The sequence below is a fragment of the Ceratotherium simum genome, chromosome 19, assembly GCF_057802395.1.
Source record: "Ceratotherium simum simum isolate JZ-2026a chromosome 19, ASM5780239v1, whole genome shotgun sequence".
NCBI classification, from domain to species: Eukaryota; Metazoa; Chordata; class Mammalia; order Perissodactyla; family Rhinocerotidae; genus Ceratotherium; species Ceratotherium simum.
Genome location: NC_141918.1, coordinates 494,486 through 782,843, shown reverse-complemented (window position 1 = coordinate 782,843; position 288,358 = coordinate 494,486). Strand labels below are relative to the sequence as shown.

The 288,358-nt window shown below is 39.8% G+C and overlaps 1 protein-coding gene across 1 annotated transcript; it reads right to left on the bottom strand.

Annotated features, from left to right (window-relative positions):
* Positions 1-107,244: 107,244 nt before the first annotated feature.
* On the bottom strand, positions 107,245-245,111 carry CD109 (CD109 molecule). Its single transcript, XM_014781068.2, has 33 exons — positions 244,928-245,111; positions 243,834-244,006; positions 219,359-219,387; positions 213,226-213,456; positions 207,472-207,597; positions 182,530-182,569; positions 179,916-180,000; positions 173,165-173,261; positions 172,761-172,902; positions 171,942-172,051; positions 170,305-170,529; positions 169,360-169,461; positions 169,211-169,273; positions 168,418-168,594; positions 161,474-161,626; positions 154,581-154,655; positions 153,985-154,045; positions 150,026-150,167; positions 149,001-149,118; positions 147,084-147,197; positions 145,429-145,647; positions 144,524-144,668; positions 141,846-142,022; positions 132,343-132,424; positions 129,596-129,824; positions 128,404-128,569; positions 126,647-126,837; positions 126,039-126,194; positions 124,921-124,986; positions 115,245-115,387; positions 111,883-112,030; positions 109,907-110,009; positions 107,245-107,715 (listed from the first exon to the last, which is right to left on the bottom strand). Exons 1-33 carry the CDS (start codon positions 244,999-245,001, stop codon positions 107,540-107,542), a joined length of 4,338 nt encoding a protein of 1,445 aa, XP_014636554.1. The 5' UTR covers positions 245,002-245,111; the 3' UTR covers positions 107,245-107,539.
* Positions 245,112-288,358: the final 43,247 nt, after the last annotated feature.

Here is a 288,358-nt window from a genome sequence, read left to right as displayed (position 1 = left end):
CTTCCAAAACTGAATCAAGAAGAAATAGAGAATTTGAATACGTGAATCACTGGTAAGGAGATTGAAACCATAAGCAAAAACCATACCACCCCCAAAAAAAAGTCCAAGACCAGATGACTTCCCTGGTGAATTCTATCAAACATTTAAAGAAGACTTAATACCTATCCTTCTCAAACTCTTCCAAAAAATTGAAGAGGACGGGAAACTTCTTAACTCATTCTACAAGGCCAACATCACCCTGATGCCAAAACCAGGCAAGGACAACACAAAAAAAGAAAATTACAGACCAATATCACTGATGAACATCAATGCCAAAATCCTCAACAAAATACTACCAAATAGAATACAAAAATACATTAAAAGGATCAGACCCCATGATCAATGGGATTTATTCCAGAGATGCATAGATGGTTCAACATCTGCAAATCAATCAACGTGATGCACGACATTAACAAAATGAAGAATAAAAGCCACATGATCTTCTCAATAGATACAGAGAAAGCATTTAACAAGATACAGTATCCTTTTATGATAAAAACCCTGAATAAAATGGGTATAGAAGGAAAATACCTCAACATAGTAAAGGCCATATGTGACAAACCTACAGCTAATATCATACTCAATGGAGAAAAACTGAAAGCTGTCCCTTTAAGACGAGGAACCAGACAAGGATGCCCACTTTTGCCACTCTTATTTAACGTAGTATTGGAAGTCCTAGCCAGAGTAATCAGGCAAGAAAGAGAAATAAAAGGGATCCAAATTGGAAAGGAAGAAGTGAAACTCTCACTATTTGCAGACGACATGATTTTATATTTAGAAAACCCTAACAAATCCACCAAAAAACTTTTAGAAATAATGAATACAGTAAAGTTACAGGATACAAAATCAACACACAAAAATCACTTGTGTTTCTATACACTAACGATGAAGTAGCAGAAAGAGAAATTAAGGACACAATCCCATTTACAATTGCAACAAAAACAATAAAATACCTAGGAATAAACTTAACAAAAGAGGTGAAAGACCTATACACTGAAAACTATAAAACATTGTTGAAAGAAATCAAAGAAGTCGCAAAGAAATGGAAAGATATTCTGTGCTCTTGGATTGGAAGATTAACATAGTTAAGATGTCCATACTTCCTAAAGCAATCTATAGAGTCAATGCAATCCCTATCAAAGTTCTAACAATATTTTTCACAGAAATAGAACAAAGAATCTTAAAATTTATATGGAACAACAAAAGACCCCAAATAGCCAAAGCAATCCTGAGAAAAAAGAACAAAGTTGAAGGCATCACACTCCCTGATTTCAAAATATACTACAAAGCTATAGTAATCAAAACAGCATGGTACTGGCACAAAAACAGACACACAAATAAATGGAACAGAATCAAGAGCCCAGAAATAAGCCCAAACATCTATGGTCAGCTAGTTTTCGACAAGGGAGCCAAGAATGTACAATAGAGAAAGGAAAGTCTCTTCAACAAATAGTCTTGGGAAAACTGAACAGCCACATGAAAAAGAATGAAAGTAGACCATTACCTTACACCACACACAAAAATTAACTCAAAATGGATTAATGACTTGAATGTAAGACCTGAAACCATAAAACTTCTAGAAGAAAACATAGGCAGTATGTTCTTCAACATTGGTCTTAGCAACATATTTTCAAATACCATGTCTGAGCAGGCAAGGGAAACCAGCAAAAAAATAAACAAATGGGACTACTTCAAACTAAAAACTTTCTGCACAGCAAAGGAAACTATCAACAAAACAAAAAGACAACCTAACAATTGGGAGAAGATATTTGCAAACCACATATTTGGTAAGGGGTTAATATCCAAGTGTATAAAGAACACACACATCTCAACAACAGAAAAACAAACAACCCAATTACAAATTGGGCAAAAGATCTGAACAGATATTTTTCCAAAGAAGATATACAGATGGCCAACAGGCACATGAAAAGATATTCAACATCACTAATTGTTAGGGAAATGCAAATTGAAACTACAATGAGATATCACCTTAAACCCGTCAGAATGGCTATAATTAACAAGACAAGAAATAACAAATGTTGGCGAGGATGTGGAGAAAAGGAAACCCTCATACACTGCTGATGGGAGTGCAAACTGGTGCAGCCACTATGGAAAATAGTATGGAGATTCCTTAAGAAATTAAGAACAGAACTACCATATGGTCTAGCTATTCCACTGCTGGATATTTATTCAAAGAACATGAAAACACGAGTATATGCACCCCTATCTTCGTTGCAGCATCATTCATAATTGCCAAGACTTGAAAACAACCTAGATGCCCATCAAGGGACAAATGGATAAAGATGTCATATATATACATAATGGAATACTACCCAACTATAAAAAACAAAGAAGTGTTGCCATTTATGACAACATGGATGGACCTTGAGGGTATTATGCTAAGTGAAATGTCAGAGGGAGAAAGTCAAATACCATATAATCTGACTCATAAATAGAAGGTAAAAACAACAACAACAACAACAAACAAACACATAGATACAGAGATTAGATTGGAGGTTACCAGAGGAGAAGTGGGGAGGGAGGAGGATGAAAGGGGTGACTAGGCACATGTGTAAGGTGATGGATGGTAATTAGTCTTTGGGTGGTGAACGTGATGTAATCTATGCAGAAATCTAAATATAATGATGTACACCTGAAATTTATATAATGTTACAGACCAACATTACTTCAATAAATAAATAAAAATAAAAAATTTTAAAAAAGCTTTCAAAGTGGGTCCTATTGTAATAAAGCTTCAGAACCATTGCTCTAGGTAGAGGAAAAGGAACAGACTTTAAAATGCTAGCTGACCAACTGAATGGCAGACCAGAGGTCCAACCAGGAGAGGTGGGAGATGCAGTGGGGGATGAAATGGGTATATCAGACTGGTAACCAAGAGCTAAGTAAACAATTACCTAGAAAAAGAAATTATGTGAGAGTTCAGAGAAAAGACACTCATCATTTAAACCTTGGTCTGAGAAGACAAAACTGAAGATGAAAGTTAAAGAAATTCTAGTCATAAAGTTATGGGACTAGAGCAACAGGTTCAGGTTTGGGTGACTTTAAGGGACCAGTTTCATCTAAGACTATGTTGACAGACACACCTCATCTGTTTTCACAAGGACTAGGCCTAAGAAGTAGCCAGCCTCAAGAACATGCAGGAGATACCCTGAAAACTAAACTAAAGTGAGTTAAGTCAAAATCAATGAATAAACTGCGTATCTGTAAATTTATCAAAGTGCAGGTACTTAGCCCTCTGTATTTTCTCACAGTGTCGGAAGATGATTTGGTTGCAACCAAAACATTACCAAGTTGACTTCAGTAAAAAGGAATTTATTAAAAGGAATGAGCAGGTTTAAAAAAAAAAAAAAAGGAATCAGCAGGAAGTAGAAAGAGCTTGGAACACAAGACTGTCCTGAATTAGTAACTTGAGGCCATTAATAGTCAACCAGCAACTCCTCATTTCTCGCCTCTGCATCCCTCTTCTCATGAGCTTCCGGATCCTTCCCTGCGCGCTGCTGGCCTCCCCTCTGCTCTGCTCTGCCCCAAGCCCCCATGCCTGGGGCAACCTCACAGTAACTGGCTGGGTTTCTCCACATCCCGATTCCAAATCTCTAGAAGAGAGATTCTGACCCGGCCAGGATTCCAGAGGGACTCCTTTTGTGCGTTGAGCCGGCTCTTGTCAGCAGACCTGCGTCAGAGCAGCACAGGACTTACAGACATGGCTCAGAGGGCCATCTCCATGGTGAGCAGTTCCAGATGGGCTGGGCTGTCTGATAGGATGTATTTGTACTAAATGACTAGGGGGCACAGATGAGGGGAGACCCAGAGAGAGGTAAAAAGGGGAAGAGACTGTGAGCTCAGATTCTAGAAAAATACCCTTCTCCGAGCCCTGCCTGTCTATGACTGATGGAAGTGGAACATCGTTCCAGGAAAAGAGAAAAAAAAACTTTACTCTGAAAGTATCCTAGTCTGACGCAAATGACTATATTATCCCCGTATGGGCGTCAATGGTATACATGCTATATTAATATAAACTTTTATCACTTTTAATTCTAAAGTTTTTGCTAATAGCATGTAGCTTATTCTCAGTACTCTGGCTTACAGTTTAGAAAAATCAATTCTTCACACATTATTTACATACATGATACTTCATATTTATATTTTCCCACTTACACTATTTGGGGTAATTTTAGATTTCTGAAAATATATTTGCGACATCAAAATATTCTATTTTCAGTGATTGAGTTCAATTTACGTATATTCTCTGTCTGCTATTTCTGTGCATCAGCTCATAGCAATCCAGCCTATGAGACAGTGACCATGGAGACAATGGCCCTCCACATCAGGCCATTTAGAATGGAGTGAGCAGCAGTCCAGTACAGGGCTCAATAGCTCCACCTCCGGAGCCAGACCATCCTTGGTGTGAATCTCAGCCCTGCCATGCACCAGCTGTGTGACCTTGGGCAAATTCTCTTCCTAAGCCCCAGTTTCCTCATCTGTCAAGTGAGGATGATGATAACATCTACCTCAAGGAGTTGTTGAGCAGGGCGTTAAATGAGATTATGTGGTAAAATGCTTAATAGAATATGATCACTTAATACTAGGCATACTGTTATGATACATTAGATACATATACTGACATGATGAAGAGGAGGAGGAGGACGACAACCAGACCTCAGCTAGAACTTTCACTAAAGGCGAAGCTGCAAGGCCTGACACTGCTTGCTGACCCTGGGCCAGAATGCGTCTCAGAAGTGGGGTGTGTGTCACCCTCGAGATGGCAAACTAAGAGCCGTGAGAGGGAGGGAAGACTGCAGTGGAGAGGAGTGTGGTTTTCTGTCATTTCCCACTGGCTGTAACAATCATTTAATCCCTTGGTTCTCTCAAAATATAAACAAGTCAACGCCAAAAAGAAATGAACTACCAGGCCATAAAAAGACTTGGAAAAACCTTAAATGCATGTTAGTAAGTAAAAGAAGCCAATCTGAAAAGGCTATGTACTGTATGATTCCAACTATATAACATTCTGGAAAAGGCAGAACTACAGAGACAGTAGATAGAGCAGTGGATGCAGGGCCGGGGGTGGGGGTGGGTGAGGGAAGAGATGAAAAGGCAGAGCACAGGACTTTTAGGACGATGAAAATATGCTGATGATGTTAAAATGATGAATATAAGTCATTTGGCCAAATCCATAGAATGTACAACACCAAGAGTAAACCCTAAATAAACTATGAACTTTGGGTGATAAAAATAAATAAAAAAATAATTTTTCAAATGTACACAAGTATTCAAATGTCAAAAACTACTTTCTTAGTTTTTATTTTTCTTTCATGTGTTCAGAAAAGGTAGTATGTATTATTTTCTCTTTATGGAAATCACAGATTTCTGTGTGACTGACACATGGTCATATCTATTCTCTGATGAAGTTACATTCTGCTTGTTCTGAGGCCAAGATTTTTAAAAATACTTTTAAATTTGTATTAAAAGATTTATAAAGGATCACACATATTCTCCCTATGTTCTCATTTTGATAATTAATGGCTGAAAGTCACATCAGTCATTTTCTTATAAGAAATCAGGTGAATCTAACAAAAATATTTTATCAAACACTTTTAATCAAATCATTTCTATTATCAAATTTTATCAAATCATTTATAACCCTCTTTGCCTATGCCCCAGAAAGAGGTCTCATGAAACCACGTGCTCTCACGGCACAAGGTCAGTGAAAGCAGAAGAACAAGTGTAAGCCTGGTTTGCCACAAATATTTGCATGGTCCTTGGCAAATCATTCAATCCATTTGAGCCTTGGTTTTCTCACCTGGAAATGGGGAAATACCCACCTAGAATGCCTGTGGTGATGATCAATGAGAAATTATATTATTGTATTATTTAATGTACACCAAGTAAAATAACCATCTGTGACTGATTAATACTAACTGGTTAATAATGAAGACCACCCACTAGACCAGTAATCAAGATTCTTATTTTTAATAAGTCAACCCAGAGAAGACTCCTGGCTGATTCCTCCTGACTTTGTCAAAGTAACATTCTGTCACTCCCTTAATACATTATTTTACCAAGTGATGACCAAGACAGGTGAGGAATAAATCACGAGTGGCATATTATATGACTTTTTTAGAATAATTTTTGTGTGAGCAAGAAGTCATCAAAATTATCAATCTTTACATGAATCTTGCTTTATATATGGTATTTAATTCCTTGATGTGTCATTAGGTCTGTGTTTTGAGGGATCAACACACTTCAAATTATGAATTTCTTACAATATTTCCACCAAAAAATACCACACAAAATAAACTAGCTTCTTGCACAGTCTTCTCTTCTTGAATGTTTTTCTGTATTCTGCATAAACTGCACTGATTCCAAACAAGCCCACTAAATTCAGGAACCATGTCTCATTCATTTTTTATTTCTATCCCTAAGCAGAATGCTTAGTACACAGTAGAGTTCAAAGGAATTGGTCAGCATTATAGCAGCATTTAACTTACACAATTTTCAAGCAAATGGTCTCCGGAAAAAGAAAAAGGAAAAGGAAAAGGACGGGAGAGAATTAGCAACTAGTGTAGGTAATTCTTCCACTCATTCTGCTACGTGTCTCTCTCTCTATCTCTCTATCATCTATCTATCTCTCTATCTCTCTATCTATCATCTCTCTCTCTCTCTCTATCTTTCTATCAAGAGAAAGAGAGACATAGATAGAAACAGAGAGAGATTGAGATTTCTGAGTGAACGTGAAATGGAAGGTGTGAATCTGCTTTTACCCCAGTTTGTCTCAGTTTCCGGCAACTTCTCAAGTTATGAGCATGTCACTGAGCTGAGTGATTTTAGCATTGAAATATTCATATTATTCATACGAGACGACCCCAGAGAAAAGCCAAATATGTCACCTATTGCCCAATCAAAAAAAAGAATTTTCCGTTCCAACACCAGAGACAAAACTGGCTGTGCTAAATTTTATAAGAGATGTGAGCTCATCTCCAAAGTGGCATTTTCCTAAGGGCTTTTGACTTTTCACAGCCTAGCTTCTCCTGTTAGTTTTAGAATCTATGGCAGATGACTGCTTTTTTGCTCCCCTCTTGTATCCATTCTACCCCCACCTCCCACTGTGCTCTGTATTTTGGGGAACACCAGTTCCCAGAGTCTCTTGCCCTCTGCCTTCCAGGTAGGTCTGGCCAATGGGAGGCACTGGCAGAAGATTGGAGTGCTGGAGCAAAACCAGAGTATTTCTCTCTCTCTCTCTCTCTCTGTCTCTGTTTTTGGTGGTGCCACTGGCAATGGCTGTGTCCCCTGTGTGGTTCCAGCTCCCACTAGGCAATCCTCACCATAGTTCTGGATCCTTAAAGAGAGCCCCAAATTTTAGGACCGCTTCTCCCACTGCCCCTCTGGCATGATGGAGGGAGTAGTGTGCTGCTGTTGCTATTCTCTGGGTCACCTCCCCATTCCCTATTTGGCTGCTGAGCTCTTTCATCACCTATGTGACCAATTCCCTTTATTAGATTCCCTCTACTGAAAAGCCTAGAGTGATTACATTGGTTCCTAAATGGATTCTAATACAGAACCTAAGCCACACACAAAATGAGACTACCCTGCAACTTTTGTTCCTCATTATGATTATTTTTAAGTAACTAGGAAAGAATGGATGCTGAGTAAAGAAGTGAAGGGAAAAAATATGAACAATAACATAGCAGAGGGAGTAACTCTATCTTTTCACTTCTGAACATCTTACAAACAATTATTAAGAATCTCATCTGGGGATAAATAACCCATATGGAACCCAGATTTTCCAAAATTTGAATGCCCAAATATGGATAAATGCTATTTTTTTAAAGTCACTCATTTAGCGTTAGATGATTAATTTAAATTGGTTTGAAAGAGCACTACAGGCCTAACCTCCACTAAAAATTGTATGATTTTATTATTAAGCTGAATATTATTGTTCAGCTTCTCAGAGACTCAGTTTCCTCAACTCTGTAAGCTAGAAAAGTTAGACTAGGTCAGTGGTTCTTAAACTTCTGGAGGATATCAACTCATTTGAGAATCTGATGAAAGTTATGGACTCTTTCCCCAGAAAAATGAACTCACAAAATTCTGCATACCACTTCAGGCATTCCCAGACTTGTTGAAGCTCATCCATGGTCCTTCATGTGGCCCATGGACTGATGTTTTGAGCCTGTGGACTAGATCCTAGACATCTCCAAAGGTCTATTTAATCTTTAAGTTTTGTGATTTTTCCTATATCAGGTCAGGAAGATAAGACAGACGCGAAATGATTTGAGAAGTCTGCTATGGTTATCTTCGATGTTTCCTAACAGACTGAGCTGACAAAGATTTTCCCAGTCCTAGGATACACACTCTTTCCCAAGTGCCTGAGATGAGATCACCTTCTTGGAGTTATCAGCTTGCTGGCAGGCACAGGAAGCGTGAGTGCCGGAGAGGCAGGCTCACTGGGAGTGACAACGGAGCAAGGCTGCCTGCCAGGCCTCCTCAGTCTGTGAAAAGGCAAGGATAAACCCCTGGGGAAATGCAGAATGCTAATATTTCCAAATTTCAGGACGGAAACGGGAAACTTGAATGAAGCTCAGGTTTGACTCAGCTGTTCCTACATCACTCATTTGGAAGGCTCTTTCTCGGTCTCCCGCTCCGCCATTCTCCTCACTCCCATCCTTAGACCTCCTGGTCCCCATCTGTTTCCGAATTGCTTTCCGCGTGGAGAAATGATGCCAAAATCTATTGGCAACACTTGCTCTCATGAAAAGCAGGCATAGTTCTGATCAAAAAGAAAATGCTAATGATTCAAAGAGTGTTATTCAGATAACACAAAGAAAGTTAGAGTATCAGTTTTATATTTAATTTAAACTTGAAAAATACAGGCTTAATTTCTTTGTTTTAACACAATAAAAGTATGTTATTTTGAAAGGTATATTTTTAACTGTAAGTTGTACAAAATGATTGACAGTAACTTCAGAAGACCTAAGCTGTAAGTTTCAGGTCTGCCATTAATTATTTGTGTGACTTTAGATAACTTAAAATCTCAAGATAGAGATAAATCATCTCTGTATTATATTCCAGCTCTAAAAATCCTTGATTCAGCCAGCATTTCTCAAAGTATGTTTTGGAGAACATTGGCTCTCAGGATGTTCCTTCACAGTAAAAAGTGTAAGTGTGTAAATAACTTTGAGAGACCCTGTAAATCTCTGCCTATCTCCATCCTATCCCTTAGAGATTCCCTATACATGTGAACATATTAAAGGATATGAGAAATCCTATAAGGAAGGAAGAAAGGAAGAAACATGCTTAGCTTTGTTTAATTCACCACTTCCTAAATGCATTTGGCCTCAGAAATCTTTCATTAAATTGTACCTTTTGACAGTCCATGAAACAGATGTTGAGAAATATTGTTCAGTGTATTAGCAAAAATGCTGGTGGTAGAAAATTATTCTCAAGAAAGTGGAGTTATTAAAAATCAGAAGGAGGTAGATGTTTCTAGATACTGTGTAAATAAATGGGAAAAGATCTAGCATTTTGTGACCCAAAATCAATGCTAAACAAGTTAAATGGACCCCTTGATGAAGTATTAAACTATTAAGTGGCGTCATACTCCCTTAAAATGAAGGACTGGATGGGAGGGGAAGCATTTCTAAGAGAAAACCCTGACACCTTCCACTTTGCAGATAGCAGCTAGCTAAGCTCTGTAGTATGATTGACCCCCTGCACTTAATGCATCCAGACCACGTAGAGCCAGATGCAAGTGGATCAGACTTTTTTAACTCAGTAAAGGCCTTAGCAGGTGTGTTAGTTTCCTAGATCTACTGTAACAAAATACCACAAACTGGATGAATTAAAACAACAGAAATGTATTGTCACACAATTCTGGATGCTAGAAACCTAAAATCTATGTGTCGGCAGGGCCATGATCCCTCTGACACCTATATGGGAACCTTTCATGCCACTCCATAGCTTCTGGAGGTTTGACACCAATCTTGGAGGTTTCTTAGCTTGTAGCCTCATTACTCCAATCCTCCATCTTCACATGGCTGTCTTCTTATAAGGACATCGGTCATATTGGATAAGGGACTCATCCTACTCTAGTATGGCCTCATCTTAACTAATTAGATTTGTAACAACTTTTTTTCTAATGAGTTCACATTTTGACATACTAGAGGTTCGACTTCAATATATCTTTCTTTGTGTGTGTGAGGAAGATCAGCCCTGAGGTAACATCCAATGCCAATCCTCCTCTTTTTGCTGAGGAAGACTGGCCCTGGGCTAACATTCATGCCGGTCTTCCTCCACTTTATATGGGACGCCGCCACAGCATGACCTGACAAGCAGTGCATCAGTGCACACCGGGGATCCGAACCTGGGCCGCCAGCAATGGAGCACATGCACTTAACCACTATGCCACAGGGCCGGCCCCTCAATATATCTTTTGAGGGGGTAACACAATTCAATCTGTAACATCAGAACTCTAGGACTTCCTCTTAAATGTTTTAGATCTTCTTGTGGAAGGGTCTCCCAAGACCTCTACTCTTTTGCTGGGGAATTTGTTGTCTTCTCAACAACCAAAGTTGTTGACTTTGGACTCTCATCTAGAATATTATACACCTTAAATTCTACTGATTGTGAGAGCAACTAAGTTTATCAACTTTTTGTTCACTTTGCAATAAAGCACCTTAGATTTTCCATATTGACTTTCTCCATCTAGGAATTTTGAAGAGACATAAAGGGGATGTCAAGAAAAGGCATAGAATAGACTTTGCTTTTCCTATGCATCTATATAACCATCTTCTTAATTATATTCAATTGGGAATGTTTGGGTGAGAGATGAGGTTTGTGCTGCCAGGACTCAATAAGGATACAAACAGAACAGAAAACTCCAAACAGTTTTATGAACCTGTGATTTTATGCTTAGTCACAGGATGTAGACATCTAGTCTACAATGGCCAACTTGACTGAAATGAGCCATGTGAGCATAGAGCATCTGGACAGGTATCAGTGCCACAGGCCAAATGCAGAAGTGGCGTTGCCCTTTTGCTCCAAATGCCCTTTTCCCATTTGTATTAGTTTTCTATTGCTGCATAACAAATTACCACAAACTTAGTGGCTTAAAACAACAAAAATTTATTATCTCACAGTTTCTCTAGGTCAGGAATTCAGATATAACATAGCTATATTCTTTGCCCAGGGTCTCAATAGGTTGAAATCAAGTGTTGATTTGCCAGGGCTACGGTTCTCACCTGGAGCACAGGATCCTCTTCTAAGCTCACTAGTTATTAGGAGAATTCATTTTCTTGTAGTTGTAGGATGGGGGGCCCCAATATCCTGATAGCTGTCAGTCAGGGACCATCCCCAGCTCCTAGTTTCTCACCATGTGGTCACCACAGGCAGTTCACAACATAGACGTTTACTTTCTTCCCAGCCATCCAAAGCACATCTCTCTGACTTCCTATTCTTTAGCCAGTCAAAGAAAAGCCTCTGCTTTTAAAGGACTCACATGATTATGTCACTTCCATTCAGGATAATCTTCCTTTTGCCGTATAACATAACATAATCATGTGAGTGATATCTCATCATGGTCTCATCATTGAGGTTCCCCCACACTCAAAGGGGAGGCGACTATACAAGAGTGAGGGTCATTGAGAGTCTTATTACAATTCTGCCTATCACATCATTCAAAGTGTCTCTTTTGTGTATCCAGGACACTTTTATGGCCTTGATGATACTCTATTTTAGAAGTATGAACAGAGAGTTTTTGGAAGATGGTGGCAGAGGAGGATTCTGAGCTTGCCTCCTCCCATGGACAAAACAAACCTACAACTACCCGTGGAACAACTTGCTCTGAGAGAGATCTGGAAACTGGATGAAAAGAACCTCCACAACAAGGGACAACACAGAGATGAGTGGAAGACACAGAGATATGGTCTTGCTGAGGAAAAAACCACACCCTAACCGTGGCACGTCACAGTCAGGAGCGGTCTCAATGGTATGGAGCTTTTCTTGGAGAAGTGGAGGATTTGAGCTCCACATTAGGTACCCCAGCCCTTAGAGCCAACACAAGAGAGATGAGACCCCAAAACACCTGGCTTTGAAATGGAATGTGCCCAGGAAAACTATAGAACTTCATTGAAAGGAAAAGTTGTTCTTAAAGGGCCCATGCACAGGCTCACTCAACCCAGAAACCAGCACAAAAACACCAGATAGAAAATTGCATAGTCCATTGGTATAAGAGACTCACTTACTAAGCTCGGAGCACATCTCAGAGAGGCAGGACGTGGCTCACCCCACTACCACCACCACCACCAGGGACTGAGACAATGGTGGCAGCCATTTTTGTGACCTAGTTCAGCCTTGCTGACAGACACTGGCAGGCACCATTTGGAACCCTGCCTCTAGCCTGCTAGTGCAGGATACTGCCCCACTCACTAGAGTGACCAAGGCAATCGAGCACAGCCAAGCAGTGCATGCAGCCCACCCCAGGGAACTGTCCCAACCACCAATCCATCTGAAACAGTTGCCTTCTGCCACACTGGAGACCAGTCCCACCCACAAGCACACCTGAGGCAGTTGCACACCCTCAGGCCACACAGCCAGCTTGTGCTGAGGGCCTGCCCCACCCACTAGTGTGTCTGAGGAAATTTGTAATACCTAGCCACATAGCCAGCCCACACCTGAGGCCTGCCCCACCCAGTAGCAAGCTAGCAGCAGCCACATATGTGGACTGCAAACCTAGCCACACTGGGGGCCAGCCCAGCCTACTGCACTCCCATAGCAATCATGGCCCTGCCACAACAGAAGGGCACATGCATCCCACACAAGGGACACTGCTGGAGCATTTGGCACCAGTGATGAGAGGAGAGCATGCCCCATAAGATATCTCCTACATAAGACCACATTTTCAATATTGGGAGACATAGCTGATCTACTTAATACATAGAAATAAGCACAGAGAAGTAGGCAAAATAAGGAGACAAAGGAATGTGTTCCAAATAAAAGAACAGGACAAGTCCTCCAAAAAAAACCAAATGAAACAGAGATAAACAATCTACCTGACAAAGAGTACAAACTAGTGGTCATAAGGATGCTCATGGAACTCAGGAGAAGAATAGATGAACAAAGCAAGAACTCAATAAAGAATTAAAAACTATGAAAAAGAACCAATCAGAACTGAAGAATACAATAATTGAAATGGAAAATTCTGTTGAGGGAATCAACAGAGTAGATGACACAGAAGAACAGATTAATGACCTGGACAACAGAGTAGAGGAAATCACCCAAGCTGAACAGAAAAAAGACTTAAAAATAACAAGGACAGTTTAAGGGATTTCTGGGACAACATCAAGAGTACTAACATTTGCATTATAGGTGTCCAGGAAGAAGAAGAGAGAGACAAAGGGGCAGAGAAATTATTTGAAGAAATAAGAGCTAAAAACTTCTCAAACCTGCGGAAGAAAATAGACATCCAGGTACAGGAAGCATAGACAGTTCTTAAGAAGATGAACCCACAGAGGCCCACACCAAAACACATTATAATTAAAACATCAAGAATTCAAGATAAAAAGAGCATCTTAAAAGCTGCAAGAGAAAAGCAACAAGTTTCTTATGAGGGAAATCCAATAAGGTTATCAGCAGACTTTTCAGCAGAAACTTTAGAAGCTAGAAGGGAGAGAAGTGATGAAAGGAAAAAATCTACAACCAAGAATACTCTACCCAGCAAGGTTATCATTCAGAATGGAAGGAGAGATGAAGAGTTTTCCAGACAAGCAACAACTAAAGGAGTTCATCATCACTAAACCAGTCTTACAAGTAATGTTAAAGGGACTTCTTTAAGGGCAAAAGAAAAGGTCACAAATAGAAATAAGAAAACTATCAAAGAAAAAATATCATTGGTAAAGGCAAATAGATAGTAAAGGTAGCAGATCAACCACCTACGAAGCTAATATGAAGGTCAAAATACAAAAGTACTAAAATAATCTATATTTATAATAAGAGGTTAAGAGATACACAAAATCAAAAGAGGTAAAATATGATATCAAAAATATGTAATGTGGAGGGGGCAGTAAAAGTATTGGGCTTTTAGTATGAGTTTGAATTTAAGAAACTATCAACATAATATAGATTGCTATATACATAGGTTAATACATATAAACCTCATGGTACCCACAAACCAAAAGTCTTCAATAAATATACAAAAAATAAAGAGAAAGGAACCCACACATAAAACTAAAGAAAGTAATCAATTCACAATAGAAAAGAACAAGAGAAGAAAAGACAGAGAACTAAAACACTCTGAAAAAAGTAACAAAATGGCAATAAGTACATACAAATCAATAGCTACTTTAAATGTCAATGGACTAAATGCTCCAATCAAAAGGCATGAGGGGGCCAGCCCGGTGGCACAAGTGGTTAAGTGTACTTGCTCCACTACGGTGGCCCTGGGTTCACCGGTTCAGACACTGGGTGTGCACCCATGCACCACTTCTTAAGCTATGCTATGGCAGCATCCTATATAAAAAGTAGAGGAAGGTGGGCACGGATGTTAGCCGAGGGCCAGTCTTGCTCAGCAAAAGAGAGGAGGATTGGCATTGGATGTTAACTCAGTGCTGGTCATCCTCACAAAAAAAAAAAAAAATTTAAAAAGAGGCATGGGGGGGCTGATTGGAAAAAAAAAACAAGACCCATATATATGCTGCATACAGGAGACACACTTCAGACCTAAAGACACTCACAAACTGAAAGTGAAGCGATGGAAAAAGATACTCCACACAAATGACAGCGAAAAGAAAGCTGGGATAGCAATCCTTATTTCAGACAAAATAGACTTTAAAACAAAAACTGTAACAAGAGACAAAGAAGGGTGCTTTGATAAATAATGATAAAGGGAACAATCCAACAAGAGGATACAAAATTTGTAAATATCTATACAGCCAACATAGGAGCACCTAAATCTATAATAAAACAATTATTAACAGACATAAAAGGAGAAGTAGACAGTAGCAAGATAATAGTAGGGGACTTTAACACTCCACTTACATAAATGGATAGCTTCAAACAGAAGATCAATAAGGAAACATTGGCCTTAAATGATACAATAGACCAGATGGACTTAATAGATTTATACAGAACATTCCATCCAAAAACTGCAGAATACATATTCTTTTTGAATGCACATGGAACATTCTCCAGGATAGATCAGCCACAAAACAAGTCTCAATAAATTTAAGAAGATTGAAATAGTACCAAGCATCTTTGCTGACCACAATGGTATGAAACTAGACAACAACTACAGGAAGAAAACTGAAAAACCCAAAAATATGTGGAGATTAAACAAAATGCTACTGAACAACTATTGGCTCAAAGCAGAAATCAAGGGAGAAACCCAAAAATACCTGGAGACAAACGAAAATGAAAATACAGCATGCCAAAATTTATGAGATACAGCAAAAGCACTTCTAAGAGAGAAGTTTATAGCAATACAGGCCTACCTCAACAAACAAGAAAAATCTCAAATAAACAATCTAACAGTGCACCTAAAGGAACTAGAAAAAGAAGAACAAACAAAGCCCCAAATCACTAGAAAGTAGGACGTAATAAAAATCAGCACAGAAATAAATGAAATAGAGACTAAAAAAATGACAGGAAAAATCAATGAGATGAAGAGCTGGTTCTTTGAAAAGATAAACAAAATTGACAAACCTTTAGCCAGACTCACCAAGAAAAAAAGAGAGAAGGCTTAAATAAATAAAATCAGAAATGAAAGAGGAGAAATTACAATGGATACCACAGAAATACAAAAAGTTAGAAGAGAATACTATGAAAAGCTATACACCAACAAATTAGATAACCTAGAAGAAAAGATAAATTTTTAGAATTATACAACCTTCCAAAATTGACTCAAGAAGAAATAGACAATCTGAATAGACAGATCACTAGCAAGGAGATCAAAACAATAATCAAAAACCTCCCAAAAGACAAAAGTCCAGGACCAGATGGCTCCTCTGATACATTCTAGAAAATATTCAAAGAAGATTTAATACTTATCCTTCTAAAACTTGTACAAAAAATTGAAGAGGAGAGGATGCTTCCTAACTCATTTTATGAGGGCAACATTACCCTAATATCAAAGCCATGCAAGGACAACACATACAAAAAAATTACAGGCTCATATCACTGATGAACATACATGAAAAATCCTTAACAAAATATTAAGAAATTGAATACAACAATATATTAAAAGGATTATACACCACTGTCAAGTGGGATTTATTCCAAGGGTATGAGGATGGTTTACCATCTACAAATCTGTCAGTGTGATACATACATTAACAAAATAAAGAATAAAAATCACATGATCATCTCAATAGAGTTTTATGATGAAAACTCTCAATAAAATGGGTATAGAAGATAAATACCTCAACATAATAAAGGCAATATGTGACTCAATTATGATACTCAATGGTGAAAAACTGAAAGTGATCCCCATAAGAACAGAACAAGACTAGGATGCCCATACTCACCACTCCTATTCAACATAATATTAAAAGTCCTAGCCAGAGGGGCTGGCCCTGTGGCATAGCGGTTAAGTGCTCGCGCTCTGCTTCCATGGCCCGGGATTCACAGGTTCGCATCCCGGGCGTGCACCAATGCACCACTTGTCAAGCCATGCTGTGGTGGTGTCCCATAAAAAGTAGAGGAAGATGGGCATGGATGTTAGCCCAGGGCCAATCTTCCTCAGCAAAAAAAGAGAAGGATTGGCAACAGACGTTAGCTCAGGGCCAATCTTCCCCAGAAAAAAAAAGTCTTAGCCAGAGCAGTTAGGCAAGACAAAGAAATAAAAAAGATCCAGATTGGAAAGAAAGAAGTAAAACTTTCACTATTTCCAGATATCATGATTCTAAATATAGAAAACCCTAAGAAATCAACAAAAAACTATTAGAAATAATAAACAAATACAGTAAAGTTGCAGGTTGCAAAATCAACATACAAAAAATCAATTGCATTTCCATATACTAACAATTAAATAGCAGAAAGAGAAATCAAGAATACAATCCCATTACAATTGCAACAAAAGGAATACAATACCTAGTAATAAATTTAACCAAAGAAGTGAAAGACGTGTATGGTGAAAACTATAAAACATTGTTGAAAGAAATCAAAGACACAAAGAAATGGAAAGATAATCCGTGCTCTTGGATTGGAACAATTAACATTGTTAAAATGTCCATTTTAGATTCCTAAAGCAATCTACAGATTCAATGCAATCCCTATCAAAGTTCCAGGACATTTTTCACAGAAATAGAACAAAGATTCCTAAAATTTACATGGAGCAACAATAGACCTCGAATTCCCAAAGCAATCTGGAGAAAAAGGAACAAAGCTGGAGGTATCACATTCCCTAATTTCAAAATATACTACAAAGCTGTATGTAGAATGAAAGTAGACCGTTATCTTACACCATACACAAATTTTTAAGTCAAAATGGAGTAAAGACTTGAATGTAAAACATAAAACCATAGAACTCTTAGAAGAAAACAGGCAACAGTCTCTTCGACATCAGTCTTAGCAATATATTTTCAAATACCATGTCTCCTCAGGCAAGGGAAACAACAGAAAAAGTAAACAAATGGCACTACATCAGACTAAAAAGCTTCTGCACAGCAAAGGAAACCATCAACAAAATGAAAAGACAACACATCAACTGGGAGAAAATATTTGCAAATCATTTGTCCAATGAGGGGTTAACTTCCAAAATATATGAAGAACTCATACAACTCAACAACAAAAAAACAAAGAACCCAATCAAAAAATGGGCAGAGGATTTGAACAGACATTTTTCCAAAGAAGATACACAGATGGCCAACAGGCACATGAAAAGATGTTCAACATCATTAAATATCAGGGAAATGTAAATCAAAACTACAATGAGATATCACCTCACACCCATCAGAATGGCTATAATTAACAAGACAGAACATAACAAGTGTTGGAGAGGAGATGGAGAGAAGAGAACTCTCATACGCTGCTGGTGGGAGTGGTAACTTGTGCAGGCACTATGGAAAACAGTATGGAGATTTCTCAAAAAATTAAAAATAGAAATACCGTATGATCCAGCTATTCCACATCTGGATATTTATCCAAAGAACATGAAAACACTAATTTGAAAAGATAGATGCATCTCTATGTTCATTGCAGCATTATTTACAATAGCTAATCCTTGGAAATGACCCAAGTGTCCATCAACAGATGAATGGATAAAGAAGACGTGGTATATAAATACAATGAAATACTACTCAGCCATAAAAAAATATGAAATCATGCCATTTGCGACAACATGGATGGACCTTGAGGGTATTATGCTAAGCTAAATAAGTCAGACAGAGAAAGACAAATATCGTATGATTTCACTCATATGTGGAAGATAAAAAACAAACAAACACATAGATATGAAGAAGAGAATGGTGGTTACCAGAGGGGAAAGGGAAGGAGGCAAAAGGGGTAAAGGAGCACATGTGTGTGGTGATGGATGGAAACTAGACTTTTGGTGGTGAACACGATGCTGTCTATACAGAAGTCAAACTAAAATCATGTACACCTGAAATTTATGTAATGTTATAAACCAATGTTACCTCCACTTAAAAAAATAAGTTTTTAAAAAAAGGAAGTATGAACAATGTGAAAATGGTATCAGAAGCCATAAACTCATCAGCAAGGAAGTGTTAAAATATTTCCAAAAACTAACATGTTTTAGTTGTTCAAAGTTATCTGAAAATCTATCATAAGGCTAGTGCTCTCTTTGCTGGTCTTTGTCTAAAGCATAATTTGGGGAGAATATTTTCAGAGAAATAGGTTTTGTCACTGTCAAGTTATATAACCCAGCAAAGCTGGGAAAGAGGAGTAAGGAGAATATTAATGTAAGGCTTTTTAGTTCAAAAAATACTGAGTTGTAGCTTTTGCTTAAACTTAAGTACAGGAGAAAGCAAGTCATCTTGAGACTATGAACATCTGGAGTAATAAAAAAAAGAGTTAAAAACGACAAGAAACAACTTTTTGCATGCACACATCTTCTATAATATATTTGCTTATTCCTAGGATTAAACACTTGTTATGCACAGTGAGCATCTATACTGTCTCTTGTCCCATGAAATCTCACCACCAAAGTCCTCAACGCACCAGACTTCTGATTCATCTTGTCCAAAACTTCATCTTCCAAACTTTAGTCCCCTTCTCCCCACCCAAGGCCCCAACATTCAAAAAGTTTGAAAGTGGAGACTTGTCAATCCTAGGACTCAAAACCAATGAGGGCAAGCCCTGAAATGAGGATTTTGGAAGAAACATTCACATAGATTGAGAAAAAGCATTAGGTGCTGCACACCAGCTGATGAGAATGCATCAGAAGAAAATACAATTCCGCTTATCAAAAAGATAATGGTACAAACCGATATGTTCTACTTTGTGTTTGAACATTATATTTTGTTTATATCAGCAGTTGCTCTATGACAAAAACAAGGTTTTTGAGCACCATTCTGACTTACATCATTCTGAAATAGAGGTTCTAGAATACTGCCCAAAGCACTTCCCTGCAAAATCAGTCCTATCTGTAGCACAATGGGGCATCCAGAGGAGAAGCAAAAGTATAGTGAAAGGTATTAATTCCTACATTTTGGTTTGTGATGACTAGCTGATGCTTTATTTATGATAAAAATTTACTAAGCATATTAAATCAAGATAGGAATTGGAGGAAACATGCTTTAATTTGCTTATTAGATAGACTTTGTTTAATTTGAGATTTATTTGGCTGCAGGTAACAGAATACACAATTAATGGTGGCTTAAACCAGAAAGCTTTTTACTGTTTATGTGATGAGAAGTCCAGAGGCGGGTGGTCTCAAGTCTCAAGGTGGATTTAGCAAGTCAATGACAGTGACTAAGACTCCAGCCCCTCACTCTTCCTGTCTGCCATCCTCAGCACCACAACTGTCTTCACTCAGGACCACAGAGTGGCTGCAGCAGATCTGAGCATCACCTCTTAGCATCCCGAGCAGGATGGAGGAGAGCAGATGGAAAGTGCCTCTCTCCCACACTGCTCTTCTTCTCAGAGAAGATCCTCCCCAGAAACCCTCGGCAGACGTCCTCTACCCCTCACTGGCCAAAAGTGACTCCCACTCCAACCAAGCTGCTTCACTTGCATCCATTTTTAAATGTGTTCCCTAGATATCTTTTGGGAAAATAAAAAAGGCTAGAGAAGGTTTTCTACTAAATGTTACTGCTAAATTGAGGCTTTGTGTCCCTACTAAGAATGAATGGGGGTCCCCTTCTGCCTGAATGATTCACTCTTCACAGAATGAAAACAAACTGTCTCCTTAAATTTGCTCCCAAATATGTGCTTCCTGATCTCTGAACAGCTTTTAATGTAGGCAGGGTGATGGGAGGAGAAATTGCAAGACAACTCTTGTTCCTGCCAAGAGTTAACCTAGGACAAGCTGCTGGCTCCCTCCTTTGAAATCAGATCTAGAAAAACTACAGGTGCTGGAGAGGACACAGATTGTGGCAATTAATAACAAATAAAAAGACAAGAAAGCCCCGAGACAGAAGCCTGCCATAAACTGGTTTGTATGAGTTGAGTGGCTGAAGCCCAGGAGCCAGCAGTGAGAGGATGGACTGGAGGAAAGCCTTTTTAATTCTGCTTTTGCCTCATTCCACTTTGTCTTAAGACACTTGTTTCCTGACTCTGTACTACAGGTATCAGTAGCAATCGCCTAGGCCATTTGTGATCAGGAGAGGAAATATGAGGACAGTGCACAAACCCAGCTGTGGTAAAGAGGTTTGGAAAACAGAGAGTGACTGACCATCCATCCCCAACTCTCTGAACCCCAGGGCTATGGATTATAATCCAGGAGGCTCCCTCCTCCAATGCTGCTTCTGCCCAAGGGCTTCAAGGCAAGTCCCTGATCAGTGGGTGAGAGGAATGGGGCAAACAGGAATTATCAGTGAGGGTTCTGTGGCTCCTGATCTTCTCCCCGCCTCCCTAATTTACTGGTGCTGGCATTGACTGGAGCCTGGTCTTCATCCCCTTCCCAACATCCATGACCACACAGAATAGCAGGTGGCCCCAGAGGAACCAGAACTCACAGGCTCAAATAGCAAACAAGACTTGTGAGGAGTACATCTGTTTTTTTAAAAAAGTGAACAAACTGTAAAACATATGCCATTCAAAGCAGAATTATTAAAACAGACAAATCAAGGAGAGAATAAAACGAAAAAAGGACAGGAAAATTTTTTAAAAAACAGCCCAGTGGACAGAGGAAATGAACAGACACTTCTCCAAAGAAGATATACAGATGGCCAATAGGCACATGAAAAGATGTTCAACATCACTAATCATCAAGGAAATGCAAATCAAAATAACACTAAGATATCACCTCATGCCCGTTAGAATGGCTATAATCACCAAGACTAAAAACAAGTGTTGGAGAGGATGTGGAGAAACAGGAACCCTCATACACAGCTGGTGGGAATGCAAACTGGTGCAGCATCTATGGAAAATGGTATGGAGATTCTTCAAAGAATTAAAAATAGAGATGACCTATGACCCAGCCATCCCACTACTGGGAATCTATCCAACGAACCTGAAATCAACAATCCAAGGAGGCTTATGCACCCCTATGTTCATTGCAGCATTATTCACCACAGCCAAGAAGTGGAAGCAACCTAAGTGTCCCTCGACTGACGATTGGATTAAGAAAATGTGGTATGTATATACAATGGAATACTACTCAGCCATAAAAAAAGACAAAATCGTCCAATTTGCAACAACATGGATGGGCCTGGAGGGTATTATGTTAAGTGAAGTAAGCCAGAAGGAGAAAGACAAACACAGTATGATCTCATTCATATGTGGAATATAAACCAACACATGGGCAAAGAAAACTTTATTGTGGTTACCAGGGGCAATGGGGGTGGGGGGTGGGCACAAGGGGTGAAGGGAGTCATATATATGGTGATGAACAAACAAAAATGTACAACCCAAAATTTCACAATGTTAAAAACTATTAAAACATCAATAAAAAAATAATTGATTATAAAAAAAAACAGTCCAGTGGAAACATTAGATATGAAAAAAAAAATAGTCAAAAGAAAGAACACAGTGGATTGGGGTAACAGGAGGCAGATGTTTTAAGGATGAATTGTGAGAAGACTGGGTTGAGGAGAACCCCAAAAAGGCAGCAAGAAGGAGAAAAGGAGAAAAAGGTAGAGATATGGAGGGCAAAAGTAGAAGTAGCAACATCCATTAATAAGAGTCTTAAAAGGAGACAAAATATGAAAATGAAGACATATTGGAAGAAATAACAGAGATAAACATCTTAGTATTAAAGACAGATGAAACACCTTATATTGAAAGGGCCAATTCTGTGCCAAACAGAAGAAACCAGAAAAGCACACATTCATACATTGAAGTGAAATTAGAATATTGAAAACAGATGAAATTTTTAAAGATTCTAGAAAGGACAGATCACCCACAAAGAAACAAGAATCACATTGACAGCAGACTTCTCAACAGTAGAATTAGATGAAAAAAAAAATAATGAAGTTTTTACTTAAAGTATTGAAGCCATAGATTTGAATCTGGAACTTTATATACAGTCAAAATGTCACTCAAAATATTTTAGTATAGGTGTTCCTTTTTCGACACCAGCATCATGGTGATATAAGATGTCCCTCCTTTCTGTCCCCCTTTTAAAGATTTTTTTTTTTTATTCATGTTTTTCCCCCCAAAGCCCCAGTAGATAGTTGTATGTCGTAGGTTCACATCCTTCTAGTTGCTGTACGTGGGACTCGGCCTCCCGTTGGACGGAGAAGTGGTGCCTTGGGGCGCGCCCGGGATCCGAACCCGGGCCGCCAGCATCAGAGCGCACGCACTTAACCGCTAAGCCACGGAGCCGGCCCTCTGTCCCCCTTTTAAACAACTAATTCTGCATCCATCCATGAACAAAAGTACCTCTGCAGTAGTTGTTGGATCCAGCACCACATGCCAAGGGACCCTCAGAGGAGTCTTGCCCACCTGTGCATTAAGTAATAGGCAAACAGACTCAGTATGGGTTGTGGAACCAGCAGGAGCTTGCTAACTGGCCACAGCCCCTCTCAGCTGGGATCAGGGAAAACCAGGAGGTGGTGATTTGGGTAGACATCCACGAGCAAGAGAGCCTTTGAGAAGTCCAGCCTTCCCAAGAGAGAGAACAGCACTCTGTTGGAGAAAAAAATATGAGTTTGGATGCATTTGAGAGGGAGAAAGGAACTTTACGAAACTGCTCCTCCCCCAAAGCAGCACAGTGCAGGGCTGAACTAGCCAGAGGCACTCTGTCCCATAGGGGAAAGAGAAAGTGGTGGGTGCCTAGCTATCCAGCTGAGTGGAACACTGCTGGAAAAACCCATTTCCCTCTCACAGCATCCAGAACACAGAGGCGGGAGCTCCATGACAAGGTGGGGGAGGAAGGAGATCAGGAAAGAGACAGATAAAAATATCGACAGGTATTAAAGGGACATGATTCCTGTTTTCCATAGTGGCTGCACCAGTTTGCATTCCCACCAGCAGTGTATGAGAGTTCCCATTTCTCCACATCCTCTCCAACACTTGTTATTTCTTACCTTGTTAATTATAGCCATTCTGATGGGTTTAAGGTGACATCTCTTTGTAGTTTTGATTTGCATTTTCCCAATAATTAGTGATATTGAAGATCTTTTCACATGACTGTTTGCCATCTGCATATCTTCTTTGAAAAAATGTCTGTTCAGATCTTTTGCCCATTTTTTAATTGGGTTGTTTGTTTTTTTATTGTTAAGATGTACGCGATCTTTATACATCTTGGTTATTAACTGCTTATCAGGTATAAAGTTTGCAAATGTCTTCTCTCAATTGTTAGGTTGTCTTTTGTTTTGTTGATGGATTCCTTTGCTCTGTAGACACTTTTTAGTTTGATGTAGTCCCATTTGTTTATTATTTCTATTGTTTTTCTTGCCCGGTCAGACATGGTATTTGAAAATATGCTGCTAAGACCGATGTCGAAGAGCGTACTGCCTATGTTTTCTTCTAGAAGTTTTATGGTTTCAGGTCTTATATTCAAGTCTTTAATCCGTTTTGAGTTAATTTTTGTGTATGGTGTAAGATAATGGCCTACTTTCATTCTTTTGCATGTTGCTGCCCAATTTTCCCAACACCATTTATTGAAGAGACTTTCTTTCCTCCATTGTATGATCTTGGCTCTCTTGTTGAAAATTAGCTGACCATAGATGTGTGGGTTTATTTCTGGGCTCTTGATTCTGTTCCATTTATCTATGTGTCTGTTTTTGTGCCAGTACCATGCTGTTTTGATTACTATAGCTTCATAGTATATTTTGAAATCAGGGAGTGTCATGCCTCCAGCTTTGTTCTTTTTTCTCAGGATTGCTTTGGCTATTTGGGGTCTTGTTGTTCCATATAAATTCTAGGATTCTTTGCTCTTTTTCTGTGAAAAACATCCTTGGAATTTTGACAGGGAATGCACTGAATCTGTAGCTTGCTTTAGGAAGCATGGACATTTTAACTGTGTTAATTCTTCCAATCCAAGGGCACAGAACTTCTTTCCATTTCTTTGTGTCTTCTTCAATCTCTTTCAACAATGTTTTATAGTTTTCAGCATATAGGTATTTTACCACTTTGGTTAAATTTATTCCTACCTATTGTATTCTTTTTGTTGCGATTGTAAATGGGATTGTATTCTTAATATCTCCTCTGCTAATTTGTCCTTAATGCATTGAAACGTGACTGATATTTTTATGTTGATTTTGTATCCTACAACTTTGCCATATTCATTTATTATTTCTAAAAGTTTTTGGGTGGATTCTTTAGGGTTTTCTATATATAAAATCATGTCATCTGCAAATAGTGATAGTTTCACTTCTTCCTTTCCAATTTGGATCCCTTGTATTTCTTTTTCTTGCCTGATTGATCTGGCCAGGACTTCCAAAACTATGTTGAATAGAAGTGGGAAAAATAGGCATCCTCATCTGGTTTCTGTTCTCAGAAGGATAGCTTTCAGTTTTTCTCCATTAAGTATGATATTAGCTGTGGCTTTTTCATATGTGATCTTTATTATGTTGAGGTACTTTCCTTTTATACCCATTTTATTCAGAGTTTTTATCATAAATGGATGCTGTGTCTTGTCAAATGCTTTCTCTGTATCTATTGAGATGATCATGTGATTTTTATTCTTTATTTTGTTAATGTATGTATCACACTGACAGATTTGTAGATGGTAAACCATCCTCATACCCTTGGAATAAATCCCACTTGACAGTGGTGTATAATCCTTTTAATATATTGTTGTATTCAATTTCTTAATATTTTGTTAAGGATTTTTCATGTATGTTCATCAGTGATATGAGCCTGTAATTTTTTTGTATGTGTTGTCCTTGCATGGCTTTGATATTAGGGTAATGTTGCCCTCATAAAATGAGTTAGGAAGCATCCTCTCCTCTTCAATTTTTTGTACAAGTTTTAGAAGGATAAGTATTAAATCTTCTTTGAATATTTTCTAGAATGTATCAGAGGAGCCATCTGGTCCTGGACTTTTGTCTTTTGGGAGGTTTTTGATTATTGTTTTGATCTCCTTGCTAGTGATCTGTCTATTCAGATTGTCTATTTCTTCTTGAGTCAATTTTGGAAGGTTGTATAATTCTAAAATTTATCTTTTCTTCTAGGTTATCTAATTTGTTGGTGTATAGCTTTTCATAGTATTCTCTTCTAACTTTTTGTATTTCTGTGGTATCCATTGTAATTTCTCCTCTTTCATTTCTGATTTTATTTATTTAAGCCTTCTCTCTTTTTTTCTTGGTGAGTCTGGCTAAAGGTTTGTCAATTTTGTTTATCTTTTCAAAGAACCAGCTCTTCATCTCATTGATTTTTCCTGTCATTTTTTTAGTCTCTATTTCATTTATTTCTGTGCTGATTTTTATTACGTCCTACTTTCTAGTGATTTGGGGCTTTGTTTGTTCTTCTTTTTCTAGTTCCTTTAGGTGCACTGTTAGATTGTTTATTTGAGATTTTTCTTGTTTGTTGAGGTAGGCCTGTATTGCTATAAACTTCTCTCTTAGAAGTGCTTTTGCTGTATCTCATAAATTTTGGCATGCTGTATTTTCATTTTCGTTTGTCTCCAGGTATTTTTGGGTTTCTCCCTTGATTTCTGCTTTGAGCCAATAGTTGTTCAGTAGCATTTTGTTTAATCTCCACATATTTTTGGGTTTTTCAGTTTTCTTCCTGTAGTTGTTGTCTAGTTTCATACCATTGTGGTCAGCAAAGATGCTTGGTACTATTTCAATCTTCTTAAATTTATTGAGACTTGTTTTGTGGCTGATCTATCCTGGAGAATGTTCCATGTGCATTCAAAAAGAATATGTATTCTGCAGTTTTTGGATGGAATGTTCTGTATAAATCTATTAAGTCCATCTGGTCTATTGTATCATTTAAGGCCAATGTTTCCTGATTGATCTTCTGTTTGAAGCTATCCATTTATGTAAGTGGAGTGTTAAAGTCCCCTACTATTATCTTGCTACTGTCTACTTCTCCTTTTATGTCTGTTAATAATTGTTTTATTATAGATTTAGGTGCTCCTATGTTGGCTGTATAGATATTTACAAATTTTGTATCCTCTTGTTGGATTGTTCCCTTTATCATTATTTATCAAAGCGCCCTTCTTTGTCTCTTGTTACAGTTTTTGTTTTAAAGTCTATTTTGTCTGAAATAAGGATTGCTATCCCAGCTTTCTTTTCGCTGTCATTTGTGTGGAGTATCTTTTTCCATCGCTTCACTTTCAGTTTGTGAGTGTCTTTAGGTCTGAAGTGTGTCTCCTGTATGCAGCATATATATGGGTCTTGTTTTTTTTATCCAATCAGCCCCCCCCGTGCCTTTTGATTGGAGCCTTTAGTCCATTGACATTTAAAGTAGCTATTGATAAGTATATACTTATTGCCACTCTGTTACTTTTTTTCAGGGTGTTTTAGTAGTTCTTCTCTGTTCCTTTCTTCTTCTCTTACTCTCTTCCCTTGTGGTTTGATGGCTTTCTTTAGTTTTATGTTTGGGTTCCTTTCTCTTGATTTTTTGTGTATTTATTATAGGCTTCTAGTTTGTGATTACCATGAGTTTCATATATCATAACCTACATATATAGCAATCTATATTAAGCTGATGGTCTCTTAAGTTTGACCTCTTGCTAGAAGCTCTATTCTTTTACTCCCCTCCTCTCACATTTCATGTTTTTGATATCATATTTAACCTCTTTGTGTGTGTGTGTGTGTGTGTGTGTGTGTGTGTGTGTGTATCTGTTAACCTCTTATCTTGGAAATAGATAATTTTAGCACTTTTGTCTTTTGACCTTCATATTAGCTTCACAGGTGATCAGTCTGCTACATTTACTATATATTTGCCTTTACCAGTGATTTTATTATTATTGTTATTTTTTGGTAATTTTCCTATTCCTTTGTGGTCTTTTACTTTTCACTTAAATAAGTCCCTTTAGCATTTCTTGTAAAGCTGGTTTATTGGTGATAAACTCCTTTAGTTTTTGCTTGCCTGGAAAACTCTTTATCTCTCCTTCCATTCTGAATATTAACCTTGCTAGGTAGAGAATTATCAGCTGTAGGTGTTTTCCTTTCAGCACTTTAAATATATCATGCCACTCCCTTCCAGCCAGCAAGGTTTCTGCTGAGAAGTCAGCTGATAGCCTCATGGGGTTTCCTTTGTATGTAACTTGTTGTCTTTCTCTTGTAGCTATTAGGATTCTCTCTTTGTCTTTAGTTCTTGACATTTTAATTATGATGTGTCTTGGTGTGGGCCTCTTTGGGTTCATCTTGTTTTGTGTTCTCTGGGCTTCCTGTACCTGGATGTCTGTTTCCTTCCTTAGGTTAGGAAAATTTTCAGCTATTCTTTCTTCAAATATATTCTCTGTCCCTTTGTCTCTCTCTTCCCCTTATGGGACACCTATAATACAGATGTTAGTGCACTTGATGTTGTCCCAGAGGTCCCTTAGACTGTTCTCATTATTTTTAATTCTTTTGTCTTTTTTCTGTTCAGCTTGAGTGATTTCCTCTAGCCTTTCATCCAGCTCGCTGATCCTTTCTTCTGTATCATCTACTCTGCAGTTGATTCTCTCTAGTGAATTTTTCATTTCCATTATTGTATTCTTCAGTTCTGATTGGTTCTTTTTTGTATTTTCCAGTTCATTGTTGAAGTTCTCACTGAGTTCAACCATTCTTTTTCCAAGTTCAGTGAGCATCCTTATGACTATTACTTTGTACTCTTCATCAGGTAGATTGTTTATCTCTGTTTCATTTAGTTCTTTTTCTGAGAATTTGTCCTGTTCCCTTATTTGGAACATATTTCTTTTTCTCCTCATTTTGCCTACTTCTCTGTGCTTATACCTACATTATAGGTAGATCAGCTACATCTCCCAATCTTGGAGAAGTGACATTATGTAAGCGATGCCTTATGAGGCCTAGCAGCATGCTTCCCTCTCATCTCCAGGTCCAAATGTTCCAGGAGTGACTCTTGTGTGAGGTACATGTGTCCTTCTGTTGTGGCAGGGTTGCTCTTCATGCAGGTGCATGGGGAGACCAGGCTGTCCCCTCACCAGCTGATTGTAATGCTCAGCTGCATGTGGCTGCCATCATCCCTTCAGTCACTTTTCCCAGTGTGGGGAGCCCCAGCACAGTTGTTTGCAAGGTCTAATAGCACATTCCTGCTGCAGTTTTTCTGTTAATGAATCAGGCCCCCAATGTGGCTGGTTGCTAGGCTCAGGGGCTCATAATTGCTGTAGGCCTCTGGCCTAAAAGGCTGTTGTCAGCTCTCTCAGTAGTGCAACTGAGTAGGGCCAGCCCCAGCTGTGGCAGCACACAATTGTTTCAGGCATTGGAAAGTGGGTCTGATCCCCTATATGGCTGTTTGAGAAGCACAAGTCTGCTGCAGCTGACAAACCCCACCACCCAAGTACCACACTCCCCATCAACACAGTCCTGCCCCATGCACACACCCCAACCCACTAAGGCAGACCCACTCACCCTGCTGCAGAGGCCCCACACACTCCACCAATGCAGGTGTGCCCCTTGTGCATGCCCTGCCCTGCAGAGGAAGACCAACACATCCCACTTCACAGGTCCGACATACCCCACCTATTCAGGACCATGAGTTGTCCAGGACCATCCCTAATGTGGGCTGTCTGCCCTGGCTGACCTGGATTAAATCAGTGCTCTAGTGGGCAGGGCAAACCCCTGTGCTATCAAGCCAGGGGAAGATCTCCAATGGCATCTACCAGTGTCTGTGTCAGCATACCTGTACCAGGTCACAATAATGACCACTGCCAATGTCTCAGTCCCTGGGGAGGTGGTCTCAGCCTGGGGAGGTCTCATCTCTCACCAAGATGCACCCAGAGCCTATCAAGTGTGTCTCTTTTCACCAAAGGACTGTGTGTCTTTCTTTCTGGGGATTTTAGGTTGTTTTCAAAAATTTGAATTTGTGCATGGGCCCTTTAAGAGCAAGTTTTTCTTTCCCTTATGTCTGATAACTTTTCTGGGAGTATTCTCAATTGTTGTTAATAGCCAGCAAAGCCAGATATTATGACACTCATCTCAGTTGTGCTGAGTCAAAAAGCTGCTTATTATGGCAAAGCCCTCCCCCTTAGATCCCCCACTCCTCCAGCGAACGCTTTGCACCTTCAGATTGCTCCCAGCCATGATTGCTCTATGGCTAGAGTGTAGCTTTTTTCTCTCCGGGAAGGAATTTCTGCCTCTTCCACCTCAGCCAGCACTGTCCCCTTTTATCCAGTTTCTGGTTCTCTCTCAGGGGTAATTGTTCCAAGGGTAGTTGTAGATTTGTTGAGTCCATGGGAGGAGGTGAGTTCAGAGTCCACCTATGCCACCATCTTCCCAGCAATCTCCTTCTATTTTTCTTAAGTCTTGCTAGAAGTTGATCTTATTAATCTGTTCAAAGAACCATCTTTTGGTTTTATTATTTTTCTCATTATTTAATATTCGTTCTCTATTTTACTGATTTTTCTCACTGTCTTCATTATTTCTTTCTTTTGCACTCCTTTAAGATTTCTCTATGGTTCTTTCCCGAACATCTTGATTTGAATAGACAACTTATTTTTAACCTTTCTTTTTTCTGGATAAATACATTTCAATTTTCCTCTAAGTACTTCATTAGGTATGTCCCACAAAGTTTGAAAAACAGGGTTTTCATTATCTGTCAGCTCTAAATATTTCTTGATTTCCTCTTTAACACAAAGATAATTTGGTAACATGCATTTCCAAACAGATGAGATTTTTAAAAAGTATCTATTTGTTTTAATCTCTAATTTTATTGTATTATGCTAGAAGATGCAGCATGCAGACTATTGATACTATGGAATGTGTTGAATATTCCCTTATGACCCAATATATGATTTAATATTTTAAATGTTTATAGTATGCTTATAAAGATTGAATATTCTCTGTGAGGTGAAAAGTTCTTTATATACCTAATAGTTGGAGCTTATTATTTATATTGTTTAGGTCATAGATATTACTGCATATTTTTTTCCCTGCTTGATATATTAGCTTCTGAGAAGCTGTGTTAAAGTCTACAGTTAAAATTGTTGATTTATCTATTTATCCTCACAGTACAGTCATTTGTTTATTGATATATTTCTCACTTATTTATGGGGTTTTTTGTAAGTAACATTCTTTTTTGTCCCTTATGATAGTTTTTATCCTACATTTTAATTTTTTAGATGTATGTTTGTCATTCTGTCTTTCTTATAATCTGCATATCTTTCTCATCCTTTTCTGTTCAATTTTTCTGCATCTTATTGTTTTCCATATATTCCTTATAGACAAAAATATAGTATTTAAAAAATTCAACCTAAGAGTCTTGCCTTTTTATTTGGTAAGTTTAATCATTTGAATGTATGGTAATTACTTTATATTAGGGCTTTTTCTGTTATCTGATCTCATATTTTCCATTTACTTTTCTTTCACAGAGTTTTCCCCCTTTTTTTTTCTCTTTTCCTGTTTTCAATCAGATTGTTCAAGTCTTCTTCCTCTAGTTTAAAAATTATATATATTTTTTTTATTCTGGTAGTGACTTTCCTTAACATAAGACTCGTCCTCATGTTTATTAATTTCTATTGGCTTCTTAACCTTACTACTATGCTTATCTTCCCCCATTACTTGTTAAGTACTCATGCACCCAGGTGCATTTGGTTTTTAATCTCTTTTCTTCTCCATCTTTCTCCAAATGTTAATATTTTCTAGAATGTTATTTCCTTGTTTTAATGAATACAGTTTCTCTTTTTCTTTTCTTTGTTTTAGTTTTTTTATTAGATAACTCTTACTTCTTATACTTCTTGTAGCATCTCCCATATTTTTTTCCTCTTTCTTTTGAGAACTTCTAAAAAGGTTTGCAATGGGGATATTTGGGTGTCAAAATTTTTCAGCCCTGTATGACAGAGAATATCTTTAAAATAAAGAAATATTTTTAATTGAGATATAATTCACATGTAACATTGTGTAAGTTAAAAGCATACAATGTGTTGATTTGATACATTTATATATTGCAATATGATTACTGCCATAGCATTAGCTAACACCTCTAACACATCACATAATTATCATTCTTCCTTGTGGTGAGAACAATTAAGACCTAGTGTTTTAGCAACTCTGATGTTTATATTACAGTAATGTTGACTATAATCACTATGCTGTGCATTATATCTCCAGAACTTATTTATTTACTAATTGTAAGTTTGTACTCTTAAACAACATCTCCCCAATTAGCCTGACCCCAGCCCCTGGCAACCACCAATCTACTCTATGTTTCTATGAGTTCAGCTTTTTTCAATCCACATATAGTGGTATCATACAGTTTTGGTCTTTCTCTGTCCAGCTTATTCCACTTAGCATAATACCTTCAAGGTCCATCTACGTTGTCACAAACAGCAAGATTTCCTTCTTCCCCATGGCTGAATAATATTCCATTGTATATATATACCACATCTTCTTTATCCATTCATCTGTTGATGGGCACTTACGTTGATTCCATGTCTTGGCTATTGTGAATGATGCTGCAATGAACTTGAGAGTGCAGATATCTTTTTGAGATTCTGTTTTTATTTCCTTCAGGTATATACCCAGAAGTCGGATTCCTGGATCATATGGTAGTTTATTTTTTATTTTTTAAGGAATCTCCGTAATGTTTTCCATAGTGGCTGAACCAATTTACATTCCCACAAACAGTGCACAAAGGTTCCCTTTTCTCCACATCCTTACCAACACTTGTTGTCTCTTGTCTTTTTGATGATGGCCATTCTAACAGATGTGAGATGATATCTCACTGTGATTTTGACTTGCATTTCCCTGATGATTAGTGGTATTGAGCACCTGTTCGTGTACCTATTGGTCATTCGTATGTCTTCTTTGGAAAAATGTCTATTCAGATTCTCTACTCATTTTTTAATAGGATTTTTTTTCTATTGAGCTATAGTTCTTTATGTATTTTGTAATATTAACCCCTTATCAGATATATGGTTTGCAAATATTTTCTCCCATTCCATAGGTTGCCTTTTTTGTTTTGTTTTGTTTCTTTTGCTATGCCAAAGTGTTTTAGATTGCTGTCGTTCCATTTATTTTTGCTTTTGTTGCTTATGCTTTTGGTATCATATCCAAAAATTCATTGCCAAGACCAAACTTAAGTAGCTTCTTTCCTCTTTTTCTTCCAGGAGTTTTATGACATCAGGTTTTATGTTTAAGTCTTTAATCCATTTCAAGTTAATTTTTGTGAATGGTGTAAGATAGGGGTCCAATTTCATTTTTCTGCATGTGGTTATCCAGTTTTTCCAACATCACTTATTGAAGAGACTATCCTTTCCCCATTGAGTGTTCTTGGCTCCTTTATGCAGGGGTTTATTTCTGGGCTCTCTACTGTATTCCGTTGGTTTGTGTGTCTGTTTTTATGGCAGTACCATATTGTTTTAATCGCTATAGTTTTGTAGTATAGTTTGGAACCATCCACTGGCTGTGCTCCACTTTGAGTGAGGTTGTTGGCCAGGCTTCCTGGTCAGGCAGGCCTCCAGTTATACCCCACAGTTAGATAGGGCTAGCGGCCATGCTCCATGGTTGATTGGGGTCACTGTCCAGGCTACCTGCTGGGGTAGGGCTGCAGGCTATGCTCTGCAATGGGCCGTTGTCACTGGTTGGTCTCTCTCTCTGAGTGAGGCCACAGGCTGTGCTCAGCAATCAGGCAGAACCTAGGCTGGGCTTTGCTGCTAGGCAGGGCTGTAGGCTGGGACCCGAGGCCAGGCAGTACTGTAGGCTTTTTTCCAAGGCTGCCCAAGGTCACTGTTCAATTTTCCTGGTCAGTTGGGCAGAGTTGCTGACTTGGTTTTCTGCCTCAGTGGGGCTGTAGGATGGGCTCCATGGCTGCCCAGACTCTCTGGCCAACCTTCCTGGTCAGGTGGAATTGAAGACTATGCTCAGCAGTTGGGTGGGGCTGCTGACTTGCTTCTCTATCCAGGTGGGGGCATAGAATGGACTCCACAGCCAGTATGGCCCATAGTCTGGGGACCCAAAACAGGCAGAACTGCTGACCAAGTTCCCTGGTCAGACAGGGCCACCAGCTCCACTCTGCAAATGGGCAGAGCCACTGGCTGTGATCTCTGCTCAGGCACTGCTGCCAGCAAGAACATGGTCTGCCAAGATCTGTAGGCAGATTGCTGTGAGCCCCTTCCCATCTCTGTCTGATCCCCAGTGGTCCAGCCCTACAGATTCCCCCAGTGATCCCTGTGAGGCAAAACCCAAGCGGGCTTCCCAGGAAGAGTGCAGGGAAAACTGGATGTCCACCTTGGCCTCTCTTTTACCCTCTAGAGAAACCGCAGGCTCAGGGAGGCCTTCTTGGTGTGGAGCTGTGCTGACCTGGGGAAAGGACAATGGAAGGTGAAAATGCTCCTCTTATCCTTCTAATGCAGTCCTTCTTGGTCTCTGTGGTCCACGGGGTACTTCAGTCTCACCCCTGGTTATAGGATTTTCACAAAGGTGTCTTGCCTATAGACAGTTGCTTGTTGGTCTTTCTGTGAGGGAGATAGAAGCTGGGGACCACCTATTATGCCATCCTGCTGATGTTCTATTTTGTTAATTTAAGTCAGCAAATTAATGAAAATATCAATAGCTATTCATATCTCTAGGCAAATAATACAACTATATTGCTTTGATTTGATGGGCATTGAAATGACCTTATATAAGAAATATCTCCTCACCAACTTTGAAATTGTAGGTAAGTGCAATAACCGACAAGGCACTTTATTACATAGAAGCATAACATACGGCTAATATGAATGAATGAAAAGATTGGTTTACATCACTCATTTCTCTTATCCCAATACCATGCATTTCCCATGGGGTAGGATTCAAGGAAATAAAATATGGAAGGGCAATTGATAGGAGTAATCTTATGCTCCCAACAAGACGGGATGCTGTAGCCAGGTCAGCAGGCCAGCAGGAGGTCCTGAGTGACAACCCTGCTGACCCTGCTATAGACTGACCCTGCTTACATTCCAGAAATGTTAAACCACTAAAAAATGTTCATCATCTTCTACCAAAATGGCTGCTGGGGGTCAGGGAGTGCTTAAATAGCAGGACTGATTTTTTTTTTTTTTCATCTTACTCTGCCTGAGTAATTCTAGTTTTTAAGGAGGAGAGAAAGTAGTTTTCTAAGAAGTCATTCCATAACAAAGAAGCATTGTAAGTCCCTTCCCTGTATCCAGAAAAAAGTGGAGCATGTACTTAGGTTAAATATCAGACCACATCCTGTGTCACGTGGAGTGGTATGGCGTAATAATGCCTGATCACTAGCACCAAATGGTAACTCTTTGGAAATGTCTTATTCATCTGTCCTTTTTCAGGGGTAATTAATTACTTTAAAATTTTAATGAAGCTGATTCTTTAAGAAAGAAAGCCAAAACCAACCTATCCTACCAGGCAGACAAAGGTGAATTCCTCCACCCCCTTCCATCCACCCTCTGCACACGCGCGCGTGCACACACACACACACATACATACATCAGACCAGGGAGGCTGTACCAGAGCATGCTCCTGGCACAACCTTCAAACCACACAGCACAGAGGCCACAAGGCACCAAGGTTTGGGGCTGCCAAACCACATCTCAGGATTTTCTAATTTATTCTCCAGTTTCTTTCTGCATTTCAGGAGGAGGCCGAAAGGAAGAGTGGTTTTTAGTTGAATGATGTTTCTGACCAGGAGCACTGTTTCCAGGACGAATCAACTTTACCTCTCACCTGGGTAGAAAAAAACTGTTTACCCTAAAGTTTATTAGGTAGTTGTGTTCCTCTGCAAAAAGATGAAGCAAGAATTAGGAAATCCTAATACAAAGAATCAATGGCAGTATTAAGACCATTTAATACCAATTTCATTCTCATTTCCTCAGATTTGTTTTCACAAATATCAGTACAATTTTTACACAAATCTTAACATCCATGGGATTGTATGACAGGAAGAAGTCCAAAGCAGGACATTTTATAAATGAGGAAGCTGCAGAAAGACTCGTAAGAAGTTCCCTAGTTTGTAGGGCAGAGGCAGGACTTGAAGCCACATGTTCTGACCACCAATCCTGAATTCTTTCCACTTTACAAGTGCTTTTCTGATAATGATGCATATACACACTTCTGAAGATAAATTTTTAAAAGAAATCTTATTAAAGTCATCTTGTTTTAATTCACAACCTAATAATTTTGCTGAACAATCAGAACACATCTGTGTATCCCTATAAAACCATCAATGGTATTTACAGCTTTACTTAAATAAATAGAGTAGGAATAAATGATAAATAACTAATCAGAATTTCCTGCCTGGGATTTGTACTGTACAAGCCAATTTTTTCATCCGTTTTGAGAAAAATCACCTTAATGCTTATTAACATTTAAAAACACACAAAAGATGAAAATTCATTTTTTTTAAATCATAAATGTAATATGTTACAGAGAAAATACAAAGCATCTAGTATCTAATAAAAGTGAGTCACACCTGCCCGGAGACCGTCTATCTAAGTTAAACATCATATCACATCTTCGTTTGTCATGCTTTGTCACAGTCTACCACAATGCTGCTGTACATGGTTTTTCAACTACTCCATTGATAAAGCAGTACCAGTATTTTGTTTATTCCTTTGTGGTGGATTTAAGAAGGGAAGGAGGGGTCCCAACTGCCTGCATCTGTTGCTGGAGCATTGGCCTTTCCTCTTCCACTTCACATTCCTGTGCTGGCACTTGTACCAAACCCGGCGTCAGCGCCAAGATGAGAAGCAGATAAAACGGAGGGCGACGGCCGCAGCTGCGGAGGAGAGCAGGAGCACCTTCTTCTCTGGCCTAGAGGCATGAGTTCTGATTAAAATAAATGATAGAAAACATCTTCCAGTTTGGCTACAAATTTCCCAGTATTCTTCGACTAGCCAACTTATGTCATCAACTAGGGTCTAAATTAAAGGAAAATTCCTGTACTGACTAGACAGTTGTCTGTTGAATAATGAAAGTTGTTGGAAATGGTTTCCTATCTCATATTCCCTCTAAGGTCTTCCTATAAATGGCTGAGCTATAATCAGTTCATCAACTGACACGCTTCACGGTGGCTTAAAATGATGTCCTATTTTCTTCTAAAGAAATGTTTTAACATGTCTGTTTGTATGCACGTCTTAAAGACACTCTGCTCCTTCTTATCTCCCCTTACAAAGAGCTCAGAATTACAGAAGCCCCTTGAGGCCACCAGGACTCCAACTCTGCCACCTGACAGTTGAGAAAACTGAGATAAAGAGAGCCTTACACTTGGTCTGTTTCTTGTTCCCCAACGTTGTATTACTTTTACTCATTTTCATTACTACATTACCATTACTCATTCTCATTATCCTACAAAAAGTTATACTTACGCAGTTCCAACTCTTATCCAAATGGTCCAATTTTAAAGAAATATTAGATAATAAAATTTCAAGTCAACAAAATATTTGGCTGTCTCCTTATAACTAACTGTGATTGCATGTAATTCATTTGTTTATTTATTCAACTACCAGTTTTTGAGCACTAGGCACTGTTCTAGGAGTTGGCAACCTTACCATGAACAGGAGAGTAAATCACTGACATGCTAGGTAAATTTATAAAGGAATTTGTATCATTTCAACTAATAACAAGAACCACATAGATATACATTAGTAACGCAACAGAAAGCGGTTACTTGAAGAATACGGAGGATGGGATAACCTTAGATTGAGTGGACAGAGAAAGCCTTTCAGAAGAATGACATTTGAGCCCAGATCTTAATGACAAGATGCAGCAGAGCAGGATGTGACCTGTGACATGGCATACTTGTCCTTCTCTCAAAGTAGCTCTTCCTCAATGGCTGAACATGAGGGAAACTCTTTCTACCTCCAGGCCTGCTTCTGGGCAAAATTGGATGTAGGTGAAATTTGTCCTGGGAGTCTGAAATCCTCTACCTATCTTTTTGTTGCCACTTTACTTTTTATTGATGCCTAAGTTTGTATCCCCAAATCACTTATCTTCTTCTTCTTTGTACCACCCAGCTAGCCCTGCATGCAATGTGGCACTATGATGCAGTGGTTTTTAAACTATTCCACCGAAAACACCCCAGCAGATGTACATGGACCCATGCACATACGGCCCTGTACGTGCCTGATCTGTGCTGTGTGTGATAAGGCAGATATGGAAAATATACATTATAGATCAATCTCTCGAGAAATGTATAGTCTGATTAGGAAGAATCAGTGCACAAATAACCATCAGAGAATCCTCAGGAAGATGTGCATTAACCATGTGGAAGAAACCAACCCCATGGTTAAGTCACATTAATAGGAGTTCCTGAAAAGGAAACACCACCATGGGAAGACAATGGCTGTATCAACCTAGATACACTATTTTCACCATGTGTTTTTCAGTTTTGCCTTCCTTCCTCAAAGATGAGAATCACATCTAATATTTCTGAAAACACTAAGCCCCTCTTAGTGTTTTCAACATCCTGGAGGTTCTTATTTCTTATCAACTAAATAATTTTGAGTAAGACTAACTTGCCATTATAACAGGTTATCCAAGAACTTCATCTGTTTTACATAAGAGCCATACTTGATCTTAAATAATGAGAAAGAAGGAACAAGAGCATTGGGCATAATATAGTCACACTACCATTTGTTTAGAAAGTACTCATACATATAGTCTCCTCATTAATCTTACAGAAACTCTTCAGTAGTCATTATTATCCTGTTTTACAGAGAAGGGAACTGAGGCTTAGAGAAATCCTGTGACTGCTCAAAGTAAAGGTGGACTTGAGCCTTCTTGTTCTGAAGTTTGTTTTTTATACCAAATTGAAGTAAGACCTATTGCAAAGTATCTTTCTAGGCATAATATATGCAGCATTGGTGTAACGTCAGAGAACCTAAAAAAGCGGTTGGTAAGGGTGAGTGGGGAAAAATGCATTATGAGATCTAACCATGAAGGATTAGGATGAAACCTCAGAGGCAGAGAGTCAGAGCCACAAAGACTGGCAGACAGCAAAGGACACAGGTCATAACACAGCCTGAAGAGGCAGATTTTATAATTTTCCACTTACTTTAAAGTATCATTGAAATTATCAACTGCGCCAATTTTGAAGGGTTACCAAACACAGCTACTGAAAGTAGTGTGACCCCTAGCAAGACGTTTAACTGCCTCCAAAGAGTTTCATTACAGAATGAGCCAGGTGGACTGACCAACCACTGAATTCAATTTTAGCTCCATAATTGCCAGTCAATCAATTTAGCACAACTGAATGCAAGAATGTTCCCTTTGAAAAGCAAGGTAGAAAATTGGTGGGAACTGTGTTTTTTAAATGCGTTCAATGTACCAGAAGTCAATAAACCAATAGGTGAGCCATAAGTACTTGTAGATGCTAGGATTACACATGATCTACTTGTCCTTCTCTTTCTTCTTATTCTTCCTTTTCATAATTTTTTATAATATGTATTTACTACTTTTATAATATAAACATGTTTTAAAAAATAAAGGCTTAGTTGATGAGTATGTGTGGCAATAATGGTAAGACCCTCTAGATTACCTGTTCTCTAAGCCCCATGAAAGCCCAGAGTCATCAGAGGTGCCCATTTCTACTGGTAGGACTGTTCATCTCAAGTCAAACTTCCACTATGGCATTTAAGACAAGCTCACTACTTGCAGCATTTCAAAGATATCTGAGGTATTTCTGCTAAAATAAATATACTGAAAAATGCAATAAGTAATAAACATGGTGGTAAACTGTTTACACAGAGAGCATTAAGTGGAACTATCAAAAGTGGTTGGTTGGGGAGGGATTAGAGGAAGAGAAGCTGGCTGTGTAGTCTGTTCCCCTGGGAGAAGTCAAGGGCTCTGGATCCTAACAGCCCCCGTGCAAACTGTGCAGTCCAAGCAGAGCATTTCAACTTGTTTAAAAGTGCCTGGTAAGGAACTAAACTTTGAAAGACTTTGATGAAACTTGTCATGGCTTTCTCAGGTCTAAGAGAGTGGTATCTGGGGCTTGTTTACACAGACTAGGATAAGAAGCTACTTACATTTCAAATACGTAGTTGCTTTTGAAAGAATCAACATCAGATGGTTTCAAGGTTTTTTTTGGAGACCCAGCCAAAGGAGCACTACCATCCTCCAGTTTTGATTGTCACAAGGCAGTATTGTTTCCATAGACATGTAGTGTCTGAGGGTCACCCAAGAAGCCAAATAACATGCAAGGGACAGTTGCACACAACCAAGAATTGTCCTGCCCAAATGCTAATGGCCTAAGTAATATAAACCAGTCACCAAAAGACAAATATTTATGATTCCACTTATATGAGGTACTAGAGTAGTTAAATTCATAGAAACAGAAAGCAGAATGGTGGTTGCCAGGGGGTAAGAATAGAGAAGACTAGGGAGTTATTATTTAACTGGCACAGAGTTTTAGTTTTGCAAGATGAAGAGTGCTGGAGACAGACAATGGGATGACGGTTCCACAACAATGGGAATGTATTTAATCACTGAGCTGTACACTTAGAAATGGTTAAGATGGTAAATTTATGTTATATGTATTTTACCACAATGAAAAATAATTTTTAAAAATGTAATGCTGCCTCCAATTGGGATACGTTGAATCCCAGCCCAATCCTGAATCTGCCAAATTGAACATCAGAGCCAAAGAACAGGCTCTATTCTCTTGATCACTTAGCACTAAGCAGGGGTAGAGTTCTAGCAGTTAGCCATCATACAAGGCCCAGAGCCAAAGAGGCTAAAGGCCCACGAAATATAAACAACAGCAAGCTAGTACAGTTCAAATCCTTGTGAGATATATGAAGAGACTTCATTCCGTTCGCTCTAAGCATTCAGAGAACACTACATTTGGTTCCAAATGTGATGTGTGTATAAAAAATCTTTTTAAATTGTAAAAGTATATATAAATAAGGTATTGTACTTCTTATTCAATACAGATCCTCCACCCTGTTCCTTCACATTAAGTCATTCTACTGCAACCAGAACTGGAAGGGCTTTATCTGGCCTACACTTCTCAGAACACAATATTTACTGTACATTAGAGAGGAAAAAACACATTAATTTTGCATGACAGCATGCACTATCAAATTTGGTGTTTAGACTCTTAGAAATCAGTAAGGAAAATATGACATGCCTACAGGAAAATGGGAAGGGACGCAAACAAGCAATTTTCTAAAGATCTACAAATGGGCAGACAAATGTATGGAAAAGTGTTCTATTTCATTAGTAAACAGAAAAGTGCAAATTAATTAAGATGTTTAGGTTTATTGACAAGATTAGCAGTGATGTCTTTGGATCAGTGGCCTTCCTCTTGCCCTCCTCTAGATGAAAACAGAGAATAAACTCCTGATTAAGAAAAATCTTGGCTAGAACTGTCATCTCTCAGATTGCCTTTGTATTTGCAAAGAAAGAGACAGAAAAGAGAAAGTAGATCCTTTCCTATTCCTGCAGTCCCTAAGGTGCATGATCTGGAAATAGGAATAAAAAGAATACTATCTTGCACAGAAAAAGAGAAACAGTTTGCAAATTATAAGACAAGAAAACAATTTTGTCTTCTTTTGGAGTTTAGACTATCCAGTGCTTGAGAATTAAAGCTTGACCTTGGAAGACATGTGAGTATTTGCTGGATTTCACAGGAGTAACGGTAAGAAAATCAGCCTGCAGCTCACCCACCGTCCATCACAAAGGATGCAAGACTAGAGAGCGGCCCCCCACCCACCCTGGGCCCACTGAGAGACTTGTGCTCCAAGCCTTCAGGGGAAGAAGGGCTTTACTTTTTTCTTAACTACTTGCCATTTGAACTTTGGAGAAAGTTTTCCTAAGTACATTATTTTACCTTCCCCTTCCTTTGTTTAAATTCCCTTTTTTTAAATTGCCTGGACCCTTCAATAAGGAAAGTTGCGAACACCTGAACAGCTGGTTTGGTGGGTTTGGGGGAGACTGAGGCACGGGATGTACATGAAGGGTCCCAACTGAAGCCTGTGGGGGGAAGGATGGGGGTCAGTAGCCTGTCAAGGGGATTGTGTCCTAAAGGGCTAGCCAGTGGCCAACAATAGGGAGGCCCCAACTACACTGCAGATTTCCTGTTGGCAGGGACTAGATCTTCCCCGTCCTTGTACCTCATTCAGCATTAGACTCAATGCCTTTTCCACTCGTAATGCTCAGTTCTTCTTCAGCCTACTTGGGCAGTAACTATCAAGTGGTATTTTCCTTTAAATAACAAATACAAAAACCGACTCTTGTTTTCCCCTAGATGTTTCCCTTCTAACTAGGAGTTTAGTAAATCATTTTATTAACTAAAATCCTCAGTGATAGGTTACAAATGGCCCTGGGGACAGAAGTGGGAAAGTCCTCTGAGACAAAAACATCCTACCCCTATTTCTTCTGAGATGAATTGCACAGGGCCCAGTTTCGGCCAGGACTCTCAACCTCGGTTATGGATTGTAAGGCTGTGTTTCATTAGGAGAGGCCTGGGAATTGATGTCAATCTGGATTCCGGTCAGGTTCTAGAAGCCAAGTGCTGATAGTGGGTGAGACATTTTATGCCCAGCTCTCCTGGAATGAAAGAAAACTGCTATGTTTGTAGAAAACAGGTGGACACCATTAACATGATAAGCAAATATTCATTGGATCAAAAGTAACTTCTCTCCCTTTACAGGAAGCAAGGAGATGAATCCATCAGGAAATTCTCTTTAAATTAGGGTCTAGAAATTTGGAGAAATTGCAAAATTTTCTTCACTACTATTATCTCCCTAGAGTCCACAAAACTTTTTAACAGTGACACATCTAGTGGCCTCAGTGTCATTTGTTTTTGAGAAATAGGTGGAATCCCCTAAAGTAATATTTTTCTTTACTTAAAATGTTAGCTATTTGTTGAGAGCACTGTCTCAGCACCAGATGTGTAGAATTACCTTCAGGATGGATCATGTCTCAGGCCAGGAGGGCATCTTTCCACTACCAGAGAGGGAAAAACAGACGTGCATTCCAACGCTGTACATCAGAATTACTCAAGCACGCTGAGAATCTTCCACAACATCTGCTACAACCACTCCACTGCTGCCTAATAAATGTTTCCCCTTTGACCCCCAGGCGATGTGCCCTTCCCCCTCAAGAGCCATAAGGGCAGAGAGAAGGGAATGGGGAGGATTCCTATGTCTACAGTCAGGACTGCTCTGCGGGATTCTGCATCCCACTGACCTTGTCACCTATTCATTCTAATTACTGGAAATGCCTCAAAAGTATGCCCTTTGTCCCTGCCACCTGGATTACTGGAATAGCTTTCAAAAAGCCCCATATTCACTCCAAATCAACCCTCTTATCCACTCCAAAGCAACCCAGATACCGCATTTGCCTTTATTTCAAAAAAAAGCTTACATGGTTCGTTTTGACTCTCCAAATCAATAATAAGTAATTTATTAACTAATTGATTAAATAAATAACAGCAATAAAAACATTGCTTGTAAAGTCCAAGCGCCTCACCACAACATCTAGTGGAGCCCCACCCGATCCTAAACGCCTGCCCACAAGGTGTTAGGATTGGGTCATAGACAGAACTCACCTCAGCCCAGCTAAGTAGACAGTGTGGCCTGGACACCTGAGGTGGGACTGGATCTCATTAGGCACTGGTGGGCTCTCAGGGCCTCAGCAAAGGTGAGGGTCTTCAACAGTCCTGTCTTAAGTAAAAAGGAGGCCAAATAGGGAGCAGCATGAGTAGGGCTGTGAGCAGCCCAGACAAGGACACAGGGCTTCAGACTTGAGCGAAAGGGTAAGTGAGATACAGGGAGGGGTTGAGCCAAAAGACAGGTGAGCCCTTGCAGGCAACCTCTGGACACAGCAGCAGAGCATAACTTTGAACTTGCACATCTGAAGGAACCTGCAGTAGGAAGAGGGGATTGTGCCATCAGTGTCCCAACAGAAGCCACAAAGGCAGGACCGGGTAAGGATTCAGTCACAGGTCAAATAGATTCTTCCCCAGGCCTGTAGCCTGTGGTGTTTCTCAGGCAGGTCTGCAGGGCAGCTGAGTTCTTCCTGTGCTCCTGAGCACTCTCAAAGGTCCAGATTTAATTCTTCTGTGCTGGGGCTGGTTAAGCAGCAGTACGCTGGCTGCACAGAATTTCATTTTCTATTTCCAAGGAGAGAGCTGTAGCCCAACCAACCACACTGTTTGTCAATATGTCTACAGTCACCCACTAGCAAGGGCTAAGTAGGTTCTGAATTTAAGCACACATAAGAAAGAAGCCTTCCCCAGGAGGAGGATTTTACAGGCCTAAGCAATTCCACACAAAGAGGTAGTGGAAACAGCCACTGGGGCACAGGTCAAAAATGACTGCACGCAAGAGAGTGTGCTTGGGCTGCACCACTGCGAACTTCCAGACTTTGCAAGAAGACAGCAACGTCTCCAGTACCACTTTCTAAGAGTGGAAACAAGATGGATTTTTTTCCCCCCGGACAAAACTTGTGAGAAATTTCTCCCAGTTGACTTTAAGTTCATTCATTGTAGTTTCTGGACAACTGGCATTAATTGACATCCTGGAGAAACTGAAACTAAGATTTTATTCCTGTCTTTCGGTTCTTTGGTTGGTTGATACTGTTTTGTTTTGTTTTGTTTTGTCTACACTCCTTGCGTCAGATACTCCTGGGTTTCTCCATGACCTGGGGCAATGCTACATCCTGGGCTCTGGGAATATAATTTTGACTCGGTTATTTGCACAAGTTGTTGGGTGTGGGACCAGCTCTATGAAGCCTTATTGATTAGGACTCATTTTTTAAAAGGAGGTTTGTCAGAGAGTTGGCATCAGAAACTCTGAAGCCCTGAACCAACTGCATTCTTCATGTGAGTGACACCTAAGGTCTACACAGGGGCCAAGAATCTCTAACTGACACTGAGTAGAATGAGAAATGGGAAGGACTGTAATTTCTTTATACTTTTAACTCATAAAGGCAAGAGAATCTGATTTTGGACCTTAATTTCTTTTATCTGGATCTTTAATTTCTGTCAGGGAATTTTAAAAGTACAGGAGTTTAAATTCAGATTTTGGACATCTCTACATTGTTGTGGAAACAACAAAGTTAATATCTGCTTTAGAGGCAAAGGATTTATGCTGGGTTATATTATTGGATTTATTGAATAGTCCCATTTAATCACATTGAAACTCAGATGATGGTGGAGCACCTGCTGGATACAAATTGGAATGGGAATTAGAAGAGGAAATGATTTTCACCCTTGGACAAAAAGTTGTCCTTGTGTTTATTTAGTTAATATATGTTCAACTCACTTCTCTACCTCCTAGGTGGAAATTTATATTGCCCACCAGTGGTCCCAGGATGAGACCTAAAGCAGCAGTGGTTGGAATTGAAAGGTGGCTATGTGAAGATGGGATCGAGACTGCCCTGAAGGATGGCAGATCATCTCACTCAAGAGGGATAATTATGCCCCCAATTGACCTTGAGTTAATGGTTAAGACCAAAGATCAAGAGAATACAAAGCTGAGGAATGTTAGGGGGAACATTTCCTCCACACTCCTGTCGTTTCCTTCCCAGTGGAGGGAGCGCCACCGGAGTGACACTTCTGACCTCTTGCTGCCATTTCCCTCTCTCAAAGCAAGTGAGATGCAGTGACTAACGTGATTAGCAAATTTGGGGAGTATGCCCAGCTCAGTCCTTTCCTCCCCTTAGGAATAAGATGCCTGTGGCCATCATCTATTGTGCTACTCCTCCAGGGATCAGTTAGTGGCCTTTTGACGCTCACACTATGCTAGAATCTCAGATTTAGCCTTTATCAGAACTGGAGATGATATCTTGGTTTCTCATCTGCTACTCCTTTGTTTTATTTCTGTTTGTTCAGCATTGGGGGAGCGAGGAGGCAGCACTATTCGTTGAGACTCCGTCTACTCCTCTAACATTACCTGTCTGCTAAAAAGCCATGCCTATTGGTGATTCTAAGCTTTTATTAAGCCATTCCACCCTCCTCGAAAGTATTTCCCTCTCATTTTCCAGTTCTTCAAGACTCAACAACTCCACAACTCCCTTCCTAACCATCCCTACCTCCAGTATCCCACCTAATTTCCACTCTAGCATTCATACTAATGCAGAGCTATTTTATATGGCCTTATTTTATGTTCCCAGGATGTCCAGTTCCTAAGCAATTTACATTTATTTTGTAATTCCTCCATCTTTGTGGCACCCAACATAATGTATGTATGTTGAAAGTACTTGATAAATTATTTTTTAATAAATGAGTACTTTCTCTGACATCTAAAAAATGCTGAAAGGTTTCCTTTCTATTTTAACAGAATGATAATAATTTCAGAAATATGAATGGACCACAAAAGGCAAAATTTCTTAGCAGTGTATTGCTTTTTGCAATATGTATAAATTATGTGTGGGAAGTCAAAGGAATTCTATATTCCTGCAGACCTGACCTCAGAACATTTTTGGCATTCATTCTGTCTTCATCTACTGAGCACCTACTCTACATCTGGCCCCATTCGAGGGAAAGGGGATGCAAAGAAGATCAGAGCCTGGCTCTCATGAGATCATCCCGGAGATAAATGAGATCTCAAGTGTGACCCAAAGACTGTCTCATCAGAGTCACCAGCTGGTAAATGTTCAGACTCCTGGGTCCCAGGACCCACTGATCAGAATCTCTGGGTGTGGGCCCAGTCGTCTCTTATTAAATGAGTTCCCCAGGATTCTTAGGCACACTGAGAATCACTCTTGAAGAGCAAAATGGAGACACGGAAGTGCTGCGATCAAGTTATGAACCCAATACTGAAGAAGCACAAGGAGGAGCACCTGATGGACTGCTCTTGAAGGGAAGCAGAGAATCTTCTGGATGGAGGGATGTCTGAGCCGAGGTGGTGATGGATAAATAGTTAAGCAAATGACAAAAGGGGGAAGGTAGTCCCAGCAAGCAATGGAGTTTTAATTTTTTTATTTTAATCTGTAATGGTTCTTACTCAAAATAAATTCACCCAACAGGATGTTGTTTTGTGGTTGTTGTTAACACCTGCTATCTGGATAATACACTATTCCACTTAATTCTCACAACAACCCTCCAAGATAAGCAGAGCTAATATTTTTAAACCTATTTTATAGATAAAGAAACTGAAGTGAATAGTTTGTCTAACATCATACACCCAGGAAATGCCAAAGCCAGGACCAGAAGAACTGGTGTTCTGACCCCAATACAGGTGCCTTTTATTTCACCAGGACATGTTCTCACTTAAAGAATTTATACCAACTTTAAAATACATTCTACCATCCAATCTCCTCCTTGCGATTAAGGACTCAACAAGGATTGATGCATGCTAGATTACCTTTGATGTTCAACCAAGCACTAAAATTCCACAGACCTGTGAAAATTTTTAAAACTGTTAAAATAAGAGTTAAGATCTCTACTAATAGATTCATTCATGAGACGTTGCCCTTGGTTTCCAAGCATGTGTTTATTTTCAGGCAAAAGCTGTTGTCAAATTGGGAAACAGCAGCTGGAAAAAAACATCAAAGATGAATGCTATGATTCAAGTAAGAATGCAAAGATAAAAGGAAAAGGCCACCATGACTGGATATTGTGACATGACATGATGTCATATGAATATTATTCAAATACCAGCAAATTTTTAAATGAAAAATGTTTAGCTATTCGTAGAATTAGTTCTGGTTTTGGAATCATTTGTTGGAATTAAGCACAGCCTTTACTATTTTGACCTATTTCAATCTGGCAAATGAATAGTCTAGAAGACATACCTAGGTCTGTCTTTCAAAGAGCACTGGGATTTGCTTCAGGGGTGAATATTTTTAATTTTTAATTTGTGTTAATTTTTAATTTTTAATAATTTAATTTATTTCAATAAAGTGATCTTTAAGATTGGAGGGTGGGAGAAAGCAGGATAAGGCATATGATTTAATATGCTTTTAATGTAAGTAACTGAAAACTTTGGCTCAGTTGATTCAATCAATAAGGAATTTATTATCTCACACAGTAAGAAGTCAAAATAGAAAATAGTCCCAAGACTGATTGATTTAGCAGCTCACTGGCACCATTAAGAATCATATTCTTTCCCCTTTTTTTGCTCAGCTGTCTTCAGCAAATTTACCTCATCCACAAGCAAATGGAAATCAGTTTCCAGACAGCATGTTTTTATTTCAATGGCCAGACACAGACAAGAAACTGTTTCTTCTCATTTTATCAATGGGTTAAAGTTTTCCCAGAAGCACTCCAGCAGACTTTCCCTCTCATCTCATTGGCCAAAATTGTGTCAGATCCCAATGCATACACCAATCACTGGCAAGAGGAAAGGGGCCTCTGTGGTTGCCCTGGACTGATGGTTCTCACATGGGACTACCACCCCCCCCGCCCCCCGCCCAGCATGGCCTCTCAGGCTCCTCCCCCCATCCTCTGCACACATGGGGCATTTAGAAATGTTTGGGAGCATTTTTAATTGTCACAGTGATGGGAGATACTTTGGAATTTAGAAAATGAAGATCAAGGATATTAAATGTCCCGAAATGCATGAAGTAGTCCCACAAAACAAAGAATTAACCTACAAAAAATGCCTAAACTATCCTCCTTCCAACTTTGAAAATCACCAGCATTGGCCCCTGGGGCTGGCTATGGGGCCTGCCTCCCCTGAAGCACATGGTGCTGTGGAGCGGGGGTCCTGGAAGGAGTCAGTGCTCTGCTGGCTGGGTGGCTCCGTCAGTACCGTCTGTGGAGTGCTGGCCAGTGAGACCATTAAGAAAGTGAGAATACTGGAAACCAGTTCAAGATATTCTTTCCTCCTGAACTCTTAGATTCACACATCATGTCTTACACAGTTTTTACATGATTTTATAATGATCAGCCCTTCAAACATGATACATATAGGAAAGTCAATGTTCTAATCAAATGAAAGGATGGACGTAATGACTTTCACACTTGGTTCATACTATTTTGACACAAATGATAATTACCAGTGCTCTGCTTAGTTGTCAACAGCAAGTTATGCTCATCTCTAAATAGCCACAAGAAAAGTATATATTTCGTTCATCTACAAGTGCCAACTTTTTTCCATTAAAAGCAACAAAGGTCTGTGAGGGTTGCTTATGGCATTTGGAGTACACCTGCACTAGGCTGGCTGACAATAGGCGCTGCACTGAGGTGGTGGGGCGGGGAAGCTGCATCTGGCTGATGGAACTAGTAAATCTTGTTCTGGTTCATTTGTGGCGTGTGGAACAGGTCCCAAACCCTGCTAGCTCTCTTTGTTTTCTTTTTCTGCATCTGTTCTGCCTCTTGAATTGACCCCTAGGTTATATTGATGAAAGAGTCCAGTTTATGAAAATAAAATCATATTTGTCTTTAAATATTTGAAGGTGAGTCATGTGGAAGAGAGAAGACATTTCTCTATGGTTACAATGGACCAAGGTGGGTGAGTGAGAGCAATAAGATCATTTTCTAGCAGTTGGAGTTCTTTACAGATGGAATGATAAGGCTTAGGTAAGAATGAGGATGTAGGTTTGGCAATCTCTGTAAGAGAGAGTTAAAGAATTTTGGACCAGCTGATCTTTAAGGTGCCAGGTGCCTTCTAGCCCAGTGATTAAGTGGCCCTAAGAAAAAACTTGCTTTGGGAACCAATTCCCACTCTCCATTTCCTGGTCCCAGTTTCACAGTGAATTTCATCATATCTCTTCAGTCCAAGTCCAAAAGATAGTGCTAATTTATGTCACTTTAAAGAACCAGTACAGGGGAAGGGGGGAGGGAGGAGGGTGAAAGGGATAATTCCGTACATGTGTGTGGTGATGGGTTGTAATTAGTATTTTGGTGGTGAACATGATGTAATCTATGCAGAAATAGAAGTACAATGATGTACACCTGAAACTTTTACAATGTTATAAACCAATGTTACTGCAATAAACAAAAAATTAAAAAAAAAATAAACCCAACTTCATCAACACCCAAAAAAAAAAAAAAAAGAACTAGTACATTGTAGTGTAACTGAAAAGTTTAGCTATGTAAAGAGAGAGTGGTTAGAATGTCTTGCTCATATTTAACTGGTGTTCAAGCAACTTTCACTATTACATGATAAATACATAACTGTATAATATGTTAAGAAATATTTTCACAAATCAAATCCAAGTTTGTTCAAATATTCTGCCTAACGCAGATTTTGGGAATCCATCCAAAAGTCCTCTGAATCATGCAGTTCCAAAGTGTCCACCTTTTACAGGCTTCAGTAATTTTTGGCTTCTCTGGTCTGTTATTAAAAGCACCACCTCGTATATTTGAAACACTCCTTAGAAAGTTAGATATTTCACATTTCAGTATATCTGTCTGTCCTGCACATAGACATGCAGATATATATGATATTTCTTCAAAAGTGATTAGTTGACTTTTCAGTGCTCCAGCTAGAAAAATACAACATAAAATTCATGCTTATCTGGGATAATTTTACTAACTACTTATAAATTCATTTATCCCTTTTCTATTTAAAAGGCATAGATCTTAAATAATATTCTCTTTTCTAAGCAGTCACACAATTCCAGAAGAAAAAAATAATAAGTGTGTTTAGGAAAAATAGATGAGATTCATAAGTTACCAAGGCCAAGCATTTATTACTTAATGGAACCGACAAATATTTAGACACCAAATACTTGATCACCATCCTCAACTATAAAAATATATCTGAAAGTTTCACCTATTTATAAAATGTCATTGGTCAAAAAAATTTCATCAACTTTAATAAAAATCCATTACGAAATGCTTCAAAAATACTCTTACTGAATTCATGATTTAAAAATAAATCTAAAGTGAAATAAGCCAGTCACAAAAAGACAAAAACTATGTGATTCCACTTATATGAGGTACCTAGAGCAGTCATATTCATAGAAACAGAAAGTAGAATGATGGTTGCTGGGGGCTGGGGCAGGGGAATGTGGAGTTGTTTACTGGGTACAGAGTTTTAGTTTTGCAAGATGAAAAGTGTTCTGGAGATTGGTTGCATGACAATGTGAATGTACTTAACACTTCTCAACTGTACACTTAACAATGGTTAAGATGATAAATTTTATGTATATTTTACCACAACCAATAATTTCAAAATTAAAAAAAGAAACAAATCTATTTCTAACTCTGCTGAAAGGGCCTAAAAGCAAAGACACCCCTGTAGTACTGGGTACACCTGATACCCACATCTTGTTTTCTAAATACCATTTTCAACTGAAAGGAGAGAGGCTGATCCCAGGGAAAGCATAAGTTGAATCTGGAATATCTTATTGTGCTGGCAAGCAAAGTAGGGCTCAAAAACTTATGAGAACATATCAAAAGGACACAGGAGCCAGCCTAACAGAGATCCCAGAGCCCAAACTTGCAATAACTTGAGTGTTAAAATGAATCATGAAAGTCATGGGAAAAAAAATAATCCATTGGTTCATACTGGTACCAAAACAAACAACAAAATAATTAAGAGGAAAATGTTTTTTAAAGTAGAAAACCAATTAATAAATGTAGACAAAATAATAGAGCTAGGAAATTACTCTTTTGCAATCATTATACTAATAATTAGTTCAAGCAAGAACCATAACTGGATGTTAAATCATTGGATGCAAGTTCATGTGGAACAGGTTATAGGCACAATCCAAAATCTCTCCCCACAGACAATTTATTAATTACAAAGGGGGCAAATGATACTGTTATAGTGAGGAAATGTGGAAGATACCACCCTAATGTAGTGATCAGGGTTACCATCATTGATGGGACAAACTGACAATGGTACTTCCTGGTGTAATGCAGTGAGGACAGACCACTGCTTATGTAGTGATATCCCTGCCAAAGACACATAACCTAAATAAAAATGCATAAAATCCAGACAAATACAAATCAAGGGATATTCTGCAAAACAACTGACCTGTCCTCTCCCAAAATATCAGTCATAAGAGACAAAAAAAAAAAAAAACTGAGAAAATTTCCAGAATAAAGGAGATGCTACAAATCATAATGTTGGCATAGTTGGCAAATTTTAAATAAGGACTATATTTAGATAATATTGTTTGGATTTTCAATTTCCTTAATTTGATCATTATACTTATTTTTTTATTGATGTCATAATAGTTTATAACATTGTGAAATTTTAATTGTACATTATTGTTTGTCAGTCACCATATAAACACGTCCCTTCACCCCTTGTGCCCAATCCCAACCCTCTTCCCCCTGGTGGCCACCAATCTGTTCTCTCTGTCGTGTATTAGTTTATCTTCCACATATGAGTGAAATCACGTGGTGTTGGTCTTTCTCTGTCTGGCTTATTTCGGTTAACATAATACCCTCCAGATCCATCCATGTCATTTCAAATGGGACGATCTTGTCTTTTTTTATGGCTGGGTAGTATTCCTTTGCACATCTATACACTACATCTTTATCCAATCATCAGTTGAGGGACACTTGGTTGCTTCCACTTCTTGCCTATAGTGATAGTGCTGCAATGAACACAGGGGTGCATAAGCCTCTTTGGATTGTTTATTTCAAGTTCTTTGGATAAATACCCAGAAGTGGGACAGCTGGATCATAAGGTATTTCTATTTTTAATTTTTTGAGGAATCTCCATACTGTTTTCCATAGAGGCTACACCAGTTTGCATTCCCACCAGCAGTGAATTAGGATTCCCGTTTCTCCACAACCTCTCCAACATTTGTTATTTTTTGCCTTGGTGATTATACCCAGTCTCACAGGTGTAAGGTGCTATCTTAGTGTAGTTTTGATTTGCATTTACCTGATGATTAGTGATGTTGAACATTTTTTCACATGCCTATTGGCCATCTGTATATCTTCCTTGGAAAAATGTCTGTTCATATCCTCCACCCATTTTTTGATGGGGTTGTTTGTTTTTTTGTTGTTCAGTTGTGTGCATTCTTTATATATTACGGAGATTAACCCCTTGTCGGATATATGTTTTGCAGATATGTTCTCCCAGCTGGTGGGTTGTCTTTTCATTTTGATCCTGGTTTATTTGCCTCGTAGAAACTCTTTAGTCTGATGAAAGTCCATTTGTTTATTTTTTCTTTTGTTTCCCTTGTCCAACTAGACATGGAATTCGAAAAGATCCCTCTTTTCGAACATACACTCCGATGTCAAAGAGTGTACTGCCTATGTTTTCTTCCAGGTGTTTTATAGTTTCAGGTCTTACCTTAAAGTCTTTGATCCATTTTGAGTTAATTCTTGTAGATGGTGTAAGATAATGGTCCACTTTTATTCTTTTGCACGTGGCTGTCCAGTTTTCCCAGCACCATTTATTGAAGAGATTTTCCTTTCTCTATTGTATGTTCTTAGCTCCTTTGACAAAGATTATCTGCCTGTAGGTGTGTGGTTTTATTTCTGGGCTTTCAATTCTGTTCCATTGATCTGTGTATCTGTTTTTGTACCAGTATCATGCTGTTTTAATTATTATAGCTTTGTAGTATATTTTGAAGTCAGGGATTGTGATGCCTCCAGCTTTGTTCTTTTTTCTCAGGATTGCTTTAGCTATTTGGGGTCTTTTGTTCCCCCATATGAATTTTAGTATTCTTTGCTCTATTTCCATGAAGAATGTCATTGGGATTCTAATTGGGATTGCATTGAACCTGTAGATTTCTTTAGGTAGTATGGACATTTTAACTATGTTTATTCTTCGAATCCAGGCACATGGGATATCTTTCCGTTTCTTTATGTCATCATCGATTTCTTTCAGTAATGTCTTATAGTTTTCATTGTATAGGTCTTTCACATGCTTGGTTAAATTTAGTCCTAAGTATTTTATTCTTTTGTTGCAATTGTAAATGGGATTGTCTTCTTGAGTTCTCTTTACGTTAGTTCATTATTACAGTATAGAAATGCAACTGATTTTTGTAAGTTGATTTTGTATGCTGCAACTTTGCTGTAGTTGTTGATTACTTCTAATAGTTTTCCAATGGATTCTTTAGGTTTTTCTATATATAAAATCATGTTGTCTGCAAACAGCGAGACTTTCACTTCTTTGTTGCCTATTTGGATTCCTTTTATTCCTTTTTCTTGCTAATTGCTCTGGCCAAAACCTCCAGTACTGATATTCGGAAGTCAAGATGGCGGCGTAGACAGACTCTGAATGCACTTCCTACCGCGGACACAGCCAATTTACAAATACTCGTGGAAAAATTACCCCGAGACAGAACTGAAAACTGGATAAGAGGAACATCTGCAACAACGGACAATCCTAACTGAAGTAGAAGAGGCAGAAACTCCCTTCTGGAGAGGAAAAACACCGTCTTCACAAGCCACAGCGCCTCACGGTCACCTGGGAGCTACCCACAGGTACGCAGCATCCCCGGAGGAGCGGGGCCCTGAGCCAGGGAGCGCCCCCGCTGTGGGCATTTTGTGGACCCAGCACAGTCGAGACAAGTGGCATAATATCTGACTTTGCCTGCTACTAAAGCATTGGGGAATACGCCCAGAAAAGCTGGTTCACAAAGACATTAAAACCGGCTCTTAAAGGGCCCACGCTCAAACTCACTCGTTTCAGAAAGCAACCTAAAATCACCAGAAAGATGCACAGTGCTTTGGTGAAAAGAGACTCACCTAATAGGCTCTGTGTGCATCTCGGTGAGAGGTGAGACCTCTCCAGGGACTGGGACATTGGTGGCGGCCATTGTTGTGGCTTGGTGTGGGCGTGCTGACACAGACGCCATTGGAGTTCTCCCTGAGGCCTGCTAGCACAGGGTCTGCCACACCCGCTAGAGCACCGATTTAATCCAGCTCAGCCAGGGCAGGCAGCCCGCCCTAGAGACTGGCCCCACCCAACAACAAGCCCTCAGGCAACTTGTGGGCCTGCATAGATTGGTGACTGGATACTCTGCAGCCCGGCAACTGAGCCCACTCCAGTGGGGCAGGGTGTGCACAAGGAGTGGGTGGAGAGTGTGGGGCGGCAGTGGAGTGTGTGGGGCTCCCAACATGGAGAGACAGGGTCCGCTTCAGGAGTTCAGGGCGCGCACATGGGGCAGGACTGTGTTGACTGTGTGTGTGGACTTGTGGGCGGCAGGGCTTGTCAGCTGCAGAAAACTGTGCTTCTCAAAGACCCACATGGGGGTTTGCCCCACCTTCCAAAGCCTGAAACAACTGGGTGCTCCTGTGCCTGAGGCCAGCCCCACACAGCTGCAATCCTCAGACAACTGAAAAGAGACATAAAGGCTGGAGGCTTATAGCAATTGTAAGGCCCTGAGCCTAAAAAGCTGCCACGCTGGGGGCCTACTTGCTTAAAAGAAATACTGCAACACAAATGTGCTATTAGAACTTGCAGCCAAGGGTGCTGGGGCTCCCCACACCTGATAAAGAGACTGAAGGGCCCACAACAACTACAAGCAGCTGAGCATTACAACAGCTGGCCAGGAGCATAACTGAGCCTCCGTGGGTGCCTACAGGGAGAGCAAAAAGGCCACAACAGAAGGAAACACGTAGCCCACATAGGGGTCACCCCTGGAACATTGAGAACTGAGGGAAGCACACAGCAGGCCTCCTAAGCCATCACCTACATAAGGTCACCTATCCAAGAGCAGGAGACGTAGCTGACCTACCTAATATGTAGTCACAAGAACAGGGAAAGAGGCAAAATGAGGAGGCAAAGGAATACGTTACAAGTAAGGGAACAGAACAAAACCCCAGAAAAGGAACTAAGTGAAACAGAAATGAGCAACCTAACCGACAGAGAGTTCAAACAAAGAGTGTTAAGAATGCTCATTGATCTGGGGAGAAGAATAGATGAACTCAATCAGAATGTCAACAAAGAAATGGAAGATATAAAAAAGAACCAATCAGAAATGAAGAATACAATACTGGAAATGAAAAATTCACTAGAGGGACTCAAAAGCCGAGTAGAGGATGCAGAAGAATGGAGCTGTGAGCTGGACGAAAGACTAGAAGAAATTACCCGAGCTGAACAGGTAAAAGAGAAAAGAATTAAAAAGAGTGAGGACAGTCTAAGGGACCTCTGGGACAACATCAAGTGCACTAACATCCGTGTTATAGGTGTCCCGGAAGGAGAAGAGTGAGACAAAGGGGCAGAGAATCTATTTGAAGAACTAATAGATGAAAACTTCCCTAACCTAAGGAAGGAAACAGACATCCAGGTACAGGAAGCACAGAGAGCCCCAAACAAGATAAACCCAAAGAGGCCCACACCAAGACACATTATAATCAAAATGTCCAGTATTAAAGATAAAGAGAGAATCCTAAAAGCCACAAGAGAAAGTCAAGTTACATACAAAGGAAAACCCATAAGGCTATCAACTGACTTCTCAGCAGAAACCTTACAGGCTAGAAGAGAGTGGCATGATATATTTAAAGCACTAAAAGGAAAAAACTTACAGCCAAGAATACCATACACAGCAAGGTTATCATTCAAAACGGAAGGAGAGATCAAAAATTTCCCAGACAAGCAAAAATTAAAGGAGTTTGTCACCAAGAAACCAGTGCTACAAGAAATGTTAAAGGGACTGATTTAAGGGGAAAAGAGAAGACCACAAATAGGAAAAATTATCTATTTCCATGATAAGAGGGTAATGGATACAAATGCACACAAAAGAGGGTGGATATGATATCAAAAACATAAAAGGAGGGAGGAGGGGAGTGAAAAAGTAGAGCTTTCAGACAGAGGTCAAACTAAAGAGACCATCAGTTCTGTATAGAAGAAGGAAGGAACAGAGAAGGACTACTAAAACACTGAGAAAAAAAAAGTTAAAAAATGGCAGTAAGTACATACTTATCAATAGCTACTTTAAATGTCAATGGACTAAATGCTCCAATTAAAAGGCATAGGGTGGCTGATTGGATAAAAATACAAGACCCATATATATGCTGCATACAAGAGACACACTTCAGACCTAAAGACACTCACAAACTGAAAGTAAAGGGTTGGACAAGATACTCCATGCAAATGGCAATGAAAAGAAAGCTGGGGTAGCAATACTCATATCAGACAAAATAGACTTTAAAACAAAAACTGTAAAAAGAGACAAAGAAGGGCACTACATAATGATCAAGGGAACAATCCAACAAGAGGATATAACACTTGTAAATATCTACCCACCTAATGTATGTGCACCTGACTATATAAAGCAATTATTAACAGACATAAAAACAGAAATAGACAGTAACACAATAATAGTAGGGGACTTTAACACTCCACTTACACCAACGGATAGATCATCAAAACAGAAGATCAATAAGGAAACACTGGCCTTAAATGATACACTAGAACAGATGGACCTAGTAGTTATATACAGAGCATTCCATCCAAAAACCGAAGAATACACGTTCTTTTCAAATGCACGTGGAACATTCTCCAGGATTGATCACATAGTAGGCCACAAAATAAGTCTCCATATATTTAAGATTGAAATAATACCAAGCATCTTTTCTGACCACAACGGTATGAAACTAGAAATCAACTATAGGAAGAAAATCAGAAAAGCCAAAAATACGTGGAGATTAAACAAAATGCTACTGAACAACGACTGGGTCAACAAAGAAATCAAAGACGAAATCAAAAAATACCTGGAGACAAATGAAAATGAAAATAGCACAGGCCAGTATTTATAGGATACAGCAAAAGCAGTTCTAGGAGGGAAGTTTATAGCAATACAGGCCTATCTCAACAAACAAGAAAAATCTCAAATAAACAATCTAACAATGCACCTAAAGGAAATGGAAAAAGAAGAACAAACCAAACCCAAATTCAGTAGAAGAAGGGAAATGATAAATATCAGAGCAGAAATAAATGAAATAGAGACTAAAAAAACAATAGAAAAAATTAAAACCAAGAGATGGTTCTTTGAAAAGATAAACAAAATTGACAAACCTTTAGCTAGACTCACCAAGAAAAAAAGAGAGAAGGCACAAATAAGTAACATCAGAAATGAAAGAGGAGAAATTACAACAGACACCTCAGAAATGCAAAAGATTATAAGAGAATACTATGAAAAGCAATATGCCAACCAATTAGACAATCTGGAAGAAATGGATAAATTCTTAGAATCATACAACCTTTCAAAACTGGATCAAGAAGAAGTAGAGAATTTGAATAGACCGATCACCAGTAAGGAGATTGAAACAGTAATCAAAAACCTCCCCGAAAATAAAAGTCCAGGACCAGACGGCTTCCCTGGTGAATTCTACCAAACATTCAAAGAAGACTTAATACCTATCCTTCTCAAACTCTTCCAAAAAATTGAGGAGGGGGGAAAGCTCCCTAACTCATTCTATGAAGTCGACATTACCCTGATACCAAAACCAGACAAGGACAACACAAAAAAAGAAAATTACAGGCCAATATCACTGATGAACATCGATGCAAAAATCCTCAACAAAATACTAGCAAATTGCATACAACAATACGTTAAAAAGATTATACATCATGATCAAGTGGTATTTACTCCAGGTATGCAGGGATGGTTTAACATTCGCAAATCAATCAACGTGATACACCACATTAATAAAATGAAGAATAAAAATCACATGATCATCTCAATAGATGCAGAGAAAGCATTTGACAAGATACAGCATCCATTTATGATAAAAACTCTGAATAAAATGGGTATAGAAGGAATGTACCTCAACATGGTAAAGACAATATATGAGAAACCCACAGCTAATATCATCCTCAATGGTGAAAGACTGAAAGCTATCCCTCTAAGAACAGGAACCAGACAAGGATGCCCACTGTCACCACTCCTATTTAACATAGGACTGGAAGTCCTAGCCAGAGCAATAGGCAAGAAAAAGAAATAAAAGGGATCCAAATTGGAAAAGAAGAAGTGAAACTGTCACTATTTGCAGATGACATGATTTTATATATAGAAAACCCTAAAGAATCCACCAGAAACCTTTTAGAAGTAATAAACGAATATGGCAAAAATCAACATACAAAAATCAGTTGCATTTCTATACATCAACAACGAAGTAGCAGAAAGAGAAATTAAGAATACCGTCCCATTTACATTTGCAACAAAAAGAATAAAATACCTAGGAATAAACTTAACCAAAGAGGTGAAAGATCTGTACACCGAAAACTATAGCACACTGCCGAAAGATATTGAAGAAGACACAAAGAAATGGAAAGATATTCCATGCTCTTGGATTGGGAGATTTAACATAGTTAAGATGTCCATACTTCCTAAAGCCCTCTATAGATACAATGCAATCCCTATCAAAGTTCCAACAACAGTTTTCACAGAAATAGAACAAAGAATCCTAAAATTTATTTGGAACAACAAAAGACCCAGAATAAGTAAAGGAATCCTGAGAACAAAGAACAAAGCTGGAGGTATCATACTCCCTGATTTCCAAATATACTACAAAGCTATAGTAACCAAAACAGCATGGTACTGGCACAAAAACAGACACACAGATCAATGGAATAGAATCGAAAGCCCAGAAATAAACCCACACAGCTAATCTTTGACAAAGGAGCCAAGAACATACAATGGAGAAAAGAAAGTCTCTTCAACAAATGGTGTTGGGAAAACTGGACAGCCACATGCAAAAAAATGAAAGTAGACCCTTACCTTACAGCATACACAAAAATTAACTCCAAATGGATTAACGACTTGAATGTAAGACCTGAAACTATGAAACTTCTAGAAGAAAACATAGGCAGTATGCTTTTCAACACCAGTCTTAGCAACATATTTTCAAGCACCATGTTTGACTGGGCAAGAGAAACAATAGAAAAAATAAACAAATGGGACTACATCAAACTAAAAATCTTCTGTACAGCAAAGGAAACCATCAACAAAACGAAAAGACAACCTAACAATTGGGAGAAGATATTTGTAAACCATACATCTGATAAGGGGTTAATCTCCAAAATATATAAAGAACTCATGCATCTCAACAACAAAAAAACTAACAACCCAATTAAAAAATGGGCAAAAGACCTGAACAGACATTTCTCCAAAGAAGATTTACAGATGGCCAACAGGCACATGAAAAGATGTTCAAAATCATTAACTATCAGGGAAATGCAAATCAAAACTACAATGAGATATCACCTCACGCCCGTCAGAATGGCTATAATTAACAAGACAGGAAACAACATGTGTTGGAGAGGATGTGGAGAGAAGGGAACTCTCATACACTGCTGGTGGGAGTGCAAACTGGTGCAGCCATTATGGAAAACAGTATGGAGATTGCTCAAAAAATTAAGGATAGAACTACCATATGATCCAGCTATTCCACTGCTGGGTATTAATCCAAAGAACTTGAAAACACCAATGCGTAAAGATACATGCACCCCTGTGTTCATTGCAGCGTCATTCACAATAGCCAAGACTTGGAAGTAATCTAAGTGCCCATCAAGGGACGAATGGATAAAGAAGATGTGGTATATATACACAATGGAATACTACTCAGCCATAAGAAACGATGAAATCCAGCCATTTGTGACAACATGGATGGACATTGAGGGTACTATGCAAAGTGAAATGAGTCAGAGGGAGGAGGTCAAATACCGTATGATTTCCTTCATTAAGTAGTAGATAAAAACAACAATAAACAAACCATAGAGACAGAGATTGGATTGGTGGTTACCCGAGGGGAAGGCGAGAGGGAGGAGGGCGAAAGGGATAATTCGGCACATGTGTGTGGTGATGGGTTGTAATTAGTATTTGGGTGGTGAACATGATGTAATCTGTGCAGAAATAGAAGTATAATGATGGACACCTGAAATTTATACAATGTTATATACCAATGTTACTGCAATAAACAAAAAATTTAAAAAACACCTCCAGTACTATGTTGAATAGGAGTGGTGAGAGTGGGCATGCCTGTCTTGTTTCTGTTCTCAGAGGAATCGCTTTCAATTTTTCCCCATTGAATACAATGTTGACTGTGGGTTGTCATATATGGCCTTTATTAAGTTGAAGTACTTTCCTTCTATACCCATTTTGTTGCGAGTTTTTACCATAAATGGATGTTGGATCTTGTCAAATGCTTTCTCTGCATCTATTGAGATGATCATGTGGTTTTTAATCCTTGTTCTGTTGATGTGGGGTATCACATTGATTGATTTGCAGATTTTGAACAATCCCTGTTTCCCTGGTATAAACCTCACTTGATCATGGTGTATGATCTTTTTAATGTATTGCTGTACTCGATTTGCCAATATTTTGTTGAGGATTTTTGCATCTATATTCATCAGCAATATTGGCCTATAATTTTCCCCCTTTGTATTGTCCTACTGGCTTTGGTATCAGGGTGATGTTCGCCTCATAGTATGTGTTAGGAAGTGTTCCATCTTCCTCTATTGTTTGGAATAGTTTGAGGATAGGTATTAAATCTACTTTGAATATTTGGTAAAATTCTCCAGAGAAGGCTTCTGGTCCTGTACTGTTATTTTGCGGGAGACTTTTGATTACTGTTTCAATCTCTTTACTTGTGGTTTGTCTATTCAGATTCTCTGATTCAGTTTGGGGAGGTTGTATGAGTTAAGAATTTATCCATTTCTTCTAGATTTTCCAATTTGTTGGCATATAGTTTTTTCATAGTATTCTCTTATAATCCTTTGTATTTCTGTGGTATCCATTGTAATTTCTCTTCTTTCATTTCTAATTTTGTTTATTTGAGCCTTCTCTCTTTTTTTCTGTGTGAGTCTGACTAAGGGTTTGTCAGTTTTGTTTATCTTCTCAAAGAACCAGCTCTTTGATCATTGGTCCCTTCTAATTTTTTGGTTTCTATTTCATTTATTTCTGCTCTAATTTTTATTATTTGCTTCCTTCTGCTGACTTGGGGCTTTGTTTGTTCTTTTTCTAGTTCTGTTAGGTGTACTTTAAGGTTGGTTATGGGATTTTTCTTGTTTCCTGAGGTGGGCCTGTATTGTTATGAGTTTCCCTCTCAGGACTGCTTTTGCTGCATCCCAGGTGTGTTGGTATGGTGTATTTTCATTTTTGTTTGTCTCTAGATTTTTTTTTATTTCTCCTTTAATTTCTTCAGTGATCCATCAGTTGTTCAGTAGCATGAAGTGTTTAATCTCCACATCGTCGTCACTTTCCCAGTTTTTTTCTTGTAGTTGATTTCTAGTTTCATAGCATTATGGTCAGAAAAGATGCTTGTTATGATTTCAATCTTTTTAAATTTATAGAGGCTTGCCTTGTTTCCCAACATATGGTCTATCCTTAAGAATGTTCCATGTGCACTTGAGAAGAATGTGTAGTCAGCTGTTTTTGGATGGAGTGCTCTGTATATGTCTACTAGGTCCATCTCATCCAGTTTTTCATTTAATTCCACTATTTCCTTATTGACTTTCTGTCTGGATGATCTATCCATTGATGTAAGTGGGGTGTTAAGATCCCCTACTATTATTGTGTTATTGTTAGTATCTCATTTTAGGTTTGTTAATAGTTGCTTTATGTACTTTGGTGCTCCTGTGTTAGGTGCACTATATTTATAAGTGATATGTCTTCTTGGTGGAGTGTCCCTTTTATCATTATATATTGCCCCTCTTTGTCTCTCATTACCTCTTTTATCTTGAAGTCTACTTTGTCTGATTTAAGTATTGCAACACCTGCTTTCTTTTGTTTGTCATTAGCTTGGAGTATTGTCTCCCATCCTTTCACTCTGAGCCTGTGTTTGTCTTTAGAGCTGTGTTTCCTGGAGGCAGCATACTGTTGAATCTTGTTTTTTAATCCATCATGCCACTCTGTGTCTTTTGATTGGAGAATTCAATCCATTTACATTTAGAATGATTATTGATATATGAGGGCTTAATGTTGCTATTTTATTGTTCATTTTCCAGTTCTTTTGAATTTCATTTGTTTCTCATCCTGTGTGTTTCAGACTACCAGTTCAGTTTGGTAGTTCTGTATGATGACTCTTTTAGTTTTCTCTTTATGTATCATATGTGATTCTGTTCTGATTATTTGTTTAGTGGTTACCATCAGGTTTGTATAAAAAATCTCATAGATGAGATAGGCCATTTTCTGATGGCCTCTTATTTCCTTAGACTAAGTCGATTACATCCCTTTCCTCTTCCCCTTATAAGTTATTATTGTCACAACTTATTCCATCTTGTGTTGTGAGTTTGTGTTTAAAGTGATGAGGTTAAATTTATTTTTGGTGTTTTCCTTCCCTTAATCTGTGATATTATAATTAAGTGTTTGCTAACCTATTCTGATAGAGAGCAGAGAGCTGTAATTTTTCTGATTTTGTCTACCTGTTTTCCTCCTTGCTCAAAGCTTTGTATCCCCTTTCTCTCTCTTTTTTTTTTTTCAGGAACAAGGGCCTTCTTGAGCATTTCTTGTAGTGGTGGTCTTGTGGCAATGAACTCCCTTAGCTTTTGTTTATCTGGGATAGTTATTATTTCTCCATCATATCTGAAGGATATTTTCACTGGATAGAGTATTCTTGGCTGAAAGTTTTTGTCTTTCAGAATTTTAATATATCATTCCACTCTCTCCTAGCCTATAAAGTTTCTGCTGAGAAATCAGCTGAGAGCCTGATAAGAATTCCTTTGTACGTAATTTTTTTTTTTTTGTCTTGCTGCCCTTAATATTTTTTCTTTATCATTGACTTTTGCCAGCTTTACTGCTATATGCCTTGGAGAGGGTCTTTTCATGTTGATATAGTTAGGAGATCTATTGACTTCATTCGCATGTATTTCCAGCTCCTTACCCAGGTTTGGGAAGTTTTCAGCTATTATTTCTTAGAACAAGCTCTCTGCTCCTTTCCCCCTCACTTCTCCCTCTGGAATAACTATAATCCTTATGTTGGATTTCCTAATTGAGTCAGATATTTCTCAGAGAATGTCTTCATTTCTTTTTAGTCTTAGATCTCTCTCCTCCTCCATCTGGAGACTTTCTGCATTCCTATCCTCAATATTGCTAATTCTTTTCTCCATATTGTCAGCTCTGTTCTTTAAATATTCCAGATTTTTCTTTATCTTCTCCATTGTGGTTTTCATCTCTAACATTTCTGATTGGTTTTTCTTTATAGTTTCAATCTCTTTTGTAAAGAAGTTCCTGATTTCATTGAATTGTCTATCTGTATTTTCTTGTAATTTGTTGACATTTTTATGATAGCTATTTTGAATTCTCTATATTTAGGTTACAAATTTCTGTCCTTCAGTATTGATTTCTGGGTGCTTGTCATTTTCCTTCTGGTCTGGATATTTAATATATTTTTGCATAGTGCTTGAGGGCATGGGCTAATTTTTCCACATTCTGAAAATATCCGGTTGCAGCTTCCACCTGCCACCTGCCACTGGATGGGGGTCAAGAGCTGTGTATTCTGAGCCTGCCATGATCCAGAGGTGCTCTGCCCAACTGGTGGTGCTGGTGTTCTGGGCAGGGGGAGGGGCTCTTTCACCTGTCCGATCCTGGGGTCTTCTCATTCTTCCCTCCCTGTCAGCTCTCTTGGGGTGCTAGCTTAATGAAGGCAGCCCTGCAACAGATCAGTCCCCTCCATATCAGAATTTCCCACAAGCTGTGAGAAAACTTAGAAAGAGATGTTTTCCTGTTGAGGGCTGCCCCTCCCCACTCTCTCTCTGAGGGCCGTGTGGTCTCAGAGGGGACAGGCTCTTTCTTTTGATCCCAGGGGCTTTTCATTCTTCACTCAACATCTGCTTTCCTGGGGTGCCAGCTTGATGAAGGCAGCCCCACAACCATTCAGTCCCTTCCATACAGGAATTTCCCACAGGCTGCAAATGAATAGGAATATAACAGTTTTCCCGCAGAGGGCCGCCCCTTCCTCCTGTCTCTGAGGGCCACATGGTCTTGGAGGGGAGGGGCTCTTTCTTTCGACCCCAGGGGCTTCTTGTTCTTCCCTTGCTGTCTGCTCTCTTGGGGTGCTAGCTTGATGAAGACACCCCTGCAACAGTTCAGTCCCCTCTGTGTGGGAATTTCCCACAGGCTGTGAGAGAGCTTGGAGAGCGGTACTTTTCCCACAGAAGGCCACCCCTCCCCCCTCTCTCTTTGAGAGCTGCTCAGTCCTGGTCCCAGGGTCACTGTCATTGGGGAAGGAGAGGAGTTCTCCTTACATCCTTCCACTTGCTCTGGGAGTACCAGCACCTCCACCTTCAGATGTAAGGCTGTGTGGGTCTCTCAGATGTCTTTGTGTTGTGTGAATGTCCTCTGTTGGTATATAAATGTCCTTTTTGTTGTATCATAGAAGGGAGAGTCTAAGGGGGAAAGCTTACTCTGCCATGATGCTGACATCACCTCCTGATCATTATACTTATTTTTGATAGGAACTATAGTTGACTTTTCAGTAGGGGAAGTACAGAATGTGAACTGGGCTTTAGGAAGATTGATAAAGCTTGGAATTGTTTTCATTTATTTCAATGTACAAATTCTACTTTGAATAATTGTAAAGAACTGACTTTTGTTCTGAAATTTTTCTCCCAGCTTTATTGAGGTATGATTGACAAGTAAAAGTTGTACATATATAAGGTGATATTTTGACATATGTATACATTGTGAAATGATTACCACAATCAACATAATTAAAATATCCATCACCTCACATAGTTACCATTTTCTTTGTGATGAGAACCCGTGAGATCCACTGTCTTAGCAAATTTCAAGTAGACAATACATGTTCTAAAATATTTTTTAAAAATCAGGATATTTAACAGGAAAAAAACAAGAAAACACTAGAGAATTAACAAATTCTTGCCTTTCTTTCTTTCTTTTTTTTTGTTGGTCAGTATACACCACTGGTTATTCAATGGTGGTTATGGTTACGTAAGAGAATTCCTTGTTCTTAGGAGGAAAAGAAAATAAGTAAACAGAAAACATGTATACACATACGTATTAAGAGAAGAGAGAAAGTAAATGGAGAAAATGTTAACAATTGGTGAATTTAGTGAAGGGTATGCACAAATTCATTGTTCTATTCTTGCAAGTTTGAAATTTTTTTCAAAATAAAAAGTTTAAAAGTCAAAAAAATGCTAACAAAGTCATATGTCATGATGCAGGACTCTTAAGCTTCTCATTTCTAAAATTTGAATGACTTCAAAATCAAATACATCTTTAGATGGACTTTCTAAGAATATTTTAAAAATATGATTGTCACTTCTTGTTACTTTTTAAATTATCAAAAGTTTACCTTGGAAAAAATAACTATAACATTATTGATTGGAGCAAATAATATGTAATCTCTAGGCAGTCCTTCCACATAAAATTCAACACTTTATAGCTCTAGCTTTGTAGGACCCCAGTAATACCTGTGATGTGACCTAATATTTAATGATTTTTCACTACATTCATGTGTTATATTTCAGGAAATATGACTGAAACAAAAGTATATCTAAACAGCTACTATTAATACCATAGTGTTCTGAAAACTTAATTTCAAAACTTTCTATATAGTAACTATGCCTGATGTTCTAGGTGTCAAAAGAAAATACAATCAGCCAAGTCATTCAAAGAGGACTGAGCACTGGGGAGTCATGATCTTAGTTCAGTTCTCCGCCTAGAATATGCCCTCAATACGTGAACACCAGGGTGTCTCCACCTCAGCACCAGACATTTGGGGCCAGATAATCCTTGTTGTGGATGTCTGTACACTGTAGGACATTTAGCAGCATCCCTGGCCTCTACCCACTAGATGCCAGTAGCACATACCCTCCACCTTTCCCCAGTCATGACAACCAAAAATGTCTCCAGGCATTGCCAAATATCCTCTGTGGAGGAAGGTAAAAAATCACCCTATTTGAGAACCAATGGTATAAAGTGACTGACCAAAAGAAGAGAGAGAGAGAGGGAGAGACAGGTGTTTATTAATTCTCTACTATTTTCTTTATTTTTCCTGTTAAATATCCTGATTTTTTTTTAAATGTCGGAACATGATGCATTGTAGACTCCAAACTGGCCAAGAGAGTAGATCTCAAGTGTTCTTACTACACAAAAAAAGTGTTAACTATGTGAGGTGATGGATATGTTAATTATCTTGGTTGTGGTAATCATTTCACAATGTATACATAGATTAAAACATCACCTTAAATATATACAATTGCACACCTTAGGTAGGTACACTTGTACACCTTAAATTTTTATTTGTCAATTATACCTCAATAAAGCTGGGGGAAATTTTTCAGAACAAAAGTCAGTTCTCTACAGCTATTCAAAGTAGAATTTGTACATTGAAGTATATGAAAACAATTTGAAGCTTTATTAACTTCCTAAAGCCCAGCCCTCATTCAGTACTTCGCCTACTCAAAAGTCAACAATAGTTTCTACCAAAAGTAAGTTCAAATTCCTAGTCTTGCATTTGAGACTCAACACAATTTCATACCAAGCTACCTTTCTAGGCTTATCCTGAGAAATACCTGCTTGGATCAAATCATCCTAGAAGGTACATTTAGGTACCATTTTCCAATCTCAAATCCCCACACCAGTAACTTTGCAGCATGAAATGGTAATTCTTCTCCTCTTGGTTGTGTACATAGCCTTGCAACTCCAGCAAGGGATGAAAATGATTATAGATATTATGAAATTAATCATATAGTGTTAATTTGGGGAAGGGGGTTCGAATTAAGTACTGGTGTTCATAAATTTTGTAATCGTTGCATTACTTTGTGTGTATTTTGTTTTTTAAAGATTTTTTGAAACACTAAACATGATCTGATGTACCAAGTATATGAAGTTTATAAGCTTGATTTATGATATTTATAAGATACTTATAAACCTACCATTAATTTATATTTATAAGATAGATTGTCTTTTTAAATGCATATCTTACACATGGAAATAGTATGTTATGTAAAAGCACATAAGTACTATAATATGCAAATAAAAGGGATTTTTTTTCTATTAGGCACTCAAATTTTTCTAATGATTACATAATACTTAAAAATAAATAGAAATTCATCTTGTTATATTCACTTTCTCCTATATGTCACAACCCAGATTTTCAGTATTAGTAGTTACATTACAAATGCTTAATGAAAATGTCAGCTTTGAACTAAGATGGCATCTAATCAATCTAAGAAGCATTATTTCCTAGAGATGTATAAAACTCACTTTATGTAAGGCAGATGATTTGCATGAAGATGTATGCCAAGTTTAGCACTCAGTCAGAATTCACAGGGTGTTTTGTTTTGTTTTGTTTTGTTTGAAGTAGGCTTAATTTTTTGATGTTATAGTTTGGCAACCCTTGATTAAGTTAGGACTTCCTAACGTCTGAATCAGACTCCAAAATGGCCAAATTTAAACAATCAGGAAGAAGCCCATTATTCTTGGATCAAATAGCTTGGAAAAAAGAAGCTTTCATGATTTTAAGTATAAATTAGACCTGTGCCAACTCTAAGATTCTATGTCATGTGAAGGAAAAATATAGCAATTCTATTTCTCCTTTAGGAGGAAGAGAACTTGGTTGGAACTCTGGATTTTACCTCACCTTGAACATTTGAAAAATTGAGCTAACCTATAGAATCCGGGTTCATCATCACACCATTGTGCATGTGCTATTTAGAAAGGGATGTCTCACTGGGGCAATGGGACTGAAATACTCCTTTTCCTATACAACAGAGATGGAAATATTTGCTCTAAAAGTGGAAGACATTCTTTAATTTTGGCTTATTTTACTCTAGAGTTTCTCATAATTGAAATCTGTGTAGCCATTCTATTCCTTACTTTTTCCACATAAAAAGTAAAGAAATTTTACAAATTAGGTGGGTAATAAAATTAGAATTAATGCACTCCAGGCAAAAATTTTATTTTACTTGTATGGAGCACTACTTTCATTTCCAAACTTCCAATTATTTGGAATAATTCACATTTCCCTCCCTTATATCATTCACAAGCTCTGGGGACTAAAGAAGCCAAATATAAATTTGAGAAAGAATCTTTCCTGGAACTTGAAAAACATATATTCAGTACAACAAAAAGAGACACAGCTGGAGAAGAATGAGATCAATTCAGAAGATACAACATATGAGAGATTTTAGATAACTTTAAAAGAATGTGACAACATATTATTTCATTTAAGAAGCATGTATAGGATTTCTCCTTTAATTATTCTGATATAACTGATTTTCCTCATTTCAAAAGTGCATAATGGTCAGTACTCTGAGCTACATAGAAATTTACATGAATATTATGGAAATTTCTCTTTATAAAAAATTTAAATTATTAAATAGAGAATTTGGAGCCTATGTACTTGATTATATTTGCCTTGATAGCAGCCTCTACACCTTTCTTATCTCCTTAATATATGGGACCAAGGCGCACATTACTTGTCTCCAGAAGCAACATCTAGAAGCAGTATGCTTTAACATAATTACTATGGCCACGTCTAAAGGCAAACTTGAAAAGGGAAGTAGTCTATTTCTAGTATCTCAAAGGCTAGTCTTATGACCTTGGCCGAATAGTTCTTTTATAATCTGTTGTAATATAAAGGAGTCTACATGGCTTAAGATAGGGCCATCTCTATAGGTGTGAGTTCACTAACCTCTTCAATCATCTGCCACATCTCAGGTTTTATGCAAGACAAAATGAACACTTAAGGCAGATTTGAAGGGGAAAAGCAATAAGAAGGAGAAACATAAGAGGACGGCAGAGTTGGAAAAGGAAAGGGGAAAAGTCCCACCCATTTCTTGCAGAATGTTTTATGGATTATCTTATGACAACATCTGGAAGAATGCACTGCATCAGTGAATCTCTGCCCAGCCACTCCCCCTCACACGACTTTGATACTATTCTTTAATGCACTTTATGGAGCACTTTGTCCTAGATAACATTCTTGCAGGTGCCAACTACAAAGGAAAGAAACCCTCGTCTAAGCCTCTTTACCACATCACCTCCCTTAGGATGTCACTCCTTGGCTGGTCAAACACTATGGTTACCTAAACATTTCTGATCTCACATAGAATACATAACCTTCTTTATTCATACCTGATTCCAACTTCTGCTCATATCCTGAATGTAAGGTACATCCACAGTTTTCTTATCTCCTCTTTGTAATTCCAGTTACCACAGCCTAAATGGAAATGAAGACTAACTGTTCCCCTATCACATTCACATTACCTTGAAAATGCAGAAGCCCACCCAGTCTGACAGGCAGATACTTGTTGATTGGTGGTAGGTGGAAGGAAGAAAGGGCAATAGAGTCAATGGGCTAGACAAGTCCAAATAAAAGTCACAAGGAAGAATATGGAAAGTATTTGAGCTAGGAATTTTAGAGATGGGAACACCAAATGACAACACTAGATTCAAAAACAAAATCTGAGAAATACACATGAGCCTAAAGCAGAGATCTCCAGAGTACCCCAGGGCTGCCTGTGAAGGGCAGTGGCAGCTAATCCACATCAGTTCTGCATTCCATGTGCTGTCATTCATGAAGATCAGGCAGGTGTCTTTACTTAGCTAGAACACACCATAAAGAAATTGTTTGGTATTATGATATTATCCATTCACCTCACACTTCTTGCTAATGAAAGTCAACTTTCTGTGATTGTTATTTCAACTAGTTAAAGCTCTTGCTTCCCAAACTCATTGGAAACTATAATGCTAGTCTCTTCTCCTTCAGGAAATCACCCAAAAACAACCAGGAGAATGAGAAACAGAAAGTTAAGCTCCACTTTTAATAAAATTCAGAGGCTTTTATAATTCCAAAACATAATACTTGAGGATGGGTTGCCAAATGCATTGAAGGTCACGCGGAGAGGAAATATTTACTAAAGATCTCAAAAAAAGCTGTCAGAGCACAGGTCTCCAGGGCCAGTAGGACAACCTGAGAGGGTGTGTAGGCTGTATCAAGGAGGAGCAGGGAAGGTAGGGGTAAACCAGGAATCGCTCGTGTGCACCATATTTTTAGGAAGCTTTCAAATAGTAAGGCAGAGTAGAGTACATTATGGACAATGCTATGGCTGCCAATCTCAGGTGGCTGGGAAGAAATAAAAACTAAAATAATTTACCCACACAACCCTGTATCATAAGTAATTTTACTTGTAATGGGAATTTTCTGGAAGCTTAAAAAATTCCCTAACCTCTCTTTCACATATACCTCCTGTAATATATGGTGCAGAATGGACTCTATTCATTTAAGGATGAGCAAAGAAAAAATAAAAAGGAATTATTGGATAAACCTCACCAAAATACCACCAAAAAGTGTGTGTGTTTATGGGGGGGAGGGGTGTGCGTGGGGGGGGAGGGAAACAGGGAAGGAGGGAGAAGACTGGGAAAACAATTGGCAAAGAATACTCACAAGAAAAATATTTTCATGGAGCAGATAAAAGCAGATTTTAAACCTTAATGAACGAATTACTTCTTTAAAACAGGAGCTCACAGCAAAGATGCAAGAGTTCAAGCAAGACAATCCTTATCAAAATCCCAATAACGTTTTTTGCAGAAATAGAAAAATCCATTCCAAAATTCATATGGAATCTCAAGGGACACTGAATAGCCAAAACAATCTTGAAAAAGAAGAACAGAGTTGGACATATCACACTTTCTGATTTCAAAACTTACTACAAAGTTCTGGTACTAGCATAAATACAGACATATAGACCAATGGAACTGAAAAAGAGCCCAGAAATAAACCCTCACATATATGGTCAAATGATTTTCACAATGTGCCAAAACCATTCAATGAGGAAAGGAGTCTTTTCAACAAATGGTGTTGGGAAAACTGGGTATCCACATGTAAAAGAATGAAGTTGGACTCTTGTCTTACACCATACACAAAAATTAACTCAAAATGGATCAAAAATTTGAATGTAAGAGCTAAAACTCTTAGAATAAAATATAGGAAAAGCTTCATGACATTGGATTTGGCAATGCTTTCTTGAACACGACACCAAAAGCACAGGCAACAAACGCAAAAATAGATAAGATGGACACATCAAAATTAAAAACTTCTGTGCATCAAATGACACTATCAGCAGTGTGAAAAGGTAATGCATAGAATAAGAGAAAATATTTGCAAATCATTTATCTGATAAGGGATTGATATCCAGAATATAGGAAGAACTCCTACAACTCAACAACAGAAACAACAACAACCAAAAGAAATTTGAAAAATGGATACTTCAATAGACATTTCTCCAAAGAAGATATTCAAATGGCCAATAAGCACATGAAAAGATGCTCAACATCACTAATCATTAGAGAAATGCAAATCAAAACCACAATGTGATTCCACTTCACATCCATTTGGGTGGCTATTATCAAAATAACAGAAAATAACAAGTGTTGACAACGACATGGAGAAATTGGAACACTTGGGCATTGCTGGTGGGAACGTAAAATGGTGAAGCCACTGTGGAAAATGATATTGCAATTTCTCAGAAAAGTAAACATAGAATTCTCATATGCAACAACTCCACTTCTGGGTATGTACCAAAAGAATTGAAAGTAGGGACTCAAAAAGATATTCGTACACCCATGTTCATAGCAGCATTATTCACAAAAGTCAAAATGTGGAAGCACTTCAAGTGTCCGTCGATGGAAGAATGGGTGAGCCAAATGTGGTACAAGTTTTCAATGAAATATTATTCAGCTTCAATAAAGAAGGAAATTCTGATGCATGCTACAACATAGATGAACATTGAAGACATTATGCTAAGTGAAGATGAACATTGAAGACATTATGCTAAGTGAAATAAGCCAAAAGGACAAATACTGTTGATTCCACTAATATGAGGTACCTAGAGCAGTCAAATTTATAGAAACAGAAAGTAGAATAGTGATTGCCAGGGGCTGAAGGGAGAAGAGAATGGGGAGTTGTTGTTTAATGGGTATGAGTTTCAGTTTAGGAAGATGAAAAAAGTTCTGGAGATGGATGGTGGCAATGGTCACACAACAATGTGAATGTACTTAATGCCACTGAACTGTAACAGTTTTAAAATAGTTAAAATTATAAATTTTATGTTATATATTTACCACAATAAAAAATAACTGGTTATAAAAGATAAGAAGTTCAACAAATTAAGCAAAAAGACGGAGGATGTCAATGCCAAGGACAGAGTTACAAATGGTCCTAGGAAATCGATTAGAAAAATCTGTGACTACAACACTAGGGAGAACCAAGAAATTCTATTTCTCATCTCTGCCACTCTCTAGCATTTGCCTCACTCTTCTCTCTCACTCAAGTCCTGTTTTTTCTCTCCTCTGTTTGGGAGAACAGCCAACTGTCTAGAATCTCTTGGTCTCAGAGATTTGAGAAGGGACATATTGGCTCATATTTGCCCAATAAGCTGTGAAGGCAAAGACGTTGTATGAACTTGGTTTCTCCCACTATAGTCACTTGAAGGGAGGTGGGAGAGCAGGGACAAAGGATGGAAGGTTCCCAAAGAAAGGGAAATATTTTGAGCTGGGCAGGCTACTGCATGGATGTCCACTACAAGTCTACCTACATATTTAGCTTTTCCCACTTTTTCAAATATCTCTTTTTCTCTCCCCACTCCTTGCTCGTACTGCCACCCACTTTCTTCAAGGTTCTCATATCCTTCAAGTGCACTGACCCACTCATACATGCCTAGAGTAAACTGCTTCTCACTGGTGATGAATTTACCTGTCCCAGACCCCTTTCACCAAGGATTCTGCCCCACTCTGCAACTTGAAGCAACTCATTTGGCTAAAACAACACTCTTAAGTTAATACATGATCTTCCTGGGATGACCCTATTTGCATTTTCAGAGACCTTTCTGGATATAATACCTTATTTCTCTATGCCGTTAACAAGTATTTTAATGCAGACACTTTTCTACACCCCTCCAATCATGCCATGTGGAAAAAGTGACATTGGCAAGTGAGTTTGGATTATCCGTGTTTGACAAACAATTCATAAGGATAGTTGTAGGGCCAAAAATTTATACATTTTTATATATATGTATAAACAGTTTTTACTGAAAATATTCATCATAATGCTATATAAATTTCATTATTGTAGTGGAAAAATAAGACTTCAAAGTAGTAAAACATATATTATTAAATTAACTACAAAAAAACGGTTTCCATAGACAAAGAAACCAAAACAGTACAAATCACACAGAGGAAAGAGTTTGAGCAAATCAAAGCCAGATGACGAAAGTTGAACACTAAAGAAAGAAAGAATGGTACACAGATGGTTCAAGAGCAGAACAGAATTAGCAAAACGAAATTCAGGAACACAGAGACCAAATCTATACTGCTCCCAATTTTTCAGGAAAGCTAACTGATTGGAAAGATGTCTGTCCTCAACTGCTAAACAGCCAAGTAGTGTACTAATATAACTCTGTGATTAAGCTTGTGGGCAACGGAGTCATGGTGTTGGGTTCCAATCTCACTTCTGCTTTTAAGAAGCTATATACTATTGAGAAATTACTCAATAACCTTAAGTTCATCTTTAAACTAGGGACAATAATGGTACCTACCCCATTTAGTTGCTGGGCAGATTAAGAGGTAATAAATGTAAAGCACTTGCTTTATGTTTAGTTAAGTACTCGATAATATTTCAATAAATATTAGCTGTATCATGTGAAAATAATATTAATGAATCAAACGTGAGGAACAACATCCCAGGTCATATTATTCTTAAGGTGGTACTAGAGTGATCTTATCAGAAAACTCCAGTTTTTACTATGGATTGCTATCCTCAAACAAGAGTAACATCCATGCATGTGACCACATCAGAACCTAGAGAATGCTGGGTAAAATCTGCAAGATTTAATCTAGGTCCATAGGGTTCCATGGAAGTCAAGTGAATGCTCCCAGGTGGCAGGGTGGTGTGGTGGTTAGGAGCACACACTCCGGAATCAGACTATGAGGATTTGAGTCCAAGGTCTCCACCTACTCTCATGTGATGTATACTTAAACCTCATTTGTCAGTGTCCTCATCTGTAACATTGCACCTATCTTATAAGGAGGCATTTGGAAGGATTATTAGACACAAAACACACAAGAACTTAGAACAGTGCCAGCCACATAGTAGGCAAGCAATCAGTCTACTGCCCCAAGTGACACATGCTGGCCACAGAGAGCTGCCATATTGGAGAAAGGACTGGATGGTTGTTATGGAAGAGCCACCAACAATGCCATACCGATGATTTTCCTTTTTCATGGGAACACAGGGGGTCAGTAATCTGTGATTATTAAGTAATTGACATCAACATCTTGGGGTTCCTTCCCCAGGAGATGCACTGTACTGAGGAGGAGAAAATGGAGCTCCTGGACACTTTGGATCAATGCCCCTTTGTTTGGAATTGAGATGGATTGCTTCTTTCATGTCTAATTAACCATAGAGAGGACTTTGTCCTTCAGGGTAATGATTCGATGTCCCTCAGCCCACCATTTCTTTCCCAAGGAGGCAATAAAACAGAGACACACACACAAACACACACACTCCTCTGAAGCAGTCACCTTGTCACACCTCAGGGCTTGGCTGTGAGGTGCAGGGGAATCTCTCTCTGTCTGCCCCTTCAACCAATGAGCCACACAGCTCAGGGTCCCCAGAGCCCTTGAAAGAATTCCACTCTCAATGCAGGGCTGAAGACCATGCAATTAATATCTAATATTGTTTAGCACTGCCTTGGGTGGAAATGAAGAACTAGTAGAAACCTTTTCTGATTGGTCTCTGCTTCTTGGTATCCTGAAACTTCTATCTCATTGTAGAGCAAGGGCTGGCCAAGAAAGGGAAAATATCCCTATTTGGGGAGCGTCAAAGCAACTTGGACTCAGGAAACCTGAGTTTTAGCCCCTACCCCAACTTTAACCCTGTGACTTTGGAAATGTTACTTAACCTCTCAGAACCAGTTTTTGGTTTTCTAACCTGAAAACAGTTGGGTAAGGAAGTCAATTCTGAGTTGGTAATAAATATAGATAAATCACCTACTTGATCTTCTCATCGTAGGAACTGATGGATTTGAAAGACTTCATCAAGGGAGAAGCTTAGAGGGCAGCTCTCCATAGCATTTTGTGTGGAAGAAATCCTACTGTCCCCTCTCCACATGTCCTATTCTAGGTACCTGAGAGGACCCCACCACTCTTCAAGGTGGCAATGAACAAAGGCTTTTCTGGAGAGGGAGGGCTGGACCTTGTGACCCTGACATTCAAATTCCTGCTTTCAATGACTTGTCTATTATTTTTTTGTGCCTGTGAGGAAGATCAGCCCTGAGCTAACATCCGTGCTAATCCTCCTCTTTTTGCTGAGGAAGACCGGCTCTGAGCTAACATCCATTGCCTAATCCTCCTCCTTTTTTTCCCCCAAAGCCCCCCAGTAGATAGTTGTACGTCATAGTTGCAATGACTCGTCTATTAAAGCTACCACTCCTACACTGGCCTCACAGGGAGGCATGGTTCCCTCTTTACGGTTTAACTCTTCCTTAAATTCCCTTCAGTGCAACTGAAATAAGGCCAAAGTGTTTAGAAATCACTAACATCTAAGAGATAACGGGTGGAGAATAAATGGCCACTAGATAATCTGGTTTACTTGGTATAATTCACTCATCTTCAGCCTCCTGCCTGTCTCTCAGCCTTCCTCTGTGTGGGAGAGGCCGTCTTAAACCCCTCCAATCTGGGAGCATTCTCAAGCATATCTGAATACCTCCCAGCTCAGATCCCAGTTAGCACTACCCAGAGAAAGGCCAGTTCCCTCTCCCACCTCCTGTTTCCATTTTCTTGTCTGAGGACCAACAACTTCCCCCTATTATGGCCCCTGGGAATGCCTGCCCCCTTCAGGGAGATGCAACCGCCATGCTAGGACCCACCTCACCAGGAAAACTGTATCACAAACAAGTGTTCACTTGAGGGAAGGGAAGAAGAGAGCGGGTGGGCCCCTGGAGGGGAAGTCTTTTGTTACAGCATCAAACCCAGTAATGCACTTTCGTATTAGAGAATTTCTAGACAGTACCTCCAAATGAGAGAGGTTTCCCGGATTCTCAAAAACATTCTTCTTCCAATAAACTAGTTCACGATGAAAAAGAGTGCGTGGGAGTCTGGTGCTGTGCAGTGAAAATGGGCTTTGAGAAGCTCGCCAGGCAACCACACCTCCACTAACAAGTCCATTTTGCTATCTTAAGTAATATTTGTTCTCCAGTTGTCATTATAAAAGAAGCAGCATTAGGAGGAAAAACAGTACTTCAACCATAAAGCAAAAGTAGGAGAAAAAAGATACCAATAAATATATGTTAAAGGATTAATGGAGACCCTTTGATTCCATTAGGAGATTAAAATTCCACAAATCCTAGATCCCATTTTACCTGCCATAACTTATGCCCTAACCAAACCAGAAGAATGATCGTAGAATACGGCAGTAGTATGTCTTTCTAAACTGCTCAAAGGCTAATGATCTCTCGGGTTTTGAAAATCAGAATTTAGTTTTATAAAAAGAAAAAACAGCTCCAACTCTGGATATGTTTTTTACTCTAAAAATAAATTATTGGAGGGGCGGCCCATGGCTTAGCAGTTAAGTGTGCAGGCTTGGCTACTGGCGGTCCAGGTTAGGATCCAGGCGCACACAGAGGCACCGCTTCTCCAGCCATGCTGAGGCCACGTCCCACATGCAGCAACTAGAAGAATGTGCAACTATGACATACAACTATCTACTGGGGCTTTGGGGGAAAAAAAAAAAAAGGAGGAGGATTGGCAATAGATGTTAGCTCAGAGCCGGTCTTCCTCAGCAAAAAGAGGAGGATTAGCATAGATGTTAGCTGAGAGCTGATCTTCCTCACAAAAAATAAATAAATAAAAATAAAACTAAAAATAAATAAATAAATTATTATGCATAAATTACATGCCAAAGATCCTAAAAAGTGTATGGTAATAAGAATAAGAAGAATACTTCAATAGCTTTATTATCTGTTTTCATAGAAAGGAGAAAAAGCTCTCAGAACTCATTTCACTTTTAATACACAACAGGAATTTTGAAATTAGGCAACTATTTGGGTGACATTTTCTTTGCTCTAATCCTCTTCTGTCCCCTAGTGGCAGAATATTTTATGTAATTTTTTTCTAGCTTTATGGAAGTATTGAAAAATAAAAATTGCATATATTTAAGGTATACAATGTGATGATTTGATATACATATAAATTGTGAAATAATTAGCATAATCAAGTTAATATATCCATCACCTCATATAGTTACTTTTTTTTGATGTGATGAGAACACTTAAGATCTACTCTCTCAGCAAATTTCAAATATACAATACAGTATTATTAACTATAGGCACGATGCTGTACATTAAGCACTCAGAACTTAATTTATCTCATAACTGAAAGGTTGCACCTTTGACCAACATTGGCCCATTTTCTCCACCCCCAGTGCCTGGTAACCACTGCTCCATGCTCTTGTTCTGTGAGTTTGACTTTTTTTTGCCATTAGGATATTTGGTTGTCATATTTCCACCATTAGAGTAACTCTACTGTATTTTTTGCCTACTACAAACCTTAAAATAACTTAATAAACAAATTTGACTGTGTGATAAAACTTCATGATCATTTTAGAACTTAAATATTGTATTAACTTACAACAGCTTTACCCAAAATATTTTCTCTGAAAAATTTCCAGAGATAAATATTCTTGGAACAGGGCATTAATGTGCTGGTGTAAGGGTTTGAAAAGCACAGAATATCATGTCTGTCTCTTATTGTTAAAAATATACATTACCCTACTAAAGATCAATCTCACAGCAGTGACACTTTTTGCGATTTCCTAAACTTTGCCATTATACAATTTTTCCACATTCTGTTAAGTATGCCTTGGGAAGTGTTGGCATGCAGGCATTGTTCCCAACCCCATTGTTTTCTCCTGAGAATGGCTAAGAATGTCCTTCCTTGTTCTACTTCCTTTGTCACACTTACTATTCCCCATTTTATCGACTTCAGTTATTTCATTTGAATACTATATATCAGGTTGGCAAGGGGATATACACTCCCTACCTAGGACTCCAGCAGGCTTTCAAAATCAAACCCTGAAACCCTACTTAGCAGTGAAAGGGAATGGACACTGATGAGTGCAACAACCTGGATGATCTCAAGTGCATGATGCTGAATGGAAAAAATCTCAGACGGTCACATACTGCATGATTCTATTTGTATAGTATTCTCGAGATGACAACTATCAAGATGGAGAGCAGAAGAGTGGTGGCCAGAGACTAAGGAGAGAGGAGAAGGGTATGACTACAAAGCAGCATGAGGGAGTTCCTTTGTGCTGATGAAATGGATCTGTGTCTTGATTATAACAGTGGTGATGGAATCTATGTGTCTTAGTCCATTCGGGTGGCTCTAACAAAATACCATAGACTGAGTGGCTTATAAACAACAAACATTATTTTTCATAGTTCTGGAGGCTGAGAAGTCCAATCTCAAGGTGCCAGTAGATTTGGTGTCTGGAAAGGGCCTGCTTCCTGGTTCACAGATGGCTGTCTTTTCTCTGTAACCTCTCATGGCAGAGGAGGCTAGGGGAGCTTTCTCAGCCTCTTTCATAAGGGCACTGATCCCATTCATAAGGCCTCTTCCCTCACAACCTAATGACCTCCCAAAGACCCCACCTCCTAATACCATCACCTTGAGGATGAGGTTTCAACATATGGATTTGGGGAGACACATTCAGACCACAGCATTATATACATGATAAAATGTCCTATAATTACCCACAAAGACATATGAGAAAATCAAACATGTAAAACAATAATGAAAATGGAGTAAGGTCTGTAGTCTAGTTAATCGTATTGTGCCTACCAATGTCCTTGCTTCGATAGTGCACTACAGTTATTCAAGATGTTACCAGTGGGGAAGCTGGATGAAGGGCATATAGGACCTCTGTGTACTATTTTACAACTTCCTGTGACTCTAAGTATTTCAAAATAAAAAGTTTTTTTTTTGTTTTTTTTTTTTTAAATAAAAAGTTTTTTAAAATAAAATCCTTTGGTCCACACCAATGAGTTTGCTACATGAATTCCTTTAGGTTTTTCTAAATTTCTCTAGATTAAAAAAGAGAGAGAGAGAAATAGAGCGTTGTATAGGAATAATTAGATAATACATTGTTATTCTTTGCTTTGGCAGTGGTAAAAGATAAACTGAGGTATATTAAAAATTTTAAGAGTTTATTTGAGCAAAAATCAATTCAAATCGAGCAGCATCCAATCTAGCAGATAGAAAGGAGCTCCAAGTAGCTGTACAAAACGAAAAACTTTCGTAGGCAGAAAGGAGCTGGAACAAGAAAATTATACTAGGCAAGAAAATGGTTTGATTATTGCAAGGTCACTTTCCTGTGGGAGACAGCAGGGGTCTATCAGGCCAATCACCTCACTAGTGCTGACGGGGTGGTTCCTGATCGACAGGTTTAAGATTTCATTTCTGGGAGAGCCAAAATTGTAATTAAATTAAGTCTTGGTTTGGTGATGTGGTGCTTAGCATAAGCAACTCCATTTTGAGCCTGTTGTCTTGTTTTCAATAGGAGATTACTGAACAATCATAATAATGTTGAGTAATGTTGTTCCTCTTCCCTGGGAATGGAATGAGATAAAATGACCCGAATGGAATCCTTGATAAACACACACAGACACACACACACTTTCTCTTTCTCCAGGCTGTCTTCTTCATCTCAATAAATGCCTCTCCTCCCATCACCTAGGTGCTAAGGCCAGACTTTTTGACTCCTCTTTTCCTCACTTCCTACATCCAATCTATTCCCAAGTCTTCCTGATAATACCTCCAAAATACCTCAAGTCTACATTTTAAAAATATACAAAGGGAAGTGGGAATTCAAAGGAGACTGAAACAATGCATCTAACAAATGAGAGAAAAATCAGGAGAGTGTGCAGACATAGGCAGTGAAGGAAAAAGAAGATTCCAGAAGGAGAGTGGTCTACATTGTCAAATGCTACTAAGATGTCAGGAAAAGAAGAAGGAAACTGTCCAATAGATGAAGAGAAAAGGAAGAGAGTTGACCACCTCATCCAGAGTAACGTCCACAGAGTAAGTCCAGGTGGCAGTGGTTTGAAGAACGGATAAGAAGAAAGTATAAATAATAAATATAGACAATATTATCAAGGAGTTGGGCTATGAGGGAGAATAGTCATAGCTGACAGGGACACAGAGTTTTTAATATGTGAAACCCTCAAGATTTTAAAAAATTCTCCTAGTAAGGAGTCGTAATCACTATTCTTTCAGGATATAGTTATTTTATAACTAGGATAATTATAAATATTGTCACTGACTAGGTGCCCCAAGGAACTCAAGGGTGGGTTTGGAAACATTTAACTGCTTTTCCAAGTTGTTTTTTCCCTTTTGTTATGTTAAGGAGATGCAACCACCAAGCCTCACCACAGGAGCTCCACCCATGACCTTTGCCTCCTTTATGCCGGGATCTCTCCTGGAGGAGCTCAGGCCTCATCACCATAACCTGCTGTGTATATGGAAGCATGTTCTCCAACTGAGCCTGCGTAAGCACATACCCACCTCCCCCTTCTGAACATTCACTCCCCATCTGAAATAAGAGTTCCTGCTTCCCTTTGTTTGGGGACACCATGACTTTGGAAATGATTCCTCATGGCCTCCTATTTGCTGCAAATACACTTTACTGCGTGAGACAACTTCCACTGGTGTAGTCTTATTTAACTTGCCAGGAGGCAAGCCCACTTGGTTCGGTGACAATATGATATAATTATTTTATAATTACATTAATACTCCAAAAGTATATTAAGTAACTCCTAACTATAATATTTATTACTAAAATTAGTTAAAGCTAAGAATTGAAAACTTTTTACTCCTGCAGACTTGGGCAAGGGCAGCAAGAAATTAGATAATGCAATAACACACAGAGCTGCATTTGCTCGTGACTTTATAAATTAACTTTTTATTTAGTACTTTAAAAGATATTTTATGACTTAAATATCTATAGTGTTTGGAAATCAGCTGAAATTTTCCAAATCCCCATGACTGAATTCAATAAGTCACATAAAGGTTACGGTTAGGACTATTCCATATTTCTCCATCTCCTGTATTTCCTTCTTTCTACGCTTTTCCCCCTTTACTTCCTCTATCTCTATTCCCGTATCTTTTATTTATTCACATGGAGAAGTTCTTATTTGCAGGTACTTCAAATTCTATTATTCAGTTGAAAATTTCTGAATAGCTACAGTGTTAAAGGTAGTGTTATGTGTTGTGAGAGATAAAGCATGAGTGTGATATTATATTGCTCCTTGTAATTAGTATCTGTGATATTGTGATTTATAAGAAAAATATATATTTGGTCATTCAGATGACCAAAATATATGTCTCATGTAATATTTGGTCTTCCTCTTCCCTGGTTCCTTGCTTATAGCTCCCAAAACCCTTGGAATTTCCTAAGTGTTGAGAGTGACAAAAGTGGTCTTTGTTGTATTAATGAGGTGACTTTTGGAAAGCACTTAAGGATGGGGGCTGGTTGCCAGTGGAGCCAACCATGTAAAGAGAGGGCTGGAACTTTCAGGCCCACCCCTCAACCTCCCAGGAGGGGAAAGGGGCTGGAGACTGAGTTCAATCACCAATGGTCAATGATTGAATCAATCATGCCCGTGTAATGAAGCCTCCATAAAAACCCAAAAGGACAGTGTTCAGAGAGCTTCCAGGTTGGTGAACACATGGAGGTGCTGGGAGAATGGTGTGCCCAGAGAGGGCATGGAATCTCCAGGCCCTTTCCCCATACCTTGCCCTATGCATCTCTTCCATATACCTGTTCCTGAGTTATATCCTTTGATAATAAACCAGTAATCTAGTGAGTAAATGGGTTTTCTGAGTTTTGTGAGCCACTCTAGCAAATTAAGCAAACCCAAGGAGGGATCACGGGAACCTCTGACTTATAGCCAGTTGGTCAGCATTACAGGTAACAACCTGGACTTCCTCTGGCATCTGAAGTCCCAGGAGAGGGTCATTGGAACCTCCAATTTGTAACTAGTAGGTCAGAAGCACAAGGAACAGCCTGAACGTTTGACTGGTGTCTGAAGTTCAGTCTCGTAGGACTGAACCCTTAACCTGGGGGATCTGATGCTATCTCTGGGTAGATAGTGTCAGAATTGAGTTGAATTGTAGGACACCCAGCTGGTGCCAGAGAATTGCTTGGTGGTAGGGAAATGCTCCCACACACACATTAGAATTGGTGATCATAGAACAGTTAGTAGCTAACCAAATTAACTGAGGTCCTGGAGGGAATTAGGCAATGGGCCTAAAAGAAAAGTAATATTCTCTTCATTCTAAAAAATATTAATTTTTTGGTATCTACCATATTGAGTATCTACTACATGCCAAACTCTGTATAGATGCTGAAAATTAAAAACTAAGTGAGGCACAGTCCCTGCCCTTCAAGCAACCTGCTTCTCATTGCTTCTGATAGGTGGAGTAGGGACAAGATTAATTAAGATAAAGGGGGCAATATTAGAAGTGAGCATAGACTGTTGGTGACATGTAAATTGGAACAGCCACTATGGAAAACAGTATGTTTGTTATTGTTTTTTTTTTAATTGATGTCTTAATAGTTTATAACATTGTGAAATTTTGGTTGTACATTGTTGTTTGCCAATCACCATATGTCTCCCTTCACCCCTTGGGCCCACTCCCCAACCCCTTTGCCCCTGGTAACCACTATACAGTTTTCTCTGTCTCTGTGTTGGTTTATATTCCACATATGAGTGAGATCATGCGGTGTTTGCCTTTCTATCTCTGGCTTATTTCACTTAACATGATACCCTCCAGGTCCATCCATGTTGTGGCAAATGGGATGATTTTGTCCTTTTTTTATGGCTCAGTAGTATTCCATTGTGTATATATACCACATCTTCTTTATCCAATTATCAGTCGAGGGACATTTGGGTTGCTTCCGCTTCTTGGCTATAGTGAATAATGCTGCAATGAACATAGGGGTGCATAAGCCTCTTTGGATTGTTGATTTCAGGTTCATTGGATAGATTCCTAGTAGTGGGATAGCTGATCATAGGGTATTTCTATTTTTAATTTTTTGAGGAATCTCCATACTGTTTTCCATAGTGGCTGCACCATTTTGCATTCCCACCAGCTGTGTATGAGGGTTCCTGTTTCTCCACATCCTCTCCAACATTTGCTGTTTTTTGTCTTGGTGATTATAGCCATTCTAACGGGGGTGAGGTGATATCTTAGTGTTGTTCTGATTTGCATTTCCCTGATTATTACTGATGTTGAACATCTTTTCATATGCCTATTGGCCATCTGTATATCTTCTTTGGAGAAATGTCTGTTCATTTCCTCTGCCCATTTTTTGATGGGGTTGTTTGTTTTTTTGTTGTTCAGTTGTGTGAGTTCTTTATATACTATGGAGATTAACCCTTTGTTGGATATATGATTTGCAGATATGTTCTCCCAGCTGGTAGGTTGTCTATTCATTTTGATCCTGGTTTCATTTGTCTTGTAGAAGCTTTTTAATCTGGTGAAGTCCCACTTGCTTATTTTTTCTTTAGTTTCCCTTGTCCGAGTAGACATGGCATCTGAAAAGATTCCTTTATGACCAATGTCAAATAGTTTATTGCCTATATTTTCTTCTAGGAGTATTATAGTTTCAGGTCTCACCTTCAGGTCTTTGATCCATTTTGAGTTAATTTTTGTGAATGGCAATAGCAGATGGTCTACTTTCATTCTTTTGCATGTGGCTGTCCAGTTTTCCCAGCACCATTTATTGAAGAGACTTTCCTTTCTCCATTGTATATTCTTAGCTCCTTTGACAAAGATTAGCTGTCCATAGATGTGTGGTTTTATTTCTGGGCTTTCAATTCTGTTCCATTTATCTGTGTGTCTGTTTTTGTACCAGTACCATGCTGTTTTGATTACTGTAGCTTTGTAGTATGTTTTGAAGTCAGAGATTGTGATCCCTCCAGCTTTGTTCTTTTGTCTCAGGATTGCTTCAGCTATTCGGGGTCTTTTGTTGCCCCACATGAATTTTAGCATTCTTTGTTCTATTTCCATGAAGAATATCATTGGGATTCTGATTGGGATTGTGTTGAATCTGTAGATTGCTTTAGGTAATACAGACATTTTAGCTATGTTTATTCTTCTAATCCAAGTGCATGGGATATCTTTCTATTTCTTCATGTCATCATTGATTTCTTTCAATGTCTTATAGTTTTCATTGTATAGGTATTTCACCTCCTTGGTAAGACTTATTCCTAGACATTTTATTCTTTTTGTTGCAATTTTAAATGGTATTACCTTTTTGAGCTCTCTTTCTGTTAGTTCATTATTAGCATACAGAAATGCAACTGATTTTTGTAGGTTGGTTTTGTACCCTGTGACATTGCTGTAGTTGTTGATTATTTCTAATAGTTTTCTAATGGATTCTTTAGGCTTTTCTATATATAAAATCATGTCATCTGCAAATAGTGAGAGTTTCACTTCTTCATTGCCTATTTGGATTCCTTTTATTCCTTTTTCTTGCTAATTGCTCTTGCCAGTACTATGTTGAATAAGAGTGGTGAGAGTGGGCACACTTGTCTTGTTCCTGTTCTCAGAGGAATGGCTTTCAGACTTTCCCCACTGAGTATGATGTTGGCTGTGGGTTTGTCATAAATGGCCTTTATTATGTTGAGGTGCTTTCCTTCTATACCCATTTTGTTGAGAATTTTTATCATAAATGGATGTCGTATCTTGTCAAATGCCTTCTCTGTGTCTATTGAGATGATCATGGGATTTTTATTCCTCATCTTGTTAATGAGGTGTATCACATTGATTGATTTGCAGATGTTGAACCACCCCTGAGTCCCTGGTATAAATCCCACTTGATCATGGGGTATGATCTCTTTAATGTGTTGCTGTATTCGATTTGCCAATATTTTCTTGAAGATATTTGCATCTATGTTCATTAGTGATATTGGCCTGTAATTTTCCTTCTTTGCATTGTCTTTGTCTGGCTTTAGTATCAGGGTGATGTTGGCCTCATAGAATGTGTTAGGCCTCAAGAATGTTCCATCTTCCTCTACTTTTTGGAATAGTTTGAGAAGGATAGGTATTAAATCTTCTGTGAATGTTTGGTAGAATTCTTCAGAGAAGCCATCTGGTCCTGGGCTTTTATTTTGGGGGAGGTTTTTGATTACTATTTCAATCTCTTTACTTGTGATTGGTCTATTCAGATTCTCCATTTCTTCTTGATTCAGTTTTGGGAGGCTGTACAAGTCTAAGAATTTATCCATTTCTTCTAGATTGTCCAATTTGTTGGCATATAGTTTTTCATAGTATTCTCTTATAACCCTTTGTATTTCTGTGATATCCGTTGTAATTTCTCCTTTTTCATTTCTAATTTTATTTATTTGAGCCGTTTCTCTTTTTTTCTTAGTGAGTCTGGCTAAGTGTTTGTCAATTTTGTTTATCTTCACAAAGAACCAACTCTTTGTTTCATTAATCCTTTCTACTGTTTTTTTGGTCTAAATTTCATTTATTTCTGCTCTAATTTTTGTTATTTCTCCTTCTGCTAACCTTGGCCTTTGTTTGTTCTTCTTTTTCTAATTCTGTTACACGTAGTTTAAGGTTACTTATTTGGGATTTTTCTTGTTTGTTAAGGTGGGCCCGTATTGTTATGAGTTTCCCTCTCAGGACTGCTTTTGCTGCATCCCATATGAGTTGGTATGGTGTATTTTCATTTTCATTTTTCTCCAGGTATTTTTTGATTTCTCCTTTAATTTCTTCAGTGATCCATTGGTGGTTCAGTAGCACGATGTGTTCAATCACCACATCGTCATCACTTTCCCAGTTTTTTTCTTGTAGTTGATTTCTAGTTTCATAGCATTATGGTCAGAAAAGATGCTTGTTATGATTTCAATCTTCTTAAATTTATAGAGGCTTGCCTTGTTTCCCAACATATGGTCTATCCTTGAGAATGTTCCATAAGCACTTGAGAAGAATGTGTAGTCAATTGTTTTTGGGTGTAGTGCTCGGTATATGTCTATTAAGTCCATCTCGTCTAGTTTTACATTTAAGTCCATTATTTCTTTATTGACTTTTTGTCTGGATGATCTATCCATTGATGTAAGTGGGGTATTAAGATCCCCTACTATTATTGTGTTGTTGTCAATATCTCCTTTTAGGTTTGTTAATATTTGCTTATGTACTTTGGTGCTCCTATGTTGGGTGGATTATATTTATAATTGATGTGTCTTCTTGGTGGAGTGTCCCTTTTATCATTATATATTTCCCCTCTTTGTCTCTCATTACTTGTTTTATCTTGAAGTCTACTTTGTCTGATATGAGTATGGCAACACCTGATTTCTTTTTTTTGCCATTAGCTTGGAGTATTGTCTTCCATCCTTTCACTCTGAGCCTCTGTTTATCTTTAGAGCTGAGATGTGTTTCCTGGAGGCAGCATACTCTTGGGTCTTGCTTTTTAATCCATCCTGCCACTCTGTGTCTTTTGATTGGGGAGTTCAATCCATTTATACTTAGAGTGATTATTGATATATGAGGGCTTAATATTGCTATTTTATTGCTTATTTTCTGGTTCTTTTGCATTTCCTTTGTTTCTCGTCCCATGTGTTTTGGACTACCAATTCAGTTTGGTAGTTCTGTCTTAAGACTCTTTTAGTTTTCTCTTTATGTATCATATGTGATTCTGTTATGATTATTTGTTTAGTGGTTACCTTGCGGTTTGTATATAAAATCTTGTAGATGAGATAGGCCAGTATCTGATGGCCTCTTATTTCCTTAGATTAAGTCGATTCGATCTCTTTCCTCTTCCCCTTCTAAGTTATTATTGTCACAACTTATTCCATCTTGTGTTGTTTTTGTGTGTTTACAGTGATGAGGTTATATTTATTTTTGGTGTTTTCTTTCCTTTGATCTTTGATTTTGGTATTTAAGTGGTTGCTAACTTATTCTGATAAAGATCTACTGTTTCTGATTTTGTCTACCTATTTTTTTCCTTGTTTCAAGCTTTGTATTCCCTTTCTCTCCTTTTTTCAGGCATGAGAGCCTTTTTGAGCATTTCTTGTAGTTGGGGGTCTCATGGCTATGAACTCCCTTAGCTTTTGTTTGTCTGGGAAAGTTATTATTTCTCCATCATATTTGAAGGATATTGTCACTGGATAGAGTACTGTTGGCTGAAAGTTTTTGACTTTCAGGATTTTGAATGTTATCATTCCAGTCTCTCCTAGCCTGTAAATTTTCTGTTGAGAAATCTGCTAAGAGCCTGATGGGAGTTCCTTTGTACGTTATTTTGTGTTTTTGTCTAGCTGCCCTTAATATTGTTTCTTTGTCATTGACTTTTGCCATGTTTTACGTAATGTTTACATATGTTTTACATTATGTTTTACATAATGTTATAGCTTTACTACTATAGGCCTCAGGGAGGACCCTTGCCTGTTGACATATTTAGGCGACTGATTGGCTTCACTTACTGGTATTTCCTGTTCCTTCCACATATTTGGGAAGTTCTCAGCTATTATTTCCTTGAATAGGCTCTCTGTTCCTCTTTCCCTCTCCTCTCCCTCAGGAATACCTATAATTCTTATGTTAAATTTCCTAATTGAGTTGGATATTTCTTGGAGACTTTCTTCATTTCTTTTTAGTCTTAGTTCTCTCTCCTCCTTCATCTGGAGCATATCTGTAGTCCTATCCTCTATAATGCTAATTCTTTCCTCCATATTGTCAGCTCTGTTCTTTAAAGAGTCCAGATTTTCCTTTATTTTCTCCATTGTGTTCTTCATCTCCAACAGTACTGGTTTTTCTTTATGATTTCAATCTCTTCTGTGAAGAAACTCCTTATCTCGTTGAATTGCTTATCTGTTTTCTTGGAATTCCTTGAGCTTTTTTATGATAGTTATTTTGAATTCTCTGTCATTTAGGTTATGAATTTCTGTGCCTTCAGGGTTGATTTCTGGGTGCTTGTCATTTTCCTTCTGGTCTGGCAATTTAATATACTTTTGCATCATGCTTGCTGTATTCATATTGTTTTTCCTCATCCTGGAAATATTGGGTTGCAGTTTCCACCTGTTGCCACCGAGTGGGGATCAGGGCTGTGTAATCTGAGCTCCCTGCAATCCTGTGGCTGTTCCACAACTGCTCTGGGGTTGCTCCCTGGCTGCTGTCACTGATGGGCTGAGCTGCAGTGCAGGGGGTGTGGGGGGGGAGGGGCTCTCTCTTTTGCCTGCCTGATCCCAGTGGGCTCCCAGGGGGCTTCTAGTTCTTCCCTCGCTCTCTGCTCTCCTGGGATGCTCAGATGTTGATGGCACTCCTGCAACAGTTCCAACATCTCCATGTGTGAGTTTCCTACAGGCTGTGAGAGAACTTGGAGAGCTATGGTTTTCCCGTGGAGGGCCTCCCCTCCCCCTTCTCTGGGAACCGCATGGACCCAGAGTCACTGATCTGATAGGGAGGGGGAGGATTTCTCCTTACCTCTTCCCTCTTCCTCCCGGGGCTCCAGCACGTCCACTCTCAGATGTGTGGCTACGTAGGGTCTCTGATGTCCTTTTGTGCTGTGTGGGTGTCCTTTGTTGGTATGTGAATGTCCTTTTTGTTGTATCTTATCCAGGGAGAGTTTACAGGAAAGCTCACTCCACCATGATGCTGATGTCTGTTATTGTTTTTACATAATATTATAAACCAATGTTACCTCAATAAAAAAATAAATTTAAAATAAATAAATAATTCAAAAAAATTTTTGAAACAAAAAAAATTATAGAGGATCCTCAAAAAATTAAAACTAGAACTACCATACGATCCAGCAATTCCACTTCTGGGAATAGGTCCAAAGGAAATGAAAACACTAACTCAAAAAGACCATGTTCATACCAGCATTATTTACAATAGCCAAGATATGGAAATAACCGAAGTGTCCATTAATAGACAAATGGATAAAGAAGTCATGGTATATACAATGGAATATTATTCAGCCATAAAAAAGGAGGCAATTCTACTATTTGTGACAATGTGGTTGGAACTTGAGGGCATTATGCTAAGTGAAATAAGTCAGACAGAGAAAAACAAATACTGTATAATCTCACTTATATGTGGAATCAAAAATTAAAAAAAATTTTTAAACAAACTCATAGACAAAGAGATCAGATGTGTGGTTACCAGAGGCAGTGGGTGGTGGAGGGGGAATTGGAGGAAAGTGGTCAAAATGTACAAACTTCCAGTTATAAGATAAGTAAATACTGGGGATGTAATGTACAAAATGATGACTATAGTTAACACTGCTGTATGGTGTACATATAAGAAAGTTGTTAAGAGAGTAAATCGTAAGAGCTCTCATCACAAAAAGAAATTTTTTTTCTTTTTCTTATCTTCTTTCTTTTCTTTTTATTGTACCTATATGGGGAGATGGATGCTGGCTGAACCACTGTGGTAATCATTTCACAATATATATAAATCAACCACCATGCTGTACACCTTAAACTTATACAGTGATGTATGTCAATTATTTCTCAATAAATCTGGGGGAAAAATGAGTATAGGACTCTCAGAAGCTACTGAGGAAAGTGATACAAACCTAGTTGGAATTTCTCAAGATCAGAGAAAAAAATCCTTTCCAGTGTGCTTCTTTAAAATGAAAGAGAAAAATAAAAACTGTCAAACCACAAGCTTTTACTTGCCAATTTACCAACTTACCTTATATGCCTAAATAACTTCTGTTCTTTAATATCTGTTAACCAATTCCTAGGAAAACAAAACGTGTGGTAACTTGCAGAGGAAAAGAAAAAAGAAAAAAAAAAACACTAAAACTGGAGAATCAAAGACTTTAAGAAAAAAAAAAAAGAAGGACCGGCCCTGTGGCCGAGTGGTTCAAGTTTACCACGCTCCACTTCAGCAGCCCAGATTCGCGGGTTCTGATCCCAGGTTCAGACTTAGTCCGCTCATCAGCCGTGCTTTGGAGGCATCCCACATACAAAAGAGAGGAAGATTGTCACAGAAGTTAGCTCAGGGACAATCTTCCTCAAGCAAAAAAAGAGGAAGATTGGAAATGGAAGTTAGCTCAAGGCAAATCTTCCTCACCAAAATGAAAAAAAAGAAATTGTCTGTTTTCACTTGTTTGGAATGCCAGGACCTGAAGTGCATAACTTTATTATTATTGTGTTATCATCATGTATAAATCTATAGTTCAGAGCCTACAGAACACACTGGGTCCATCAGTCAGACAGCATTTATCATAAATATGGACATAGAGATAGATAGATAAATGATAGACAGATGATAGATAGATAGAGATAGATAGATAGATAGATAGATAGATAGATAGATAGATAAATAGATAGATAGATAGATAGAGATGATAGACAGAGAGATCATATATACATGGAGAGAGAGTCTATGGTATAGTGTAGAAAATTCTAAAAATGTAAGCTTACAGTGTGGTAAGTGTACCAAGAACAACACCAATAAAAACAATTAGTTCACAGTGCAAGGCAATATAATTAAATGCTAAATTGCGTAATGCAGACCCTAAATCAGGAATGGCAAATTTCCAGTTCAAGTGCTACCTCTGACCCTGCCTTACCCACGCAGACATCCACAGCTGGTTCCAGCTCCTGTTCCTCTTGGGTTCAGAAGTGGCCTCAAGAATCCCTCTAGGCTGTCATTTCCATATGATTTCAGCTAGTGTTGAAAGTGAAATGTATTTGCCATTACTCTACGAGTTTTTTAAAAATTAGCCTAAAATGGATGGCGATTCCAGTTCTCCCACATGTGTGTGGAGGCATGAAGGCAGGACTGCCAAGAGCAGAGGGTCAATGTTAGGGGCTTAGCCATCAGCATGGGGTCTGTAGGACAGGAGGCAGGAGCTGGGAAAGCCATCAACACACTAGCATTCAAATCAGTGTGAAGCAGTGGGTTTATTCAGTCCACAAATATTTATTGAGTGCCTGCCACTTGTCAGACAGAAGTCCCAATTTTGTTGTTAAGAGGTTGTGAAAGGAAGAAAAAGAAGCCACAGATCTTGTGCAAGGCTCTTCACTTCTCTGGGTCTTAGTAAAATTGGGGAGCTGTACTAGTTTCTTCAGGCTACCATAACAAAGTACCACAAACTGGGGGCTTAAAACAACAGAAATTTATTGTCTCACAGTTCTAGAGGCCAGAAGTCTAGAATCAAGGTGTCATCAAGGCCATGCTCACCTCTGAAACCTGTAGAAGTATCCTTTCTTGCCTCTTTCTAGCTTCTAATGGTTTGCTGGTAATCTTTGGTGTTCCTTGGCTTGTAGCTGCATAAATCCAATCTCTGCCTTTGTCGTCACACGGATTCTCCTGGTGTGTCTCTGTCATCACATGGCCATCTTCTTATAATCTTATAAGGACACTAGTCATATTGAATTAGGAGCCCACCCTACTCCAGTATGACCTGATCTTAACTAATTACATCTGCAACAACCCTATTTCCAAATAAGGTCATCATCTTCTGGGGTACTGAGGGTTAGGACTTCAACATATATTTTGGGGGGAACACAATTTGATCTGTAACAGGAGCTAAACCAGAAAACCTCTTAACGCCAACCATTTTTAACACTCAATGCAAAAAAAAAGTAATGGATAAGATACCAATTTAAGAAGTTTCTAAACTAATGATCAACAGTCTCTGCTAAACAACTCTAGGAGCCATGTGGTCACTACTTTCTGAAATAGGGATGTTCTCCTAATATTGTACCAAAATCTATCCAATTGTAATGACTTTGCAACGTGAGCGTGCAGGTGGCAGCCTTTCAGATCTGCAAAGAAAAGTGTTTGGAGTCCATATTGTTTCCTTCACCAGCTAAGCATCCCCACATCCTTTCATCTTTCATCCTAACACGATTATGGCCGCTCTGCTCCATATGAACTCCAGGTGGTCCACTTTCTTACATTGTGACATTAGTAACCAGGCGTAACACCCTGAAACACGCAGGCTATATGCAAACTAATACCTCCTTTGTTGAGAAACCTGAGGGATTTGCCCTCTTGTCTCTGATTCATACTTTTTTTAACCATCAAGTCTCTTTTATGTCTTCTGCCATTTAATGTTTCCCTCATCCAGAACTCATGCAGTTGTCTAATCTTTGAGATAACTGTGATAATATTAGAGAGTAAAAGCCAACTACCAATCAGAGTGGAGAATCACCCAAAGTCCTCTCGTCATGCCTCCACCTTAGGGACGTGCCCTAGCAGCAGAACAAGCACTCCTGCTTGGAGAAAGCTTGGACTTAGCTCACATGAGTTGAAGAGAAAACTGAAGGCAAAAGGGGAGCCAGTACTTGTTGATTTCTAAGAGGAAGTAACTGACAGGAAAAGTGAAGATGGTGGGAACTTCAGAATGAAGAAGAGAGATAAGACCAGGGAAGAAGAGGGAGATGGCCTAAAGAAAGCCTTGAGACTCCAACCACAAGTTACTCTGCTAGCATAGGAAACATCTTTGTGGGGACACTGTAGAAGTCTGGGAGGTGATGCATCATGTTCCTGTACAGCCTGATGGGACAACATACTAGATCAAGGGGCACAATACCCCTATATCTGAATCTCTGTAATCTGGATTTATCACTCCACTGTGAGCATTAAAGACATCAGAACAGGGTACAGGCATCAAAGGGACCCACCTAGAGGCAACGCCTCTGCTGGAGAATGGGAGGGTTCCCTTCCCTCCTTCCCCAAGTTATGCATTTACAGCTAGAGCCTAAACTATATCCACTGACACATGCAGACATACAGTTACAACCATAGTTTATTAAGCACCTCATATGTACCAGATATTGCAAAGCCTGGCCAAGATCACACTCTTGGTAGAGGTCTCCGAGGGAATGCAATAAACAGCATCCTTCATCCCCATCTGGTTTACAAAAGTCAACAGATAAAGGAATCAGAATATTCACTCTATTCCTGATAAAACCTAAGTTGGAAGACACAGCCTGGGTGTGAGAACCCAGTGGACCTGCCCACTGAAGCCCACTTCTGGCCAGACCTCCTCACCCATCCCAGGCAGCAATGGGCCCAGCAAGACCTGGGTCAGCACAAAGGAAGCCAGGTGGATGTCAGTGTGGGACACAAGATGGAGAAGCAGGGAGATGCATCCACTGTTTCCAATTCATTCTTCCAAACTTGACAATTCAGAGAAGCACCCTGTCTCCTTTGAGGTGGAGTGACTTAAGGGAAAGAGAGAATTAGGGAACATTCTATGTCACAAACCCCAGAGGAGAAGAGGCTCTCCCCTCTGACAAGAGGCAGAGCCAAGATTTGAACCCAGGCCTGCCTGGCACCAAAGCCTACACTCTTATCCACCAGGGTATCTATATATGAAGGTGTCTAGTGAACTACTGACAGGGAGGGGTACCAGGAGTGAATTTTGTTTGAGAATTTTGGAGAGATGAGATGAGAGAGAGAGAGAAAGAGAGAGAGAGATCATGATGTCAGAAAGAAGACAACTTGGGAAGACAGTATAGTATCTGTACCCCACAGCATGCAGCCCAACCTTTTGGACTTAGGTCTGAACCACAGACAGAGATAGAAAGAGCGAGAGAGAAAGAGAAAGAGACACACTATAAGCAGAAATTGAAAGAATGGTTTCCACTGAAAACTCCGTGTGCACTGAGGCACAAGCAGCCCCACTCTATCCAAGGGATGAAGATAGCACAGAGTCAGGGGGAGAAGCTTCTCACTTCAGTGTGGCCATCTGTGTCGCTCTGGAGCTGTGAGGACCCCAGAGGACACAGACCCTCTCTGGTGCGGTGACACAGTGGCAGTGGCTGTGGAGGGAGCGCTGGGCACCAGGGATAATGTGGAAGTGTGTACAGGCCCCTTAACTACAGAAAAGATGGCAGGTGTACAGTTAGGAATAAGCTAGTACATACAACAGAACTAATTTTTTGGTAAACTTGTGTATTAGTTACCTGTTGCTGTATAACAAATTACCACAAACTTAAACAACACATTTATTATCTCAGTTTCTGTGGGTCAAGAATCTGGGCACTTAGTGGGGTTCTCTGCTTAGGGTCTCACATGGCCAAAGCCAAGGCATCAGCAGGGGCTGCAGTCTCCACTGAGGCTCGACTGGAGAAGGATCTACTGCTGTGGACAGAACTCAGTTCCCTACAGATATCGGGGCTTCATCTTCTTGCTGGCTGTCAGTTGGAGGCTGCCTTCAGCTCCTAAAAGCTGCTCTCAGTCCATAGGGACCTCTCCACACAGCATCCCACAACAGGACAGTCCACCTCTGCAAAGCCAGAAAAGGCTGGACACACTCCAGCAGGAGGGGCGCCACAATCAGCTACATTCTGCCACCTTGGCCATATTCGACTGGCTGGAAGCAAGTCACGGGTCACACCCACACTTAAGGGAACAGGATCCACAACGACATGAAAACCATTTCGTATTCCAGTGGTTTCCAGACTGAAATGATCATCAGAATCACCGGGAAGCTTAACAATTCAGACTCAGAACCTAATCCTATACTTGCTGAATAAGGATTTCTAGAAGACAGACCAAGGTTCTTTTGTTAAACCAAGTTCTTTAGGGGAGTATATTAATCAACCAAGTTTGGAAACTACCAACATAGACATTTTCAAAAAATAATTACCACATCTTTCCCCAGTCTCCACCCTAAGTTTCCTAGAGCTGAGATATAGACTTATTTGTCAATCTAAATACCTGTCCACTGATTCTAATGACTCTACTGTTGTTTAAAGATGGCATTAAATTAATGAGTTTACTGTTGTGTAAGAATGGCATTAAATTAATCATATTAAATTAATTGACATTACTAGGTGATCTAGAAGTGGCCAGCATCACTTAGCTAGGACGTTTCTCAACCTCAGCACTGTTGATGTTTTGGACCAGATAATTCCTTGTTGTGGACTGTCCTGTGTATTGCAGGATGCTGAGCAGCACCCTCGGCCTCTACCCACTAGATGCCAGTAGCACCACCTTCAGTTGTGACAATGACAACTATCTCCAGACATTGCCAAATGTCACTTGGGGTCAAAATCATCCCCAATTCAGAGCCACTATACTATCTTTAGCATTTTGCAGAAGCCCAGAAAATGCATAGCAGGAAAATTGTTAAAAAAACACTGGGTAGAAATCAAGAAAACGTACCTGAAGTGTTCTGCTATGGATGCAACAATCCATCCCTCCACTTTCCCATGTACACAAACCGTGCCCTCTATATTTCTATATAATTTCCAGATGTTGAGTTAGCGAGTCCTCACCTCACCTTTTTATCTGTATATCACTTACCTCTCCACAGACCCCACTCCAACACCAAAACCAAAAAACGAGGAGAGAGGTGAAGGGGGTTGGGGGTCAAGTTTCTTTCACCTCACTCATGTCAAACTCTTGTATCACAATAATGCCTATTCTAACCTACCCTCAGACACCCCATTTCTCCCAATTAAATAGGTTTAGATAAAGGAGATGTGCTATAGACATGACTTAAGACAAAATAAAAAGAACACTGATAATAAATAGATGAGAATTTTATTTTCTATTGATAAACCATAATTTCCTATTGAATGCATAATAGAGTACAATTAATGATAACATACATTCTAACATTTAAAATTTAAACTTTCAGAATCACCTTGATCAATATATAAAGCTTTAGTTTCTGGGAAAATAACGTTTTGTTTCAACAGTATTTTTCTCATATGCAAAACAACTTCTCAAAATAGGGGATTTACAAATAAAATTTTATAAAGCTTGCTGTGTACAAAAGAAATTGACTCTACCACATCAGCTGCACCTTACTGAAACCCAAAACATAAAGGTGTGGAGGACCAGAATACAGCCACATTCTACTGAAGCTCTCAAAGATAAATCATAAAGACCTACGAATGGAACGTGGAACTACCCTCCACCGCTGGCTCAACACACTGGGCACGAGAGTGGTAAATCGTGGCCTCATGACAACATGAGATACAATTATTCCTAAACACGTAGCAACACAGGTATCAATACCATCCCTGTTACAGAGACACACACATACCAACATACAAGCGTCCTTTGAAGTGAGAAACTCAGAAATCATCTAGGAAATATCTGTTTTCCTGTGTTACAATAATTGAAATGAAAATGACAACATTTTACAGAATGATGCAATGTGGCACTCTTTTGATGAGGTACAGGAAAATGTAAATCATTGGCTAGAATAGTTTTGAAACTAGCCTACACTCACTGACATATGCTTAATTAAAAATTTATATTTACTGCTTAGTTTCCTGAAGAAAGTAGGGTAATGGTCCTCTATTCAAAGTCATGATAGGGCCGGCCCCGTGGCTTAGCGGTTAAGGGCGCGCTCCGCTGCTGGCGGCCTGGGTTTGGATCCCGGGCACGCACCAACGCACCACTTCTCCGGCCATGCTGAGGCCGCATCCCACATACAGCAACTAGAAGGATGTGTGGCTATGACATACAACTATCTACTGGGGCTTTAAGGGGAAAAAAATAAATAACTAAAATCTTTAAAAAAAAAAAAAGAACATAGTCATGATAAAAGTAACTGCACCTCAAATTACTCCCAATGTAACTTAAGATGTTAACATAAATATAATTCAAATAGACATTAGGAAATTTTTAAGTCCTTAAAAGTGCTATGCTTTGCTGGAATTTGAAAACAAGGGAAAACGAAGAATATACTGTTCTGTCCAACAGAAGCCCTTACTGAGAGTGTAGACGGTTCTAAAGTTTATCCAAGAGCGAGTCCACTTACTGTAGGTGTCTCAGATTTACAATATGCAAGAAAATGAGGCACTCAAGAATACATAATGGCACCTGGACCAATGGGAGCCACTTGGCAAACTCAGAATAAGTACTGTCCTTATGTTAAGAAGCCTATCAAGGAGGTATTTACAACATATTTTTATAGAAATCAGTATTAAACTTCAATAAAGCAAATTTGAAAAACTAAGGTGGTTACAAAGAACTCCAGATTATATGCCAGTAGCTTAATCAAATGGCTTCTTTTAAAAATGACAGGGCCGGCTCCGTGGCTTAGCGGTTAAGTGCGCGCGCTCTGATGCTGGCGGCCCGGGTTCGGATCCCAGGAGCGCCCCGAGGCACCACTTCTCCATCCAATGCGAGGCCGAGTCCCACGTACAGCAACTAGAAGGATGTGAACCTATGACATACAACTATCTACTGGGGCTTTGGGGGGAAAAGACTGAATAAATAAAATCTTTAAAAAAAAATAAAATAAAAAAAAAGAAATAAAAATGACAAAGAAAAATCATAGCTCTGATTTTTTTTAAATGTCATAAGATGGGAAGAAATGTTGAATGAAATAATTGAATTATATGAAAATAAAGATAATTGGTATTATATTGCCAGACTATAAACAGAAATTAGGGCTAAATGTGTTTTTTGTTGTTGTTGTTTACTGCAGTAACATTGGTTTACAACATTGTATAAATTTGAGGTGTACATCATAATACTTCTATTTCTGCATAGATTACATCATGTTCACCACCCAAATACTAATTACAACCCCTCACCACACACATGTGCCAAATTATCCCTTTCACCCTCCTCCCTCCCCCCTTCTCCTCTGGTAACCACCAATCCAATCTCTGTCTCTATGTGTTTGTTTGTTGTTGTTATTATCTACTACATAATGAGGGAAAGCATATGGTATTTGACCTTCTCTACTGACTTATTTCACTTTACAAAATACCCTCAATGTCTATCCATGTTGTCACAAATGGCTGGATTTCATCGTTTCTTATGGCTGAGTAGTATTCCATTGTGTATATATACCACATCTTCTTTAGCCATTCGTCCCTTGATAGGCACTTAGGTTGCTTCTAAGTCTTGGCTATTGTGAATAACGCTGCGATGAACACAGGGGTGCATCTATCTTTACGCATTGGTGTTTTCAAGTTCTTTGGATAAATACCCAGCAGTGGAATAGCTGGATCATATGGTAGTTCTATCCTTAATTTTTTGAGCAATCTCCATACTGTTTTCCATAGTGGCTGCACCAGTTTGCACTCCCACCAGCAGTGTATGAGAGTTCTCTTCTCTCCACATCTTCTCCAACACATGATGTTTCCTGTCTTGATAATTATAGCCATTCTGACGGGCATGAGGTGATATCTCATTGTAGTTTTGATTTGCATTTCCCTGATAGTTAATGATTTTGAACATCTTTTCATGTGTCTGTTGGCCATCTGTATATCTTCTTTGGAGAAATATCTGTTCAGGTCTTTTGCTCATTTTTTAATTGGGTTGGTAGTTTTTTTGTTGTTGAGATGCATGAGTTCTTTATATATTTTGGAGATTAACCCCTTATCAGATGTATGGTTTACAAATATCTTCTCCCAATTGTTAGGATGTCTTTTTGTTTTGTTGATGGTTTGCTTTGCTGTACAGAAGCTTTTTAGTTTGAGGTAGTCCCATTTGTTTTTTTCTATTGTTTCTCTTGCCCGGTCAGACATGGTGCTTAAAAATATGTTGCTAAGACCAATGTGGAAGAGCGTACTGCCTATGTTTTCTTTTAGAAGTTTCACAGTTTCAGGTCTTACATTCAAGTCTTTAATCCATTTGGAGTTAATTTTTGTGTATGGTGTACGGTAAGGGTCTACTTCCATTTTTTTGCATGTGGCTGTCCAGTTTTCCCAACACCATTTGTTGAAGAGACTTTCTTTTCTCCATTGTCTGTTCTTGGCTCCTTTGTCAAAGATTAGCTGTCCATAGATGTGTGGGTTTATTTCTGGGCTTTCGATTCTATTCCATTGATCTGTGTGTCTGTTTTTGTGCCAGTACCATGCTGTTTTGGTTACTATAGCTTTGTAGTATATTTTGAATTCAGGGAGTGTGACACCTCCACCTTTGTTCATTTTTCTCAAGATTCCTTTCTCAAGATTCCTATTTGGGGTCTTTTGTTGTTCCATATAAATTTTAGGATTCTTTGTTCTATTTCTGTGAAAAATGTTGTTGGAACTTTGATAGGGATTGCATTGAATCTATAGATGGCTTTAGGAAGTATGGACATCTTAACTATGTTAATTCTTCCAATCCAAGAGCACGGAATATCTTTCCATTTCTTGTGTCTTCTTCCATTTCGTTCAGCAATGTTTTATAGTTTTCTGTGTAGAAATCTTTCATCTCTTTGGTTAAGTTTACTCCTAGGTATTTTATTCTTTTTGCTGCAATTGTAAATGGGATTGTATTCTTAATTTCTCTTTCTGCTACTTCGTTATTAGTGTATAGAAATGCAACTGATTTTTCTATGTTGATTTTGTATCCTGCAACTTTACCGTATTCGTTTATTACTTCTAAAAGTTTTCTGGTGGATTCTGTAGGATTTTCTATGTCTTTAAAATCATGTCATCTGCAAATAGTGACAGTTTCACTTCTTCCTTTCCAATTTGGATCCCTTTTACTTCTTTTCCTTGCCTGATTGCTCTGGCTAGGACTTCCAGTACTATGTTAAATAGGAGTGGTGACAGTGGGCATCCTTGTCTGGTTCCTGTTCTTAGAGGGATAGCATTCAGTCTTTCACCATTGAGGAAGATATTAGCTGTGAGTTTATCATATATGGCCCTTATTATGTTGAGGTATTTTCCTTCTATACCCATTTTATTCAGAGTTTTTATCATAAATGGATGTTGTATCTTGTCAAATGCTTTCTCTGCATCTATTGAGATGATCATGTGATTTTTATTCTTCACTTTATTAATGTGGTGTATTACGTTGATTGATTTGCGAATGTTGAACCATCCCTGCATACCTGGAATAAATCCCACTTGATCATGGTGTATAATCTTTTTAATGTATTGTTGTATGCAATTTACTAGTATTTTGTTGAGGATTTTTGCATTGATGTTCATCAGTGATATTGGCCTGTAATTTTCCTTTTTTGTGTTGTCCTTGTCTGGTTTTGGTATCAGTGTAATGTCGGCTTCGTAGAATGAGTTAGGGAACTTTCCCCCGCCTCAATTTTTTGGAAGAGTTTGAGAAGGATAGCTATTAAATCTGCTTTGAATGTTTGGTAGAATTCACCAGGGAAGCCGTCTGGTCCTGGACTTTTATTTTTGAGGAGGTTTTTGATTACTGTTTCAATCTCCTTACTGGTATTTGATCTATTCAAATTCTCTATTTCTTCTTGATCCAGTTTTGGAAGGTTGTGTGATTCTAAGAATTTATCCATTTCTTCCAGATTATCGAATTGGTTGGCATATAGCTTTTCATAGTATTCTCTTATAATCTTTTGTATTTCTGAAGTGTCTGTTGTAATTTCTCCTCTTTCATTTCTGATTTTACTTATTTGTGCTTTCTCTCTTTTTTTCTTGGTGAGTCTAGCTAAAGGTTTGTCAATTTTGCTTATCTTTTCAAAGAACCACCTCTGGGTTTTATTAATTTTTTCTATTGTTTTTTTAGTCTCTATTTCATTTATTTCTGCTCTGATTTTTATTATTTCCCTTCCTCTACTGATTTTGGACTTTGTTCTTCTTTTTCCATTTCCTTTAGGTGCATTGTTAGATTGTTTATTTGAGATTTTTCTTGTTTGTTGAGATAGGCCTGTATTGCTATAAACTTCCCTCTTAGAACTGCTTTTGCTGTATCCTATAAATACTGGCCTGTGGTATTTTCATTTTCATTTGTCTCCACGTATTTTTTGATTTCTTCTTTGATTTCTTCGTTGACCCAGTCGTTGTTCAGTAGCATTTTGTTTAATCTCCACGTATTTGTGGCTTTTCTGATTTTCTTCCTATAGTTGATTTCTAGTTTCATAACGTTGTGGTCAGAAAAGATGCTTGGTATTATTTCAATATTCTTAAATTTATGGAGACTTGTTTTGTGGCCTAATATGTGATCAATCCTGGAGAATGTTCCACATGCATTGGAAAAGAACGCGTATTCTTCGGTTTTGCGATGGAATGCTCTGTATCTATCTCCTAGGTCCATCTGTTCTAGTGTGTCATTTAAGACCACTGTTTCCTTATTGATCTGTTTGGATGATCTATCCATTGGTGTAAGTGGAGTGTTAGAATCGCCTACTATTATTGTGTTACTATTTCTCTTTTTATGTCTCTTAATAATTACTTTATATATTTAGGTGCTCCTACATTGGAGTGCGTAGATATTTACAAGTGTTATATCCTCTTGTTGAATTGTTCCCTTGATCATCATGTAATGCCCTTGTCTCTTTTTACAGTTTTTGTTTTAAAGTCTATTTTGTCTGATACGAGTATTGCTACCCCAGCTTTCTTTTCATTGCCATTTGCGTGGAGTATCTTTTTCCATCCCTTCACTTTCAGTTTGTGAGTGTCTTTAGGTCTGAAGTGTGTCTCTTGCATGCAGCATATATATGGGTCTTGTTTTTTTATTCAATCAGCCACCCTATTCCTTTTAATAGGAGCATTTAGTCCATTGACGTTTAAAGTAGCTATTGATAAGTATGTACTTACTGCCATTTTTTAACGTATTTTTTTCTCAGTGTTTTAGTAGTCCTTCTCTGTTCCTTTCTCCTTCTATACAGAATTGACGGTCTCTTTAGTTTGACCTGTCTGAAAGCTCTACTCTTTCACTTCCCTCCTCCCTCCTTTTATGCTTTTGATATCATATCTAACCTGTTTTTTGTGCATTTGTATCCATTACTCTCCTATCATGAAAATAGTTAATGTTTCCTATTTGTGGTCTTCTTTTTTCCCCTTAAATCAGTCCCTTTAACATTTCTTGTAGCACTGGTTTCTTGGTTACAAGCTCCTTTAATTTTTGCTTGTCCGGGAAATTTTTGATCTCTCCTTCCATTTTGAATGATAACCTTGCCAGGTAAAGTATTCTTGGCTGTAAGTTTTTTCCTTTTGGCACTTTAAATATACTGTGTCACTCTCTTCTAGCCTGTAAAGTTTCTGCTGAGAAGTCATCTGATAGCCTTATGGGGTTTCTTTTGTATGTAACTTGTCTCTCTCGTGTGGCTTTTAGGATTCTCTCTTTATCTTTAATTCTAGACATTTTGATTATGATGTGTCTTGGTGTGGGCCTCTTTGAGTTTATCTTCTTTGGTGCTCTCTGTGCTTCCTGTACCTGGATGTCTGTTTCCTTCCTTAGGTTAGGGAAGTTTTCATCTATTAGTTCTTCAAATAGATTCTCTGCCCCTTTGTCTCGCTCTTCTCCTTCCGGGACACCTATAACACAGATGTTAGTGCGCTTGATGTTGTCCCAGAGGTCCCTTAGACTGTCCTCACTCTTTTTAATTCTTTTCTCTTTTACCTGTTCACCTTGGGTAATTTCTTCTAGTCTTTCGTCCAGCTCACAGATCTGTTCTTCTGTATCCTTTACTCTGCTTTTGAGTCCTTCTAGTGAATTTTTCATTTCCAGCATTGTATTCTTCATTTTTGATTGGTTCTTTTTTATATCATCCATTTCTTTGTTGACATTCTCACTGAGTTCATCTGTTCTTCTCCCCAGATCCATGGGCATCCTTAACACTCTTTGTTTGAACTCTCTGTCAGGTAGGTTGCTCATTTCTGTTTCACTTAGTTCCTCTTCTGGGGTTTTGTTCTGTTCCCTTACTTGGAATGTATTCTTTTGCCTCCTCATTTTGCCTCTTTCCCTGTGCTTGTGTCTACGTATTAGGTAGGTCAGCTACGTCTCCTGCTCTTGGATAGGTGACCTTATATAAGTTTTGTCTTAGGAGGCTTCCAGTGTGCTTCCCCCAGTTCTCTATGTTCCAGGGGTGACCCCTATCTGGGCTATGTATGTCCTTCAGTTGTGGCCTGTTTGCTCTCCCTGTAGGCACCCAGGGAGGCCCAGTTATGCTCCTGGCCAGCTGTTGTAATGCTCAGTTGCTTGTAGTTGTTGTGGGCCCTTCAGTCTCTTTATCAGGTGTGGGGAGCCCCAGCACAGTTGGCTGCAAGTTCTAATACCACATTTGTGTTGCAGTATTTCTTTTAAGTGAGTAGGCCCCCAGCGTGGAAGGCAGTTAGGCTCCGGGGCTTACAATTGCTATAAGCCTCCAGCCTTTAGGTCTCTTGTCAGCTCTCTGAGAATTGCAGCTGGGTGAGGCTGGCCTCAAGCACGGGAGCACCCAATTGTTTCAGGCTTTGGAAGGTGGGGCAAACCCCCACGTGGGTCTTTGAGAAGCACTAGTCTTCTGCAGCTGACAAGCCCTGCCGCCCACAAGTCCACACACACAGTCAACCCAGTCCTGCCCCGTGTGCATGCCCCAACCTTGGAAGTGGACCCAGTCTCTCCACGGTAGGATCCCCACACACTCCACCACCGCCCCCACACTCGCCACCCGCTCCTTGTGCACGTCCTGCCCCACTGGAGTCGGCTCAGTTGCCAGGCTGCAGAGAATCCAGTCACCAATCTATGCAGGCCCACAAGTTGCCTGAGGGCCTGTTGTTGGGGGGGGGGCGGCCAGTCTCTAGGGTGGGCTGCCTGCCCTGGCTGAGCTGGATTAAATCGGTGCTCTAGTGGGTGGGGCAGACCCTGGGCTAGCAGGCACCAGGGAGAACTCCAATGGCATCTGTGTCAGCAGGCCCACACCAGGCCACAACAATGGCCGCCGCCAATGTCCCAGTCCCTGGAGAGGTCTCACCTCTCACCGAGATGCACTCAGGGCCTATCAGGTGAGTTTCTTTTCACCAAAGCACTGTGCACCTTTCTTTCTGCTGATTTTAGGTTGCTTTCTGAAACGGGTGAGTTTGCGCGTGGGCCCTTTAAGAGCCGGTTTTAATGTCTTTGTGAACCAGCTTTTCTGGGGGTACTCCCCAACGTTTTAGTAGCAGGCAAGGTCAGATATTATGCCACTTGTCTCGATTGTGCTGGGTCCACAAAATGCCCACAGTCGGGGCGCTCCTGGCTCAGGGCCCCACTCCACCAGAGAGGGCTGCGTACTTGTGGTCTGCTCCCTGCAGCCGTGAGGTGCTGCAGCTTGCGAAGGCGGCATTCTTTCTCTCCAGAAGGAGTTTCTGCCTCTTCCACCTGAATTAGGATTGTCCTTTGTTGCAGGAGTTCCTCTTATCCAGTTTTCAGTTCTGTCTCAGGGGTAATTTTTCCACGAGTATTTGTAAATTGGCTGTGTCCACGGGAGGAGGTGAGTTCAGAGGCTGCTCACGCTGCCATCTTGACCTCTCTCCTAAATGTAACTTTTAAAAAAAATAACTATACCCAAGGTCAAAAGAATGGGAGCAGGGAGAATTATGCTATCTACAATTCTGCAAATTTCCAGGTGTATGATATGGTATTGCATATATAAGTGATAAACAGTTAGGTAATAGATGTATATCTGGATTTCATATTAGCACAATGCTCCTCGGATTATAATACAACCAAAATACTAAACCAAAGACACCATTGTTACAATATTTTGAAAAACATGAAGTATAACAGAACAATACAATAAAAGGAAGCATTTCATTGACTGGGCATATTTTAACCGAACTCACAGATACAGAGAACTGACTGGTGGTTACTTTCACATCTTTTTTAGAATTATAACTGAAGGTAGTAAGATCGGGAAAGCAAATGTAAAAGCATTGTTCTTTCCTTGAATTGTCTGGCTACTCATTACTTCCAGCCTCCAGTCTCTGGAAGCAGCCAGCACTGAAGTACAAAGGCTGCTGTCTCGATCAGGTCCCGTCAGTAGGAGAAAGGGGGATTTTAAATTAGTTCATACCAGTCAAGGAAACTGATATCATTCTAAACAGAAGAGTTTCAGCATAAGCAAACAAAGTAAAATGAGTTTTTTAACATTATTATTCACAGCATCTGAAGAAAAGCAAACAGTCTATACTATTAATTACTGCTACTACACGTCCTCCTTTCCTCCCTATGCCTGTGGCTTTTTCACCACTTTTAATTCAAAGTCCCTGGGCAGCAGAGCCAGTTCTCTCAGGAAAGGAAGGAGGAAGGAGGCATCTGCAGCCCATGCACCCGAGGCGGCGCTGACTGACCATTACTTCCTCCTCCTCCTCCTCTCACTTCTCACAAATTTATCAAAGACATGTGTCACGAGATGAGCTACAGGACTTTTTAATCTGAAAATCTGAAGTACTTCACAAAAAAGTATTAGAGTTCTAGTTTTTATATGAAGAAATATGATATAAAAAAGATACAAGCTGTCTTCCAATGGCCTTTCCATTCTAGTGTTTCCTAACACACTACACTAGACGTTCAGTATAAATCATTTCCTGAGAATATAAGGTAGTGATGGTTGGTATACAGTTCCCAGGGCAGGGCAGGGGAGGGGTATCACACCCTCCCCCAGCTTCATTACAGACACTTTCATCTCTAAAGAAGTCCCAGGGCATGAAGCCGAAAACACCACCCAGGCAGCCCCAACATCACAAGGGCCTTTTTTAGAGCAGAGTGTTTCAAAGGTGTAAGAAACCTAAACACTTTTCCTCACTTGAAAGTAAATAAAGTTTATTTATTTGACATTTATTTTCTCTCTCTCCACAGACCACTCTGAGGATATATTTCCTACATATGTCTTGAGTTTTAAACTTAAAGTTTGAACTGAAAGTTGGTAATTCCTACCTTGGTATCCAAAATATCCATAAGCAATACATGAACATCCATTCCACTATAATTTCTTAAAATTCAGCAAAACAAAAAAATTTCTTTAAATTAACTCTAAAAGATATATTTGCAGACTTTATTTTTGATGGATTGCTTTTTGATCAGTTGAAAATAGTGTGACACAGACTCTGTGGGGCCCATGGCAATCATCTTCCCCACATCCACTTGAGAGAAACGCCGTTAAGGAGTAAAATTAAAACACTTCCCAGATTTAGTAAAAGAGCTTTAGTTAATTTTGGATATATCTAAAATATTTCAATATATTTAGAAGGGAAAGAAGAAAGGAAGAAGGGAAGGAGAGCAAGAAGGAAGAGGGAAAGGAGGAAAACGAGGGGGCAGAGGAAAGGAATTTTTTTTTTTAACTTTCACCCAGATAAATGAATCCTGTCCTTCAGAATATAGGGGAACCACTGATCCAGGTGCTTCCAACTCAGAAATCTTCTCACAGGTTCACAGCACGCATTAGATGTCCCCAGACAGCCGAGCCTAGAAGAGCCTCTACAGGACCCCGGCCACCAGCTACGACACTCAGGTCAAGGTCACATCAAGACTCCCTGGTCCCGACAAACCCCAGCCTCCTTCCCAGACCACAGGGAGGTCAGTCTGCCGTGTCTTACACTGGAACTTCTTGTACCCCCGGCTTATCGCCCCCATTACTAACAAAGCCCATGTCTCCTGGTCTAGGCTCTTCTAGTCTAGGCACACAAGGCACGTGTGGCAGCGCTCCCTGACTCAGCCCCGACACGGAGCCACGCGGGCTGAGGACACCAGAGGGAGAGCCGCGCCCCCCCGCCTATGGGCAGGTTTCTGCACCCTCCACCTAAACAGAGTGCAGAGCACGGGAGGCACGGTCCACTCTCCGCCTTCTCTCCAGAAGAGAGGCAGAGGAAGGGCAACGGTTGGGATATGAGACTACATTTGGGGTGGGCAAACACCATTTCCTTAAAAAGGATAACCTCAACACCTCCATTCTAAAAGGAAAGAAGTAAAATCCAATTAAGAAAGATATACTGAGCCCACTGGGGGTGGGGTGGGGTGGGGTGGAGAGCAGGGCAGGGTGGACGTGGGAGGGAGACAGAATAAGCTCCTCCTTCTGGTTGTTTTCTCCCAGTTCCCAGAAATCTGTCTTTACTGCTAAAGCAAGCACTGGTGTATAACAATGCTTAAGAACCTAAGCTCAGTTCTTCTAGAAAATGAACAGAATAACTAATCTAAAATAATGCATTTATTCTGGAGAAAATAACACCTCCAAAAAAGATCCCACAAGATTTTAAGAGGAGGAAATCAGGACATACAACTGCAATAATTCTGGCTTTGGTTCCACACAGCAGTGAGGGGAAGACCCCTGTGCAGCCACACATCTCAGACTGCTGTACAGCATCCCAGCCCAGAAAAAGAAAAACACTGTATTTCACAATAGAGGCAATATTTGATTACGAAACAAGACAATCACATGCAACTTCTGGAAATGTAAGTATTATATGGAGTCCTTGAAAAATAAATCACAGCCAACACTGCAAAGAGAAGAGAAGCGTGCAACAGAAGACGAGAATGACTGACGAGTGAGGAGAGAAGGCTGCAGCCCCCTTCTCACAAGGAGGGCAGCCGGGGCCATCTCCACAGAGGTCACAGGAGGACAGCTTCACTGCAGAGTTGTAGCTTCTCACTGCTTGTCTCCCTGTGCAGAGAGGCAAACATCAGCTTACACAGCTCCCTTGTTTAGAAACACTTACTTTGCCAAAACTTAAGAGCATTTCAATACACTTTTCTCAGTTTTCCACTCTTCACATAATTTTATTTTTCTTTACAAGAAATAACTGAAATGCTCAAGAGGGGCCCAAGCTGCTAACCAAATCCACGAAAGAAACAATGCTTCCAGTTCAGTCTCTCCACCACCAGCAGTCAGCCAGCCTCACGAGGGAAAACAGGCTGCAGCTGCGGCCACCATCGCAGCACAAAAAGACTGGCTGCCAGGAGCAGGAAGGCCTTCCAACGCAGGCCTGCTTCACCTCCCAAGAGAGCTCACTGCAGGGGGACACCTCCTACGCCTTCAAATCAAGTGCTAATCATCAGAACTTCCGAGAAAAATATTACCATGGACTTTATTTAAAAATACGAACATACAAAGAGAACTTGGCCTATGCAATGCCTTGTTTCAATGTTTTAAAATGTTGAGCACACAGTCTCAAAAACTATTTAAGTTGGGTAAATTTCACAGTATAAGCTAACACAGAAAACTATAGAAAGCACCTATAACACTACAGTAAGCTTACTATAAAACATAAATGATTTTAATTTTTAAAAACATTCTATTTTCAAATTTCTTCATGATTTTTCATCAATTTTTTAATATTATAAACATATTTTGTAACCTTAGGATTTTCCAAAATGGGTTGCTAGGTTTTTATTATTCTGATCTTTCCCATGTTTTCATTTTAAAATGTCCTCCTCATAAAGTTGTTTGCCACAAAAAAATTACATAGACAATCTTTTTTGCTTCTTAAATGTATAAAATATTCTCCATACACCTAAGAAATATCACTTTGAGAATTTTTCAACTAGGTTAAATCACAAAGTTGGGTAACTAGGTACTATCATTGAGTCTCCACAGTGTATCCCATCCTTCTACCAGAAAAAAAGTGGTGCATCAGTCTCCAAAATGCCCCACAAGAAGTTGGAGGAACGCTCTCCCTCAACTCCAACAGGAGGCAAAAGAGGAGAGGAACTGGCTTGTGGACTTACAAGGAGAGAGAGAGTAAGTGGCAGCACGCCTCAGTCTTAAATGAATACTCTATCAAACACTACCAACAACGTGAACAAGTTCATTTTATTTTAAAGTGTAATTATCTACAGCTGCCTAACACATAGCAGGGTTCACAATTCTCATGCATTCTGACAATTCTGAGCCACCAGGAGTGCTTATTCAGAATAAGTGGGGTTTTTGTTTGTTTGTTTGCTTCTTTTTTGGTGAGGAAGATTGGCCCTGAGCTAACATCCGTACCAATCTTCCTCTATTTTGTATGTGGGATGCCGCCATAGCATGGCTTGATGAGCGGTGTGTAGGTCCACACTGAGATCTGAGCCTGCAAACCCTAGGCCACCGAAGCAGAGCCTGTGAACATTTCTACTTGTAATAAAACCACTACGCCACCAGGCCACTCCCAGAATAAGTCTTACTACAAGTAGAAGCGTTAGCCTGGAGATTGCACACCCACAAAAAGTCACTCTGTGACTGAATGTCGATTCGTCCTAATTAGCTTAGGCGATCTCCAAACCAGATCTCTACTCCCATATCCTAAATTTCTAACATTTTATAAAGTAAGAGGTTACCAGTAAAATCAAAGAAGCTCAAGTTATTTTCCAAACAGACTATATTTTTTTGATATGCTAAAAAAAGTCTGTTATAATGCATAAATTTTAGCAAAACAATACACTCCCTCAACGAAGAAACAGCTACAGCCAGCTGAGGCTTTTCCACTGCGGACACTGTTCATGTCGTCTCCTGAAGAACTCCCATCTCAAAGAGGAACCAGAAGGAATGGGTACTTCCAACAGAAGCAAAACCTTGAAATTGAACATAACTGGCCTCTCTTTGTAAATTTTTCTTTGCGAATTTTGTAATTGTGACTTAAAAACCAAAAATATTATGAGCAAAAACATTACTTTTTAATAGCATGTGCTAAATGTATCATGTGACCTTTGTAAATTATCAATTGTCTTCATCTAAATGGGAAGCTCATCTGCTCCCCCACTTCCTACACTCCCCCCACAACACCCACCCCCAAGACACCAATCCAATAGCTGGCCACTTTGAATCAGCGAATGAATGCTTAACTCCTAAAGTATCAGGAACTCCAAAACACACTTACTTGGTTCATAGTAATCCACTATGGACACTACAGCATCTTGTGTATTTGAAACTTTGAAGTTTCTCACAGCAGGAATATCAACACAAAACTGGGTTTCATTCACCTGGAAAAATACAAAAGACGTTTAAGGCAGTGGCAGACTATGTGTTCATGATAAAGTAAAAGATATTTCTTTTTCTTATCATTTTAGCAAACAGATATAGAAACTAACATTTAGGAAGTACTTCTATGTGCCTGCTGATGCGGTAGGCCCTTGATATAAATGACATCTTTTAGCTCGTAAAACAATCCTTACAAGATGTGTTGTTCTCACTTCCATTTTACTGAAAGGGAGACTGAGAATTAGAGCCGTCAGGTCAGCAGCAAGCCCAAGGTGCACGCTCTGGGCCCCGGGGCCTCACCTGGGCACTGCGCCCCCAGTGGTTGCTGAGGCTCACAGCAGCCCCTCCTCCAGAGAACTGCCCTCCGCTCAAGGGAGCCACCTCGCCCAGGAAGTGAGGTAACATCGGGGGGTGGGGGGCACCCTATAACCAATAACTGACTGGCACAGGGTACAAAAGGCCAGCCTCCTTGCCTCCAGAGGGGCAGCTTGTGCCAATCTGGCAAACAATACCGGTTAAGGAATCTGAAATTGAAAATGCCTTCAAACATTCCATTACATATCAATTAGCAGTAAATGAAAAGTCAAATTAATCAGTCAAAATAAATGAACACTCAAGATAACCATTAACAGGAATGTCACAGATACAAGACAAACTCCAAAACCAATTACATTATTAAATAAAAACCTTAAATTTGTTTTCAAGCTCCAAATTAGGCCCATGGCTTTCAAGCAGTATTTGATATATGAAAATTCCTGAACAGCAAAAGAATCTAGAGACTCAATTAGTTTTAACAGGTTGTTTTTTTTTTTTTTTTCTTTTTTGCTGAGACAGACTGGCCCTGGGCTAACATCTGTGCCCATCCTCCTCTACGTTAGCTGGGACACCACCACAGCGTAGCTTGATGAGCGGTGCGTATATCCGCACCCGGGATCCAAACCCTCGAACCCCAGTCCGATGAAGTGGAGCCGGCGAACTTGACCACTGCGCCACCAGGCCAGCCCCTTAATAGGTTTTTAACCAGAGTGGCTTTTGAAGTCTTAAAACAATGAGAACATTCAGGAACTAGCTTTTTTAAAGTAGATATATTGCTAAAGCAATATATTTCTGATTCATACTTGCCAAAACTGGAATAAGAAACATACATATTCTCCCCATGTAACATGAAATCCTAAGAACACTTAGAACTCAATTTCAATTCAACTTACAAATTGCACATACATAGATGTTAGAAGAAAAGAATAAACTTACACGCCAGCAGTTTTGAAACATAACAAGTAGAGTCTTGAATTCTTCAATTACCTTTTTCACATATTTTATGCACTGTATTCTTGGGTCAGTAATTTTCACACAGCAGTAGGAAGAGTATATGAAAACTATACAATAATTTTGTGTAAAGACCAGACCTCTGAGAATATTCTTCTGTGATTTAAGCACCTAACTTTTCAATGTACGAATATTAACCCCTTTGGGATTTATAAAAAGCTTCATGAAAGCTTTTTAAAACATGTAATTAAAGCTTTCATCATCAGCATGTAAACATATATGTTTAGCAATTCCCTGAGGCAGAGGGGTTCTCAAATTGAGATCTAGACTGAATTTTTGAAATTATAGCAATTTCTATATATTTTACATCTGGCATGAAATAATGATTTAGTTATCAAGACTTTCATCAGGCTCGTCATTAATAGTAATTCTCTCTAACTGTCTAACGATGTCTTTTTAGTGGGGACAAACATGTTTGCCATGTGCAAGTCATTCACGGACACAAAAAGCTGAACTAATAAAGAAAACGTGTAAAGTACGACTTGTGAACATAATAAATGGTAGCTTTGTCGATGGTTACCTATATGAAACTTATGTTCTGCTACTTACAGAATCTAAATATAGGTGGAGTTTTCCATGACCATGTTCCACTTTCTTCACCATCTCGCTCAGAGGAATTGCGTCTGAAAGCACGGAGAACCCGCTGAGTGGGTTAACCTCCATGAGAGCCATGCCACTTCTGGCGGGGCCCAGAAACCTAAATCAAAGAGGAAAGGATGGAAAAAGTCCTTTAGCAAAAACCTAACGCTGTTGGCAAACTATCTTCACATAAAAATTACAACTGCCAAGTGTTATGCTTTCAACCTATGAGAATTAACGACATAAGCGTGTGTGCATCTGACGGGCAGCGTGAGAGCCTGCAAGGGAACAGGCTGTGCCTGTAGTCGTGACAAGCACAACTAGAGAACTCTGTTCTCTAGTGGGAGCTCCACACTGAAGTGCCGTTTTCCTCTTCTCAAAAGTTCGCAGCACTGAACTTTCCAGCTGAAAGCCAGGACCCCAAGGCATCACTGGATCACTTAGCAGTGGACGCGCAGCCAAGTCATTAGCAAGCTTTCTTGCCTGGTTGTGGAAGACGAGCAACAGGAGGAGTCCTTCCTCTTGTTCTCCACATACTTGGGGCACAATCTGCGCTTCCTTCAGCTGCCCTGAGAGAACCACAACCTGGGAACTCTGGTTACACGGCCTCGCTCTCTCACCCTGCTGCACACAGTGTGAGCATCAAAGGGTCTGGGCACCAACAACACTCTGTCTCCTTTAAAATAAATATTATTCTAAAATCAATAGGCAGCAAGAGCTTTTAGTTTGGAGCAGAGGGAACCCAGCATGGTTATGGAAAAGAGCTTGTCTCCAACACGAAAGGATCACAGCATTGTTAAGTTAGTTCCCGCTGTTCTTTCAGAGGGCAAAAGCAAGAAGGGCTGGTAAAAAATCCTGCTTTTCACAAAACCGATGCCTGCCAAACATGCCTGATTGAAAAAGCCATCCAGTACAACTGCTGACTGCAGCTGGCTGAGCAATCCCAAGCAACTGAAATCATCTGCTGGGTGACGCACTCAGCCAAAAGAGACGCTAATGAAAACTAGTAAGTGCATTGAAACTAGAGGTGTTTGTATCTGAGCAAAAATTACAGCTGAGAAAAACAGGCAGTCTGCTTAAATATGATCACTTTCAGTACATCAGCGAAAGTGCCTTGCTTGACCTGTCTTTCTACCAGCCAGGGGCAGATTTGTTAAATCACCATGCCACAATGAAAACTCTGTCTAAGGTGACTAAGGACTTGGACCCTATTGATGGGAATAAAGTGCCTGAAATAGCAGTTACTCTTTTTATAAAGTGCCACTGAAAAAATTCACTTAAAATGTTATTTGTATTTCATATCAGATTTTTCTCATAAAACTAGTAGCAGCATCTAAATCCTTTCTATAAAACCCTTACCCTCACATGAAAACATTTCCCTTCTCCAGGTCCTCCCAAAGAAGAAAAAAAAGATAGATAGACAGACAGACAGATAGATAGATAGACAGACAGAGAGATCAACGGAAGGATGGAAGGAAGGAAGGAAGGATGGACGGACGGACGGACGGACAGATAGGTAGACACTCTACCTATCAAAGTCTATTGCCCATCTGATTTCTAATGATAGATTAATATCTGGAATCCTGCATCCTTACATGAGCCCCTATAAATAACGGGGCCCCTTCGTAGTCTGAATTCTGGTTTCACCTCATTTTCCTCATCTGTTTCTTCACCTGACCTCATCTGACCTCCCTAAGAGGTAAAATCCCTCTCATAGCTCCATAAGACTCTTCTTCTTTGCCCTTTTAAAAACTAGAATTTTGGACTTGCTTGGGGGATTCATTTTTATTCATTTCTGTCTCCCACTCCAAACAGTAAGTTCCATGAAGACAGGGCCTGTGTCTTTTTTGGCTCACCATTACATTCCAACATATGACACTGTGCCTGGCACATAATAGAGACTTCACCAATATTTACTCAGTGAATGAAAGATTGAAGGAATGAATGAGAAAAGCAGGGATAATAATAGCACCTACTTTACAAAGTTAGCCTAAGAATTAAATGAGATGCATGTAAAAGTGCTTGGTACGATACCTGGCATGTAAGTTTGTGATAAATGTAGGTTGTTATTGTTTACAATAATAATAATGATGATGTTATTCAAGAATAAAGCCGAATTGCAAGTGTAGTAAAGAATAATGGGAGCCATACTCTCAGCTGAAAAGGAAGCCACTGCAAAGATTTTGATATCCCCCTGCTGCTAGTCCAAAATGCCCAATAAGGTGAGGAATGGGGCCAACACATGTGACATTTTACACCAAAATCATGAACAAGAAGGAGACAGCACAGACGGAAGCAGTAATGGAGGAGACTGACTTCAGGGAATGGCTAAGAAGGCTGACTACCTGGAGGGACACCCAGAGATGACCTTGAAGCGCATCTGGCAGCTCAGGAGCACATCAGTGACTTCCTGCCCAACATGCTGTAAGTTCAACCAGAACGCCATGGGATATTTTGAAAAAGCAGACAGCAGCTCCTCATTATCAGTACATCTTTACAGTAACTCCCAGCTTAACACCAAATCATGCAGAGTTAAGAGAACAGACTGACAAGGAAGAAATTGTAAAGTCTCTTGATTCAAGATCTTTCTAAAGGAGTTGCTCTCACACTTGCGTGTGCGTTAGAATGGCCAAGAAAGCTGAAGAAGGTGCATCACAGACTCTGAATCTGTGAGGTCAGTGAGTTTGAGGGGGAACTCCTCCTCCTTATGACTTAACAAGATTCTCAGATGCTTCGGATACAGACCAAACTTAAGACTTGCCTTATTAGGTACTCCCAGAAGCTACAAGTGCCTAATTATCCAAGGTCAGGACCTTCTAACTGGAATATTTTCACAGTGTCTAAAACAACTATTCTTTTCATTGAACTCATATGCTTTTATGAAGTTTTGAATTAAAAGTACAACACTAAAGGATAAATATGAACTTGGAATAATTATTTAACAGAAAAAATGACTAACAAGAAGAAATAACCAAATTTGGAGTATTAAACATGATTGGTTAATTTAAAGTTTTCATAAATTAGTCCTGAGTTTTATTAAATTTTTCTATTTAAACTTGTTATAAATACAAGGAAAACTTGTAAATAATTGGGACATGTTGAGAAATGCTTAAATATTATTAGCAGTATTTCTAGTTCGTAACCTGAAGTGAAATGCATAACTGAAATCTTTGTTAAATGCAACTCCTTATATTGATATAGTTAGATAACTATATAGTTACATATATATTACATACATAGTTATAAATAATATATAGCTATATATATATAACTAAATTTTCAAATCTATGTTTTTTGAAAGAGAAAAGAGGAATAGGGACTTAGATACCAACCTTGTACACACACTCAAATTCAAGTGATTGATATCATCTTTATTATCTTTTACAGCAATATCTAAATCAAAGGCTTCTTGATTTTGGATAGATCTTCGGCTTCTAGAAGACCCTGAATCTTTCACATTATAAATAACATTAAGCTGCAATAAATAAAATATTAGCACAAATAATAAATGAGCAATAAATTATTAGCAATAAATTGTCATCATTATGTATTCTAAATATTAGGTAATGATTCTCTTTGGACTAAATCCAACTAGATTTGTAATCTTCAACCTAGAAAAAAATTAGTTTTATTCACTAACAAAGTATCATTATTAACAAATATTGTTACAAAAGGTTATAAACAATGATTTTAAAAATCGAGAAAATTGTTAGGTAATATTCCAAAACAAGTATCTTAGACCATCGTGGATGACATTCATGGGTATAGTTTTTCTCAAATAATGTAAAACATTCTCTTGAGAGAAATAGTGAAACTATTGCCAACTTTCTTGAAAGCATCCACTAATTTCTAAGCTCTGCTGCCCAACTGGAGTTAGTTTTCACAAACCGGAACCTTCGAAACTCTCAGTAAGATAAACAAAAACTAAAGTCTCAGAGCCTTGGTTGGACAGAAACGTGTTCAATTGCTAAGGATTCTTTTTGATCATACAACGCTTTTCAAAGATGATAAAATAAACGATGGACTTCAAGTCAACTGGGTCTTTTTCAGCATAGACTCTGTTCCCACCACCAATGTGAAAGGTGCCGGGGGACGCTTGGGATGTGAGGACCAGTGTTTTCTCAAAGCCATCCTAAGATCAGAAGCCTGGGGAGGTACTCACAATTTCCCAGGCCTGCCTCATGCAACGCGGAACTGGAACCTGTTTAAATGTTTCACCTCTTCTACTGTTTCTGATACCAAGCCTTACTATCGCCATGCAACGTCGTACTTCCTTTACTCAGATTAAATCACTTGCGCGCGCGCGCGCGCGCACGCGCACACACACACACCCCCTTCAGATCTAAACATCGAGGACCCAGTTTGGATTTACATACTTTTAAACATTCCTCTCTAAGCCTTCATCTTTGACACCTAAGAGCTCCGACTTTTACTCTGCCACACCCAGCTCGTGTAACCCTTCCTCCCCTTCATGCCTGGGCTTATCTCACTCTGGACTCTTCCTTACACTACAGTTAAAATTGCAGAGTATTCCTGGAGCAGCCGAAGAACGGTTCCACAAAACTGGAGAAATGGTCTCTGTCCTTTTCATCATCCCCTTTCTGGTGGCAGAACTTTCCTTAGAGATGTCATCAGGAAACAAACAAGAGGGGAGAAGTCAAGATGGCGGTGTAAGCAGACTCTGAACTCACCTCCACCCGCAGACACAGCCAATTTACAACTACTCGTGGAAAAATTACCCCTGAGACAGAACTGAAAACTGGATAAGAGAAACTCTTGCAACAAAGCGCAATCCTAATTGAGGTGGAAGAGGCAGAAACTCCCTTCTGGAGAGGAAAAACGCCGCCTTCACAAGCCGCCAGCTTCACGGCCTCCTGGGAGCAGCCCACAGGTTTGAAGCCCTCCCTGGAGGAGCAGGACCCTGAGCCGGGGAGCGCCACTGCTGTACACATTTTGTGAGCCCAGCACAATCGAGACGAGTGGCATAATATCTGACATTGCCTGCTACTAAAGCACTGGGGAGTACCCCCAGAAAAGCTGGTTCACAAAGACATTAAAACCGGCTCTTAAAGGGCCCCCGCGCAAACTCACCCGTTTCAGAAAGCAACCTAAAATCACCAGAAAGGTGCACAGTGCTTTGGTGAAAAGAGACTCACCTGATGGGCTCTGAGTGCATTGCAGTGAGAGGTGAGACCTCTCCAGGGACTGGGACATTGGCAGCAGCCATTGGTGTGGCCTGGTGTGGGCATGCTGACACAGATGCCATTGGAGTTCTCCCCGGGGCCTGCTAGCCCAGGGTCTGCCCCACCCACAGGAGCACGGATTTAATACAGCTCAGCCAGGGCAAGCAGCCCAACCTAGGGACTGGCCCCACCCAACAACAAGCCCTCAGGCAACTTGTGGGCCTGCATAGATTGGTGACTGGATTCTCTGCAGCCTGGCAACTGAGCCCACTCCAGTGGGGCAGGGCGTTCACAAGGCGTAGGTGGAGAGTATGGGGCGGTAGTGGAGTGTGTGGGGCTCCCGCTGTGGAGAGAGAGGGTTCACTTCAGGAGTCAGGGCACGCACATGGGGCAGGACTGTGTTGACTGTGTGTGTGGACCTGTGGGTGGCAGGGCTTGTCAGGTACAGAAGACTTGTGCTTCTCAAAGACCCACATAGGAGGTTTGCCCCACCTTCCAAAGCCTGAAACAACTGGGTGTTCCCGTGCCTGAGGCCAGCCCCACCCAGCTGCGATCCTCAGAGAGCTGACAAGAGACCTAAAGGCTGGAGGCTTATACCATTTGTAAGCCCCTGAGCCTAACAACCTGCCACACTGGGGGCCTACTCACTTAAAAGAAATACTGCAACACAAATGTGGTATTAGAACTTGCAGCCAACGGTGCTGGGGCTCCCCACACCTGATAAAGAGACTGAAGGGCCCACAACAACTACAAGCAGCTGAGCATTACAACAACTGGCCAGGAGCACAACTCAGCCTCCCTGCGCATTTACAAGGAGAACGAACAGGCCACAACAGAAGGACACACGTAGCCCACATACGGGTCACTCCTGGGAAATTGAGAACTGAGGGAAGCACACTGCAGGTCTCCTAAGACAAAACTTATATAAGGTCACCTATCCAAGAGAAGGAGACATAGCTGACCTACCTAATACATACAGACAAGCACAGGGCAAAATGAGACACAAAGAGGCAAAACGAGGAGGCAAAGGAATACATTCCAAGTAGGCGAACAGGACAAAACCCCAGAAAAGGAGCTAAGTGAAACAGACACGAGCAACCTACCTGACAGAGAGTTCAAACAAAGAGTATTAAGGATGCTCATTGATCGGGGGAGAAGAATAGATGAACTCAGTGAGAATGTCAACAAAGAAATGGAAGATATAAAAAAGAACCAATCATAAATGAAGAATACAATACAAGAAATGAAAAATTCACTAGAGGGACTCAAAAGCAGAGTAGAGGATACAGAAGAACAGATCTGTGAGCTGGACGAAAGACTAGAAGAAATTACCCAAGCTGAACAGGTAAAAGAGAAAAGAATTAAAAAGAGTGAGGACAGTCTAAGGGACCTCTGGGACAATATCAAGTGCACTAACATCCGAGTTATAGGTGTCCCGGAAGGAGAAGAGTGAGACAAAGGGGCAGAGAATCTATTTGAAGAACTAATAGATGAAAACTTCCCTAACCTAAGGAAGGAAACAGACATCCAGGTACAGGAATCACAGAGAGCCCCAAACAAGATAAACCCAAAGAGGCCCACACCAAGACACATCATAATCAAAATGTCCAGAATTAAAGATAAAGAGAGAATCCTAAAAGCTGCAAGAGGAAGACAAGTTACATACAAAGGAAACCCCATAAGGCTATCAGCCGACTTCTCAGCAGAAACCTTACAGGCTAGAAGAGAGTGGCATGATATATTTAAAGCGCTAAAAGGAAAAAACTTACAGCCAACAATACTCTACCTGGCAAGGTTATCATTCAAAATGGAAGGAGAGATCAAAAATTTCCCAGACAAGCAAAAATTAAAGGAGTTTGTAACCAAGAAACCAGTGCTACAAGAAATGTTAAAGGGACTGATTTAAGGGGAAAAAAGAAGACCACAAATAGGAAACATTAACTATTTTCATGATAGGAGGGTAATGGATACAAATGCACAAAAAACAGGTTAGATATGATATCAAAAACATAAAAGGAGGGAGGAGGGAAGTGAAAGAGTAGAGCTTTCAGACAGAGGTCAAACTAAAGAGACTGTCAATTCTGTATAGAAGGAGAAAGGAACAAAGAAGGACTACTAAAACACTGAGAAAAAAATACGTTAAAAAATGGCAGTAAGTACATACTTATCAATAGCTACTTTAAACGTCAATGGACTAAATGCTCCTATTAAAAGGAATAGGGTGGCTGATTGAATAAAAAAACAAGACCCATATATATGCTGCATGCAAGAGACACACTTCAGACCTAAAGACACTCACAAACTGAAAGTGAAGGGATGGAAAAAGATACTCCACGCAAATGGCAATGAAAAGAAAGCTGGGGTAGCAATACTCGTATCAGACAAAATAGACTTTAAAACAAAAACTGTAAAAAGAGACAAGGGCATTACATGATGATCAAGGGAACAATTCAACAAGAGGATATAACACTTGTAAATATCTACGCACCCAATGTAGGAGCACCTAAATATATAAAGTAATTATTAAGAGACATAAAAAGAGAAATAGTAACACAATAATAGTAGGCGATTCTAACACTCCACTTACACCAATGGATAGATCATCCAAACAGATCAATAAGGAAACAGTGGTCTTAAATGACACACTAGAACAGATGGACCTAGTAGATATATACAGAGCATTCCATCCAAAAACCGAAGAATACGCGTTCTTTTCCAATGCATGTGGAACATTCTCCAGGATTGATCACATATTAGGCCACAAAACAAGTCTCCATAAATTTAAGAATATTGAAATAATACCAAGCATCTTTTCTGACCACAACGTTATGAAACTAGAAATCAACTATAGGAAGAAAATCAGAAAAGCCACAAATACGTGGAGATTAAACAAAATGCTACTGAACAACGACTGGGTCAACAAAGAAATCAAAGAAGAAATCAAAAAATACGTGGAGACAAATGAAAATGAAAATACCACAGGCCAGTATTTATAGGATACAGCAAAAGCAGTTCTAAGAGGGCAAGTTTATAGCAATACAGGCCTATCTCAACAAACAAGAAAAATCTCAAATAAACAATCTAACAATGCACTTAAAGGAAATGGAAAAAGAAGAACAAACAAAGTCCAAAATCAGTAGAGGAAGGGAAATAATAAAAATCAGAGCAGAAATAAATGAAATAGAGACTAAAAAAACAATAGAAAAAATTAATAAAACCCAGAGGTGGTTCTTTGAAAAGATAAGCAAAATTGACAAACCTTTAGCTAGACTCACCAAGAAAAAAAGAGAGAAAGCACAAATAAGTAAAATCAGAAATGAAAGAGGAGAAATTACAACAGACACCTCAGAAATACAAAAGATTATAAGAGAATACTATGAAAAGCTATATGCCAACCAATTCGACAATCTGGAAGAAATGGATAAATTCTTAGAATCATACAACCTTCCAAAACTGGATCAAGAAGAAGTAGAGAATTTGAATAGACCAATCACCAGTGAGGAGATTGAAACAGTAATCACAAACCTCCCCAAAAATAAAAGTCCAGGACCAGACAGTTTCCCTGGTGAATTCTACCAAACATTCAAAGAAGACTTAATACCTATCCTTCTCAAACTCTTCCAAAACATTGAAGAGGGGCGGAAGCTCCCTAATTCATTCTAGGAAGCTGACATTACCCTGATACCAAAATCAGACAACACAAAAAAAGAAAATTACAGGCCAATATCACTGATGAACATCGATGCAAAAATCCTCAACAAAATACTAGCAAATTGCATACAACAATACGTTTAAAAGATTATACACCATGATCAAGTGGGATTTATTCCAGGTATGCAGGGATGGTTCAACATTCACAAATCAATTAACGTAATACACCACGCTAATAAAATGAAGAATAAAAATCACATGATCATCTCAATAGATGCAGAGAAAGCATTCGACAAGATACAGCATCCATTTATGATAAAACTCTGAATAAAATGGGTATAGAAGGAAAGTACCTCAACATAATAAAGGCCATATATGACAAACCCACAGCTAATATCATCCTCAATGGTGAAAAACTGAAAGCTATCCCTCTAAGAACAGGAACCAGACAAGGATGCCCACTGTCACCACTCCTATTTAACATAGTACTGGAAGTCCTAGCCAGAGCAATCAGGCAAGAAAAAGAACTAAAAGGGATCCAAATTGGAAAGGAAGAAGTGAAACCGTCACTATTTGCAGATGACATGATTTTAAAGACATAGAAAACCCTACAGAATCCACCAAAAAACTTTTAGAAGTAATAAATGAATACGGTAAAGTTGCAGTTTACAAAATCAACATACAAAAATCAGTTGCATTTCTATACATCAACAACGAAGTAGCAGAAAGAGAAATTAAGAATACCATCCCATTTACAATTGCAACAAAAAGAATAAAATACCTAGGAATAAACTTAACCAAAGAAGTGAAAGATTTCTACACAGAAAACTATAAAACATTGCTGAAAGAAATTGAAGAAGACACAAAGAAATGGAAAGATGTTCCATGCTCTTGGATTGGAAGAATTAACATAGTTAAGATGTCCATACTTCCTAAAGCCATCTATAGATTCAATGCAATCCCTATCAAAGTTCCAACAACATTTTTCACAGAAATAGAACAAAGAATCCTAAAATTTATCTGGAACAACAAAAGACCCAGAATAGCTAAAGGAATCCTGAGAAAAATGAATAAAGCTGGAGGTATCACACTCCCTGATTTCAAAATATACTACAAAGCTATAGTAAACAAAACAGCATGGTACTGGCACAAAAACAGACATACAGATCAATGGAATAGAATCGAAAGCCCAGAAGTAAACCCACATATCTATGGACAGCTAATCGTCGACAAAGGAGCGAAGAACATACAATGGAGAAAAGAAAGTCTCTTCAACAAATGGTGTTGGGAAAACTGGACAGCCACATGCAAAACAAACGAAAGCAGACCCTTACCTTACACCATACACAAAAATTAGCTCCAAATGGATTAAAGACTTGAATGTAAGACCTGAAACTATGAAACTTCTAGAAGAAAACATAGGCAGTATGCTCTTCGACATTGGTCTTAGCAACATATTTTCAAGCACCATGTCTGACCGGGCAAGAGAAACAATAGAAAAAATAAACAAATGGGACTACATCAAACTAAAAAGCTTCTGCACAGCAAAGGAAACCATCAACAAAACAAAAAGACAACCTAACAATTGGGAGAAGATATTTGCAAACCACACATCTGATAAGGGCTTAACCTCCAAAATATATAAAGAACTCATGCCTCTCAACAACAAAAAAACTAACAACCCAATTAAAAAATGGGCAAAAGACCTGAACAGACATTTCTCCAAAGAAGATATACAGATGGCCAACAGACACATGAAAAGATGTTCAAAATCATTAACTATCAGGGAAATGCCAATCAAAACTACAATGAGATATCACCTCACGCTTGTCAGAATGGCTATAATTAACAAGACAGGAAACAACATGTGTTGGAGAGGATGTGGAGAGAAGGGAACTCTCATACACTGCTGGTGGGAGTGCAAACTGGTGCAGCCACTATGGAAAACAGTATGGAGATTGCTCAAAAAATTAAGGATAGAACTACCATATGATCCAGCTATTCCACTGCTGGGTATTAATCCAAAGAACTTGAAAACACCAATGCGTAAAGATACATGCACCCCTGTGTTCATTGCAGCGTTATGCACAATAGCCAAGACTTGGAAGCAACCTAAGTGCCCATCAAGGGACGAATGGCTAAAGAAGATGTGGTATATATACACAATGGAATACTACTCAGCCATAAGAAACGATGAAATCCAGCCATTTGTGACAACATGGACGGACACGCAGGGTATTATGCAAAGTGAAATAAGTCAGAGGCAGAAGGTCAAATACCATATGATTTCCTTCATTAAGTAGTAGATAATAACAACAATAAACAAACACATAAGAGACAGAGACTGGATTGGTGGTTATCAAAAGGAAAGGGGGGAGGGAGGAGGGCAAAAGGGATAATTTGGCACATGTGTGTGGTGAGGGGTTGTAATTAGCATTTGGGTGGTGAACATGATGTAATCTATGCAGAAATAGAAGTATAATGATGTACACCTGAAATTTATACGATGTTATAAACCAATGTTTCTGCAATAAACAATAAATTTTAAAAAAAAGAAATGAAGGAAACAAACGGACTACTGGATCTGTCTCTGGGTCCTAGTTCACAGCTGTCTATTACAAAGGATTAAGGTTTAGATTGCACCCACTGCAAAGCTCAACTCCTCAGAGAACTCAGGAGAGCTTGCAGTTCATTTCCAATAGCTTCGCTTTTTATTACCTGAAAGAGGTTAACATCTACTGCAAACCTGACAATTTTCTTTGCCTTCCTTTTTCCAGAGCCCTGACAAAAACATCAGCTAAAGGAAATCTCAGTATCTCTTCTTGGGTGACCAACCTTTTTGCAATCCTGCTTCCACCATGAGAAGTGCCTGTTGGCCCCTACCTTCTGTTTTCTGCGTGTTGACACAGACATAGGACTGGTGAAGATTCTGACCAGTCAGTACCACGCTTACTTCTGTGTCCTTCAAACTTCAAATAAAAACCACTGGGCTTCAGCCATTTATCTATATTTGCTTTATCAACAATAAATTCCAACTAATTTGGTGATTTAAGTATATATAATTTTGCAGTCGTATCTAAAATATCCTGTGTATTTACTTTTGGATTTATTGTTTGCATTCCAAGACAGCTTGGGACTGAGAATTTTCACATGGTCTTAGTAAAGACCAATACAAATTATTTACTCTTTTCTGTTTCTGTCCTTTTCATTGAATACCATTCCTTTAACCGCGATCATTTTTCCTTGATTTTTAAAACACATTTACTGTCTTTTGAGTATCACACAAATAATCTTAGAATATTTGGAAGTTTCCAAATTATACCTGACCATCAAGTGTCCCTGTTCTCTCAACTAGACAAGTTGTACTGGTTTTTGAAAAAGGACCTTTTCTCTATAATAGCCATTTTTTTACTTTCTCAGTAAATCTTTCAGGTTTGTTTGATTTTTTATAACCAAGCATATAATCATTTTTGGTCCTATCACATATTATTTTGGGTTTCCAATAAGATAATTTTAAGTCCCTATGATTTTCATGTATTACTTAGTATAATAACTATTCCATTCAGTATTTTACATACTACTTCCATTTTATTCTAGCCCTATGGCACCATAAAGGGTAGATTTCTTTGAATTTTCTTCCTGTACCAGAACACTGAATATATCATGCTCTAATTGTTTTATTTACTATTATATAAGATTTTACGTTAAAGGAACACATTTCCTATCTTCAAGTCAATTACATGTAATATGATATTGACCTTTATATTGTTGGATAAATACTAAGAAGTTGTAAGTAAAATGTGTATTTGTTTATGAAGTCATAGTAGAAACCCCACCAGTATTACAACTCCTGAGCTGTATTTTCACGAAAAAGGTTGGAATTCCCAACAATTCACATGAATCAAGTTGCAAGATTTTAATCCTCATTTCAAAAAGCATACAATACTCAAGAAATATTTTTCCAATAGATTATAAGTCCATATAGTCGCTGTCTACTCACTAGTAACATTGCTGATAGTCTTTATTAAAGGGAGTGATTTATCTTGCCTAAGTCATAGAAATAAATCATTAAAAGTTTTATGTTACCTAAGTTAGAGATTTAGCAGTGCTCCAAACCAAAGAATTGCTATAACAAGCCACATTTAACTAAACAAAAAGAATCATTATTACGTACCTGACAAATAGCAAATCCAACACCATCTGCAGAAATATTAACTGTAGTTGGCTGTACCACAGCAAGCTGAAACAAGTTGGACAAAAAGCAAATAAGGCTAATTTTCCATATCTAGCTCCCTTCAACCGGCACAAGAGATCAGTGTTATCCCTCATCAGGAGCAAGTGATCTGTGGAAAGCTCTAAGAACTTTACACGGCCTCACATGTCAAAAGCTATGGGTCAACCAGGCCAGAGAAGTGGATGTGGAGGAAGTGCACACTCTCCACACACCCTCGCCTCTGCCTGCCTGTGGGTGGGCACACAAGTGCTGCCAACAGGTCTGCCGTTCTGTCGAGGCTGAAGGATGAAAGAAAGAAAGGTCACCTCCCTTCTCCAGCCTCCCTTGGTGGCGCCTAATCTTCCGGCCTTCCTGAGAACACAGTGGCACACCATCACTGACTACGGCTAACACCATGCCTTCTTCTTCCTTTGCCACCAGTCCTCGTCCTCAGTTTCCAGGCTTAAAGCTTTCACTTTCATCCATTACCCTCAACTTCCCACAAGGCTAACCAAGGGAATAAAGTTAGTGTCTAGCGTAGTCCTTTATTCCCTTTTAAAGTAAGAATTCTACTACCAGTTCTATCAATTCTCCTAAGAGGACATGTGGTACAGCTGAAAAGAACATGGTCTTCAAAATCCTGGGTCAAATTTGAGCTCTACTGTTATAGAAACGTGATCTTGAGCAAGTTACTTCATCTCCCTCAGCCTCAGTCTCATCCATGTGTACAACAGGGATAAAAGTACTTCCTTCTCACTGTTGGTTTGAGAAGCAAATACAACAGCACATGTGAAGAAATCTGGCACAGTGCCTGCAAAGAACAGGAACTCAGCCGGTTGGTGTTCATTCCTTTCCCCATATGACAGTGCCCATGTCTTCTCCTTTTCCAAAGTTTCCGTCCCTTCCTCCCTTCCCCAGCTCAACAAATTCAACCAAAGGAGGGCACTCCCTCCTCCCAGTCTCTCCACAGGGCTTCAGGAACAAGTCCTTGTTAAAGTCAATTGAATGGAAATAAAGCAATATTCCAGCACAAGGAATCACCTACACAGAATTTTAAATAACCACCCCCTCGTCCACACCTCTGCCGTCTGGAGGAGAAAGCGGTTCTGTGTGTCAACAAGAAACTTTACAGGACTCGGTGAACCGGGCCCCATCACGGTCACTTGGATATTTGTCCTTTCTGTGTTCATTAGAGCTGAAAATTCAGACAGGGCCTTCAAGGCCACAATGGTGTCCTGTTGAGGAAAGAAAAACATTTGCGCATATAAGTATATATCAAGGTCTCCAAAGAGCACATTTAGTAATGGTTAGGACACTCGCTACCCGCTCATCTGCCTTCCTCGCAAGTGGAGCTCTCCTTTATCTGTCTGTGCATCTCCTTGACCGGGAGTGCAGGAGAGACTCAGAAAACATTTGTTATGGAACTGAGCATCTACTCTATCAGCTACCACTGATGAAAAATTGCTAATATAGACAGGGAACTAATTTATTCCATATAAATATCAGATATGGTGTTTATAATCAATGATGAGAAAAATTAAAATTAGTAACAAATTTTTCACTTATGTTACTAAACTTTTAAACTGCCAAGTAATTTTATGAAGTCATGAAAAAAACAGCCACATACTTTCTAAAATATATATATATATGTATATAGTTAAAAAAATTAAAAACTATCATTGCTCACCTGGGTAGATGCAAAACCACCCAAGCTGTTTCTCTGCCTGCTTAGCCACCTCATCACTGGGACTCCCGCGGAGACCTGACGCTGCCGGAAGTGCGAAAGCAGCACGTAGGCAGCGACTTCCACATCCAGGGAGCGTGGCTGCCAGGACTCAGAGAGCCCGGACACTGAGGACACCCAGAACTGCATGCCTCCTGCAAAAAAAAAAAAAAGTGAGAACACTCTGAGCAATTGCAGAAAAAGCACATTTTATACCAGTAAATAGTCCCACATTGGTCCAAGTTCTACTTGACTAGCATATAAATATATATATTTCTAAATGTGTATATATTTATGCCAGGCAAATATATGCATATTCACACACACACAGACATGTACTTATTTGTCACTTTTGAAACTATTAAAACATCATTTTTCATCCTTTTCCTCTTGCTTATATTTGAAGACTTTTTGATGAAAATATTTTCCCAAGAAAAATTCCATATGTTTGGATCAAGACTAAACAGCTATAAATAAAAGAAAAAAATGTACTATATTCCAGAAGATAATATACTTAACTTTTCTGACCAGACCATCCCAAAAATATTTTAGGACAAGTTGGAAACAACTCTGGTCTGGGAACCTGCCATTAACCAGCCCTAATGTTCTGGGAAACCTGTCCTTTTCTCATTATCTGAAAGTTGGTGTTATAAGTTCAAAATTCAAGTCCCCCAGAAAAAATGAGGGACCCTGGCCAACTTGATAATCTTCCTAGAGATATTCCTGCTGGGGCCCCTCCACCTCTCCCAAATATTACTACTTAGATGATGACTGCACTTGGGTGGAGTGTGAAATAACTACCACTGAGCCAAACAGAGAAGAAGAAACGTCAAGGACTTCGGCCTCTGTGCACTAGTCTTCAGGTCCCCAGCACTGCACAGGTAATCAGGATGCAATCTAAGTTACTGCTACTAAGAATATTTTTACGGTCTCAGAAGTTCCTACACACTTCCTACAGTTATCCCTTCTTGAATTAACAGAGCTCAGAATCATTGGATATTACCTAAAGTTATTTCTGCCCACCCATCCCCATCCCTCTCTCGCTCTCACATACACACACACACACACACACCCACCCCTGGATCCCTGACTGTAGAGGCCATTTGGGAAGTAACAACACCTGTGATTTGGTCCTGCTGTAGCCCGTAAGCAGTCCTCATTCAAAAAAAAAAAAACCAAAATCATACATACAACTCACTAAGAGCATTTTTTGGCATTTGCATTTCTACTAATTAGCATTTCAGTCCACATTTTTGAACACTTGCTATATGGCAGGCACTCCACATTGTCTCATTCTAGCCTCACAACAACACTAAAATAAGTATCATTCCCATTTTACAGGAAGGGAAATGGAGGCTCATAAAGGCAAGTAGCAGAATCAGAATTTAAACCCAAGTCTCTCCACAACCCAACGCCGTAACGACCACTCAAGGCCACCAAACCAGAAACGGTGTCAGAGAACTCAAAGGGCAACTGACAGAGGGCAGAGCACATCTGAAAGGAGACACAAGCCCTGGAGTTCTCTAGAAAACTCTGGGAGAGAGTGGAAGCAGCACAGCCACGGCAGACCCGTCTTGATCTCATCTGCGTTTCATGTTGCATCCCACTCACAAGATGTGAATGCAATCAACTTCATATCTGGCTTACAAAATTTCCTCACATAATTTATATATTTCATAATGCATGACATTAAACAATCCCAAACGGATCCCATGCATCACCTTCTTGTTCTGCTCTCCAGGTCAGCATATCCAAAGCTTCCTTGGCTTTGGGGCTCCCCACGAACGACAGTGCATAAGTAATAAGGGCTAGAGTGTAATTGTCTGAAATTCCTCTGTTGAATTCAGACTCCAGAAAGTTGACAGACTCTTGCACATCAATATTAGGCTTGAAAGAAAAAATATATAGTTTACGATTCAAAACAACCCATTACCACATATTTAAATGAAAAGTATTTTCAAACATTTAATCAAAAAATAATTTCAGTGTCTATTAAGCACCTGACTTTGTCCTAGGCAATGGGAATCAATGATGATCATTCACATTTGAAGATCTGCTGCGCATTTTGAAAATAACATTGCTTTCCAGTTTTTATAAATAAATAGGCACTATTCCTTAGAAGGAATAAGAAAAAAGTAGAACTTCTGCCAGCATTTCTCACACTGAATATCATGAACTCAGATGAGAGCATAAAATACAGCTTGAGAAAGACATTTCTAATATTTGATCTCAGATACTGAAGCTCTAAATTCAAGTGCAAGTTTATCTTCTACATCCCTAGTATTGCGCTAGGAAACGAGTAACAGCTTAACACAGACAACAGCTGTTCTTTTGATCATGTGAAATGCAGTCAGCATTAAGCAGTAAAGGCGTCAATGACTGAGATGGCTGTGGAGCAAAATGAAGCTTATTACCAGAACTTTCCATGCACACTCACTTTCATCCAGACATCCATGCCCATTTAACATGCTTTTTAGAGTGTGGTGTACTCTGCACTAAATAAGCAGACATTGTAATTGGTCCATGATATTTTTGAAATAAAAAAATACTTCACAATCTAAATTTGCTAGAACGCATTCCCAAATTCTGAAGAATTTTCCATCTCCTAAGAAATTAACCTTCCCAAGGATAAAATATATATATTGACTTATCTTACCAATTGCAAGAACAACCACATTTATACTAGAAGGCGTCTTTGGCATTCTCTCAGTTACTCTGAAAGAGTGGGTTAATATTTTCATTCTCAGATTTTGGAATGTGGCCACAAATGCAAAGCAAAAGGGTGCCTGAATTCAGACTCCAAATGGGGACAGAACTGCAAAACCCTTCACGTGTCCAGACACACCCAACCCATCGAGAGCTGCCTTCCTTGCAGTCTCCCGCCCATCATGTATTAAATTAAAGACTGCATACCTGATACTTTTTATATCCCAGGAGAGAGGTCACAACATAAGCTGTAAGTGTCACTGCACTTCTACTGCCGCCTTGAAGCTCTCTATGGATCACTCTTCCTGGCTCCCAAAATTCACCATTGGATTTCTGATGTCCTTTGAGCCAAGTATATGTTCTGTGCAACACATTCTGATCAATATCTATGTAAGGGTCAGCTTCAAGAAAACATCTTAAAACAAAAGCTGACAACCTTGGTGAAAAGGGGAAAAAATTATGTAAAATACACTTTATAAAGTTTTCCAAATAACACTGAGCAAGAAAAATACCAACAATAACACTTTTTTCCCCATCAGAAGATTCTCCAAAGGGAGAATCAGTGAAGAAGGAACAAACAAAGGGACACCGTGAACAACTCTGACCGGCAGGTGGACACAGCTTTCCCTCGACTGTGGCCAAAACCCCAGGTCAATCCACAAAACTGCAGACTTGGAAAGGAACCCAGAAATCATCTAATCCAGCCTCATTGTTTTATAGATCAAGAATTTGACACTCAGTTAAATAAACTGTCCCAGGTTATTCATCTTTGGACTGTTCTGGGGAGGTCTCATCACCCACTTCATTCAGCCCTAAAGCTGCGGATGACATACACGAAGTTCACAATCAAACTGGATACTTTTAAGTAGACGAAATGGGTATGTTCTCTCCTCTAGAACAGGAGTCAGCAAATTACAGCCTGTGGGTCAAATCCAGCCCAGGGTCTGTCTGTCTGTACTTCTCTCCCGGCCCCTACACCTAAGACTGGTTTTTAAAGGGTGAGAAAGAGAAAGCGAAGGGTGAGGGGAGTGGGAAGAACATCAAACAGGGACTCTGCGGCCTGCAATGCCTAACATACATACTGTCTGACCCGCTACAGAAAAAAGTTTGCTGATCCCTGCTACAGAACACTAAATATTGAGGTGAAAAGAACATCAAACAAGAAAACATTAAAACCCTTCTATTTATGGATCTATATCCTGACTTATGCCAAAAGAAAATGTGAAGCAGATCTGTTCTACCCTATAAAAGACTGAGTGTGGTAAACATTACTAATATTCAATAATATCCAGTTCTCTTTTACTTTGAGTATGCAGAGGAATTCACTTCCTTGCCTCCCTGAAGTTAGGCATGGCCACGTGACCAGCTCTGATAATAACAAAGTGAAAAGAAATGTTACACCAAGGCTGACGCATCTAATTGCCAGTGCTGGATCCTCCAGGCTTCTCTTCCCAGGCAGTGGCAAGCCTGGAGCCTCCTGGTGAGACGGTGAGGTGGCAGCTGAAGCAAAGACTGCAGATCCCCCTGCTGACCCACAATGGAAATGCAGCATGAGCAAGAAAGAAACCTTTGTTGTTAATACGCTACAGTCATGCACTGCAGAACAACGTTTCCAGCGACGACAGACCACGTGTATGACTGTGGTCCCGTAAGATTAGTACCACGTAGCCTAGCTGTGTAGTAGGCTACACCATCTAGCTTTGTCTAAGTACTGTAGAGGAGGGAGAAATTTTCCTTCACCCTTCAAGGTTCTTCTGGCTGGTCTAAGAATTAAATTAATATGAGACAGATTAACAGGAGAAAAACAAACAAAAGTTTAACAACACGTACATATGGGAGAAACCCAGGAAAACTGAGTAACTTGCCAGAATGGCTGAAGCCCTCACCTTAAATACCATCCTCGGCTAACTACAAAAGATGTTGGGGGTGGGGAGAGTCAGGGACTTCAAGGGGAAGGAAGACAATTCACAGGTAGATGAAAAGGAGCAAACGTTTGGAAAACAAGTGTTTGGCCACACCAAAACAGAAGAACACAGAGGGGAGCCCAACAAACAGGCTTTTCTAGGTTCCTCCCTGTGTACCACCTAGTTCATGTTAGGCTAAGGTGATAGCTCACTTCCTGAGACTGGTTTTTTAAATCCATATTTTTTTAGGCAGTTAATGAGGAGGTAACAAAAAAACCTTTCTGAGTCTTTTGTTTCTTAAAAATAATCAGCTTAAAATAATCCTCACATTAAAGAGACACATTTTGGGGTAGCAAACTTTGTTCCCCTTCAATACACTCTATGAGGTTCACACAACAGAATCCCCTAATGACGCATTTCTCAGAACGTCTCCCCGCTGTTAAGCAACACCAACACGTCTGTCCTGAGGTTTTTTGTTACCAAGACAGGCACTGTCTAACTTGACTGGTATAGCTCATTAATCTTTTTCTGAGTAAAATATGAAATTGAAGATAGTGCAAGAAAAGAGAGTAATCATCCAAAATCAGCCACAAAGAGATTCCATTCTGGAGGAAACACTGGATATTGATTACTTAATTCCATCACTGTTTTTCACAAAAAATAACATTGAAGAAACTACATTGACTGCATTAACACAAAATTCATGTCGATCATGTTGATCATGTCGGGGTAAAGAAAGAACTATGTCACAATCACCCAGTACTTCTAACTGATTTTTCTTGTCAGCTGCAGCTTCAACTAAAGTATTTTTATTGCTGCTTTTTCCACCAAAAAAAAAAAGGATTTATGATCTATCTTTTCTAGATAAAAACATTTGATTTGTTAGTGTTTTAAAATCATATTTAAAAAGGAGATCTCTTTTAAAGCCAGGCCATGGAAAAAGCAGCCTCTGAGCCTACACACACAGACACATCCCTCAGTTTCACGGCCATCGTGACCCACCGAGAACCCACCCAAGGCACGGATTTGTCCATCACCAAAAACACTCACCAGGTGCTCCCAGAGCAGTCAGCACTCCCAAAAGCGCTGAAGGAGCCATCTTCCCTCTGATAGAAAAGTTCTCTCTGGTAACCTGGAGACAGAAAAACAGACAGACTACGGAATCATCTCGCAGTGAATGGAAGTTTCTAATCATGACTTCACATTGAGGAAACATGGGCAGAGAATGGGAAAGAAGACGACATGAAATCAACAATTAATATTGAATACTTTCTATATTAAGTGCTGTGGGAGATCTAAAATACCAGGAGTTTTCAAGCAGAATGCGTAAAATAAGAACTGTGATATCCCCAAATTATAGCAAATTCAGAAGAATACTATGACATAGACAACAATTCTAGCCATTCAAAAGCAAGCAAATTGAAGGCAGAGTTTTATTTAACTCAGCGGTTTTCACCACAATGGATTCAATGCTTAGTCATCCGAAATTTTTTGCTACCTAAGGACAAAACTATCTAGAGTATCATAAATAAAGTTTAAGGCTAAAACAGAAAGAAAAAAAATACTTTCTATGTTCAGGCCAGAAACAGAGGGGGGAAATTGCTAAATAATCTAAGACAATGGTGGCTCGAAAATGTTTTGGCTATGGCCACCTGAGGTAAACAAAAGACCAACAGTCTGCCCATCACACCAATTCCATATTCTCACTAAAAAAAGAACTTGGTAGTGGTAATGAAGCCTTATCATAGAAGTAAATTGGGGAGGGGGTCAAGGCTCATGTAGTTGCTTTTTTTTTTTTTTTTTTAAATCTGGAAATTTTCCAGATTTTTTTTTTTTATTTTATTTATTTATTTTTCCCCCAAAGCCCCAGTAGATAGTTGTATGTCATAGCTGCACTTCCTTCTAGTTGCTGTATGTGGGACGTGGCCTCAGCATGGCCCGAGAAGCGGTGTGTCGGTGCGCGCCCGGGATCCGAACCCGGGCCGCCAAGCAGCAGAGCGCGGGCACTTAACTGCTAAGCCACGGGGCCGGCCCAACACGTAGTTGCTTTAATAAAAGCAGGTAGATGTTCCATATTTGCAAAACATGGTTGCAAATAAGAGGCAGATGTTTCATATTTGCAAAGCAATGCCTGCAAGTCTCAAAGTCCATTGACTGAGAAATCATAGGCCAAACACTAAAAGATTTACCAAACAACCCACAACAAATTAACTTGCTAAAAATGAAATTAAAATAGCAACAATTTATCATTAAAAATCAAGCATAAGCAACAGCCAAAAACATTTCCAACTCAAGGCATTATCAATGATTCTCTGATAACTAAGAATTTTTCCTGAAAATTACAGAATTCCACACAGGCAGCTGAGGGCACACAGTATGGGCCTTGCAGCATGGGCCACGTAGAGCCTGGTAACCATAATCATTTGTAAATTGTTGACTTCAACCCCTAGGAAACTCTAGTAACCAAAAAAATTTTACTTTATGAATTTTAGAAGCATTTTAGAAGCATCAATAACTCTAAATAATTATTCATATTTGACTAACAAAACAAGAGCATCAATGGTGTACAATCACTGTTAATCTGCTCTTGCCATGTCCCAAACTGTTCTCCTTGATCCTTTCCATAAAAAACCCCAGAGCAGAGTATCTTATTTAAGCTACCGTAAGACAAAGCGTGTAAAAAGCAAGACACTATTTCATGGTGATCTTTAAGACCTCTGGTAAAAGAAATATAAACAACATTTAAGTGATGACAGAATTTTGTTTAACTTGAAGAATGGAGTGTTAGGTTACAATCTTTATTTTTAAAACCAAAATATGGTATGGTAATTAAATAGACAACCTTTATCCAACACTGACTAACTGCCAGGAACTGTTCAAAGCCATTTTCAGGTATTAACCCAGGTAATTCTCACAACAGCCCTATGATGTAGATGCCATTATCTCCGTTTCAAAGACGACGAGACTGGAACTCAGAACACATCAAGCACAAGGTCACAGAGCTGGCAGGTACCAAAGCTAGGCACTAGCCAAGGCCTGTCTCCAAAACTGCTGTTTCCTACTAATTCACAGAAGTCCTTGCATGATTAATACATGATAGTACTTAGCACAGGGCCTTTTCCATGGCAAGCTCTCAATAAATAGGTATCATTCCATAATATGAGCGTAGCAAAAGGCTTTCCAGCCATCCAATTTTGAAGAAAAAATTTGATAAATTTGACTACAAAAAAATTGTTTTAAACTTTTCCATGGCAAAACACACTATTAGCAACGTGAAAAGACAGATGATAAATTAGAAGAAAATATTTGCAACATATAAAACAGATATTAAACAGCTAATATTAAATATGTAAATTTTATGTGTATGTTTATATATTATTACTATATATCTATACATATACACATATAAAGAACTTTTTTAAATTTAGAGAGAAAGATAAAAAATCCTACAGAAAAAAATGTACAAAAGACAAGAACAGACATTTCATAAAAAAACAGACAGACCTTAATATATGAAAAAATGTTCAACTCCATAATAGACAAAATGCAAATTAAAACTGACATACCATTTCTCCACCCAGCACATTAGCAAAGATTCAAAAGCTTGACCATTCATTCTGTTGGGAAGGCTGCAAGGAAACAAGTACCCATCCATTCCTAGAGGGAATTCAGAATGGTACAACTCCTATATAGGAGAATGTCTATAACTTTTGACCCAATAATCCCACTTTTAAGAATCTACCCTGAAGACATACCTCCAACAATACAAAAATATACATGCAGAAGATTATTCATTGTAGCATTATTTGTAATTGAAAAATACTGGAAACTACCTAAATGCCCCCAAATTGGAGATTAGTTGAATCAACTGTGGTACACACACACAATGAGTACTATGCAGCTGTGAAAAAAGAATGAGGACTATCTCTCTGAATTGATGCAGAGTAACTTCATGGATATACTGTTAAGTGGAAAAGGCAAAGTCTAAAATAGCATATAGAGTATACTACCTTTTCTGTAAGAAAAACAGGAAATAAGAAAATATATATATATATGTTAATTTCTGCTGCAAGAGAGAGAAAAATGATAAACTAGAAACTAATGAAGTAAGTTACCTACAAGGGGTACGGAGAAGGGATAAGACAGAGAAAGACACCTCTTTGCATTACCTTTTAGGATCAGTTTGACTTTTGGAAGGATATTAGTGTTCTACATATGCAAAAAATCAAATAAGCAAGTATGAAAAAACTTAAATGACAGGTATTATTAACACTACCATAGTTCACCTTAACATGTTTTAGTTTTCATACAACCTTGAAAGAAATGCAATATATAATCTCTTCCTTTTGCAGAGCCAGTCAAGGATCACAGAGAAGCAGAATAATTTTCTAATATTCACAAAGGAAAGTAGCAAAAGAGTCCAAGACATTCTCCCTCAGTTTCCAGTTCAGGACTAAATCCACCAGACAGCAGAGTTTAACTGTGACCTCAATCTGACAGAGGCGGGGAGGAGAGAGGAAGGGAGGAGACAGAGTAGGGGAGGAGCGGAGAAAGAAGAGGAGAAGAAGAGAAAAGAAAAAAGAAAAGGAAAGAAAAGGTTCAGGGCCCTCCATCACTACAGGAGGTGTTGCTGTGGGAAGAAGGACCAACCTTGAGGAGAGGACCACGTGCCTCCAAGCCCCCAAATCATATCGACACCTGCAGTTCCAAGTATGAGTTCTTGTGAACCAGTCAGAGAGATGAGATCATGAAGAAGAGATCAGTGCTTATGGAAATTACCCTCCATGTGGACTGTGGCTGACCTCCAACAGTCCCCACTAACGTCAACAACTAGCACCACTCCTCCTCAGGGCGGCCAGCCCAGAAGGCGGCAGGACTCACAGACCACCTCCAGTTGTGGAGTGCATTTCCTGAGCTGGTTTAGATAAAACTAAGAATCCAAACCTCCAGCTCTGCTCCTATGGCCAAACAAAGGAGAGAATCAGCACCTAAAGAGAGGAGCTTCTATGGCTGTCCTGGTGGGAGCCTCCTGTGAGCTTCCTTCCTCATCCTAAACTGGCCATGCATTAAGAGAGCCCTCGCTGCTTGTCCTCCAACTCACTGCACCAGCAGAGAGGGACATGGTGGACTCGACTGTAATGTTCATTGTTAGTACAACAACTCAGCGTTCCAGTGCAGTCATCTAAATTGGAGACTTTTCATCATGATAGGTGAGAAAGGCAAAAACATGGCTGTCTCCAAAAGTTTATGAGAAAATAAGAGTTTTGCCCTTAAGTTCATAGTTTTATGAATAGCTCTTGAGTTAGCAAGTATTAGTATAATCAGAATTAAGAGACACTTGTGAAAATTAAAATACAGAACAAGTTTAGAGGCTGTTAGGATAATGAACCACGAAATGTTATTTATAAAGGGTCAGATAAGATACATATCTACTGGGTCATGAATTTCCTTTGGAATAGCCATGAATGTAAAATATTTACAATTTATCACAACAAAGATGAAAGTACTCTTCATAGAAACACATAGAAAAGTAAATTCTAAACATAATTTGACTTGGTTTACCTCAAGTGTCAAAATTGCACATAAACAAAGAAGTAAAATCAGCTCCTTGTGCCCACACCAATCCCTTTCTCTGGTAAAAAGCTGATAAAAATACTCTCTGCATAACAAGACAAGCAATCATCATCAACTTCCTTAATCTCCACAACATGAAAGGGAAAGTGAGGACCTGGCCAGGTTTTTAGCATCTTCACTATTGCCTCTAGCCATTCTCGTGATGACCAAATGCAGCAACAGCATTCTGAAACCTATTTTTTTCCTGTTTTTATTTCAACAGAAAAAAATATAATGTGTTTTCAACTAGGCTTGGTCTGAGTCTTACTTGAAAAATTGAGCCAGAGGCACTGTGATTTAAATATTTGAGGAAAACTAGTGGTTTAAATCTCCAATTAACAGGTTCAGAATTTCCAGTCTTTATGAAAAACAGTTTTCATTTTACGGTTCTATTTTTCTTTTTGACAGCAAAGATACTTCATTCAATGATGTAGCTGCTGCTCTGACCAAAAAACAATGGGTTAGGTTACAGGGCTCCCGGTCCAAGCATGAGTTAAGTAAAACAAAGCACCGTTAATAAATGACATTTAAGTAATATAATCATGACTCATGCCAAAACCACTTTAATTTCTTAAAAAATAAAAACAACTACGATATACTTAAAGGACTTTGGCAAATGTGATGGCAAAAGAAAAACAGAGTCTCTGAAATGAGACACTGATTTCCTAATGAAAATCATCATACCAAGAAGCCTTTGCCCACTACTTTGAAATATAACTTACTTCAGCATGTGAGATGCTGTATTTTGGGGAGCTCCATTCCATCAGCCACTTCACCAGCTCAAAAGGTAACACTGAAACCACTGGTCACATTTCCTAGCTGGTAAGAACATGCCAAGGCCAGGTAGAACCTTGGTGTTGATAAATAATCACTACACTGCGGAAGCACTTGAGAGATGTTCCAGGCCCAATCTCCACATTAGGATGATGAACCTAAGGCCCAAAGAAGCTAGTATGATAACAATGCATTCATCCATTCCGAATTTACTGAGGCGCCTATATAGACAGTGACACAGTGGAGGAAAGATTAAACATGGTCCCCGCTGTCAGGGAGCTTGCCAGCTAGTGCAGGAGACAGTTAGATATTAGGCAAACAAGATAATTTTCAATAATGTTAAGTATGATGAAGAAAATAAAATGGAGCAATATAGACGGGAGTTACTAAATGGTCTGGGAAGGCCACTCTGAGGAAAACACTACCTGAACGACAAGAAGGAGCCAGCCAGGGAAGGATCTGGGGAAGAGCATCCCAGGAGAAGGAAGAGTAAGCGTAAAGGCTTGAAGCACCGTGGAGCTGGGGGTGCTCCCGATGGAGCCGAGGAGGAGCCAAGAGAGGGAGCTCCGGAGAAGGGGAGAGATGAGGCCAGGCCAGTTCCCTCAGGGCCTTGGAGGCCAAGGCCAGGAGCCACTGGAGCATCCTCAACAAGGAAGTGACGGGATTCTGACATTATCAGAAGATCCCTTTTATAACATGTGGAGACAGTACTGCAGGGGCGTGCCCAGAGCAGCACGGAGTCTAGTTAGGAGGCCACTGGAATTGGCCGGGGGCAATGATGCTGTTTGAACGGAACCATGAGCCGTGGACAGAGAGGGTGGAAGAATGTCACGTGTTTTTAGACAAATGTGGAATGGACAAGATTTACTTACTGACCCTAGACCCTAAGTCCCTAGTTAGATGCAACTATCTATACTATAACCGACAGTCATTGGGCATTTCCTACGTGCTAAAATATCTCATTTCATCTTCAAAACAGCCCAGTGCAGCGGGTATTTTCATTATTCCTGTCTTACAAGTGGGGAAAACGAGGCTCGAGACTTAGAGAAACCGGCCCAAAGTAGGAGGCAGGCTTCAGAGCCCAGGTCTGAGGCGCCCAGAGCCACCAGTGCCGGGAGGCTGGGCCCCTTTCTCCAGAGACGGCCTCGCCTACTTGACAGCCACACTCTTCATCCTGACGACCACTGGAAGACAACGCGGCGTTCAGGGAACAACGCTTGTTCTGCCTTCTCACTCTGCCCCTCCTAACAATCAGCAAACGTGAACACTCCCCAGCAGTCAGAGGCGACGGAGCCGCCCCTGGAGGCAGCTTTGAAAAACTGCACTTGGGCACCACCCTGGCCGGGACCAGCACTCCTATTGGAAAAAAACAGGCACTGAGGATTTGGGCTCCTCGTTTTTCAGGACATCTGCTGACCCAGAGCAAAATGTCTAAGACACAAACTCGAAGTCTTTTTAAGGGATGAGCTAATCATTCCTTAAACGGTTCAAATGATAAAATTTATTCTGTGTTTTTAAAGCATCAATATTTGATTAGCCAATATTACAGTTCATAAAGCATATAAAATATGAAATAAATGCCATTTTCCAAAATACATTATTTTATTAAAATATCCCAAAGAATGTATATCAAATTATAAAGTACCAGCTAGCTCCTACATACTTTCTACTGGAATCTAGCCAAACCAAATTTTGAATACAAGTCAGAATCTTGTTCTCAAAAGGTGCAGAGTTAAATTAAGATAATCCCAAATATTGTTTACTCCTCTCTGTAAACGTCACCATGGCAGCAATGTGCACAGGTCTCCTTTGTTTTGAGCGTGGCACACACTATACCACAGACAGCAACTGGTACCACTTCTTAAACTTAATTAGAACTTGAAAAAAGCAGCTTTTGTATTTATATACTTAAAATACGCCTGATTCACAAACACATGTAAAAAGGAGGATAATTTTATTTCTTTCTTTCTTTTTCCCCAAAGCCCCAGTAGACAGTTGTATGTCATAGTTGCACATCCTTCTAGTTGCTGTATGTGGGACGCGGCCTCAGCATGGCCGGAGAAGCCGTGCGTCAGTGCGCACCTGGGATCCGAACCCGGGCCGCCAGCAGCAGAGCACGCGCACTCAAAGGCTAAGCCACGGGGCCGGCCCAGGAAGATAATTTTAAATGGGCAACTCTGTACAGAAAGTACCAATTGCTAGGTTGTTGAAAATTTCCTGGAGGATTTAACCACCTCCCACAGGGCCTGGCTCTAATCCCAGGGAAGATATACCACTATCTCCTTCCCCTCAGCAGAACTCAGGTCACACCCAGCCCCCCTGAGTCCAGCCCCTGGTCTCCGGTAGTTTGTCCTCTCATGCAGCACATGGTTCCTGGCTCACAACTCCCTCCTCCCACTCAGCCTTGGTCTGCACCAGCCTACCCCAGGAGAGTCAGACACAGACTTCAGCTCATCCCCTTGGATCCAACATCTTACAGCTCACTCTGGTCTAACCTGACACTCCAGATTCTAACCTTTGGTGTCCCCTTCCTATAAGACCCACTCCTCTATTACTGTTGTATCAGAACCCTCACGGAGACCTCTTACATGTTGGCCAGACCCAAGAATCTTGGCCCAATTTCTGGTCCTCTTCCAATCCTATCCTATTGCTTCTAACAACCTAAGTATGTTGCAAAGGAGACTTACCCCACCTGGGGAGTAACCATTTAACCTCCCTGTGCCTCACTTTCCTCATCTGTAAAATGGAAATAATAACAGTACACCTACCTCCTAGGGTTTTTGTGAGAATTAAATGAAAACATTTGTAAAGCATTTAAACAGGGTTAGTTATTACTATTATTACACAGAACTTAGTTTAGGACAAACAAGTCTACATAATGAGGGAAGAAAAGCTCACATCAAAATAGTATTTTTACTAAGTCTTCTAATTCTTACCTATGGAAAAGTTAGCAAAACTGATAACAGCTTGCCTCTATTTGCATTTAACCCATTCATTATTAAAAAAACAAAAACAAAAGACTTAGGAGTTAGAAAGTGTTGATTCAATTTTTAGATTACACTGAACAAGCATTTTCCTCTCATTTTGCATGAGTCATTCTAGTTCTCAGGAGTTTTATGGACACGTTTCCCTAATTGTGCAGAGAGAAAGACAAACTCAGCCACAGAGATCTTGCTAGAGGTCCCCTAAAGTGGAAGCACAAAACTGAGACGGTAACTTTGGGTGGTTGGCTCGTGGAATATTTGAGGAAATCAAATTTACATTATTATTATTAAAAATGTCTCAAAACCTTTCCTTTTCTCCTAAGTGTGGACATTCAGAGCATGGATTCTGGGGGCAGTGAGTTCAAATCCCAGCTCTGTACTCACTGGCTGTGTGACCTGGGCCAGTTAGTTAACTTTGCTGCGCCTCAGGTTCCTCATCTGTAAAAGCAGGAGGACAATATTAATACTAACTGTGAGCATAAATATTAGATGCAAAGTACTTAGAACACCGCCTGCCACATGGTCAGCACTCAAGTAACATTAACCGTTATTAGCGAGTTGCAGACACAAAGCATCTGGTGTCTGTGAACAGTATCAGACTCTCTCAAGGAGTAGGCGTGGAATAATCACCGGTGTGCATTTTCTGAGGGGCCAGCAGGGCCTCCTCACAAACATTTCTCTCCTAATCCCCAACTACCTGACATTTTACAGGCGCTGAGAAGCACTGCACATGCGGCCCCAAGTGATTTTCTGTACAGACCGCCTTCTCCCCTGAGCAGGGGCTCCCCAGGAGGAAAGGCCCCACTGCCTCTGTCTCCTCTGCCCCAGAACGGACCCCAGCACTAAAAGGCACTGCATGAGTGTGTAATAAATAAATGAACACTCGTTCCTTTAGATTTTTAAATAGCTTTAAATTTCAGGTCCCTTATTAAAATACAAAGCCCTCCAGAAACTAACTCTTCACAAACACCCTGGCAGCCATCGGTGACCCAGTAGCTGAAGGAAGACAGGACAGCTCCTGCCACTTGCACTTGTACCCATTTCAACAGCATCTAGTCCCCAGGCACAGAGCAAGGGCAAAATAGTCTACTCTGAAATAGGGGCTAGAGTGAACTCTGCCTAAAAAAAAAACGAAAACAAAATGTTTTTTTACAAATAAAGGGATGTTTTTAAAATACTTACCTTGCCTCATAAATGAAAGGGCTTTTTCTTTTAAATTCTCTGTCAGTTGTTTCTTTTTAGTCAGGTAATCCAAAACATAAACGTTTGGAGCAAAATTGATCATGTTCTGTTCACCACAGCCATAAGGCATCCGAATCAATGAGGCTAAGCCATTGATGGAAGAACCAAGAATATCTCCTGAAAGCAACAGACATTCAATACGTTCAGCAAATCCTCAACAACTGTCCCTGCTGGAGGCAGAGAGACCCAGTGAGCAGAGAAGGCATCTGACATCGACATAACACGATGCTCGGAACAGAAGAGAAACTTCACATAAAGCTTCTAGAAAGACTGGTCAAATAAATGATAATACAGTGGCACTAAACTTGTAGATTATGTGACATATTAGGAGACTTTTAGCTCAGTTAAAGATATGACATATGCTAGGCAAAATATGAGTTTAAAAAATAATTCTTGAACAAAATGTCAGGAATTAAGCATTAGGAATCCATCTCTCATATAAGAAAGAAATGTTTTATTGTGAGTATTCGTCACATAAATAGAACTTTATTCTAAGTAGTTACTAATACACTACAAATACCTGAGAAATGATTTTTTTTAAAGGGCAGGGATTGTAGTATTTTTCAATGTTCTCTATTTAGCAACAACAAAGTGGAACGAACAAGTACAAGTATTTCAACGAATCTTAGGATCAAAAAGGATTAGGACTATTCTTCAAAATTAGTAACACAAAATTAAATAAAATACATGCTTAAAAGACTCCTCCACCCACATTCCAACACCATGAGTCAGGAAAAGAAGTAAAAATTCATAAATAGAGAGGTTGAGCTCTAATTCTGACTCCACTATGGTTGAGCTGTATGGAGAAGAATATTCTTCTATATAATTTATTTTAGAAACTTACACCATTCCAAGTAAAAATACCTATGAAAGTTTGATCCTGAGAAATATGAATCCAAAACAGAGAGGAAGACCTCTTTCATATGAGCAGACTGCAGCCCTGCTTAGTCGAAGACTAAGAAGTCTTCAACTGTCCATGTTAACACAGAGTTAACAGTGGTTACAGCATTACCACTGCAGGTTATGTTTTTAATATTCAAAGTGAACATAAACTTAGACTCTCTAAATTCAAAGAAGCAAGCTAATATTCACATTCTGGGCTTCCAAATCGATTTTTTTTAAATAAATAGATTTTTTTAAATAAATAGATTTTTTTAAAAAATAAATTTTAATAAAAATAAAACTTGAAAAATCATTCTTTACATCAAGCCTCAGAGTACTTCAATGACCATAGATAGACTCACTCCAATCTAAGGAGTGGTAGTATACCTTTAAAATCAAGGCTTCTTCCCTGTGTGTGTGTGTGTGTGTGTGTGTGTGCGTGGGCGCACATGTACCGCATCCCCACTATGTGTGCTGCATCTCCCAGCACCCCCACACTGTAGGAGATGCTTAGAATTTATTCCCCTAAAGAGAAAGCTCATTTAATTCTTTTTAAGAATTATATTTAAGATTCCAAAAAAAGTCCTCTATGGAGGAATTGGTTATTTAGGGTTATAATAAAAAGCATTACACCTACAGATAAGATTTAAAAGAACCTCTGAAAAAGTGCCTTAGATCCTGACACTTTGAAGACCTAACAAACTATTCAGATGTCATTAATCTAAACATTTCCTTCAGTTATCTGTAAAGCACAACTATATAAACAAACCATGTGTGTGGAAGCTATGTTCAATAGTTGATTGAAAAGTACTTTCACGGGGACGGCCTGGTGGTGCAGCTGGGTGCGCGCTCCGCTGCAGCGGCCCGGGGTTCGCTGGTTCGGATTACGGGCGCACACGGACACGCTGCTTTTTGAGCCATGCTGTGGCGGCGTCCCACATAAAGTAGAGGAAGATGGGCACGGATGTTAGCCCAGGGCCAGTCTTCCTCAGCAAAAAAAAAAGAGGAGGATTGACATTGGATGTTAGCACAGGGCTGGTCTTCCTCACAAAAAAAAAGTACTTTCAGGTTGCCAGAAGGTGCCTGGGAGAAGGGATTAAAGTCAGTGGGTAGCTTTCTCTGTAACGGTCACCTGTGTTCTGCACAGAGAGCTGTTCTAAGCAGCAATTCTCAACCTGTGGTTATCAGAATCACTTGTGGAACCTTTTCAAAATATACATACCCTAGCCATAGCCCAAGAGACTCTGAAAGAGTACATTGAGGGTAGAGCCCAGAGATTTGTGTTTTCACAAAGCTCCACAGAAGATTCTGATGTTCACCAGTGGTCGAGAGCCACAGAAGCCAGAAGCTCTGCTCTCAAAAATAAGCCCTCCCTCCAGCCACATCACAGCATGGCCTTGCTACTCAAAGAGTGGTCTGCAAACCAGGAGCACCAGCGTCATTTAGGAGCTTGTTAGAAATGTAGAATCTCAGGCCCCACCTCAGAATTAGTAAACCAGAATCTGCCTTTAAACAAAATCCCAGGAGATGCATACGCACATTGAAGTTGAGAAGAACTGGTCTACGACACATCTTGCTAGCCTTTCTACTGTAATCAGCAGATGGTACCAAGTAAAAACCTTCTGCAACCTCTTCTTGTTAGGACTAAATAAGAAAATACACCCATAAACAGATGAAAAACATATATTATCATATACCAGTAAGCCAGCAGTGGCGGTGATACACTCTATTCTTACCAATTGCAGTGACCTGGACTCTTTCACTGCCACTCACTGTATTAGGAGGAAACGAGAAACTCAAAGTTCTCAGAGTAGTTTGTAGCTTGTTGTCAGTCAAGTCTAATAGGATGGATTGTGAATAGGATTTCTCTATTCCTTCAGCCTGTGGAAAAAAGGAACATAGTTAACATGGCCTTGACTCACCTGTTTACAAAGAAGTGTATGCAGATAATAAGACAAACACCTGACCTGTTGTGTCTGCAGTGTGTGTACCGCCAGGTAAGTATCTACTATTGCTTGACTTTTGCTTAAAATCTGTTGAAAATGTTTACTTTCTAGTTTATTAGACAAAACACTTCATGGAATGGCAATGGAAACGACAAAGGAGAAGATAAAAAGGTGATGAGCAAAACACTCGAAGGAGACCCTATTATTATCCAAAGAGAGAGATTAAATATCTTGTCCAAAGTCACACTTGACAGAGCTGGAATTCGAACCCAGAACCCAGCTGTCTCACTCCCAAACACAAGTGCTCATCCACTAGGCATAGCTGTCTTTTTCTGCATAACATCTTCTCTAAAAAAAAAAACTAAAAAATCTCTTCTACCTGTACGGAGGAATTCCAAAATTCAAAATCTACATATCAACTTGGCATGATTTAATAGGATCCCAATGTAACAGTCTGTAAATGTAATTGACTGCAAAAGAGTCATACTACAAATTTAAAGAGAAAATTGGCAATTACTTTCAAAACATATATGTGATATATTTTTACATACAGATGAGAAAACAGGCATTACCAGAAGGGTGTAGGAGATGACCTTCTAGATATTGCCATTAAATTTAGCCAACAGAAAAACCACCTTCTGTTTCCTTTTCACTTACGTATTTCCATTTCGTTTATTAAGACGTCCTGTATTTACCTTTACTAAAATCCTCTGGGTGACGGCATCGGAAGCAGCAGGTGAAGTAGCTGTGACTGTAACAGGAATTTCCCCCAGATGTGTGGGCTTGACTGGGAAAACAACACTTGCCCCATCCTCACTGGGAACCAGAATGGTCTGCTCGTGTCCTGTGGCATTTATTTCATTTGAAGCCATTAGAATATTAAATTTGTCACTTTTTTCAATGATTACCTTAACCTGGGAGAGAAAATTATCAAACGTTTTGTATAATAAATGCCTCTCAGTAAAGTGTTGTTTCTTCACCACTTTAAGTGCTGTTAAATCTGTGAGGCCCAGGACTAGAGATGAGACAGGAAGATCCAGCCAAGGAAAGGAGGAAAGGGTATCAGAAGAAATTTCATTTCTTTCCTATGCTTTCCCTGAACCTCACGATACATATGGAAACGGCATTCTTCAGTTCCATTTCTAGCATTAAACTCCCACTAACATTAAATTCTCTCATTATCCAAAGCCTCTGACTGGTAAGTTGTGCCCAGAAAGGTTATTTCATGTCATGGTATTGCCACCTGCCTGACTGTACTGTGTCATCAGGACACGGGTCCCATTAGAAAAAGCTGAGACAAACAGGGTGCAGTGTTGTTACACTCCTGAGGTCTCTGCTGGGATCACTCCATGGGCAGTGGGACCCGGACACCAGTCCTGAAGCGAGTGTGAGTTGTGACTTTTGTGAAGTGTGTCAAAGTGGCCAGTCTCATTGAGAACAGCACTTCTCTAGGCCTTACATTTTATGAATTGTTTTCCCATTTATTTTCTCACTTGTGTCTCAAAATATTTTCTATAGGAAGAGTATTTATTATTCCCATTTGACAGCTGAGGAAACTACAATTCAGTTATTTGCTGGTAAGTGGTAGAGCTGGACACTGAATGCAGACCTGCCGACTCCAGAGCTTCTGCTGTTTACACTGTACCATGCTGAGTAGATTAAAAAGTAAAATTAAAAAATAAGAAAATTTACTCTATAGGCATAGTGCTTAAAGAGATTATGGCATTGTCATGTAACAATGTGAATTACATATCCCTACTTACTCGGGAGGGGGGATCACTCATTTCATGAACACTACTACGGGCACAACTGTAGACAGTGGGCTAATCCCTGCCTTCCAGAGAATCGACCAGCCAAGGAGACACAAGGCACATGACTCTGAAAACAGAAGACACCGTATAAACCTGAGGACGACGACACGACACAGCAGAAGGGTGCGAGTCCTCAGAAAAGGTATCTGAGTTTCAAGCTGAGTCTTGAAAGGGATCAATTCTTGCTAACTGCAGTGGGCACAGAACAGTGGTGACACCCCCTCCTCGATGTGGGGAAGACCAGGAAAAATGCAGGGAGGCAGGAAAGAGATAGGCATGCCTCAGAGACATAAGGAAGTACGTGGCTGGAGTGAAGAATGTGCTGGAAATCAAGGAGAGGGTGCTTGGACACGCTAATCCTGCCCTCAGACATCAATAAGCAGAAGAAATTGCTGACAAAGTACGTCTGTTTTCAATCTCCCAGAAACGTATAAAATGCTGAGTGCCCAGATGCCCACACACTCCACAAGCCAATCCCTGCATGTTTTCTCCAGTTTTTCCTGAAGTGTAGATGATTAACAAAATCTTTAATATATTACCTCAGTGGCATCTTTCAAATAATTGAATATGGTTACTTCCAAAGCAAATTCTTCACCTCTGATAACAGAGTAGGGAAGATTCAAAAAAATGAAAAATGGTTGGAAGGCTTGTAGCTGGAAAGAACACAAGGAATACATATTTTATTCTAGTCAAAATGTTTCACATATTATGCAATTAAAAACAAATCTCACTAAAAAAAAAAAAAAAGCAAATCTCACAAAACCTGTGAAGCTTGTAACTTCACATAGAAATGGTCACTTGCCTATCAACAGAAAGCAAACAGCAACTTATCCCAAATAAATGATAGTATACTGACTTGATTTATGTTATTTAACATAGTAAACACAACATTTTATTAAGCACCAACTAGGAACCAGTTACTTTACACAAATTATTTCATTTAACCATTACAACCCTATGAGGCAAGTGTTATGCACATATTTCACAGAAAAGAAATCTGAAGGTCAGATATCTCTGTAATTAGTACAAGATCACACTGGGTCCCAGCGTGTCTGACGCCAAAGCCAAGTTCCTCTTCCACTACACTACCTTGACTCCACCAACCTGCTTAAAAGCCACTGGCGAAATCAAACAGCCCCTGTTTTAGACTCATGTGGAAAATCTAAATGCTGTTCTGCTTACTGCCTGCTAACATATACATACACGTGCACTTCCTCGTAGGTGACTCAACTTTGCTATTGTTGGCCAAGTCCTGCAGGGGAGGCTACACCCCTCCCCTGCCTCTGAGGATAAACCCTGAGTAGTTAGGCCAATGGTTGCCACGGAGAGGTTTCTTTGGACATCTGTGGAAATGTCTTAGATTGTCACAAGGATTGAAAGGTGTGATTGGCACTTGGTGAAGGTCTGCAATGCTCAGAGCAGTCCCAGACGATGAAGAACTGTCCCATGTCCCTCATGATTTTTGACTGTCCCTTCAAACATTCATGTAGATGAAGTGCCTGCTTATCATGACCTGGGCTTATGACCTAATTCCAACTCAATATGTAAACTCAAAGCATTTTTCAATGCACACTGAATTTTTCGTGAATACAACTATTCTGTAAATTAAGAGAAAGATTGTAATTTGTTTTGTTTGTAACTTTACCAAAAATTTTTCACAGTTTCAGAAATTTACGTCACCACAGGTAGCACCACTCCAGGTTTCTGAGTTGCTAAAACAATACACGTCTGTCAAACCGCACCTGCACCGTCACACACAGTGTGATCCTATGCACAGCCAAATATTTAAATATGTTCCTATGCCTCCTAGTGCAGCTACGCCTGGTCACCTACATACTGAAATATATACTATTTTATTGTACATTACTTTCCTTTTATTTCTCATTAGTATTTCACTTAGGGCATCATATTGATTTTTTTTAATTGAGTATGTAGGTATATTATATTTTCTATGAATTTCATTTTGGATAATAAAGGAGCAAAACAAACTATCTGTTATAAAGAAAGGGCTTCAGGTACGACAGGTGAGAGCTCCTGGTGCAAGACCAATCCTGGTCACTACACTACCCTTGCCAGTGACTGGTCAGGAAGCGACACACGATGCACCTTGACCAAACAGATGTGAAGGAACGCCTGCCACAGGACAACCTGAGAAGTTCCACTCATTCTTGAAAGACGGACACATGGAAACTCTCTCTTCTGGCCTTTGGAAGAGGTTGGATTCAGTCAATAATAAACTTTCCATCCAAATCTTAATATGGACCTAGCACATTTTGAAGTTTAATACAGCTCATATTCTAAAATATAAAACAGATGAAAAACAAAAAGGAAAAGCCAAGGACTCTCTAAACTGTAACCAACATCATAAGCAATCATTTTTTAAAAATTCATTGAGGAGTTGACACTTCCTCACTGCGTGGCACTGTAACATTATAGGCAGTCCTTGAATACGCTACCTCCACTGGAGCAGCTGTTAGTCCAAGACCCAAGTCCTCAGAGATCACAAAAGCTGTAGCTACCCAAGAAGTGATAGAATCAGGCACAGTAACTTCAAATTCTTGGTAAATCCTGGAACTGAAGTCAAAATAAACATAAAAATCACAAAACCAAGAACTGACACATTTCAAAATAAGTCAACAAAACCTAAACCATTTTTTGAAAGAATTTTAATTTTCCAAATAGTTTTCATATCTAAATTTTTTAAAAGATTTAAGTATAAAACAGTGGATCCCAAGTTCTCAAGGAATAGGTTACAATAAGGTCATAATACTGCATATTGATCCATAGTCCAATAAAAGTTTTCTACAATGTATATATCTTCAGAATGAACATTATTTTCATAAATTTTGTATAGATAATAAATATATATTTTCAAATTTGACTCCAATTTATTTCTCTCAATTTGCATAAAAGTTTCCCTCTGTATCCCAGTCAATACCATTATTTGTTTTTTTGAGGTTTGACTTGTGTCTTATTTCAAGTTTCCATAAATGGCTGACTATAAAATATGTGTAGATTTCATGATGTACCTGCTCAGTCCTCAGGCCAGGCAGCACAGGGTTTGTCAACTAAGATGCATTCCTCCGGCATGCACGCCCCTTCTCCCAGTGCTTGTGGGGATGTTTATGAGGAGCCACAAGGTAGAGGGGGTAATCACGAGTGCTTCCCACCCCAAGGCAACACACGCACTCTCAGCAACTCTTCTCCAACAAGAACCACAAGACTCAAGGAAGTTAAAATCACCCTTCATTCAAAAAAGGCCTCTCTTCTCCTCAATGGTACTCTCACTGCCACAATGGGCATGTGGCTTTATTAAACACTATATCAGATACAATAAGCAACATTCTAAAAGAAAAAATTCTTTGTCTACTTAGTTCTTATCATACCATGCTTGCACTTAAACATTAGGAAGAGGGCAAAATTTGTTTAAAACTGACACTAAACAAAATACATATGGGCAAAGAACTTTATAAATTTTTACCCCATGTTGGTGTCTAGCCAAATCCAAGTCTCTGGAAAATGTCTTCTGACACGTGGACTGCCAACCGAAGAAAACTCATGAAAATCTACCAAGTATGCTTCATTTTCCTCCACAAACCTCTCAGCAACCTCTACATTGTCATCTAAAAATAAACAGTGACAACTGTTAGGGAAAAAGTCACCGTAAAGAATGTTTATAAACTTAGTCCACAGAATCACCTCTCAGCTGAATGGGACTTTAGAGTTCATCTGGTCCAATCCTGTCATTTGACAGATGAGAAACCTGAGACCCAGAGAACTCAGGTGACTAAGCTAAGGCCATGTGGCCAGCTATGGCAGAGCCAGAACAGCAACAACGAAAGTTCCCTGCACCCACGGCCAAGATCTGAAAAACTACTCACAGTTCAGTTACTAAAAATTAAGTAAAAGCATATTTTTAAAGCTACCTACAATTTTGCTATTCTACTCTTTCTAGCTCCCTAGTGTTGATTACCATTGGCTACACCAGCCATAAGATACTACAATCATCTAGTTTACTAGCTGTCCTCTTATTAAAAAAACCCATGTTGCCATACAGGCTCTGGATCGGCTATCTCTACTTTTTTCAAGTTTTCTATAAGTCTAAAATTATTTCAAAATAAAATGTAAAAAAATGTAGTAGGTACCAAGGATACAAAGATGAACACAATGAGCTCCACTCATAGTCTACGGAGGAGACAGACAGATAGAAAACTGTAGTAAACTTAAGAGTAATAATAGGGGCCGGCCCTGTGGTGTAGTGGTTAAGTGTGTGCGCTCTGCTGCTGGCGGCCAGGGTTCGGATCTTGGCGCGCACCGATGCACCACTTGTCAGGCCATGGTGTGGCGGCCTCCCACATAAAATGGAGGAAGATGGGCACAGATGTTAGCCCAGGGCCAGTTTTCCTCAGCAAAAAGAGGAGCATCAGCATGGATGTTAGCTCAGGGCTGATCTTCCTCACAAAAAAAAACAAACAAAAAAAGAGTAATAATAGACATAAGTAAAATGTCTATTACGCAGAGAATGGTTGATTTTACACAGAATCTGAATGATGAAGAGCATGGCTGGGGGGATATCCATTTTGCATTGATTTTTGCATTTCCATTTTCCCTAAAGTCTCCAGATAAAGAGTATCCCACACAGGGAAACAAAAAAGTAGGCTAAGTACAAAGGCATGTCCATAATATAACAATGAGTATCAGGTAAGAGTGGCATAAAATGAGAAGAGAAGGAATGGTTGGGTCCAGATTTTAAAACATCAAATATCCCATGCTGAAGGATTTGGACTTAATCCTTTAAGCAATGATGACCTACTGAGGGTTATAAAATAAATTAGAAACATGATATAACCCATGTTTTATAACAATAACTGTGGCCTCAGTGTGAACAATGGTTTAGAGGTGGAGGAAATAGAGGCAGTCAAACAGTTAGTTAGGAGGCGACTGTGATGGTCAAGGAAACGCTGATAAGGGTCTGACGCCAAGCAGACAAGAAGGACACTCTCAAGACAACTCTGCTCTGCCTCCCAGCTGGAAGACCTCTGTGTGCACCCACAGCACGCCTGTCACAGCCCTTGGCATACTCTTCTAATTGTGAGTTGGTTTGCCCCACTAGACCAAGTTGAAATCTCCACTGCCTCATACACACTAAGCATGCAATTAACATCATCACTATCTACTGAATAATGAATGAACAAAGTGGATCTGAGGGACAGGATAAAAGGTAACTGCAGACTTACAAATGACAAACATGTGCTAAGCATTTTATATACTTTTGGATTTAATCTCATAACAGCTCTGTAATACAAGTAATATTATTAGTCCTATACTTCAGGGGGAAACCCGAGGCTTAGAGAGGTTAACTGACTTTCTCAAGGTCATAAAGCCAGAATTCAAAGCCAGAAGTATTTGACGACAAATTCCTTTCTTAACCCCTATGCTGTTCCACATCTGAGAGAAAGAAAGGAAGGAGCGAAGGACGAGTTCTGAGTTTCTGATCTAGAAAACTGGGTAGATGATGATTTCACTAACAGAGCTATGAAATCATATCAAGTAAAGGAATCATGTATCAATCAAATCATATTGAGAAAGAGTAAGGTTGTGAGGAGAGAGAAGATCGTAAACTTGGTTTGTGACATTGAATTGAAGATATTTGTGGGGCATCAGGGTGCAGAAACAGAGGGGTAATATAAACAGTCAAGATGCTGCAGAGTTGGGTTTAATGGGGACAACGTCATGAAAGGACAAGGGACGAGGGAAGAATTCGACCAAAGTGGTTAACCATGTGGTCCACCCAGGTACTGGAGGGAAATAAAGACAGGCGAAGCCAAAAACTCAGAATAACCAAGAGAAGTCAAAACCAAAGCAGACATCTAACAGATTTAGAGGAGTGAGGGAATATACAAGGTAGAAGGACAGGCAATGGAAACGTCAGTAGACAATGTTCGGGTGACAAGATGACCTTGGGTGACTACTGTTACCACAGTGGTAATCGCAGGATGTGCACATTGGATGGATCAGCCACATGGACACTCAAACCCCCAGGAGGACAACAGGAGGAAGACTTGGAATCTTGTGTGAGAGTCGTCAATGTATAGAGAGGGAAAGGGAAAGTAGGTGACCTGAATGTTGACTGAAGGGGTTATAAGTGAAATTTTTGAGCTTCAAATAATAAGTGGCTCTTAACTGAGAGCTGTTGAACAGTAGTCTTAAAGTAGCCAAGAAAATACTCAATGCTAAGTACCTACTGACCCTGATCTAGAAGAGAGGCAGAGAAATGAATGTCGATCACTTGAGAAGGTTTCTAGGGACACAAGACGCTGGTAGGAATATCAGGTTTCTTCTGGTTACAGTGAAAAGGTGGAAGAAGGTTCTCAGAAAAGGCAAAGGATACAACAAGTATTATTAACAACAGAATGAGCATTACAGTGAGCATCAGGATTTGATAAGTAAAGATGAACAAAGATGGATAAAAGCTGAGATAGACAAAGGAGAACAGAAAAAGATAGACTGCTTTGAAGGTTGTCTAAGATAAATGATTATACGAAAAAAACTAAATGTACCGTGTGTATTTAATACATAAAGGTCATAATGACCTCATAAAATCTTTAAGACTATAAAATTATCTTTTTAGCTTCAGGACAGAGGCTCAGGTGTCCTGTAGAGGCAAGAACCAACCCAAAGCCAGAGAGCCTGGGGCCTGGTGTGGAGTAACTGAGAGCACCCAACAGAAACAGGGAATCCAGGGCTAGAAGCTGACAATTCTGGAGCCTCTCAAGACGGTGTTAACATAACTTTACCTGAAAGGAAAGAGAACAACCTCTAGAGTCAACCATTCTCCTTTACACATTTCTTTCAGCAAAAACATTTTATGACTTCTTCCTAAAAGCACACTTCTTCTTCTTAGGTGAGTGGCCAACTCTATTTAGCAATTCAGGGAGCTAGGGTGTACAGGTGTGAGCCGGCCCAGCAAGAGCTCAGACCGATGAGACATGAGTGTGTGCACGTGGGTGCACCAGTACCCTTTACGGCATCTGTGCTATATTCTAGGTGAACATCAAACGGCTAGAAAACAAAAATGTTTCAAAAATACGTTGCTCCTTTTATCTAATTCAAAAATAATAGCAGAGTTTGCAATACAAATTAAAAGCACAGGATCTTCCAATATGTCCAAAAATATTACCACCTCAAAAAATTACAGAGAGCAAACGGAAACCATTTCTTTTGAAGATCTAGACAGGAGCCCAGACGAACGTTCCATGTCATGGCCTGAATGTACTTCCAAGTACATTAAATTCCAAACATTTTAGAGTAAGAGAACAGAAATTGAAAATCACAATATCCGTGTTCAACCAGAAAGTATTCACACCTATATAAGTCATTTTGAATACCTGAGATGAAAGACTTAAATACTTTAAAAGCACATTCCCAGGTTTTACTTACAAACACCATCAATGTAATCCTTCACAAGGTTTGCATCTGTCAATACCCAGAGGCCACCTTCCTAGGAAGAAAAATTTTAATTTTCTTCTGAAATAAAAGTTTAAATGCTCTCTAAATTGTTACAACAGTATCCCATACTCCTAACTCACTCTTGCTTGTGTGTTTTTATCCAGAATGTGAAAGAACCTCTTTATTTTTTTTCACTCTTGCTCATTTTTGAGAGTTTAGGTACATACCTGAGCATACATTCTCTCTCTCTCTCTCTCATACACAGACACACACACACAGACACACACACACACACTCACGTGCATGAACAGCCATTTCAAAGTCAAGGAAAGGGATAAAACGGAAAGAAATTTTTTTTTTTTTGACAGTGCCATTAATTTCTCTAATGGTGAATTTTCCCATTTGCTTTTAAAACTGGAATGATGATTATCCTTCCATTTCAAATTACACTTATATAACACACTGCACTTCAGCAACACATTTAATAAAAGGTTAACATTTCATAATTCAGATCATTAATTCTGAAAGTGTATGCAATAATAAAAGATATTAATATATTTTCAAATTATATAGCAAACTCAACATACCTGAAAGACTGCAAAAGAATTCATGAACATGCCTAAATAATATCCTGTGTTATAAAGTTCCAACTCATGGACCACCTAAGGAGAAGATAAAATACATGGAATGGATGGATTCATTTCAAACTGCTCTGCCCTCTGCAACATTTCTTATATCTAACTTAGAAAAGACACAGCCCACATGCATATCAAATTTGAGAAGGACACAAATGGAGGAATAATACATATGCGAATACCTTGTTCATGACTCAATCAGCCAAAATTATATTTCTTATTTAAACTTATTTTTACTCTGTTTGGCAATCCAGAGTTCCTAAGAAGTGTGGGCTTTTGAGTTCTGCCCAGGAGGAACTTAAATGTCACTGGTTGACAAGACCAACACATAGTCATCAGTGTTAAAAATGACCCATACTCTTGGAAGAGTGGGTTAATTATATAAATGGGTTATATTGGATGGTTAATAAAGTTGTGCAAAAATGTCAGTTAACGAACTTTTTTTAAATAATACAGAGAGACAATTCACAAAAGAGGAAATGCAAATTATTAATAACCAGAAAAATTCAACATCACTGATAAAGCAATGCAAATTACAACATCAATGAGATGGGTTTTTCAATAATGAGATATTTGCATATATCACATTAACAATGCTATTTTTCAAAGAACAGTACTCATTGCTAGCAAGAGTGAGTAAAATAGGCTAAAAAAGTGAGTAAAATTGGCAGTTCCTAAGAAAGTTAAACACAGAATTAGAATATGACCCAGCAATTCCACTCCTAGGTATATACCCAAAAGAACTGAAAACAGGGACTCAAAGAGATACTTGTATGCCAATGGTTCATTGCAGCATTAGTCACCACAGCCAAAAGGCAGAACCAATCTAAACGTCCAACAACATAAGAACAGATAAACAAAATGTGGTATATATACATAGTGGAATATTATGCAGCAATAAAAAAATAAAGTTCTGACATATGCTACAATATGGATGAACCTTGAAAACATTTACGCTAAGAGAAATAAGGCAGACACAAAAGGACAAATATTATATGATTCCACTTATATGAAATATCTAGAATAGGCAAATTCATCAAGACAGAAGTAGATGAGAGGTTACCAAGGGCTGGGGGAAGGGAGAATGAGGGGTTATGTTAATAGGTACAGAGTCTGTTCGGAGTGATAAAAAGCTTTGGAGACAGATAGTGATGGTGGTTGTACAACATTATGAATGTAATTAATGCCACTGATTGTACTTTTAAAAATGGTGAAATGGCAAATTTTATGTTGCATACATTTCACAATGATTAAAAGGTTAGGACACTATACCCCTTTTGGTAACTATTTTGATACATCTCCCTTATTTATATTAGCATTAACCAGACAAATTAAGACAAAGGCAGAATAAAAATCATGAAAGATTCTAAGTATGAGTTTAAAACACACCAAGTTTAAAATCAAACACCAACAAACACTGCTTCTGCTACACTAACAACAACCACTGCTACCTTCACGGTAAGCACACGGGCTCCCAGAAGAAAACAAAGAACAAGAAATATCTCAACAAGCTGGCAAATACGCTTAGCCCAGCTACAGACAGTAGAGACAGGGCCAGACAAAATGGGGAGAGAGTTTCATTTCATGACGCAAACTCCACCACACAGCAAACAGGCGGACGGCCTCCTGCTGACGCTCAGTCGACGACGATGGAACTATCTAGGAAGAAGCGTCTAGCTCATAGAAAAAATCCTCCTGTTCTACTGCCTCAATAAAAAGGCACCACCAAAGCTGCCGCACAGGCTAGTGAGGGGAAGGCGTGTCTGAAAGTTATTCCTGGAAGATCTAGAACACCTACATTATTCAAGGCATTCAAGAGTCTCTCAGCAGCACACAAAAATTTAACAAGCACAAAAGAAGCCAAAATGGTCTAGTATCACAGGTTTCTGACTCCCTCCTCCAGAGCCAACCGTGGAGAAAAGGGGAAGCCAGCAGGAAACTTGGAGGAGCAGGAGGAAAAACCCCAGGAAGAGCGAAGGGTGTCTTGAATCGGTATGTTGAGAGGATGCAGGAGGCAGCAATCGGATGACAGGTGACAGGCTGGAGGAAAGGTTTTTAAATTCTGCTCTTGCTTCTCTCCAGGGGATAGCCGCAGGACCATCACTCCTTGCCATTTCACCTCCCACACGCAGTGCGAGCAGCCCAGACGGCCTGTGCCTGTGCAGGGATGGCGAGCACGCCACAGGTCAGCAGTCTGCCCTCCGGGGCGAGAAAGCGGAAAGCCCACAGACCAACCCGTGGCCCTCAAGCACTCACTCTTCTCCCCACCTCCTCCAAACCCTCACAGCTGGTGGATCACAACCTCACAACTTCTGCGGGACACTCCTCTCCCTGGGGCTGCTTTTCCCTAAGCTCTTAAACGGGAAACACCGTCTAGAAGCAGGCAGCACCAGGGAAGATGAAGAGTAGTTCTCCAGTCCCTGAAGCTCAACCCTCCCTCTCTTTAAACTCACAAGACTTACATAGATTGCAACAGGGACTTCAGCCTTTCCCAAAAGACGTTATCAAGAGTAGCTGCCAAAACAGCTAGACATCCAAAGAGCAAAACTTCCATAAAAGACATCCACCTAGACAACACATAGCATGTGAAGCAGAATATTGAAAAAGTCAGCTCAAGAATTTAAAATAAACATAGTAAACATACATAAGGAGATATGGGAAAATATTAGCAACGTGAAACAAGAACAGAAGATAAGAACCAAATGAAAATAATAGATATTAAAAACACAATAGCTGACATAAAGAACTCAAAGTAGGGATAAAAGACAGATAGAGCTGACAACCAATCAATGAGCAGAAAGACTCAACTGAGGAACTCCCCCAGAGAAACAGAGAAAAGACAAAGAGATGGAAAACATAAAACAAAAAGCTAAGAGATATGGAGAAGGGAAGTAGAAGTGCCAATCTCTGAATAACAGGAGTCCCAGAAGGAGAGAAAAATTAAAATGGAGAAGACGAAATATATGAAGAAATAATGGATGTAAATTTCCAGAATTGAAAAATGGAGAGCATAGATTAAAAGGGCAATCCATAATGACAAGAACTAAAATTCTGTACAATAGCAACAAGATCTGGCCAGGGTTGGGGAACAAGGTTGGGACGGAGGAGAGACAAAAAGGATATGCAAGAATCTGAGAGCAGACTAAAATGCTTGTCTTGTTTGATGAAGATACAGTATTGATAACTGATAACCTTCAGAAATCAATAAGGGTAAATATATATGAGTATGGTTCATGAGTTTAAAGCCATCTGTCACAGAATGCTGATGTAAAAGAAAGTTTATAACTACTTTCTTAGTTTTACTTAGAAGTCAAAGTCTATAAGGGTTAAAAAAAAAATCTAATTAATATATGTCATTAAAGTTACTAAAAATAAGGAAAACAGCTCTGTATACAAGGAAAGTAAGATGTATATAGTAAAAAGGTATAAAGAAGGGAAATATTTTGTTTGGTTGGTTAAGAAAGATAAATTTGTCACAAAGGCAAGAAAGGAAGGCATGAGACAAATTCTGAATGTAAAAAGAAAGTTATAGAAGGTTTGTGGAAGAGGAATTCTAGAAAAAGAGTTTTATGCATGGTCAAATTGGCTGGGATTAAAGTAAATCCAACTGAGTAAATGAGTTTTAATATCAAAAGTAAGCTGGTACAAAATTAAAATTTAGTCTTCTTTCTCTTAAAAGGATAATTTTCTTGAACTTGATAAAGAGGTTATAAAAGATTTTTAAGCCTACCTAAAAGACAGAAAAAACTGTTAAAATAATTTCCTATGTTCCAAAGACTGAGGTCTCTCTATTAAGGCTTTTTGGACTGTTAACGGTCTGTTTGCTCTTGACTGTTTATATTTTTGACGAGCTCCCCAAAATTCATATCTTAAATAAAGTCTTTTTTTGATTTTTTTTGAGAATTTTCAGAGGGCCCTGGAACTTCTCAAAGAAATTTGCTCTCTTCCTATAAGGAGGAAGATACTAAACTTATTAGGCTTATTTGGTATGTTAAATTTCATGGGAAGCATTGTCAAATAAGTGATAATAAACCTTCTTAGGTGATATTGTGTGGGTGAATGTTATTGATATAGGTGCTTTGAAATTGTACAACACTACTGAAAATCTGATCTGTCCTGGTTATCAGTCTGGTTCTGGTTATTATTTTAAAGTATTGTATGTCACAAAATTAACCAAATTTCTTTGTCAATTGCCATTTTGGGGTCTTGTTGTTTACAGACAGTTATTGTTTATGCTTTTGCAAAATATGTTTCATCTTCAGAGAAATTCATGGAAAGGACTTTGACATTTATTCTAGAGTATAGGTTTCTGATAAACTTTCAGATTATAAAACTAAACTGGGTAAGAAATAACAGAACTCTAACAAAGAAACTGCGGACTTCATGAAACTGCTAACAGAAGATTAAGATCAAGAATCAATTACACTGGACTGAATGAACTGATGGGGATGATTATAATTTTTTATGACTCTTGTTTGAAATATTGCTGATTTTTTTAATGTTTTGGTTTTCCAGGGTTAAGGAAAACTTTTTCTCTTTTCTCCTGAGATAGCTATGACTTATGGCAATTTGGTAAATTATACCTTTGTAAGCAGAATTGAAATATTTATCTTTTTCTCCCTGATTCCTCCAGGATTTGGAAACTCTTAGTAAGTGAGTATTGTTTTCAAGGCAATATAGTTATTTGCGTAAGTTCAATAAGAATCTGTTCTCCTCATAACAGGACACAATTGGAAACACTTGTTATATTAGCAAAGCTTTGATTGGAATGTGACAAGATAGCTTCTGAGAGACAAAGATGGACTTGATGGAATAAAGCCACATGGAAGTGTTGGCCTGGTACCTTATGTTCACTGTTCCAAGCAGCATTTACTGGATAAGTAAGGAATGTCACTTATCTTGGAGGTGTAAGGAATCTCGAAATATTTTGGGGGACCTCGAGAAGAGAGGAATTCACCCAAATCTGTAGGTATTGCAGGCAAAGGTTCATGACAAAGTCTTTGGCTTGGCTTTCCCAGCCTCGAGAGGCCTTTAAAGTTCAATCTGAGATTCCTTATACAGAGTTCCAGCAAAGCAGATTTAAAAGAGCCTATATGAACAATGGCTATCCTTGCTGTACTTATGTAAATAATTGGGCCAAGTTTATTTTATTTTGCAAACCAATTAGTTTTAATTTGGCTATCTTTGTTAAAATGAGGGTGATTTTAGAGAGAAAAAGATATGTTTCGATAGAAACTATAGTACACATTCATGGATATTAGGTTCTAGTTCTGATAATTGTCTGTGAGGTGTCTGTTTTGTATCTGTTAACTGGATTGGATCCTGAATTCTTCTAGTCTCCTGAAATATCTGGCTACAAATCTCCAAACTAATGTTTTGATTTTTTTCCATCATTTTCATTTGGAATCACTGAGAACTGAACCTGCCCTTTTTCCTGAAGCCTTGCAAACTGAAGCTGGTGGACTTGATATAAACTTAAGAGAGATTCACGTCTGCTAATGTAAGCCATTCAGAAAGGTACCTGAATACCCGATGACATCATCAGAGACATTTAAGCTGCAAAAGATGCTTTGGCACTGACATCTAGAAATCTTCTTGACTGGCTGTCCCCTGGACTCAGAAACTGGTTTATAATTTGATCCCACCATTAACTTTGTTTTTCTTTTTGTCTTATTAATTACCTGGTTGCTTGCTTCCACAATTTAAGCCTAAATTTGGGAGCCCACCTGCATCACTCTCTTACTAAAAGATTGGTTCAATAAGATGGGACAACAGGACATCCCTCAACATTGAGGGGTTAAACAGCAAAGGGGGGAAATTGATACCAGCTCAAGACAAGCTTGACCTAAAGGAAGCCATGTTGTAGAAAAGAAACCCTATTGTAACTTTGAATGACCTCTGACAAACTAACCCAGCTGGATATGCACCCTGCAGGAGATCTAACTGCTATGTTGATTTTACAACCCCTGCTTGTGCCTATACCTCCCAGCTGCGATAAGATGATAACTTTGTTCTTTTGAGTTCCTTAGGAATGTGATGACCCCCAACAGAGAATCTATGCTGACAGCCATCATCAATGAAAACCAAAAGATCTGGTGTGGCTGACTCTCAGTCTGTAACACCAGAAGGTCAACATTCCTAACCCCCTCCCCAATAACCCAATGGCCTATATAACTGCTGTAAGATTTCGTGCCCCTTTAAGATGGTTCTTTCAGACATTAGTCAGCCATCTTCCCTCTTGCTAGCAAGCTGTCGTAAGTTCTTTCTCTCCTATCACCTTGCCTCTTGACTATTGGCATGTCTTGCGGCAGGCAGAAGGCCCCACATTGGCCGGTAACAAAACAATGAATGAATAGGGGATTAGTTTATGTAACACCAGATGTTCATATATTTCTTGGTTTGTAATTTTTCTGCAGATTAACACGATTTCACTCCCTCGATATATTCAATGAGGACTGTACTTATTGACAATCATTACATATAACCAAAAGAGAAGGTACTTCATAATAATTTAAAGCTCTCTTCTCCAGTGTCATCCAGAACTGTATGAGTCAATTTCCTAGTACTTTCTCAAGAATCTTAAAATTAAAACATAGTATGAAAATGAGGAAAAACTCTAGGTGGCAGTTCTCACATAACACAGCAAGGACACTTGACCACATAAGCCTCTTTCCAACATAACAACTAGAATATAAATTCTTTTTTATTTGGAAGCTTTACTGATTATTGACTTATATTTGAAGAGGAACTAATAAAATTTCCTTTAGATATTTGAAGTAATGCAATAAAGTTTCTTTTTTCACTTTTCACATGTATTTTTGTAATGAAAAAATAACTAAACTCACATTTTCCATTGTAATATCATTTGAAGCATTCATCAGATTCACACTTTGGTCAACAGCTACAATCCCAACTATCGAGTCTGGCTGTGTCACAGAGACGCTAAGAGAGACTTTCTCAGATGGTTTAGCGTTCGCTTTACTCCAAAATAGATTTATCTAAGAAAGGGAGAAAACAGGATTGATTTATTTCACTTTTCTAAACCATTACTTACATGTCTTACCAACAGCAGATCAATGACTCAAAATCTAGCAAAGATTCTACATTTTTTCTGGCTCGGGGATCATTCTGAAATCATACATAAACCCTCTCCAGGGAAAGGAATTAAAAAAACCTTATTCCCATAGTGTTTGCAAGTCATGGAACTTCCCACAGTGGGGTATATCTGAATTGTCCTTCACTGCTCTACCTTTCCTCTTCTTCTCCAGCTCCCACCCCTGAGCCCCAGCTGCTTCTACGAGGAGACAGCAATGTCTGCACACCTGGGGAAGGCCAGCATCCAGGAGGAGGGACGGGAAAGAGGACAGAAAAGGCAGACGCCTACATGTTGGCGACCAGACTCAGAGTTGAGCACATGTGAGAGCCCACCTGGGGACCCACAGAACCACCTGGGCTGGGGGTCGGGAGTGTCTTTCCAAGGAAAAACAGAGGTGACCAGACCAAACACCAGTCAGGCCCCATGCCCTGTGCCTCCAATGGCTGCCTGAACTTCCTGTCATTACACTCATCAAAGCATGGTCTACTAGTACTTCTTAAAGAGCGTCAGTCATCTCATCATAGCTGAACCAAATGGCTTTGTCCTGAGGCCCCTTCCTCCTAGGAATGTTCATCTTGTCTAGCTGTCTCTCAACATTCCACTGCCCCAGTGACCATACTACCTGACCAAGATGGTCTTAATGTTCGCCTCAGCTTGGCTAAATTTTAGACAGGCTTCTTACTGATTATAAACTCCTCATCTCCCTTTTCTTAGAGCATTTACTTTAGAAATTTGCAATTGTAAATTCTTTTTCTGCCCCTTTGAGATGTAAATCTTCTCCCAGCCTCTTGCCAGTTTTACAACCTAAGAATGTCTTTCTCGAGGACCTGGGAGCCATCCTTTTGAAGTATAATCCTCAAGAAAGATAGAGCCCTGACTGATCTCCCCATGTCTGTGGGAGGGTAGGAGCATCACTTACAAACACCAGTTAGCAAACACAGATGGCCTAATCCCATTGACTGACCTCCCCACTGTGTCCTCTGGTACTTTTCCACCAGCTCACCCCAGTCCTTAAAACCCTCCTGCCTTCTGTTTTAGTGGAGCTGAGTTCAGACTCTCGCCCCTATTGCTACAGTCTTGAATAAAATCTTCCTTGCCTGTTTAACTTGTCCAGTGCAATTTTTCTTTGACGTACCTCTTAAGCCAATGTATCTAGTTTACTTTTCTCCACCTATACCCTAAACAAAGGGAAGGGGAGAGCGGCATGTGTTACCCTGGCCCCATAAGACGTTAACCACAGCCCTGCTCAGAACAAGCATAATATGTTCTCTGTAGCTGACAGGAAACCACAAGAGGAGGAAGGGGGAGATGCTGAGACATACAGCTGAAACCAATTAAAACTGTAGAAGGCAATGTGGCAGTCTGACTTGACCTGACCTAGACCCCGCAGCTCATTATAGGGTCACTGTAATGCATTACCATGCTACACAACACACTCACCAGCTCCATAACAGTTTACAACTGCCACAGCAACAGCAGGATATAACCAAAAAAAGAAAGAAAAGAGCTGGCACCCTTGTTTGCCTGAAAAGCCTGCCCAGTTCCCCTAATACCTATGAATATTCCTCCCCTCATTACCTAGACCCCTTATAATAGCTGCTTAATCACCCCAGGACCTGAGAACTTGATTTGTGAACTTTGTTCCCACTTCTCCATTCTTTGGCCATTGAATAAAGCTTGTAATATTGAACGCTCAGCTTTAGTCTCATTTCAAAGTTGTGACACCCAACAGAGGAAGAACCCCAAGAGGAAGGGCAAGAGACCCTTCCTCAGGTCTCCCCCCAGTGAGGGAGAGAGTTCAACTGGTTCAAACCTTGCACTTCTCACTCTTTACTCTGCACCTCAGAGACCCCATGGCTTCAACCTGCACTTCTGTGTGGATTATTTCTAAACACACATCCCTTATCCCTTCTGCATCTCATTCATTTATTCCACAATCATTATTGAACATCAAAAAGATTCACTAATTTTCTCTTGCGTAAAGATATTCTATTTCCAAATATGTAGTTTCTTTGTGAGTAAATATGATAAACATTATTATATAAAAACTAGAGAAAGATATCTTTCCAAACATAACTGAAACTAATTTGTCTCTCATATATACATTTCCTGGAAGTATGTTATTTATACACTCTGCTTCTTCAGAGCTGATGACCTTCACACTGCAACTTTTTTTAAAACCTGGTCTCACCTTCAGAGATCTGTGCCTCCATATTTAAGCTTGACCCCTACCTTAAAATTCACCTGTGTCAGGGGATTGATGGATTCACTAGAAGTCAAAATTGTGCTCTGAAACTAACAGAATATAGCATTGTCTATTTAAAATTACCTTTCATTAGACGAAAAATAGTTTATATATTTTGACAAAGTTAGACTTAACAGTTCTCAGCAAAAGAAGGCATGCATAACTACTGCAACTTCTCAAAATTTTAACGAATTAAGGGGAAAGAAATGCTATTAAAGGAACTGTACTCTGAAGATCACTACTTTTTTTTTCTTTTTTTTTTTAATTTATTGTTTATTGCAGTAACATTGGTTTATAACATTGTATAAATTTCAGGTGTATGTCATTATACTTCTATTTCTGCATAGATTACATCATGATCACCACCCAAATACTAATTACAACCCCTCACCACACACATGTGCCGAATTATCCCTTTCGCCCTCCTCCCTCCCCACTTCCCCTCTGGTAACCACCAATCCAATCTCTGTCTCTATGTGTTTGTTTATTGTTATTATTATCTACTACTTAATGAAGGAAATCATACAGTATTTGACCTTCTCCCTCTGACTTATTTCACTTTGCATAATACCCTCAATGTCCATCATGTTGTCACAAATGGCTGGATTTCATCGTTTCTTATGGCTGAGTAGTATTCCATTGTGTATATATACCACATCTTCTTTAGCCATTCGTCCCTTGATGGGCACTTAGGTTGCTTCCAAGTCTTGGCTATTGTGAATAATGCTGCAATGAACACAGGGGGTGCATGTATCTTTACCCATTGGTGTTTTCAAGTTCTTTGGATAAATACCCAGCAGTAGAATAGCTGGATCATATGGTAGTTCTATCCTTGATTTTTTGAGGAATCTCCATACTGTTTTCCATAGTGGCTGCACCAGTTTGTACTTCCACCAGCAGTGTATGAGAGTTCCCTTCTCTCCACATCCTCTCCAACACATGTCGTTTCCTGTCTTGTTAATTATAGCCATTCTGACGGGCGTGAGGTGATATCTCATTGTAGTTTTGATTTGCATTTCCCTGATAGTTAATGATTTCGAACATCTTTTCATGTGTCTGTTGGCCATCTGTATATCTTCTTTGGAGAAATGTCTGTTCAGGTCTTTTGCCCATTTTTTAATTGGGTTGTTAGTTTTTTTGTTGTTGAGATGCATAAGTTCTTTATATATTTTGGAGGTTAAGCCCTTATCAGATGTATGGTTTGCAAATATCTTCTCCCAATTGTTAGGTTGTCTTTTCATTTTGTTGATAGTTTCCTTTGCTGTGCAGAAGCTTTTTAGTTTGATGTAGTCTCATTTGTTTATTTTTTCTACTGTTTCTCTTGCCCGGTCAAACATGGTGTTTGAAAATACGTTGCTAAGACTGATGTCGAAGAGCGTACTGCCTATGTTTTCTTCTAGAAGTTTCATAGTTTCAGGTCTTACATTCAAGTCTTTAATCCATTTGGAGTTAATTTTTGTGTATGGTGTAAGGTAAGGGTCTACTTTCATTTTTTTGCATGTGGCTGTCCAGTTTTCCCAACACCATTTGTTGAAGAGACTTTCTTTTCCCCATGTATGTTCCTGGCTCCTTTGTCAAAGATTAGCTCTCCATAGATGTGTGGGTTTATTTCTCGGCTTTCGATCCTATTCCATTGATCTGTGTGTCTGTTTTTGTGCCAGTACCATGCTGTTTTGGTTACTATAGCTTTGTAGTATATTTTGAAATCAGGGAGTGTGATACCTCCAGCTTTGTTCTTTTTTCTCAGGATTCCTTTAACTATTCGGGGTCTTTTGTTATTCCATATAAATTTTAGGATTCTTTGTTCTATTTCTGTGAAAAATGTTGTTGGAACTTTGATAGGGATTGCATTGAATCTATAGATGGCTTTAGGAAGTATGGACATCTTAACTATGTTAATTCTTCCAATCCAAGAGCATGGGATATCTTTCCATTTCTTTGTGTCTTCTTCAATTTCTTTCAGCAATGTTTTATAGTTTTCGGTGTACAGATCTTTCACCTCTTTGGTTAAGTTTATTCCTAGGTATTTCATTCTTTTTGTTGCAATTGTAAATGGGATTGTATTCTTAATTTCTCTTTCTGCTACTTCATTGTTAGTGTACAGAAATGCAACTGATTTTTGTATGTTGATTTTGTATCCTGCAACTTTACCATATTCGTTTATTATTTCTAAAAGTTTTCTGGTGGATTCTTTAGTGTTTTCTATGTATAAAATCATGTCATCTGCAAATAGAGTTTCACTTCTTCCTTTCCAATTTGGATCCCTTTTACTTCTTTTTCTTGCCTGATTGCTCTGGCTAGGACTTCCAGTACTATGTTAAATAGGAGTGGTGACAGTGGGCATCCTTGTCTGGTTCCTGTTCTTAGAGGGATAGCTTTCAGTTTTTCACCATTGAGGATGATATTAGCTGTGGGTTTGTCATATATGGCCTTTATTATGTTGAGGTACTTTCCTTCTATACCCATTTTATTCAGAGTTTTTATCATAAATGGATGCTGTATCTTGTCAAATGCTTTCTCTGCATCTATTGAGATGATCATGTGATTTTTATTCTTCATTTTATTAACGTGGTGTATTACGCTGATTGATTTGCGAATGTTGAACCATCCCTGCATACCTGGAATAAATCCCACTTGATCATGGTGTATAATCTTTTTAACGTATTGTTGTATGCGATTTGCTAGTATTTTGTTGAGGATTTTCGCATCGATGTTCATCAGTGATATTGGCCTCTAATTTTCTTTTTTTGTGTTGTCCTTGTCTGGTTTTGGTATCAGGGTAATGTCAGCTTCGTAGAATGAGTTAGGGAGCTTCCCCCCCTCCTCAATGTTTTGGAAGAGTTTGAGAAGGATAGGTATTAAGTCTTCTTTGAATGTTTGGTAGAATTCACCAGGGAAACTGTCTGGTCCTGGACTTTTATTTTTGGGGAGGTTTTTGATTACTGTTTCGATCTCCTTACTGGTGATTGGTCTATTCAAATTCTCTACTTCTTCTTGATCCAGTTTTGGAAGGTTGTATGATTCTAAGAATTTATCCATTTCTTCCAGATTGTCGAATTGGTTGCCATATAGCTTTTCATAGTATTCTCTTATAATCTTTTGTATTTCTGAGGTGTCTGTTGTAATTTCTCCTCTTTCATTTCTGATTTTACTTATTTGTGCTTTCTCTCTTTTTTTCTTGGTGAGTCTAGCTAAAGGTTTGTCAATTTTCTTTATCTTTTCAAAGAACCATCTCTTGGTTTTATTAATTTTTTCTATTGTTTTTTTAGTCTCTATTTCATTTATTTCTGCTCTGATTTTTATTATTTCCCTTCTTGTACTGATTTTGGGCTTTGTTTATTCTTCTTTTTCCAGTTCCTTTAGGTGCATTGTTAGATTGTTTATTTGAGATTTTTCTTGTTTTTTGAGATAGGCCTGTATTGCTATAAACTTCCCTCTTAGAACCGCTTTTGCTGTATCCCATAAATTCTGGCATGTCGTATTTTCATTTTCATTTGTCTCCAGGTATTTTTTGATTTCTTCTTTAATTTCTTCGATGACCCAGTCGTTGTTCAGTAGCTTTTTGTTTAATCTCCACGTATCTGTGGCTTTTCTGATTTTCTTCCTATAGTTGATTTCTAGTTTCATACCGTTGTGGTCAGAAAAGATGCTTGGTATTATTTCAATCCTCTTAAATTTATGGAGACTTGTTTTGTGGCCTAATATGTTGCAGATCACTACTTTAAAACAATGATTATTTTGCTTAAGAGGACCTGAGAAGGAGAAGCTTTTAGTGAGAACAATGGCTCATTTTAGTATGCATAAGTCATATGCATGGCTCATTTAATATCGATTCCACCTGGCACTCTTGGAATTAGGTTACTTTTCAGAGTTGGGGTCCAAGGCAGTTTCCTACACAAGCTATATACTTTAGGCTATAAAAATCACTGGTTTGTTTGGAGACCAAACTCCACACAGATCTCCACATGCAAGGTAACCAAGCTTATTGTAAATTTGTCCTGAGTTAGCTTCCAGGCTGATCAAAGTGATAAACCAAAGGCTAACTTTGCTTCCACATATCACTGCAAATGGCCTCACTCCGTCCCACAACCTTCATTTCACTCTCACACCATTATCAACACCACACAATTGTATATTGCCACTACAATTCCAGGCCAGAGCCATACTGACTCCACCATTTGGAAATCCTGAAATAGCTTCATGTATTTGAGTTCAAGTCTTAAAGCCAAGAATCTAAAACTTACCAATAAGACCCACAGGGCACAAAAATCCCACATTTGAAAATACATATATAGTAACTAAATATGAAGAGGTTCAATCATAGTATTAGAAAGGAATAGAAATTTCTAACTAATTTGGTTTAATGATACTTTTTTAAAGAAATATTACATTTCTCAGACTTCACTCATATGAAGTTTTCTTTTTAACATCATTACCTTAAATCTTACCTTATTTTCAAAAACAAGCTGAACAGGAATTTTTACAACATCATTTATAATTTCCCCATCATCTTCAATATAATACACAATTATACAGGCTTTTGGAGCCCATGAATTTTCTGGTGTTAAAGAGAAAGCTGTTGAATTTTGCTTGCCTACAGCCACCAACTGTCCCCTGGATACCACCTGAAAAGAGGAGCAGACGAGTTTTATTTTATGCTGAAGCTAGTGAGAATCTCAACAGCAGGAACATGTATCATAATTTGAACCAAAGACACAAATTCTTGACTTAAACCAACTTCAAAGCCTTTTTGAATGCAAGAAAACTTCCCTGACCAACAAAGAGAGTATAAGCTGGGAAACCGAAATGGACAAGATAAAGCCACACCGACTGAGGCACCAGCAGCTGCACAGTCAGGCACACATCCTTGAGGGGAGGAACACAGAGCACCACTGGGAGAGCTGCATGAGCAAAATCACAAGGCTGTGGGTGGCAATTATTTTGTTTTTTTTGGTTTTTCTTATATTTTATAATTTTCTACAATGAACGTGTATGGCTTATCTACTAGAAATTTAAATTTTAAACATAATACAAGATTTAATTATCCATCTTAATTGGAAATGCAAATATAGGTGAAAAAAGAAAAAAAGATATTTTGATTGCAAGAGAAAAAGCACAGGCTGAATATAAAAAGGTGTGAGGCTGAATTTTAAAAATTGTAGGTTTAGTCTAGACATAAGGTAGACACCATTTAAGATGATTCTATAATAGATCATAAATTTAGATTCCATAAGAGATTACCATATAGCTTAACTCCTTCAGCTGCTTGTTGCCACTAACCACCAACTCAAAAGGTGACCCCACCTAGAAAAAAATCTTAATTAATACACACGTATTAACGGCAAAAGAGTACAATTATATTGTAATTACCAAGTGATCCTAAGCATTACCTTTATATTTTCGTCTCTTGTTTTTAGCTGGATATATGTTTTACTAGGAGATTTAAACATACCATGAACTGCCATGGAGCTCACGCTGTTCAGAAAAGAGGCCTAGAACAGAACAGGAGAGAAGGGAGCTATAAACTTTTCATCATCAGTAATACCCTGAGAAAAGATGCTCTCTGCTGAACAACACTGAAAGGCAAATTCACTTCTACTTTTTTTCCATGCAGGAAAAATACACTCCCCAGATATTGGATCTCCATCATTTTATAGCTTCTTCTATAAAGAAAGTGACAGCTTTAAAACACGGAGGAGGGCCTTCATCACTATAATCTAAGAGGAAAAAGTACAGTCCTGACTTAATTCAGATACAAAAGTATATTATCAGGAAATACTGTAAGAAAAGAAAATGAAATGAAACAGGGCTCCTTTCCCTGTCTCCAGAACACAGAGCTCATCTACAAGCAAGACACGGCATCAGCACACTCAATCCACTGACAGTCAGAGTGAACCTCAGAGACTACCCCGTGGCAGAGCTGAGGGACCAAAAGAAAGGGAGCAGGAATGGCTGGGGAGTCTCAGGCAAGCCACCTTGAGCTCAGCAAAGGAAGAGAAGTGTAAAAGAACAGATTCCTCTTTCATTTCAGCTCTTGCCAAAATACAATTTCAAATGACTGAAAATCAACCTAGCCTGGGAGTCTGGGGAGCTTCTCCACCATCCTGCAGATTGCTCTGTTTTACCAGCTCTCCAAAATGAACTCACACAGAAGCATTCAGTCTAACCCTCAGCCACTGTCATTAAATTACTTTTAACACTTTCGTCCTTTTTTAAAAGAGAAACATGTGTCCACTTCCTGTGCACTTTGACCTCCAACAAATTGAGTGCCTACCACAAGATTACAATTTTAATGATGTTGTTGCAGTAATATAATGATGGGAAACAGATGGCACCTTCAATTGTAGCTCGCTGGAATCATCCAGGATTGGGAATTCAATCTTAAAGATTCCATTTTGGGGGACAGTATAATTTAGAATCTGGACAGCTTCTGCTCCCTGATTTCCACTGTCCCACCTGCTCCAGTAATCGGTATCATTTCTCTGTGTCACTGTTATGACCACAGTAGTTCTTCTCTCTTCAGGAGTCAGCTGATTGCCATCGGAACGGGTTACCTTCACCTAAGTAACAGGTAACAAGAAAAGCAAAGGATTTAAGTTCAGTTGAATCCAGTCTCCACCTGTGCTATTCCCATGAAACTGAACTCTTAAAAATTATTGGTAGCACCCTAACTTCCAGACTCAGTGGTGTCTCTTGGAGGCATCTGATGCCACTGACCACTCCTTTCTTGATATCATGGCTTCTCTTGCCTTCCATGGCTCCACAACAACCTTCTTCACTTCAAACCCCTCGTGCTGCATCCCCTTAGTGTCCTTTTTGGTTCCTCTTCCCTCTCCCTAAATGTGGGAATTTGTCAGGGTCAAATCAGCAGCTGTCTGTTCTCTCTTTCTCAAAGGTCCCAGCACTCCTACTGCCATCCTCACCTTGCTCTGGAAACTCGCACTCAACACCTCCCACTCCCTGCAGCAAATGTCTACCTGTACCTCTCTGTCATCTCAAATTCAGTACATCTAACACTGAGCAAGCCTCTCGCCTTTCCTATTTTTGCTAAGGCTACAATTCTGTCAGACTTAACATCTCTGAATTTCCTTGCCCTCTTCCCACCCCCCAAATCCAATATACACCAAGTCTTGTCCTTTTGTCTCTTATCCTGCCTTATTGCTGTGTGTATATCTTGTTGTCACCATCAGGAAAACTGTGAATCCAGGGTGTGCACTGGGGCATCCTCAGCCCTGTGAGCCCCATCCAGCACCATGCCTTGTACATTGTCAAAACTTACCCAACTAATAAGTGTTAACTCAGTACTCCCTCAAAAAAAAATGAGATTTGTTGATAATTTTTTAATGCTACATCTTTGCTAGAACTAAAATTAGTGATTATAAAAATCAAATTAAAATTGAAATTTTTTGACTAGCACCTAATTCCTTCAATTAATTTATAAAAGCTTCAATGTAGCAATCCAAATCTAACTTAAATTGCTCATTAAATAAATTTTGAGGGGCCAGCCCTGTGGCATAGTGGTTAAGTTTGGTGCGTTCTGCTTCAGCAGCCCGGGTTCACAGGTTCAGATCCCGGGTGCAGACCTACACCACTCATCAAGCCATGCTGTGGAGGCGACCCACATACAAAATAGAGGAGGATGGGCACAGATGTTAGCTCAGGGCGAATTTTCCTCAAGCACAAAAGAGGAACATTGGCAGTGGATGTTAGCTCAGGGCAAATTTTCTTTATCAAAAAAATTAATAAATAAATAAATTTTGAGGAAAATAATTTTGTTGGAAACTACTTTTTTATAAAAATTAGACAAAGGTCATTTGGAAACAATTCTATACACCTCATATATCTAAAAGGGAAAAGTAATCTATCTACTTTTGGTTTAAATTTTTTGAAATGCACTGAAAATATTATTTCCCATTGTGTTTCATTAAATTGAACATACTGCTTTAGATCATTAATAAATATGCCAACTTACAGTGGCTGTGAAGTTGAGAGATGGCTTCAAGATAGTAGCATAATCAAAAAATTCAATGATGTGATCATGTTGCTTGAAAAATACATTGGAGCTTGCATTTCCTGAGATACCTGTTTTGGAATTGCACCATTTAGAAAGCAAAAGTTATACTTCACCAACAGCTTCTATCCACCAAATTTCCCCATCTGAGGTACTTCCCTAAAGGGTTAAGATAGCAGGGCACAGAAGGCTCATTCCCATGTTGGCTTGACCACTAGGAGCACCATAAGATTCTATTATGTCCTCTACAGATCCTTTCTTAAGCACCATTCCTGCCATCCCCACCCATGACATGTGCACCAGCAGATTCAGGCCCTGACAGAACAGTCCTTTGTTCTTTCAGGGATTGGTCTAAGCTGTTGAAATAGCAACACAAAGATCCAAATAATTAACCTTCATTTTATTATTAAAAGAGAAAACTATCTAGGAGCAGATGAGATTTCAGAAGATGTTCAGTGATTAAAAAAAAAGAAGATGGTTAGTCAGCTGAAAAGGTAGACCTTCCCATGTCGTCTTCAGGCTGAAAAGAAAGAGTAGAAATGGAAAAAATTACAAATACCTATCACGTGTGGTTAAAGTACAGACTTTCATAGAAAATAAGTTTCCCTTTCATTATGAAAGCATTCTGCAAGCTAGACTAATTAATAGTCATGACAATTTCAGCATTAAATCACGGCTTTAGAAAGGCAAGGATGCTCCCAAGTGAATGTGCCAGTTATAATAAGGAAGACGACAGAGCAGCACCATGTAAGTGTTACCTTCATGTCAAAGTCTACAAACCTGTAAGTGATTCTGTCACTGTGGCTAAAATTTCTACCGGCCCAGGAGAAGACAGATACATGTGTTCAGAAAGCCCATCCGAAAAATCCATTACCTTTTTCATCTCTTCATCATTAAAAGTGAAGTTTGCAGATCCATTTATCTGTTTTGTTAAAAAATTTCAATTTTATTCTTCACTTTAGTAATTCAAAATTGAGGAATAAAACTCAAACTAAGTCACAACAATACAATGGCTCTGGTTCCATTTTAATTACTATAAACGGGTAAATTCTCACTTGTCCAAAGCTAGAAAGCTCTTGATTTCCTTACACCCAATTTTTTGTTAAGTACAAAATCTTATTTCTAGAAAAAGTACACTTACAGTTTTTCCCCATTACAAGTTACAAGATATCTGCAAAAGTTACCTTAAATTTTTTTGTAATATTTTTCTTCATGCCCCAAAAGGATAAAGGTAAAAATGTAAGTGTTACATCTCCTTTCACTGGCTTACCATATGTATACCTGAAAAATAATAAATGGATTTTTTTACATTTTCAATTTGAAATTATCAAAATAACACAACGAAAATATTACTGTCAGTAGCATACACTGGCAATTCAACTTAAAAGAATTATATTAAAAATATACTCTCACTACAAATGTTTAAAACTAGACAAAGGTAGGAATGTCCTTAATAAATGGCGAGCCCTGAAATTAAGGCTCCAAAACGGGAAGATTTTTAACTACAATACCTCAAAACAGTTCATAATACACACTTTACCTAGCCTCTAGCCATCTTAGAGACCTCAGAGAAAATCTGATCATAATTGGAAGCGATAGTTTTCTGTCCAACACTTTTAAAAGATTATGAAGATCTTTTTTTGTGTGTGAGGAAGATTAGCCCTGAGCTAACATCTGTTGCCAATCTTCCTCTTTTTGCTGAGGAAGATTGGCCCTGTGCTAACATCCATTCCCATCTTCCTCTACTTTAAATGGGACACCGCCACAGCATGGCTTGATAAGCGGTGCACAGGTCCGCCCCTGGGATCCGAACCTGCGAACACTGGGCCACCGAAGCAGAGCGTGCGAACTTAACCACTACGCCAGTGGACAGGCCCCCTATGAAAATCTTTTATTCCTAGAAATCTGGACCAGCCCATTAACTGCATGCCCAGGAGACTTCACAGCTTTTGCACATGTTCAGATGTTAGTTGAAATTGCAACCGCCCTGGCCCACTGCTGCGCATTCCAACGTTAACCAGGAGGGTTTATTAGACCAAACATGCTGAGGCACCAAACATGCTCGTGGCTATCAAAAATTGGTTTCTTGAAGGAAAATTTAAATAAGAGTAGTTTTTCTTTATCCATAGTACAAAAATCATCTTCTTGAGTCAAATCTCATCTCTGCTTCTTTGCATTCTATGTACTATTTTTATCCTCTCTCATGATGGGAATGTCTCTTCATGTGAAGGAGAGCCAATCTTTGGTAAACTATTTTACAGCCAGAAAGCCTTTTTTAAAATATGTTTCCTGGGTTCCTTCCATCTCTGTTGTGAAATGCTCAGCCAAACATGGATGTCAGTTTTGCTCTGCACTCTATAAATCCAACAGTAAACTCTTGGTTCCTGAATCCATTAGTTGAACACAGAAACAGCCTCTCGTCTGATTCAACTCAACTCAAAAGCTAATGGCAAAATATAACATATTGCAAATTAAGAAGAATAAAACAAATCCATCTTCAAACGCACCACCCTTCTGAACAAAAATAGCAAAGTTAGTGAAAACCCTGGTTAGCAACTTCAGCATCAAATTTATTCATTCAAAAGAGCGTCTCAATCTGACATTGCTTGTATCTTGTTAAAGATTAAATAAATGCATAACTGGAATACCAGAACATCGTATTTTAAAAGAGTTATATCACATGATAGTACAGAGAGTTTGAAAACCCAGACATAATTTAAAGTATTCTCAGACATAAATATTTTTTATTTTGATTTAAACATGAAGCAGATTTAGCTTTCCAAGCACCAAGCTGATTATAATTAAGTGAAGCAAGGATACTAACAGTTATTGTCCTAAGTAGAACCTGGAAGCATTTGGGATAAACTAAGTAGTCGGAAAATAATAGCTTGACAATATTTAAAAAAGCAAATCAAAGATATTCTGGTATAGGGCCGGCACCGTGGCTTGGTGGTTAAGTGCGCGCACTCTGCTGCTGGCGGCCCGGGATCGGATCCCGGGCGCGCACCGACGTACCGCTGCTCTGGCCATGCTGAGGTCGCGTCCCATGTACAACAACTAGAAGGATGTGCATCTGTGACATACAACTATCTACTGGGGCTTTGGGGGTGGGGGGGGGGAGAAAAAAAAAGATATTCTGGTATAGTATCATTAACAAAACAAGGATTTTTCTTTTTCAGAAAACAGCCATAGCACAAAAGGGTTAAAAAATTATACCTAAAAAATTGAACCTATCAGTGTAATTCATGTTTCTCCCCACGTTTTTTTTTCACGTCATTTCCAGGATACAAATGTCTCAAGTCATCGAATAATGAACACATTTTAATAAACCTTAGATTAAATAATAATTTAAAAATTCTACAGAATTTTTGGAGAAGTTATTTGAAGAAATTCTGCAGAAGTTATGGAAGTAACTAGATGTATGCTATGTTATTTTCTTCATCATCCTCTAGAACCCACTGTGGTTAGTGAGAAAGAGTCTATTTATTTTAATGAAGTGTGAATAGTGAGCAGATGTTCACATCAAAGCTATAAAGAAATTTAGATTTTTATTCATCTCAGTTAAAGATTTCAAAACTAAAAAAAAGACTATTAACCTTCTTTGGGAAATGTCCAGCAATCCTCTGCATATTAACTATGCCTTGACGGGACAGATGGCTACCGGCAAAGGAGTAACCTAAATTGTCTATCATCACTCATAGAGATGACTATAATAGCTAATACAAAACAAATATTTAAAAATCATCTCTATAACTTAAAAACAACCATCCAAGTCGTAAGATGACAGAACTCATCTTTCAAAATACACCCAAGGAACAACTGGATTTCAAGTCCTACTCTCTAATCCCTAATTCGGTGACAAACACCAAACCTGCTGCCCGTACGACTTAATTTGGTTCACTCCAAATAGCAGGCTGTTGATTGGGTATGAAGACCTTTGCCATGCTACATACAGCTCGGAACTGAAATCTTAGGGATCACATTGTTTATCCATTTGTTCTGTCAGTAAGTATTTACCGGATGCCTACTCCATGGCTGGCACTGTACCAGGCACCAAGGTGCATAGCAAACGAGACACAGAACCCCCCTCAAAGAGGTGGACTGGCAAACAGCACCACTGCGTGACTAGTGCTGTGAGAGGTATGAGAGAGGGCTAGGGACAAGCGGCCAAGCCTTGAAATTGCCAGGTGAAGGCCTACTGGTCAGAAAAATCATTTTGCATTCTTGGAAGCACAAGTAAAATTTGGGAGTAGAGTTTGGGAGGGTAGAGAAGGGGCTGGGTGGGATGTTTCAAAAGACATGAAACTAGAAAAGAATTCTGGAAGATATACTAAAGAATTTGAACTTCACCCTCAAGGCAATGGTCTGAAAATTTTCATGCAAAACAGTCATAAAATTAGATTTGCCTTTTAGCAAGAAGAAGAAGAAGGAGGGGAGGAGAAAGAAGGAGGAGGAGGAGACAAAATTCTGGATACAGTATAGAGAAAAGATTGGAAGAGGTAAAACTGGAGTCAGGAAAAATTTTTAAGGAACTATAACAGTAGTTGAGGAGAGAAAGATGATGTTAGCCCGAATCAAGAAAGTAGCAATGGAGATGGACTTGAGAGACACTAAGGAGACAGAACCAAGAGTAGCGGATGTTGGTTGGATATGGGGGCTGAGGGAGTGGGAAGAGTGCAGCTGACCTGGGCAGCTAAACAGATGGTGGTGCAGTCCACCAAGACAGGGAGGCACGGAAGAATCAGGCTTGGGGGAAGACGACAGGTTTAGTTTAAAGTATCTGTAGGATGCCCACTGGGGAATGTCCAGTGGGCAGTGAGCCTGTCAGTCTGATTCTCAAGACAGAAATGTGGGCTGGCGATATGGATTTAGGTGTCATCAAATTATAAATGGTAGCAGAAGCCCTGGCCATAGAGAAGAAAACTCTGAGTAAATGTGTAAAGAAAGAAGAGCAGAGAGCCCAAACGGAGCTCTGATGAACAAAACTTTTAAAAGATGGACAGAAGAGAGCTGCCTACAAAGAGTCTCAAAGGAGTAGCCAAAGGGAAAAGAGAAAAACCAGAAAGGCAATGGAAGAGGACAACAATGTCAAATGCTGCAAAGGGGAAAAAAGTTGTAAAAGCTTAACAAAGTACCCACAAGATTAAGCAAGAAGGAGTCTTTGTGCCCATGGTGAAAGCAGTTTCAACGGCAAGGTGTGGGCGAAAGGCTGAAGAATGGTGTGGAATGTGAAGAAGTTGAAAATGCAACTCTTACTCAGCTGTGAAGAGGTGAGAGATAGGGCAGTGGCTGGAAGGAGGGATGCAGGTCAAGGGAGGGCTTGTTTCTTTTCAGATAGAAATGACAGATGTTTAAACACAGACTGAAGGTGCCACTAATGAACAAAAGGTTAAAGATATCCAATGGAAGAAGTCGAGACACTTTGGGACAGGTGAGAGGGGAATGGCATTAGGATGCTCCTGACAGGAGACAGAATCCAAGGCCCACGTGGGAGGATGGGCCTCCGAAAGGAGGAGAGATGTTGCCTTCATTATGCCAGACACAGGATGATGATGAGCAGCAGTGGCATTTCCATCTTTTCTGGGATGCAGTATTTATAGAATAGGTCCATGCCAATTTTTACAGACTGATAAAAGACCCTGCTGGTCAAAAGATTTCCTTAATCTGTTGCAAAGTTGTATATTATATCCTCAATCTGAATAAAAGCGACCCTCCCAAAACTGTAGTGGTAGGCCCAGGACTCACGAAGCTGGAGTGGAGGACTGATGTTTGTTCACAGCCTCTGGGGAAAAGGGCCTGGGCCACATCAGTGTTGATTCATCCGAATTCCCACAGGTCTGCACTGCCCTGGGACAGAACTACCTTCCTTTGCCATAACCAGACACATCATCCCTAGGCAACTGAAGCCTGAAGGAAGGAGATTTCATAGGAAGGAAGTATTCAGAACGGACTAGCATCAGAACTAGCCAACTCTGAGAACTTTAAATGGCAACAAGGAGGCTGACTACCCACAACAAACCAAACACACTAAGGTGGTCTTTTAGATGTGTCAGTTTCACTAGGCTAAGGTCCCCAGTCACTTATTCAAATGCTAATCCAAGTGTTGAGGTGAAGGTATTTTATAAATGTGATTAAAGTCCATAATCAGTTGACTTTAAGGAGATTATCCTAGAGACTCTGGGTGGGCCTGATTCAATCAGTTGAAAGGCCTAGAAGGAAAGCTGAGACTTCCCTAGAGAGGAAGAAATTCTGCCTGTGGACAGCAACTTCAGCCCATGCCTGAGAGTTCCAGCCCACCCTTCCTGATGGCCTGCCCTATGGACTATGCACTTGCCCAGCTGGCCCCACAATCAAGTAAACCAACTCCCTGCAATAAATCTCTTAGTACATATCTCCTACTGGTTCTGCTTCTCTGGTTGAACGTTGACTGATACACATACTAAGGAAGATGATGAGCGTATAATGTGGTGAGCACTAAAGAAATGCCAGGGGGCCATCTCTTAGCCATGAGTATTTCAATAAGGTCCAACAAATGAGAATCAGGATGAAACGACAGGGGTTCTTACTGGGCTGAGGGGAGGAGGGCGTCAACATCATGGCCTCAGGGGATCCACACCCCCTAAAATTGTATATAAAATTTTCTGGAGAGTTACCAGAGTTTAAGAACCACTGTTTTAACTGATTGTGTTAAATCCCTGGCACATCCTTGAAAACTAAAAACAGAAGCAAAGAAGGTATCCACACAAAACCTGACTGCTGCAAACTTGGCTGTTGGGGTGGATTTGCACTCACTGAGCTCTATAAGCGTTAGTCAAACAACTCAAAATAAAACCCAGATGGAATGCTTAACCTTCAGCTAAAATCGGCAAGATAATAATTATGTAAAATACAGGCATTTATGTGTTTTCTAAACCATAAATTCATCCACAGTACCCAAATCATATTGGAAGCTACCTCTTAGTTGAACACAGGCAGAAAAATGAACTTGGTCCAAAATGGTAGACACGTTTCTGCCTTTGCGTTGCATGGGTTTTGCATGATTTTTTGCAAATAGAATCTGACGCAGGAGTCCTTGGAACAATTTGGTCCACCAGGAGACTCACTGCCCAGGGCTTGCCACTGCCACAAACCCTCCCCAGGAGAGGAATACTGTGATGAGACAGCAGTGAGATGGGGTGCAGTTTTTATCAGCTATTGCAAACGAATTCTGAAACTAATTAAATTTCAGAAACCATTTCAGACACTGACACTTGAAAAATGAAAGCTACAAGAGATCAGACCTGGAATTACTTGAGGGCAACCGCAGCCTATACTTTTGAGAACTGGTCTGGAACTAGCTAGTCTGGAACTCTAAGGATGCTTTCTGCCTCAATAAAACAAAATGCTACGCTGTTCAAGCCAGTGGATCAAAATCATGAGCGCCACCACACATCTGTCACAGAGAGTGGACTGGACATCTCTGTACACATGTGCTGAAATGAACGATGTATGTGGATTGCTTATTTATCTGCTAATTGCAATAAGACAACCAAATCCCTCCCCCAAGATTCAACCTCCATTATTGACAGAGACAAAAATCAAGAGTTAAGAAGAGGTAAGTCACCTCAATCCATGTCAGCTGAATGAGGAATAAATCAAGATACAACTTTTTTTTTTAATCTGGCACAATCTATAAAGTAAATCCCTTGATTAGTCTTAGAAAGACACTAGCCTGCGGGAAATATTTTAGGACTGGACCAGCTTGGAAGCAGAGATGGATGCAAAGAGTTCCATGCTTGATTCTTTATTACAGATACTCATTTCCTGCCCATTGGGTATTTTAATAATCAAAACATGTGCTAATATTCTGGACTAATATTATATTAGTATATAATGAGCTCTTTGTCATATAGTTTTATAACAGTTTATACTCATAAAAAGAAAAATGATACTTACTTTGCTGTGACAGTACCATTCAAACTCTTAGAATTTAAAGAACAATATAATGGTGTCTGCAAAGCAACTTCAAATTTTGGTAATACTGGAAAAGAAAAGCAAGGGTAAATATTTTAAAGAATCTACTATCATTTTCAGCTTAACAAAATAAAGAATAGAATAGTTCTAAAGGACTTAATTGGTACTATTTGAATTTAGATTCATTAGAATCCAAATACACATTAACACATAGACGAAAAGCACTTTGCTTCACCCAAAATTAGACACCCCGACAAGGCTGGTGACTAGACAGCAATAGTGGGGGCCAGGTGCTGTGGACACTCATGTCAGGGGGAGCTTCCCAGTAGTAGAACCCAAACTGTATCCAGAACCCTAGATGCAAAGGCACCTGAGTGCTGGAGGACCAGGCTTTTACTCGGCTGCCACCCGTCAGCGTGGCCTTACCGCTTGTTAAAATACTTCCATACCACTTGTAAATAGCTGGTCCAGAGCAGCCCCTTCCCTGAACCTTTCTTCACTTTGGTTACTAACAGCTCATCTTGGAGCCCAAGACTCTCCTTCTCCTGCATGTGCCTGACATGCAGTCACAATAAATCCTTGTCCTTTGAGACAATCAAAGGCAAACCTGGTGACAGCCTAATGTCATGGACTGCTATGAAGAGAAAGTTGTATCATAGGATTGCTAGAAAATACCTAAGATATGGCTGCAAAGTAATGGTGGTTTTCCTTGTGGGGCAGGTACTGACAGGCAAGTCTAAAAACTCCAATTTTAGTCAGCTTTATATAATTAAGATATGAAATATTTTATAAATATTAATACTATTTGATATAAGGCACTCCAACAGAGTAAAAAATTTTTATTTCCTTCCAGGCTACAGAAATATTTTCTTTCTCTAACTTCACTGACCACAGAAAGAGATCAGTCTCAAAACAAGGCATCTCACCATCCAATTAACACGCGAGAAGTATCAAGAAGGCCAATGGGTCAACAATATAGGGCAGACCTCCAGCTCCAGACGAGGCTAAAGACCCTTGGTATGCCAAGATACTCTGGACTCTAAACCATCTAGGACTGGAGGGCCACAAAGGCCATGTGGGTCAACTCTGACCCTTCGCCAAGGTCCTCTACCAGCACAGAAGTTAGGGGCCACTCAGAGGTAGAATGTCCTCAGAATGAGAAAATTTAAACATCCCTCCTCAAACATCATAGGCGGGCAATCAATTCCCCACCTCCACTATACCACCCAACACCACCTCTGTGTGAAATGAAAACAGCCTATAAAAACCTTGGCCACCTCTGATTTATTCTTCTAGATCAGGGCTGTCCAAAAGAAATAAAATGTGAGCCATGTGGTGTAATTTTAAATTTCTACTAGCCACTTTTAAAAAGTAAAAAGAAGCAGATGAAATTAATTTTTATATTTTCCCTAATCCCATATATACAAAATATTATCCATTCAACATGTAATCAATATAAAAAATTACTATTAATGAGCTATTTTTCTTTTTTTGTGCTAAGTCTTCAAAATCTGGGATTTTACACTTAGAGCACATCTCCATGTGGACTAGCCACACTTCAAGTGTTCAAGAGCCACACATGGTGAGTGACCCAGGAATTAGACAACAAAGTTTAAGATCAGGGGTCAATAAACAATGACCAGCATGAGCTAACAATGGTTTTAGCATTTTAAATTGATTGGAAAAAAATCAAAAGAAGAACATTTCATGACATGTGAAAACTATATGACCTTCACATTTCCGTGTCCATAAATAAAATTTTATTGGATCACAGCCACATTCACTTACATACTGTCTACAGCTGCCTTGTGCTACAACGGCAGCGCCAAGTAGTTACAACAGCGACATACGGCCCACAAAGCCTAACATATTACTATCTGGCCCTTTACAGGAAAAAACTTTGCTGATGCCTGTTCTAGTTGATCATGAGACTTACACATGACAGTGCCGTATAAGATGTGTAGAGCCTGAACCACAGAGGCATAATCAAACTACTTTTCAGAATTTCTATTGCCTGAATGAGACACAATCTCAAAAAAGTGACACAAATCAAATGAAAAAGCTCGTGTATAACTCACAATAGCTATTCAGATTGCGACTAATACGGAGATCCTATGCCTTCACTCTCATCTTTCTTTCCTCTCTATCCACCAACAAAATGATTGGGTCACACTGTCTTTATCTATGTGTTTCTAACTGCAATATTATCAAGGTGGCACCTGCAAAAAGAGGATTGACCCAAGTTAAACAGACTGCCTTAACCAGTGCCACCCAAATGAAAAACATGGGAAATAACTGTTATGTTTAAAAAAAAAAAACCATACAGAATTTTAAATATGTTATGATCACAACAAAGAAGGAGGAAATTCTTCTTTATTCCTTCTTCTAGGAAATTTTTCATTATTCTTTATAGTGACCTTTTAATTATAACTTTCATTTTTACAAAAGAAAAAATGTTTAGACCTATAAGAAACACCAGGATTTTACCTCCATTGGGATTTTTACTCTAAATAACACCTCTCTTGAAAATTTCTCTTATCTCTTACTGTAAAAGGTAATAAATGTTTTTTCTTTCAAAATAATGAAGAACTCTTACCATATTCTGAAACCTGAAATGATTGATAATATGTCTGGTCCTATTGGGAGGAAGAAAGACAAAAAAAATATGTTCTTATTTAATTATTTTGCTCACTTACTTACCTCACAGAAAGATTTACAAAAATTTTGAAATTACATTTACAATGATTTAATAAACAAACGGTTTATTTTAATTCGTAGAAGTTTATTTTTAGTCATTTACAACATGTAACCTGTGAGATTTCATGAGTTTTTCTTGCCAACCCACTAACATACAAGGTTACCTGTCTCAATAATTCACTGCAGGTATTTAAACAAATTGCTTAATCTGACTTCCATCATTTGTGAAATGAGAATTAGATTAAATTAAATAATTTAGGAATTTATAAAACAAGCATAACACATGTCAAACTAACAGGAAATGACTTCAAATTTGTTTTGGATATCACTGTCAAAAAAACAACGGAGAAAATGAAGTTATACATAATTCAAATATTTATAATAATCAAGGATACAAAATCATCATGGACCAACATCCTCTACCTTCCTAATTCCTTGAATGATTTTCTAGTGTAACTCTTAAATCAATACACTGTACCCTATTTTAACAGATACTGTTAATTATTTCCTTTTCCAAGACCAACAAGAAAACATGTGGCCTATTAAATCTTTTTTTTCTAACTCCTCATATTTCTATCTGTCCATTCTAAATCATAGGTAACACACTAAATAGAACCACTTCAAAATAGCTAAGTAATTCCACTAACAAAATTTGTATTCTGATTCCATAAGTTTATCAAAGCAAACACACAGATGCAGCTACAAAACACTAGCGTTTTCAAAGATCACCCTCAGTTAATCTAAAGCAACTGTACACCAATGTTATTTTTTAATCCTAAAAGAAATATATAGTTCATTTCAAAGTATAAAACAAATGTAACTACTTACATGCTAACAAAATAATTGTCTAAAACTTGGCTTCAATGTTGTCATTTAAGGTAGATCCCCAAAAAATTGTGTTGATCAAAATCCTTAAGAATCTCCATATTTGTGACTTCTATCTTAAACTGTTTTCACGACATATATAAGAATGTTATAAATTACATGTATTTGATTCATTTATAAGTTTTAATTCGTCATCTTCAAAAATCAAGAAGGTAATCTACCTGTATTACCTGTTTTACTGATAAATATAAGAACTCTAGTCTTTAAATTAGTTTTTTCTTTACTTACAAGGCCAGCACAGGTGAGGCTGTGGAACAAGTAATCTGACAGGGATGTTAAATTCAAACAGCAAACACTGAGAGAGCACCACCCATAAAGCACTCAGTCCAGAGACGGAGACAGACAGGACCAAGGGCAACAACACAAGACGGCCAGCACCCTGAGGTTCACGATGGCTTCTGCTCATCCTCTCCCCTGTGCCAGACTCACACAGTCTCCCATCTCTACCATCTTCCAAGACTGAGCTCAACTACGACTGCTCACCTGAATCCCCAATGTAAAAGCAGTCTCTCTGCCTCCACCCACTTTAGTCCCTCCTTCTTTGTCTCTCTTTACCCCGAGTCATAAATATTTAGGTATATGGCTTATCTTGCTGCAAGTTCTTTGAAGGCCAGGTCCATGTTGGACCGTTTTTTATCCCTCATAGTTTATCCCTTGAGGTGAGAAAAGAGTGTCTGATACCAAAAAAAGAGCTCAATAAATATGTGTTAGGCTAAATAAAAATTAGTAGCTTTGACAAATGTAGGAAATCAACTAATTTGTGTGGGCCTACTTTAAACAACAGTCTTGAAAACAAGTTTTAGGTAATTATTTGTTTAACACATAAGTGGTTACATTAGATTATATTTTAAATGAATTCTCCCTTCCTGCCTCCTACATTACCAATTGTCCCTGACAATTCCTGGATTTTCTCTCTCTCTGTTCACTGTCTCCTTCCCCTTCATTCAGTCTACAAACATTTTCAAGTCTTCTGTTCTCTTAGTACTCGTAAGTATCTTCTAAGATCTTCGTAAGTATCTGACTCCTTCCTTGTTTCCTTAACAGTCCCCTCTTTCTAATCCTGAAATGCTGGCCCTTCCCATCCTGAGCCCAGTGCTCTTCCCTCCAGAACCTTAAGTGAGCTCATCAACTCCCGCTGTTTTAACTAACCTCTATACTAAAGACTCCTAACTCTTTATCTCCATCCCATATCTCAACCAGGAGATTCAGATTCAAACCACCTTCTGAGAGGAGAGGTGGGCCATCTCTACCTCAGTGTCCCACAAAACATCCTGGACTTCTTGTCTGGATTGAGCCTCCACCAGGGACCTTTTCTTGACTTCCCCATGTTGGGTTAGATGCCCCTTCTCTCCCATAATAACCTGTATATAACTCAATCATTGTACTTAACTATATTATATATATAATAACTATATTATTATAATTATCTGCTTTGTGTCCATCTCCTATAACAGACTATGAAATCACTGGGATCACAGCACCTAATTCAGCATGGCTTCAATGTCTGTCAAGCGAATGCATGTATAAAGGATCAAATGAATTGATTCTTGTCCCCAGGCTGGTTCCTACAGGGCTTATCAGTTTAGCCTCAGTTATACAGTGTCTCCTGCAAGAAACTGAAATAACCTTCTCATGAGCAGAATCATACTACCCTGAAGAGGCACGGCCCCTCTCAAATGACCCATAGAGTAAGCTTGACTCTCTGCTCTGCATTTGGAAGGAATATGAATGTCAAGGAGGGAAAGAAGCCAGCCATCACGGAAAACTGAAGAAAAAGTAGAAAAGTGCTTCTTCTCACGCTCATTGTAAATTGTTCTAACAAATCAAGAAATCATTTTGTAACTGAGTGCTGATAGAGTGCTTCGTACAGACGAGGTTTTCCCAGGGTGTTCATAAGTGGTGAAATTCAAATCAAGAAATAAATTATTTTACTGTCCAAGAGGTTTGAAAAGCAGAAATGACTTCTGTAATTTTCAACAAATTGTCCATTAGGCAATCAGGCCATACCAATTTTCACAATGAATTTAGTTATTTCTAAGGAATCTCCATACTGTTTTCCATAGTGGCTGCACCAGTTTGCACTCCCACCAGCAGTGTATGAGAGTTCCCTTCTCTCCACAACCTCTCCAACACATGTTGTTTCCTGTCTTGTTAATTATAGCCATTCTGACGGGCGTGAGGTGATATCTCATTGTAGTTTTGATTTGCATTTCCCTGATAGTTAGTGATTTTGAACATCTTTTCATGTGTCTGTTGGCCATCTGTATATCTTCTTTGGAGAAATGTCTGTTCAGGTCTTTTGCCCATTTTTTAATTGGGTTGGTAGTTTTTTTGTTGTTGAGATGCATGAGTTCTTTATATATTTTGGAGATTAAGCCCTTATCAGATGTATGGTTTGCAAATATCTTCTCCCAATTGTTAGGTTGTCTTTTCGTTTTGTTGATGGTTTCCTTTGCTGTGCAGAAGCTTTTTAGTTTGATGTAGTCCCATTTGTTTATTTTTTCTATTGTTTCTCTTGCCTGGTCAGATGTGGTGTTTGAAAAGATGTTGCTAAGACTGATGTGGAAGAGCGTACTGCCTATGTTTTCTTCTAGAAGTTTCACAGTTTCAGGTCTTACATTCAAGTCTTTAATCCATTTGGAGTTAATTTTTGTGTATGGTGTAAGGTAAGGGTCTACTTTCATTTTTTTGCATATGGCTATCCAGTTTTCCCAACACCATTTGTTGAAGAGACTTTCTTTTCCCCATTGTATGTTCTTGGCTCCTTTGTCGAAGATTAGCTGTCCATAGATGTGTGGGTTTATTTCTGGGCTTTCGATTCTATTCCATTGATCTGTGTGTCTGTTTTTGTGCCAGTACCATGCTGTTTTGGTTACTATAGCTTTGTAGTATATTTTGAAATCAGGGAGTGTGATACCTCCAGCTTTGTTCTTTTTTCTCAGGATTCCTTGAGCTATTCGGGGTCTTTTGTTGTTCCATATAAATTTTAGGATTCTTTGTTCTATTTCTGTGAAAAATGTTGTTGGAACTTTGATAGGGATTGCATTGAATCTACAGATGGCTTTAGGAAGTATGGACATCTTAACTATGTTAATTCTTCCAATCCAAGAGCATGGAATATCTTTCCATTTCTTTGTGTCCTCTTCAATTTCTTTCAGCAATGTTTTATAGTTTTCGGTGTACAGATCTTTCACCTCTTTGGTTAAGTTTATTCCTAGGTATTTTATTCTTTTTGTTGCAATTGTAAATGGGATGGTATTCTTAATTTCTCTTTCTGCTACTTCGTTGTTAGTGTACAGAAATGCAAATGATTTTTGTATGTTGATTTTGTATCCTGCAACCTTACCATAGTCGTTTATTACTTCTAAAAGTTTTCTGGTGGATTCTTTAGGGTTTTCTATATATAAAATCATGTCATCTGCAAATAGTGACAGTTTCACTTCTTCCTTTCCAATTTGGATCCCTTTTATTTCTTTCTCTTGCCTGATTGCTCTGGCTAGGACTTCCAATACTATGTTAAATAGGAGTGGTGACAGTGGGCATCCTTGTCTGGTTCCTGTTCTTAGAGGGATAGCTTTCAGTTTTTCACCATTGAGGATGACATTAGCTGTGGGTTTGTCATATATGGTCTTTATTATGTTGAGGTACTTTCCTTCTATACCCATTTTATTCAGAGTTTTTATCATAAATGGATGCTGTATCTTGTCAAATGCTTTCTCTGCATCTATTGAGATGATCATGTGATTTTTATTCTTCATTTTATTAATGTGGTGTATTACGTTGATTGATTTGCGAATGTTAAACCATCCCTGCATACCTGGAATAAATCCCACTTGATCATGGTGTATAATCTTTTAACGTATTGTTGTATGCGATTTGCTAGTATTTTGTTGAGGATTTTCGCATCGATGTTCATCAGTGATATTGGCCTGTAATTGTCTGTTTTTGTGTTGTCCTTGTGTGGTTTTGGGATCAGGGTAATGTCAGCTTCGTAGAATGACTTAGCGAGCTCCCCCCCCTCCTCAATTGTTTGGAAGAGTTTGAGAAGGATAGGTATTAAGTCTTCTTTGAATGTTTGGTAGAATTCACCAGGGAAGCCATCTGGTCCTGGACTTTTATTTTTGGGGAGGTTTTTGATTACTGTTTCGATCTCCTTACTGGTGATTGGTCTATTCAAATTCTCTACTTCTTCTTGATCCAGTTTTGGAAGGTTGTATGATTCTAAGAATTTATCCATTTCTTCCAGATTGTCGAATTGGTTGGCATATAGTTTTTCATAGTATTCTCTTATAATCTTTTGTATTTCTGAGGTGTCTGTTGTAACCTCTCCTCTTTCATTTCTGATTTTACTTATTTGTGCCTTCTCTCTTTTTTCTTGGTGAGTCTAGCTAAAGGTTTGTCAATTTTGTTGATCTTTTCAAAGAACCAGCTCTTGGTTTTATTAATTTTTCTATTGTTTTTGGTCTCTATTTCATTTATTTCTGCTCGGATTTTTATTATTTCCCTTCTTCTACTGATTTTGGGCTTTGTTTGTTCTTCTTTTTCCAGTTCCTTTAGGTGCATTGTTAGATTGTTTATTTGAGATTTTTCTTGTTTGTTGAGATAGGCCTGTATTGCTATAAACTTCCCTCTTAGAACCGCTTTTGCCGTATCCCATAAATTCTGGCATGTAGTATTTTCATTTTCATTTGTCTCCAGGTATTTTTTGATTTCTTCTTTGATTTATTCGTTAACCCAATTGTTGTTCAGTAGCATTTTGTTTAATCTCCATGTATTTGTGGCTTTTTGATTTTCTTCCTATAGTTGATTTCTAGTTTCATACCGTTGTGGTCAGAAAAAGATGGTTGTTATTATTTCAATCTTCTTAAATTTATGGAGACTTGTTTTGTGGCCTAATATGTGATCAATCCTGGAGAATGTTCCATGTGCATTTGAAAAGAACGTGTATTCTTCGGTTTTTGGATGGAATGCTCTGTATATATCTACTAGGTCCATCTGTTCTAGTGTGTCGTTTAAGGCCAATGTTTCCTTATTGATCTTCTGTTTGGATGATCTATCCGTTGGTGTAAGTGGAGTGTTAAAGTCCCCTACTATTATTGTGTTACTGTCTATTTCTGTTTTTATGTCTGTTAATAATTGCTTTATATATTTAGGTGCACCTACATTGGGTGCGTAGATATTTACAAGTGTTATATCCTCTTGTTGGATTGTTCCCTTGATCATTATGTAATGCCCTTCTTTGTCTCGTTTTACATATGATCCAGCTATTCCACTGTTGGGTATTTATCCAAAGAACTTGAAAACACCAATTTGCAAAGGTACATGCACCCCTGTGTTCATTGCAGCCTTATTCACGATAGCCAAGACTTGGAAGCAACCTAAGTGCCCATCAAGGGACGAATGGATAAAGAAGCTGTGGTATATATACACAATGGAATACTACTCAGCCATAAGAAACGACGAAATCCAGCCATTTGTGACAACATGGATGGACATTGAGGGTATAATGCAAAGTGAAATAAGTCAGAGGGAGAAGGTCAAATACCGTATGATTTCCTTCATTAAGTAGTAGATAACAACAACAATAAACAAACACATAGGGACAGAGATTAGATTGGTGGTTACCAGAGGGGAAGGGGGGAGGGAGGAGGGTGAAAGGGATAATTCGGTACGTGTGTGGTGATGGGTTGTAATTAGTATTTTGGTGGTGAACATGATGTAGTCCATGCAGAAATAGAAGTACAATGATGTACACCTGAAATTTTTACAATGTTATAAACCAATGTTACTGCAATAAACAAAAAAAAAAAAAAAAAAAAAAAAAAAATTTAGTTATTTCTAAAAAATATTTTCACAAAATAGATAATCAAGAATGGTAGAAGATATTGAAATATTTAAAATTAAGTTTAAATATTTTATATATTTAAATCTTAAAACTTTAAATATTAAAAATTTTAAATATTTAAAATTCAGAGAATTAGTAGCCATTTACGCCATATATAACCACAAAAACACTGATACTGAGTACTTTCGTTAGTCTAGAACAGGGATCCACAAATCTTTTCTATAAAGGGCTGGACAGTAAATATTTTAGGCTTTGCAAGCCAAATGGTCCTTATCACAACCATTCAACTCTGCCACTGCAGTGCAAAAGCAGCCCGAGACAGCTCAGAAACAAATGAGACCGACTGCGCTCCAAAGTTCCAGCTTGTAAACTTCATTTACAAAAACAGGTGTTGGGCTCCATCTGGCCTTTAGGCCAGGGTTTGCTGACCCCTGGTCTAAAAAATAAAATTTATTTCCAAATTGTTCTATGTTAATTTTAGCTAAACTAAATTTGACTAAACTCAACTAAAAACATGGAGCAAAAACAACCCCAGGCCTTTTGTAGGAAATACAAGTTTCATTTATTAAACAAATTTCCTTCAATTTCAAATAAATAATCCGCCTCAAAATAAGTTTTTAAGTTGATTCTAGCTCATCAAGTGCAGCGCATGTTCATTGCTTCCAGCATGGAGAGAGGCTGACATGAAGGCTTCAACACTCGGGCAGCGTGTCTTCTAAGCAAACACCCTTCCCAGCAAGAGAAGACACAACTCCTTAGCATCTTCTGAGCCCTGCTTCCCTTACAGGGTCGCTGTTCCACAGGGAGAGCATGCCTGTAGGAACCGGCCTCCTCAGCACACACATTCACCCTCTATTTGCACTAGATGTAAGCCTGTCTCGATTAGATTTTCTAAGCAACTTCTAAACAGAAATGGAAAAGAAGAACCAGGAGGTATTCTCAGTAATCTCTGTAGTTTCTTTACCCCGTTATCCCTAAGGCAACAGTTCACTGTGACGGTGTATGTTATGGAAATTGATCAAATGAAAGGGGCAAGAGGGAAAACACGCTATTTTCACTACCTTCCCAAGCGCTATGATATGACCAGAGTGCAAACTGGAGACATGTGAATTACTAAAACCATCTATCCCAGTTACGGAATTTCCCTTCTCTAACCATGAAGCCATCCAACTCTTGAGTGGGTTTCTATTTTTAAAAAACTTGAAGGAATGTGGCACATTACATGCCCATTTAAAAATATATATATTTTAAAATGCAGGTCAGCTTCTTTCAACTCTTGCTTGTGGAGCAAGAAGAAAAGCCAGGAACAGAAATGAAGTGCTGGGTGGATCATTTCATTTGCACATTTATGTTCACTACGATCATTTCAATTTCCCAGAAGTCTGCTTTAACACTGATCTCCAGCGTCTGGATTTCATTTTTATTTAAAGATTAAGAAAGGCAGTGAATTTTTTAAATCTACACATAACAGGATGTTTAAATGGAAGTATTTCAGACTCACTTCTGGCTTTGTTCCCTAAGACAATAGATGCCAACAATATCCAAATTCCAAATCCAGGCACAACACTACCAGACAGGACTGGCAAAAGAGGTCTCCAAAAACTGGTTTTGCAACTCTTAACCAAAAGGGTCAAGAAGAAAATAAACTGGAAGGGAGTCTTAGGAGAAAGTGTTGATGTGCTAGGAGTTGCACATACCCCACCCCCAGGGATCAGGTGGGACTTGTTTGCCCATCACTTCAAGCCTAGGAATGGGACTTCAATAGGACAACCCAGAGAGCTGGATATGTGTCCCCAGGAGCATCCTCAAGTTGGCAGTGGGCAGCCACTTGACACGCCCAAACAACCTGAAGAGCAAAATACTGCTACTGACCAGATGCTTGGATGGCTGAGCTAAGAGAATGTGCTGTGTTGGCGGTGGTCTGCGCCTGCTGAGTTTCAAGGAGCAGAGAAAGCATGAGCACTTTCCTTCAACTAAATATGCAAAAAGAGAGAGCCAGCATGAGGCTGTCTTCCATCCTGATCATCCATCCTGATCAAAACCAGCCACTGGAAGGGGAAGGCAACCTCAGGAGATGGAAGCTGGAGGTGTACTGTAGATGCCCAGAAGCTGGAGTTACGAGCTGCTAGTGGGAGCAGAGAGATGCAAAAGCACTCAAGACACTTTGAAGGAGAGACCTCCCAGCCAACAGTAGGGGTGCCCCAAAGAACCCACAAAAGAGTTCGAAGAAGGAAAGGTATTAGTTTTAAATGTCTGCCAAGCCTAGAGAGCTCTGATGGCAGATGACGCCAGTATTCCACTGCGGTTCAATGTAGTACTAAACTGCCATTTTTGTAGGACAAGTTTCTGTAGGACAAATATTGGCAAATTCACATGACTCATCCTTACACATCAAGTAAGAATTTTTTACCCCTCGCCTCTCTTCCCTCCACCCAATTCAATCCTGGAGGAGTCGAACAAGGCTAGTAGGTTGGCAACAGCCAGCCAGACCAAAGAAGACCCAAGCTGAGAGAAGAGGGCACTCAATTTTATTGGACTGGACATATTAGTTACTGAAAGTAGACTGTTTTGTATGTGTGCATGTAACCAAAAATGACAGGATCTTTTATTACCAAGGAATAACCAGAAAAATGGTGGGATTTGCCCTACATTTGATCTAAGGAATAACGAAGAATTGTTGCCAAAGAACAGACTAAATGGCAAAAGAATAATGTTTTTTTACTGCACCTGAAAAGTAACACATGTTCAACCTCACGGTTACACACAAATAACAGCACACCAAACTGGCTAACCGTTCACGTTAAGAAAGGCTAGGGATGCAGAGGGTACCCACATTCCCCACTCATAAGACATTTTCCCACTGAAACAGCTACGGTTCGAGTTCTAGACTGAGCCACAAAAGTTTACTTAATGCATACTATGAATGAAATTATATGGTATTTTTGCCGTTGTCCCCACCAAATCCCGTATTAATTCTCTCCTTCTTAGGAAGTGAAGTTTTAAACAATCTGTCTATACTTCTTACTGCTCCTGTAATCAGGATTCCCCCTCCACCATCTCCCTGGCAGGGCGGGTGCTCCGTGAGTGACGGCCCCTAGCCTGTGCTGGCTGCCCATTGCCTCTTTGGGGGCTTGTTCTCCTGGAGGCCTCCACAGCCCCTGACACTATGGCTGCCCTCGCTCAGTCCTTTCCCCTCTGCTACGTGCCTGCACTTGCTCGGTTCTCTCTTTCCAAGCCTGGCTGTTCTTTCCCTACTGCTTTCGGGGGCTCCTCTTCTTAGCTCCTGAATGTAGTGATTTCTGACAGATAGGTCCAAACACCACCTGCTCGTCTGTTTCCCCTAAACCAGGCTTTCAGCCCTGACTTCCCCAGAGCTTGTAATGGGTGATTCTCCCAAATACCACACTTGAAATCCCAGAGTCACCTTTGTTAAAAGATAAACTGAAGCATATTAAAAATTTTAAGAGTTTATTTGAGCAAAAATCAATTAGAATTGGGCAGCGCCAAACCAGAAGCTAGGTTAGGAGTGCTAACCCAACAGGAGCTCTGGGAGAGATGTTTTATAAAGTAAAGATGGAAGCAAAGTAAGGAAATGATTGATTTGCCGTGGCTTAAAGCCTAGTTCACTATTTGCGATCGCTTGTCCTTGGTGTTTGATTCGTAACCTTGAGGCATTTACAGGCTGAGATTTTGGTTTGCTTACACAGACCGCCAGGGCATTAGAGCCCCCTCAGTCTAACGGCCTCCTCATTTAATTAATTTAACACCTTTCACTCCTCTTTCTCCTTTGGCCCAAACACAGTCCAATCAGTCAGTAAACCTAACCATTCTTCGGTAAAGTGTCTCTTGAATCTCTTCACTCCTCTTCAGTTTCTGCTGCTGCCCTAAAGCAAACCTCTCTCACCTTCAGACTGGACTATTACAACCTAACACCAGGTGGTCGCATATTTCTTAAATAATGATACTAACCCCCTGGAAGTCTCCCCAACTGCACTTCCTCTCCCTCTAATCACCCCACATGCTATGATCTTCCTAAAATACTACTTTAATCATGTCATAGTATTGCCTAAAAACTTTCTACAAAGATCAACAAGACAACAAATACTGAAGATTTTTTTTGTTTGGGGATTTATCATAAACCCGTCATTCTCTATACTGAATAAAGTTTGGGTGTTTTTCCATTGCACATGCATTACTTTTACAATCAAACGAAAATAATAAAAGTATAATTTTTATATATTTTATAATTTGAGAGACTCATTCACATAATTTTTGCTTTCTTTGTCCTCAGAAGTCTCATATGAAATTTATAATATTAATTGACATGGAAACTAAAATAAAAGTTTTTAGAGCTCCCCACTGTCTTACAAAATGAAATTTAAAACTTTAGCCAGATATGCAATACCCTCTACAGCTTGACTCACAAACTCTTCTAATTTCTCTTTGACTCTTAGTCTCCACGAGGCCTCCCTCCAGACAAGTGCCTGCTCCCCACTGCAGCTCTGTCACCAACTCCGAGCCTCACTCCGCCCGCACCCGCACCAGTCTCCACCAAGTCCCACAGTGCCCGCCACCCCCATCTGGTGGAAGCATGGAATTTTAAAGATGTGAAGAGGCTTACAAGTTCTCTGATCCAAGCCCCTTGTTTTTACAGCTGAGGAAATGAAGATTCAGAGCTGAAATGACTGGCCCACAGTCCCTCGACTAAAATACTAGGAACCAGGTCTTGTAACTCCCAATCTAATGCTCTTTGCATTTACTGCCTGAAGCTTTCCCTGACTCTAAGCTCCTTGAAGGTAGGGTCTGTGTCTTACCATCTTTAGATGTTTACTGACTGGTGTTTCTTCCCACCTAACACGCAATGGGAAAGTTTCATATTTTTAGCTTTATTCAGATCCCTTCTGATGTTCCTATGCTTAACTATAATACCTACAGAACAGTAATCACCCTATCAGTATATCCTATCTTTTTCCCTCTTTTATTTTTACCATAAAATTAGCAAAGAACTTAAAATTAATAAGATATCATCATGGAAATATCATCCAGTAGAAGTGTCAGCAGACGTATATGACCTACTTAGAGAAATGACGAACGTGCAGAACGAGTGAGAATGTTTACTGACATTTACACTGTCCTTTCCTTTCCTGTTTAGTCTAAACATCTGTGGCCTGAACTGCAGTTGCAACATATTTCTCTAGAGGTTTTCAACTCAATTTCAACATCAGGATCAACTGTGATAGGTTCAGTAAATAGAGATGCCCAGCTCCCACCTGAAAACTACTGAATCAGAATTTCAAGGCCACAGCCCACACATACCCTATGCATTCATTCATCCATTCCCTCAACAGAGAATCATCGCACCTAAGTGCCAGGCATTGTGCTGGGTGGTGGGGACATACTTTCCCAGCATGGAGCTTTTGATCTAGTGGAAAGAAAAATATTTATCAAATAATCACACACATAAAAGTGACAAATGATGATAAAAGCTGTGAATTATATTTATAGGGAATTATGAAATCTGAAGATAAGTCTGGAAAAGTAGAGTCAGATCGGGAAGGGCCTTGCATAGGCCTTGGTAAAACATCTGAAAGCTTTTGGAGAGTTTTAAGCTAAGGAATAACTTAATCTAATTTAACGTTTAGATTATTTTTTGCTGCTGTGTAGAGAATTGATTGTAAGGGGAAAAGAGTAAATTGAGGGTGATCCATTAAGAGACACTGCAAATATCTGGGGAAAATATGATGGTGGCTTGGACAAAGGTAGAGGTAGAAATAAGAGAAGTAGATGGATTTGAAATATATTTAAGCATAAAATCTATGGGAATCGGTGAAGGTCTGGATATGGGTGGTGAGAGAGCATAAGACGTCAAGGAAAACTCCAAGGTTACCAGCTTGCACAACTGGATGGATGGTGGAGTAATTCAATAAGATAGAAAATGCTGTTGCCTCAATAAAAACAAATAAAATAAATTTTTTTTAAAAAAGAAAATGCTTTAGAAGAGCCAGGTGTGGGAGCCAGCCCCATGGCATAGCGGTTAAGTGAGCGCGCTCCGCTGCTGGCGGCCCAGGTTCGGATCCCAGGCGTGCACCAAGGCACCACTTGTCAGGCCATGCTGTGGCGGCATCCCACATAAAGTGGAGGAAGATGGGCACAGATGTTAGCCCTGGGCCAGTCTTCCTCAGCAAAAAGAGGAGGATTGGCATGGATGTTAGCTCAGGGCTGATCTTCCTCATAAAAAAAAAAAAAAAGAAGAGCCAGGTGTGGTGGGGAAGACCATAAGAAGGATATTGGACAGGAGGAGTTTGGGAGGCCTTCAGAACATCGAAGCAGAGATGCTATGTAGGCATGAAGCCAGGCACCTGCGAATCACTATAAACATTCAATAAGACTACGTTTCAACCTTGTTATGAAGAGAAGTTAATTTTGTCAATTTGCTGTTTTCTTGTTTAACCTGAGGGTGACTCAAGGGTCACAAGGATTTATGAGCTTGTTTTACAGAATAAAAAGAATGCCTTCAAGGACCACCAGATAACCAGGCCCCAGCTGCCACTGATGCCCAGAAGTCAGATTGCCCAAGTGCTTTTTGAGAGTGAGTTAAACAGGGATTACTCCTTTGTTTCTCTGAAACTCCTCCTGCCAAGCCCCTTAGCTCTATAAAACCCCCTGCTTTCTTCTCTTGTTAAGGTGGATTTGAGAGAACCTATGCTTCCACCTTCTTGTCTTGGCCAATTCGAATTGTCTTGGCCAATTTCTCCATCTCCAGGCATCAATGTCTGCGTGTTTGGCTTACTGTACATCAGGCACAAGAACTTGAGATTAAGAGGTTCGGTGTCAGGCAGATGGTTATATAGGTCTGGAACTCAGAGGTCTGGGTTCTCTCAGAGAGGCAAACTGGAGAGTCATTAGTGTATAGATGGAAAATGAAACCATGTCTATGGATGAACTTGCCTAGAGTGAGAAATGAAGGAAACCTGAAACCAAACCTTACAACATGACCATATGTAAGAGAGAATAAATGACAAAAGAGGCCAAGGAGAAGAATCCAGGCATGTAGAAAGAAATCTAGGTGCCAGACTGGACCAAGGTAGGGAAGTGGGAGACAGAGAGATTAGACAACTTTTCTTTTTAGAGGATTGGCTAGAATGGGAAAGACAAAGAAAGTGAAGTCACCGGAGGGGAAAGTAGGATCAAAGTTCGATGTTTCTCTCTTTTTCTTCTTTTTTTTTAATGTGAGAGATTTGAGCATATTAGATTTTGTGGAAAGACCAGGAGAGAAAGAGAGATCTAGGTTGAAGATTCAGGAGAAAGAAGAGATGATCAATACTGTAAGATTTCTGAGAAAGTAGGAGAAGGCAGAAGGCAGTGAAGAGGTAGAGGTTTGGGTCTTAGATATGAGGAACTATGTCTTTTCTGTAAAAGAAGAGGATAAGCATGAGATGGGTGCAGATGCAAGCAGACATGTAAATCTGGCAGAGGAAGTTAAAGAAATTCCTATCTGATAACTTCCATTTCCTTTATGAAGTAGAAAAGGAGATTATGTACTGAGAGTGAGGAGGGAGGGATCTAAATCTCCACATGAGACAGCACTTTCCTGAATCCCTTCTCTCACTAGAAAGAATTACAAACATTCTGGTACTCATCAAGACTGGAACTAAACACCTGAAGCACTGAAGTTGTTCTATACCCAATAGTTACTTATAGTGACAAGACTTGGGAAGAATGGATCTGATCAATAAGCAAGACACAGACCACACCAGGCTCCAGTTAGAACGCCAGGCATACAAGGCCACAAGTACTTTTATACTTCTGAAACGTTTACCACCTGCAGTACAAGTACATTACGCTATAAAAGGGACAAACTGGTTTCCTTAGTAGAAAGTACTAACGAGAAGACATTCTCTTTAAAAACAAACAAAAATCACTCATTTAACCCTCTCTGTTCCTACTGAAAGTGGAAAGAGTTACGGTTTCTAAGGACATGGCACATGACCATCTTTCTTGGGCACCTATCTCAAACACGAGGAAAAAGCAGAGGTGTAGCTACAGCTTTGTATTGAATGGGAAAGTTGCCCTTCAGGCAAAATAATTCCATTTCTTGCTCATTTGTCCTTTTTTCACTCCACCCAGGACTCGGCACTCATTTCAGTGCCCCACCCCGATACCCAGTGCTGCCCCCAGCAGTTGGAGTCCATAAAATGAGTTATAATTTTCCAAAACTCCCTCTATGTCATTGAAAATTAAGTGTCATATAGAACTATACACACACATCACACCAGTGTCAAATTCCTCCTTTTGATAGTGTACTACAATCACACGCTGCACAACAACATTTCAGTCAACAATGGACTGCATACACAACGGTGGTCCCGTAAGATTAGTACCATATAGTCTAGGTATGTAGTAGGCTACACCATTTAGCTTTGTGTAAATACTGTAGGGGAGGAAGAAATTTTCCTCTACTCTTCTGGGTTCTTCTGGCTGGTCTAAGAATTAAATTGACATAAGACAGATTAACAGGAGAAAAACAAACAAAAGTTTAATAATATGTGTACATGGGAGAAACCCAGAAAAAACAAGTAATACACCACAATGGCCGAAGCCCTCACCTTAAATACCATCCTCAGCTAAAGACAAAAGATGTTGGGGGTTGGGAAAGTAAGGGACTTCAAAGGGAAGGAAGGCAATTCACAGGTAGGTGAAAAGGAGAAAACGTTTGGAAAACAACTGTTTGTTTGGCCACACAGAAACAGAAGAACACAGAGGGCAGCCCAACAAACAGGCTTTTCTTGGTTCCTCCTGGTCTACCACCTAGTTCATAGCTCACTTCCCGAGACAGGTTTTTTGGTTTGTTTGTTTGTTTTTGCGGGGGAAGATTCACCCTAAGCTACCATCTGCCAATCTTCCTCCTTTTTTTCTTCCTTTTCCCCCCCAAAACCCAAGTACATAGTTGTGTATAGTTGTAGGTTCTTCTGGTTCTTCTATGTGAGCCGCCACCACAGCATGGCTACTGACAGACAGTTCCATGCCCTGGAACTGAACCCAGGCCACTGAAGCGGAGCACACTGAACTTTAACCACTAGGCCATCAGGGCTGGCTCCTGAGATAGGTTTTTTTATCTGAACTCTTTTAGGCAGTTAAGGGGGAGGTAACAAGAAAAACCTTCTGAGTCTTTTGTTTCTTAAAAATAATCAGCCTGGGGGCTGGCCCCATGGCATAGTGGTTAGGTTCTGTGCACTCGGCTTCAGCGGCCCAGGTTCGTGGGTTCGGATCCCAGGGACCTACACCACTCATCAGCCATGCTGTGGCAGTGACACACATACAAAGTAGAGGAAGATTGGCACAGATTTTAGCTCAGGGCAAACCTACCTCAGCAAAAAAAATAATAATAATCAGCCTAAAATAATCCTCATGTTAAAGAGACACATTTTGGGGTAGCAAATTTTGTTCCCCTCAAGTACACTCTATGATGTTCGCACAACGACGATGTCACCTAATGATGCATTTCTCAGAATGTATCCCCGTTGTTAAGCGACGCATGACTGTATAATAACATAAGATATAACCATCGAGTACACTATGTAAAGAGTACACAGGGGGCCGGCCCCGTGGCTTAGCGGTTAAGTGTGCGCGCTCCGCTACTGGTGGCCCGGGGGTCAGATCCCGGGCATGCACCGACGCACCGCTTCTCCAGCCATCCTGAGGCGGCGTCCCACATACAGCAACTAGAAGGATGTGCAACTATGACATACAACTATCTGCTGGGGCTTTGGGGAAAAAAAGGAGGAGGATTGGCAATGGATGTTAGCTCAGAGTCAGTCTTCCTCAGCAAAAAGAGGAGGATTAGCATGGACGTTAGCTCAGGGCTGATCTTCCTCACAAAAAAAAAAAGTACACAGGACCTCTCTGTCCTATCCTCACAACTTTCTGTGAATCTACTTTCAAAATAAGAAGTTCTTTTAAAAATTAATCTTCTTATAGTTCATATCACAAGATTAAACAGTCTGCTAGGTGACAGCAAGCTAATCCTTAATAAATATTAGTGGATATTAGCATATTTCCCCTACCAGGTAACCTATATGCTGTAACATGTGTCTCCTGGACTCAAATCCTCAACCCAAGCCACCGCTGTTTAGTCAGAATCTGAGACACTTTGAAAATGACCCCATGTGTGAGGGAGTGGTCCACATGGCACCCTCAAATCATGTAATGGAGGTGGGCATCTTCTCCACCAATGAGTACAGCAAGCCCTGCGGACATCTAAATTCAACCACAAAAGTGCCCATGTTGAAACAGCAATTGCTGCACATATTAAATGTCTTAATGTCACAGAGCTGAAAGTATCAGGAAATCTAGCTTCTAGACTGACCCTACCATAAGACTGTGTGAGCCTCACCAGATCATGTCACTTCTCTCAGATTCTTCTTCCATCAAATGAGGAGACAGATCTGGACAACCTGTAAGACCCTCTCCAGCACCAAAACCCTCTAATACGTGCTGACGGTCTCCTCAGACCCTCCACTTCTCTGACCATTAGGACATGCTCAAGTCTGATCCCAAAGTTTTCTGACTGATGCCAAAAAGATGTACCTGAAGAGAGGCGTAGGTAAGAGACACTTGAAAGGAAGGGAACTGCTAGGGTAGCTTCTGGAGGGTAGGAACAAGACAAGGAACTCCTCACAAAAATTAGCTCGGGGTCCAGAAACTAAAATGCACACTTCTGAAGGACTGACAATAGCAGATCAAACGACTCAGTCAAGTCAAAGGAATGATGTGGCACAAAGATTCTGAGTGCACTATGAATTTTAAGAGACTAGGATATTCAGTTCTTAGCTGAAATCTTTTTTACTTTTCAAAATCAAATTTAATTTCAAAAACTCTAGAACATTAATCCAAAAGGCCTGTTTTCCACTGGCTCACAGGTGCAACAAATACAGCAACTATATATATATATTGTCAATGTGAAAATACATGAACATAGTTCTACTAAGTTGCAGTGCCACACAGAAGAGTGGGCCATCACAAAGGATGATAACCAACAGCGAGAGTCTGGAGGAACCATTCCTTCACCCTGCTCATGCCATCTTCCATCCCACTAGCATGAATGATTCCTACAACAGATCAGATACTATATTAGACAGAACAAACATGAAAATCAATAAAAGAGAACTCCTGTCTTTGAGGAACTCACAGTCTAATTAGTAAGGCAGTCATATTTTTAAAAACTACACTGATCACAGTTTGGAAAGATGAAATAAATTCTGGAAATTGATGGTGGTGATGGTTGCACAACATGAATGTACTTGATACCACTGAACTATACACTCAAAAATGGTTAAAATGGTAAATTTTACGTTATGTATATCTTACCACAACAAAAACAAAAGGGAAGCCACCTGACACTGACCAATAAGTGCTGCAGTGCAGGCGTGCATCAGGCCACAGAGGAGCGGAGGGTGGCGGGCCGACCTCTGTCAGCTGGCGGGCTGAAAGATACAATCCTAAAACCAACTCCTCCCTCCCTTGTTCACCGCACATGGGACTAAGAACTTGAGGTCTTTCCCCAAAAAAGCAGTCTTCTTTTAAGCAGAGGCCAGCAAAAGTATTTTGGAAGCCACATTCACATTCCAGAGAGGATGCCACTGTTTTCTGACCTGTCACAGTTACCTCCACACTTTCTGTTAAGCTGTCATCACAAGCCAGGGGGTTACCAGACGCTGCTTGTAGAGTGCTTCAAGGACAGGGACTGTGCACACAAAGGTGTGCTCTTCTGCAAACAACAAACGCTCCAGACAAAGCCTGACAGCAAAGCAAAACAACCCAGGCAACAGCTGGGCAGCAACGCCAGAAAGGTAAGGAGCGTTCTGGAAGGCTATAAAAAGCAGTGAGGCGCTGGCAACCCTTCCCTAACCTTTCCACAACAAGTAACTCAAGAGAAAGTAGATGCAACTGTATGAACAAACGAACAATTCAAAGCAGACTGCTTCTGAATCACAGCGTCAGTGACACCCACAGTATGTTATGTGGGACTCCAAGAGAGACTGCAAGCCTCAGAGCTACTGAGTTCTCTCTTTCTCTTTCTTGTCCCCACCCCAACACTGGCTTCAGGGTGAGACAAGGCTGAGACACTGCAGCCAGCTGCAGCTAGCAGAGACCACAAGATTATTTAGTTTGGTGGTCCCCATGCTGGCTATGCACCTGAATCACCAGAGAAGCTGCTGTAAAAACAGAGACTGTCCCAAAAAATCTGATCTTGTTAAGTCGAGGGTGCCAGGGAGCTCCACGGAGCTGTCACCTGGAGAGGTAAGTAAGCAGCTGAGTCTCCCCACTAGAGAGTTCAAAGAACAAGTCAGGGTCCGCCCCCGGTTCCACACCTTTTCCAGTACCCAGCACAGCCTCTCAGTGGAACAGACAGAAACTAAAGATGCCTGGCTGTGGGCACATAGCAGCACTTCTCAAAATGCGGTCTGGAAAACAAACAGAATTTCCTAGAGTGCCTTTTAAATTGCAAGTTCTTAGATCCCATACCAGCAATAGTGACTTGCAATCTAGGGGTAGGGCCTGGACTGTGCATCTTGAACAAGCTCCCCATCAGTTGATTCTTAGAAACACAGATGTTTGAGAATGACTGGTAGGTTCTAACAACTAGAGCCTCAGGTGGTAAACTCAGTTGCACATGCCACTCTGGAAGGGAAGGCAGGTTTCCATTTGCCACTGAGGAAAGAGGAAACAGGGGTGCAGTTATCACGTAGCAGGACTCTCTCAGTGACTCCATCCTTCCTTCGGATTCTCAGAGGAACACGAGCACACTTGGGTCACCCAGAGGTCTGGAACTCTGGGCCACGGACTGCCCACAGGGAAAGAGCTGGTGTGGCTAGAACCCTCCTGGCCCTCAGGAGCCGGTTATTCAAACACCAACATTCTTTTAAAGAACCTCTAAAATTGCCTTCTAGTAAACTGGAATACAACATTAAAATCATAAATGCAAGAACATTTGCAACTAAATCTGGTAAACACATACAATGGAACATTATTCAGCCTTAAAAAGGAAAGAAACTGACACATGCTACAACATGGATAAATCTTGAGGACATTATGCTCAGTGAAATAAGCCAGTCACAGAAAGACAAATACTGTACGATTCCATTTACATAAGGTACCTGGCATAGTGAAATTCATAGAGACAGAAAGTCGAATGGTGGCTGCCAGGGGCTGGGGAGAGGAAGGAATGGAGAGTGAGTGTTTAATGGGTATGAGTTTCAGATGAAGAATTCTGGAGATAGACAGTGGTGATGGTTGCACAACAATGTGAGTATATTTAATACCACTGAACTGTACACTTAAAAATACTTAAGACAGTAAATGTCATGTTATGTATATTTTACCACAATAAAAGAATTGAAAAAAAAATTTGTAAATTTTTGGGAGAGCCAAGGATGCTAATCAAGACACAGATACATAGAGATAAGGCACCTAGAGAAATACTGCAAAAAAATGAAAATACAAGCAATGTCTAATTTTTAAAACAAATTATCTTGCCAAGGTATATTTGTAAGATGATTATCAAATTGGAGCACATTTCCCCGTCTGACCTATAACGTACCTGATGTCCAACAGCCCTGTAAAACACATGTCTATGGAGAGGTGTCACAACTAAAATAAAGCTCTTCCCTCTGAGGGGAGGGCTTGGTGCTCCAGGGAGGCAAGTGAGAAATGATGGGGAAGGGTTGGGAGAGGTAGAAGGGATGGTGATTCTTCTCAAAGGAAGAAGTACAATCCTGAAAGCAGCAAAGAACTGCTCACATTCAGCACAAGCGTATATATTACGTGTATGTATAAGTAGCACACAGAAAGTCAGTCTTCTTACTAAATTTCACTAATTTTAAGAGGGCTTAAAAATAATAATCATCGAGTTGCTTTGCAATTTAATTAAACTACCATTGTAAAAACTACCTAAATCTATGAAGATTCAGGAACTTACTAGGCTCCACCATCATAAACTGCACAATAAAGCAGGTAAAAAATAAGAATAAAAACCTAGAAATTTTCCTAAATCAAAATAATTACTTGTCATAAAAAATCCTGATGGTGAAAAGCAATACTTGAAGTTCAAAAGCAATTTAAGTAATCCAGAAAGGTTAACAGTACAATAAATGACTCTCATTCTATAACTGAAAACGGTTCAGCTGTAGACATGCCAAGCAGCCCACCACATGTGCTTTACCTGCCGGGTTCTTCTCCTGACCCAGGGGAAAGGGTGATGAAAAAATGCCACTCTGCTTGTCTACACAGTCACTACAAATCAAAGCTCTGATAAGGCCTATAGTTTTTAACACATTGTCCTTCAGTAGTAATACAAGGATAATTCCATATTTTTTCTAGAAACAAAATGGGATTTCAAAACACTCTCCTGAAACTAAATATTTTCCCTTCCCTGAGATTTATAGTAAGAATGGTCACTGCATTGGGAAAATAAAAATATGGTCTATAATGGTGAACTATTTAAATAATAAGTATATTTCCTCCATAGTCATTATTCCCTGCTAAAAGAAAAGGAGTTCAATAATAAACAATAGACACTCCTTGAATGCTGTGCAGGAGAAAAGGAAAGATAAAACCAGAGACCAAGGCTGGGTCCACGTGTGTTTCTTATATTCCTTTGATTATACTGACCCCTGGTGGCCCTTGAAGGACTCTTTTTTTTTTTTTTTTTTTTTTAATTAAAGGGGCCTCTTTTTCCTTAGCTGTGCGCCTTGACATTACATCACCTGGGGGAATCCTCTCGTAGTGTGAACGTACACCAAATCATCACATTGGACACTTTAAATATCTTACAATTTTATTTGTCAACTATACCTCAATAAAGCTGGGGGGGGGGGACATACCACCCATAATAAGTACCTGATCAATATACTTGTCTTCAAAAAGATAAAGATGTTTATAGAACATGGAAAAGGGGGAAATTATATTTAGTTCATATAGACAAATGACTCTTATGTAGCTCTCATACATACATTTAATAAATACTGACTTGCACCTCTATGCAAGCACTTGCTGGGTCCCAGGGACACAGGGGTGAGCAAGCCCTTATAAAGACTAGAATCTGCTAGGTTCCACCAATTAAAAATGACAGGGATGGGGGCCAGCCTGGTGGCACAAGCGGTTAAGTGCACGCACTCCGCTGCGGTGGCCCAGGGTTCGCAGGTTCAGATCCCAGGCGCGCACCGACGCGCTGCTTGGCAAGCCACGCTGTGGCGGCGACCCATATAAAGTGGAGGAAGATGGGCACGGATGTGAGCCCAGGGCCAGTCTTCCTCAGCAAAAAAAGAGGAGGATTGGCAGATGTTAGCACCGGGCTGATCTCCTCACAAAAAAAAAAAAAATGACAGGGATGAACCAAGAGCACAGAGTGCTACGCGAATATCACAGGGGGCTGGGCTATTTTAGACAATGCCGGAAGGATCAAGGCAAGTAGCCAGAATAACAGGAGAAAAACAGCGCTCCACGCAGAGGGAACAGCATGAGAAGGCTCCAGGATAAGGCAGACTGGTGAGTTTAAGAAACTTAAAGGATATAATATGTTTAAAGCATAGAGTTCAAGGGTAAGGGTGGCACTTTACACGGCTAAAGAGGTGGGCAAGGGCCAGATCTTATGAAGACTTCTAATTTTTTAAGCACCTAAATTTCCTTAAGAGCATTATCTTTTTTTTCCTATCAAAGCAATACGACAGATCAAGTTCACAAACCACTACATGAGAAATCCTACAATCTCACATCTACATCTTCCACAGTCTTTCTCCACTATTCTATTCTCCTCTCTCCTCTGGTATTTATTCTCTGTACCAATCATAGAACACATTAGTTTCTTGGAGGCTGCCACTAGCTGGGACTGCCCTGCCTGGTCATTGTGCAGAGGTGGCCTCTGAATGGACCAACGATAGACACCTGACCCAATGACCCATCCATAGGCTGCCAGCCACCCACGCAGAGGCTTGCTGGTGGGGCTCTGAGGACGATGGTTATTTAGCTGAGCCAATGTGCCAGTCCAGATTTGGACTAGAGAATACCTTACAGGTTGGAGAAGAGTGAGAGGAGAGTGGAGCAGACTATGAGAGACAGAAGGAGCATCTGGCCCCAAAGCATTGGCACTCATCCTTACAGTAAACCCTCTCTATCCCAAGGTGGTGTGAGTGCGACTCCATCCTTGGAGGCACCTGATGGGCCTCACTGACTCAACGCCATACGATTCCTCTGCTATTGCACTGCCTTGGGTTTTTCAGTCACCCTTGTGTCATATAACTTTTGTCATATTATTCATGTCACCACAACAATGGTCTCTGAAGACAGAGACCACATTGAGCTTCCTTGTATCCATCACAGCACTATAAGCCCTCAACACATACTTGATGGAGGACGGATGGATGGATGAATGGACAGACAGACAGACGGACAAATAAACAACTGATTCCTGGAGAATTTATAATGAAATCGAAAAGTGGGAACTGAGACTAAAATCTTAACTCCTCAAAGCTCACAATATGCTTCCTAATCTTCAGCTCAATCACTCTCCACATGCTCCAGTAACCCTAAACTTCTCCCAAGTCCCCAGACACGCGCAAGTGTCTTCCCTTCTCCCTGCTCTACACAAACCCTTCTTCTCCTAAGTCTCAGGAACATCTACTCTCCCCTCCTTCTCTAGAAGCCCAAAAGTCTGGCTTCCCCAGAGTTCATCACCTCCTGCTCCAGGCTTCCATAACTCCTTGTACATGCCTCCACCCTTTCTCATTTCCTATCTGTCTCCCCCTCTGTAGCACAACCTCTCTATGAGACTAGCATGCTCTTCATCTTTATGCAGATGCTCAAAAGACATGTACTGACTGAGGGGGACTAGCTCTGATTTTAGGATGTGGTCCCAAAAAATACTAACTAAAGGAAAAATTTCTTTTTAATTTATTAAGTGCTTGGTACCTCTATCTTACCTCAGGTCTTATGCTAATGAATGATTATTCCTCCTTAATAAAGCAGTTCTCAACTGGAGGGAAGAGGTTATTTTCCCCCAGGGGACAGACTTTTTTTTTTTTAGTAAGGAAGACTGTCCCTGAGCTAACATCTGGGCCCATCTTCCTCTATTTTGTATGTAAGTCAAGTACAGCATGACTTGATAAGCGGTGCATAGGTCCGTGCGCGGGATTCGAACCTGTGAACCCCGGGCTGCCAAAGTGGAGCATGCACCCTTAACTGCTACGCCACCGGGCAGGCGAAGGGACAGACATTTTTGATTGTCACAACTTGGAGGGAAGGAGAGCTGCTCCTGGCATCCAGTGGGCAGAGGCCAGAGAGGCTGCTACACATCCTACAACACACAAGACAGCAGCCACGACATCGGATTTTTGTCCGAAATGTCAACAGTGAGAAGCCCTGCTCTGACAGAATCTTTTTTAAAGCTCTTATTTGTGAATTTATATATATTTTAATAAATTCCACAGAAAAACTGGGAAAATATTCAGTGAATCTTCAAAGCTCACAGTGCTGCACAGGAGAAACCTGAGGCAGACCAACGGGGCACTTCAACGCCCTGCACTGTCAGGTCTCAGAGCTCAGGAGCAAGGAGCAAACAAAGGGAGCAGGGGCGGCGGGGGGGGGGGGGGGGGGGGGGGAGGGGCTGGGGAACAGAAGACCCATGCGTCTCAAGTCACTGCACTTTTTAAACAAAGATAACGTCGGTTACTCCAATCTCATCAGGAGTCATTATTCTGAGACATAAAAGTTTGCCAAATAATAGCTATGTACTCATTTCTTAGTTTTAAAATACTCAATGTACGCAATAAATAAGTAAAATAAACATCATTTAACCAGTTTTATACCAAAATGTGAAGTGTTTTAACCTTCAAACATTATATTATAGAAAAAAACAGCAATGATTAAAACTCGAATATGTTATAATGTATGCTAACCCATAGATAAACATAGTAAATTAAAAATAAACCACTTAATTTGTCTAGATGCTCAGATTCATGTTTTTCTGTTGATTGAATAAATGACTTTGGAGATATTTCCCCATCTGACCTATTTAAATCCTTTTAACATTCCCCTTAAAAATGTATTTATACTCACATCCACTTGAACTTGAATGGACCAGTCACCAAGTATTGGATGGGAAGATAATTGAAAAGTTTTGGAAACAACTCCCAGATCACTTCGTTCTGACAACCATTGCTGGATCAGATTTGACTTGGGGTCCTGCAATGAAACCACACACATTAACTCTGCAAAGACCGCCCACGTGCACGTGTGTCCTATCTGTTATGAGTGACGCCCCGCAGCATTCCCAGGCACATCCAGAACATGGCACAGAGACAGTGTTTGGAAAATGTCAGCTCTAGACTACTAAAGAAGACAAATATAAATTTCTTCTTTTCTCAGCTTCTCCTGAGAATATCTTTATTCTGTTCCACCTTTTAATTTTTGGTACCATATTTCCTTCTACATGGAAAACACTACAACATGTACATCACCAAACCTGTGTTGTTATTGTTAAAAGAAAATTGCACTGTAGAGATAACAGGCCCCATTATTATTAAAGTGTTAAAGGCCCACTAGTGTCAGGCACTCTGCCTTATCATTACAACTCATACATCATTCAGTCATTACAACTCTCCTTCAGGGGAGGATTTCCTCACGTTACAGTTGAGAAAACTGATGCTGAGAGAAGTTAGGTAAGCACTCAACTGTAAGTAACTGGCATGGTCAATGTTACAGCACCAATACATGATGGAATCCAGGGTTCAAACCCATGTGTCTTTTAATTCAACAAAAGTGTATCGGGGGGCCAGCCCCATGGCCTAGTGGTTAAGTTTGGCATGCTCTGCTTCGGCGGCTTGGGTTCAGATCTCAGGCACAGACCTACACCACTCATCAGTGGCCATGCTGTGGCAGCATCCCACATACAAAATGGAGGAAGATGGGCACAGATGTTAGCTCAGGACGAATTTCCTCAGCAAAAAAAAAGTGTATTACAGAGAACAGATTGGTGATTACCAGAGGGGAAGGGGGTGGGGAAGGGCAAAAAAGGTAAAGGGGAACATGTGTACCATGACAGATGAAACTAGACTTTTGGTGGTGAAACTCATGTAGTCTATACAGAAGTCGAAATATAATGATGTACACTTGAAATTTATATAATGTTATAAACCAGTATAACCTCAATTAAAAAAGGAAAAAAAGTGAATCATAGAGATGTTAAAGCAAGGCAACAAAAAACACTTCAGTCTTCCTGTACTCTCCCAGACAACGATCCCTTCACGAAACGTTCATCCAAGCCAACCCAGCAGTCACCCCAGGTTCCTCTCACGTTGTCAGCTCTGTCAATTCTGTCTCTTTAGTATGTCTTTAATTGGCCTCCTTCTTTCCATCCTCACATCCTGTTTTCTCACGTCCACACAATGTCCTATTTTCTAACTATTGCAACTCCTCTCCGTCCTCTGGTCTTGCCCCTCCAGTACATCTTCCCCACTGCCAACAGTGTTATCCATCTGGGACTGAGGCCAAGTGGCTGAAATGCTTGGCACAGTCCCTGGCATAGAATATGCAGTGAATAAACACTGGCTATGATCATTATCCTAGACCACTAGGTAACGATCACTTTTGTTTGCCTGCAGAATGAGGTCTACACTCCTTTGCCTACACTCCTCTTGCCTGCTTAGTAATCTGACTCCATCCACATTTCTAAGTTCACCTTCCTCCAACAGATTTATTTGCAATTCACCCCAAAAGCCATCTAGCCTCTGGAATTGCTGCACAGAATGCCCTCCCTTCTTGGTCCAACAGGGAAGATAAGCTCCCACTTCTGGCATTCCAAATATGCCTCCAGCAGGCAGAAGTGACCCCTTCCTGGAGAGGCCCTAACACACCTCAGTTCACCACTCCTGAAGACATGTTACTGTTTAAGACACTCATGAGTTATATGGGGGGTTTTGTTCCCAACTAGATTGTGAACTCCTGAGAGTGGGGATCAAATATTTCCCTTTGTCTTGTTCTTTATCCTTTTACTAGAGGTAGTGGGTTAGCCCAGTTATTAGAAATGAGAAGAAACCTCTCTTACCAAGTGGGAGAGAATGAGTCAAAGGTAAGTACAACGCTGAGAACTGAGTAGTGGGTAGTCTAGTAAGCCAGAAACTAACTGTTCATACCAAAGACCAAAAGCAAGTCAAAACCAAGCAGGTCACTGTCCTTGGCAAACCCCTGGGACAGGGGCTGTAACCAGCAGTGGGCTCCACTGCGCCTGCCACAGCAGGATGCGTGGGAGGGCTACAGAGGTTAAAGAATCAAAACAAAGGAAGAAGTACAAACACCTAATAAATATATGCTATCTAATAATTAAAGGAATGCAAAGGAAAACAATGAAATACCATTTTTCTTCTGTCATATTGAGAAAAATAAAAAATAATAACAATAATTCCCAGTGTTATTTAAAATGTAGGGAAAGGAATGCTCATACTCTGCTGGTGTGTGGTTCTGATGAGGATGCACATTTCTCCCAGGTGCTGCCATGGCCCTGCACACAAAGGAAGTCCGAACCGAAGGCTTTGATGACTTTGCAGCTGGAAGATCGGGAAGGCTGGGAATGAACAAGATGACTTCCTCTGGTTTCCCAAGCCTGTCTTGGCCCTAGGCCTTTCACCAACAAGGAAGACACAGAGAATGCAGAAACACTAGAAGGTTTCACAGAGCACATCAGGATTTGAATGGGCCATGCATGGGGGCATCACAGCAGAGCCCCACATGTGCACATGGTCATCTGCCAGTGGGACGCATACAGGACAGCCACATACAATGCAAACAAGTGCCCTTGTCGTAGCCAGAAGAGCCACGTGCCAGAGACGCTGGACATGTGGGCCCTTGTGCCCTCCAGGTCACCTCCAGATGGCTCTGGAGTGCACCAGGTGCCTCAGCACAGACTGCCCCAGCTGGAGAACTTGTCTGCAAGGAGTGTTTCTGCCACCCCTGGAGTCCTGAACTACGCAGAAGGTATCTGTCCAGCATGGAAAATCAGAGGAGTCAGATCACTTACAGAAGGTGGCCCTCTCACCTGGCCAGGGCTGAGGTTCTGGGTTTGTCACCATGGCCCCAGGCCAAAGTGTCAAGGGCACAATCACAGGATATATGCCCAAGCCAACAATACTTGTTCCCACACAAGGTCATTCACCTGTACCAAGAAGAAAAGTCAGGGTAGCGGCTGCCATGCTAGCTGCCAGCACTTATTTCCTCCAGACAGGCTGGAGGAGGCCAGAATTAGAGCAGAGGTAGGGCATGTTTTTGAGGCAGGCAAAAGGAATACTACCCAATGCTCCCCCAAAAAGACACTGAACATCCCTGAATATGGTGTGACAGTCAATATTTTAGCTACGTCCTGCAGTCATTCTTGGCTGGGCAAGACCAGTCCCAAAAAGTTGGCCTCTCAGCTCTCAGATGCACTTCTCCACATTAGCCTGCAGGTGGTGCTGTGCTGGGAAGTACAAGTGTCCACGGTAGGAGCTCTTGTTTCACTAAATCCCACTTTTTTCTGGGAAGTTTTGCCAAGAAACCAACTACTCCACACTGAAAGATGCAGGAAACATCACAGTCTGGTGTCTTCAGGTGGAGGAATACAGCACCGTGGGTATTTGCGTCAGTGCTCCGACCTGACCTGGCCTCCGCAAGTCATGAGGCAGGAGGCAGCTGCACCTGAGCTCACGTCCTAGCCTCGCTGCCCAGACACAGAGAGCGGAACGCAGCCACCCCCTATTCCCTGCTCCCAAACACTTCAGGTTCCAGGTGGAACTTCAGTCTAAACTCCTCTCCCCTGGCCAAGAGGGCCACACATTGGCCAGGCGACTGGTATCCCTCAGGACCAGAGGTAGCAGAGGAAGGGCTCTCAGCACTTCTGAGAAGTGGCAGATGTGGCATGTCAAGTCCAAAACTGGAGAGAACAGCCCAAGGGATCTATAAATCACAGGTTTCAAAGACAGATACTAAAGCAGAATTATAGAGAGGCAAATTAAAACAATGCACAGACCAGCTGCCCAAATCAGCAGGGTCAGTTCCGGGTTAACGCCTAGAACACACCGTCTACCCAGCACTGACCTTCGTTCACCTGAGGAGGAAGGAGGCAGACTGCAGGTAAACAGCCACAGACTGGTAGACATCTACTACTAGACCCTCCATCTGACACGTCGCTTCTGGCATGCAGTAAGCTCTCAGCACATGTGGATAAATGATGAAGGACGGTGTGAAGGGAGTCCCTAAAACCCTGCCCGCAGAGTTACAAGAATTGAGAAATGCTACTCACTATGTCAACCTGCTTCACAGACATCCCAAGAAACAGCAAGGTTAGAAACTCACAAAACTGCACTCTCTGAAGAGACACTAGCTCAGCGCAAGAGCTGTGCACTGGCAGCCGCTGCTGCTGCTGTGTGTGCTGCAGCGCGTCTGGGCTTGAAGTCACAGGCAGACGTGTCTGTCTGCTGGACTTTGTTTGTTTGCTGGCTTAATTTATAACAAAGAAACTAAGGAGAACAGGAAGACACTGCACTAAAAAGCCTGAGTTTGCCTTCCGTTCCGTGTTCTTCATCAGAACATCTGGGGTAACTGATGTCTTAGGACTAGGGGTTCCCAGGGCCAGCGACTTGCAGTCTAAAATCAAGAGAGTCCCAGGCAAACTGGGATGAGGTGGCCGCCCTATTTCCATGTCACGATCAAACATCTAGTATTCTCCTCAGCTTAAATGCAGAAACCAGGGCCAGCCACATCGCAGCCGTCTTCACCTTCGTTCTCACAAGAAAGCACTCAGCCTGCTAGCCAGAGTGTGCACGCAGCAGAGGCCGAACGACCCTGCCAGAGGAACTCCTGTAAGAACGACAGCTAATGCTCAGTGAGCATGTGCTGTGCGCCAGGCACGGCTCTAGACACTTGACTGCAATTATCTCACTTAATCCTCAGAAAAACCTCCGTGAGGTATGATTATTATTACGCAGTTTACAAATAAGGAAACTGAGGCTCAGAGAGGTTAATTAATTTCCTCAAGGTCCCACAGCTAGCCTCTATTCTTCTTAGAGCAGACAGTGATCCTTTAAAGATGTTAAATCACATCATGCCTCTCCTCAGAATTCTCCAGTGAATTCTCATTTCACTCAGAGTAAAATCCAAAGTCCGTATCATGGCCAAGAAGACCCTATATGTCCCCTCCTCCAACTCACCTGTATCTGACCTCTTCTCACTTGTCCCCTCACTTCCTGGGCTCCAGTGCACTGCCAGCTTGTTGTTCCCCCAATGCACCTAACAAGCTCCCACCTCGGGGCCTTTGCACATGCTGTCCCCTCTGTTTGTATGGGCTCATTCTTTTATTTCCTTTAGGTCTCTGCTCAAATAGGCCTTCCCTAACAACCCTCCAGAAAATAGCAAACACAAATACTCCCTCTCTCTCTGTCTCACACACACACACTCCCCAAGCCCTTTATATACATATTTGTGTGTTTGTTTATTGTCTGTCTCCCCACTATCCACTGAAATATAAGCTCAACATGAGCAATGACTTAATCTGTTCTGTGTACTGCCCTATCCTAGTACCTGGAACACAGAAGTTCAACACGTGCTTGACAAATGAACTAGTCCATGAAGAAGCCAGGACTGAACCCACAAAGACCAACTCTGGGGCCTGAGCTCTCAACCCACTGCTCCAGCACCTCCCCTTCTTCAGGGAGGACCCCACGCTGCGAGGGAGGCCTACCACAGTGAATCCCGAGACACTCCAGCACAGCAACGTGAGCAGAGCTTGCAGGGAGCTCCAGTAAGGGGCTTGGACGCCTCCTTTCCCTTCTATCTGGCACTCACCTTAATTCGAATGTTTGAAGAGGTTTTGTACGGTTTAAAATCTGAGAAGAGTGTAACTACACGAAACTTCACGTCTTGCTTTGGCTTGTATAGGGACTTGTCCGTTTGAATGAAGACAGTCATTCTCTTAGTCTCAAATGATAAGCGTGTGCTATTCGAGAATAAAATCTCATCCTGGGCACGTCCAGTTACACGTAGCTCATAAATCTCATCTGCACTGTTCAGAGGTAGCTGGAAAAACAAGAGATCAGACATAAAGGTCTCATTATTTGACCTCAAAAAAGTCTTTAATTTTAAGTTAGAATAGAAAATTTAAATACATAGTATTATCAAAAATAATTGCTGAAAAATTTGCTCCTCCAAAGCACCGAAGTTAAACAATTTGTTTTCCCTGTTTTAACATGCTGTGGGTCACTCTCAGATTAAATCGCAGGGTTCCCAGGACGCAGGATGCACACCCCTCAGCTCTCTCGGCAGCAGGCACCTCCTCACTGCCTACTCCAAGTGCAAGTCCCTCCTCCTGACAGGAGTCAGGGGTCAGAAGGCCCAGCTCCGTTTGACGTCATCTTCCACACCCGCCCCCCTGGGGCAGCCACTGGGAGAAAGGCACGTTTGTGTGAGACTGGCTTTCCTGCTCTGCTCTCTCAAGCTCTTTCCTACGATGCACTCTCTCCCCGCATCTTGCTCATCACCTGTCACAGCCCTGGTAAAGAGGATGGCACTGCTACTTGTACTATTTCTATTATAAACAGAAATCTTGCCTTCTTGCGTCAATAGAGAGGCCTTCCTCAGCAGTCTACGTGCACTGTGCCATTTTACCCCACACGACCCTTCAGGGGGTGCTCTTACCAACATCATTTTACGAACAAGGAAACTGGGGCTTGGAGGCGTTAAGGAAGTTGTGCCAGGTCACTAGCTGAGATTCAAACCCAAGATGAGCTATATTACTCTTAAGAGACTTTGTGTGGTGGTTTTAAAATACATCTAGGGCCGGCTCTGTGGCTTGGCGGTTAAGTGCTCGCGCTCTGATGCTGGCGACCCGGGTTCGGATCCCGGAAGCGCCCCGAGGCACCACTTCTCCCTCCAACACGAGGCCGGGTCCCACGTACAGCAACTAGAAGGATGTGAACCTATGACATACAACTGTCTGCTGGGGCTTTGGGGGGAAAAAACTGAATAAATAAAATCTTTAAAATACATCCAAAAATTCTCTGACCCTCCTCCCTTCAAAAGGGACCCAAAAGATAGAGCCTAATTCCCCAGACTTAGTACTTGCTTCTCAAGAATAGAACGAGGCTGCATTGTAAAAAGGAAGGTTGCTGGCTGGTTCTCTCTCTGGATTCCTCTCTAGGGGAAGCCAGCTGCCACGGGACGACGTCACTCAGGAGGCCTGTGGAGAAGCCCACATCGGGGGGAACTGAGGCCTCCCACCACACCCACCACCAACTTGCCAGCCACGTGAATGAACAACCTCACAAAGGACCCCCAGCCCTAGCGAAGCCTTCAGAGGACTGCAGCTCTGGCTGACATCCGTATTGCGTCCTCATAAGACCCCAAATCAGAACTCCTGACTGTGTGGTTCCCAAATTGCTGACCCACAGGTACCGTGAGAAGCAATAAAAGCTTACTGCTGTATTACACCAAGGTTTGAGGATAACAGGTTACACAACAATCAATAACTAGTACAACCGACTTTTAGTTCATTTTCAGATTAATAAACCTGTCTGAAACTACATTCTGACTCCTTTTTGCAAATAAGGTTTGTCCACAGAAAGTTCAGAGGGGATTTTCCAGTAATAGCAGCCACGATAAAGCTAGCAACATGGATAAGAATATGAAGGAAATGTAATAAACCACCAATAAAATGGTCAGCAGGAAATATTTAGGGAGAAAAGTACTGATGTCTGCAACTTACTTGGAAATGCATTTTAAAAATAACAAGAATTAATTGATGAAGAGATGGGTAGATGGATAGCAATGTGACAGCAAGTATGGTAAAATGTTGATAAATTCCAAGTGGTGGTTATAGCAGTGTTCACTATGAAATTCTTTCAATTTTTTTGTATATTTGAAAATTGCATAATAACATATTAGGAAAAACAATCAGTACCATCACCTTCAAATGACCTCTAGTGCCAATTTTTGCTTTTCTTCGACAAATAGATATTTTTTATTGAGCACCTTCTACCTCCAGGTTGTTCTAAGTGCTTGGGATACAACGTGAACCAAAGACGTGCAGCCCGTGGGGCTGAGGGTCCAGTGTGGAACTTGCATTCTTATATTCTATTTTCTCAAGTGAGACTTCAGTCTTCAGATTCTTTTAAACAGATTCCTTAATACTATAAGCAGGAAAATATACATGGCAGGAAATTATGTTTATATATGGCAGAGATTTATAAATATTTCATGTTTACGAATATGATATTTGATGAGATTGCTCTTCATGATGTGGATATAGTTTGGTCATTTTTAGTGGCACAGAGGCCCCAGAACAGAAAGGAGATTGAGGACTTATGTCAAATCCATGAGGCAGAGGAGTGACACTGAACAGGCCTAGTAATAGTGAGGTGTGGCCAAAGAGTGAGAGACTCAGAGTTAACACAGATGTGTCCAGCACAGCGACCCTGTCCCTCCTCCACCCTCCTTCAGGGTGGGACACTGCCTCAAGGGGAGCGGACTATCTTCCTGTCATTTCAGCATCCCTAACTAATTTGTTTTTTCAACTTTCCCCTGTTAGAAACCTTGCCTCCCCACCTGTCAAACTTAGGCGATTTGTGTCGTCAAAGCCTCAGGGCTGACCCCGTGCTGGACAGTCAGAGCAGACAGTGTGGACTGGGCATTATCAGCAGTCCTGGGGTACCTCTACGAATCATGGGGTGTCAGCAAATGGCCTGGGGTGTCACCCTGGACTCTGGGGGTCAGGATGGACCTTGGCCCTCCATTGTTAACAGCAGAGGGACATAATGAGAACGCAATTGGAGGAAGTACTGTGGATTTTAAGCAATCTTTATGCAAGTTTCTCTCCGTGCCAGACCTAGAACAGGCTGTAACCTGTTTCCCACAGTGAAGAGGACTTCAGAAAGTTACAAAATCTCCTGAATCTCTGCTGGTCCATTGCCATCTGCCTTCTCAGGGCCACAATTACTGAAAACGGTTCCCATAATCGGTAATAAAGAGGTTCCCTGATAAGAGACTTCCATATCTCTTATACAGAACCGATTACTTAACTCACAGAGATTTTGGACTCTTAGGTGTCACGCTGAAGGCACAGGGCTGGAGAAAGATGTAGTTGCCACAATTGGAGCCAGTCTGGCAGCAGGACAAGAGTCTGGGAGGGTACAATACTGGCGGGCTTTGATCAACAAAATATCCATCAGCATCTGAGCATGGCTGATTCTCAGTCTGATGCTAAGTCTATTTTGTGCACATATACACACAAACTCTCTAAGTAGATGACAGCTTTCTGCCCAGGCTTCACAAGGAACGCCTGCTCGGAAAGGCCCTTCGTGGACAATAAATGGGTTTCTTGTTCTAACCTCAGCTGTCTAAAGCCATTCCACCTTCTCTGAAAGATCGATTGCCTTAAGGAAACTGAGACAATGCAATAGTATTCATGTACTTTACTTCATTAATAACTCCAATTACAAAAAGTAATGGAAATTTCAAATAATTTTCAAAATAAAATTGAGAAATTTAAGATGATGGTTTCTATTAAAAATATATTAGAAATTATACTTAAAATAAACTTTAAAAACATTTTTAATTTTAAAAACTACTCCCTCAAGTTCGATTTATTTACAAAGAAAATAAAAAATTTTTTCTAGTATATTTTGTACAAAAAATAATCTTTAGGGGCCGGCCCGGTGGCGCAAGCGATTAAGTGTGCGCGCTCCGCTATGGCAGCCTGGTGTTCACCGGTTTGGATCCCGGGCGCACACCGACGCACCGCTTGGCAAGCCATGCTGTGGCGGTGTCCCATATAAAGTGCAGGAAGATGGGCACGGATGTCAGCCCACAGCCAGTCTTCCTCAGCAAAAAAAGAGGAGGATTGGCAGATGTTAGCACAGGGCTGATCGCCTCACAAAAAAAATAATAATAATAATCTTTATATTAAGCATCAATTACGTTTTTTATTTACTTCTTACTGAAGGCTGATTTTAGTGTATCAAAAGTACAAACAATGAACTAATCAGATATTAAAAACACACTTGTTTTAATGCAGTCAAAATATTCATATTTTATAGCAAAAATTTACAAGGACCTTAGAAAATAATTTAAAGTATTACATTTACAAACGCAGGATGTAAGCACACTTTGAAAGTCTGGTCTATTTTAATTGAAAACTCATAAAAATACAGAACTTTCTATTTTTGCCAAGCACTAAGAAATTTTCCCAGACATTTTATGACTAAGTCTTTAAAATTTTGTTTTACTAAAAAGGGATATAGTCCCAAATATAATCTCTAGTAAAGCTTTCAATAAATACTTGCTATATCTACATACATAATAATATGGCATAATATTAAAGAAAAATACAGGATGTTGGAGTTAGTATTTCATATAATTAGGACTTAAAAGAATAATAGGAGCCAAATTTCCAGCTCATGACAGTTCAGACGAGGACAGTCCACGCCAGCATCGCTGGAATAAGCCCAGGTGCCTGTCCCACTACATGCCCTCTCCTCTCGGCTTGTCTACCCTTCCAGCCTGTGCAACTGCAGACTTCTTTGAGGAAACCAGAGGCTTATTGTGCTTTAAGCTGTGATTCCTGAACTTAAACCTCACCCTCTTCTGCTCTAGGACATTATATCATAGAGGATTTATTTTAATCTTCTCATTGGAATACTCTCTCAACAGAGTTATGCACACAGGCACTACTGCCAGCATCTAAGGTTTTAGTTACATTAAAGCAATCTAATGTTTTATTGTCAGTATGATTGGGTTTTTTCCTCCACATCTGTCTGCTCCTACCTTTTTCCCCCACTTTCTAATGTTAGCAGCACTATACTTCTTAGTAAGGAAAATACAAACATAATAGGTAAGAAACACAACAGGTACAGAACATAAGTAATTTTTATAAAGGACTATATTCCCTTAGTAATATTCCATAAGTAATTTTTATAAAGGACTATATTCCCCCAAAATGAATGTGGTTTCTGAATGTGCTTGACAAGTAACCTTCACGAGGTAATGGGGAACCTGGCCCGTCAGGTAACACAGATCCTACATAAGTATGCATCATGTCGTGTCCAAGTCATCGGTCAGCGACTCTCACGAGAGTCTATCAGATCACATCTCTTGTTGGATGCTGCGGTCGACTCTATTGTACACTAAACGTGTGAAGCTCCAAAACAGAACACAGGAATAAAAGGACAGACTTCCTAATCAAAGCCATGGGAAACAGGATTAGTTCACAAACAACATTTACTAGCCAGTTTTATGATTCTCTCAACAAAATAATACGCCCTTCCCACTTTTATAGCTAATTTTACAGCACTTTCTCACCTCATTTTGCCTCCAGGTGCTCCTGTGAAAGAGAAACAGCGTGTTTTCCCCTTTTCCAGGACCAGGACAAGGTGAGGTCAGTGAGGCACTCGCCTCCAGTGCAAAATTTAAGGGAGCGCCAAAAATCTTGGTAATCAAGATAAATAATTTTTTAAATATTTTAAAAATACCAAAACTAATGCAAAAAATTAAATTATGCACCAAAAAAACGCAAAATTTTAAACAAAGACGGGATCAGTATCACTGATGTTTCCTTTGCCTCAGGCTCCCATACAGCTCAGCACGGCTCTGCCCTCTTCAAGGAGAAGGAAACTGAGGCAGGGAATATTAACTCCACACTCACGGCCATCAGGCTCAGGAAGGCAGGAGCAGGACCAAGCCAGCGCAGGTTCCCGCACCCCCCTCAGTGAAGTTCTCCATTTTACAAGAGGAAAACGTCGCCTCTGTTTGAAGAGGCTAACAACCAATCTCCCTGAAGTAATACTATTCTTAAATAATCCGAAGGTGGGACTGAACTCAAGCCAAACTCACAAGAAATGTAAATTGATATAAAAGTCAATAAAATATTTATTTATTTCACTGATGCAATGTATATTTCTGAAACCAAATTTTTTAAATGGATACTTACTGATGGAAGAGTAAGTGTCTTGAAAGAGCCTAAAAGGAGAACAGGGAAGAAAACAGAGTCATAATTTGAATATAATGACATACTACAAAACTCATAAGACTCTCTTAATACTCTGTCAGATGTAGAGGGAACCAGAGACTTACATAATCACAGACTTATTTGGTCAAACCAAAACAATTTTCTTAAAGCCCAGTACACCTGAGATATTGTTACATATCCTTATGCCAAAGAATTAAGGAAAACTGGACCAGACTTAGATGGCTAACAACAGGTGAACCCCCCAAAAATTAGTTAAGCTCTGCTTCTCTTTTCCAGTATCATTTTTGTTGTCAACGTTGCTGCTGCTCTTGTTGCTGTTTCAAGGTTATGCAGGTCTGAGGGACACATCATACAGTGTACAGAAGGAGCCTGAGGTTTATTCTCATGTTGTCATACCTCCATGATAAAGGGAACAAAGGAAGGCATTAGTCATGGCAGGGCTGAGCTGGGACTCATAACTGACTCATTATTATTAGAGTGATGCAGACTTTCTTTCATGTAAAGTTTCTAAATATAGAACTGCTAATTCATCTCACACTAATTTCTCATGAGATCTATTTATTTCAAGGGAAAAAAATGTTTCAAATTAAAAATAAGAGTACTTATCCAAAGTTCCCATTTAAGTGACATGGATTCAGAGGTGGTGACAGGCCCTCAGTTCCTTCATTCATTTAAGAAATATTTATAAAGGGTACCACAATGAACAAGCCAGACACAGCCCCTCTCCTCCTGGAGGCCACATGTGTCCATCCTGTGGGAGCAGACAGGCACCAGAGCACAGCACAGTGCGAAGCAGGGGTCAAGCAAGTGGCCTCTGGAATCAGACCACATTGGTTCCATCCCAAATCAGCCACGTAGTACTCCCATCCTTGAACAAGTTACCTGATTCTCCAGGCTCAGTTTTTTCACTCATAAAATGAGGATGCTAGTAATTGTGGAGTGGAGGTCAACATGAGTCTACCAACAAAAAGAGCTGGGTGAGACAAGACCACAGGCGGGGAGCAGGCAGTAGAAGTGAGGCTGGACCAGATCATGAAAGGCCCTTTACACAGGGTGAGCCCTCGCCAGGACTGTCAGGCTATGCCGTTATCTCAGCATCCGGATTTAGCATTTGTCCTGGATCCTTTTTGGTTTAGCAAAATATTAACATGATGGGTTTAATTTGCACAAGATTTAACTTGGAAATTTTGTAATCGTGTTTTAGAAATATCTCAATTTGTGGAAACAAACTTCTGTTCATTAAGTTCTTATTTTTAATAGGATATACATATTCTACACTGAACTGAAGTGAAATTGAGAAGCCCTGTGTTGTTGCAACAACTAAACCTAGGGAAACACTCAAAAGAACCATGAATAGAAACAATTTACTTGACGAGTTTTGTGTTGTAAACATATTTGTTGAAGAGAAGCACTGTACTCTGCAGGCAAAAAGACAGACCCTGTACAATATTTGAGCTGAAACATTTAAACAGTTAATAGGAAAAAAATTAGAATTGAGAATATCCTACATATAGCAGAATTTGCTCTGATCATAACATGTACCTCAGCCCTCATAGAGAGAGTTTTCTCAATTAAAAATATTATGATAACTATACACCAAAAATGAACAAGTGGAAGTTGAAATTAGAAACAACACCATTTACATTAGCAGTCAAAAAACTAAATACTGAGATATAAATCTAACGAAATGTGTACAAGATCTATATGAGGAAAACTATAAAATTCTGATAAATGAAATCAAAGGGGAACTAAAGAAATGGAGAGATATTCAAAGTTCACGAATAGCGGGCCAGCCCCGTGGCTTAGCGGTTAAGTGCACGCGTTCCGCTACTGGCAGCCCAGGTTCGGAACCCCAGGCGCGTACCGACGCACTGCTTCTCCGGCCATGCTTAGGCTGCATCCCACATACAGCAACTAGAAGGATGTGCAACTATGACATACAACTATCTACCGGGGCTTTGGGGAAAAAAAAAAAGGAAGAGGATTGGCAATAGATGTTAGCTCAGAGCCAGTCTTCCCCAGCGAAAAGAGGAGGATTAGCAAGGATGTTAGCTCAGGGCTGATCTTCCTCACAAAAAACAAAAAAGTTCATGAATAGGGAAACTCAATATTACCATGACATCAGTTCTTCTCAGTTTGACATGTAGATTCAAGGTGATCCTAATCAAAATCCCGGCAAGTTATTTTGTGAAAATCAACAAACTGATTTTAAAGTTTAGAGAAGCAAAAGACCCAGAAGAGCCAACACAATATTGAAGGAGAACAGAGTTTGAGGAATAATGCTACCCAACTTCAAGGCTTACTATAAAGCTACAGGGATCAAGTCAGTGTGGTACGTGCAAAAGAACAGACAAATAGATCAATGGAACAGACAAGAGAGCCCAGAAATAGACCCCCATAAATACGTTCAAATGATCTTTGACAAAGGAGTAAATGAAATACAATGGAGTAAAGATAGTCTCTTCAACAAATGGTGCTGGAACTGGACATCCACATGCAAAAAAATGAATCTAGACACAGATCTTACATCCTTCACAAAAATTAACTCAAAATGGATCATACACCTAAATGTAAAACACAAACCTATAAAACTTGTAGAAGATAACACAGGAGAAAACCTAGGTGACCCTGGGTATAGTGATGCCTTTTTAGATACAACACTGAAGACACAATCCATGAAAGAAGTAATTGATAAGCTAGACTTCATTAAAATTAAAAACTTCTGAGGGCTGGCCTGGTGGTGTAGTGGTTAAGTTCCCACGCTCCACTTCGGCGACTGGGGGTTCATGGGTTCAGAACCCCGGGCACAGACCTATATACCACTTATCAAGCCATGCTGTGGTGGCGTCCTGTACACAAAATAGAGGAAGATTGACACGGATGTTAGCTCAGGGTCAATCTTCCTCAAGCAAAAAGAGGAAGACTGGCGACAGATGTTAGCTCTGGGCTGATCTTCCTCACACACACACACAAAAAAAAAACTTCTGTTCTGCAAAAGACAACGTCAAGAGAATGAGAAGAAAAGCCACAGAATGGGAGGAAATATTTGCAAAAGCCACATCTGATAAAGGACTGTAATATAAAATATACAAAGAATTCTTAAAACTCAACAATAAGAAAACAAACAACTTGATTAAAAAATAGGCCAAGGCAATTAACAGACACCTCACCAAAGAAGATACACAGATGGCAAATAAGTATATAAAAAGATGCTCCACATCATAGGGAAATGCAAATTAAAACAACAATGAGATACTGCTACACACCTATTAGTATGGCTAAAATCCAAAATACTGACAACATCAACTGCTGGCCAGGATGTGGAACAACAGGAACTCTCCTTCACTGCTGGTGGAAGGCAACGGGCAACAGCTACTTTGGAAGAGAGTTGGGCAGTTTCTTATAAAACTAAACACACTCCTACCATACAATCTAGCAGTCATGCTCTTAGGTATTTACTCAAAAGAGCTGAAAACTTATGTCCATACAAAAATCTATACACGGATGTTTACAGCAGCTTTATTCATAATTGCCAAAACTTAGAAGCAACCAAGATGTCCTTCAGTAGGTGAACAGATAAATTGTGGTACATCCAGACAAAGAAATTTTATTCAGCACTAAAAAGAAATGAGCTATCAAGCCATGAAAAGACATGTGGGAACCTTAAATGCATATTACTAAGTGAAAGAAGCCAATCTAAAAAGGCTACATACTGTATGATTCCGACTAAATGACATTCTGGAAAAGGCAAAACTATGGAGACAAAAAATAGATCAGTGGTTGCTGAAAGGTGGCAGGGAGAGACGAATAAGCAGAGCAAAGATGATTTTTTACAGCAGTGAAAAATACTCTGTATGATGTTATAATGATGGATATATGTCATTATACATTTGTCAAAACCACATAGAGTGTACAATACCAACAGTGAATCCCCTAAGGTAAACTATGAACATGATTATAATGTGTAAGTCCAGTTCTTATGATGACTATGGTATGATTATGTTGTGTGATTCTGATGTGTCAATGTTGGTTCATCTTTGGGGGAAAAAAAAAAATGCACCATGCTGGTGAGTGATGTTGATAATGGGTAGGCTATGCATACATAGTGGCGAGGGTAATATGTGAAATTTGCAAAAAAAATGAAGTCTTTTATTTATTCGAACGTCCAAGTTGTCTGACCATTATACATATAATGACCATTGGTCAGACAACTTGAATGTTCAAATAAATTATGGATTATAACCTACTGAGTAAAACAAGAGTCTATGAGTTTGTGCTGCTACATAATTAAATAGATGACTAAATGAGGGAGAAGAAAAAGTTCTTCTTTACCATAGAATTCCAACTAATAAATGTAGAAGGAATCATGTAATTAGAAAATACCACAACTATCATGGTAATAACTGATTCAGGCAATAATCATCAATCTTGTGAGTACAAGCTGGGTGAGTGAGACTCATAAGAAATAATAAACCATTGTTGCTTAAACTACTAAGTTTTGGGGTGGTTCATTCATAGCGATAGATAACTGGAACACTTTTGAAATAAAAAAGGTTACCTAGCAAACCTCTACAGCTGCACAGTCCAGTCCAGTAGCCTCCAGCCACGAGTCTCTATTGGGCAACTGAAATGTGTTGCAAATGTAAAATATACTCCATATTGCTAAGACTTAAAACAGCAAAAAAGAATGTAAACTATCTCACTAACAATTTTCAGGCAGAGTGATGTCAGCATCATGGCAGAGTGAACTGTTCCCTTTGTCTCTTCCCCCTTAAGTTACAACTAAATGGACATTCAATAACCAACAGAGGATTCAAACACAGCACAACAGGACGCCTGAGGGATCCACGCAGCTAGACATCTGAAGGTGGGTAGACTGGATTGGCAGGAAGCCGTGGAACTAGGTGAGCAGCAGCAAGCCAGGTCTCACAGCCTCACACAGCAGCTGGAAGTGACTGCGAGAGGAGGCAGGGGCAGCCTGGCACACGCGAATGCCTTTTGAGGGGTAGCCAGGCCTGCGGGAGCACCCATTCATGCCGTGGCAGACTTACCCTTGGGAATGCTCCCCACCAAGTGGCGGAAGCTCAGACCCCACAAAGGTTCCCCGCCCACCAAGGTCAGTGGCTCAGCCAAACTACTCACAAGCATAGGGCTGCCCCACACCTGCAAAATCCGCCTGCTGAGCACAGAGGCCCTGCACCCATGAGAGCAACCTGCCAAGCAGCTGTGGACAGTCCCTGCAAACGCAGGGCAGCCACCCACACAACTTCCAGCAGATGGGGCGGGATCAGAAATACAGCTCCTGTTCCCCCGAGCAGTGGTAGGTGGAATTGGCAAATGATATCACCACTAATGCACTGGCAAAGGATCATTCATCAAACACTACAAAAAAATTCAGCAACACTTCAGAGCAGAAGGAAAATGATAAGTCTCCAGAAACCAATCCTGAAGTTACAGAAATTGATAATCTAAATGACAGAGAATTTAAAATAGTGGTCATAAAGAAACTCAACAAGTTAAAAGAAAACTCAGAAAGACAGTTCAATTAGCTCAGGAATAAAATTAATAAGCAGAAGGAATTCTTCATCAAAGAGACTGAACCCCTTAAAAAAACTATAGAGAAATTCTAGATATGCAGAACATAACCAATGAGATAAAAAATAATCTAGAAACCATAAAAAAGTAGAGCTGACATTATGAAGGACAATTAGTGAATCAGAGGACAGAAATCTAGAAATGTGTCAGGTGGAGGAAGAAAAAGAACTAAGATTTTTAAAAAATGAAGAAATTCTTTGAGAACTATCCAACTCAATTAGGAAAAGCAACATAAGGATTCTAGGTATTCCAGAGAGAGAAAGGAGCAGAGAGCTTGTTCAAAGAAATAATAGCTGAAAACTTCCCAAATCTTGGGAAGGAACTGGACTTACAAGCATATGAAGCCAAGAGAACTCCTAATTACACCAACGTAAAAAGACCTTCTCCAAAGCACATAATAGTAAAATTGGCAAAAGTCAATGACAAAGAAAAAATACTAATGGCAGCAAGGCAGAAGAAAATAACCTACAAAGGAACCTCTATCTGGCCTTAAGCAGATTTCTCAGTAGAAACCTTACAGGCTAGGAGACACTGGAATGATATATTCAAAATACCACAAGACAAAACCTTTCAGCAAAGAATACTCTATCCAATGAAACTATCCTTCAATGGAGAAATAAAAGCTTTCTCAGATAAACAAAAGCTGAAGTAGGTCATTGCCACTAGTAACTCCCTTACAAGAAATGATGAAGGAAGCCATCATACCTGAAACAAAAAGGCAAAGGTTTACAAAGCTTTGAGCAAGGAGATAAATAGACAGGCAAAATCAGAAAATTGCAGCTCTCTATCAGAACAGGTTAGCAAATACTTAAACATAAAAAATAAAGGAAGGAAAGCATCAAAAGTAACTATAAACACTTCAATTTAGTCACAAACTCACAACACAAAAAAAGAAAAAATTGTGATGACAATAACTCAGAAGGGGAAGAGAAAAGGGATGGAACCTGCTCAGGCTAATGGAGATAAGAGGCTATCAGAAAATGGACTATCTCATCTATGAGACCTTTTATACAAACCTCATGGTAACCACTAAACAAAAAATCTGAGCAGAGACACAAATCATAAATAAAGAGAAAACCGTCACAGAAAACCACCAAACAAAAATGGCAGTCAAAAATATAAGGGAAGGAGCCGGCCCGGTGGCTTGGCAGTTAAGTGCGCGCGCTCTGCTGCAGCAGCCTGGGGCTCACAGGTTCAGATCTTGGGCACACACCAACACACCGCTTGTCAAGCCATGCTATGGCAGCATCCCATATAAAGTAGCGGAAGATGGGCACAGATGTTAGCCCAGGGCCAATCTTCCTCAGCAAAAAAAAAAGGTGGTGGGGAGGACTGGCATCAGATGTTAGCTCAGGGCTGATCTTCCTCACAAAAAAAATACAAAGGAAAATATGGAACAACTGGGAAAAAAAATGGCCCTCATATATTAAGGCCTCATATATCAGTATTAAGGCCTCATATATCAATAATCATTCTAAATGTAAATGGATTGGAATTCTCCAATAAAAAGACACAGAGTGGCTGGGACCGGCCCCGTGGCTTAGCGGTTAAGAGGGAGCGCTCCGATACTGGCGGCCTGGGTTTGGATCCCAGGCACGCACCAATGCACCGCTTCTCCAACCATGCTGAGGCCGCATCCCACTTACAGCAACTAGAAGGATGTGCAACTATGACATACAACTATCTACTGAGACTTTGGGCGGGGGAGGGGAAGGGGGAGGTTGGCAATAGATGTTAGCTCAGAGCCGGTCTTCCTCAGAAAAAAGAGGAGGATTAGCCTGGATGTTAGCTCAGGGCTGATCTTCCTCACAAAAAAAAAAAAAAAAAAGACACAGAGTGGCTGGATGGATTAAAAAACAAGACCCAACAATATACTGCCTCCAGGAAAGACATCACAGCACTAAAGACAAACAGGGGATCAGAGTCAAGGGATGGAAGACAGTACTCCAAGCAAATGGAAAGCAAAAGAAAGCAAATGTTGCCATACTTATACCAGACAAAGCAGACTTCAAGATAAAAAAGACAATGGGAGACAAAGAGGGGCAGTATATAATGCTAAAAGGGACATTCCACCAAGAGGACATAACACTTATGAACATATATGCACCTAATAGAGGAGCACCAAAGTATATAAAGCAAATATTAACAGACCTAAAGGGAGAAATTGACAGCAACACAAGAATAGTAGGGGACCTCAACACCCCATTTACATCAATAGAGAGATCATCCAAACAGAAAGTCAACAAGGAAATAGTGGACTTAAATTAAACACTGGACCAGATGGACATAATAGATATATATTGAACATTCCATCCAAAAACAGCAGAATACACATTCTTCTCAAATGCACATGGAACATTCTCAAAGAACAACCATATGTTGGGAAACAAGGCAATCCTCAATAAATTTAAGAAGATTGAAATCATATCGAGCGTCTTTTCTGACCACAATGCTATGAAACTAGAAATCAACTACAAGAAAAAAGCTGGGAAAGTCACAAATATCTGAAGACTAAACAGCATGCTACTGAACAACTATTGGATCAACGAAGAAATCAAAGGAGAAATCAAAAAATACCTGGAGACAAATGAAAATGAAAATACAACACATCAACTATTATGGGATGCAGCAAAAGTGGTACTAAGAGAGAAATTTATAGCAATACAGGCCCACCTCAACAAACAAGAAAAATCTCAAATAAGTAATCTTAAACTACACTTAGAAGTAGAAAAAGAGGAACAAACAAAGCCCAAAGTCAGCAGAAGGAGGGAAATAATAAAAATTAGAGCAGAAGTAAATGAAATAGAGACTAAAATAACAGTACAAAGGATCAATGAAACAAAGAGCTGGTTCTTTGAGAAAATAAACAAAATTGACAAACCCTTAGTCAGACTCACCAAGAAAAAAACAAAGAAGGCTCAAATAAATAAAACTAAAAATGAAAGAGGAGAAATGACAACGGATACCACAGAAATACAAAGGATTATAAGAGAATACTATGCAAAACTATATGCCAACAAATTGGACAATCTAGAAGAAATGGATAAATTCTTAAACTCATACAACCTAGCAAAACTAAATCAAGGAATAGAGAATCTGAATAGACCAATCACGGGTAAAGAGATTCAAACAGTAATCAAAAACCTCCCAAAAACTAAAAGCCCAGGACCAGATGGTTTCTCTGGAGAATTCTATCAAAATTCAAATATTTATACCTATTCTTCTCAAACTCTTCCAAAAAATTGAAGAAGACAGCATGCTTCCTAACTCATTCTATTAGGCCAACATCACCCTGATACCAAAACCAGACAAGGACAACACAAAGACGGAAAATCACAGGCCAATATCGCTGATGAAAACAGATGCAAAAATCCTCAACAAAATATTGGCAAACTGAATACAGCAATACAGTGAAACGATCATACACCATGAGGAAGTGGGATTTATACCAGGGACACAGGGATGGGTCAACATTCGCAAATCAATCAATCTGATACACCACGTTAACAAAATGAGGAATAAAAATCACATGATCATCTCAATAGATGCAGATAAAGCAATTGACAAGATCCAACGTCCATTTATGATAAAAACTCTGAATAAAATGGGGATAGACAGAAAGTACCTCAACATAATAAAGGCCATATATGACAACCCACAGCAAACATCCCATTCAATGGGGAAAAACTAAAAGTCATCCCTCTGAGGACAGGAACACGACAAGGGTGCCCACTCTCGCCACTCTTATTCAACATAATACTGGAGGTTTTGGCCAGAGCAACTAGCAAGAAAAAGAAATAAAAGGTATCCAAATTGGAAAGGAAGAAGTGAAACTCCCACTATTTGCAGACAACATGATTCTATATAAAGAAAATCCTAAAGAATCCATCAGCAAGCTATTAAAAATAATCAACAACTCCAGCAAAGTTGCGGGGTACAAAATCAACTTACAAAAATTAGTTGCATTTCTATACACTAATAACGAACTAGCAGAAAGAGAACTCAAGAAGACAATCTCATTTACAATCACAACAAAAAGAATAAAATACCTAGAAATAAATTTAACCACGGAGCTAAAAAACCTTACACTGAAAACTAGAAGACATTATTGAATGAAATTGAAGATGTAAAGAAATGGAAAGATAGTCCATGCTCACGGATTGGAAGAATAAACATAGTTAAAATGTCCATATCACCTAAAGCAATCTACAAATTCAACGCAATCCCAATCAGAATCCCAATGACATTCTTCACAGAAATAGAACAAAGAATCCCAAAATTTATATGGAACAACAAAACACCTCGAATAGCCAAAGGAATCCCGAGAAAAAGAACAAAACTAGAAGTATCACAATCCCTGAGTTCAAAATATACTACAAAGCTATAGTAATTAAAACAGCATGGTACTGGCACAAAAACAGACCCACAGATCAAAGAAACAGATGTCCTACATCTGTGAACAGCTAATCTTCAACAAAGGAGCCAAGAACAGGCAATGGAGAAAGGAAAGTCTCTTCACTAAATGGTGTTGGGAAAACTGGACAGCCCCAGGCAATAGAATGAAAGTAGACCATTATCTTACACTATACACAAAAATTAACTCAAAATGGATTAAAGACTTGAAGGTAAGACCTGAAACCATAAAACTCCTAGAAGAAAATATAGGCAGTACACTTTGACATCAGTCTTAGCAGCATCTTTTTGAATATCACGTCTACTCAGGGAAGGGAAACAAACAAAAAAAATAAACAAATGGGACTATATCCGACTACAAAGCTTCTGCAAGGCAAGGGAAACTAGGAACAAAACAAAAAGACAACCCACCAACTGGGAAAAAATATTTGCAAATCATATATCCGACAAGGGGTTAATCTCCAAAATATATAAAGAGCTCATACAACTCCACAACAAAAACACAAACAACCCGATCAAAAAATGCACAGAGGATGTGAGATGTGAACAGACATTTTTCCAAAGAAGATACACAGATGGTCAATAGGCACATGAAAACATGTTCTACATCACTAATTATTGGGGAAATGCAAATCAAAACTACAATGAGATACCACCTTACACCTGTCAGAATGGCTATAACCACCAAGACAAAAAATAACAAATGTTGGCGAAGATGTGGAGCAAAGGGAACCTTCATACACTGCTGGTGGGAGTGCAAACTGGTGCAGCCACTATGGAAAACAGTATGAAGATTTCTCAAAAAATTAAAACTAGAAATACCATACAATCCAGCTATCCCACTACTGGGTATTTATCCAAAGAACACAAAATCAACAATTCAAAGAGTCTTATGTACCCCTATGTTCATTGCAGCATTATTCACAATAGCCAAGACGTTGAAGGAACCCAAGTGCCCATCAACTGATGAATGGATAAAGAAGATGTGGTACATATATATGCAACGGAATACTACCCAGCGATAAAAAAAGAAAAAAATCATCCCATTTGCAACAACATGCATGGACCTCAAGGGTACTATGTTAAGCAAAATAAGCCAGATACAGAAAGACAAAAACACTGTATGATTTCACTCACATGTGGAAGACAAACAAACTCATGGATAAAGAGAACAGATTAGTGGAGGAAAATTAGAGGAAAAGGGGTTGGGGGTGGGCGAAAGGGGTAAAGAGACACATATATATTGTGATGGATAAAAATTAGACTATTGGTCGTAGGCATGATGCAGTCTACACAGAAACTGATATATAATAATGTACACCTGAAATTACACAATGTTGTAAACCAATATGACCTCAATAAAATTATTGAAAAAAAATCATAATTTTTATACTGATTACATGTTGAACTGATAATATTTATGAATTATTAGGTTAAATAAAATACATTATTAAATATAGTTTCATCTGTTTCTTTTTACCTTTTTAATGTGGTTACTAGAAAATGTTAAATTACATATGTGGTAACATTATACATATGCTTCTATTGGACAGTGCTGGTTTCGAAGATGGAAGACTTAAATTTTTGCTTAGAAGCAATAAAACAACCAACAGATCTGACTGCGTATAATTTTTAAATTTTGTGGATAAAATAATAATAGATACTATTTACAGTTTTCTAAAAGCATTACATATATTAACTGGTTTAATCCTCACCATCATGCTATCAAGTATTATTATCCTTATTTTACAACTGAGAACCCTGTGTCACAGAGACACTAAGTGACTTGCCAAGGGTCACAGAGAAAGGAAGTAATGAAGCCAAGATTCAACCCAGGCAGCCTGGCTCTTGGGTCCGAGCTCTAAACCACTACTCTGTACTGCCTCTCAGCACTGGAACAGCAGCTGTATTCTGTTTATTCTCTCTAGCTTGGATTAGTATAAAAGTTGCACAGCCTGGGTAGCCTTTTTGGGTATGTTGATATCACCAGCCCTCAGGCACAGAGGCTCATGTCTCAATATCCCCTCTCTCCCCTCAGCTCTATGTTAGTCATCACCAGAACCTACGGGTTCTCCTCCCATAACGGTTCTCCTAGCCCTTAACGCCTATACCAGAAGCACTGCAGTAGCAAACCTAATTTTAAAATAATTCATGTTACACAAGAACTTCTGTTCAGGATATAAAACAGAGAAAACTTCCCAACTCTTATTTATGTCACTTCTTCACACTACAGTTTTGATAATTCTGAAGTTAACTTCAAGATCTGAAAAATCCCTCTTCAAAGGAAAGTTAAACAATAACCACATCTGTCTACGGTTGGTTCCTGGGAAGCCAACTCTGAGATGGTGACTCAAGTGCAAGACGTTTTGTAGGGAGCGCCCCAGCATCAGCAGCTGGAGGAGGGAAGGAGGGGGAGCTGAAGCGCAGGCTCAAGACGCGCCCATAGGAGGCGCTCAGAAGCAGTGATGACTCTTGAGAGCTGTCCTGAGTTGGGGGGAGGGGACCGGACCTCCACTCAAGGATGGGTGCCCCTGGGCAAGGCGACTCTCTTTAGTTGATGCCCTCTCCCAAGGGGCCTGTCTCTGAGGGCAGCCTGGGGCAACCTTCCCAGCAGCTCCCAGTGTGAGTCATTTTCCCCTGACTCGGATACATCCGGGCAGGACCGCCTCCACCACAGCGTCCTCACTGGAATAAAATCAAACACATCAAACTGCAGAAAGCTGGGTCCCAACAAGCCAGCACGCTGGACAACGGAGAGTTACCTATTTTTCATTACTTTAGGCTAAATCATGGGGGTGCCTACTTTGTCAATCCAGTGACTGGGGGAGACAATGTGATTCCTTTCTAGCACGGCCCGACACACGGTCTACCTCCCATCGCTGGCAAATCTACAAAGGCTGAAGGGGCGGGGGGGGGGGGGCCCATACATAATTTATTTTCATCGAAGTGACACCAAGAAAGGAGAAAGTAGAAAGCAGCTGTGAGTCTACAATTCAAACAAATCTAGTAGGTTGATTAACTGGAGGGCAAGCATTTTAGCAATTCAAAACAAGCTACCCACATTGGAAGTGCAGGAAATCCCGTTTCGTAGAAGTTTTATTTTTTTTTATTGTAGCTCTTAACAGCGTCAAAGCTTTGACCGGTTTTCTCATTAGAGAGAAGTTGGAAGGAAGGGTGACTGCATGTCTGGGTCTGGCTGCTCTGACATGTGACCCCGTCTGTTCAAAGACCCAAAGCCAGAAACAGAAGCCGCTCCCTAAAGCAGAGAGGCCCCACCCACCCAATTCTTGCCAGATTCAGGGAGTGACTCTGGAGGATGTGTAGACAGAACCAATTTAAGGCCCACCCACTTGTCTCATGCGTCTTTATTAAAAGGTTGACTTTAAGTACTTAACATTTTTTTGACTTGTCGTCCCTCTCAATTTACAAATGCAGCTTGGAATTTCCTAGGCACTTATTAAGTCTCATTTGAAAATCCTAACATTCTAGCAATAATTTACACCACCAAAACATAATGCTGGGGGCAGGGTAGTGGGAGTGTAGATGAAGAACAGTAATCTCTTTTTCTGCTGTTGCTAGGTTGAGGATTAAACAGATAGTATTTGCAAACTGTCATGAACATTTTTCTCCCATTTGGCGAGGCTCCACTCAGACTCAGGAAAGAGCATGGCTCTCTCTCAAATCACTGACTGAAGATACACTCTGTTATGTACAGTCCTTCCCAATGTTATCGTAGAGAACTTTGTAAAACTCAGATCCTTTTTTTATATAACCAGAGAAAAGTCAATCTTAAAACCCTTTTAGACATTTCTCCTTCCCAATACTGCCGAAGCCACTCAAAAGAAACCTTGTTTTAAGGCTTCATGCTTGGCACAGGCCTGAGAGCTGGCTGTTTGATTTACAAATAGAGTCAAAGCTATTTTTAAATTGTGTAATAAGCATACACAAAAACTAACCTTTCCTTAACTTTTTAAACACACTCTATAAAACCATATGCTGCCTCTTCTGACATCTGCACTCACCAAATAGCTCTGCGGAGGATCACTGAAGGGAGGGAGTTGTGTGTAACTGGAAATCTAACTAGGTCCAGATATATTCTCTACGGAAAAAAATGGATTTTCCACCATATATCTGCCTGACTTAGTATTTACTGCTTAATTATTTTTGGCAGCTCTCTGCAATTCAGTGATACACAGTCATAAACTTAAGTATATCGCTTTTTTAGCTGAAAATTTTGACCATTTTCCCAAGTTATTAAATAGTCTCTCCTTATTCAGGATTTTCTTTGATCACAGATGGACGAAGTGAGAAATGGGGTTCACCACAAATCCGTGGAAGACAAAACCTTAAAATATAGTGTTTCTGCTTCATGGTTTAACGTCACATTAAAGCTAAGTAATTCTTCAATGAATTCAATCTATACAGAAAACATAAGTATTTCAAGCAAACAAAACAAAAAAATTTCCTTTTGTCCCTTACATACTCCTTTAATTTTTCTCCTCTCTGCCTCCCCTTGCTTACAAATATCTCAATAAATATGAGTTTCATAAACAACGTTTTGTTCCATTTAGACTGCTGAGCATAAAATAGGTCAAACGAAAACCCACTAAAAGTAAAAAAAAAAAAATTAAACAGTATAAACTAAATGTTAGCTTCAATACAAATGAAAAATAAAGAGTCCAGACAGCGCTGTTCAATGTACGGGGCATGTATTACGGCAGGGTCAACAGTCTATGGCCCACAGGCCAAATCAGCCCCACGCCTATTTTCGTACAGTTCATGAGCTAAAAATGGTTTTGTATTTTTATATAGCTGGAAAAAAATAAAAAGAATAATATCTCATGACACATGAAAATTTTATGAACTCCAAATTCAGGATCCATAAATAAAGTTCTGCTGACGCACAGAGCGCTCACTTGTTAGGCGCTATCTATGGCTGCTTTCACACTACCAACCGGAAGTCCAGCAGCTGCAACAACAGACCACAAGGCCGGCAAAACCTATGGCGTTTACCATCTGGCCCTTTACAGGAAAAGTTGACCAACCCCTACGGTATGGTGCTTCTTTTTAGGGAGACTTCCTCCTTCCTTAGGGGATAAGGAATAAGGTTGAAGGCCCACTGGAGTCAGAATCAAACTGCCATCAATAGAGAGACCTGGCCTCATGCCACAAGCATGTGCTCAGGAGGGAGACATTTGTACTACTACATGACATTGGGAAATGCCAGGTACAACACAGCTGACGTTCTCCAGTGTTTACTATGTGCCAGGCACTATGATAAATGTTCTAAAGCAGTATTCCAAAAACCGAAAAAAGAAATGGGTGAAATTAATTTTAATAACATATTTTATTTAACCCAATATATCCAAAATATTATCATGTAAGCAATATAAAAAATTAATGTTTTGTTGCATTCTTTTAGTACTAAATATTCAAAATCCAGTAGGTATTTTATACTCACAGCCCATCTCAATTTCTACAAGCCACATTTCAAGTGCTCAAAAACCACATGTGGCTAGTGGCTACCACACTGGACAGTGCAACTCTAAAGCACTGTCTCGTTTAATCCTCACAGCAATGCTTTGAGGTAGGTACTAGCATTACTGCCATTATACAAATGAAGAAACTGAGACTAGATGAGATGCAGTGACTTGCCCAAGGCCACTTAGGTAGTAAGAGGTAGTGCTAAGGGTTCAATTCCAATGTGGCTCTGGAGCCCCCATTCTGACCCATTGTGTCCCTCAAACTGTACAGGACAGACCCAGCTATTCTTTCCAAAATATTAGTCCAAACAAAATCTCATATTCCCTCCCTGCCCCTCCTCTGTAGCTTAGTGTACTCTCACATTAGTATTTGCACACACCTACCCTTCCATCTTTTCTCTCTCATCCATGTTGTTATTACACCCATGTAGTCCTGTAGGAAACCATCTCTCTTCAACCCAATAGGCCCATTTGCAGCTCATACTACACTCCCCATTCCCATGCCCATGGCAGACACAGCTAATCCATCTGCACTCTATTCCAGTAAACTCAGACTTGACCATGAAACCATCAACACAGCATTCTAAGCAGCCTCTACCATCAACTCAAGTTAGCACATGAAATGAAACCTACTTTGCTTCTCTGTAAAGAGCACAGAGACAAGAATTTTTTGTGGTCACCAAACCATTTATGCCACCCAATATTATGCTATATACAATTTGGTGCCTAATAAATGTTTAGAATTCTCAAAATAGTAAATGCCCTGTCTTAACTGTATTCTTGAGGAAATTTAACACTTATTTCAGTAAAATTAAAATTTATAATACTAAATCATTTCTGCCACCTACATTTTCATAAATGTAAATTCCTAACATTGCCCTGCCAAAATGAAGCTACTAGGTGCCCTAAAAAACTTTCCTCCTCATTTATTTCCAAGCTCTTTATCACTTTGGTTTTCAGATTTTAAACATGAATCACTTCTTCAGAACTAAAGACCCACAGACCTGCCCACTACCTCCCTACTCGACTCCCTCCACCAAATCTTCTTTGACCAATTTCAGCCTCATCCTTGCAAGGGAAGAAAGTCAAGTCATGGAATTTTCCTAAGGGAAGTGAAAAATAGAAGAGACAGAGCAAGACCAGGCCCACTATAATTTCCTTCTCTTCAAGTTTTGTCACTGCACCTTTGCTATGATGGTCATCTTGGCCCAGACCAAGAGATGATGAGTTACAATTCCACTTCTTACTCACACTGACAACCATGGCAATAATAAAATAACTCTATCCCAGCCCCTCAAGCTTCAAGTGAGGCATAGTACCACCATAAACAGCCCCTCTCTCTTCTCTATTCTCCTGTGCTCCCTCTCCTGATACCAACACAAGTATCAATCCGTGCGTTCCAAGATCCCACAATCCAGCAGAGACTCAGGTTAGGGCACCACCAGGGAATATCTCTAATTCTGTGCTTCTCTCTCCTATGGGCCACTACTTTTAACATTTATCCCCACTTCCTATAAAGAGATGACTGGGTCTGTACCAATTAGAGGCAGTAAAGAACTATGGCAAAGTTTTCCTAAAACCATATTTCAATTTCATTCTTCATCGCAAGTTCCTACCTCAAAATATTTCTTTCCTTACTTATTCTCTTCTATTTCTTTCTTACATCAAAGGAAAAAGTATAACATTTTTTTTAAGGATAACCCACTCACCTGTGCTCCTGATCCTGATCCCACCTTACCCATGAAGTATCCACCACCCCCCGCCCCGCTTTGCATCAACCACTTTTTCCTCTCTACTGTGCTTTTCAAGAGACCATCTACTTCTCTCTTTTCAACTGTCAAACTTCAGCAAAGAATGGTCTACATTTTCTGATTATATTTTCTCACCTCCCATTTATTACTTTAAACTGGGCTTTTGCTCCCAACACTCGACTTAAAACCATCCTCTTGAGGATCACTGTCCTCATCTTCTCTTCTTTGACCTTCTGGGACACTTGGTACTATTAAAACCTGCCTGCTTGTAACTCTTTCTTCCCGTGGCTTCTGAGACATCTCACCGTCTTCAATCCGTCCCTGTCTCTGGATGCTCCTTGTCTATCCATTTCATTAATGGATTTTCCTCCTCTCAAGCTTCCATCATCAGCCCTGTTCTTTCCAGAAGCTCTGTCTCTCTTGTGCATCTCATGCATTCCCACCAAAACTTCAAATATCGTCTGCCTCCATGAAAACAATGCCTTAAACTCTCTCCCTAGCTACAATTTCAAAATAATCTGCTGGATGTCTCCATCTGGATGTCCCCCAAACTTAGATCTAAAGCAGAAAACAACATCTTTTCAGAAAACACACACATAAACCTCTATCTCCTAGTCAGGACTGCCACTCCCAACCATGGGCTCTTTCCTCCGGCACACCCTTCCCTCCTCTAGTACGTGAAATAACTATTCCCCCTAATGCCAAACGTGTCAGAAAAGGTGGAACACTTATGAATGGACATTTGTATAGCTCTAGATGTAAAAGGTAACAGTACCAGGCACCGGGTCACACACAAGCAGCACTATTTACAAACCACATTGAATTTTTTATACAAACAAGAAATAAAACCTCTCCAGCCTTCTGTACTTTTAATATTATATTTTACCCTTCTGGAACCTCTGAATCCCCTCTAATGCCTTGCTTCCTCTTATTACCCACCTCCCACTTATTCATGTCTCAGATACAGCAAATAATCTATAAATAAAAAATTAATGGGAGGAAATGTCACTGGAGAAACAACTAGTTTCAGTATTTTTACAAACAGTAACCCAGCCCCAATTCTCACAGGATCTGATTTCTATTTCCACCAAACCCTCAGTGAGTCACTGGGATAGTGACTCACTCTGTGTTAGAAGATGAGCAGCACACGTTTAACTTGGAGTTTAAAGAGTCAGTATGTTCGCTTTCAACTTCATTCAATCACTGATTCATAAACAAACACAAGACATGCTTCTCCTCTGCTTAAAATTCACACCTATGCTCACGGTTGGGGGCTGCTTGAAAGGCAAATACGGAAGTCCGGTAGGGGTATTCTCTCAGCGGCTGTGAGGCTGTGAATCACCGTAGACTTGCACAGGCGTGCCTCTCACTCTCAAGCTTTCCAGTACTTAGTCAAGAACAATCGTGAGATACTAAAGGACAGTTGTTCTTATTTTAATGTGGCTAAGAACCACTTGTGGTCATTGCTCAAAGTTAGATTCCTAGATCTTACCCATGTCTTGAGGGGGTGGCCATGAATCTGCATTTTTAATAAGTACAACTCTTTGAGAAACACAGCAACAATTTAGTTTTAGAAAGATCCATGAGGCTCCTAGCCCCACCCCCACCTCTGATGTAGAACCATCAGGCCATAAGGAACAACTCCACCTTGAGCTGAAATAAGAAACCTGCACAAACATGAAGGTAAGCATTTTTAAATTCCTTAGTTAGCCTTATTTTCTTCCCTATCAGAAAAACCAACATTTGCCAATATATCCTATGTCTTACACACAGTTCTCCATATGTTAGGAAAGTTTCCTAGAGTATAATGAAAATAGCACAGGACTACAAATTTGGGGACTTGCAATCTATTTCAAGCTCTGCCACCAATACGAAATTTCACCTTGGGCAAGTCACCAAATAGCACGCCTCAGTCTCCTCAGCCATAAATTGGGTGACTGATTGGTGTATCTCTGAGGTCGCATCCAGCTCCAGAATTCTATGATGCTCAAAGTAAATCAGGAGGAGAGCTCACATTGCATCTCAGGATTCCTTAAATCCAGATTAGACTTCATTAGACCCAGGACTAAACTACCACTAGCAAACATGAAAATGATTTTGAGGAAGATGACTTGTACAACATTGCATTGATATCCCAAACCAAAGCAAACGAAACATATTTCACGCTCTTCCAGGCAGTAGAAAGCCTTCAAATTCAGCACCAGCAGAACCAACTTCAAATTCAGGCTTTACCATTCACTGTGTTAACTCAGGAAAATTAACCGTTCTCTCTCAGCCTCAGTTTTCTCATCTTTAAAATGAAGACAACAGTGCCTTCCTCATAGGTTACGGCAGTTAAACATTGTCCATCAAGTCCCTGGCACTACAAGGAAACTCAATGTTTAATACATTAAATCCCTTCCCATTCCCTCCTAGTGATGTGCCTTTTCTAGAATTCTCAGTTCAAGATCATCCCAGCAGGACATTAATAATCATCTCTGACATGATTGTTGCTATTCTCTTCTAATAACAATAGCTACCATTTTCTTGAATAATTCCTATGTGTTAAGTGCTTTAAACATGTTACCTCATATAATCCTCACAATGACCATGTAATTGTATAAGGCAGGAACCACTATTCTTCAGATGATGAAACTGAAGCCTGGTGAGATCATGACTGCCCACAACCCACAACCACTAAAAGAAGGGCATGCAGGTAGCCTGGCTACAGAGCCCAGGCACATCGTGATTACACTCTGGCCCAATTTCCTCAGGCACCACCTACCTATTTATATATATATATCACACACAATGGCAAAGACATATGAATGGAGAGCCCACACCCTTTAAAAATAATTCTCATGTAACTACAAGTTCAGACTGAGTTCTACTGGCAAAGCTGCCTGTGGAGACCTGCCCTGGGAGATCTGCCCACACGCTACACTAATTCATCTACTCTCATAAAGACCGTGGGACTGATTTTGATCTAGGAGCCATGAAATATATGTTCAGGAGCTTTGTTTCCACAGAAAGCCATCCAAACTGAACTGGATGATTTTTTTCTAAGTTTTTCAGCTATCTCAAATTTAAGAAATATTGATTTCCCACCCTTACTGGATCAAGATGAAAAATAAAATACCCATAGTCAATGTGAGAAAGAGAGAAAGACAATAAAGGACCAAGAAGAATTTTTAATTCTTAAAAAATAGAAGGTAAACACCCCATTGACTCTCCAAGATTTTAGGGCAAAAAGAAAAAGCAAGTTATTAAAGGATATAGACACGTTCATAGAGTATGTCTCACCCCAACACCTCAGTGGGAAAATGGAAGTAGGCTTGGCACCATCAATAAATGAACAGTGCCTCCAGTATGGGGTATCTCGCCTGGAGATACCCCATACAGCACCCAAGTTTGCTGCTGACATTTTCCATTTATGTTTTTTTCTTAAATCAAGTTTACGTGAAACTGGTGACAATGAATTCATTAATAGGGGAAAAGGGTGTATTCTTCATTATTTGAAGCAAATCTCACTCAGGAAAAACACTGAAAGTTTACAAACGAACATTTCAAACTGTAGAAAGAGAAGGGGAAATAAAGCAGAAATGATGGTTTTAAGGACATCAAGAATAATTCCGTTACTCCATATGCCTTAACAGATGAGAAGACAGTTCTCATTTAAGATCTGTGAATTCAAATGTTCTTACCTTTTTTTTTGATTTGGCATGGAACTCCAGGGCAACATCACAGTAAAGGAAGAGATAAAAACTAAGAAGGGAAGAAATAAGGGGACAGGCTCACTCTCCACCCAACATATAGTCTGACTTGATTTCAAATGCCAATAGCTGCTCCATCTCCTCTCCTCTGGGAATTACTACTTGCTGAATTTTTACCATGTTTTGTCAATTATGCTTACTTAACTAACTCCTGCATACAATGGAAGATAAGATTATGAACCTAGCTCTATTCACTGTAGAAAGGATAATGGTGATGATGATAATAATGATGATGGTGATAGTGGTGGTGATGATGGTGGTGGTGACGATGATGATGGTAGTAGTGGTAGTGAGGATGGTGACGATGGTGGTGGTGGGGTGATAATGACAAGTACACGTCAATGTCTGAATCTCACCACTACAGAGGCATTAATACACCCTTAGAGAACTCCATAAAGTTTAGCAGAAACACTTTTTCTAAAGGGCTATTATTCACACACACAAAAAAAAGCCCATAATTGATTCCCCAATAAATGTAGAATTAATATATTAAAAAATGAATAAACTAATTGTAATGTAATCAATGCTGCTGGATTCAAGGAAAAATGTAAACAAAATCTTCCCCATATCTGTCAAATAAATGAACTCTTCCTTGAGGTCAAGCCATACCTTTCCGCCTTTATTAAAGCGTATTGTACAATTCGAATCCTCTAGCTATTACTATTTCTGACAAAAATTAGGCTAGAAATGCATTTTGGTTATGGTGAAATACCACCCTGCCCCAAGAATTTCTAAGAAGATCAAGACTGTTAGAAATAGCCACTCAGAAATAGTCCCCCTCCTTACCCACCTCTGCTAGAAGATAAATCTTTATTAAAACCAACCTTTTCTTGGAGGCCCTCATAAACAAGTTATGAAATAATTGGACCTAAAATGTATGTATTTGTTTGTTTACGTGGCAAGGAAAAAAAAATGAATCCTAGGAAGATCCAGACCCCACTGATTTAGAAGTCCTCGTTTATCTACATGTTGTTACAACTGGAGAAGTCAGATAAAGCAAAGGATGTGAAGACAAGAAGGGAGAAATGTCTTGATCCTTAAGTCCTAACATTACAGGAAGCATCTGCTCTGAGAACAATGACTCACAGCCTCTGATAACAGAGTAACATTCTCCTTTGAAAGAGGGAGAGTGCTCCCAGCAAGGGTATTTTCAATGAAACTGTATATCAACAGAGTCAAAAACAGCCCCGGAAAGAGATCCATTCTGCTCCCAGGATAGTGTCGTCTGACCCAGTCTTGAGCACTTGAGCCTTCCCAAGGGCATATGACAGACTCTCCTCCCAAAAGAAAAATCTAAGAATAAAGTTAAAAACCAAGCCACAATATCACAAATCCCCAACGCTGGTACTATTTGTTTGCAGAAAAAAAGAAAGGAGATTGCAGAAGAGACAATGCAGGAGAAATTCTAAACTAAGAGTATGCAGGGCCAGCCCGGTGGCGCAGCGGGTAGGTGCGCGAGCTCTACTTCGGTGGCCTGGGCTCGCAGGTTCGGATCTTGGGCGTGCACCGACCCACTGTTCGTCAAGCCATGCTGTGGCGGCGTCCCATATAAAGCAGAGGAAGATGGGCACAGATGTTAGCCCAGGGCCAATCTTGCTCAAAAAAAAGAGGAGGATTGTCATTGGATGTTAGCTCAGGAAAGTGGGAGCCCTTTCCTGAGGGCTCACAAAATAAATAAAATAAAATAAAATAAAATAAGAGTATGCAAACATCCAAGCAAAGAGAAAATATTTACCAAAACCATCCACGTTACTCTGGACCTCTGCACTGCAGTAAAACTGCCACACTAGTAGAGCCAAAATGATCATTCTTAATGGATAAACAATGAATGTGGAACTACCTTTAAGTATTGTCTGCTGTGACTTAGTATTTCAATATCTTCTTTAGCCATTATCATAAAACCAGGATTCACTCATTTTCAGAAATCATAGATCAATAATGAAAGCAGCGGTCTGACCCCATGTAAGAAGGAAATGGTACTCCCTGCATCTTCTTCTTCAGCGTTATTACTACTACTTAACAATATTAGCAGCTGCTGTTCATTGAGTGCCTACTAGGCACTAGATGCTGATTTTAACTTTATACCTGCCCTGGGAAGTAACTTTCATTATCCCCATTTCACAAATGAGGAAACTGAGGCTCAGAGCAGTTAAGTAACCTGCCCAAGGTCACACAACTAGTGCTAAAACTCAATCTCAGATCTTAAGCACTAACCCACGTTTCCTCTCCAGGGACAAAGGGCTCCCACTTTGCTGACATTACTCCTGCCCCTGCCCACATCACTTCTTCCTGACTCCAGGCCCAAACTTACCCACCCAGTCAGCTTCCAGAAAAAGAACCATGGATGTAGATAAACTCTGACCTTGTCTCATTTCATGGAGGTGTTAACTTCTCTATGCTGGTAGAAGATAAACATTTATATAATGAACTACTGTGGAATCTCATCCACCCTTCACTATGTGCCCTTAAATGATTCTTTTTTAAAGATAACTCTTAACATTATAGGAATTTATATCTCAATTTCTGGCCTCTGACTAAATATCTAAACGTGCTTCTAGTTAACAGCGTTTCTACTTGGGTGAGGATTACAGGTGATTTTGGTTTATTTCCCTTACTCCCAGTGTTTACCAGGTTGCAAGGACTAAGTATATGTTACTCTTTCGATTAGGGAAAAAAAATACAATAAATTTTCATTTTAATGGAAAAAAAATTTAAGTATTTAAGTATTTACCACCCAAAATTATTTTTCCCTTAGTATGGAAAAAGAACACATTCATTGACCAATTTAATCCTGGGCCAGGTTAGAACCCAAACATAAAACAGACATGGCTTCTTTTACAAGCCACTTTTACATTATTTTTCTTTTCTCCTGTTACTTTAAAAATTAAGAAATACTCCATAAAACTGGATTTTAACTATTGTGTAGCTCTTCTTTTCCTTCCCACAGTCCTATTTAGTAAAATCCTCTGCATCCAATAAATATAAAGAAATATGGTTGAATACGGTTTATATAAACCATATATAAATACAGTTTTGTGTCAAACTGTTAACTATGCCCATCTCTTCTTCTGGGCACACACGGGCCTACATGTGCTAGCCTCCTCTGCAGCTACATGTGGCCATCAGAAGAGGAGCAGAAGCAATATGAGCCACGTCGGGTCTAGCCCATATAAACCGCCCACTGGAGAAACTCCGTGCTCTTCCCCTGCAGGCCACATGTTGACCATGACGGAGCCACCAAGTGGAAGGAAGCTGGGTCTCTGAATCTCCACTTGGAAGAGCATCCAGGAACAGCATTTTGGTCTTGACACGAGTAAGAATTAAAAGTGTATTATGTAAACCACTGCAAATTTGAAGTTTCTCTGTTACCCTAAGACACGGCTTTATTAACATATTCCAATTATTACTGCAGAAGGGTAAGACTCTATGCTGTTTATCTTACCTTTTTCAAAGACTCCTTCTGCTTCCAGGACAGAGACAGTGAGGTTTGCTGCCATCTTGACCAGCTGGGCTTTCACAGTGACCTGTGAGGGGCTGTGTCCCAGAAGCTCCACCCCAATAGTCACATTTCCTCCAGGCCTGATGATCCCTGGGGCTGTCACCAGAAACCTGGGCCTAAAGAGTTCCCAACAAGGGAAAAACAAAGTTTCTTATCCTCACATCTCCATTCTTTTGTGATCCTTAAATTCATAGATAGTGAGATGGACTCCCTATAATGTGCCAGTTGCAACTGTTCCTATTAATATTGCCCCACTGCTCCATTTATAGCAACTGCATTGAAATGCTACTGAAACAAAATAATTCCCATAAACAAATTTTAATGCAGTAATTCATGCACCACTAGAGGACGGCCTGTGTTATTTCCATTTTATAAACCACAAACAGCATGCAGAAGTTACTGATAAAGCGCAAACCTCTAAACGTCTTTACACAAGACTTCACTCCAGTGTGGTTTTTTTCTTGGCTTACACACCCACATACACACACACTAGGATTTTGCCTGTTTCCTATTCAAACCTTTATGCTTGGGCATCTGCGCAAGAAAACATCATCTAACCAATATCACTGATGGAAACACACCATCTGAAATCAAACTCTCAGTGGTGAAATTTCCAGGTGTAGCAGGGCATAAAAATCGCTAAAACAGCACTTCCCTGCCCAAGCTGGGGGTTAGGGCTCAACTACAAAAACCTTTACGAGTGGGGCCCTTTCCATTGTGGGGTGCCTCCTTCGTCGTCTTGCTACCGAGTCCGCCCCTGAACCCACACTTCAGTCACCTCAGCCACGCTTTGCCAATGCCAAACTTGAGACTCGGTGTTCAGAAAAAATATATCATATGTCTTTGAGAGAAGAAGGCACATTATTTGGGAGCAAAAAGTTGAGAAAAATGCAGAGGCAACGTGGACTAAAAATAAAACGACTCTCTCTAGAAAGTAGTTACAGCCAAAGAGACGCTTCCAGAACGTCCGAGGTGGAGAAAGTGACTGTGGCACGGAGCACCGCCGGGGCGCCCGCCCCCGCCCCGCGCCGCCTCACCCGGGGCCGGCGGCCAGCGCGGCGGTCCACACGCAGACGAGCTGCGCGGCGGTCAGCAGCCGCGGGCCCCGCATCTCGGCGGGGGCGGCCGTCCGCTCCGGGGACGCTCGGGCACCGCGGCGGCCTCCCCTCCTCCGGAGCCTGCTTCCCGGGCTCGAGCGCGGCGCTCCGAGACGGGCGCGCCCGACCGCGCGGCGCGGATCTCCACGCAGCCCCGGCCGCGGCCCCGCCCTCCCCGCGCGTCACAAGGGCGCCGCCCGCCCGGCCCGCCGGCTCTTCGGGCCGTCCGCACCAGCGCCGCCCGCGACGCCCCGAGCGCGCACACATGCCCACCCTTGTGCGAGACATTCGTAGCGGCTATGTGAAGTGGGAACAAGTCAATCATTGTCCTCCACACTGTGAGTCAGAATGTTAGGGAAACGCAAATACACACGCACGCCAAACAGGGGTGTATTCTCCAGGTGGCTGTTTAAATGTATGTGAATGGATACAGGAGAAAAATCTTTTGTCCTTAAAACAAAAAGTGAGGTATATTGTTTGGCTCTCCAGGAAAATGCTGTGGTTTCTCAGCTTTAAAAAAAAGAGAGAGAGAAAGAAGAGAAAAAAAGAAGAAAAGAATTCTGGCACATGCACAAGCTAGGTGCTGCTGCTCGGAACTCTGAGCAACAGTTATGTGGGGAGGTGCTTTATACTCTTGGCTGCCTCTAAACACACTTGCTACAGAAAGGACTCATTAGGACTCTGAAGCGTGGAGCAGTTTGTATCCACGCAATTAGACTGGGGGGGTTCTCCTGCCCCAAGGAAGGTCAGCGGCCGTGGTGCCCAGCAGTCCCTGAGCCCCAGCTCCCCATCCTGGCTTGTCCGCAGCTGCTTCCCAGCTCTTTGGCACTGTCACCATCTTCAGATGACTCAGGCTTCAGCATGGCTACACCAGGAAAGCAGGGAACTGCCAGAAACCGCCGGAAAACAGGCACATTCAGTCCCTGACAACTTATAGAGTTTCTAATTCACGGAGAAAAGTTCTACATGGTGACTTGTCAATAAGGGGGAAATGCAAAAGAGGAGAGGTCAGCAAAGGGATGTCTCACGACAAGCTATGTGCCGAGCAGGGGAAAAAGCAGCACCTAGACGGGCTGTGGGTTTTGGAATCCAAGAACTTGCTTTCCTGCCTTTCCTGTTCCACCCTTTTTCACCCTCCTGAGCGGCTTGCAGAGGCCCCTATGGCCTTCTGTCTCCTACAGGCAGCCTATCTTTAGTGGCTGACTTCCTGTGCCGGCAGGGCTTGGGCATAGTGAGTAGTGTCTGGGTGGGTCCTTGGGCACAGATCCTGTCCCTGACACAGCTGCTTCTGCTGGTCTGGTCTCCTCACCTCTGTTGTTCAGAGAGGAGGACCAGGGGCGAGGGTGGGTGAAGCGTCAGGGTCTAAATCAGTGCTTCTCAAACTCTAGCGTGTCTGAGAACCACATTAAAGGGCAGATGCTGACTCAGCAGATCTGGGGGGGGGGGGGGGGACTGAGATTCTGCTTTACTCCAGCTGACAGTGGGCCCGCCACGGAGGGTGTATAGGTAGAGGCAATTTGGGGGCACTGTGATGAGAATAGGGAGTGGGAACATGGAGAACATTCTTTTCAAGCTTCACTTCATAGAGGTAGATGAATAAATTCAGGTTTATTCTAGAGGCAAGCAAATGTAAAAGGGACTCCAAATGTTGCATTGCAAGAAGACCTATAGAAAAGTTTAGAACCTCCTAGTTATTTTATAAAGTTAAGTCTGTGCAGATTCTTAAATTGATGCAATGTCCCTGTTTATGCCTTCCTTCTCACAATACACACTTCTTGAAAAGCTTAAATATGCAGAAATTTAACCATGTGGGTTTGCATAGAGATAAAGCTATTACATGCCTGGCACAAAGTAGCTATTTGTTAAAAGGATTAATGAAAAACATTCATCTCAGAGTTTTTTTTTTTAATTAATTAAGAAAAACTGACAATAGTCTGAGATTAACAATAAGAGATTTAGTTAAATAAACCATGGGATACCTATGCAACAGAACACTGTAAAGTAATTAAAAATTATGTTCTTGAATTGGAGACTATCTAGAGATAAATATTCACAATATACTGTTGGGGAGGGAGTCTATGTTATAAAACAGAATGTAAATGTGATTCCATTTTTATAAAAATAGTGTGTGCTTATGTGTACATATGCATTATAGATATATGCATTGAAGTAAGACTGAAGGATAGTCACCAAAATGTTATCAGTATCCTATCTGCTGAGTTTTCTACAATGAATATATATATGTTATTTTTTTCTTTAAGAAGAAAACAACAAAACTGGTATTGTTTTAGTAAGTAGTCTTTAAGGGAGAATCTTAGAAATTCTTTTGAATAAAATTCATGAATTTCGATACCCAAAAAATTATCTATGTTCCTCCCATGAAAACTGAATGGCCTTTGGCATAGGAACCCTCAGCGCTTCCATGTTCCTCCCGACCTGTCTTTAGAGTATGGTTCAGTGAGAAAAGCAGCACCACTACGAGACAGATCCTGTGCGACTGTGGGAGCTAGTGGAGCAGTCGTCATTGCCTATGCATCTAGTGTTGAGCCTGAAATCGCCCTAAGTCAGTCAGGGGAGAAAAGCTAAATGTGGACGAGAGCAAGGAAACATGAGGGAGAACTGGAACCCATGTCTCTCTTACCACCTCCAACTTGGATGTCACAGGTAATCTGCAGGAGAAGCTGGTATCTTTCACCAAGAGCCACATATGCACTTGGTCCAGAATTCAAAAAAGCTCAAGGAGGAGATCCTCCCAGAACTGGAGGAGCTACTGGCGACATTGCTGCCCTACGCCCGCAAAGTGAGCAAGCAGATCAGTAACAAAAGGGGCAAGCAGCTCACCTCCCAGCACCCTGCCCCAACCTTCAGAGAGTGAAAAATAAGGCTTCTGTGTCACTGCTGGCTGCCAAATTCACACACAAGGTTTCTTGCGGCCAACAGCAGCTCAAAACCACAGAGAGGGGAATTCTGAGACATTTAGCTCCATCTTAGATAAGTTGGCACGGTACGAAGCTGCCCAAGTCTGTCCCTCATCAACTGGGCATCTGTATATACCCCTTTTAACCATATTTAACTTGAAAAAAAATGCAATAGAAAAATCATGCTTTCACCTAACATGATGCAACTATCCCTCATGCAACCAAAAACAACCTAACCCTCTCTACAAAACAGAATGCAAAGTCCCTTTATCCATCTTTGGACATTGTTCGTGCCTCTTCTAGCTGAATAACGTTCTCCCTTTGATATCCTATAACTTCAGTACTGAGGTATAAGGTTAACGACTATTAACACATGTTAGATGGTAGTGGAATGAGATGGAGAAGGAAAAATATAGGTTAATATATACACAAATATATTTATAGCAAAACAGGAAGGAAATGCAAATAACTATTACCATCTTTATTTCTGCTGCTGGTCACATGGTTGTAAGTGGTGTTTATAACTACTTTCTTCCACTACCTATTCCTCTGCCCTCAGTAAGCATCTAGGCTGGTCATGGTTCTTTGCATGGTGGGGTGACCCACATCTTCATTCCTGAAGGGTCTGGGCCATCAGCAGTCCTCCCTGTATTGTATTTTTGTTTTCTGTTTACTTTAATCACGAGACCTAGGAGGACTAAGAGAGGCCCCAGTGTATCTTCCGCATTCCAGAAATACTCCTTACTTCCTTTGTGGAGTGGCAACTCCTTGACAATCAGGATAATCAATCACTCCAGCCAGTAGGGAACCCCGTCTGTGGCATGAGGTGCCCCAAGTGGCCAGGTGGCAATCTCAACTGCCAGTTCAACTGAACCGTGGCAGTGTCCCCTAGTGGAACTATTCCTCTCTTGGAACTGAGACCTCTTATTCAGCAGAACCCAATGTCGCCGGAATAGGAAGCAAAAATTTCAGTAGTGGATCACTAGGGGTGATAGAGGAACCACACTTATTTCCACTCCTTTGTTCTCAGACCAGTGAAGCCAGCTTTGAGAGAAACATCAATTACTGATTTAAAGTATATACCGCGTCCTAGAGTCTATTGTTTGATTTTTACACCTTCAAATTTGGTAACATTTCAGAAATGTTATGCATGAAATTAATATCTACTTACATGCATCATCTATCTGAGAACTAGTTAGATAGAACCCTGCACAGAACAGCAGAATATTCCCTGAGAATCATTTTTACCCAAGGGCAGGGGAGGAAATCCCTGCCACTGGAAGACAAGGAACGATACTGACATTAATGAGGAATGATAATAATGAGGCTTGTCCTTAACTTTCTTTATGGGAGTCTAGAATTTATAATTAGAATTCTGTGTCCAATCAAACTATCAAACAAAAGTGAAGATAGAACAAAAATATTTTCAGAAATAGAATGGCTCAGAAACTTTGCCTTCCACAAATTCTTTTTAGGAAGTTATTTTAGGAGGACATATTTGGCAAGCCAATTAAATAAGCCAAGAAAAAGGAAGATATAAGATTTGGGGAAAAGTATATATAACCCCAGAGGGCAATGCAGAGAAAAGTTCTAACAGGAAGAATTCCAGGAATAAGGCCTCAAGGGAAAAAAAGAGATCTTAATAGAATAAATAAATGTGATGGAAAACTGGGGGAGAAGATTGAGACTATGATAATGTAAAACAGTGTGATGAAAGGGAGGAGAATTTGGAAACTCAAGGGAAAAGAAAAAACTGAATAAAAAAGGAAGTCCAACCGTAATTCATTAGCTGCCTCTGCAGTGAACGATAGTTACATAAGCATGTTGTTGTAAGCATGATTTATTGATTTTTAACTTATAAAATCAATCTCACTAAAGGGAAAGAATTATGCTCTATCCTGCCTTTCCTACATGAACTGTATCACCGGTAACCAGATAGTAGATATGGGGAAATTTCTCTTTACAGAAGTTTTCCAGCTAGTAAATGTAAAAATGAATGTTAGAATTAGAATAGCACATTATCACAGCCCTTAGTGGATTACCAGATCCAGACCAGTGCTGTCCAATAGAACTTTCTGTGGTGACAGGAACGTTCTGTATCTGCCCTAAGACAGTGGCCATGAGCAGCAGGTGGCTATTGCACATTTGACACGTGGCTAGTGCAACTGAGAAACTGAATTTTTAATTTTATTTAATTTGAACGAATTTAAATTTAAATAGCTACTACTAACAGATACTATACTAATAGTACCAATACTGATATGGGCTCATGCAGACCTAAATAATGATCATAAATGGCTGCTTACTCCTTACTCACAGGAGGAGACATCCAGATACCATATGTCTCCCAACAGAAGAATCCAGCACCACCTAAGTAGTCTTGCCAAAAAATTGAACCTGAATCTGATCAAGGCTCTCTAAGTTCAGCCACGAATTTGCAAGGAAATCTAGAGAAAATACCACAAGGATGTATTAGCAAAATCCAGATTGTGGGATACTTTATCAAATAATTCAATTCCTTCAACACATAAATTGCAAGGAACAATAAAGAGAATTGAAAGAAACTATAGATTTAAAGACACTTAAAGACACTATGAATATTATTTGGCTCCAGATCCAAACAGAAAACTAAAAAAAGAGTTATTACATATCTGAAACAGTTGAAATTGTGAATACTGACTGGGTATTTGATGATATTAAAGAATTTTTCTTAATTATTTAGGTTGGAGTTACATTTTTTAAAGGGTCTTTTAGCAATACATACCGAAATATTTTTGGGTGAAATGTTATGATGTCTAGGATTTACTTCAAAAATAATATAGGAACCGGGGCCTGGCCGGTGGCACAAGCAGTTAAGTGCGCGTGCTCCACTTCCACGGCCCGGGATTCTCGAGTTCGGATCCTGGGCGCGCACTGATGTGCCACTTGGTAAGCCATGCTGTGGCGGCATCCCATATAAAGTAGAGGAAGATGGGCACGGATGTTAGCTCAGGGCCACTTTTCCTCAAGAAAAAAGGGGAGGATTGGCATTGGATGTTAGCTCAGGGCTAGTCCTCCTCACACACACACAAAAAAAATATATATATAGGAACCAATTCAGACCCATTAGGATGGCTATTATAAAACACACACATACAACACAAAATAACAAGTGTTGGACAGGCTGTGAAGAAACTGAAACCGGGAGCCGGCCCAGTGGCATAGTGGTTAAGGTCACATGCTCTGCTTTGGCGGTACAGGGTTTGAAGGTTCGGATCCTGGGCACAGACCTGTGCACTGCTTATCAAGCCATGCTGTGGCAAGCGTCCCACATATAAAGTAGAGGAAGATGGGCACGGATGTTAGCCCAGGGCCAATCTTCATCAGCAAAAAAGAGGAGGATTGGCAACAGATGGTAGCTCAGACTAATCTTCCTCACAAAAAAAAAAAGAAAAAGAAAGAAATTGAAACCCTTGTGCACTGCTGGTGGGAATGTTAAATGGTACAGCCACTGTGGAAAACAATATGGCAGTTCCTCAAAAAATTAAACATAGAATTACCATATGATCCAGCAATTCTACTTCTAGGTATATACTCAAAAGAATTGAAAGCAGAGACTGAACAGATGTTAGTACACTCATGTACATAGAAGTATTATCCATGATAGCCAAAAGGTGAAAGCAACCCAAGTGTCCCTTGACAGATAAACAAATGTGGCACATCCATACAATGGGATATCATTCAGCCTTAAAAAGGAAGGATGTTCTGACATGTGCTACAACACGTTCGAACCTTGAAGGCATTCTGCTAAGTGAAATAAGCAAGTCATAAAAGGACAAATATTGTATGATTCCATTTATATGAGGTACCTAGAGCAGTCAAATTTATAGATAGAAAGTACATTCTACTGGTGGTTGCCAAGGGCTGGGGAGAGCAGGAAATGGAGAGCTAGGGTTTAATTGGTACAGAGTTTCAGTTGGGGAAGAGAAAAAAATTCTGGAGATGGATCGTGGTGATGGTTGCACAACAATGTGAATATACTTAAGGCCACAGAACTGTACAGTTAAATGTGGTTAAAATGGTAAATTTTATGTTATATATATTTTACTATAAACAATAATAATAATACAGGAGGAGACAAGCAGGTGGAGTAGAGATGGAATTATATGGCCGTGAGTTGATGACTGTTGAAGCTGGTGACGGGTACATGGAGATTCACTGTACTCTTCTCTCTACCTCTGTATATGTTTGAAATTTTCCATAATGAAAATATTTTTTTGTACCAAAACAAGTTTATACAACGATACAAGAAAATTTAGTTAAAAAACAAAAAAAGTAAAACAGAAAAATGGCTAATAATACTCAGGAGAAAAATATTCTCACAGAGAAGATGAAAATTCAGACCAAAAATTTTGTCCCAAATTACCACAGCCTAAGAAAGATATCTAGTTAGATCTCAATGAAGAGATGGAGAGCCAATGGGAAAGATGAAGCTTGAGCTAGAAATGCCAAGAAAGAAAAATCTCAGTTTAAAATGGCTTCCACTGGAAATAGACAATTATGGGTGAAGCTGGGTTTTCTTTGGTTTTTCTACCAAGTCTCGTAGAATTACTGGAATCTATATACTATGTGCATATGTAACTTGTGTGTGTGTGTGCGCGTGAGGAAGGTCAGCCCTGAGCTAACATCCATGCCAATCCTCCTCTTGTTGCTGAGGAAGACTGGCCTTGGGCTAACATCCATGCCCATCTCCCTCCACTTTATGTGGGACGCCGCCACAGCATGGCTTCATCAGCGGTGCATCAGTGCGCACCTGGAATCCAAACCCGAGCACCCCTGGCTACCGAAGCAGAGCATGCGAATTTAACCTTTATGTCACCAGGCTGGCCCCTTTTAAACACTGAATTTAAATGTTCAGTGTATGTGTTTTTTAAAAGAGGCAGAGCCAAAACTCTGTGTGAAGATTGTTAACCTGGCCAACATCTTACACACTGCAAAGTTAACTGTCACGTTGGCCTCATGCTTTTTCTTTGCTCTGTTACCCATGTTTTAACGTCTTGGTTCTCCTTGCTTTTCATTTTCATTGTTCACTTTTGGGTTTTGGACACCTCCTATGTAACCACTTACTTGCCTTAGAAATGAACACTGTAGATTGGCTATCGAAAAGTGATCCACTGCTTCTCTCTGCCATATATTCCTTTGTCAGAGGCTGGCAAGCTAAAATACACCTTTCCGGGTTCCATCCAGCCAGTTGTGGCCGTGTGACATAATTCTGCATACTGAGACATAAGAAGACTGCAGGGAAAGCATTGTCTCCTTGAGTAAAAAGACAACACCTCAAGAGAACAGGCCCTTGGCCCTTCCACTTATATCCTGCCCAGAACACAGGCATCAGACCTTGCAACTCAGGACGAAAGCCACCTGAGGAGGGCAGAATGGGAAGAAAGGCAGAAAGCTCCTGGATCCTTAAGTGCACAATTAACCAGCTGCTCCAAACGCCTCCTTCCTCATCAATCCATCTGCTTGTGGGAGAAAACTCCTGAGTCAGTGCCAGACTCTTAGGCCTTTCCCATCTGGGACTCTCTCCTTGGGCAGACTGGGCAAGCGGTGTGGTGAGCCTACCAGTGCCTCAAACTCTCCACTGCCACTCCCTCTCACCACCTGTCCAGAACATGAAAGCTGATTTTTCATATCCCATCTGCCCCCACAAAATACAACACACCCTTGAGGTCAATGCTTTCCACCAAGGTTAAGCCTTCTTAGCATAGAGGGCAAGTTCTCCACCCAGCCTTCAATGTTTTTTCTTTTGAGAATGGCATACCCTTCCTCTGTCATATTTTAGTCATAAGTATCATCTATTCAAGCTTTAGGGGCTGTTATAAGAGTATATTTACCTCCTTGTGCAAAAATGTTTGCCTGTGGAACTTCTATCAAATCACAGATTTTTTTCAGAAGGAATTGTATGAAGGAGAAAGAATAAAAAATGATATAAAGATACTGACATAAATCTGTAATTAATATATTTGGAATATAAACCGAATAGTCAATGTACAAAAATAAAAATGACTTGAAATGGAGACAAACTAGAAATGAATCATGAATCCATTCACATCCCTAGGTTTGTGGTCCCCAGTTTTGCTCTCTTTGGTCACCTGCCTCCAGATCTTAGACTCAATTCTGATATCTCATCCATCCAGGCTTGCTTTGTTTTTGCCATGCAGTCCTGAGCCTGTGTTCATTTCTGCACTTTAGCTCACTTTGGCTCCTGCTCCCCTCCCAGGGTCAGCTTGCCCCAGAGCCACACAGTTGCTGTTCTCAGCTCCTTGCTTTCATAGGCCCTGGATGCACACTTTGACTCCTGGAAGGCTGGTCACCCCACCACCACCACCACCAAACTAGCCTTGTGTGTGGTCTCTCACAGGGAGATAACGATTTCGTTTTAGGTATGTTAAGATCAGATATTAATGAGGACTACGTTTCTGATGCTTCTTTCAATAATTGAAATAATTTATTATTGCATACTGCCCTTTTTTCTTTTAATTTTTTTCTTTATTTCTTTTAGTTATCTAGGCACAACCTATGGATTAAGGACCATCAGATACTTTATTAAGAATGCCTGGGCTTTAGCCAGGAGGACAGCCTGCCAAGAGAAAGAACAGGGCCGGCCCAGTGGCATAGTGGTTAAGTTCACACACTCCACTTCAGTGGCCTGGGGTTTGCAGGTTCGAATCCTGGGCACAGACCTATGCACCGCTCATCAAGCCATTCTGTGGCGGCATCCCACATACAAAATAGAAGAGAATGGTCACAGATGTTAGCTCAGGGCCAATCTTCCTCAGCAACAAAAGGAGGATTGGCAACAGATGTTAGCTCAGGGCCAATCTTCCTCACAAAAAAAAAAAAAAGAGAGAGAGAGAGAACAAATTGACTCAGGTATCCTGGATACTCCCAAGAGTCACAGAGTAGTGAAAGCTTATTGAAGATGTCAAAGAAAAGAGTAAGCTCTCCTTTTGCAAGATTGAGGAATGAGCAGGGGTCCTTTTCAAAGTTAAGACAGGATCCCTGCATTTCCCTTCCTAGAGATATGGCAGCAAAGAGAGCTAGAGCACAGGCTTCCGCACAAATGGTGGGCCACCCTCCCCAGCCATGGCCCCGTAAAGGGCGGGGACGAATGTCGTCATCAGGGAGGGAAAGTGCTGAAGTACTTCAGCTGTCCCCTCTGCTATTTGTCACACAGACAGGGGCTAGAGGATGAGCAGACCTCGCTGGCCTCATCCAAGAGCGGGCAGATGAAGCTGAGAAAAGCCTTGTTGAAAGGGCTTTGTGATGTGGCTTTGCTCCTTTCTGCTTTGTTCACCTGAAAGACTGAGAGTTAACACCAAGTCAGGCTCCTCTTGGTCCTCTTCTCCAGTTCTAGTCCTCCACCTCATAGATATTTGACACCGTCTGGTCCAGAAGCCACCCTACTGTGACTTAGGGTGCAGCCTTCTACTCGATACTTTTACTAGTTAAGGTTGAGTATATTTTCATGTATTAATTGCCGTTTTATTTTCATCTCCTATAAATTGCCTCGTGAGATCTTTTGTCATTTGTATTAGGTTGTCTTTTTCTTACAGATTTGTAGGAACTTTGTGTGTTCTGAATTCTAAAATGTTATCTTTTTTTTTTTTTTTTTTAAGATTTTATTTATTCAGTTTTTCCCCCCAAAGCCCCAGCAGATAGTTGTATGTCATAGGTTCACATCCTTCTAGTTGCTGTATGTGGGACTCGGCCTCACGTTGGACGGAGAAGTGGTGCCTCGGGGCGCGCCCGGGATCCGAACCCGGGCCGCCAGCATCAGAGCGCGCGCACTCAACCGCTAAGCCACGGAGCCTGCCCTAAAATGTTATCTTAACATGTAAGTTACAAATATCTTCCTCAGTCTCTCATTTACGTTTATTCTGACCTTTGTGGTACAGGAGTTTTTAATTATGATGTGGACAAATTTATCATACTTTTACTAATGGGTTGTGCTTTATGTGTCTTCTGTTAAAAATCACCTCTTCCTACTGCAAAGTCATAAAGATATTATCCTATATTTTCTTCAAGTAGTCTTCAAGTTTTATTTTTCACATTTAGGTTTTTAAGCCATCTAAAATTTTTCTTTATGTACAATGTGAGGAAGATATCTAATTTTACTTTTCCATATGAATCCACTGTCTCAACACGTGTATTAAATAATAAATCTTTCTTCCATTGATTTGTATTTCCACCTGTAGCAGAATCTTCTAGTTCTTCAATATCCTGTTACCCCTTTCTTCTATAGCAACAGAATTTTTAGTTGGAAGCATGGGCATCTGTAATTAATTACATTTCCAACCACACTTGCAGCTGGGTGTGTCCATGTTCTGGCCAATGAGTTGTTAGTGGAAGTAGTGTATGCAACTTTCAGGAAATGTCCCCAAAGAGAGCAGGCATGCCTCTTCCCTTCCTTAACTTTCCCACTGGTGGAATATAGACATGGCTGGAGCTGGAGAAGCCATTCTTTTTTTTTTTTTCTTTTTTTTTTTTTTTTTATTTTTTCCCCCCAAAGCCCCAGTGGATAGTTGTGTGTCGTAGCTGCACATCCTTCTAGTTGCTGTATGTGGGACTCGGCCTCAGGATGAACGGAGAAGTGGTGCCTCGATGCGCACCCGGGATCCGAACCCGGGCCGCCAGCATCGCAGCGCGCGCACTTAACCACCAAGCCACAGGGCCGGCCCTGGAGAAGCCATTCTGAACCATTAATTGAGTTTAGAAAAGCCATTCTGAACCATTAATTGAGTTTAGAAAAGTAGGCAATGCACAGCAGTATAAAAAGATAGAAGTTTAGGTGCCAGACTTCCTCTGGACTAACAGGTGAGAGAGAAATGAACATGCATCTTGTTTAAGCCATTGCTATTTTGAGTTTTCTGTCACTCACAGAAAGAAATTCTAACTAATATATCACATTTATATCAATTTGCCATAAATGTTTCTATTTCTGAGCTCTCATTTCTTTTCTTTTTTTTTTAAAGATTTTATTTATTTATTTTTTTCCCCTTAAAGCCCCAGTGGATAGTTGTATGTCATAGCTGCACATCCTTCTAGTTGCTGTATGTGGGACGTAGCCTCAGCATGGCCGGAGAAGTGGCACGTTGGCGCGCGCCCGGGATCCGAACCTGGGCCGCCAGCAGCGGAGCGCGCACACTTAACCACTAAGCCACGGGGCCGGCCCTCTCATTTCTTTTCTGTTGATCTATTTGTCTATCATTCGGCCAGACAGCACATGCTTTAATTAATACAATTTTGTATTAAATTTTGATTCTAATAGGCAGACCATCTCTCCTAGTTCCTTTTCAGAATCGTTTTTTGGTTGTTAGACTATTACTCCTCCATATGAACTTTAGAATCTGTCTAGTTCCATGGGAAAAAGCATGATGGCATTTTTATTTGAGTTTCATTTAACTTATATATTAACTTAGGGAGCATCAACACCTTTATGAAATTGAATGTTCTCATACATGGGCATGGTATTGCTCTATATTTATGCTTTCATATTCTACAATAACAGTTTGTACTTTTTCTCCATAAACATCTGCATATCCTTTGTCAGATATATAGTCCTTGCTGTTATTGTAAACGGTATTTTTTTTAATTGCATTACCTAATGGGTTACTGATGGTATAAAAGATACCATTAATTTTTGTATGTTAATCTTATATTCAGCAACCGTGCTGAATTCTTATTAGTTCTAAGAATTTATCTGTAGTCTCTTGAATTGCATATTAATTAGTTTCCATCAAGCAACCAGAGGGAAAAAAGTAGCACTGAGTTGACTTGATGGTGACAGCATCAAGGGTCTTGAAAGAAAATAAAAGCAGTATAGGCAAGAAGTTCAGGTGCTAGTAGTAGAGCCTAATCAGTAACATGGCAACAGGACTAACAAAGCAGAGTTGGAATTCTGAACAAGGATACAAGCCAGCACACCTCAGGGAGGATATGCTGGCACTGGAGCCAGAAGTGGGGCCCTGAAACACAAGAGCTGGGGTGGAGTGAGGGAGGGCAGCATAGGATCTGGGAAGATTTTCAGGCATCTGAGGCAGTAACTGAACCAGACAACAACATCATTTCCATGGAGATCATTTAAGGCAGATCAATTTGGGCCAAAAATAGGCTTTTTCCAATCTGAATAAACATGGCAGCAAAAGTTGCTTTATTTCACTTGAAACACTGAATGTTCCTACTGGAGTCAATACCACCACAAAGCAGGAAAGAATACAGTAAAAGAGAAAAGAGCTGGATCCCAGGGATGGACCACTGGAAGCCAATTTAGACAAATCTTTTGACTTCTCAAAAATCCTGAAAAGGGAGATAATTTTGTTGGGCTGCAGTGTCTCTCCAAGGATTGTAGTTAATAAACCTTTCTCTACAATTCCCATCTCTACTTCTGGGTTCTTTGGTGTTTTTTAATTTTTGTTACAGTGTTATGTGAATTTTCAGATAGGACTCAAAATTTTAAACTGTGACTCCTCTGAGTTCTATATATCTATTTAGGGGGCCTTGGAATCACACTAAGATAGTGAGGAAATACCTCTACTATCTGGAACAGGACTCTTAGTCTTTTGTATTTGAAGGTCTAAAAGCAGAAATGGGGAGGAAAAGTAAATGGGGCTGTAGTTTCATAAGACGACAGATGCTTAGATTCATCCAGCTTGCATTTTGAATCCAGGAAAAGCCTGCTGCAAATGGTAGTCATCAGCATGCTAGTGGCCAGAGAAGAAGCCAGACATGGAACACTGTCCAGTTTCCCAAGATGCTGCTGTTCTGCATCAGCCTGCCACCTAGTGGTCATAATAGTTGATGCAACATGTTGCTGGGATCACTACATGATCCATGTACTACAGCCTCATCCTTTTTGCGCCTCAGAGTCAATGCTTACAAGGTAAAAGCAAGGAGGAGAAGAGAGTAGACATTCCTGTTAGAATGCGACATTGGTAATAAAGTTATTGATAAATTCTTATGAAAAGATGCTTCCAATTATAAAAAATGTAATTCTTATATCTGTTATATAATTAAGAGTCTACCTAAGACAATTGTTTCAATGTCACTTGTGTAAACATGAGTGAAACAGACCATCAATAACCTCAGCTTACACGATAGTTAGATGATTGGTTCAGCCATGTAGAATGCTAGGAATGACATGAAAAAGACACAGGTATTTCAGGATCACCACCCTGATCATGAATAGCCTTGTATTCATCACTGTATACATCACTGTGGACAAAACAATTTCAATTTCCCCTAATAAAAACTGAAGATGACCTCAACACAGTACCAAGCTCAACTTTAGGATAAATGCCATCCATCCTAAAAATACCTTTCACTTTACTTCCTTCACTTCACAAGTTCTCCAGGACCTGAAAGTAAGACTAGGTTACTTATTTTAAATAGTTTCCATTTAGATCTTTGCTGTGAAAAGTGGTTACTCTGGGCCAAGACCAAGGAATCTCAGGGTAGACTTGAATGATCTCCCAACTTCAGGTATCTCCAGAAGCAGCAGCTGTGGAGGACAGCAAGCCACCAGGCCAACTCTGGAGTGTTAGTGAGTAGCAATATGGGGCCCAAGCCCTAAATTTGGAGCCCCGTACATGCAAATTTATCCATCGTAGGTATGATGCATGGCCTATTCATAGCTTCACCTCTAGTTTATACTCACTCAAAAGGCATCATCAACCCAAAACTCCATGACTGTGTTAATCTCTGATTTGGAATTAATCAGTGCTACCCTCGGGTGTATTGGGGTTTTTGTTTGTTTTTATTTTTTGTTGTTTTGGTTTTAGGCCAGAAAAAGTTTTCAGTTCTTGTTGACTGGAAATCATATACTATTAAAATAAGCCCACTGTAGGATAATGCCCAGTAACAAACTGATCTTACATGTTTAAGTGCAAAAAAGTAGGGAGAGGAAAATACACTTGAAGGGGACATCTCTCCTCCCCATAGTCTAAGGGGAAAAGAAAGGAAGCAAATCAACATTCATGGAACACTACCATGCTCCAGGCATTTTGCCAACTTGTATATTACTTAAACCTTCAGAAAAACTTGTGAACTGGAGAAGATAGTACCTAGGTTCACATCTTTCCTCTATCATTTACCATCTGTGTCCATGAGCAAATTGCTTACCACGTCCTTACCAAGGTCTGTCAAATGGAAGTGATATCTCAGAGAGAGCCATAAGGATTAAATGAAATGAAGAGGCTGGTACAGAACAATCACACAATAAACTGCAGTAAAGCTATTACCTTGAAGCCAGATATTAATCTTATTTTTATGGATGATAAACAATCAGTTCTAAATTGCTTTAAACGCACTATAACTTTTTTAAAAAGAGAGAAGAATACAATATCAAAAATCTACAATTAGAGCTGGAAACAATAACAGCTATCATTCCATTGATTACTATAGGAAATAAAATGAAATGTGAGTTCGTTTCTAAAATCTACTTGCAGGTGACCCAGGTTTTTTTGTGTGTGTTGGGGGTGGGAGGTGGATACATATACTAGGCTTATAATGAACGATTAGAAAGGAAAAGATTTATCTTTCCGCTACCTGTCCCCAGCTCCTGTGAGAAAGTTTTACAGGTTCCTAAAATTTGAGGAAATAATCGCTAGTGTGACCTTGTTCCCTCAAGATAGCTAAAACTATCTCCAGCAAACCATTCACTCCTAAGTAAGGATCCAGTTATAGAAATGCAGTTTTCCTTAGGCAACATTGAAGTCCCAAGTATATTTCTGTGAGATGTTTGGTACCACTTTTATATCCGTTTTGAACTTACACAAGGTCCAAATTATTAAATTGTCAGTAAATTAATTAACATACATCAGCCCTGGTCAGGACACAGTAGAATGAACTGTTTCCATCATTTGCAATGGGGTACAGAATTTAAGAGACCCCATATGTACAAGAATGGATCTGAGTGGCACCAGCAGGTATGCCTGACTGAAGGACAGTTTACAAGGAAATACTAGATGTCTTAATAAAAATTATCAATCACAAAATATATATATGACATGGGAAGTTTAGCGATAACAATATACATTACATTTTATGGTTTTCACTAAATGAAATCTTTATTTTTTAAAGTAATTTGTTGCTTCCAAACAAATAAAATGTGTATTTTTTAAAAACACAAAAAGTTTGCTTTTTAATAACTCAACTTTCAATTTGTTATGTGCATCAGTCCACAGATCACCAATAACACTGATGATTTCTTCCACATTCCCATTTAAAGCACAGGAATTAAAAGAGTGATAAATCATTGAGTAGTACACCCTTTACCAAAAAAAAAAAAATACTATATGTCAAGAGAAATTGTTGCCTCAAGGGACAGGAACATCATGACCAAGACATCAACTATAAACCAGAAAGTCAACACTCTAATACAACGCCTTGAATCTATTCTAAACCAGATATTTCCCTTGAGTTCTCATTATTCCTGAAGAGAACTAGACCATGGCTTCTCCAAAACATATACTTAGCCTAAAGCATTTTTAGAAAATAATATTTTCAAAATGTTTTTAAATGTGCATTAAAAGTCCTAGAAATAGACACTATTCAGTAGCATTGAAGAGCCTCAACTCTGCATTGGCCAGAGGTTTTTTTATCCTATCAGTTAACATAAAATCAGACAAATTATACAATAAGAAACCTGTCATCTGAAATGTGTAGTAAATTCCAAAAGAACATTATGCCTGTCTATCTTATGCAGGCGAAATATTTTAAAATATTAAATTTAAGTGTTCATATATAAAATATTGTAGAGTCTTTTGGTCTTTCCATCCAATAGGATCTTTTTGTGTGTTCTCTTTCAAACATGAAGATGATGATACTAAACCTCTATCAAAAAGGCATGTACCTTACACATGATTCTGTCAGAATGTGGGAAATTCTACAAAATAAAAGGTCTGGTTTCTTTAACAAATAAATGGCATGACAAGGGAAGAAAGATATAAAATCGTTATAGTTAAAACAGACTCAGCATCATATGTCATTAAGGAATTGCAAATTTAAAAAACAATGAGATACTAATACATCTATTAGAATGACTAAACTCCAAAAAACTGACAACACCAAATGCTGTCAAGGCTGTGGAGCAACAGGAGATTTCATTCATTGCTGGTGGAAATGAAAAATGTACAGCCACTTTAGAAAACAGTTCAGCAGTTTCTCACAAAACTAAACATACTGTTACCATATGATCCAACAATTGTGATCCCAGGTATTTACCCAAATGAGTTGAAAACTTATGTCCGCACAAAAACCTGCACACAGATGTTTATAGCAGCTTTATTCATAATTGCCAAAACTTGGAAGCAAGATGTCTTTCAGTAGGTGAATGGATAAACAAATTATGATACATGCATACAATGGATTAGTATTCAGCAGTAAAAAGAAATGAGTAGTCAAGCCATGAAAAGACATGAAGGAGTCTTAAATGCCTATTACTAAATGAAAGAAGTCAGCCTGAAAAGGCTACATACTGTATGATTCCAGCCATATGGCATTCTGGAAAAGGCAAAACTATAAAGACGGTAAAAAGATCATGGGTTGCCAGCGTTTGGGGAAGAGGGAGGAGGAATAGAGAGATGGAGCACAGGGGATTTTTAGGGCAGAAATACTATTCTGTATGATACTGTAACATGGATAAATGACATTATGCATTTGGCAAAATGTATAGAACTATACAACACAAAGAGTGAACTCCAATGTAAACTATGGATTTTAGTTGATAGTAATATATCAGTATTGATTTATCACTTATAACAAATGTACCACACCACTGCACCAATGTTAGATGTTAATAACAGGGGAAACTGGGTGTTGGTGGTCTGGGGGCTGATATGGGAACTGTCTATACTTTCTATTCAATTTCTATACTTTCTGTTCAGTTTTTCTGTAAACCTAAAACTGCTCTAAGAAATAAAATCTATTAATTTTTTTAAATGAGAGAGAGAGAGACTTAGAGACATATCAACCAATTTCAATTAAACCTATTCTATTGATCCTGATTCTAACAAACTAGCTGTAAAAAGACATCTTTGAGACAACTGGGAAATCTGAGTAGGGATGAGTAAGAGATGATATTAAGGAATTATTGAGCAATTCTTTGGTATGATAATGCCATCATTATTTTTTAAGCCCTTACCTGGAATGTATGAGATGATGTCTGGATTTGCTTTAAAATAGTCCAGTGATGATTGTAGGGGAAGCAGGGGCAGGGAGACACAAGTTGGTAGAATGGAAGATAGATAAAACAAATTTGGCAAAATATTGATAATCATTGGAGTCAGGTAAATAGTCAGTAGTGGTTTATTATTCTCTCTACTTTTGTGCATGTTTGAAATTTTTCATACTAAAAAGTATTTTCTAAGGCATGCAGTTTGAAATGTTTTTTAAGGATTGTGCTGATCTGTTTCCCTCATGAGTTAAGGGCATAAGAAATTGAATTAGAACCTAGTCGATGTTTTCAAATAGGACCACCTGCTGCACAGCAATGAAGGGGCACAGGGTGGGGATGACTGGGCTGTAACTAGGTAGTAACTGCAATGCTTTTTCAAGCTGAACGTTGTACTAGCAATCTAATCTAAAGGTAGGGTCATTTACTTAATCCTGCATCATAGCATTCAATTTATACATTCCCATGCCTAAATAATCAGAAAAAAAGCCAACAATGAAAAACAATGACTCTGAGACATACCTGAAGCTATCATTGTGAGTCCCTCCCAAGCTTTACAAAGGTATGATAGCATTAATTTCCTAAGCCCTGCATTGTAGCATTCAGTGTGTTCATTCCCATGCCTAAGTAATCAGAAAATGATGGCAATAGAAACAATGACTCTGAGACACCATTAAAACTATCAGAAGTAATGAGGTCAGCAGACAGGCATCTACCCCAGTCCAGACCCGCACCACTTTTGGACAGCCCTCTAAGTGTGAACTGAGACTGAGTTTTGTTTTCAAAAACATCCTTCCTGGGCCATTTGGTAGTTTTTAGGACAAACTGTCATCAAAAGCTCTTTTATCCTTGTTTTTTCACATTTCTTGTCTACCTGCCTTCTAACTCTCTTGAGGTTCCCATTTCCAACACTGGGCCAGCCCCGTGGACTTGATAGAATCTGGCCTCCTTATTTCTAATACTATGTGTTCTCTAGCGTAACAATTAGCCCTCATTCTCAGACCCTTCCCATTGATGGTGGTTTCAGGTGATGAACCAACTGACCAACACTTTGCCTGACTAAGCCAGGCAAATTTTATCACCCTGTGAATGCGGAATTACACAGGTGATCTACTGAAATGCAGCATAGAAAGAATATGGGATTTGGAGTAAGACAGACCCATATTCTAATCCTTGTGCTTAAGCAAGTTATTCTCTCTGAGCTCAGCTTTCCTTAGCTATAAAATTAGAATAATGATACCAAGACCAATAGATGCTTTGAGAATTAAATAATACGTGTGTTACCGTGGTGTCTGACACATAACAGGTACTGAGTACTAGGGTTTTTTAATTTCCTATTACATTGGACCAAAGCAGTGGTGGGTGTGTTTTTACCACATGAGTTACAGCTTGCAAGCACTGCTGGCACACAGTTATTTTAAGAAGTTAATAACCTTAGTTTCTGGCCTTATATCTGATCATCAATTCTCCTTCAGGTAAAAGTCTTCCACACAGCCCCACCTTGTAGTCCCCATAAAAGATATTTTTTTCCTTATCAAATAACTAATGCTCTTCTCTATGAAAATTGTTGTGTGGGATCCACCTCTGTTGACATCACTGTAGTTAAGCTGGCAACTTGGCTGCACAAGGGACAATAATGCGATAGACTACAGGGATTTTTTTCAAGTAAACATAAATTAATGTAAAAGAGAATACAAATTTTAACATATTAAATATCTCTTCTCCAAATATTTCTCTATACCTCTGTTGAAGGAAGAGGGAGAATCTCCCTCTGCACTTTTCCTTAAGGTTCTTATGGCTGGCCAAATAATCAACAAGACAGGTTAGCAGGAGAAAATAATACCAAGTTTAATAACATGTATACATGGGAGAAACTCAGAAATGAGCAACTCGTCCCTCTGTCTAAGCTGCTTGCTTAAGTATTGCAGCTAAAGGCGAGGAGCGTGTTGGGGGTGGGTAGTGGCCTGGGACTTCAGAGGGCAGAAGGACAATTCTTTTTGGGGTCATCTATAGATAATGTGGTCAGGGAGAGACAGAGTTTTTTGATAAAAGAGGCTTGGTGCCTTTGCTATTGTAACCTCTATCCTACATTATCTTTATAGCCATCATGATAGAAGATCTGTTCCAGGAAGGAGCCACCATGTCAAATTCTTTAGGCAGTTAGTGGGGGAGGTCAAATGTCCCTCAGAGAAAACAATCAAGGTAAAGAGATATATTTCAGGGTGGCCAAATCTTGATCTCCCACACCTCAAAATATTTTTAAAACTTTCCTCCTAAAACTCTCTTAAGACCCAATTTTTTTTTTATTATTGTAACATTGATTAATAACATTACATAAATTTCAGATGTACATCATTATATTTCAGTTTCTGTGTAGATTACATCATGTTCACCACCCAAAGACTAGTTACAATCCATCAACATACACATGTGCATAATCACCCCTTTCGCCATCCTCCTTGCCCCCCTCCCTCTCTGGTAACCACCAATCCAATCTCTGTCTCTATGTGATTGTTGTTTTTATCTATTTATGAGTGAGATTATATGGTATTTGACTTTCTTCCTCTGAATTATTTTGCTTAGCACAATGGCCTCAAGGTCCATCCATGTTGTCACAAATGGCCAGATTTCATCTGTTTTTATGGCTAAGGAGTATTCCATTGTGTATATATACCACATCTTCTTTATCCATTCGTCCCTTGATGGGCATCTAGGTTGCTTCCAAGTCTTGGCTAATGTGAATAATGCTGAAATGATCATGGGGATGCATGTATCTTTATGCATTCTTGTTTTCATATTCTTTGGATAGATACCCAGCAGTTGAATAGCTGGATCACATGATAGTTCTATTCTTAATTTTTTGAGAAATCTCCATACTGTTTTCCATAGTGGCTGCACCAGTTTGCACTCCGACCAGCAGTGTATAAGAGCTCCCTTTTCTCCACATTCTCTCCAACACTTGTTATTTGTTGTCTTGTTAATAATAGCCATTCTGATGGGAGTGAGGTGATATCGTCACTGACCAGGTGCCTCAAGAAACTCAAAGGTGAGTTTGGAAGCAATTAACTGCTTTTCTAAGTTGTTTCTTTTCCTTTTGTGTGTTAAGGAATGTAACCACTAGCCACTCTGAAACTGACCAGGCCTCACCACAAGAGCTATGCCCATGACCTTTGCCTTATTTTTTTTTTTTTTTTTACTTTTCAGTTCCAAATGGTTTAACCACTTTTTTTTTTTAATTTTTTGTTTATTGCAGTAACATTGGTTTATAACATTGTAAAAGTTTCAGGTGTACATCATTGTACTTCTATTTCTGCATAGATTACATCATGTTCACCATCAAAATACTAATTACAACCCATCACCACACACATGTACGGAATTATCCCTTTCACCCTCCTCCCTCCCCCCTTCCCCTCTGGTAACCACCAATCCAATCTCTGTCCCTATGTGTTTGTTTATTGTTGTTATTATCTACTACTTAATGAAGGAAATCATACAGTATTTGACCTTCTCCCTCTGACTTATTTCACTTTGCATTATACCCTCAATGTCCATCCATGTTGTCACAAATGGCTGGATTTCATCGTTTCTTATGGCTGAGTAGTATTCCATTGTGTATATATACCACATCTTCTTTAGCCATTCGTCCCTTGTTGGGCACTTGGGTTGCTTCCAAGTCTTGGCTATTGTGAATAACGCTGCAATGAACACAGGGGTGCATGTACCTTTGCAAATTGGTGTTTTCAAGTTCTTTGGATAAATACCCAACAGTGGAATAGCTGGATCATATGGTAGTTCTATCCTTGATTTTTTGAGGAATCTCCATACTGTTTTCCATAGTGGCTGGACAAGTTTGCACTCCCACCAGCAGTGTATGAGAGTTCCCTTCTCTCCACATCCTCTCCAACACATGTTGTTTCCTGTCTTGTTAATTATAGCCATTCTGACGGGCATGAGGTGATATCTCATTGTAGTTTTGATTTGTATTTCCCTGATAGTTAGTGATTTTGAACATCTTTTCATGTGTCTGTTGGCCATCTGTATATCTTCTTTGGAGAAATGTCTGTTCAGGTCTTTTGCCCATTTTTTAATTGGGTTGTTAGTTTTTTTGTTGTTGAGATGCATGAGTTCTTTATATATTTTGGAGATTAAGCCCTTATCAGATGTATGGTTTGCAAATATCTTCTCCCAATTGTTAGGTTGTCTTTTCGTTTTGTTGATGGTTTCCTTTGCTGTGCAGAAGCTTTTTAGTTTGATGTAGTCCCATTTGTTTATTTTTTCTATTGTTTCTCTTGCCCGGTCAGATGTGGTGTTTGAAAAGATGTTGCTAAGACCGATGTCGAAGAGCGTACTGCCTATGTTTTCTTCTAGAAGTTTCATAGTTTCAGGTCTTACATTCAAGTCTTTAATCCATTTGGAGTTAATTTTTGTGTATGGTGTAAGGCAAGGGTCTACTTTCATTTTTTTGCATGTGGCTATCCAGTTTTCCCAACACCATTTGTTGAAGAGACTTTCTTTTCCCCATTGTATGTTCTTGGCTCCTTTGTCAAAGATTAGCTGTCCATAGATGTGTGGGTTTATTTCTGGGCTTTCGATTCTTTTCCATTGATCTGTGTGTCTGTTTTTGTGCCAGTACCATGCTGTTTTGGTTACTATAGCTTTGTAGTATATTTTGAGATCAGGGAGTGTGATACCTCCAGCTTTGTTCTTTTTTCTCAGGATTCCTTTAGCTATTCGGGGTCTTTTGTTGTTCCATATAAATTTTAGGATTCTTTGTTCTATTTCTGTGAAAAATGTTGTTGGAACTTTGATAGGGATTGCATTGAATCTATAGATGGCTTTAGGAAGTATGGACATCTTAACTATGTTAATTCTTCCAATCCAAGAGCACGGAATAATGCAAAGATCTCTCCAGGAGGAGCTTAGGCCTCATTATGTGGAAGCATGTTCTCCAACTGAGCCTGTGCAAGCGAATACTCACCTCTGCCTTTTGAATATTCATTCCCTAGCCAAATAAAAGTTCCTCCTTCCCTTTGTTCGGGGACGCCATGACTTTAGAAATGACTCCTCATGGCCTCCTATTTGCTGCAAATACACTTTACTTTGTGAGACAACTTCCACTGCTGTAGAGTCTTATTTAACTCTCCAGGAGGCGAGCCCACTTGGTTCGGTATCAAACTGGCCACCCTGAGAGGACAAAGCCCTTCATGGTGCCTGTGCCGTAGGCTTGATATCGCTGCCCCGTCAGGAGACCCAGCAGCCGCACTGAGCGCTTTGCTCAGACGATCTCTCTATGGAGGTGAGTGGTGCCAACCCCACAGCACTGCTATGAGTTATTTCCTAAGATGTCTCACAAAGCCTGTCTGTTGGGGCCTGGCTTCAAGGTTTTAGTCCCAACCCAGAGGTAGCCTGGCTCATGGGAGTGAGAGTCCCCTCTGTCTGGAAGGATTGCACGACCTGGCCACTCCGGAGGGGCCGATGCTCAGTTCTGGCAAAACAGGAGCAATCCCGGTGACTAGTCAGGGGTCAAACCCCATCTTGAGATTGAATCTCATCTGGAGTGATGAGGTGGGTGTTCGAGGCCCCCAGAGGTCACTGAATCTGTCTTTGTGTTGTACCTGGGATCTGTGATCAGAGGAGGGGTCCCCTTGGATGGGGTTAAACCCCTCTGGAGTTGCTGAACCAGTTTTTGTTTGTGTGTGTGTGTGTGTTTTTGTCGAAGACACTCAACATAGCATTTTTGTCAGGGACGCTCAACATAGCGTTTTTGTCAAGTACGCTCTGCATTTTCCACAGTCTGGCTTTCCTGGACTCCGAGGTTTTTTTCCTTGCCCTCCTTATCAGTGGTGGCTGGGTGAAACCCAGTATCCACCTGTTTTATTTTTCCTTAAGGATTTAGTTACATGGCCTGGGTCAAATTTCCACCTATTAGGGCACTAAACCTCCTCTGGACACAGCCTTGTGGCATCTGCGTCACCACTAACAATCACAGGTTGCTCCTGGGAGGTTGGAAACAGACCATAAGAGAAGGCACTGGAATATGGGGTAACAGGTTCCATCCTAGAGGAGAGCCCATTGGGCTGCATCCTCCAGAATTGGAATGTCTTCTGGTATTTCCCATTGACCCGAGAACAGATGGCAGCCTGGTGGCAATATTTACTGGAAGATGGGGAAAAATGGCCAGGAAAGGGGACCCTAAATGTTAAATGGGAAGGGTCTTGTTGGACCTCTCTTAATTTAGACCCGTTAATGGGTGGCTGGCTTACTATTTTCATGGCTATGCCCAGTGCTTCACGGCACTATGTCTCTGACAAGAAGGACCTGCTCCTTCAAATCAGGAACCATGGGACTGAGGGAGGCCCACCTCAGAGTCCACCTCGCTCAGATACTCCAGCTTTGGACCAGCTGGTGAGCCCCGAGAGGCCCTGGAGGCTGCAACAGGGCCAAACCCTTTACTCTCCCCCCTGAGCAATCCCTCTACAGGGAATTGGACTCTCCAACAGCCACACACCCTCCACCTTCCTCTTCCAGATAGTACAACTAGATTAGAAACCTTGGATTTGTCCCCTAAGACAGGTGCCGGATGTTGAGGGGAGATTTATTGATGTGCATGTCCCCTTGTCCACCTCTGATGTGTATAATTGGAAGGCACACACTAAAGGATTGAGGGCTAACCCAGAGGAATTCATAAACCTGACAAAGGGAATCTTCTCCACTCATAATCCAACCTGCGCAGATATTCAAAGCCTGTTAACTACACTCCTCACGGCTGAAGAAAAGTCATCTGTTCTGTTAAAAGCTAGAGAACAGCAGATAATGAATATGACCCAGGATCAGACATTCCAAAGCATAATGAACAGGACTAACCCTGGGTGGAATCTCAATGATTCTGAAGGTAAAAAAACTAGAATATTTTGGGAGTTTGCTTTTGAAAGCCATGAAAATAGTAAGCCAGCCACCCATTAACGGGTCTAAATTAAGAGAGGTCCAACAAGACCCTGAGGAAAACCCCTCTGTCCCTTTTTCTGGGGCTGCAGGATTGCCTCAGGCCATATACAAATTGGAACCCTAAGGCCCAGGGCAGTACAGTGGTTCTTAATACTTGTTTCGCATCTCAAAGTGCTCCAGACATCCGTAGAAAACTCCAGAAGTTGGCTATAGTCCTGATACTAACCCTGCACAACTAGTAGAGGCTGCATCTAGGGTGTTCAGTAACCGGGATGAAGCCGAGGATGAGAAGGAAGACAAGAAGATGAAAAGTAAGCCTCCCCATTAGCTGTGGCCTCCAGTCCACTCAAGGTAACCCGAGGGAGAGAAGGAAGACGCCATGGGTGAGTGACCCCTGCCCCACCGAGGAACCAAAAAGCCACCAACAAAGTTGGGGGTTAATCAGTGTGTGTACTACAAAGAGGAAGGGCATTGGCAGCAGGATTGTCCAAACCGTCCCCACAGAGGGAAGAGATTGAACAAGACTGAGCCGTGGCAACTTCTCTTGATTACAGATGAGATGTGATGGGGCCATGGGACTCCCCAGTTTACTCTAGGAGCCCTCAGTGACCTTGGCAGTAGGAAGAGAACATATTAAAATTCTTGCTCAATACTGGAGCTATATTCTCAGTGTTGAATGCCCAGAACGGAAACCTTTCAAAAAGAAAGTGTGACATAAAACAGGTAACAGGAAAAGGAGAGACCAAAAAGTTTCTGGAACCCCTGACCTGTGAAATAGGATAAAAAATGCTGGAGCATTCTTTTCTGTATGTACCAGAATGCCCTGTTCCCCTTCTAGGGAGGCACATGTTATCTAAATTTAGGGCACTCCATAAGCTGGGAACAAGATAAAATAGAGATCCAAGTTCCCAAAAGTCAGGGAGTTAAGCTTATGACCCTATTATAGGATACATCAGCACCTAAGAAGGAAGAGATTCCCCTAAATGCTTTAAACCAAGCTAACTCGAAATTATGGGCACAAGGACAGGTGGGGCGAGCAGCCGGTGCCAAGCCAGTAAAGGTAACATTGAAGGAGATGGATCACTGGCTCTGGGTAAAACGGTACCCCTTGAAACCAAAAGCTGTAAAGAGAAATCTTTCCCGTAATCAATGGGCTTTTAGAACAGGGGAATATAGATTTGTAAAAGGCTGGGAACAGGGGAATATAAATTTGATCAAGAATTTACTGCTGTCAATGCTATACAGTACTGGGTTTATAATAGTACATATCTTCGTTTTGTTTCTAACACAGAGCTCCTAAAACCCTTGTAGTTTCCTACATACGAGTCATAGGGGCATCCTTTTTTGTGATAAATACTTGAGCCCTACATTTGGAAAGCCCCTAAAGGTGGAGGCTGGTTGTCAGGGAAACCAATTTCGTGATTTGGGGGTTGGAACTTTAAGCCCTACGTCCTTCCCCCCCTCACCCCCAGGGTGGGAAGAGGAGCTGAAGATTAAGTTCAATTACCAAAAGTCAATGATCTAATCAACTATGCCTGTGTAATGAAGTTCCCATTAAAGCCCAAAAGGATGAAGGTTGGAGGGCTTCTGGGTTGATGAACACATGGAAATTTGGGGAGAGTAGTGCACCCAGAAAGGGTCTGGGAGCTCCACGTCCCTTTCTACAGATTTTGCTCTATGCATCACTTCCATCTGGCTATTAAGTAAAATGTTTTCCTAAATTCTGTGAGCTGCTCCCTCAAATTAATCAAACCCAGAGAGGGAATTATGGAAACCTCTGGTCTGCAGCTAGTTGGTCAGAAGCACAGGTAACAATCTGGACTTGCAATTGGCATCTAAAATGGGAGGCAAATGGTAATCCTGTGGGACTGAATCCTTACTCTGTGGGATCTGATGCTGTCTCCAGGTAGACAGTGTCAGAATTGAGTTAAGTATGTTAAACTTCTTAGCCAGTAAGGGATATAAAGTGTCTAAAGGAAAGGCACAAATATCTAAAAACAGACTGTAAAGTATTTGGGGTTCATGAAAGACAGGGAATAACTATAGGAGTGCTAACCCAAATATTGAGACCCCTAAAAAGAGTGGTAGCCCATTTCTCAAAGCAGCTAGACACCATGGTGAAAGGATGGCCCCATGCTTGAAAGTTGTACCTGCCACCTGCCTCTTGATTGGGAGGGCAGAGGAGCTGACTGTGGGCCAACCTATGACCGTGTGGACCCCCCATCAAGTCTCTAGCCAGCTAGAGACTAAAGAACATCCATGGCTATCCCAGAATAGACTCAGATTTCCTTAAAGTCCTGTCATACCGTAAACTCAGCTACCCTGCTCCCTCATTCCAGTGGGCCTATTACCCACGCTTGCCCAGAGGTGTTCGATCAGGTTTACTCTAGCTGCAGAGATCTCCAGAGTGAACCATTGCCTAATGCAGAGGAAGTATGGTTTGTAGATGGGAGCAGCTTCATGATTAATGGACAAAGAAGAGCAGGTTATGCAGTAGTGCCTCTGCATGCAACCATAGAGGCCAAGGGGCTGACACCAGGCACCTCGGCCCAAAAGGCAGGATAATTGCATTAACCAGAGCTTTGGAATTGGGAAAAGAAAAAAATAACCATATACACAGACTCTAAATATGCTTTCTGTGTAATACACGCTCATGGAGCCATTTGGAAAGAAAGAGGACTCCTTAATAGCAGCAGTAAAGAAATTAAACATGGCCCAGAGATCCTTAAACTGCTGGAAGCAGTACAGGGCCCCAAGGAAATAGCTGTGGCCCATTGTAGAGGCCATCAGAGTGGGGAATCAGAGGCTATAAAAGGGAATAACTTGGCAGATGCAGCTGCCAAAAGGGCTGCTATATCAGGAGAGCTTCTCCAATTGCTGTTAATTCCCACTCTACCCTTCTATGAGTTTACACCAGTCTATTCCCCTGATGGAGTAAGGGAAGCCATGACACAGGGTTATCAGTGGTCCCCAATAGTTAAGGGCTAAATGATGGACCCACGAGGGAAGATTTGGGTCCCCAAACAAACAAACAGCTTGGGGGCTCCTTAAGAGTGCTCATTATTCTACCCATTATGGAGAAGAGACCTTATACCTATGGCTGATGAAGGTCATAAGCAACCCAGGTATAAAAAACTTATTGAAAAAAATAACTGGACAATGCGTTTATTGCCAGAAGGATGATGTACAAACCAGACCTCCTGTATCTCCCCTGGCTAAAGCAACTCAAATTCAGGGAAAGACTGGCAAGTTGATTTTACTGTTATGCCCACGGCCCCTGGAGAGTACAAATACCTCTTGGTATTTGTGTGGATACATTTACAGGAGGATTGAAACCTTTTGTTGTAGGTCGAAAAGGGCTAATAAAGTTAACAAAAGTGTTGTTACCCCGTTTGGGGTTGCCTAGATCAATTCAGAGTGACAGTGGGCCAGATTTTATATCAATAAGAACCTCGGAAGTCAGAAAACTCATACTGGAGAGGAACCCTTTCATTGCAATGAGTGTGGAAAAATATTCAGTTACCACTCAGCCCTTATTATACATCAGAGAATTCACACTGGTCAGAAACCTTATGCGTGTAAAGAATGTGGGTTAAGCTTCAGAATTTAGACCTCATCAAACATCCAAGATCTCATGATACAAGATAACCTTAGGAATATTATAAATGCTTCTATAAAATGTTTTTTTCCATGTGTTCTTAAGTTATTACAGACTATAAAATAGAAATCTATTTTTTGAAACTAGATTTAAGTGTTATGCAAGCCAGTTGTACTAAGAAAAATATGTTGGAGAAGAAATGTAAGCAGGTGACCTGTAGCTACCTCACTGTCACTAAAATTTGTTTTTGTAATAGTTTAAAAGCAAATTGTGTACTTGGTGGTTGTTAAAACTTTTGGGTTGTTTCTCCTCTGCTTTTAAGCCATTCACCTGAAAAGAAAATCACTCTATAAATTATGCAGGTATAAGTTCTGCGAGTTTTCTCCCTGACTACTTGTTCAGATAAGTAATGACCGACTATCCACCCCAGGCTTTGCACTGGATCTTGACCAACCCCATACCGTTTAGGCACAGTATGCTTCCAAGGAGGTTGCATGTTCCTGGGCAGCAGGACTAGGTCCATCAGAGAAAGGGGCAACCCAGTATCTAGACTATAAATAGCTGATGGAATCAAGAGGAAGAAGGGCAAGTATGCCCAGATCCTAAACACATCGGGGCTATAAAATTACAGATGGTTGTTATGAACAACTTGGGGCTATGCTTCTGGTGACCCACAAACCTATTTGAGATTAGCTGGAAATTCGGCTCCTCTACTTGCCCCTATGACAATGCCCATGCTCAGCAGGAAGCAGTTACAGAAGATGGACCTTCAACCTGTGCCCCTCAAGAATGAGGAGCAGGATAAAATTAGAGGGGGGATTTGTCACCAACTAAGTGCCCTGAGAAACTCAAAGGTGGGTTTCGAAGCAATTAACTGTTTTTCTAAGTTGTTTCTTTTCCTTTTGTGTGTTAAGGAGATGTAACCACCAGCCATCCTGAAACTGACCAAGCCTCACCACAAGAGCTTCGCCCATGACCTTTGCCTTATTTTTAATGCAAAGATCTCTCCAGGAGGAGCTTAGGCCTCATTATGTGGAAGCATGTTCTCCAAATGAGCCTGTGCAAGCGAATACTCACCTCTGCCTTTTGAATATTCATTCCCCAACCAAATAAAAGTTCCTCCTTCCCTTTGTTCAGGGATGCCATGACTTTGGAAATGACTCCTCATGGCCTCCTATTTGCTGCAAATACACTTTACTTTGTGAGACAACTTCCACTGCTGTAGAGTCTTATTTAATTCACCAGGAGGCGAGCCCACTTGGTTCAGTATCAATATCTCATTGTAGTTTTTATTTACATTTCCCTGATTGTTAGTGATGTTGAACATCTTTTCTTGTGCCTGTTGGCCACCTGAATATCTTCTTTGGAGAAATATCTGTTCAGATCTTTGCCCATTTTTTAATTGCGTTGTTAGTTTTTTTGTTGTTGAGATGTATGAGTTCTTTATATATTTTAGATATTAACTCCTTATCAGATATATGGTTTGCAAATATCTTCTCCCAATTGTTAGGTTGTCTTTTCGTTTTGTTGATGGTTTCCTTTGCTGTGCACAAGCTTTTTAGTTTGATGTAGTCCCATTTATTTATTTTCTCTATTATTTCCCTTGCCCAGTCAGACATGGTACTTGAAATTATGCTGCTAAGACCAATGTCAAAGATCATACTGCCTAAGTTTTCTTCTAGAATTTTCATGGTTTCAGGTGTTACATTCAAGTCTTTAATCCATTCTGAGTTGACTTTTGTATGTGGTGTAAGATAATGGTCTATTTTCATTCTTTTGTATGCAGATGTCCAGTTTTCCCAACACCATTTGTTGAAGAGACCTTCCTTCCTCCATTGTATGTTCTTGGCTCCTTTGTCGAAAATTAGCTGTCCATAGATGTGTAGGTTTATTTCTGGGCTCTCAATTCTGATCCATTGATCTATGTGTCTGTTTTTCTGCCAGTAGCATGTTGTTTTGATTGCTATAGCTTTGTAGTATATTTTGAAATTAGGGAGTGTGATACCTCCAGCTTTGTTCTTTTTTCTCAGGATTCCTTTGGCTATTAGGGGTCTTTTGTTGCTCCATATAAATTTTAGGATTCTTTGTTCTATTTCTGTGAAAAACATTATTGGAACTTTGAAAGAGATTGCATTGAATCTGTAGATTGCTGTAGGAAGTATGTACATTTCAACTATGGTAATTCTTCCAATCTAAGAGCCCAGATTATCTTTCCATTTCTTTGTGTCTTCTTCAATTTCTTTCAACAATATTTTGTAGTTTTCAGTGTACAGATCTTTCACCTCTTTGGTTAAGTTTATTCGTAGGTATTTTATTATTTTTGTTGCGATTGTAAATAGGATTGTATTCTTAATTTCTCTTTCTGCTACTTTGTTGTTAGTGTATAGAAACACAACTGATCTTTGTATGTTGATTTTGTATCCTGCAACTTTACCATATTCATTTATTATTTCTAAAAGTTTTTTGGTGGATTCTTTAGGGTTTTCTATGTATAAAATCATGCTTCTGCAAATAGTGACAGTTTCACTTCTTCTTTTCCAATTTGGATGCCTTGTATTTCTTTTTCTTCCCTGATTGCTCTAGCTAGGACTGCTAATACTATGTTAAATTAGAGTGGTGAAAGTGGGCATCCTGCTCTGTTTCTTGTTCTTAGAGGGATAGTTTTCAGTTTTTCTCCATTGAGAATGATATTAGCTGTGGGTTTGTCATATATGAACTTTATTATGTTGAGGTACTTTCCTTCTATCCTCATTTTATTCAGAGTTTTTATCATAAATGGATACTGGATCTTGTTAAATACTTTCTCTGCATCAGTTGAGATGATCATGTGATTTTTATTCTTCATTTTGTTAACATGATGTATCACATTGATAGATTTGTGGATATTCAACCATCTCTGCATCCATGGAATATATCCCACTTGATCATGGTGTATGATCTTTTTAATGTACTGCTATATTTGATCTCCTAGTATTTTGTTCCGGATTTTTGCATTAATGTTCATCAGTGATATTGGCCTGTAATTTTCTTTTTTTGTGCTGTCCTTGTTTGGTTTTGGTAGCAGGGTAACGTTGGCTTCGTAGAGTGAGTTAGGAAGCTTCCCCTCATCTTCAATTTTTGAAAGAGTTTGAGAAGAGTAGGTATTAAGTCTTCTTTGAATGCTTGGAAGAATTCACCAGGGAAGCCATATAGTCCTAGACTTTTATTTTGGGGGAAGTTTTTGTTTACTGTTTCAATCTCCTTACTGGTGATTGGTCTATTCAAATTCTCTATTTCTTCTTGATTCAGTTTTGGAAGGTTGTATGATTCTAAGAATTTATCCATTTCTTCTACCTTATACAATTTGTTCAAGTATAGCTTTTCATAGTAGAGTCTTATAATCTTTTGTATTTCTGAGGTGTCCGTTGTAATTTCTCCTCTTTCATTGCTGATTTTATTTATTTGAGCCTTCTCTCCTTTTTTTTTTTTTTTTTTTTGGTGAATCTAGCTAAAGGCTTGTCAATTTTGTTTATCTTTTCAAAGAACCAGATCTTAGTTTCATTGTTTTTTTTGGTCTCTATTTCATTTACTTCTGCTCTGATTTTTATTATATCTTTCCTCCTACTGATTTGGGGCTTTGTCTCTGTTGTTCTTTTTCCAGTTCCTTTAGGTGCACTATTAGAATGTTTATTTGATATTTTTCTTGTTTGTTGAGGTAGGCCTGTATTGCTAGAAACTTCCTTCTTAGAACAACTTTTGCTGAATGCCATAAATTTTGGCATATTTTCATTTTCATTGTCTCCAGGTATTTTTTGATTTTTCCTTTGATTTCTTTATTGACCCATTCGTTGTTAAGTAGCATTTTGTTGAATCTCCACATATTTGTGGCTTTTCTGATTTTCTCCCTGTAGTTGATTTCTAATTTCACACCATTGTGTCAGAAAAGATGCTTACTGTTATTTCAATCTTCTTAAATTTATTGAGACTTGTTTGGTGACCTAACGTGTGATCTATCCTGGAGAATGTTCTGTGTACATTTGGAAAAAATGTGTATTCTTCGGTTTTTGGATGTAATGTTCTGTATATATCTACTTGGTCCAACTGTTCTAGTGTGTCATTTAAGGCCAATGTTTCCTTATTCATCTTCTGTTTGGATGATCTATCCATTGGTGTAAGTGGAGTGTTCAAGTCCCCTACTATTACTGTGTTACTGTCTATTTCTCCTTTTATGTCTGTTAATAATGGCGTTACACATTTAGGTGCTTCTATATTGGGTGCATAGATATTTACAGGTGTTATATCCTCTTCTTGTATCATTCCCATTATCATTATGTAGTGTCCTTCTTTGTCTCTTGTTACAGTTTTTGTTTTAAAGTCTATTTTGTCTGATATAAGGATTGCTACCTCAGCTTTCTTTTCATTGCCATTTGCATGGAGTATCTTTTTCCATCCCTTCACTTTCAGTTTGTGAATGTCTTTAGGTCTGAAGTGTGTCTCTTGTATGAAGCATACATATGGGTCTTGTTTTTTATCCAATCATCCCCCTATGTCTTTTGATTGGAGCATTTAGTCCACTGACATTTAAAGTAGCTATTGATAAGTATATATTTATTGCCATTTTGTTACTTTTTTTCTGGGTGTTTTAGTAGTTCTTCTCTGTTCCTTTCTTTTTCTCTTGTTCTCTTTCCTTGTGGTTTGATGGCTTTCTTTAGTATTATGTTTGGGTTCCTTTCTCTTAATTTTTTGTGTATTTATTATAAGTTTCTGGTTTGTGATCACCATGAGGTTCATATATAATGACCTACATATCTAGCAGTCTATATTAAGTTGATGGCCTCTTTAGTTTGACCTCTTGCTAAAAACTCTACTCTTTGGCTCCCCTCCATCCATGTTTTATGTTTTTGATATCATATCTAACCTCTATTTTTGTGTGTATCTGTTACACTCTTATCATGGAAATAGATAATTTTAGTACTTCTGTCTTTTCACCTTCATATTATCTTCATAGGTGGTTGATCTGCTACCTTTACTGTATATTTGCCTTTACCACTGATTTCATTGCTTTTTTTTTTATTTTTTTTTGATAATTTTCTTATTCTGATCTATGGTCTTCTCTTTCTCACTTAAATAAGTCCCTTTAGCATTTCTTGTAAGGCTGGCTTCTTGGCGATAAACTCTTAGTTTTTGCCTGTCTGGGAAACTCTTTCTCTCTCCTTCCATTCTGAATGATAACACTGCCAGATAGAGTATTCTTGGCTGTAACTTTTTCCTTTCAGCACTTTAAATATATCATGCCACTCCCTTATAGCCTGTAAGGTTTTTGCTGAGAAGTCAGCTGATAGACTTATGGGGTTTCCTTCATCTGTAACTTGTTGCCTTTCTCTTGTGGCTTTTAGGATTCTCTCTTTATCTTTAATTGTTGACATTTTGATTATAATGTGTCTTTGTGTGGGCCTCTTTGGGTTCATCTTGTTTGGTGCTCTCTGTGCTTCCTGTACCTATATGTCTGTTTCCTTCCTTAGGTTAGGGAAATTTTCAGCTATTATTTCTTCAAATAGATTCTCTGCCACTCTGTCTCTCTCTTCTCCTTCTGGGACACCTATGACACAGTTGTTGTGTCACTTGATGTTGTCCCAGAGGTCCCTTAGACTGTCCCTGTTCTTTTTAATTCTCTTTTCTGTTCAACTTGGGTGATTTCCTCTAGTCTTTCATCCAATATCATCTTCTGTGTCATTTACTCTGCTTTTGAGTCCCTCTCGTGAATTTTTTGTTTCCAGTCTTGTATTCTTTATTTCTGATTGGTTCTTTTTTATATTTTTCAATTCTTTGTTGACATTGTCACTGTGTCTATCTATTCTTCTGCCAAGATCAATGAGCAACCTTATGACTATTAGTTTATACTCTTTATCAAGTAGATTGTTTATCTCTATTTCATTTAGTTATTTTTCTGGAGTTCTGTCCTGTTCCCTTACTTGGAATGTATTCCTTTGCCTCCTAAATTTGCCTCTTTCTCTGTGCTTATATCTATGTATTAGGTAGGTCAGACCTGTGTCCTGAACTTGGAGAGATGACCTTATATAAGTGATGCCTTATGAGGCTTAGCAGTGTGCTTCCCTCTCATCACCATTTCCAAATGTTCCAGAAGTGTCCCCTATGTAAGCTATGTGTGTCCTTCTGTTGTGGCAGGGTTGCTCTTGCTGCAGGTTCCCAGGGAAGCTAGGCTTCCCCCTGGCCAGCTGGTTGTATTGCTCAGCTGTGTGTGGCTGTTACGGACCCTTCAGTCACTTTATCGGGAGTGGGGGGCCCCAGCACAGTTGGCTGCAAGGTCTAATAGCACATTACTGTTGCAGTTTTTCTGTTAAGTGAGTAGGCCCCTAGCATGGCTGGTTGGTAGGCTCAGGGACTTATAATTGCTCTGACTTGCAAGTCTCTTGTCAGCTCTCTCAGGATTGCAGCTGAGGGGGGCTGGCCCCAGGCATGGGAGCACCCAATTCTTTCAGGCTTTGGAAGGTGAGGCTGACCCCCTATGTGGCTGTTTTGGAAGCACAAGTCTGTGGCAGCTGAAAGTCCCACTGCCCACAGGGCCACATACACCATCAACACAGTCCTGCCTGTGCATGTGCCCTGACCTCCTGAAGCAGATCCAGTCACCCCACTGCAGAGGCCCCACACACTCCACCTGCTCCTTGCACACTCCCTGCCCCACAGAGGCAGACTCACTCCTCTAGCTGCAGAGGATCCTGGCACCCAGACTATACAGACCCACAAGTTGCCCAAGAGCTTGCTGTTGGGTGGGGCCAGTCCCTAGGGCAGGCTGCCTCCCTGGCTGAGCCAGATTAAATTGGTGCTCTAGTGGGTGAGGCAGACCCTGGGCTAACTGGCCAGGGGAAGAACTCCAATGGCGTCTCCCAGCGTTTGTGTCAGCATGCCTGCACCAGGTCACAACAATGGCTGCCACCAATGTCTCAGTCTCTGGAGAGGTCCCATCTACCACTGAGATGCACCCAGAGCCTATCAGGTGAGTCTCTTTTCACCAAAGGACTATGCACCTTTCTTTCTAGTGATTTTAGTTTGCTTTCAAAAACAGGTGAATCATGGGCTCTTTAAGAGCAGACTTTTTTCCCCTTACGTCCAACAGCTTTTCTAGGGGTGTTTCCTGTTGTTGTTAGTAGCCAGAAAAGCCAGATATTATGACACTTATCTAGGTTGTGCTGAGTCCAAAAGCTGCTTATAGCAGTAACACTCCCCTGTTCAGATACCCTGCTCCTCCAGGGAAGGCTTCGTACCTTAATATTGCTCCTGCTGGCCGTGAAGCACTGCAGCTCATGAAGGTGGCTTTTTTCTCTCCAGAAAGGAATTTCTGCCTCTTCCCCCTCAGTCAGCACTGTCCCTTGTTGTGAGGGTTCTTTTTATCCAGTTTTCAGTTCTCTCACAGGGGTAATTGTTCCAAAAGTAGTTGTAAATTTGTTGTGTCCATGGGAGGAGTTGAGTTCAGCGTCTGCCTATGCCTCCATCTTGAGACTGTCACCTTAAGAGCCAATTCCTAAAAGTCTCTCCTTCACACAATCTGATTATTTTATAGTCACAACTTGTAAGTTAAAGCTAGAGAGCTAGTTCCAAGTGTTTTCCTTTATATGCAAGGACATCACCACATAACCCATTAATTGTGTATCTTACTACTTGTTTTCATTTGTGGTTTGGGATAAATCAATCACATTCTCTAGACTGAGTTTTTGTTGTTGTTGCTTTCTATGCTTTGCTGCTTGTTTGTTTGTTTGTTTCCACAAAAAGGGGTCTATTGAAGAAGATTAGAATCCTCTCACCAACTGATGTAACCAGTTCTGACATAACTTTTAAAAATAGAAAGGATTAGGAGGGAGTTTGGAAGATGATGGCATAAGAGGACTCTGAATTTGCTTCCTCCCATGGACACAACAAACCTACAATCACCTGTGGAATAATCTCCTCTGAGAGAGAATTGGAAACTGGATAAAAAGAACTCCCACAACAAAGAACAACACTGACAGGGGTGGAAGAGGCAGAAATACACCTCTGCTGAGTGAAAAGACCACATCTGAACCCCAGGACTTCACAGCCAGTAGTAATCTTCAAGGTACAAAGCTTTTCTTGGGGGAGCAGGGATCTGGGCAGGGGATCTGTGCCGAAATAGGCACCCTAGCCTTTGGATTCAGCACAACCAAGATGAGATCCCATAGTACCTGGCTTTGCTGGCTTTGAAAACCAACAGGGAATACACCCAGAAAAACTATCAAACTTCAGAGAAAGAAAAACTGGCTCTTAAAGGGCCCATGCACAGATTCACCCATTCCAGAAACCACCATAAAAACACCAGAAAGAATAGTGCATAGTCCATTGGTATAAGAGACTCACTTACTAAGCTCTGAGCACATCTCAGAGAGGCAGGAAGTGGCTGGGCCCACCCCACTAGGGACTGAGACAGTGGCAGCAGCCATTATTGTGACCTCATTCAGTCACGCTGACACAGACACTGGAAGACACCATTGGATTTCTTCCTCTAGCCTGTTAGCCCAGGGCTTTGCCCCACCCACTAGAGCACCAATTTAATCCAGCACAGCCAGGGCAGGCAGACCACCCTAGGGACTGGCCCTGCCCACCAGCAAGCCAGCAGGGAACTTGTAGGCCTGTATAGGCAGGGTGTGTGAATCCTCAGGCAATGGAGCCTTTCAACCACAGCAGACTTGTCCCATGAGTATCTCAAACAGAAATACAGGGGATCTGCCTTGCCTTCCAATACCTGAAATGATTGTATGTTGCCATGCCTGGGCTGGCCAATCCATCTGCACTCCTGAGAGAACTGACAACAGCCTTGTAGGCTGGAGGCCAATAGCAATTTTGAGCCCATGAGCCTAGCAACCAGCCATGCTGGGGGCCTGACTCATATAACAGAAAAACAGTAGCCATAATGTGCTATTAGACCTTGCAGCCAGCCATGCAGGGGCCTGCCCCATCCAATAAGGTGACTAAAGTTACCATAGCAGCTGCAAACAGCTGAGCCTTACATCCAGCTGGCCTGGGGACCAGCCTAGCCTACTCATGTGTCCAGAGCAAGAGCCAGCCCGCCACAATGGAAAGCCACACATGTAGGCAATACAAGTGACACTCCTAGAAAATTTGGAATGGGTGACAAGAGGGAAGTACATTGCTAGGCCCCATAAGTCATCTCTTACATAAGGTCACATTTCCAGGATTGGGGGACATAGCTACTCTACATAATACATAGATATAAGAACAGAAAAGTAGGCAAATTGAGGGGGCAGTTCTGAGGCAATTCTGTCTTGTTCTGAGGACAAATCCTCAGAAAAAGAATGAAACAAAACAGATAAACAATCTACTTGATAAAGAGTATAAACATAATAATAAGGTTGCTCATTGATCTTGGCAGAAGGATAGATGGACTCAGCGAGAATGTCAACAAAGAATTGGAAAATATAAAAAAGAAACAATCAGAACTGAAGAGTATAATAATGGAAATGAAAAAATTCGCTAGAGGGCATCAACAGCAGAGTACATGACACAGAAGAACAGATCAGAGATCTGGATGAAAGAGTAGAGAAAATCACCCAAGCTGAACAGAAAAAAGAATTAGAAAGAATGAGGACAGTCTAAGGGACATCTGGGACAACATCAAGTGCACTAACATCCGAATTATAAGTGTCCCGAAAGGAGAGGAGAGAGACAGGGAGACAGAGAACCCATTTGAAGAACAATAGTTGAAAATTCTCCTAACCTGAGGAAGGAAACAGATATCCATGTATGGGAAGCACAGAGAGCACCAAACAAGATGAACTCAAAAAGGTCCACACCAAAACACGTTATAATTAAAATGTCAACAATTAAAGATAAAGAGAGTATCCTAAAAGCTGCAAGAGAAAAGCAACAAGTTACATACAAAGGAAATCCCATAAGGCTATCAGCTGACTTCTCAGGAGAAATCTTACAGGCTAGAAGGGAGTGGCATGATATATTTAAAATGCAGAAAGGAAAAACTCACAGCCAAGAATTCTCTACCTGGCAAGGCTACCATTCAGAAAGGAAGGAGAGAGAAAGAGTTTCCCAGGTAAGCAAAAACTACAGGAGTTTATCACCACTAAGCCAACCTTACAAGAAATGTTAAAGAGACTTATTTAAGTGGAAAAGAAAAGACTACAAATAAGAATGAGAAAATCACCAAAGAAAAAAATCCGTGGTAAAGGCAAATATACATTAAAGGTAGTAGATTAACCACCTATAAAACTAGATTGAAGATCACAAGAAAAAAGTACTAAATATATATCTCCACGATAAGAAGTTAAGGGATACACACACATCAGAAAAGAGGTTAAATATGACATCAAAAAGATAAAATATTGGAGGAGGGGAGTAAAAGTGTAGGACTTTTCAGTAGGAGGTCAAATTTAAGAGACCATCAACTTAATATAGATTGATTATATATATGTAGATTATTATATATGAACCTGATGGTAATCACAAACCAGAAATCTATAATAAATACACAAAAAATGAAGAGAAAGGAACGCAGACATAATACTTAAAGACAGCCATTAAATCACAAGGGAAGAGAGCAAGAGAAGAAGAAAGGAAAAGAGAAGAACTACTAAAACACCCAGAAAAAAAAGTAACAAAATGGCAATAAGTACATACTTATCAATAGCTACTTTAAATGTCAGTAGACTGGGCTGGCCCCGTGGCTTAGTGGTTAAGTGCTTGCGCTCCGCTGCTGGTGGCCCGGGTTCGGATCCCGGGCACGCACCAAGGCACCACTTCTCTGGCCATGATGAGGCCATGTCCCACATACAGCAACTAGAAGGATGTGCAACCATGACATACAACTATCTACTGGGGCTTTGGGGGAAAAATAAATAAATAAATAAATAATTTAAAAATAAATAAATAAATGTCAGTAGACTAAATGCTCCAATCAAAAGACATAGGGAGACTGAATTGATAAAAACATAAAAATAAAAAAAAAAACAAGACCCATATGTATGCTGCATACAAGAGACACACTTCAGACCTAAAGACATTCACAAACTAAAAGTGAAGTGATGGAAAAAGATACTCCATGCAATTGGAAACAAAAAGAAAACTGGGGTAGCAATCCTTATATCAGACAAAATAGACTTTAAAACAAAAACTGTAACAAGAGACAAAGAAGGGCACTACATAATGAGAAAGAGAACAATACAAGAAGAGGACATAACACTTGTAAATATTTATGCACCCAACATAGGCGTACCTAAATGTATAAGGCCATTATTAACAGACATAAAAGGAGAAATAGACAAACACAATAATAGTAGGGGACTTTAACACTCCACTTACACCAATGGATAGATCATCCAAACAGAAGATGAATAAGGAAACATTGGCCTTAAATGACACATTAGATCAGATGGAACTAGTAGATATATACAGAACATTCCATCCAAAAATCGAAGAATACATATTCTTTCCAAATGTACATGGAAGGATCTCCAGGATGGATCACATATTAGGCCACAAAACAAGTCTCACTAAATTTAAGAAGATTGAAATAATACCAAGCATCTTTTCTGACCACAATGGCGTGAAACTAGAAATCATCTACAGGAAGAAAATCAGAAAAGCCACAAATATATCGAGATTCAACAAAATGCTACAGAGCAACCATTGGTCAACAAAGAAATCAAAGGAGAAATCAAAAAAATACCTGGAGAAAAATGAAAATATGACATACCAAAATTTATGGGATACAGCAAAGGCAGTACTAAGAGAGAAGTTTCTAGCAATCCAGGTCTACCTCAAAAAACAAGAAAAATATCAAATAAACATTCTAACCATATATCTAAAAGAATTAGAAGAAGAAAAGAAGCTCAAAGTCAGCAGAAGGAAGGAAATAACAAAATCAGAGAGGAAATAAATGAAATAGAGACTAAAAAAAAAAATAGAAAAAAACAATGAAAGTAAGAGCTGGTTCTTTGAAAAGATAAACAAAATTGACAGACCTTTAATGAGACTCACCAAGCAAACAGAGAGAAGGCTCAAATAAATAAAATCAGAGATGAAAGAGGAGAAGTTACAACAGACACCTCAGAAATACAAAAGATTATAAGACTAAACTACGAAAAGCTATATACCAACAAATTGGATAAGGTAGAAGAAATGGATAAAATCTTAGAATCATACAACCTTCCAAAACTGAATCAAGAAGAAATATAGAATCTGATTAGATCAATCACTGGTAAGGAGATCGAAACAGTAATCAAAAATCTCCCAAAAAACAAAAGTCCGGGACCAGATAGCTTCCCCAGTGAATTCTACAAAACAGTCAAAGAAGACTTAACATCTATCCTTCTCAAAGTCTTCCAAAAAATTGAAGAGGAAGGGATGCTTCCTAACTCTTTCTTTGAGGCCAATATTACCCTGATACCAAAATCAGACAAGGACAGCACAAAAAAAGAAAACTAGAGGCCAATGACACTGATGAACATCAATGCAAAAATCCTCAATAAAATACTAGCAAATCGAATACAACAATACATTAAAAAGATCATACACCATGATCAGGTGGGATATATCCCACATCTGCAAATCAGTCAATGTGATACACCACATTAACAAAGTGAAAAATAAAAATCACATGATCATCCCAATAGATACAGAGAAAGAATTCAACAGGATAGAGCTTTCATTTATGATAAAACTCTGAATAGAATGGGTATAGAAAGAAAGAACCTCAACATAATAAAGGCTATATATGATAAAACTACGGGTAACATCATATTTAATGGTGAAAAATGGAAAGCTATATCTTTAAGAAAAGGAACAAGACCAAGATGCCCACTTTCACCCTTCTTATTTAACATAGTATTGGAAGTCCTAGCCAGAGCAATCAGCCATGATTGCTGAAGAAATAAAAGGGATCTAAATTGGAAAGGAAGAAGTAAAAATCTCAATATTAGCAGATGACATGATTTTATATTTAGGAAACCCTAAAGAATCTACCAAAACACTATTAGAAATAATAAACGACTACAGTAAAGTTGCAGGGTACAAAATAAACACACAAATTATCAGTGATGTTTTTATACACTAACAATAAAATAGCAGAAAAAGAAATAATACAACCGCATTTACAAGGATTTTTGTATGTGTGTGAGGAAGATCAGCCCTGAACTAACTTCGTGCTAATCCTCCTCTTTTTGCTGAAGAAGACTGGCTCTGAGCTAACATCTGTTGCCCATCCTCCTCCTTTTTTTTCCCCAAAGCCCCAGTAGATAGTTGTATGTCATAGTTGCACATCCTTCTAGTTGCTGCATGTGGGACGTGACCTCAGCATGGCTGAAGAAGCAGTGCGTCGGTGTGCGCCCTGGATCCGGACCTGGGCTGCCAGTAGTGGAGTGCACACACTTAACTGCTAAGCCATGGAGCCGGCCCTACAACCACATTTACAATCACAAGAAAAAGAATAAAATACCTAGAAATAAATTTAACAAAAGAGGTGAAAGATCTGTACACTGAAAACTATAAAACATTGTTGAAAGAAATTGAAGATGACAAAAGGCCACGCTCTTGGATTGGAAGAACTAACATAGTTAAGATGTCCATACTCCCTAAAGCAACTTCCAGATTCAATGCAATACCTACCAAAGTTCCAACAACATTTTTCACAGAAATAGAGCAAAGAATCCTAAAATTTATATGGAACAACAAAAGACTCCAAATAGACAAAGGAATCCTGAGAAAAAAGAACAAAGCTGGAGGCATCACACTCCCTGAATTTAAAATATACTACAACGCTTTAGTAACCAAAACAGCATGGTACTGGCACAAAAACAGACACACAGATCAATGGAATAGAATCGAGAGCCAAGAAATAAACCCACACATCTATGGACAGCTAATTTTTGACAAAGGAGCCAAGAACATACAATAGAGAGAGGAAAGTCTCTTCAACAAATGATGTTGGGAAAACTGGACAGCCCCATGCAAAAGAATGAAAGCAGACCATTATCTTACACCAGACACAAAAATTAACTCAAATTGATTAAAGACTTGAATGTAAGACCTGAAACCATAAAAATCTTAGAAGAAAACATAAGCAGTATGCTCTTCAACATTGGACTTAGCAGTATCTTTTTGAATATCATGTCTCCCCAGGCAAGGGAAACAATAGAAAAAATAAACAAATGGGACTACATCAGACTAAAAACCTTCTGCAAGGCAAGGGAAACCATCAGCAAAACAAAAAGACAACCTAACAATTGGGAGAAGATATTTGCAAATCATATATCTGATAAGGGATTAATATCCAAAATATACAAAGAACTTACACAATTCAACAACAACAACAAAAAATCAACCCAATCAAAAAATGGGCAAAGGATCTGAACAGACATTTTTCCAAAGAAGATATTCAGATGATCAACACTCACATGAATAGCTGTTCAACAGCACTATCATAGAAATACAAATCAAATGAGATATTATCTCACGCCCATCAGAATGGCTATAGTTAACAAGAGAAGAAATAACAAATGTTGGAGAGGATGTGGAGAAAAGGGAACCCTCATACACTGCTCGTGGGAGCATGAACTAGTGCAGCCACTATGGAAAACAGCATGGAGATTCCTCAAAAATTTAAGAATAGAAATCCCATATGATCCAGCACTTTCACTTCTGGGTATTTATCCACA

What these genes read in the sequence shown, in the direction of transcription:
- CD109 (XM_014781068.2), bottom strand. Translation starts at nt 245,001, where the DNA reads ATGCGGGGCCCGCGGCTGCTGACCGCCGCGCAGCTCGTCTGCGTGTGG. An exon ending in CAAGAGACGAAAATATAAAG is followed by an intron (nt 169,274 to 169,359) that starts GTAATGCTTAGG and finishes ATTTTTTTCTAG; the next exon opens with GTGGGGTCACCTTTTGAGTT. An exon ending in TCCACCTATATTTAGATTCT is followed by an intron (nt 110,010 to 111,882) that starts GTAAGTAGCAGA and finishes GTATTTTTCCAG; the next exon opens with GTGAATGAAACCCAGTTTTG.